The 288358-nt window shown below is 45.9% G+C and overlaps 2 protein-coding genes across 4 annotated transcripts; both read right to left on the bottom strand.

Annotated features, from left to right (window-relative positions):
- Positions 1–81722: 81722 nt before the first annotated feature.
- On the bottom strand, positions 81723–191202 carry ppcdc (phosphopantothenoylcysteine decarboxylase). Of its 3 annotated transcripts, XR_015074360.1 has the most exons (6): positions 190993–191202; positions 169767–169862; positions 165310–165438; positions 138285–138453; positions 103801–103893; positions 81723–81867 (listed from the first exon to the last, which is right to left on the bottom strand). XR_015074360.1 is itself a non-coding variant. In XM_085972218.1 (5 exons), the coding sequence occupies exons 1-5, from the start codon at positions 191179–191181 to the stop codon at positions 81785–81787; spliced, it is 666 nt and encodes a 221-aa protein (XP_085828344.1). In that variant the 5' UTR covers positions 191182–191202; the 3' UTR covers positions 81723–81784. The 3 variants fall into 3 exon arrangements, 2 of the variants coding, with proteins under 2 accessions (XP_085828344.1, XP_085828345.1); XM_085972218.1 differs by lacking the exon at positions 103801–103893; XM_085972219.1 differs by lacking the exons at positions 103801–103893; positions 165310–165438.
- Positions 191203–220162: 28960 nt separating this feature from the next.
- Positions 220163–273952, bottom strand: LOC147097336 (neuroplastin-like; the record flags this gene model as incomplete). The annotated part of the gene is made up of 8 exons (XM_085971999.1): positions 220163–221057; positions 223629–223703; positions 226485–226509; positions 241172–241445; positions 243331–243464; positions 254371–254465; positions 258749–258923; positions 273580–273952. Coding segments are annotated over 7 exons (1137 nt in total), but the record flags the coding sequence as incomplete, so codon positions are not given.
- Between the last annotated feature and the right edge of the window lie 14406 nt (positions 273953–288358).

Here is a 288358-nt window from a genome sequence, read left to right on the forward strand (position 1 = left end):
CAGAAATAGCGCAACCTGGGCCCAGGCATTTCCGGACTCGGCACGTGTTTCTGATGTCCGAAATCCGGAAATATTGCAACCTGGGCTCGGGCGTTTCCGGACTTCGGACATCAGAAACACGTTCCGAAATTCGGAGAAACCCAAAAAACCGGCTCGGCCTCAGTCCCGAGGTTGCCGGATTTGGGATGCTCAACCTGTACAGCAAAATTGAATAGGAAATCCCGATTTTGACTCCAGGTAGGTTCCCCGCTCAGGCCAAGTTAAAATTACAGTCGGGTCTCAATGATGTCATCGGGCCGTAACATGCACATGTAAAGAAGGGCCCCTCTGTTGGCTCCGGGCGCGTGTCCTCGCTGCCTGCTCAGGAGAGCAGGTTAAAATTGCAGGCGTTGCGATCGTGGTGGCTTTCGGACAGGTAAGAGCCATGGGGCGATTGTAACTGCCCGCCCGCCAGCTTTCTGCTGAGCGAGTAGGGTTAAAATCGCCCCCAAGTGACACAGCAATTTACTGTCGTAACTGTTGACGCAAAAGTGTGACTAAAATTTGTGACAACCGGAGTGCATAATACAAGATTTTTAATAATACATAGATCAACATGGTATTAATAGGTGTCAGCTGTGGCTCAGTGGGTAGCACACTCGCCTCTGAGTCAGAAGGTTGTGGGTTCAAGTCCCACTCCAGGGACTTGAGCACATAAAGCTAGGCTGATACTCCCAGTGCAGTACTGAGGGAGTGCTGCACTGTCGGATAGCACCATCTTTCAGGTGAGACGTTAAACTGCGGCTCTGTCTGCCCTCTCAGGTGGACGTAAAAGATCCCGCAGCACTATTTCGAAGAAGAGCAAGGGAGTTATCCCCAGTGTCCTGGCCAGTATTTATTCCTCAACCAACATCACACAAACAAATTATCTGGTCATTATCACTGCTGCTGTTTGTGGGAGCTTGCTGTGCGCTAATTGGCTGCTGTATTTCCCACATTACAACAGTGGCTACACTTCGAAAAAGTACCTCCATTGGCTGTAAAGTGCTTTGAGATGTCCGGTGGTCGTGAAAGGCGCTATATAAATGCAAGTCTTTCTTTTCTTTTTTTTAATATTACGACACGAAGATTATTCAATGTCAGCGACACGTGTAGCTTTGTGGTAATAAAAATTTAGCTTCAAATTTATTGCCGAAGGCAGATATTTGAACTGCTGATGGTATCCATCTTAGTATTAAATGCCTTCAATCTTTTTGCTGGATTTTGATGAAACAAATTAACACGCAAACCTTATGATGCCTATCCTGTAACCAGGGTGATCGGAATCGAGTGTGTAATGAAACACGCAAGTGCATAATCATATGTTAAATAACTTAGTTCAACATGCAATCATTCCCTCAAGAACGAATACATACAATGTAATAAATGAGGTCAAATGAGGCTTTTAACATCAAAAAAAAACCTGGGTAAAAGCCAATTAACTCTGGGCAAGGAACGCATTCTTCATGACAATATCAAAGCTCCAGAGTGAAGCATTCAAAACTGAGCGTGTCACTGCTTGTCTGTAATACATCAGTCCAATTAGAAACCAGCCGTTCTTTATTTCTAGTTAGCATTCCCATTAATCTTTTTGTACTCTGATATTATTGAAACCACCTCATTATTTCTTTCGGTGAATGTGGGGCCTTCTGAAGGGCTCTGTCGCAGCCGGTGGCAGATGTACATTATTTACAACCAATTAGTTCAACATAAACTGTCAACGCACATCAAAGGTTTCTGGGATGAGAATCTGAAGAACCCCTCTGAAAAAAATGGCAACCAGAGTTTAATTACCTTGTTTTGGTTTGTTTTGTTTTGCAATTGGTTTTCAAAATGGGATGGCAGGAATGATGTATGAGGAGAGATTGGGTCGATTGGGATTATATTCACTGGAGTTTAGAAGAATGAGAGGGGATCTCATTAAAACTTATAACATTCTAACAGGACTAGACAGACTAGATGCAGGAAGGATGTTCCCGATGGCGGGGGAGTCCAGAACCAGGGGTCACAGTCTAAGGATAAGGGGTAAGCCATTTAGGACTGAGATGAGGAGCAATTTCTTCACCCAGAGAGTGGTGAACCTGTGGAATTCTCTACCACAGAAGGCAGTTGAGGCCAATTCATTAAGTATATTCAAGAAGGAGTTAGATATATTTCTTAAGGCTAAAGGGATCAAGGGATATGGGGAGAAAGCAGGGACAGGGTACTGAATGTGGATGATCAGCCATGATCTCATTAAATGGCAGAGCAGGCTCGAGGGGCCGAATGGCCTACTCCTGTCTTCTATGACTAGTAAGGGCATCAAGGGATATGGCGATAAGGCCGGTGAATGGAATTGAGGCAGAAGATCAGCCATGATCTCATTGAATGGCGGATAAGCTCGAAGGGACGAATGGCCTACTCCTGCTCCTATTTCTTATGTTCTTATGTTATCCCCAGTGTCCTGGCCAATGTTTATCCCTCAATCAACATCACTAAAACAGATGATCTGGTCATTACCACATTGCCGTTTGTGGGAGCTTGCTGTGTGAAAATTGGCTGCCGCGTTTCCTACATTACAACAGTGACTGCACTTCAGAAGTATGTCATTGGCTGTAAAGGGCTTTGGGACGTCCTGAGGTTGTGAAAGGCGCTATAGAAATGCAAGTCTTTCTTTCTTTCTTCTCTGTGAGCAAGATAGAACTCGCATTTATACAGCAGCATATCATGTCCTCAGGACACCTCAAAGGACTCTTTTTTGAAGTGCAGGTGCTGTTGTTATGTAGGCAAACACAGGAACCAATTTCTCCGAAGCAGAATGAGATAGTGGACTAGTTAAGCCTGACTACAAAGGAGAGAAAAATGTTGGCCAGGTCACTGGGAGAACTCCCTGTTCTTCTTTAAATCGTGCCTCAGGATTCCTTGCCCCGTTTATTCACCTTAGGGGTGATTTTGCCAATGGGGAGCTTTTGGAGGCAGGACTCCCACTTGTCGGGTTGTAGTCCCGCCTCCATCAACTTCTGGCCAACCCATGCTATTTTCCCTTGATTGACCTTGTTAAACCCGCCCAGCGGCCTTAGCAGGCCAATTAAGGGAAAGCTGATTGCAGAGAACATCAATGTATGATGTTTCATCTGTAAAAGATTTTTGACAGATGAATTGTCATCGTTTGACAGCTCTGTGAATCTGTCAAACAGTGACATTCTCTGTAGTTTGATGAGTTCTTGTTATCAAGACCTCATCAAACCTCTTTCTTTTGCAGAAATGAGATGGTTGTTGCATTGGAGAAGGCAACAGCCATCTGTCATCTCTGCCGCGGAGGTGCGAGACTCTCCGCATACCCACCGATTGAAGCCTGCAGGAAGAAACAAAGGTAAGTACACTTTTTCTAACACTTGCCACTTACCTCAGATACTCACCTCTCCACACTTGCACCCATCACTTACCTTCACAGCACACTTTTGCACCCCTCCGACCCCCGCAGACCCACTGCTCGCCTCGGTGACCCTGGCGGGTTCGGAGCCTTCGGGAAGCCCACACCTGTGTGGGCAAAATGGTGACAATCCTATTTTCTGCCTGTTAACTACCTGTTAACAGGCAGCTAAGTGGCTTTAATCCCTTCCTGCCTCCAAGGAGACAGGACCCGGCGCAGGGCGGCTACCCGCCTCCTGGGAAGATGACACAGAGGCGGGTTGGGGGCGGATTGGGCACCTGCCCCCAGATTCTGCCATTTTCCCGGCAGTCCCGCCTTCATATCCGCCTCCCCAGGGCACACCCCTTATCTCTTTTGGGACGGAGGCAGGGGATTACCTGGCCATTGCCTCTTGATTTGTCTTGTCTTCTCTCTGGTTCGACTTGTCCTTGATGATGTCCAGCACTGTGGGCCTTGGTCCTTCATTTAGGTTCCTCAATTTATAAAAGCTGTACCCACACTAATCCTCTGTTTCCTTTCTACCTTTTCTATGACAAAATTGTAGCTTTATTTTGTGTCTATAAGTCACCCTGAAAACCCAATAGGTCACAAGGCAGCTCTTCACACATATTTTAGCTTAAAATTCTAAGGAAGTACTGCACTGTCAAAGGTGCTGCCCTTTGGATGAGACGTGAAATCGTCTGCCCTCTCAGGTGGACATAAAAGTTCCCATGGCTCTATTTCAAAGAAGAGCAGGGGAGTTCTCCCCGGTGTCCTGGCCAATATTTATCCCTCAACCAACATCACTAAAAAAAAATTATCTGTTCATTGTCATGTTGCTGTTTGTGGGAGCTTGCTGTGCGCAAATTGGCTGCCGCGTTTCCTACATTACGACAGTGACATTACCTTCAAAGGTAGTTCATTAGCTGTAAAGCGCATTGGGACGTCCTGAGGTTGTGAAAGGTGCTATAGAAATGCAAGTCTTGTAGTGTTGGGTGGGAGTGTTGGAAATAGCCAAAGGCAGCTGGTACTTTAACAGATAACAATTGACAGCTTGAGAATAACAATCTCGGTGAACTTAAACGACAATGAGGGCAATCAAGAGCTGGCTTCCAGGCACATCGTAAATCAGAAATAAAAAACCATAAACGCTGGAAACACTCAGCAGGTCTGGCAGGACTTGTGGCGAAAGAGAAGCAGAGTTAACGTCTCAGGTCGATGTAACATAGCTTTATACTTTCTGGGGAATATTCACTGATGCATGTCCCCAGTGAGGAGCAGATGGAGGTAAGGGTACAACACTGTTGCTCTAATTCCCCAACCTATGCTCCTTTCAAGTGCAGCTCCCCTCTGGCACCTGGTGAATTGCTGAATTTGCCCGTGCCTGCAAGGATCCATGGTCCACGCCGAGACAGCCCATGATGTCCAAAAAGCTTGGGGACACAGATGTTGAGGAATTCCAAAATCGATTTCCAACCAAGGATTTATCACTGATACATTTATCGATGAAGAGCAAAGAACACCAATATCGAATGACATTTCTCCTCGTAACTCACTTGCCACGTGTTTATTCTGTTGGGGCCCAGGCAGGAGTGACACAGTCGAGTGTGCAAGGTATTTCTTCACTTTCTTGAACATTCTCATTGTTCAGACAAGTATGAATAGTGCAAGCTCCGATGATTTCCCACAATAATGCTGACAGCACCTGGCCTGCCCGCTGGCTTATTGGTCTTGCATGTCGCAGCTTGTCTACTGATTTACTGCTCTTCCCTGCTTTAATTGTGCCAGTCTCATATAACAGTGAAGAGATCTTATTTGCATCTTTCAAGCTAACAGTCGAAAGGAAGGCGTCAATAAGCACGAGCTGGCAAGAACAAAAGTTTCAATTAAATCTTCTTTGGGAGAGAACAGCCAAGATGAGCCATTCTGCCGTATCGCTGAATTTTTGTGGTGGCCTTACACAGGATTACATCGGGTATACGGCACAGAAACAGGTCATTCGGCCCAACCAGTCCATGCCGGCGTTTATGCTCCACTCGAGCCTCCTCCTGTCTTTCCTCATCTAACTCTATCAGCGTAACCCTCTATTCCCTTCCCCCTCATATGCTTGTCTAGCCTCCCCTTAAATGCATCGATACTATTCACTTTAACCGCTCCCTGTGGTAGCGAGTTCCACATTCTCACCGCTCTCTGGGTAAAGAAGTTTCTTCTGAATTCCCTATTGGATTTCTTGGTGACTATCTTATATTGATGGCCTCTAGTTATGCTCTTCCCCACAAGTGGAAACACTCTCTCTGTATCCACTCTGTCAAAACCTTTCATAATTTTAAAGCCCTCTAGTTGGTCACCCCTCAGCCTTCTTTTTTCAAGAGAAAAGAGACCCAGCCTATTCATCCTTTCCTGATATGTATACCCTCGCATTTCTAGTATCATCCTTGTAAATCTTCTCTGCACCCTCTCCAGTGCCTCTATATCCTTTTTATAATATGGCGACCAGAATTGTACGCAGTACTCCAAGTGTGGTCTAACCAAGGTTCAATACAGGTTTAGCATAACTTCACTACTTTTCAATTTTATCCCTCTAGAAATAAACCCTAGTGCTTGGTTTGCTTTTTTATGGCTTTGTTAACCTGTGTCGCAACTTTTAGTGATTTGTGTATTTGTGCTCCGAGATTCCTTTCTGATCTTAATGATGGGGTCATCTTGCAGAGACTTGCAGCTGATTGCTGGATGAAAACATTGAAAAAGACTCACGTAAAAGAGAAATGTCTATAATATGTGTACTTTCTGTCTACAAAACATTACTTTGTCGACTTTTTGTCACACAGTTTGTATCCCATATTTGTGTGTCCCATATTTGTGCCACGCGTTTGTGTCATTTCTTTTTCACTGTTATAAATTCCTCTGTCTACATGTAAAATGTAAACTTGTCTGGCTGTAATTGTGCCCTCCCGCCACAGGGGTGCTGTAGCACCTCAGCTTTGCGTCTCCCCGCTCCTCAACTTGTACCATGGAGACACTCCGGTGCTCCAACCAACTCTGCTTTTCCGCTTCCTAAATTTACCGTAGGTTTTACTTTACAACCACAAATAATACAAGATTTTTTTTTTAAAGGACTTCAAATTGGAGACTGAACTCTGTCTGCAGCCCTGGTCCACTTATCCCCAACTTCTAACCCCGCTTCACCTGCACTCTACACTTAGTAATGACTGTCCATGTGGACATGGTGTGGAGATGCCGGTGTTGGACTGGGGTGGACAAATGTAAGAAATCGCACAACACCAGGTTATAGTCCAACAGCTTTATTTGAAATCACAAGCTTTCGGAGCGCTGCTCCTTCGTCAGGTGAAGTGGAGAGATGCATAAAAACACAGCTTATATAGTCAGAGAATAGTGTCAGATGTTTACAGGTAATCTTTCTAACTGCCATTTATCACACCTCGGCAGAGTGATTATCTCTCTGCTGAGGTGTGATAAATGGCAGTTAGAAAGATTACCTGTAAACATCTGACATTATTCTCTGACTATATAAGCTGTGTTTTTATGCATTCTCCACTTCACCTGATGAAGGAGCAGTGCTCCGAAAGCTTGTGATTTCAAATAAAGCTGTTGGACTATAACCTGGTGTTGTGTGATTTCTTACATTTGTCCATGTGGAGATCATCTAGTCTATCTAAGAAAAAAGTCTAGGACTCAAATTGACAAGTGTTCTTCTTAGGCAGTCCCTCGGAACCGAGGATGACTTGCTTCCACATTAAGAATGAGTTCTCAGGTGACTGATGAGTCCAATGCGGGATCTACAGTCTCTGTCACAGGTGGGGCAGACGGTGGTTGAAGGGGCAGCTGGGTGGGGTGCTTTGGTTGACGTGCGCTCCTTCCGCTGTTTGCGCTTGGCTTCCACTTGCTCTCAGCGAAAAGACTCGAGGTGTTTGGCGCCTTCCCGGATGCTTCTCCTCCACTTTGTGCAGTCTTGGGCCAGGGATTCCCAGGTGTCGATGGGGATGTTGCACTTTTTCAAGGAGGCTTTAAGGGTGTCCTTGAAGCATTTCCTCTACCCACCTATGGCTCTCTTGCCGTGTCGGAGCTCCGAGTAGAGCGCTTGTTTTGGGAGTCTCGTATTGGGCATACGGACTGACGTAAGAAAACTACCAGGCACTTGGTCTAAGCGTTAAACAAAACTTTAATCAACTGTTTTACAACATGGAGGTCTAGTTGCGTCCTTCACTAGTTCCTGTTAAGAATGTCCTGCGCAAGCTGGGCCCGTGCCTGAGTATTTATACTCTCCCTGGACAGCGCCACCCACAGGCCGCTCAGTGTTATTTCATAAGTCTTTCCTCCTTGAATGATGCATGTCACGGTCGATGTGGCCCGTCCATCGGAACTGATCGAGCATGGCAAAGCTTTGATGCTGGGGATGTACGGGAACTATAAAGAGATGAATATAGGTAGAATCCAGTGACATTTAATAACTTCCTGAACCACACTGCTTATTATATTTACTACATACGGTCTCTAAATTGTCAGACTGCTTGTTCGACATCCAGTTCTGGATGAGTAGAAATTTTCTCCAATTAAATATTGGGAAGACCGAAGCCATTGTTTTCGGTCCCTGCCACAAACTCCGTTCCCTAGCCACCGACTCCATCCCCCTCCCTAACATCTGTCTGAGGCTGAACCACACTGTTCGCAACCTTGGTGTCATATTCGACCCTGAAATGAGCTTCCGACCACATATCAGCGGCATAAGTAAGACTGCCTATTTCCACCCCCGTAACATCGCCCGATTCCGCCCCTGCCTTTGTTACCTCTAGACTTGACTATTTCAACGCACTCCTGGCTGGCCTCCCACATTCTACCCTACGTAAATTTGAGGTCATCCAAAACTCGGCTACCCGTGTCCTAACCCGCACAAAGTCCCGTTCACCCATCACCCCTGTGCTCGCTGACCTACATTGGCTCCCGGTTAAGCAACGCCCCGATTTCAAAATTCTCATCCCTGTTTTCAAATCCCTCCATGGCCTCGCCCCCTCCCTATCTCTGTAATCTCCTCCAGCCCCACAGCACCCCGAGATATCTGCGCTCCTCTAATTCTGCCCTCTTGAGCATCCCTGATTATAACCACTCAACCATTGGTGGCCGTGCCTTCTGTTGCCTGGGTCCTAAGCTCTGGAATTCCCTGCCTAAACCTTTCCGTCTCGCTACCTCTCTCTCCTCCTTTAAGACGGAGCTTAAAACCTACCTCTTTGACCAAGCTTTTGGTCACCTGCCCTAATTTCTCCTTAAGTGGTTGTCTTATAACACTCTTGTGCAGCGACTTGGGACGTTTTATTACGTTAAAGATGCTATATAAATACAAGTTGTTGCTGTTGTTGTTACATTTATTCCATTTTTCCTCTTCCCATATCTTCTCCAGCAAAATGCTAAGCATAAAAGAATGACTCCCGACATACTACATTAATCTTTCCCACCCTTCACCCTATCACAGACCTTTGTGGTTTGTTCTTTCCCTGCCCGCCTGCTCCACCCCCCCACCCCCTACCTGCCCCCAACCCTCGCTCTTTCCCCCAGCTCTTCTGTACTTGCTTACAAAAGCAGTTCATCTCGAACATCTTCCAGTTCTGATGAAAGGCCACCGACTTGAGACGTTAACTCTGCTTCTCTTTCGCCTGACCTGCTGAGTGTTTCCAGCGTTTTTGTTTTTTTATTTCTGATTTACGATGTGCCTAGAAGCCAGCTCTTCCTTGCCCTCATTGTCGTTTAAGTTCACCGAGATTGTTATTCTCAAGCTGTCAATTGTTATCTGTTAAAATATCAGCTGCCTTTGGCTATTTCCAACACTCCACTCCCACCACTGCAATGCTCAGAATGCCGTAATTAATTCATGCATGTTTACCCGGATGCCGTACTCTCTAAAAAGCCACCAAAGTCTGTTTTTTCCTGGCTTGCCGACATAGAAAGTTACTGCATGTCAAAAGCATCTCATTGTATAAAGCACAATGACGTGATGAGGTGCTATACAAATGCTATAAATGGCTAAAAAATAAACTGGAGTCTGGCCTGCTTTCTTCAAAACCGAAGCCTCTGTTTCCATATTTTTTGTTAGAAAGAAAGAAAGACTTGCATTTCTATAGCGCCTTTCACAACCTCAGGACGTCCCAAAGCACTTTGCAGCCAATGAACTACATTTGAAGTGTAATCACTGTCGTAATGTAGGAAACGCGGCAGCCAATTTGCGCAAAACAAGCACCTATTAAACAGCAACATGATAATGACCAGATAACTTTTTTTTAAGAGATGTTGATTGAAGGATAAAGATTGGCTGGGACACCGGGGATAACTCCCCTGCTCTTCTTCAAAATAGTGCTATGGGATCTGTGATGAAATAACTGTGTTCTGGCATTTGTATTGTTGTTGTTGTTGTTGTACTTGTTAATGTCTGGAATGTTCCACCGGTGTAACCACTAATGCTTCTCCCTAGCCCCGCCCCTCTTCTGGAATGTTCTACCAAGGGCTGGGTCGGTGATGAATGATGGCTGCCCTGTGTTAACTTGATGCCATGTTCTTACTTAATAAAAGCCTTTAGTTTTAAGCTTTAACCTCATGGATTCAGGCAGTTATTTGGCACATCAATTTTATTAAGTAACAACTTTTGGAAGATGGATCGATTTTTGAAACCAGAGCATCTAGATATCGATCCCCATTCGGCAGACGCGTCGAAGAAATTTACGCATTGGCTTCGATGTTTTGAACACTTCATCGCATCGGTCGATTCGACAGTTAACAAGTTGGGTCTTCTAACCAACTTAGTAAGTCATCAAACTTACTCGATAATTGAAGATATTATTACATATGAAGAGGCCCTCGCAGCCCTTAAGGCCCAGTACCTTAAGTCGGTTAACGAAGTATACGCCAGGTATCTTTTGTCTACTCGCAGGCAATTACCCGAGGAATCTCTGGACGATTTCCTGCAGGACCTTAAGGCTTTGGCTAAGGATTACAACTACAAGGCTGTCTCTGCCATAGTGTATCAGGAAGAAGCCATCCGTGATTCTTTCACATCTGGCCTCCGATCTAATTATATTAGACAGAGACTCCTCGAGAATGACTCGTTAGTTTTAAAAATGGTCGTCGCTACTGCTCGATCGTTAGATGTAGCCCAGAAGAATTTAGAAGTGTATGCATCAGCCCATGCGTCTCTCTCAGCCTCGTGTGTTCCAAGTATGGAGGCATCCATAACACCAATGGAGCCTCCACTTAATCCTATTGTTGCGGCTGTACCCCATGGGTCTAAGTGTTATTTTTGTGGCCAATCTAAAGACCCCAGGCAAAGATGCCCAGCCAGAGAGGCTACCTGTTTTAAATGTAAGAAACGGGGACATTTTAGTAAAGTGTGTAAGGGTAATCCTGTACCCGAGGTCCTCTCTGCTGCCATCTATTGTTTTACTCTAGCCTCGGCTACGGTTGACCAGACCATACCGTGTTGGACATCAAGATTAATGGTCGTCCTACTAGGTGTTTGATAGACTGTGGCAGTACTGACAGTTTTATACACCCCAACCTTGTTAACTCCTGTTCATTGAAGGTGTATCCTACTCGAAGTGAAATTGTGATGGCGTCCAAGTCCCTTACTTCGGAGGTAACTGGATATTGTAAAGTCACATTGACCGTTAAGGATACGGAGTATAAGGACTTTCAACTCCTCATATTACCTCAATTGTGTGTGAACTTAATTTTAGGCTTGGACTTCCAGTGTCAGCATGAGAGCGTTACCCTTAAGTATGGTGGATCTCAGCCTTCACTCACAGTCTGCGGCCTTTCTACTTTAAAAGTAAGTCCGCCTTCTTTGTTCGTGAACCTTGCTCCTAATTGTAGACCTATAGCGACTAAGGGTCGACGGTATAGTTCAGAAGATAAAACATTTATAAAAGAGGAAGTGGAAAGGCTTCAATGGGAGGGAACCATCGAACACAGTAATAGCCCGTGGCGTGCCCAGGTGGTGGTGGTTAAAACTAATTTTTTTTTTCAAATCAAATCAATTTTTATCGTCATTGTTAGTGCACAAGTGCAGTACAACGAAATGTAGGCTTGCGGCTCCCGAGAGTGTATATTTAGATTAAGACATTTAAACATTCAACATACATTTGGCTTGTAATACATTAACATAAACATAACCATAATAAAGTGCATTGGCAGATGTGCAGGCTTTAGAGTTTATTTGTGGAGTTCAGTAGGATGACAGCCCTGGGAAAGAAGCTGTTCCTAAATCTGGTCGTACGGGTGCGAATGCATTTGTAGCGTCTCCCAGATGGCAGGAGGGCGAACAGACTGTGGCTGGGGCGGGTAGGGTCTTTGATGATGGACCGTGACCTCCGTAAACAGCGTTTCTGGGATATGTGCTCTATGGTCGGTAGCCGGGAAAAGAAAAGACTTGTGGTCGATTATAGCCAGACTATAAACTTGTATACCCAATTAGACGCCTATCCTTTGCCTCGTATTTCTGAGATGGTGAACCAGATAGCTCAGTACCGCGTGTTCTCCACCATTGATTTAAAGTCTGCTTACCATCAACTCCCCATTAAAATAGAAGACTGACCTTATACGGCCTTCGAAGCTAATGGGCGCCTGTACCAATTCCTTAGGGTGCCCTTTGGAGTGACGAATGGGGTATCCGTCTTCCAACGGGAGATGGATCATATGGTGGATGAATACGCGTTGGAAGCAACATTCCCGTACCTGGACAATGTTACTATCTGTGGGTGCGACCAACGGGAGAATGATCAAAATCTTGCAAAGTTCCTAGAGGCTGCAAAGAGGTTAAACCTGACCTACAACGAAAACAAGTGTACCTTCAATACTACACGTTTGTGTATTCTTGGTTGCGTTGTGGAGAATGGGGTAATCGGGCCAGATCCTGAAAGATTATGCCCACTTAAGGAATTACCTTTACCTCACACTGTAAAAGCTTTAAGAAGGTGTCTGGGATTCTTCTCGTACTATGCCCAGTGGGTGGCTAACTACTCGGATAAAGTCCGACCTCTTATTAAGTCGACGTCTTTTCCGCTATCGGCGGAAGCTTTCCTTAATATCAAACGGGACATTGAGAAGGCAGTGGTATGTGCCGTGGATGAGAAGATCCCTTTTCAAGTGGAAAGTGATGCATCTGATTTTGCGTTGGCAGCAACTCTTAACCAAGCTGGTAGACCAGTAGCTTTCTTCTCTCGTACATTGCAAGGACCAGAAGTTCGACATTCTTCAGTGGAAAAGGAGGCACAGGCGATTATCGAAGCAGTCAGGTATTGGAGACATTATCTCGCTGGCCAACGTTTTACGCTCATTACTGACCAGCAATCCGTGGCCTTTATGTTCAACACTAAGCAGAGAGGCAAGATCAAAAATGATAAGATTTTAAGATGGCGAATAGAACTGTCAACATATGACTATGATATTCAGTACAGGCCTGGAGTATTTAATGAGCCATCGGATGCTTTGTCATGAGGAGTATGTGCTAGTCTAGGTATAGATAAGCTTCAAAGTCACCACGATGCACTCTGCCACCCTGGGGTTACCAGAATGAACCACTTCATTAAGTCCCATAATCTACCCTACTCTATTGAGGAAGTCCGGACAATGACCAGAACCTGTCGTGTTTGTGCTGAATGCAAACCCCGCTTCTATAAGCCGTCCGAGCCAGCTCATCTTATTAAAGCAACTCGACCATTTGAGCGTTTGAGTCTCGATTTTAAAGGTCCCCTTCCATCTAGCGACCGTAATGTCTATTTTCTTAATATTATAGACGAGTACTCTCGGTTCCCTTTTGTTATCCCCTGTCCGGATGTGACTAGTGCTGTTGTAATTAAATGCCTCTGCCAACTGTTTTCCTTGTTTGGCATGTCTAACTATATACATAGTGATAGGGGTTCTTCCTTTATGAGCGAAGAATTGCGACAGTTTTTGCTATCGAAAGGGATTGCAACGAGTAGAACTACCAGCTATAACCCTCGTGGTAATGGGCAGGTCGAGAAAGAAAATGCGACAGTGTGGAAGGCTATCGTACTGTCTCTGAAGTCGCGAGGCCTGCCGACCTCTCGCTGGCAGGATGTCTTGCCAGACGTGTTGCATTCCATAAGGTCTCTTTTGTGTACAGCGACGAATGCCACCCCTCATGAAAGGATGTTTAGTTTTCCAAGAAAAGCTACTAATGGAGTAATGTTACCCACATGGTTGACGACCACGGGCCCTGTGTTGTTGCGCAGACATGTGAGAGGCCACAAGACTGATCCACTGGTGGAGGAAGTACAACTCCTCCATGCTAATCTCCAGTATGCACATATTCAATATCCGGATGGGCGAGAGGATACGGTCTCTATTAAAGATCTTGCACCTGCTGGAGCTCGAAAACAGTTCGACTCTGAGAGTAGAGTTTTCAATCATGGTATTGGACCTTCAGAGACACAAACCCTCAGTGTGGAAAATATTGATGATTCTGGGAATTCGAATAAACCGGAGTTAGTACTCCGGGAGGAGCCTCAGCAAGAGTTACGTCGTTCCCAGAGGATTATCAGACCTCCTGACAGACTTAATCTATAGCAGGGGGTGAATGTGATGAAATAACTCTGTGTTCTGGCATTTGTATTGTTGTTGTTGTTGTTGTTTTGCTTGTTAATGTCTGGAATGTTCCACCGGTGTAACCACTAATGCTCCTCCCTAGCCCCGCCCCTCTTCTGGAATGTTCTACCAAGGGCTGGGCCGGTGATGAATGATGGTTGCCCTGTGTTAACTTGATGCCATGTTCTTACTTAATAAAAGCCTTTAGTTTTAAGCTTTAACCTCATGGATTCAGGCAGTTATTTGACACAGCAGGATCTTTTACATCCACCTGAGAGGGCAGACGATTTCACGTCTCATCCAAAGGACGGCACCTTTGACAGTGCAGCATTTCCTCAGCACTGCACTGGGAGTGTCACCCTCGATTATTTACTCAAGTTTCATGAGAGTGGAACTTGAACCCACAACCTTCTGATGTCAGAGGCGAGAAGCTCTCCACTGAACCACGGCTGACACCTTAAAGATTATTGGATAACCTAATTGACGTAAGACAACTACTAGGCACTTGGTCTAAGCTTTAAACAAAGCTTTAACCAACTGTTTTACAACATGGAGGTCTAGTTGTGTCCTTCACTTGTTCCTGTGAAGAATGTCTTGCGCATACTGGGCCCGATGCCCGAGTATTTATACTGTCCCTGGACAGCGCCACCCGTAGGCCGCTCAGTATTATTTCATACGTCTTTCTTTCATGAATGACTGATTCATGTCACTAATGTTTTTATTTCATACGGTTTTGAAGGATGAACTCATTTCATTCGAATTTTAAACTAAAAAATGTGCGAAGAGCCGCCTTCCGACCTATTGGGTTTTCAGGGTGATTTATAGACACAAAATAAAGCTACAATTTTGTTATAGAAAAGGTAGAAAGGATTAGCGTAGCATCATCTCTAAGTGCAACAAGTCTAAGGGTAAGTAATACTCGTGGAAGGGGTCCATAGGTGAACAATATTAAAGTTTCTAAAAGTGAGTTTATAGGTGAGCGATACCAACGTGATGGATTTATAGGTCAATTTCTAGATTCGAAAATAGAATGTAGAGATTGCCATATAATAATATGTAAAATAAAGTGAAATGGAGGAAAAACAATGGCTCCTACTTACTGTTGGCTTTTTTGAATTCATTCATGGGATGTGGGCGTCGCTGGCAAGGCCAGCATTTATTGCCCATCCCTAACTGCCCTTGAGAAGACGGTGGTTAGCTGCTTTCTTGAACACCTGCAGTCCATCTTGTGAAGGTGCTCCCACAGTGCTGTTAGGGAGGGAGTTCCAGGATTTTGACCCAGCGACGATGAAGAAACAGAAAAATATATTTCCAAGTCAGGTTGGTGAGTGACGTGGATGGAACTTGGAGGTGGTGGTGTTCCCATGTGCCTGCTGCCCTTGTCCTTCTAGGTGGTAGAGGTCTAAAAGTGAGTTTGTAGGTTAGCGATACCAGTGCGATGGATTTATAGGTCGATTCCTAGATTCAAAAATAGAATGTTGAGATCGCCGTGGGAGGTGCTGTCGAAGAAGCCTTGGCGAGTTACTGCAGCGCATCTGGTAGCTGGAAAAATTACCTCAGTGGATTAAACTTTACATAAATTTCAGGGAAGCAGATGGAAGAACCTGAAGAAGTAATCTACAAACTCCCAGCTTGTAAGGTTGTCCACATGTCAGCAGAGTAGTGGCAGCTAAGGACACAAATTAGGTCACACCCATGGTTTCCATTGTACAAAATGTTCTGAGGATTTGACCGCAAGGTACACTGTTGCTTAATGAACTATCGATTACACCAATGATGCAACATAAAATATTTTGCAACATAAATGACATGCTTTCACCGAGGACATGTGAAATCTGTCTTTCATTAGAATGCTATTTTATTTTGCCTTTTCCCCCGGCATGCATTATTGGAAGAACTGATTCGTTTTGCAAGTTCCACATCAACTGATATTTGGAACTGTAGCATGACCCATAGGAAGAAGGGAAATGATTAGCCAATGCTACTGAGAAGCTCGCTGAGAGAATCTGCAAGATGGCTTTTCTTCAGAATGAACAGTTGCAACTGAAAAGTGCGCCATAGCGAAAATATGAAAAATCAGACATATTGGGGCGATTACACTGATATACAAGGACCATATTTTCAAATATTGCCAGTTTATTATTGCAGGGGAGTTCTCCCCGGTGTCCTGGCCAATATTTATCCCTCAACCAATATTGCTAAAACAGATTTATCTGGTCATTATCACATTGCTGTTTGTGGGAGCTTGCTGTGCACAAATTGACTGCTGCGTTTCCCACATTACAACAGTGACTACACTCCAAAAATACTTCATTGGCTGTAAAGCACTTTGAGACGTCCGGTGGCCGTGAAAGGCGCTATAGAAATGCGAGTCTTTCTTTTCTTTATTAAGCCTAACTATAATGCTAGCAGGTGAAACAGCGATTTAATTGTACTTCTTGCAATTTAGTATACTGTATTCGCTGCTCACGATGTGGTCTCCTCTACACTGGGGAGACCAAACGCAGATTGGGTGACCGCTTTGCGGAACACCTCCGTTCAGTCCGTAAGGGTGACCCCGAGCTTCTGGTCGCCCGTCATTTCAATTCACCACCCCATTCCCACTCAGACCTCACCGTCTGCGGCCTCTTGCATTGTTCCACGTAAGCTCAGCGTAAGCTCGAGGAAAAGCACCTCATCTTCCGTTTAGGCACTTTACAGCCTTCCGGACTCAATATCGAGTTCAACAATTTCAGATCATAACCTCAGCTCCTATCATATTTTTATATATTTTTTATCCACACCTTTGGTTTGTGCCTTTTCCTTTTTTTTTTCTCTCTCCCACATGGCAGCTGTCTCTCACTCTGCCAGCGCATTTCACACTTCATCTAGAGCCATTGTTTGTTTCTTTACCTGTCCTATTACCATCTCGTCTCACCTTGAATATCTCTTAATGTCTCTTCAACTCTCAGACCTTCCCTTTTTGTTCTTTCATCCCCTCCCCCATTTCCCAGCCCCCCAAACTTGCTTCTTAATCTGTTTCATTTCCTGCTTTTTTCTCAGTTCTGACGAAGGGTCTTCGACCTGAAACGTTGACTCTGTTTCTCTCTCCACGGATGTTGCCTGGCCTGCTGAGTTTTTCCAGTGTTTTCTGTTGTTACTTCGGATTTCCAGCATCCGCAGTATTTTGCTATCGTATAATGTTAGCATGCCAGATAGTTATACAACACTGATTCTGGCCTGGAGATTTTCTATATTACTTTTTGTTAAAAAAAAAATTGTTCTTCAGAATGTGGGCCACACTGTCAGGGCCGTGTTTATTGCCCATCCCTAGTTGCCCTTAGAAAAGTGGCGGCAATTATTTTTTACAATTGAGCGGCTGGCTCTCAGAGAGCATTAAGAGTCAACAGTGCAGAGTGGAGTGGGAATCGCATGCAGACTATGCCAGGTGGCGATGGTTCCCTTCTACAACAACACCAGTATTTCATCATCGTCACAAACAAGAGCCATTGAACTAAATTGCACAACTTGCCGTTGGCAGGATTTGAACATCAAAATCTACGAGTTGCTGAGGCCAGTACTGTAAGCGTTGCACTAGCATACTGGGCTCCTGATCGCTGCCAAGACCATCTGGGTGAAAGGCCATGGAAGAAGCGATGTGTCTGAGGAGAGGAAAGGAACGATTGAATCAAATCTGCTATCATCACTCAGTTCTGAATGCAAAAAATGCAGACGATTCTATGAATTAAAATGTTGCAGCTCAGCAATAACTTTAAGGAGGTACAAGAAATTAATCTTTGTCATTTTATCTCTTTTACTTCCTGACCTTTGCAGCCGAGCATGGCAGGTATGGATGCTGTGGCCAGTAGCCTCTCTGGCTGTCTTCTTGATAACGCCAGAGATGGTCCGGACGTGACTCTCCTATCCATTAGCCCCACCCCTCTGCTTCACATGTCGCATATCAGGAATTGAGTAAAATGAGACTCAAACTTGCATCCAGAGCACTGAGACCCCAGCAGCAGCACCAGTTTGTTTCAACAATAATGGCACACACAAGTGTATACATTGGCACACTTGAGGGTGTCAGTGTGGTTATGCACATAGAATCATACAGCACAGAACGAGGCCCATTGTGCCTGTGCCGGCTCTTTGAAAGAATTATCCAATTAGTCCCACTCCCCCTGCTCTTTCCCCATAGCCCTGCAATTTTTTTCAACTATATATCCAATTCCCTTTTGAAAGTTACCATTGAAACTGCTATCAGGCAGTGCATTTCAGATCACAACAACTCACTGCGTAAAAAAGAATTCTCCTCATCGCCCCTCTGGGTCTTTTGCCAATTATCTTAAATCTGTGTCCTCTGGTTACCGACCCTCCTGCCAATGGAAACAGTTTCTCCCAATCTACTCTATCAAAACCCCTCATAATTATGAACACCTCTATTAAATCTTCCCTTAACCTTCTCTGCTCTAAGGAGGACATATTGTTTGGTGGCCAGGATAACTTGATGAGGTTTGGGCTGAGACAGGGGAATATCTGTCGGGCAGGGTTACTGCCTTTTATAAGGTGCTGGGAGATGGTTGTTAGTCTGTGGTCCCATTCTGTCTGTTCAGAAAAAATCCTGAGGCACGATTTAAAGAAGAACAGGGAGATCTCCCAGTGACCTGGCCAACATTTTTCTCCCCTTTGTAGTCAGGCTTAACTAGTCCACTATCTCATTCTCCTTCAGAGAAATTGGTTCCTGTGTTTGCCTACATAACAACAGCACCTGCACTTCAAAAAAGAGTCATTTGAGGTGTCCTGAGGACATGATATGCTGCTGTATAAATGTGAGTTCTACCTTGCTCACAGAGAAGAAAGAAAGACTTGCATTTCTATAGCGCCTTTCACAACCTCAGGACGTCCCAAAGCCCTTTACAGCCAATGACATACTTTTGAAGTGCAGTCACTGTTGTAATGTAGGAAATGCGGCAGCCAATTTGCACACAGCAAGCTCCCACAAACAGCAATATGATAATTGTAATGATCAATAACATGTCATTTTACAGTGGACACTAGGTGGAGCCGTAGAGCTGTGTAGAGCTGTATATAGCTGTATGTATAAGACTACACTACCCAGCTGTATGTATATTAAGACTACATTACCCATGAGGCATTAGGCTACCCACAAGGCAACAGTCAAGATGTAAGCCTCTACAGATACTGTACCTAGTCCACATGTGCTCAATAAAGTAACTAGCAAAAGCTAGCTGTGTTCATAATAAGAATGTCTATTTATTAATGAACATAACATGGTACCAGGATGGTGAAGATCTGCTGAAAATTGTGAAAAGCGAAATGGAGAATTTGAAGCCACCAGAGCGTTTGAAACTCACAGGAAACATCGACTACAATTGGCAGACTTTTAAACAACAATTCGAACTCTACATTGCAGCCATCGGATTCGGTACGAAGCCAGACGCAAGGAAGATAGCGTTGCTGCTTACGGTTGCAGGCCCACAGGCGATAGAGGTATTTAATACATTTGTATTTAATCTAGAGGAGAACAGAGAAAAATTAGAAGATGTGCTAAAAAAATTTGATGCACATTGCTCTCCCAAAAAGAATGAGACCTATGAAAGATACATGTTCTGTTCTCGGACACAGCAGCAAAATGAGACTTTTGATAGCTTTATAACTGATCAGAAACTGAAAGCACAGACATGTAATTTCTCTGAGCTCAAAGCATCCATGATTCGTGACCAGATTGTGTTTGGTATTCATGATAAAAAAGTCAGGGAACGTCTGTTGAGAGAAACCGAACTAAATTTGGAAAATGCAGTAAAAATATGCCAAGCCAGCGAGCTAGCTCGAAAGCACGCGAAGACTTTCAGTGAAATCAATAATGATGTGATTGTAATGAGTGATAATGCTGCTGTCGGTGCTGTGTCCTACAAGGGGAAGAAACGTGGGCAGAACAGAAATGAAAAGCAATCGGAGGATGAAATTTTTAATTGTAAATGCTGTGGTTACAAACACCAGTTAAAACAATGCCCAGCGTTTGGAAAAATGTGCACAAAGTGTAATGGCAAGAATCACTTTGCCAAACAATGCTTTTCAAAAGTAAAAACTAAGAATGGGCAACGAGTTAATGTAATTGAGGACACTGATTTAAGTGAGACATTTTTTGTACGAATGGTGTCATGTGACAATATCAAAAAGGATACAGAAAATGTGCAGCCCTCAGAAATGGACAATGCTGAACATAAAGTTAATGCAGTAAAAGAGGACAAATGGATGATCCCACTGCAGGTAAATGGAGCATTAGTTACCTTGAAACTAGACACTGGGGCAAAAGCAAACTTAATCAGTATGAGTGACATTAACAATATGAAAGAAAAGCCCAAAATACAGAAAAAGTCAGTACTACTGAAGGACTATAATGGACAGAAAATAGATAGCTTAGGTGTATGCAGACTTAAAGTGACAGTCAAAGACAAAGTGCATCATCTCATGTTTTCTGTTGTGGCTGAAAGACTCGATTCTCTACTAGGTGACAAAGCTTGTGAGGACTTAGAACTGGTCAAGAGAGTCTACCATATAAACTGTGCCATAAGCAGACCAGATGACTCGGTGGATTCTGTAGTGAATAATTTCCAGGATGTGTTCAAAGGATTTGGAGCTCTACCATTCACTTACAAGATCCAGCTAAAGGAGGATGCTCAGCCAGTGGTACATGCTCCACGAAGAGTTCCAGCACCCCTGCGTGACCGGCTCAAGAATGAACTGGACAGAATGACTGCACTAGGAGTCATCAGGAAAGTCGAAGAGCCAATGGTATGTGTAAAGAAAAAGAACAATGATCTAAGAATATGCATGGATCCAAAGGACTTAAATGCAAACATAAAACGTGAACACTACCAGATTCCCAAGTGAGAAGAAATCACCAGTGAAATGTCAGGTGCCAGATACTTCACAAAGCTCGATGCCTCACAAGGATTTTGGCAACTAAAACTGGATGAAGAGAGCACCAAATACTGTACCTTCAACACACCATTTGGCAGGTATTGTTTCCTCAGAATGCCTTTCGGGATAATATCTGCATTTGAAATCTTTCATAGAGCGATGGAACACATAATTGAAGATCTGGAAGGAGTTCGGGTCTATGTTGATGACATCATCATCTGGGGCTCCACACTGAAAGAACATAATGAGAGACTGACTAAAGTGCTACAGAGCATACACCGGAATGGACTGAAGCTCAACAAAGCCAAGTGTCAGTTTGGCGTCCAGGAAGTCACTTTCCTAGGAGACAATCTATCTGGTAAAGGAATAGAGCCAGATATGGAAAAAGTAAACGCTATACTCAAAATGCCCCGACCCACTGACAAAAAAGGAGTGCTACGCATCATGGGGATGATAAACTTCATTGGAAAGTTCATTCCTAACTTGTCAGCCAAGACAGCCTGTCTGCGAGACCTGCTACATAAAACAAATGAGTTCGCATGGACAGAAAGACATGAACAAGAGTGGATAAACCTCAAAACAGTGCTGACAACCACACCTGTACTCACCTTCTTTGACCCAACAAAAAGAATCAAAGTGTCAACGGATGCATCAAAAGATGGCCTAGGTGTGGTCTTGCTACAAGCAGAGGGTGAAGATTGGAAGCCTGTTACCTATGCCTCCAGGTCTATGACTGATACTGAGTGTCGATACGCCCAGATTGAAAAGGAATGTCTAGGCTTGGTAGTTGGACTAGAAAAGTTTCATGGCTACATATATGGACTTCCCACCTTCACAGTTGAGCCAGACCACAGCCCTCTGGTTGCCATCATAAAAAAAAACCTGAATGAGATGTCTCCAAGGATTCAACGACTCATGATGAAGCTGCAAAGATATGACTTTGAACTGATCTACACACCAGGCAAATACATAGTGTTAGCAGGTGCACTATCCCGAGCACCCACAATGAGTCATGTGAGCTCTACTGAAGAAGACATGGATGTTCATGTGAGTATGGTCACTGCTGCGCTGCCCGTGTCAGACACAAAATCAAAGCAAATAGCAGAAGAAACAGTAAAAGATACAGTATTACAAACAGTAATAGAGAACATTCATCATGGTTGGCCAAAAGGTTCCTGTCCAAAATATTTTCACATAAGGTCAGAATTGAGTGTCGCAAGTGGACTATTACTAATACAGAACAGAATAGTCATTCCACAGGCTCTACGTCAAGACATGCTCAAAAGGATTCATGAGGGACACCTCGGAATTGAAAAATGCAAAAGGAGGGCAAGAGACACTGTTTATTGGCCTGGCATAAATAAGGACATTGAGAACATGATAGGCAAATGTGAGACATGCCAGAAACACCAAAACAAACAAGCAAAGGAACCAATGATAGTAGCTGACATACCAACAGCACCATGGCAAAAGGTTGATATGGACCTTTTTCATTTAACATAGAGATAGAGATAGGAACAGGAGTAGGCCATTCGGCCCTTCGAGCCTGCTCCGCCATTCAATGAGATCATGGCTGATCTTCGTCTGAGATCATAGCTGATCTTACCAGTTCAGTACCCCGTCCCCGCCTTTTCTCCGTAACCCTTAATCCCCTTAGCCTTCAGAAATATATCCAATTCTCTCTTGAAAATATTTATTGAATTAGCCTTCACAGCCCTCTGTGGCAGGGAATTCCACAGGCTCACCACTCTTTGAGTGAAGAAATTCTTCCTCATCTCTGTTTTAAATGATTTGCCCGCTATTTTTAGACTGTGGCCCCTGGTTCTGTGCTCCCCGGCCATTGGAAACATTCTCTCTGAATTCAGCCTGTCCAGGCCTGCCATAATTTTATATGTTTCGATGAGATCCCCTCTCAATCTTCTAAACTCCAGTGAGTACAAGCCCAAACTATTTAATCTCTCTTCGTAGGTCATTCCCGCCATTCCAGGTATCAGCCTGGTGAATCGCCGTTGCACTCTTTCCATGGCAAGAACATCCTTCCGCAGATGGGGCGACCAAAACTGTACACAATACTCCAGATGCGGTCTCACCAGCACCTTGTACAGCTGTAGTAAGGTATCCCTATTCCTATACTCGAACCCCCTTGATATGAAGGCCAACATACCATTTGCCTTCTTAATCGCCTGTTGCACCTGCATGCTCTCCTTCAGTGACTGGTGCACAAGAACACCCAGGTCCCTCTGCACTTCCCCATCTCCCAATCTATTGCCATTTAGATAATAATCTACCCTCCTGTTTTTACCCCCAAAGTGGATAACCTCGCATTTATCCACATTATAGTGCATCTGCCACGTATCCGCCCATTCCCCCAACCTGTCCAAATCGCACTGTAGCCTCCTGACATCCTCATCAGAGCCCACCCCTCCTCCTAGTTTAGTGTCGTCAGCGAATTTGGAAATATTGCATCCAATTCCCTGATCCAGATCATTTATATATATTGTGAACAGCTGGGGTCCCAGGACAGATCCTTGCGGCACCCCGCTGGTCACTGCCTGCCACTCCGAAAACGAGCCGTTTATTCCAACTCTCTGTTTTCTATCCGCCAGCCAGTTCTCTATCCACGTTAATACTTTGCCCCCAATCCCATGAGCCTTAATTTTGCATGATAATCTTTTGTGTGGAACCTTATCGAAGGCTTTCTGGAAGTCAAGGTACACCACATCCACTGGCTCTCCCCCATCTATTTTACCAGTTACTTCCTCAAAAAATTCCAGCAGATTAGTCAAACACGATTTACCCTTTGTAAATCCATGTTGACTCTGTCCGATCCTTTCCCCATTTGTCAAGTGCTCCGCTATTTTATCCTTAATAATGGACTCTAGCATTTTGCCCACAACCGATGTAAGGCTTACTGGTCTATAATTCCCTGCTTTCTCTCTACCCCCCTTTTTAAATATTGGGGTAACATTAGCTACCCTCCAATCCACGGGTACTGTTCCCGAGTCAATGGAGTTCCGGAAGATGACCCTTAGAGCATCTGCTATCTCCAGGGCCACCTCCTTAAGTACCCTAGGATGTAGTTTATCAGGCCCCGGGGATTTGTCGGCCTTCAGTCCCCTCAACTTACCCAACACCATATCCCTAGAGATACTAATTTCTGTCAGCTCCTCCCTCTCATTAGTCCCTATGTTTGCCGATATTCCTGGGAGGTTATTTGTGTCCTCCTTTGTGAATACAGAACCAAAGTATGAGTTTAATTGGTCTGCCATTTCCTTATTCTCCATTATATATTCTCCCGAATCGGACTGCAAGGGACCGACTTGGGATTTTACCAGTCTTTTCCTCCTGATATACCGATAAAAGCTTTTGCAGTCTGTCTTTATGTTTGCTGCAAGTTTACTTTCGTATTCTATTTTCCCCTTCCTGATTAATCCCTTTGTCCTCTTTTGCTGTATCCTGTACTGCCCCCAATCTTCCGGTCTGGTGCTTTTTTTTGCCAGTTGATATGCCCTTTTTTTTGATTTTATGCTGTCCCTAATTTCCCTCGTTATCCACGGTTGAGTCACCTTTTTAGGTTTATTTTTATGCCAAACCGGTATAAACATGTTCTGGAATTCTTCCATTCTATCTTTGAATGCTTGCCATTGTCTCTCCACTGTCAATCCCCCCAGAAACACCACCCAATCAATCTTACCCAATTCCCGTCTCATACCCTCGTAATTCCCTTTATTTAAGTTCTGGACCTTAGTCTCTGATTCAATTTCCTCACTCTCCATCTCGACTGAGAGCTCGATCATATTATGATCGCTCTGACCCAAGGGGCCTCGTACAAGAAGATTGCTGATAAGTCCCTTCTCATTGCACAATACCCAGTCTAAAATGGCCTGATCTCGAGTCGGCTCCTCGACATATTGGTCCAGATAACCGTCCCGAAAACATTCCAGGAATTCCTCCTCCTCAGAATTTTTACTAATTTGGGTAGTCCAATCAATATGTAAATTAAAGTCACCCATGATGACAGCTGTGCTCTTATCGCACGCTTCTCTAATTTCCCTTTTTATGCCTTCCCTCACCTCCATATTACTATTTGGAGGCCTATATATCACACCCACTAACGTTTTCCTCCCCTTGCTATTTCTCATTTCTACCCATACAGATTCCGTTTAAATGGTAAAGACTATCTAATAGTGATTGACTACTATTCTAACTATCCTGAGATGGCGCTGCTCTCAAGCACCACAGCAAGCAGTGTCATAATGCATGTGAAATCCATCTTCGCCAGACATGGAATTCCCAGGATTGCCGTTAGCGACAATGGTCCGTGCTTCAACTGTAAGGAGTGGCAACAGTTTGCAGCACAGTATGCCTTTCAGCACATCACATCCAGTGCTTTGTATGCTCAGTCAAATGGTAAGGCAGAGAAAAGTGTTCAAGTTCTCAAGCAGCTACTGAAGAAAGCGACAGAAAGCAAGTTTGATCCTTATCTCGCCCTGCTGAGCTACCGAGCCTCACCTTTAGACTGTGGTTCTTCACCTGCTGAACTACTAATGGGTCGCAAGTTGCGCACCACGCTACCCTGCTGTGCAAAAGAACAGCAAAGTGAGGAACTGAGACAGAGACTTCAACTGTTAAAGCTGAAACAGAAATCATACTATGACAAGTCATCCAAAACTCTAAAACCATTGACAAGGGATGATGTTGTCAGGATTGAGGATCCAGATGCATGGAACAGGAAAGCTACAGTTCTTGAGGAAGTAGGACCAAGGTCATACACTGTTAGAACTGAGGAAGGACAGATTCTCAGGAGGAACCGCCGTTCCCTCCTAAAAACACAAGAGACTATTCAAGACCAGATTGATGACAATGCCGCAACTGCATCTTGTCATTCACCGCCAGAACAATCTCATGAAGACACATCAGACTTACCTGTGTTGAGAAGATCCACACGTGAAGTAAAAAAGCCTGATAGACTTAATCTTTGAGTACAATGTAAAGCTTTGAAAATGTGTTGACTGTTTTGAAAATGTTTATGTTTATAGAGCACTAACAAAAGTGTTACTGATATTATCTTTATTGTTTTCTTGAAAGTTGATTGATATTGATTTTGTTAAACCTCAAAGAAAGGGGGATGTATTGATCAATAACATGTCATTCTATAGTGGACACTAGGTGGAGCCGTAGAGCTGTGTAGAGCTGTATGTAGCTGTATGTATAAGACTACACTACCCAGCTGTATGTATATTAAGACTACATTACCCATGAGGCACTAGGCTACCCACAAGGCAACATTGAAGATGGAAGCCTCTACAGATACTGTACCTAGTCCACATGTGCTCAATAAAGTAACTAGCAAAAGCTAGCTGTGTTCATAATAAGAATGTCTATTTATTAATGAACATAACAATAATGACCAGATCATCTGTTTTAGCGATGTTGATTGAGGGATAAATATTGGCCAGGACACTGGAGATAACATAAGAACATAAGAAATAGGAGCAGGAGTCGGCCATTCGGCCCTTCGAGCCTGCTCCGCCATTCAATGAGATCATGGCTGATCTTCTGCCTCAATTCCATTCACCGGCCTTATCGCCATATCCCTTGATGCCCTTACTAGTCTTAGAAGATAGGAGCAGGAGTAGGCCATTTGGCCTCTCGAGCCTGTTCTGCCATTTAATGAGATCATTGCTGATCATCTAAAAACCAGTGCGCTGTCCCTGCTTTCTCCCCATATCCCTTGATACCTTTAGCCTTAAGAAATATATCTAACTCCTTTTTGAATGTATTTAATGAATTGGCCTCAACGGCCTTCTGTAGCAGAGAATTCCACAGGTTCACCACTCTCTGGGTGAAGAAATTCCTCCTCATCTCAGTCCTAAATGGCTTACCCTTTATCCTTAGACTGTGACCCCTGGTTCTGGACTCTCCCGCCATTGGGAACATCCTTCCTGCATCTAGTCTGTCTAGCCCTGTTAGAATTTTATAAGTTTCAATGAGATCCCCTCTCATTCTTCTAAACTCTAGCGAATATTAGCCCAATCGACCCAATAGCTCCCCTGCTCTTCTTCGAAATAGTGCCATGGGATCTTTTACATCCACCTGAGAGAGCAGACAGGGTTTCTGAATTTTGGTTTAACATCTCATCTGAAAGACGGCACCTCCGACAGTGCAGCGGTCCCTCAGCACCGCACTGGGAGTGCCAGCCTAGCTTTTTGTGCTCAAGTCTCTGGAGTGGGACCCTGAACCCACAACCTTCATGACTCAGAGGCGAGGGTGCTACCCACTGAGACACAGCTGGCATCCTGTTAATAGATAGAGAGCACTATAAGCACTATCGATTTCTACTCCACACCGTACAGCATCAGGAAAACTGAGTCGAGCTAAAATACTAGCAAGCATTTCAACTTCTGCTATGTAGTTGGATTACGAGGGTCGATTTTAATTATAATTATAAAATTAATTGATGCGCTTGGTGTGAGAAAAGAATGCGCAATTGTTCCGGGGTGGGACGAGGTTCCAAAGGTTATGCAAATAACATTGTCTCAGTAGCACGCATAGATGTGATAAGAAATTTTATCGTAAATTTATCTGTACAGAATGGTGAAATATATCACTATTACGTGTCAGCCTCGGCTTCATCATAACTCTCTTGCATTGAGTCAGAAAGTCATGGTTTCAAACCCCACGCCAGAGACTTGAGCACATAATCGAGGCTGACAGGTCAGTACTGAGGGAGTGCTGCACTGTCGGGAGGTGCCGCCTTTCGGACCAGCCGTTAAACTGTTTTCCCGTCTGCCCTCTCGACTGGGCGTAAAAGGTCTCGCGACACTTGTCGAAGAAGAGCAGCCGGTGGGGGGGGGGGCGGGGGCGGTTTCTCCCCGGTGTCCTGCCTAACATTTGTCCCTCAACCAACACCACCAAAAAAAATAGATTATCCAGTTCTTTGCTATCTCACTGTTGTTGGTGGGAGCTTGCTGTGCACAAATTGGCAGCCATGTTTCAACAGTGACTACACTTCAAAAGTGTTTCATTGGCTGTAAAGCGCTTTGGGACACCCTGAGGTCATGAAAGACGCTCTAGAAATGCAAGATCTTTCCATTATACCAGCAGCCTCACTCACTATTTGTTGGCGCCTGTCCTTAGAGTTCATTGGCATATTAAAATATAGTTTACAGGAGCGTCCTATAGCACAATTCAAATAAATACATTGAAGAAAGTACCAAAGTGCCAGCTCCTTGATTTTTTTGTTACAAATTAACAATAACCATTAGTAGTAAGTATTGTATGTTGTCCTAGTATTGTGTTGGTGCTGTACTGGCCTCAGTGGTAGCACCCTCTCGCCTCTGAGTCAGAAGATTGTGGGTTCAAGTCTCACTCCAGTGCAGTACTGAGGGAGTGCTGCACTGTCAGAGGTGCCGTCTTTCAGATGAGATGCTAAACCGAGGCCCCACCTGCCCTCTCAGGTGGATATAAAAGATCCAATTGTCACTACTTCGAAGAGCAGGGGGGTTATCCCCGGTGTTCTGACCAATATTTATCCCTCAACCAACGTCATTAAAACAGATTATCTGGACATTGTTATGTTCATTAATAAATAGACATTCTTATTATGAACACAGCTAGCTTTTGCTAGACACTTTATTGAGCCATGTGGACTTGGTACAGTATCTGTAGAGATGCAGCATTGTGCTCATGTGTGCAGGCTGCCATCTTGACTGTTGCCTTGTGGGTAGCCTAGCCTCATGGGTAATGTAGTCTTAATATCTATACAGCTGGGTAGTGTAGTTTTATACATACAGTTCTATACAGCTCTACTGCTCCACCTAGTGTCCACCACAGAATGACATGTTATTGATCACTACATCCCCCTTTCTTTGGAGGTTTAACAAAATCAATATCAATCAACTTTCAAGAAAACAATAAAGATAATATCAGTAACACTTTTGTTAGTGCTCTATAAACATAAACATTTTCAAAACAGTCAACACATTTTCAAAGCTTTACATTGTACGCTACATCTGGAAGATGCTACAGATGCATTCGCACCCGTACGACCAGATTTAGGAACAGCTTCTTTCCCAGGGCTGTCATCCTACTGAACTCCACAAATAAACACTAAAGCCTGCACATCTGCCAATGCACTTTATTATGGTCATATTTATGCTAATATACTGCAAGCCAAATGTATAAATGTATGTTGAATGTTTAAGTGTCTTAATCCAAATTGTACACTCTCAGGAGCTGCAAGCCTACATTTCGTTGTACTGCACTTGTGCACTAACAATGACAATAAAAGTTGATTTGATTTGATTTTTGATTTGAAGATTAAGTCTATCAGGCTCTTTTACTTCACGTGTGGATCTTCTCAACACGGGTAAGTCTGATGTGTCTTCATGAGATTGTTCTGGCGGTGACTGACAAGATGCAGTTGCGGCATTGTCATCAATCTGCTCTTGTATAGATCGAGGTCTCCTTGCGATCTTTGCTTGGAGAGGGTTTCAGTGTTTCCTTCACTCTTCATGCCATAACTCTCAATGTAGTCAATGCACTCTCAAAAAACTGCTGGCAGCTGGATCCCATCATACAGCATAGTCCTCTCAGCAGCCTCGGCTAATGGAACACCAAAGATTGGCCTGAGGGAAGAAGGAGTATCCACCGGAACTGCTTCCTGCTCTGGTGCAGGCTCCTTCTTTTTCTTTTTCTCTTTCCACTGCTTAACAACATCTGCTGCAGTTATATCTTTGGACTTTTTCTCCTTGTGTTTTTCCTCTTTGTGCTTTTCTTCCTTTGGCTTCTCTTTGACCTTAAAGTCTTTTTCTTTCTTCTTGGAGAAACTAGGCTTTTTGAAGACATGGATACCCTTTGGCCTTTTCATCCTTGATGGGCTCTCTGCTTCATCATCTGAGTCATCTGGTCTGCTTATGGCACAGTTTATACGGTAAACTCTTTTGACCAGTTCTAAGTCCTCACAAGCTTTGTCACCCAGTAGTGAATCAAGCCTTTCAGCCACAACAGAAAACATGAGATGATGCACTTTGTCTTTGACTGTCACTTTAAGTCTGTATACACCTACGCTATCTATTTTCTGTCCATTATAGTCCTTCAGTAGTACTGACTTTTTCTGTATTTTGGGCTTTTCTTTCATATTGTTAATGTCACTCATACTGATTAAGTTTGCTTTTGCCCCAGTGTCCAGTTTCAATGTAACTAATGCTCCATTTATCTGCAGTGGGATCATCCATTTGTCCTCTTTTACTGCATTAACTTTATGTTCAGCATTGTCTATTTCTGAGGGCTCCACATTTTCTGTATCTTTTTTGATATCGTCACATGACACCATTCCTACAAAAAATGTCTCACTTAAATCAGTGTCCTCAATCACATTAACTTGTTGCCCTTTCGTCGTTTTAACTTTTGAAAAGCATTGTTTGGCAAAGTGATTCTTTCCATTACACTTTGTGCACATTTTTCCAAACGCTGGGCATTGTCTTAACTGGTGTTTGTAACCACAGCATTTACAATTAAAAATTTCATCCTCCGATTGCTTTTCATTTCTGTTCTGCCCACGTTTCTTCCCCTTGTAGGACACAGCACCGACAGCAGCATTATCACTCATTACATTCGCATCATTATTGATTTCACTGAAAGTCTTCACGTGATTTCGAGCTAGCTCGCTGGCTTGGCATATTTTCACTGCATTTTCCAAATTTAGTTCGGTTTCTCTCAACAGACGTTCCCTGACTTTTTTATCATGAATACCAAACACAATCTGGTCACGAATCATGGATGCTTTGAGCTCAGAGAAATTACATGTCTGTGCTTTCAGTTTCAGATCAATTATGGCTAACAAAAGTCTCATTTTGTTGCTGTGTCCAAGAACGGAACATGTATCTTTCATACATCTCATTCTTTTTGGGAGAGCAATGTGCATCAAATTTTTTTAGCACATCTTCTAATTTTCCTCTGTTCTCCTCTGGATTAAATACAAATGTATTAAATACCTCTATCGCCTGTGGGCCTGCAACCGTAAGCAGCAACGCTATCTTCCTTGTGTCTGGCTTCGTACCGAATCCGATGGCTGCAATGTAGAGTTCGAATTGTTGTTTAAAAGTCTGCCAATTGTAGTCGATTTTTTCTGTGAGATTCAAACGCTCTGGTGGCTTCAAATTCTCCATGTCGCTTTTCACAATTTTCAGCAGATCTTCACCACCCTGGTACCATGTTATGTTCATTAATAAATAGACATTCTTATTATGAACACAGCTAGCTTTTGCTAGCTACTTTATTGAGCCATGTGGACTTGGTACAGTATCTGTAGAGATGCAGCATTGTGCTCCTGTGTGCAGGCTGCCATCTTGATTGTTGCCTTGTGGGTAGCCTAGCCTCATGGGTAATGTAGTCTTAATATCTATACAGCTGGGTAGTGTAGTTTTATACATACAGTTCTATACAGCTCTACTGCTCCACCTAGTGTCCACCACAGAATGACATGTTATTGATCACTACAGACATTATCACATTGCTGTTTGTGGGAGCTTGCTGTGCGCAAATTGGCTGCCGTGTTTCCTACATTGCAACAGTGACTACACTTCAGAAGTACTTAATTGGCTGTAAATATAATTTCAAGTCTTTTGTTCCTTCCATTCATCTCTTCCCTTCCTGAAGTTCCACAGATTTTTTTAAAATGTTTTATTCGTTTTATGGGATTGGCATCGTTGACAAGGCCAGCATTAATTGCCCATCCCTAATTGCCCTTGAGAAGGGGGTGGTGAGCCACCTTCTTGAACCGCTGCAGTCCGTGTGGTGAAGGTACTCCCACAGTGCTGTTAGGGAGGGAGTTCCAGGATTTTGACCCAGCGACTATGAAGGATCAGCTGATATACTTCTAAATCAGGATGGTGTGTGACTTGGAGGGGGAACTTGGAGGTGGCGGTGTTCCCATGCGTCTGCTGCCCTTGTCCTTCTAGGTGGGAAGAGGTCGCGGGTTTGGGAGGTGCTTGACCTGAGAAGCAATTCTTCATGTGACCCCAGCTAACCAATATTGGCACATTAGTCAACTGTGAGGGGTCATCACAGCCAAGCCCACTCCTCATAGCTCTTCTGATCGTCCAGCACAGGTAACTAGAAAGTAAAGGAGTAAGAACCCTGACTGTGTTTCATCTCCCTGGCTCAGGAGTGCTGAGGCCTATTGTAGCTCCCCAAGTGCGGCAGTCCTGGCTGACGTCAGTCAACTCAGCAGAGGCCAGGGATGAAAACTTGGACCTTCCTGTACGACTGAAAACCAATGTGTGTAAAAACAGAGCTTCAGAGTTCAGCGATGCTGCTATTCCAGTTCACAGCAACGCAAACAATACAGTATAACTCCATTGTCAGGTACCTGTCTGATCTCTCTTGCGTATCCCTTATTTCCTTCGCCCCACCATTGGCGGCCATGCCTTCTAATCGTGGCCTAGGCCTTAAACGGCATAATTCTCATCATTGTTTTCAAATCCCTCCGTGGCCTCGCACCTCCCTATCTCTGTAACCTCCTCCAGCCCAGCAACCCTCCGAGACCTCTGTGCTCCTCCAATTCTGTCCTCTTGAGCGTCCCTGATTTTCATCGCTCCACCTTTGGAGGCCGTGCCCTCAGTCGCCTGGGTCCTAAGCTCTGGAATTACCTCCCTAAACCTCTCCGCCTCGCTTACCACTCACCTTCTCCTTTAAGACGTTCCTTAACACCTACCCCTTTTGGCCAAGCTTTTGGTCACCTGTCCTAATAGCTCCTTATGTGGTTCAGTGCCGTTATCGCCTGTGAGCCGCCTTGCGAGGTTTTACTGCATTAAAGGCGCCATATAAATGCAAGTTGTTGTTGTTGGTGATGACTCCGGCAGGTAGCAGCTAGAGTCTCCCCGAGTAAGGCAGACTCACGACAATGTTCCCTCTAACTTTCCCTTTCGTGCTCGGTCACTTTAAGTTTGCTGCGCGGCCGCACATGCGCGGTATCTCTTCCAGCGGCAGCGGCTGGTGAATGGCCTGCGCGGGACCTCGCGATTGGTGGGTGGCCACGCACCTTGGGGCGGCGGGGGCGGGGGGGGGCCGGCGGGGGGCGGAAGCATTGGTCTCGCACCCTTCAATTTGACGCAGCATTGATGTATAACTCCAGGAGAGTGCCAATCCTGGGCTAAAAACTGCTAATGTGGGTTCTGTCGACACCTGGGGCCTTCAAAGACCGATATATATATATTTGTTTTAAGCAGTTCGAGAAAGTAGCACGCCATCAAAACATTTAAAATTTAATAGCTCCATTGAAACTCTGTGCTCGCATGCAAGCACACATGCCTCAACTAGCCGTGAGAATTTGATTGAAAGCCAAGGTATTAACAAGATACTGGCTAGCGGGAGGTGAATTTGCACTATATACGTGCCCCAGGTAACAATTGCAGGCTTCAGCCAATGAGTGTTTTGCATCTAGTTCAGCCACTTAAGAGACTTACTAACTAGAGTTCATTATCTAGGGTTTAGTTCACCAAGTTATTATCAGGCGATCTTTCAGTTCAGTCAGTGCCCATCCCTCATCTGTCGTGACTTCATCAGTCACATTCGAGCTAATTTCGAAGCTGCATCTGCTTGTGGTTTGGTGGAGTTTCCACTCGCTAGTCTCGGTTTGTTGAGTTGCGATGCCGAGTACAGTACAAAACATGGGGGGGAAAAATTCAGTTGCTTGCACCTCCCGTTAGCGCCTTAAGAGGGCGCTAATGGGGCGCAAAGCAACTAGCGCCCGGGCGCGGCGATGTTTGCGCCGCTCGCGAAATTAACTAGACATTTTGCGGCGGCGCTCAACACTACCACCACGATCTCCTGTGCCGGCAGATTGTGAAGTCAGTCGAGTGCGCAACGCCCCGTTAGCGCCCCGGACCGGATATTGAGTGGCGCCCCCTGCCTTACCGCCTGCCGCTAGCAACGACAAGTTGAGGGGAGCATTATGCTGTCAGAAAGGGACTGGGGGAGCGCTATTTAAAGGCGACCGCTTCCTGCCTTTTTTTGTCGGTGACATTTTTGTACCACGCATTCTGAGAGAGAGAGAGAGACTTCTGGAGAGATTCAAGGCTGTGTGAAGGAGTTTTGAGTACTGAGCAGCACTTTGCAGGTTTATTTTGATTTGCCCTTCCTTGCTTCGCCAGCGCTCTGAGGTAGCACCTCGCTCCTCGGTCTTTGCGTCTTAAGACAGGTGTGAAGCGTCTGATTTAGCGCTCCAATAAAAGCCAAGTTTGCTGTCGGAGGCGATAATTAGCGCCAGGCGCTAAACTTTGCGCACGGCCGATAATGGCACCCCAAACGGGGCGATACTGAATTTTTCCCCCATGAAGTCTAGCAGTAATTGGTGATATATTGGGCGACAGGTAAAGACTGACGTGAGCCAGCTTGTCACCAATAAGTTAAGACTTGATTCGCTTTTAAAATCACTTTGAATGCCAAGCACGCAGAAATATTAATAATCACTATTTTAGGGGGGGGGGCAGGCTGAATTAATAATGTAACAAAAAGAAATAATTCTGAACAAGGAAATGAATCTCACAAAATGATTCTCCTACGTACGCTATTCTGGAAGCTTTGAAATGAGCTGTCAGCTCCATTTGAAATACGATTCCCAATAGCCTGTGTAGAAATGAGGATTACGTGGCCTGTAAAGATCCTTTATCTTGAGCTTCAGTGACCATATGTAGAGAATGGACATGCCTCACTAAACATGGGTTGTTGCCTCTGCCAATCCAACCATCATCTCGATGAGGCATCTGCACCCAACACAGAACTTGCATTTATATGGCACCTTTCACGACCTCAGGACATCCCAAAGTGCTTTACAGCCAATGAAGTACTTCTTGAGTGTAGTCACTGTTGCAACGTAGGGAATGCGGCAGCCAATTTGCTCACAGCAAGCTCCCACAAACAGCAATGTGATAATGACCAGATAATCTGTGTTAGTGAGGTTGGTTGAGGGATAAATATTGGCCAGGACACCGGGGAGAACTCAAAAGCAAAATACTGCGGATGCTGGAAATCTGAAATAAAAACAGAAAATGCTGGAAATACTCAGCAGGTCAGGCAGCATCTGTGTAGAGAGAAACAGAGTTAACGTTTCAGGTTGATGGCCCTTGGTCAGAACTGCAGATGGAACAGGGATAACTCCCCTGCTCTTACTTCGAAATAGTGCCGTGGGATCTTTTACGTCCACCTGAGAGAGCACAGGATGCCTCGGTTTAACTTCTCATCTGAAAGACGGCACCTCCGACAGTGCAGCACTCCCTCAGGAGTGTCAGCCTAGCTTTATGTATTCAAGTCCCTAGAGTGGGACTTGAACCCACAACCTTCTGACTCAGAGGCGAGTGTGCTACCCACTGAGCCACAGCTGACAACTTACAGGAAACTTTGCTTTATCCGGAGGTTAACTGTCCGGAATGCTCGAGCCACCGGCAAAAATCAGGAGCCGTTTCGTTAGTTTTTTTTTTCTTTTCGTTGCTTTTTTTTCACCAGTCAGGCTCTGCAAGGTCTCACTGAAGCTGTTGCTAAGCTACAGAGGCACTTGCAAGGTACGGCCGACTATTTAGAAGCTGTTGCTAACGGGGTTTGTTGCCAGATACGGAGCTCAAAATCTCCGTATGTTTCAACATTAACGCTGGTTTGTCCGGCAGTTTTGATGGGATGGCAACAGCTCGGTCCCGTCGGTGCCGGATATCACAAAGTTTCATAGAAACATAGAAGATAGGAGCAGGAGTAGGCCATTCGGCCCTTTGAGCCTGCTCCGCCATTCAATGTGATCATGGCTGATCATCCAAACTATCCCACCCGATCCCCGTAACCCCTACACCAACACATATCCCACCCTATCCCCGTAACCCCACGTATTTAATACCCCTAACACTATTTTATCATAGCCAATCAACCTAACCCGCACATCTTTGGACTGTGGGAGGAAACCGGAGCACCCGGAGGAAACCCACGCAAACACAGGGAGAATGTGCAAACTCCACACAGACAGTCACCCGAGGCCGGATTTGAACCCGGGTCTCTGGCGCTGTGAGGCAACAGTGCTAACCACTATGCCACCATTCCTGTAGTACATTACAGCAGTGACTACATTTCAGAAAGTACTTCATTGCCTGTAAAGTGCTTTGGGACGCCCTGAAGCCATGAAAGGTGCTGTATAAATTGGAAGTTTATTCTTTAAGTCCAGTCCAAACTAATAAGATGCATGTCTTTACTCTCTGACATCTGTAAAATCCAAAGAGAAACAACAATATCACACTTATTTCCAGAGCACCAGACTAGAATGCTTAAATGCCACATTCAAACAAAATATGCAGATATGAGTACTGAAAAGTCAACTATGAAATAAAAATAAACTGTTTTAGTGATGCTGGCTGAGGGATAAACATTGACCAGGACACCGCCCTTGCTTGTCTTCGAAATAGGGATATATTACATGCACCTGAGAGGGCAGACACTGGTTTAACATCTCATTCAAAAGATGATGGAGGACTCCCTCAATACACCACTGGAGTGTCAGCTTAGAATATGCACTCCAGTCACTGGTGGGGGACTTGAACCCACAACTTTCTGACTCGCACATGAAAGCACTACCCACCGAGCCACGGCCGACACTATGAATGCTTGTCCTGTACGCGGCCGGGCGATGTGCCATATGGTCTCCCACCACCCCAAGATGCATAAGGCCATTAAACTGTACAAGGTGTTGGTGCAGATCTGCTTCCCAAACACCCCGGGGGCTGGATTTTGTCAATGGGGAGCTTTTGGAGGCGGGACTCCCACTTGTCGGGTTTTAGTCCCGCCTCCATCGACTTGTGGCCAACCCACACTATTTTCCCTTGATTGACCTTGTTAAGCCCGCCCAGCGGGCTCAGCAGGCCAATTAAGGGGAAGCCGGTTACAGAGAACTTCAACGTATGACGTTTCATCTGTCAAAAATTTTTGACAGATGAATTGTCATCGTTTGACGGCTCTGTGAAGCTGTCAAACACCGACATTCTCTGTAGTTTGATGAGTTCTTGTATTCAAGACTCATCAAACCTCTTTTGTGAGCAGAAATTAGGTGGTTGTTACATCGGAGAATGCAGCAGCCATTTGTCATCTCTGCCGGTGAAATGTGAGACTCTCCGCATCCCCAACGGTTGGAGCCTACAGGAAGAAACAAAGGTAAGTAAACATTATCTATCACTTTTCACTCACCTCACAAACTTACCTCTCCACACTTGCACCCATCACTCACCTTCACAGCACACTTTTGCACCCCTCCGACCCCCGCAGACCCACTGCTCGCCTCGGTGACGCTGGCGGGGTTTCCCGACATCGGGAAGCCCGCGCCTCTGTTGGAAAAATGGGGATAATCCTCTTAACTGCCTGTTAACAGTTAACAGGCAGTTAAGTGGCTGTAATCCCCGTCCCGCCTCCAGGAGACGGGACCCAGCGCGGGTCGGCTACCCGCCTCCCAGGAAGATGGCACGGAGGCGGGTCGGGGGCGGGATGGGCACCAGCCCCCAGATTCTGCCATTTACATTTGGTCCCCTCATCCAAATCATTGACGTAGATTATGAATAGCTGAGGCCCAAGCACTGATCCTTGCGGTACCCCACTAGTTACAGCCTGCCAACCCGAAAATGACCCATTTATTCCTACTCTCTGTTTTCTGTCCGTTAACCAATCCTCAATCCATGCTAGTATATTACCCCCAATTCCATGAGCCCTAATTTTGTTTAATAACCTCTTGTGTGGCACCTTATCGAATGCCTTCTGAAAATCCAAATACACCATATCCACTGGTTCCCCATTAACTATTCTGCTTGATACAACCTCAAAAAACTCTAATAGATTTGTCAAACACAATTTCCCTTTCATAAATCCGTGTTGACTCTGCCCAACCCTATTATTATTTTCTAAGTGCCCTGTTACCAGGTCCTTAATAATAGTCTAGCATTTTCCCTACTGCTGATGTCAGGCTAACTGGCCTGTAGTTCCCCGTTTTCTCTCTCCCTCCTTTCTTAAATAGTGGGGTTACATTTGCTACCTTCTAATCCACGGGAACCATTCTAGGATCTATGGAATTTTGGAAAATGACAACCAATGCATCCACTATCTCTATAGCCACCTCTTTCAAAACCCTAGGATGTAGGCCATCAGGTCCAGGGGATTTATCGGCTTTCAGTCCCATTAATTTCGCCAGTACTACTTTTTTACTAATACTAATACCTTTCAGTTCCTTATTCTCACTAGACCCTTGGTTCTCCACTATTTCCGGGAAGTATTTTGCATCTTTTTCCGTGAAGACAGACACAAAGGCCGGAATTTTGCCGGCGCTCAGGGTTTGGAGGTGGGACTGCTGTCAAAATCACCAAGATTGACAGCGGGCAGGAAACCCGCTGTCAAGCCGCCTTCAATCAATCTTCCCATGTGGCGGGTCCCCAATTTGCACATGAACCTGACATCTGGCGGCGGGCAGAGGAATATAGCCACTTAACTGCCTGTTAACAGGTACTTGATAGTTATTAACAGGCTCTTTTTCAATTTTGTCTCTTCTGCCTCGGGGTCCCCGACGTCCGGACACCATGCCAGGGTAAGTGTGGTGTGTTGTGAGTCTGCTGTAATGTTTCTGCATTAATGACAACTGCAGAAGTGGTGTGAAGGATCCAATGGTGCACTGGTGAGTTTCAGAGGTAAGAAAATGTTGGGGAAATCATTTTTAATGCATTTACACTTTTCTGTAGGTAACAATTTTTTTAATTGGATGTCTAGTCACACCTCATTGGGAGAACCTCTCTCACCAGTGACAAATCACTTCTGTAACCTCACCTGTAGCTGCCATCTGTTCTAGCCTAAGGACGGAGTCCCTGGAGAGCCTAGGTGCAAGTGCTCACCTTTGTATAGTGATTGTCAGTGTTTGCAGCACCTCAATGCTGTCAAACACTGAGAAATGAGCTGTCAAAAAGAAATTGTGTGTGGCCCGTTTAAGAAAATCGGCAGATGACACGTCATCAAATGACGTCATCTGACCGGCTTCCTCTTAATTGGCCGGCAAGCCCGCAGAGCGGGCTTAACAAGGTCAATCAATGTAAAATCATGTCCGTGGCCTGGATGCAGATGGGGGCAGGACTGGAACCCAGAAACCAACTGACCTGCTACTGTTCGAATAAAATTTTGCTGGACAAGATTGCTGGACAAGATTTTGCTGGAAAAGACACAAACAACAAATTCGCTGACTGGGACTAATTGAATCACTGCACAATGAGACATGCCACGCTTACGCATGGCTGGAACAAAGTTCATCTCATGTCCTGACTGGGACTAATTGAATCACTGAGGACTAACAAGGTTCACTGGTATCCTATTATCGAACTAATCACTTGTATCCTATTATCGAACTAATCACATTCCGCCGGTGACGCGGATGGAACAAGACGGAACGAAGACCTTTCGCAATCACTGAAGAGGCAGAATTGGCAACACGAGTGTGTAAACTCCTGACTGGAGGAAAATAACGATATGCGCTAATAAACGAATTGATTGGATGAATGTAAATGATCTAAAACCAACTTCTTGGAATTGTATATAAGCTCGGCACGTACTACAATCGAGGAGAAGGTGCTCTCGCAGACCGCGTGGTTGCAGGCGCTTCTCCCAGAGCTCTGTCATTTAATAAAGTTGTCTCTCTTACTCAAAGTCTAGTTTCCGAGGAATCATTTTTCCTACAACAAATTGGCGCTGCGAGCAGGGTGCCACGGAGCTGAACAGTCGCTCGAGTCAGTGACCAGGGTGAGTAGTCAGATTTTTGACCACCCATAAATCAGAGACACTCGACAAGGCGACTGAACAGCGAAGCGGCACCAAAACAAATCTGGGACACAGACTGAGTGGGTAAGACACACTACTTGATTTGTATGTGTGTATTTGTATTTGTGTAATAGTAACTAAGAAAAACCTCGGACCAGGAGGACACTTGTCTCCAACACCTAGCCTCAGGCCAGTTGTTAAGAGGGCAAATGCCCCATGCGAAGGCCAGGACCATGAAGTAGGTGCCAAGACTCCAAGGTGTTCTAAAGTCGTGATACTAGTCGAGTATGGTTAACATTTTTCTGCATCATATCATGTTGCTAAGTGAACTAGGAGATTATTAGTGTTGGTGTTGTAGGACCCTGATCAGGTAAACAGACACCGGGGAGGGGTAGAAACCCTGTCCAACAAGCAAGCGTTACACGTCCGGGCAGTTTTGAGAGAAAGACAAACCCGGACCTCTGAGAACGCTGGCATAGAGTGCGACAAGAAGCTTGGGTATTCTCGGAAGGAAAGAATAGGTGGGCTCTCTAAGGAACAGATCTCCAGACACGAAGGAACGATCGGTGAAGCAGCGGCGATGTCAGGTGAGGAAGTTAAGAGGGGACCTTCGGGCTCCCTCACATATTCTTATATGACAAACCGACAGTCGTTAATTAAGAAGATGCAGAAAGACGGTTGGGATGTGTCACAGACTTTAGAACTCCAGAGAAGCTGGTTGACTAAACAGACAAAGGATAAAACCAAGAAGGCAGGAGTGTTATTAGTACACCAACTAGCAGGACTCATTGAACAAGTAAACGTAATAAAGAAAGTTGCACAAGACAAAGTACAGATGGTTACGGAACTAGAGACAAAGGCGAAATGTCAAGCAAAGATTATAAAGGAATTAAAGTGTAAGGTATACGAGGGGGGGAGAATGGGGACCTGTCCAGACACCACCTCCCTTCCCCCATATTACAGTGCAGAACCAACAGCCCCTGCAGGCAAGGGGGACGTTGAAATAGTCGAGATGGCTCCTGTGAGTCGGGGCGGGACATTGGCTAATCCCACCGCCAGTTACAAACCATTCACTCCCGGGGAAAGACAACAGATCATGACCGTCTTAGGAAAACTCCAGCCCCGGAGCCAGAATGTTAAATTCTGGACGGAACTTAACACCGTCTGGGTAGGGCACCAGTTGCACCTAAGGGATATTCACCAATTGGTCCGAGCAGCCTGCCCTGCGGACAAGTGGCGACTTGTGGCAGGCGGGCATGCAGTTCAACCCGCTCAAGACTACAGCGGAGGGCGTTGGACACACGTGGTAGCCCTCACTGACGAAATGGACGTCCAACAGTCGGCATTTGCCCTTTTTAAGACAGAAGTCCAGAGGGTCCTAGGTGATTCCCCCACGAATTGGAATAGAATCACAACAACCAAACAACAAAAGGGTGAGGGAGCGTCAGAATATGGAGAACGATTATTCAATATCTACCAAGAGAGCTCGGGCCAACAAAATGCCATTAGGACGGACCCGGCCTTTATACAGGCATTTAAGGATGGCTTGTCACCCAGACACCAAGGCATCATTAAGATGGGGGTAGTAACCGCCAGAAACTATTGTTGATGTGTTGTGCGCTGAGCCTTATAAAGTTGTGTTGCCAAACTGCTATGAAAACCGTGATGCCGATCGCCTCTATCGAGGAGGAACACACCAACCTGCTACCAAGGGACGAAGAACACCAATACGACACTGTCGAAGGAGCAACCGAACCCCCGGACATAAGCCAGTGGTTGTAAGCACCGACGAAAGGGGGACCGAGGATGGTCATCTGGGAGCAAATGAATCGTGCTCCAGGACCAAGAGGAGGGACTGTTAGAATAAAATTTTGCTGGACAAGATTTTGCTGGAAAAGACACAAACAACAAATTCGCTGACTGGGACTAATTGAATCACTGCACAATGAGACATGCCACGCTTACGCATGGCTGGAACAAAGTTCATCTCGTGTCCTGACTGGGACTAATTGAATCACTGAGGACTAACAAGGTTCACTGGTATCCTATTATCGAACTAATCACTTGTATCCTATTATCGAACTAATCACATTCCGCCGGTGACGCGGACGGAACAAGACGGAACGAAGACCTTTCGCAATCACTGAAGAGGCAGAATTGGCAACACGAGTGTGTAAACTCCTGACTGGAGGAAAATAACGATATGCGCTAATAAACGAATTGATTGGATGAATGTAAATGATCTAAAACCAACTTCTTGGAATTGTATATAAGCTCGGCACGTACTACAATCGAGGAGAAGGTGCTCTCGCAGACCGCGTGGTTGCAGACGTTTCTCCCAGAGCTCTGTCATTTAATAAAGTTGTCTCTCTTACTCAAAGTCTAGTTTCCGAGGAATCATTTTTCCTACAACACTCCCAAGCCGCATCCATTGACAAAATCGCGGCCAAAGTATTTGTTTAATTTCCCTGCCATTTCTTTATTCCTCATTATAATTTCTCCTGTCTCAGCCTGTAAGGGACCCACATTTACTTTTGCTATTCTTTGCCTTTTTACATACCTATAGAAGCTTCTGCAGTCTGTTTTATGTCTCTCACTAGTTTACTCTCATATTCAATTTTCCCTTTCTTTATCAATTTCTTGGTCTTCCTTTGCTGAATTCTAAAATCTTCCCAATCCTCAGGCTTACTACTCTTTTTGGCAACATTATAAGCCTCTTCCTTTGATCTAATACTATCTTTAACTTCTCTTGTTAGCCACGGTTGGACCACTTCTCCTGTGGAGTTTTTGTGCTTTAAAGGAATATATATTTTTTGTAAATTATGTATGTATTCTTTAAATGCTAGCCATTGCTTGTCTACCATCATACCTTTTAATGTAGTTTCCCAATCTACCTTAGCCAACTCGCCCCTCATACCTACGTAGTTTGCTTTGTTTAGATTTAAGACCCTAGTTTCGGATTTAACAAAATCACTTTCAAACTTAATATAAAATTCTGTCATATTATGGTCACTCTTCCCTCAGGTCTCCTTTACTACAAGGTTATTAATTAATCCTTTCTTGTTGCACAGTACTAAATCTAAAATAGCCTGTTCCCTAGTTGGTTCCTCAACATACTGATCTAGAAAACTATCTTGTATACATTCTATGAATTCGTCCTCCACACTATTACTGCAAATTTGGTTTACCCAGTCTATATGTAGATTAAAGCCCCCCATGATTGCTGTATTACCCGAGTTACATGCGCCTCTACTTTCCTGGTTTATGCTCTGCCCTACATTACAACTACTGTTTGGGGGCCTAGAAACAACTCCCACCAATGTTTTCTGCCCCTTGCTGTTTCTTAGCTCCACCCAAACTGATTCTACTTCTTGATTTTCGGAGCGAAGATCCTTTCTCTCTACTGTCTTTATCCCGTCCTTTATTATCAGGGCTACCCCTCCTCCTTTTCCATTTTGCCTATCTCTTCTAAAAGTTAAGTATCCTGGAATATTTAGTTCCCAACTTTGGCCACATTGCAACCATGTGTCCGTAATGGCTATTAAATCAAACCTGCTCATTTCTATCCCCTCTATTAATTCATCTATTTTGTTGCGAATGCTTCGCGCATTCAGATATAGTGCCTTTAGCATTGACTTATTTCTATTTTTCCCTGATGTCCTTAGTCACTGATGCCCTATTACCTTTGTTACTCTCTCTGTCCTTTCCTGACCCACTCTGCTTATTTTTACCCAAAACTCTACTCTGGAGCCTTGACATTTCTCTCGCTGCTTTTAAATTTACTCTTTCCTGAATCCTCCCATGCCCCCCACCGCCCCCCCCCCCCCGCTCGCCTTCATTAGTTTAAAGCCCTGTCTACTGCCCTAGTTATTCAGTTTGCCAAGACACTGGTCCCAGCCTGGTTTAAGTGGAGCCCATCCCAATGTATGAGAAGATTGTGATTGCAATGCCACAGGATTGGTTGGTAGACATAAATGCGCAGGTCTCCAGAGGAAGTAAAATGCATCCCGCTTTTCCAAGCTTTCTGCTGGAGAAAGGGGAGGAGTTGGCTCAATTTGACAACTATAATACTCGAGATTTCTATGGGGTATTTAGAGAATGGAGATTCAAGACACCTGCTGGTCAGGAGTTTTAGCAGAGTATATACCCATAGCTGGACTTTTACAGGATTTGGAAGGGAGTGTGGGCGAATTTTAAATGTCCAGAGTGGATTGAACTGAATTTCAAATTGGCTCATAACTGTATTTTTACCATGACGGTCTTGTGTAAGATTGGACAAGTGGAGGGGGCAACTTGCCCAGTGTGTGGGACACGGGATGAGACTCTGTCCCATTTACTGGTGTTATGTCCGCAGTTAAAGGATTTTAAGTACTATGTTCGACACTTGTGTGAGGTATTTTGCTGGGTGGGGACCGAAGAGCGAGAATAGTAATCCCATGGGACTCAATTTTGAAATAGGGATTGCAGGAGAGTCTGCCCGAGTCTAGTGCAGCAGCAATTAATTTAATGATCAGTTTGGCTAGATTCGTGATTGTGCAAAGAAGGAACGCTCTGTTTTTTAAGGGGAGGAGAATAAATCTAAAAGGTTATTTTAAATATAAGCTAAAAGATCATTATAAAGCTCTGTGGATGTTTTATTCAGAAAGGAATTTAAAGATAGTATTTTATGATCAATTTTTAAAGTATAATTGATTAATATATGTTACAGGAGACAAATTAAACTTTAGGTTTTGATGTTAATATGTGGTGGAGGAATGGCTTTATATGATACAAAGAAATGATCACGAGGTTGTAAATGTTTTTAATGTTCAATAAAAACATTTTTTTTTAAAGTGGGTAGCACTCTCGCCTCTGAAGGCAGAAGGTTGTGGGTTCAAGTCCCACTCCAGAGACTTGAGCACAAAAATCTAGGCTGACGCTCCAGTGCGGTGCTGAGGGAGTGCTGCACTGTCGGAGGTGCCGTCTTTCGGATGAGATGTTAAACCGAGGCCCCGTCTGCTCTCTCAGGTGGACGTAAAAGATCCCATGGCACTATTTCAAAGAAGAGCGGGGGAGTTATCCCCGGTGTCCTGGGCCAATATTTATCCCTCAATCAACAGATTATCTGGTCATATTGTTGTTTGTGGGAGCTTGCTGTGTGAAAATTGGCTGCTGTGTTTCCTACAGTGACTACACTTCAATAAGTACTTCATTGGCTGTGAAGTGCTTTGGGTGGTTGTGAAAAGCCCTATATAAATGCAAATCCTTTTTTTTCCTCCATCACCTTCTCTCAGGACTACTCAAGTCTAGTGATTAAACTTTTGATTCTCTGTACTCCCCCCCGGAGCTTAAATATGTCCCTTGCATCTCAATCACAAAAAGATGTGTGATTACAAAAAGGGCACTGCGCAATTTTAATCTGGTGTCCTTCAACTTATATTCCATTTCTTTAGCAATATAACACACCATTCTATTTTTAATTATTGATTGCTACTCACAGTGTCTGGACATGTTTAAGTGCTGAGGTTATTAACACCCCCCCAGATCTCTTTTAACTTCATCCTTAGCTAGTTCGACACTGCCTCTTAAACCACCTCACTGATCAACAGATAACACATTCACACGTCTGCTCATGGTGATGCAAGCTGCAGAAGCCTCAGCCTTTGTCAGCTGATTTTCCACTCTGTTGCCAGTGGGCACTTTATCACAAACCCAGACTTGCCTCATTGTCAAACTGTCGTGCCTCCTTGGTGCCAAATTGTAACATCTGGCCACACGGCTCTTATCAGAGGTCGCTCTTCGTGTGGTTTGAGCTTAAGGTGTAATTGGAGATAAAAATGAATTTATTGAACTAAATGTCCAGTTTGTCATGCTGAGGTTTAATAGTGTTTCATACATTTTATAAGCCAGGGTATGAGCTATGTACTGTACTATTATATTCTTCTGTACAAAATGTGAAATACCAAAAATAAGGTCACCAACAACTTATACCGGATGTTCTGGACATTATCACATTGCTGTTTGTTGGGACCTTGCTGTGCACAAGTTGGCTGCCGCGTTTCCTACATTACAACAGTGACTACACTTCAAAGGGTACTTCATTGGCTGTGAAGCGCTTTGGGGTGTCCTGAGGTTGTGAAAGGCGCTATAGAAATGCAAGTTCTTTCTTTACAGTAAACTACTTTGTCAACCTGTCCCATTCAATTTTGTTATGTCAACAGTCACGATGCTTATTAACGCCGACTGACCAGCCAACGAGGTCCCCCTCTTCGAATTGTTCTAAATTGAGGAGGACATCTACGGTAGCTATAAGAAAAACAGGCTTGACGAGTACATTCCCAACTCATAATAAGCCCTTTTACAAGATTTTGTTCCTTCTGGTTTCATCAATTTTGTATCCGTCATTTTATGAATGGGAGGAAGTCAACCATGGGCAATAGAACATGGCTTGAAGGGACATTTTGTTAGCAGTTTGCAAGCTGCACCATTTGAGGAGCAACGGTGTGTAGCAGGAGGAAAATAATAGGCCCATGAATGAAGCTGCTGGGAGATTTCAAATAAGAAGTTTTACTGAATGGTCTACACCTGAAAGGTTAACAATCCATCTTTTCTGTTTACAGATGCTGTCAGTCTTGCTGTGGGTCTCCAGCATCTTCTGTCCTTATTGAAACTGCTGGAAGGCCAGCCATCGATAAGGTGCCCCACTTAGAATAAACAAAGACTCCCTTCTGAAGTTAAAAGCACAGCATGCATTCTGAGACTGGATCAAACACCCATTCTTCGTATAAACAAGTACTGACAGGTAGTGAATCTTTTTTTTTCTCAAACTGACCAGGCCCTTTCTTTCCAGTCAGACTAACATTGTGTGTTATTTTTATATTCCCCAGCGTTTGAAACAACAGGAAATCAGCTCTTTGTCCGCCTCCGTGTCAGTGGTGGTCAGTAAGTGCTTTATTACTTGAGAAACAGACCTTCACAGTATTGAGGGCTTGTGTGAAGTCCCGATCCCGACCCTAAGCAAATGAGCTCTCCGGCTACAGATAGCAAAATACTGCGGATACTGGAAATCCGAAATAACAACAGAAAATGCTGGCAAAACTCAACAGGCCAAGCAACATCCGTGGAGAGAGAAATAGAGTCAATGTTTCAGGTCAAAACCCTGGGTCCTGACGAAGGGTTTCGACCCGAAACGTTGACTCTATTTCTCTCTCCACGGATGCCTGGCCTGCTGAGTTTTTCCAGCATTTTCTGTTGTTATCTCCGGCTACAGACTCTGCCGCAGAAAAGCTTTCGAAAAACAACTTGGAGCAACTGAGGTTCTAAGCGGAATGCAGCAGATGATCCTAGTCAGATCAGACTGTGGTATGTACAGTATTCTCGTATTTGCTACACAGGATTTCTGTATAGACCTATAGGGAGCGCAGATTTTACCCGTCTCTTCAACAACAACAACTTGCATTCATATAGCACCTTTAAAAACGTCCCAAGGTTCTTTGTAGAAACATTATCAGACAAAATTTGACACCGGGCCTCGTGAAGAGATATTAGGGCAGGTGACTAAAAACTTGGTCAAAGAGATAGGTTTTAAAAGAGCGTCTTAAAGTAGGAGAGGTAGAGAAGTAGAGAGGTTTAGGGAGGGAATTCTAGAGCTTAGAGCCTAGGCAGCTGAAGGTTCGGCCACCTATGTTGGGGCGATGGAAATCAGGGGATGCACAGGAGGGCAGAATTGGAGGATCGCAGAGATCCTCCTTCTATGTTTAGTATTGCTTCAAGTTATGGGTGGTTCTAAAAGGAGGACCATTATCTAAAACGATAGCAAAATACTGCGGATGCTGGAAATCCGAAATAACAACAGAAAACGCTGGAAAAACTCAGCAGGTCAGGCAGCATCCGTGGAGAGAGAAACAGAGTCAATGTTTCAGGTCGATGACCTTTCGTCAGAACTGAGAAAAAAGCAGGAAATGGAAAGCAGGTTGGGAAAAGGGGGAGGGGATGAACAAACAAAAGGGAAGGTCAGGGATAGGATAGAAAGCCGGAGAGATTAAGAGACATTAAGAGATATTCAAGGCGAGAGGAGGTGGGAATGGGACAGGTTAAGGAACAAAGGATGGCTCTAGATGGGGTGTGAATTGCGCTGGCAGAATGAAGGACAGCTGCCGTGTGGGAGGGAAGAAGAAAAAAAGGCCAAACAAAAATTGTGGATAAAAAAAAAGGAAGAAAATATATATATGTGATAGGGGCCGAGGTTATGATCTGAAATTGTTGAACTCGATATTGAGTCCGGAAGGCTGTAAAGTGCCTAATCGGAAGATGAGGTGCTGTTCCTCGAGCTTCCGCTGAGCTTCCGTGGAACAATGCAAGAGGCCGAGGACGGTGAGGTCTGAGTGGGAATGGAGCGGTGAGTTAAAGTGACAGGCCACCGGGAGCTCGGCCATTATCTAAAAACCTCTCAGCGAATGTGAGCTTTGAGAAGAGTATTGAACTGTATAGATCTCTTAATTATTAAGCGGGCCACCCCTCCTAATCTCACACTTCCTAGCTCAGGATGTGGAGCATAAACACTGGCATGGACCTGTTGGGCCGAATGGCTTGTTTCTATGCTGTAAATACTATGTCATACTTTGTAATCATATTTAGCTGTCCCTATGAAACAAAGCTTCACCTGTCACTAGTTCCTCGGTACAGTATATGAACTGCCGCATTGGATACACATTAAATCAATGAGGCAATTATATTGTCTTCTTCTCTAAGCCATTATACACATCCTCCTCCCCTAAAAAAGTGCAATTAAATAATGTGGTGTAATAACTATGTGTCAATGTTGCCAAGAGGTCCTAAATGACTTGGCTTGTGGCCTTGTTTACATAATATGACTGATCCATTTATTGCCTCATAAAGATGACAGATCCAATCTACATTACCTAAATGGCCACTGTCTCCATTAAAAGTGCTTGAAGTTTTTCATCTGTTTGCAAAGACAGAATGACGGAAGTCAAACTGAAACGCTTCTTTGCGTCACCTATCATTGATGAAACTGACATACTGCTCTTGCTGTGTTTTTCCCTCAATTGAACCTATTAGCAAACACTCTGATGTAAGAAAACTCACTGAGCACTTGGTTTGAGTATAAAACAAGGCTTTAATCAACTGTTTCACAACCATGAGATTCTAGTTACATCACTAGTTCCTGGTTACAGAAACGTCCTGAGCAAGCTGGGCCCACGTCCGAGTATTTATACTCCTTGGACGGCGCCACCAGCTGGCCGCCCAGTGTTATTTCATGAGTCATTTCTTCATGAATGATAAGAGTCATGACACACTCTTTCATAAATATGGCGTCCTTTAATTCAGACCAGGCAACTGTTGACATCACATTACATAACTAGGTCTCCACGACAATAACTGAATCACAAATATTCCCAAAACCGCATAGGCTATTCAACACACCCCAGTTAATGTTTAATTGTCATCTCAGAGACAGCATGGCAGCTCATAGGCTGTACTTTCTGTAAAGTCTGTGAGTTATATGGTGAATTAATACACAGACTACAAGAGTAACTTTAACAGGACTTTACTATTCGAAGGTCAGGGCGAATCTGCCCAATAAATCCTTACACAGCACTTATATACCGGTGTGGTCACCACCGGTATTACAGTATACAGCAGCCAAGATAAAGTAGTGCAACACCTAAAATAGTTCTCTTAAAGGTGGACGGTTACATACAATAGTTCTCTTAAAGGTAGAACGGTTACATACACTACAATCCTCCCTTTTTAGCTTACAACATACTTATTCCCCATTAAACATAACATCATAACATCTATCCAACTTCATTTAAAAACAGTTCACAGATGTAGTCTCTGCGGAAAACAGTTCACAGATGTAGTCTCTGCGGAAAACAGTTCACAGATTCAGTCTCTGCGGAAAACAGTTCACAGATTCAGTCTCTGTGGAGGCGCCTCCTGTGCTTCTTGACTCGGTCCGGACAACGCCTCGGTGGTGTAGCAGTTTCCTGTGGTGTAGTCGGTTCACGTTGCTGGAGTGACTCATCCAATAGTCCTTCACTGGACTTAACAGCTTGAACTTCCGTCACTTCTGAACCAGCATTGTTGACTTCTAAAAGCTTGAGTACCTTGGGAAGTTTTTCTACTTCCAAACTGATTTGGCTCCGTTCGGAGGGACCACGTGCGTGATCTGGTAGAGGTGATAATGGTTCAGATGGGACATCTTCTTCTGTTTCGTCTTTTCCTTTCCTGCTTCTTGGAGACTCTCTGTGCTCCGCTGCCAGCCGCATGCACAGTTCCTCCTCCTCTTTCTCCTGTTGCCTTAGCAGCGCCACCATCTCCCGGTGTTTCTTAGACTTTTTGTGATTCTTCAGGGTTTGTGCACTTCGGAAGATTTCCCCACAAGCTGGGCAGAACAGGTCATCGTTATATTCGGTGTCGTTCAACAGGACATGGTAATAATCGGTGTCGTCCTGAGCTAGGCCAGCGAGAGGGTCTTTTATTTCCTCCATGCCCAGCTGGACGTTAGCCAGCTTTTGTTCCAAGTCCCGACATCTCTCCTGAAGAGACTTCTTCATGTGTTCAGCTTCCTCCAGCTTTTTCTGTTGTCTTTCCAGATTCTCCCACTCTGTGTCAAAGAACGTTTTCATTGCTTTTATCTCTTGCTCGAGACGGCAACTCAATTGTTCTAATTGCTGTTGTAATTTGAAATGGAGTTGAGTTCAAGCCCGGTGTTCCTCAGACTTGTGCATGTCTGTAAACTGGACAGACTCAGAATTCTCTGCCAAACTATGTTGTTGTTGTTCAGTGGAATTCTGTTCTGAAACTTTGTTCTCCTTTGAAGCATCAGTATTTATGCACTCCTTTGTTTTTCCAACCTTACTCAGCAAGTCCATTTTAGACTTGTCTTTCGCACCTGGGCTGGTCTTGTCGTCATCCGTTTCAGAGTCTGAGCTGATTGTCTTCACCGAGTTCTCACTCGTTATTGCTTTTAGGTAGTGCCATTCCATGTTTATTTCCCTGATCCACTCCCGTCCCAGAAGTGGTGGACCTCCCTCAGGTAGTACATATAAGTCCATTCCTTGGTGTTCTTTGCCCCTGTCTCTCACCTGGACTTGTATCTTTCCCATGGGGTATACTTTATGCCCCGTGTATGTCTGCAATACGATCTTGGTATCTCTCAAGGGTATATGTGAGAATAGCCGGTTGTAATCCCTTCGATTTATGACTGATAGGGCTGATCCTGTGTCCAATTCCATTTTCACTTGGACTCCGGCTACTTTTAGTGTGACCCAGATAGTTTGTAGGTCAGCTTCCTTACTCACATTGTGAATTCTCAGACTACCCAGTTCCTGGCCGTTCGGGTCTGAATCCGAATTCTGTTCATCTGAACTCTTCTCAGCCACCTTGTGTACCTTGCTGTACTTTCCCTGCGGTGACTTTTTTCTGTTGTTGGTCTTCTTTCCTGACCGGCATACTTTAGCTATGTGACCAAGCTTGCCACATTTTCTACATTCCTGGTTTTTAAACCAGCATTGGTTCTGGTCGTGTGTTGTCTTCCCACAACGATAACATTTTGTTGTACCCGAAGTCATTTGATCCACGCTGAGTACCGCTGCCTTCAGCTGCATTTCCGCAGTGCCTCTCGCGGCTGCTTCGTGTGATGCTGCAATAAGGACAGCCTTGTCAAGTGTAAGATCGTTCTCTTCGAGCAGTCGCTTTTGTGTTCCTTCCTTCGACAACCCGCACACGAACTTGTCTCTCAATGCCTCTGTCAGATTTTCCCCAAACTGGCAGTATTTCGCTAGTCTACGCAGTTCGACCAAGTATTCCGCGTTGCTTTCCTCTTTCCGTTGCGTTCTCACATAAAATTTGAATCGTTCCGCCAACATCAGCGGTGTGGGGTTCAAATGATCCTTCAGGACAGCAACAATATCAGCGAAAGTCTGATCTGCCGGTTTAGCTGGTGATAGAAGATGCTTCAATAGCCCGTATGTCTTCGCCCCCATTGCGTTTAATAAGGTGAGAGCTTTATCATCATCTGCTATTTTATTGGCCTCACAATATATCTCGATACGCTCTACGTACGTGGCCCAATCTTCCACCTCAGAATCGAAGTTGTTGATGTTACCATGCTTAGGCATCTTCACTATCTTTTTGAGAACCCACAACGAATTTGTTCGTTACTTTTTTTTTTCCAAAAATGGCGGTTTCCCGCGCTTGTCTTCTTCCCCGCCCACTTTCAAAATGGCGGTTTCCCGCTTCTGTCTTCTTCCCCGCCTACTGGCGGCTTCCCGCATTTCTTCCCCTGGCGGGAGGGGTAAGCTTTCCTTCGGGCGACGACCGCTGGCTTTCGGAGTTCGCAGCCTGCGTGCCGGCTTCAGTGCGTTCCTTGTTCCCTTTTCTCGGCCGGCAACCGGCGCTGGGGACAACCCGTTGGCGGCGAACAGTTCCAGCCGCTGGGCGGAATCTCGCTCGGTCTCCCTCGCTCGGTCCCGTTCCCCCTTCACTCGGGCTCTGTCTCTCCCTCAGCGGCTTCCAATCGCGCCTCCCAGCCCTTTCCTCCCCCAGCTGCGGCTGAGTTCTCCGCGGTTTTATTTATTTTTATATCTTCCCGCGCCTTACGATCCCGGTCGCAGCGGCTCGTGGCCTCGGTAGCTGCCCGGCCTTTTTCGCCGGTCGCGGTCTAGCTGTCTCACGACGCTGTTGCGTCTCCCAGCCTGCTTGTAGCCCGGTCTCTCACACCGGCTGCGTTCCCGCTTGTAGCCCGGTCTCACACACCGGCTGCGTTCCCGCTTGTACCGCGGCTTCCGTGCCCTACGCTGCCCCAGTCTCAGCGCCTCTGGGCCCAACTTCTGTCCGGCTCCTTTCCCCCGACCGTGGTCGAGTTCACCGCCCTTATCCTCCGTTTCTTTTTATTTTCCCCCTACTCACAGTCAACGTGGCCGACTTGCTTCTCTTGGCTGATCAGCTCACTCACCGCCGTGGCAGAAGGGACAATAACAGCCTGTTGCTGATGGAAGGCTTCGTGTCTGAATCCTTCCTTCTTCCTTGCTCTGCAGACTCGAGTCTTCTCTCAGCAGAACGACGAGGGCGGGTGCCTCTTCTCGACGCTCGTTAACTGCTTCGGGTGTGTCGCTGCCGCAGGGTAAGATCGAACCCGTCACCACTGTAAAGTCTGTGAGTTATATGGTGAATTAATACACAGACTACAAGAGTAACTTTAACAGGACTTTACTATTCGAAGGTCAGGGCGAATCTGCCCAATAAATCCTTACACAGCACTTATATACCGGTGTGGTCACCACCGGTATTACAGTATACAGCAACCAAGATAAAGTAGTGCAACACCTAAAATAGTTCTCTTAAAGGTGGACGGTTACATACAATAGTTCTCTTAAAGGTAGAACGGTTACATACACTACACTTTCCATCTTGGCAATGCCATATTGGCATAAATTGTCCTGCATTGTGACTGATAACTTTCAGGAAGGTTTCTCAAGTTACTACAGTGTAGCACAAGCAAATTGGAGCAGGGTCTACTTTCTCCACTGGGTACTAGGGTTTCAATCCAGTCCGAGAAGGAAAAGATAATTAGTGTTCTCCTTGCTGTTGGCTGTTAATACAGACAACCAAACCCAGTGCTGGAAGACAATTTTACCTGGGACGACACAAGAGCGTAAAAAAACAAATCCATTGTGATTTACTGTGCGTTCTTGTAGATTCTTCAAAGGAGCTCCTAACTGGAGCCAGAAACAACACTTTAAGACCATTCTTCATTTTGAGAGTGACACCCACCAAAAGTGTGTTGGTGCAGTGCAGTGAGGAAACTTGTCTGTATGGGATGTTGAGCCATGGTGGGTGACGTAAGAAAACTACTAGGCACGTGGTCTAAGCGTTAAACAAAGCTTTAATCAACTGTTTTACAACATGGAGGTCTAGTTGTGTCCTTCACTAGTTGCTGTTAAGAATGTCCTGCGCAAGCTGGGCCCGTGCCCGAGCATTTATACTCTCCCTGGACAGCGCCACCTGTAGGCCACTCAGTATTATTTCAGAAGTCTTTCTTTCATGAATGACAAGATTCATGTCAGTGGGTAAATCTGAAGTGTCAGCCAGTGGCTCAGTGGGTAGCACCCTTGCCTCTGAGTCAGAACGGTTGTGGGTTCATAGTCCCACTCCAGAGACTTGAACACCAAAATCTAGGCCTGATGTTCCAGTGCAGTGCTGAGGGAGTGCTACACTGTCAGGGGTGCCATCTTATCAGATGAGATGTTAAACCAAGGCCCTGTTTGCCCTTTCAGGTGGATGTAAAAGATCCCCCCGGTACTATTTTGAAGAAGAGCAGGGAAGTTCGTCCTGGCCAATATTTATTCCTTAACTAACATCACTTAAAAGAACAGATAATCAGGTCATTATCACATTGCTGTTTGTGGGAGCTTGCTGTGCGCAAATTGGCTGCTGCGTTTCCTACATTACAGCAGTGACTACATTTCAAAAAACACTTCATTGGCTATAAAGCGCTTTGGGATGTCCGGTGGTCGTGAAAGGCGCTGTATAAATGCAAGTTTTTCTTTTTTATTACGTGCCTAGACTTTGGGTGCATCGTTTAAATGCTACGTTATCAAAACGACAGGTTGAAAACCTTTTAAAATCACGGTAAGGCTGTCACACAGAATGATTAAACAGAAGAAAGGTTTGTTTCTTTAATAAATGTCAATGAGTGAGGTTTGTTGACTGTAGATCCGTGCTGGTGCAATGCATGTTGTGTGAGGCCTCCTCTTCTCTTGGTGGGTGAGAAGCTTAAATATCCCTGTGGGAGAATTGTAAGATCTTCACGCAACTGGCCAATTGACTATACGGAGCAGACAAGCTGTCTCTGTCTGAAGGAGCTGTTAAACATGTAGACAGTGTTGTTTTCTTTTGCATTCATGAGATGGTCCTCCCAGTCTTGATAAGCCTGTTAAAAGCGAACGATTGGGCCCCTTCACAAATGCACTCCCTCATACTGGTCAGCAATGGTTTAAAGGTGACTGATCACAGCCATTCACATTTAGGAGGGCCTATGATTTGTTAAATAACGTAGGCATTACTAAAGGACACACATTATTTTGGCTTAAAAATTCAACCTATTTTGACCTGTGTCCCGAAGAGCTCCTCCCAGAGTCGCAATGCGGATTCCGCCCACTAAGGGGCACAATGGACATGATCTTCACCGCGCGTCATTTACAAGAGAAATGCAGGGAGCAGCACCAACCGCTGTACGTGGCCTTCTTTGATCTCACAAAGGCCTTCGACACTGTCAACCGTGAGGGATTATGGAGTGTCCTCCTCTAATTCGGCTGCCAGCAAAAATTTGTCACCATCCTCCGCCTGCTTCACAACGACATGCAAGCCGTGATCCTGACCAACGGTTCCACCACAGACCTAATTCATGTACGGACCGGGGTCAAGCAAGGCAGTGTCATCGCACCAACGCTCTTCTCGATCTTCCTTGTTGCAATGCTCCATCTCACCCTCAGTAAGCTCCCCACTGGAGTGGAGCTAATTTACAGAACAAACGGGAAACTGTTCAACCTCCGGAGAAAAAATAGTAGGCGTAGCATTGCTTGTGGGTAGTCTGGGATCTGAAGCATAGTTGGGATGTTTAGCGAGTAACTTAGCCTGTTCCTTTAAGGCCACTGCACTTAGTAGGAAAATCCAGGTAATTATAACTGATATAAACCTATTACTGAGTCAATCAGAGGGTTTGTAAAGGTCAATAATTTTGTCTGTACACTGCAATCAGTTGATCTGGTTTTTGAATCTCTATCTTTCTTGCCGATTATGATTCTCACACTCGTTCTTTTCCCCAATAATGACAGCGCTATTAAGAGAAATATTGTTCGCTCACACTGGGCTGCAAGTTCCCACAGATGTAGCCATAGGGTTCTGGAGATAGAATATTTCCACACGCACGCAGACAGAGACTCAGTGAGAAAGAAGCAAAGGGCTGGTTTTCATCATGCTGATTAACGCTGACACTGGACAAGAAAGGAGTTGAGAACAAAGTGTGTTGGCACAGGTGGCTTAAGAGATAATGAATACATGCCTTCACAGTCAAATAGCCAGCCAATGTCTGGGTTCACACATGAATAGCTGTTTTAACAAGGTATTAGAGGGTAGCAAGCACCCATGTCATTCTACCCCAGAACAAGTCCGTTCCTTTGGGGGTGTGGAAGAGAGAAAATTAAAGGGATAAGAAAAATACCTACACTGTGATTGGCTATTAGTTTGTAATAAAAAAAAACTAATGCTCCTATTGAATTTCATTCATCTGTCTGGTTATCACTACAGATGCTATTAACCATTACTTCTATTTACCTTCGCCTCTGAGTCAGAAGGTTGTGGGTTCAAGTCCCACTCCAGAGACTTGAGCACAAAAATCTAGGCTGACACTCCAGTGCAGTGCTGAGGGAGTGCTGCACTGTCAGAGGTGCCGTCTTTCAGATGAGATGTTAAATCGAGGCCCCGTATGCCCTCTCTGGTGGACGTAAAAGATCCCACGGCACTTTACTGAAGAAGAGCAGGGGAGTTCTCCCCGGTGTCCTGGGGCCAATAGTTATCCCTCAACCAACATAACAAAAACAGATTATCTCATCATTATCACATTGCTGTTTGTGGGAGCTTGCTGTATCAACTGACTGCCGCGTTTCCTACTTTACAACAGTGACTACACTTCAAAAGTACTTCATTGGCTGTAAAGCGCTTTGGGACGACCTGGGGTCGTGAAAGGCGCTATATAAATGTAAATCTAACTTTTCTTTTACAAAGAAAACTAAGTGTTAAACAGAATAGCCTAGAAATAACTGTTGATGTTAGCAAGTGCATGCTAACCTTCCTCTGCCCACTATTTTAACATGGCTGTTTATTTTAAATGATATCGGACAGAAGTGTCTGTCTACTATTATCACCAATAGTGATGCCTGTTGTGTATGTAATATGTGTGCTACTTTGAACCTATGGACAGGACTGCACTACTTGTTGGGCGTAGTGATACGCAGTACCACTCCTGGCCATAGGGGTATAAATAGTACTGTGGGTACTGATCTCCCCTCAGTTCCCGCCTGTGGGCATGAAGTAAAGACCTACGTATAGTCCCTACCTCCAACCAGTAAAGACCTGTTTTATTGTTACTGATTAAGTCTGAGTATTAATTACTTGAACAACTCACAGATTTAACACTGGCGACGAGTCTGATTCGGACCCTGCGGCAGTCACTCCACGGCAGCTTCGTCCACAGCCAGGACGTTGCAGAGAGGTTTCCACCCTCTCCACCCCACTGGAAGACATCCTGACCTCGGAGCCTCCATCGGCGACCGTCAGCTTCTTCTCCAGCTTGGTGGTGGGTAAGCCGTTGTCTGAGCCGGGCAGCGACGCGACAGGCAGTCGACCGCGTTGGCCGCACGAACGGGGCTGGGGGAGCTGGAGGAATAGGGCGCGAGAGCCGCTTCGAGCGGGAGGCGTTTCAACGGAGCGATCGCATCTCCTGATAAGAGCCGAGAGCCGCTTCGCGATCCAGCGATCGCATCCGCTGATAAGGGCCGCACTCGGGCGATCGCGGCGAAGATAAGGGCCGCACTCGGGGGCTGAAGGGAGACGGCGTTGGGGGACGGGTGAAGACCGCCAAGCGCAGGAAAACCGCCATTTTGTGGGCGGAGGACGACGGCAAGAGCGGGAAGCCGCCATCTTGGATAGCAGTAAAAAAAAAAAAAAATCTGAGAAATTGCAAATCTACAATGCCTAAACACGGGAATATTAGCACCTTTGATAGTGACCTCGAAGATTGGGCCATATATGTTGAAAGAGTAAAAAATTATTGTAAGGCCAATAAAATTCGTGACCAAGATAAAGCTCTAACATTATTAAATTTAATGGGTGCGAAGACATACGGGCAATTGAAACACCTGTTATCACCAGATGAACCGGCGGATAAGACGTTCGATGAGATTGTTACTGTCCTGAAAGATCATCTAAACCCCACGCCGCTGATGCTAGCGGAACGATTTAAATTTTACGACAGAAGGCAGCTACAGCATGAAAGCAATGCTGATTATTTGCTGGAATTGCGTAAATTAGCGAAATATTGCCAGTTTGGAACGGGACTGACAGAGGCACTTCGAGACAAATTTGTGTGTGGTTTATTTAAACAGGATACACAAAAGCGACTGCTCGAGGAGAATGAGCTGACGCTTGAGAAGGCGGTCACTATGGCAGCAGCACACGAAGCCGCAGCGAGAGGCACGGCAGTAATGCAGCTACGGTCACCGGAGCTCAGTGCACACAAATTGGGTGTGAGTTCTGGCAAATGTTATCGTTGTGGAAAGACAACGCATGATCAGAACCAGTGTTGGTTTAAAAACCAAGAATGTAGAACTTGTGGTAGGCTTGGACATATAGCTAGAGTATGCAGGTCAGCGAAGAAGACCAGCAACAAGAAGTCACCGCAAGGAAAATACGCAAAGGTACACAAGGTGACCGAACAGGAGTCTGATTCAGACGCTAGCAGTAATGAACTGGCTAGCTTAAGAGTACTCAACGCTGGTAAGGGTGCAGACCTCCAGACAATTTGGGTCACTCTTCAGATAGAAGGAGTCCAAGTAAAACTGGAATTGGACACTGGATCGGCATTGACGGTCATAAATAAGAAAGATTACGGAAAGTTATTCCAACATATTCCCCTACAGGATATGGGGATTATATTGGAAACATACACGGGGCAAAGAGTGTACCCCATCGGGAAAATAGAGGTTGCAGTGGTCCACAAGGGCGAAGACAGTCAAATAATGGACTTATATGTGATATCTGAAGGAGGTCCTCCACTACTAGGACGGGAGTGGATTAGGAAAATGAATATGGACTGGCATTTCCTACAAACAATAACGAGTGAGAACTCGGTGAAGATAGTCGGCCCAGACTCTGGAACGGATGATGGTAAGCCCAACTCAGGTGCAAAAGACAAAGTTTCAGCACAGAATTCCACTGAGCAACAACAACATAGTTTAACTGTGGATTCTGAGTCTGGCAAGTCTACTGATGTGCCCATTTCTGAGGGACACCGGGCTCGAACTCAACTCCATTTCAAACTACAACAGCAATTAGAACAAATGCTTCGCCGTTGTGAGCAAGAGTTGAATGCAATGAAAGAGTTCTTTGATATAGAGTTGGAGAATCTGGAAAGACAACAGAAGCAGCTGATGGAGAAAATGGAACAGGAGCACACAAAACGTCTGATGTCAGAGGAGTTAACGGTCAGCCAACTCCTGCATATGCTGAAGGACAGGACTCTGAAATGGGAAAAACTTGAACACGAACTTCAATATTCAAACGAAAGGGGTTCGGAGCTCTCAAAGGTTATTGGAAGAGCTGAGGTGGCAACACAGACTGAGATGACTGCAACAGAGCAGCCCTTGGATGCCAAAAGTACGCTGACTCACGTCAACGTAGAACAACAGACCGCTGAAACAGCTGCTCCGGTAGAGGGATTGCATAGTCCGATCAATCAATCTCCAAAGGAAGTTGAAGTATTAAAATCACAAATGAGGTCACTAGTAAACGACTTGCTGAAAGCCCAGAAAAAGCTGGATGCAGAGGTACACATGAAGAAGTCTCTTCAGGAAAGATGTCTGGATTTGGAACAAGAGCTGGCTAACGTCCAGCTGGGTATGGAGGAAATAGACGACCCTCTCACTGGTCTAGCTCAGGACGACACCGAATATTACTATGACCTGGTGGACGACACCGAATATTACGATGTCCTGTCCTGCCCAGCTTGTAACTTCGACTCCCAAAGTGCAGAAATCATGGAGGAGCACCAAAAGTCTACGGAACATCGGGAGAAGCTGGCTCTACGACGGAAACAGGAGGAAGAGAAGGAGGAACTGCGCATGCAGCTGGCAGCTGTGGCAGCTGACAATGGAGCCCAGAGAGTCTCCAAGAAGCAGAAAAGGAAAAGTAAAAACAGAAGATGACCCATCTGAACCATTATCACCTCTACCAGATCACACACGTGGTCCCTCCGAACGGAGCCAATTCAGTTCGGAAGTTCAAACTGTTAAATCCATGGAAGGACTATTGAATGAGTCACTCCAGCAACGTGAACCGACTCCACCACAGAGATTGAATCTGTGAACTGTTTTCCGCAGAGACTGAATCTGTGATCTGTTTTGACATGAAGTTATCTATGTATCTATGTTATTCTGTTATGTAAACCTGAAGTTATATATGTATATATGTTATTACGTTATGTTAAATGGGGAGATGACTGTAAAGCTAGGAAGGGAGGAATGTTGTGTATGTAATATGTGTGCTACTTTGAACCTATGGACAGGACTGCACTACTTGTTGGGCGTAGTGATATGCAGTACCACTCCTGGCCATAGGGGTATAAATAGTACTGTGGGTACTGATCTCCCCTCAGTTCCCGCCTGTGGGCATGAAGTAAAGACCTACGTATAGTCCCTACCTCCAACCAGTAAAGACCTGTTTTATTGTTACTGATTAAGTCTGAGTATTAATTACTTGAACAACTCACAGATTTAACAATGCCTAACTTAATGTAGAAGGTGCTAATCTAGGTGAGATAGCTTTATGGTCTAGGTTTCTTGTGAATGCTGCTGTGACTTTGCTCTATCTAGTGTAGAGGAAACCCTTCCTCCCACGGTGATAATGAATTCCAAGAAATGCATATATTACTTGAAGGCGAAATATTGCAGGGCGATGGGGAAAAAAATCGCTGAATCCCCCACCATCAACATCCTGAGGGGTTACCATTGACCAGAAACTTAACTGGACCAGCCACATAAATACAGTGGTAACAAGAGCAGGTCAGAGACTAGGTATTCTGCGGCGAGTGTCTCACCTCCTGACTCCCCAAAGCCCTTCCACCATCTACAAGGCACAAGTAAGGAGTGTGATGGAATACTCTCCACTTGCCTGGATGAGTGCATCTCCACCAACACTCAAGAAGCTCTACACCATCCAGGACAAAGCAGCCCGCTTGATTGGCACCCCATCCACCACCTTAAACATTCACTCCCTCCACCACCGGCGTACCGTGGCTGCAGTGTGTACCATCTACAAGATGCACTGCAGCAACTCGCCAAGGCTTCTTCGGCAGCACCTCCCAAACCCGCGACCTCTTCCACCTAGAAGGACAAGGGCAGCAAGCACATGGGAACACCACCACCTCCAAGTTTCCCTCCAAGTCACACACCATCCTGACTTGGAAGTACTGGAAACTCCGGAATGCTTGATCCACCGGCAAAAATCAGGAGCCGTTTCGTTAGTTTTTTTTTCTTCTCGTTGCTTTTTTTTCACCAGTCAGGCTCTGCAAGGTCTCGCTGAAGCTGTTGCTAAGCTACAGAGATGCTTGCAAGGTACGGCCGACTATTTAGAAGTTGTTGCTAAGCAACAGGGTATGTCGCCAGATACGGAAAGCTCTGTATGTTTCAACTTTAGCGCTGGTTTGTCCGGCAGTTTTGATGGGACCGCAACAGCTCGGTCCCGTCGGTGCCGGATATCACAAAGTTTCCTGTATATCGCCGTTCCTTCATCGTCGCTGGGTCAAAAATCCCGGAACTCCCTACCCAACAGCACTGTGGGAGCACCTTCACCATACGGAATGCAGCGGTTCAAGAAGGCGGCTCAGCACTACTTTCTCAAGGGCAATTAGGGATGGGCAATAAATGCTGGCCTTGCCAGCAACGCCCACATCCCATAAACGAATTTTAAAAAAAGAGCAGGGCAGTGGGTCTAATTGGACAGCTCTTTAAAGAGCCGGCACAGGCACAATAGGCCGAATGGCCTCCTTCTGTACTATATGATTCTATATCACAGGTTTTCTCATGCCAGAAACTATTTAAACTTTATGTCTTGCCAAAACAGCAATTTGTGTTAAGACTCACAATTATACACTTGCCTTGTCATTCATTGTCTAAATTATATACTAACATAAACCCACTCTCACTTTTACAAAGGTTTTAATCTTTATTAATTATAACCCAGAAGATCCTTTGGATTCTTGATCTTAAAATACATAAGCACTGGCAAATCCAGACAATTGAACACCTTATAAAACCAACATGTTTTAAGGAGTGTCTTAAATGAGGAGAGGTAGAGAGACGGAGAGGTTTGGGGAGGGAATTCCAGAGCTTAGGATCTAGGCAGCTGAAAGCACGGCTGCCAATGGTGGAGCGAAGGAAACCAGGGATGCACAAGAGGTTTGAGTTGGAGGAGTGCTGAGGTCTTGGAGGGTTGTAGGGCTACAAATGTTTTTTTTAATTCATTTTTATGGGATGTGGGTGCCGCTGGAGAGGCCAGCATTTATTGCCCATCCCTAATTGCCCTTGAGAAGGTGGTGGTGAGCCGCCTTCTGAGAGAGAAGCAGGAGGGGCGAGGCCACGGAGGGATTTGAAAACAAAGATGAGCATTTTTTAAATTGAGCTGTTGCCGGACCGGGAGCCAAAGTGGGTCAGCGAGCACTGGGGTTGACGGGTGAATGGGAGTTGGTGCATATTTGGATATGGACGACAGAGTTTTGGATGTGCTTAAGTTTATGGAGGGTACAAGGTGGGAGGCCGGCCAGGTGAGCATTGGAATAGTCGAGTCTAGAAGTAACATGGCTGAAGGTTTCAGCAGCAGATGAGCTGAGGGGGAGGTGGAGACGGGCGATGTTACGGAGTTGGAAGTAGACGGTCTTGGTGATGGAGCGGATACAGGAGCTTTACATAGCAGCTTCATGTTTCGAATATATCCTCGTTTTATCAAGTATTTTCTCAGTCTGCCTTCAAAAGGTTTGAAGCAACACAAGGACACACAACCTCAAAGAGGCACATTGTTGTATCATTAGTTTACACTATCGTAAGTACGAGATGTTGGACAGTGCGAGTCTACTCTGGCATGTAAGGGGTTTGAGATCCACTTATGAGAGCGACTGACATCACTAAACCAAGAAGGTGCCTTAAGGCAAAATATAAGAACATAAGAATTAGGAGCAGGAGTAGGCAATTCGGCCCCTCGAGCCTGCTCCGCCATTCAATAAGATCATGGCTGATCTTCTACCTCAACTGCACTTTCCTGCACTATCCCCATATCCCTTGATTTCATTAAAATTCAAAAATCTATCGACCTCTGTTTTGAATATACTCAACGACTGAGCCTCCACAGCCCTCTGGGGTAGAGAATTCCAAAGATTCACCACCCTCTGAGTGAAGAAATTTCTCCTCATCTCAATCCTAAATGGCCGACCCCTTTTTCTGAGTGTAACCCCTGGTTCTCGCCTCCCCAGCCAGGGGAAACATCCTCCCTGCATCTACCCTGTCAAGCCCTGTAAGTATTTTTTATGTTTCAATGAGATCACCTCTCATTCTTCTAAACTCTAGAGAATATAGGCCTAGTCTACTCAATCTGTCCTCATAGGACAATCCCTTCATCCCAGGAACCAGTCTGGTGAGCCTTCGTTGCACTCCCTCTATGGCAAGTATATCCTTCCTTAGGTAAGGAGACCAACACTGTACACAATACTCCAGGTGTGATCACGCCAGGGCCCTATATAATTGCAGTAAGACGTCTTCACTCTTATACTCAGATCCTCTTTCAATAAAGGCCAACATACCATTTGCTTTCCTAATTGCTTGCTGTACCTGCATGTTAACTTTCAGTGATTCGTGTACAAGGACACCCAGGTCCCTCTGAGCACCAACATTTTCCAATCTCTCACCATTTAAAAAATACTCTGCTTTTTTATTTTATTATACTTGCAACATAATGTTTTCTGTGTTTCCAAATATATTTAATTTCCTCCAGGGAGATTCATTTATCATTAGTTGTCTTGAAATGCCTGAAGTGTTGGGATTTGAGCCAGTTGAATGTTGCAGTCAAGCGACACAGCATGACAACCTAGTTTCGGTTGAAACTAGTTGAAACCACAAATGGAACAGATGGTCAGAAACTGAACTACAATTGTGATTAAGCATGTGGAGATATGAGAAGCTGCAATAACAAGGTTAACATTTGCAGAACAATCGGATTACGAAGTAACAACTGTCACGTGGATGTATGTAAGGTATATTTGATTAACCTTTAAGCCATGTCCAATCATGAGTCACTGACTCAGATTGGCCGACGCCACGATGAAGCAAGAATGGACCCTGCGATCCAGATAACTGGACAAACTTAGATAAAAGACAGAACTGAAAGAAGGGACTTAGCTAACGGTGTAAAGTTATAATTAGGTTGTTTTTGAAGGAATATAATTGGGCCGGATTGGCCAAGGAATAATAATGTAATAATGGCTATCGGTGTGCTCCAGTCTTGTACTGTATATAAGCTTGTGAATTTTGTTGATCGGGGAGAAGGTGCTCGCACAGACCGCGGGGTCTGAGACGCTTCTCCCAGAGCTCTGTTTTCAATAAACTGCACCTTTTACTTTACCACAGATTAGATGTGAATTTATTTTCACCCAACAATGCCCTTCAAAATTTTCACTACTTTAAGTCACAATGAAAAATCTGGCATATTTCTTATTCATTGTAGAGTATGTATCCAGTCTTGTACGATGATTGTTATTGGGTGTGACATCGAACTTTGTATCAAGGCTGCATTGCACTTCGAAATATACCAGTGACAACTCGCACTCTGCAAATGTGTAAGACTACAGCCCCCCCTAATGGCTCAGTGAGTAAGTTCACTGATTAGCAGTCCTGAGCCACACAGAACTGGAAGGTTGTCCAGTGTCCAATCCCAGTCCCACACTCCCTTCAACTCTTCACAATCTCATTTGCTGTGCAGTAGCAATGATTTACATTAATCATAAAGGAAAACACAGTAATTTGAATCTGTCCCATTACTAATTTTTTGACTTTTTTTTGTCTTATAATACTGCTGTGAAGCACCTTGGGACAATTTACTACGTTAAAGGCGCTATATAAATATAAGTTGTTGTTGTATGCCATTAACATTTCAATCCTTTTGTTCAAATCCATCCATGGCCTCACCCTACCCATCTCTGTAACCTCCTCCAGCCCTACAACACTCCGAGAACTCTGCGTTCCTCCAACTCTGGCCTCCTGTGCGGCCACCACTTCCTTCGTCTCCGTTCCCGAGCAACTGACTCCATCCCCTTCCCTGGCAACTGCCCGAGGCTGAACAAGATTGTTCACAAGATCGGCAGCCCTGAGCTGAGCTTCAGGCCCCATATCCGTGCCATCACCAAGGCCACCTACTTCCACCTCCATAATATCGCCCACCTCCGCCCCCGCCTCAGCCCATCTGCTGCTGAAACCCTCATTCGTGCTTTTGGTGCTTCAGACTCGACTACTCCAATGCTCTCCCGCCCAGCCTCCCATCTTCCATAAACTTGAGCTCTTTGAAAACTCTCCTTCCCGTATCCTAATTTGCACTCATTTAGCCATCACCCTTGACCTACATTGACTCCCAATACAGCAAATTTTTAAATTCTCATTCTCATGTTGAAATCCCTCGATGGCTTTGCTCCTCTCTATCTCTGGAACCTCCTCCAGCGCTACAACCTTCCATGAACTCTGCATTCCTCCAAACTTTGGCCTCTTGGGTGTTTCCCCCAAATCCTTCTCCCCACTACTGGCAGCCATGCGTTCAGCTGTCCAGGCCCTAAGCTCTGGAATTCACTTCCTAAAGCTCTCCTCCTCTCTATCCTCCTTTAAGGAGCTCTTTGACCGAGGTTTTGGTCACCGGTCCTAGGCCTAGAAATTCATTATAGCCACTTTTGGGGCGGTAAAGTCGGGCGGCCACTAAAGTTTGCGCCCGGCGCAAATTCGAGGCCACTTCCCCGATATTCATTAGCTTCGCCTTAAGAGTTTGCTCGAGCGCTAAAACTGGCGATGCATGCCTCTCTTTAGGCGCTAAGCCGGAGGTGCTGAGCGATAGCGCCGAGGCCGGGCGCAGCGCAGGTGCGGCCATTTATTGATTGACAGCAGAAACCCTGGCGCCGGCCAGCTCTTAAGGGGGAAGGGTCGACTTGGTCTGCTGCCACGCCCTGGATAGTGGAGCCCTGCAGCTAGGCCTGAACACTGCTGCTGGACCCAAATAGCGCCTGAAACCATGGAGAAGGCCCGTGAACGAGCACAGCGCTTCTCAGAGATGGATCTGAGGGTGCTGGTTGGTGCTGTGGAGAAGAGACGCCATATTTTGTTTCCGGACAATGGCAGGAAGCCGCCGGCCTGCGTCTACAGAAGAGCCTGGAGGCATGTCGCCACCAAGGTGTCATCCAACAGCGAGGTCCCCAGGAGCGGTGTCCAATGCCGCAAAAAGCTGAATGACCTCGCCAGGATTGTCAGGGTGAGTACCCTTTCCAGTGTCCTCCTCATCCTTGCATGTGCACCTCACATTATGGGCAAAGGGACCTGAAAGCCCTAATGGCCAGCCCTCATGCAGCAGCTATGGGACACTCATGAACATCAATTGCACATTGTGCACTTAACACACTGGCCAGGTTATTCGACCATGGGAGGCAGTGCACACAAGATCAGGGCTACACACTGGCCAGGCTATTCGACCATGGGAGGCAGTGCACACAAGATCTGGGCAACACACTGTACTTAGAGGCCGTCCTTTCTCTTGCAGGGCAAGCTGGCCAATAATAAGAGGAGCCGGAATGCGACCGGGGGAGGCGGCCCCCAGATCCAGCCGCTCACCGAGCTGCAACATCGCGTGGAGCGCATCATGGGTGCCCGGGTGATTGGCCCCGTTGCATCTGGAGATGCCGACCCTGTTCTGGGCACCAATGGTAAGGACATCACCTTTTGGACCTCTCTCGTCCCACTTGCGCATCAGATCTACATCCTTTGCCACTGTCCGACCAATGCGCTGAATGCCACCACTCATGCATCCCTCGCTGACGCCCTCTCCTCACTCTAAAGCTACTCTTGTGCCTTCCTGCTTTCAGATGGTGAGGAGGAGGTCCCTGAAGTTGCCAGTGACAGCCCCTCAGAAGAGGAGGAGGAGGAGGAGCAAGAGGAAGGCGGCCCATCAGGGGAACCCTCAGCCGTGGCAACCCATGCCAATGTAGGGGACACGTCTTCCCTGGAGGGGAGCGTGGGGGAAGTGTCGGAGGGGAGGGTAGCTCCTGGGACCAGCGGCCTGCAGAAACGCGGGAGGGGGGTGGAAGCTCAGCGGCCTTCTCCCCAGAGGGGGGGAAGGGTCGGAGGGGAGTCCAATTGCTGGGCCCAGCGGCGTCCAGCAACGCAGGAAGGGTCAGCCAGCTCGGCGGCCTTCTCCCCAGAGGGAGAGTCCGGCCTCCAGTCCGGAGACGGCCAACGCCGAGGAGATGCGCCGCATCGCGGACTTGTCCGCGGACTCGGAGCGCCGGCACATGGAGCTCATGGGGGTAGTGGCACGGTTGCCTGAGGCCATCGAGTCCCTGTCTCGGAGTGTGTCCGAGTTCGGGCCCTCAGAGGCCACCAGTCGGGCGGAATTCCGGGCAGATCAGGCAGCGAGTCGGGCGGAATTCGGGGCAGCTCTGGCAGCGACTGGCCAGGTGATCAGTGGTGCCGTGCAGTCACTGGCTGCTCTGATGCGGTCACTGAACAGGTCAACACGGGCACTCACTGCTGCCACACTCGCTGTGTCAGCCAGGCATCGCCAGGGCACCCGGCACGCTGCAGCAGCACAGCGGTCTGTCCCTCGGCAGATTGGTGCGCATGCTGCAGTGCTGGCCCGGGCGAGTGCCAGTGTCTCAGGCGACCAGCGAGCGCCTGCCATCCGCCAGCTTGCCCCCATTCCTCCAGCCGCCACTGCCACTCCCCCAGTGGAGCTGCCAGGAGCTGCTGCAGCGACTGATGCTGCAGCATTCACCAGCCGGCCCCTCGACGGCCAGACGTCGCCTAGGCCGACCCCCAAGGGCATCTGCCGTCATGACATGTGCCCCTCAGGAGCCTGCCCCCAGCCTCGCAGCAGCCAATGGCCTCACTTTGAGGAGGAGCAGCAGGGCGGGCAGGGGCCACACAAAGATGCCCAAGGCATCGCCCTCGCGGGCCAAAAAGTAGAATGTGTGGGCAGTTGTGTTTGTTTTTTGAGGCCGAGAATTTGATGTTTGTTTTTTGAGGCCGAGAATTTGATGTTTGTTTTTTGAAGGCCGAGGATGTGATGTTTGTTTTTTACGAAGGCCGAGGATGACGGCCATTTTTGTTGCACTGTTTTGTTAATCATCTCCAGGTTGTGGGAGCGAGTAATGTGTGTGAGTGTTTTTTGGGGGTTTCGTCTGTTTTTGGTTTTCATGTGGGAAGGGCCCTGAGTTTGTACAATAAACCATTTTATTTATTCACATTGTCCATGTTTGATCTTTGAAGTGTTTGTTGCCTTAACCGGCTGAGGGCTTGCGGAGCGGCTGCAATCATGTTGTTTCATTGGCACAAGCCATTCCCTGACAGGGGGCCAAGAAGTGACGGTCAATAAGCCGCCGACGGGCGGCCCTTGGACCTTCTGCCTCCCTCCTGGGCTGGTACTCCTCATCCTCCTCCTCCTCCTGCTCCTCCTCCTGAGGTGGTGGTCCAACGTGAGGTGGCAGTGTGAGTCCTGCGGATAGCCAGGTTGTGCAGCATGCAGCAAACGACGACAAATTGGGAGACTCGCTCCTGCGAATACTGGAGGGCTCCCCCGGAGCGATCCAGACAGCGGAACCGTTGCTTGAGGACGCCGATTGTTTGTTCTATGATGTTCCTAGTTGCTTGATGGCTCTCGTTGTATGCCTCTTCAGCAGGGGTCATGGGCGCGCGGAGCGGGGTCATGAGCCAGGTACACAAAGGATAGCCTTTGTCCCCGATAAGCCATCCTCTTGGGGGAGGCTGTGCCTGGAACATGTCAGCCACAGTTGTCTGTCACAGGATAAAGGCATCGTGGCTGCTGCCTGGAAAGGGGGCATTGACAGCTAGGATGCGCTGCCTGTGGTCACACACCAGCTGTACGTTGAGGGAATGGCAGCCCTTCCGGTTGCGGTAATCCTCGGCATGCTCCAGAGGTGCCCGCAAAGCCACATGCGTGCAGTCAATGGCGCCCTGCACCATGGGGAAGCCCACTATTCTTGCAAATCCCACTGCATGCTGCTGCTGCTTGTCCAGGGTCATGGGGAAGGAGATGAATTGATGTCTCCTTCTGAAAAGGGCATTGGTCACCTGGTGGATGCAGCAATGCACGGCGAACTGGGAGATGTTAGCGATGTCCCCAGCAGCGGATTGGAAGGAGCCGGTGGCATAGAAGTTGAGAGCCACCGTCACCTTCACTGCCACCGACAGAGACGTCCTGCGCATCAGCTGTGGCTGCAGATCTCTGTGAAGCAGCTGGCAGATGTCTGCAACCACCTCCCTTCTGAATCGCAGCCTCCTAACACACTGCGCGGCAGACATGGTCAGATAGGAGGACTGCTGGCGGTATAGCCTGGGTGGGTAAGGCCTCACTTGGCGACGCCTGTTGCCCCCTCTGCGTCTAGCCAGGGCTGCCACTCTCTCACGGCATCTGTAAGCCCTTCCGGCATAAGGCTGAAACTCAGCGTTGGCACCCAATGCAGCCCCCATTATATGCTGGCAAACACTGAGATCTCAATGAAGGCAAAGATAATTGCTAAGCTCTGGCCTGAGCCAAAAATACCTGTCCTAGTGTTGGGCCAAAGCAGTAAGCTCTCCTCCTTGGTCTCTCTCCAAAAAACCGTTGCACAAGAGTGAATGCTGCAAAATGGCTGGCCTTTATAGTGCAGGGTAAGTGCCCTTTAAATTGCGCTCCCCGTGGCCCGCCTCGGCTGTGTACCGTTCCACTTCACAGTCGTTAGGGCCGACCGGCGCACAATGGGGCGGCGCGAGTGAAGTTCCGGTTCCGGGCGCACAAAGGGCGTTGCACGACGAAATGACGTCATGATCTGCGCGCACAGCAGGGCGCGCGCTAAGACTTTGCACCGGCGCTAAATGTCTACTGAAGTTGGGGCGAGGCGCAGATCGCGCTGCGCCCGGGCGCTAAGCGCCTAGCGCTCGAGATCTACTCCTCCTAAGGCGCTAACGGCTGGCGCGCCCAACTGAATTTCTAGGCCCTAATGTCTCTTTCTTTGGCTTGGTGTCAAGTTTTGGCTGATTGTGCTCTTGGGACATTTTGAAACTTACAAACCCACTTGGCCCGGGGAAATGGGCATTTCCTTGGACTTGTGGGCAGTGAAAGGGTTGATATGCCAGTCACAGCATTTAATTTTATGTTGAGATTGTTGGCTAATGTGAATGGTGAGATGGAATCTAGATTTACCCAACATCTTGCTAACACTACACTGGAATTTGTGATCATCCTTGAAAGTACTTGTCACTACTTTTATTGAAGGTAACCTTTAATATGAAGATTATTAAGGGAAAATAAGTCATTGGTGAAGAATGTATAACAGCAATAAGAAACAACAACTTCTGAATCTGTATAGTGCTTTTAATGTAGTAAAACATCCCAAAGCGCTTCACAGGAACATAAGCAGACACCGAACCACAGAAGGAGACATTATAATGGATAGGTGACCAAAAGTTTGGTCAAAGATGACATTTTAAGAAGCGTCTTAAAGGAGGAGAGGCAGAAAGATTTAGGGAGGGAATTCCATAACTTAGGGCCTAGACGGTCGAAGGGACGGCCACCAATGGTGGGGCGAAGGAAGTCGGGGATGTACAGGAGGCCAGAATTGGATGAACACAGATCTTGGAGGGTTGTAAGGCTGGAGATGACAGGATAGGGAAGGGTGAGGTCATGGAGGGATTTGAAAACGAGGATGAGAATTTTAAAATCGAGGCTTTCGGGGACCGGGAGCCAGTGGAGGTCAGCGAGCACAGGGGTGAGAAGTGAACAGAACTTGATGCGATTTGGGATACGGTTAGCAAAGTTTTGATTGCGCTCAAGTTTATGGAGGGTGGGAGACGAGCGGTCGGCCAGGAGAGCACTGGAATAGTCAAGTCCTGAGATGGCAAAAGCATGGATGAGGATTTCAGCAGCAGATGGGCTGAGGCATTTGATACTAGAGCTTAGATTCTGAGAAAAAGGGAAGTTAAAAAAAAACCAGTCTTGCATAGGCCACAATTGTTGTGCATGATCACTTCTGTTTGCTTTAGAAAAATAAGGAAACATCTTAACATGTCAGAGAAGGTGGAAGTTCTCTGAAACCTATTTTTGGTAAGGTTGATTCGGTACTTGTGGAAGGGGCATGTCCATGCTTTTTGTCTTTCTGGCCACTAAGCTGCATATCATGCTCCAGTAATTGTCATATCTCTGAAGCTACTGATACTAACAGATGTCCTCACTTGGGATGAAACCACCAATGAAGCAACAGTGTCCAAACAGCACTTTCCAAGCCTACAAGTCCTTGAAATTCAAATAGGAACAACCAGCGAGTAAAGAATATGAACATGACTGCAACTGCGTTACCTGGGCTCCATTGCCAGGACTCATTACCGTTAGCCAAATGCGCTCCACAGGCTGTAGTCTGGAGCCCTCTATTATAGAGGGCTATCTCCAGCTTTTTTTTGCACAACTGCTGAATGAAAATGAAATACTTGAGACCTTACTTAATGCTGTGAAGTTTATTTACTCTCCTATAATGAATTGATATTTTCATGTCTGTACCGCCTCCGTGCTCCCTTATTAACCATTACTTCCCTAACTAAGAGGGTGGACATATTGTTCGAGCTTAGTGAATGAACATACTAGCAGGTATTGAAGATGTCGCAAGTTGATTCACCTTCTTCACTCCCTCTGAAGAAGTGCCTTAGTTCAACCTGATGGCTTCCCCAAAGTTGACAAGAGCTTAGGATCTGACTCTTCTTCTTCTTAGGCAGTCCCTCGGAACCGGGTATGACTTGCTTCCACATTAAAAATGAGTTCGCAGGTGACTGATGAGTCCAATGCGGGACCTACAGTCTCTGTCACAGGTGGGGCAGACGGTGGTTGAAGGGGCGGGTGGGCGGGGCGCTTGGGTTGACGTGCGCTCCTTGCGCTTGGCTTCCGCTTGCTCCCAGCGAAGAGACTCGGTGTTCGGCGCCTTCCCGGATGCTTCTCCTCCACTTTGTGCTCTGGTCTTGGGCCAAGGATTCCCAGGTGTCAGTGGGGATGTTACACTTTTTCGAGGAGGCTTTGAGGGTGTCCTTGAAGCGTTTCCTCTGCCCACCTGGGGCTCTCTTGCCGTGCCGGAGCTCCGAGTAGAGCGCTTGTTTTGGATCTATGTGAGGAATCGCAGCAAGGTGCAGCATCTATGACTCAGCGCGTCACTTTGCTGTGCCTCGAAGGCACTTACTGATTTTTATCTAATATGTTTCCTTTTGCCTCTGTCCCAATCGTATCTCCCTGCTGCAGTGATCATGCCTCAGCTTGCTGATTGCTCGGCGTGTTTCGTTGACAGGTCTCTCGATCAATTAATTAGGCACTTTACAGCCTTCCGGACTCAATATCGAGTTCAACAATTTCAGATCATAACCTCGGCCCCTATTACATTTTTATATATTTTTTATCCACACCTGTTTTGTGCCCTTCCCCCTTTTTCTCTCTCCCACACGGCAGCAGTCTCTCATTCTGCCAGCGCATTTCACACTGCATCCATTTAATAAACATCTAGAGCCGTCTTTTGTCTCCACTAGTCCTATCACCATCTCGTCTGGTTTTGAATACCTCTTAATGTCTCTTCACTTCTCTTTTGTTCTTTCATCCCCATTTCCCAGCCCCCAAACTGACCTTTTAATCTGTTTCATTTCCTGTGCTTTTCTCTCAGTCCTGACGAAGGGTTTCGACCTGAAACGTTGACTCTGTTTCTCTCTCCATGGATGTTGCCTGGCCTGCTGAGTTTTTCCAGCGTTTGCTGTTGTTATTTCTCGATCAATTAGCTGGAATCCCAACTGGCCAGCCTACATTGCGAAAAGGTAAATCCAGCCACTGAGCTGCCCCGCCGGAGGCTGGGGAGACCACCTGAGATATATGCAAGTTACCCTGACCCTGTAAAATCAGCCAGAAGCACAGCACTGAGGTGACTGGGGCCTCCACCACAAGCAAACTGTGGCAGGATTTCACAAAGGCGAGAACCTCCCCCACCCTGTGTTAATTCTAGCTGCTTAACTCGAGCTGCAGGCTGAAGACATCAAGAGGTTCTTGTTTGTATCTTAGTGATTCATAAGAACATAAGAAATAGGAGCAGGAGTCGGCCATTCGGCCCCTCGAGCCTGCTCCGCCATTCAATAAGATCGTGGCTGATCTTCTACCTCATCTCCACTTTCCTGCACTCTCCCCATATCCCTTGATTCCCTTAATATTCAAAAATCTATCATTTTCATGTAGTCAACTGGATTTTTGACTGGTAACTTAGTCAAGTGGTTATTTCGGCAAAATTATTGTTGCCCTATGACCGCGACACTTGTAAAATGTGACGGTTTTGAAAGATGGATTTGTACTTAGATTGAAGGCTATTGATTGTGTGACTATGTAGGTCAGCGGACCTCTCGTGGCACTGCTCACGGTAAAGCCAGGCGATAGGCTTTTACAATGACTCGTGAGTTGTACCATTTAATGGACAATATATTATTCGGCTTTCGGGTTGGAGCTGTATTCAGGTCGGCCTCACCCTTCAAGGCCGGAAAGTCTCACCCCTTGTAAATTCTGAGATCAACTAGAGGTTCATGTTTTTTGCATATGAGGAGGGAAGTTTGCAGATTGGGAGGTGGTTGACTTTCTGGCTCGAGGTTAAAAGAAACCAGTATAATATGACTGCATTTTTGTTTTATAACACTATTGACTCTTTGAAGTGTAACAGATGTGTACTAGATGCAAGACTGTCTATATATGCCTTTCAGTTGAAAGTGATGTCCCTCCGAAGGCTTACACTTCCTCTTCTGTCTTGGTCTTGATATAAAGCTGTGGGGGCCTGCATCTGGCAGGCTAACCATCTGTTTAACTTGGGAGATATATTTCAAAGCAACTAAGGAACTAGGCACAGTTGAGGGAATTTTAACTCCCCCCCTCCCCCACCCGCTCGATTGAATCCGGGCAGAGTGGGGAGGGCAATTAAAATGGAGCAGAGGACAGAGTCTCTGGCTTCCCGACTGCATTTTAAATTGCTGGTGGAAAGAACACCCTCCCTAAGCTGGCTTGAGTCCTTCTCTAATTTTGCAGATGAGGTTCCAATGACATCATTGGGGTCCAACAGCAATATTAAGCCTGAACAGGGGAATGGTCGTGGCTTCCCTGTAAGGCGAGTGGATGTAGGACCAGAAGAGACCCAGGAAGGTCTTACAAAAATACTTTAAGGTACGTTGTGGGCCAGGAGGAGCAGGAGTGGCCCCTCTGGCCCCACATGGAAAATTTGGGCCTCCTTTGCTCCGGGCTTCTCTCCCTCTCCCCCCCGACCGTGATCCACATCGGACCGCCCCCCCTCCTGAAGACTTGCTTTAGTGCCAGGGACCATTCCCTCTGGCCCCTGGCGGTGGTCTCCTGCCAGCCGATTTTCACAGCCAAGGAGCCGCTTCCCACCAACTTCCAGACCGTTTTCCATCGGGAAATCGGCTTAATTAGGCCCGGCCGTTAAAATCCGCTGGGCCACCCCGCTGTCCCTCCCAGACAGTCTGGATGTTCGCTATGCTGCGTTCCCCCATCCGGAGCTTAAAATCGACCACCGAGGCAAGCTATCTTTACACATCACTGAGAACACGACCACACTGCATTTATATAGCACCTTTAACGCAGTGAAACGTTCCGAGGCTCTTCAGAGGAGCGTACAGTAATCAGACAAAAAATGGACACCGAGCCACTTAAGGCGATATTAGGACAGGTGACCAAAAGCTTGGTCAAAGAGGTAGGTTTTAAAGAGCGTCTTAAAGGAGGAAAGAGAGGCGGAGAGGTTTAGGGAGGGAATTGCAGAGCTCAGGGAGGTAGACAGCTGAAGGCACGGCCTCAAATAAGGGGAGGGGCGCGAGGTAACTGGGGATACGCAAGAGGCCAGAAATCTGGGAGGACATGGCAGAAGACAGAAGAGTGTGAATCCTGTTCCTAATTCCTGACCCATGTTTTGGTCACATATCTTAGAACATGCTATCAATACCCCCGCCCAACAAGCCACCCCACATCCTGGCAGCTCTGTTATCTTCTAACCAGACCTTGGTTGAAGTCTAAGTGTTGCAGTGAACCACAGGAAGATCTATCTAAAGTAAACAGTGATAACCACAAAGATCCCGGTGCACTGTCCTCCATCTGGCCTATTTATTTAAAAACTCTGGTTTCCCTTACACTCCATCATGCATCAGATAATCCTCCTGGAGTGCTTTCTCCCACATTAATGCAGAAGGGAGACCTGCAATGTGCTTTTCTTCCAGCGACATAGAGGATACTCTGTAGCGGATGATTCCTCTTTACTGTGGCTTCGACGCTCCGACGCACTGCCCTGCTCTTCAGACTGAGCCCTTATCTTCTTATTCCCTTTGAAAAGATCCAGATCCCCCTTTTATCTTCCTTTTCCCCCTGCCACAAATACGCGTTTCGATCCTGCTCCATTTGAAACTAGGCGCTTCTATTATACCAGTCGAAGTCTTGTGGCCAAGCACGCAGAGAGATATGTTGGCCTTTGTAGCGAGAGGGTTTGAGAACAGGAACAAGGATGTCTTGCTGCAGTTGTACAGGGCCTTGGTGAGACCACATCTTGAGTATTGTGTACAGTTTTGGTCGCCTTATCTGAGGATGGATGTTCTTGCCATGGAAGGAGTGCAGCGAAAATGCACCAGGCTGATACCTGGGATGGCAGGAATGACGTATGAGGAGAGATTAAGAACATAAGAAGTAGGAGCAGGAGTAGGCCATACGGCCCCTCAGGCCTGCTCCGCCATTCAATAGGATCATGGCTGATCCGAACCTAGACTCACGTCCACTTCCCTGCCCTCTCCCCGTAACCCCTCATTCCCTTGTCTGCTAGGAAACTGTCTATCTCTGTTTTAAATTTATTTAATGTTGCAGCTTCCACAGCTCCCTGGGGTAGCAAATTCCATAGATTTACTACCCGCTGAGTGAAGAAGTTTCTCCTCATCTCAGTTTTGAAAGGGCAGCCCCTTAGTCTAAGATTATGCCCCCTAGTTCTAGTCTCACCCATCAGTGGAAACATCCTCACCGAATCCACCCGATCAAGCCCCCTCACAATCTTATATGTTTCGATAAGATCGCCTCTCGTTCTTCTGAACTCCAATGAGTAGAGGCCCAACCTACTTAACCTGGGATTGGATTGGGTCGATTGGGCTTGTACTCGCTGGAGTTTAGAAGAATGAGAGGGGATCTCATTGAAACTTATAAAATTCGAACAGGATTAGACAGACTAGATGCAGGAAGGATGTTCCCGATGGTCGGGGAGTCCAGAACCAGGGGTCACAGTCTCAGGATAAGGGGTAAGCCATTTAGGACAGAGATGAGGAGGAATTTCTTCACGCAGAGTGGTGAACCTGTGGAATTCTCTACCACAGAAGGCAGTAGAGGCCAATTCATTAAATATATTCAAGAAGGAGTTGGATATATTTCTTAAGGCTAAAGGGATCAAGGGATATGGGGAGAAAGCAGGGACAGGGTACTGAATTTGGATGATCAGCCATGATCGCATTGAATGGCGGAGCAGGCTCGAGGGGCCGAATGGCCTACTCCTGCTCCTATCTTCTATGTTTCTATGAGTCAGGGCCTAGTGTAGGCTTCGGGTGAAGCAGGGTTACAGGGTGGGGGAATCATCGGAGCAGGCCACGCAAGTTTTTAGTAAGATTTATGGATAGTTAAGTAGCAAAACTTCCTGCAACTTGGGAAGCAGAGTTTAGTCGGTTGGAGCATTGAAGTTTCTCGCCAGTACAAGGCTGCGGAAGAGGGGAGGATACAAAACTTAGACACTGCAGCCCTGCCACTGGCAATAGGGTGTAATTGTAACATGATAAGTGACAGTTCCAATGTTCCCTTTAAGCTGCATGTCCGTGTCGTGCTGTAGAAGTCCCGCGCAGACAGCGAGCCGGTTTTTAAGTGCAAAAACAGCGCATGCACAGATTTTTCAATGGACCATGCAGCTCCTTAAAGGGGCCATGCAGGGCGGGAAAAAAAAATTAGAGGGAACATTGGGCAGTTCCCGTTATAAATATTTACATGGGATTTTTAAATAGAAAAACTTGACACAAAAGTGACAACAAAGAACAGGTTAAAATAGAATGCCCATGGCTGAGACGGGCCCTGTTAACTTTCTCTTTACTGACAGCTCTATACCAAATGCAGTAACATGGACCTTTTAGTGCCTCTTTTAGGAGAAGCATCCGGGAAGGCGCCGAATACCTCGAGTCTCTTCGGCCGGGAGCAAGCGGAAGCCAAGCACAGGCAGCACAAGGAGTGCACGTCAACCCAAGCACCCTCACCCACCCGTCCCTCAACCACCGTCTGCCCCACCTGTGACAGAGACTGTAGGTCCCGCATTGGACTCATCAGTCACCTGAGAACTCATTTTTAGTGTGGAAGCAAGTCATCCTCGGTTCCGAGGGACTGCCTAAGAAGACGACCAGGAGAAGCAGATCAACAAGATATATTTACTATTCCCTCATCTCTACCTCTGATGCCCTTGCCTCCAGCAAAACCTTTACTCTCTCCCATTCTTGCCTCCTTCTTCGCTCCCTCAATTGCAAGGGGTGAAGACTTGAGCTTATCTGGCGGACAACTGGTTTAGCCATCCATCACCAGATCTGTCTGGACCGTATTTAGCGCTACTGGGCCTCGCTCTCCTCTATCAAAGCCTTCCACTACACCAGGATCATCCTCGGGAGCAAACATAATCCCTAGCTTCCTTTCACCGCTACCGACCATCTTCTTAAACCTATTGCCCTTCCGCCCTCACCTCCAGCAAGTGTGAGGATCTCATGGATTTCTTCTAAGATTGAGACTATCCATTCAGCTGTCCCTGCTACTTTCTCCCCTTCCCTCACCTAGCCAAACACCAACCCCCCCCACCTGAACCCGCGTCTCTCTCATGCCCTCTCCGAGCTCATCTCATCACGAGACCCACCTCCTGCTGTGCCGACTCCTCTCCCATTAAACTCCTGACCACCCAACTTCCCTTCCTGGCCCCTACGCTAGCTGACATTGTAAATGGTTCCCACTCTTCAGGTACTGTCCCCCCTCCCGCCCTCAAAAACCACCACCACCATCACTCCCCTCCTCAAAAAAAAACCCACCTTCAGCTTCCCTGCCCGAGCAAACTACCACCCCAGCTCAAACCCCCCCCCCTTTTCTCTCTAAAGGTCCTGAACAAGTTGCCGTCTCCCAAACCCGTGCCCATCTTTCCCGCACTCCCTATTGAAATCTCTGCGATCAGGTATCCGCCCCTGACACAGCACTGCGACCGCCCCAGTGAAAGCTGCACGGCCACGAGCCATTCCACCATTTTCCGTTTTTTGTCGCATTAGCTTTAACTTTTCAGCCATATGATCGCTGCTGGAAGTCTAAGACGAGCTGAAAACAAAACCAAAAAAAAAAATACAGTCGTCTACTCTCAATTGAAAAGTTGCTCAATTCTAATTAGTTCCTTAATTCAATTTCCCCCCCCCCCCCCCCCATATAAAAAATAAACCTCCTGTTGTGCCAGCTGATATTCCTGGCTTGCTTTCACCATGTGCTACATCAACCATTTAATATTGTGAAATAACAACAGAAAATGCTGGAAAAACTCAGCAGGCCAGGCAACATCCGTGGAGAGAAATTAGAGTCAACGTTTCGGGTCAAACCCTTTGTCAAGACTGAAGGCCAGGCTGGGAGAGAACAAAAGAGAAGTGAAGAGACATTAAGAGGTATTCAAAACCAGACGAGATGGTGATAGGACTAGTGGAGACAAAAGACAGCTCTAGATTAGGTGTGAAATGCGCTGGCAGAATGGGAGACAGCTGCCACGTGGGAGAGAAAAAAAAGGGGGGGGGGAAAGGGCCAAAACAAAGGTGTGGATAAAAAATAAGTAAAAATGTAATAGGGGCCGAGGTTATGATCTGAAATTGTTGAACTCGATATTGAGTCCGGAAGGTTGTAAAGTGCCTAATCGGAAGATGAGGTGCTGTTCCTCGAGCTTACGTGGAACAATGCAAGAGGCCGAGGACGGTGAGGTCTGAGTGGGAATGGGGCGGTGAATTAAAGTGACAGGCCACCGGGAGCTCGGGGTCACCCTTACGGACTGAACGGAGGTGTTCTGCAAAGCGGTCACCCAATCTGCGTTTGGTCTCCCCAATGTAGAGGAGACCACATCGTGAGCAGCGAATACAGTATACTAGATTGCAAGAAGTACAAGTAAATCGCTGTTTCACCTGGAAGGAGTGTTTGGGGCCCTGGACAGTGGGAAGGGGGGAGGTAAAAGGGCAGGTGTTGCATCTCCTGCGCTTGCACGGGAAGATTTTGCTATCGATTTAATATTGTGATGTGGAAGCTTTAAAAGCAAGCCCATCATTAACTTTCTATGGACTTGGCAACCAGCCTGGGGCCCTGCATCTTACAGATGTCTTGCTCCCTGAGCAGCAGTGAAAGGTTGGATTGTAATAGCCCCTTTTCCTATCCGCTGTTGCTTTATGATGATGATCTTCTGTCAAACTTGCAAAAATTAACTTTCTGGCAGTTCTGCAGACAATATTCCGTTTTTTTTCCCGTCCCTAAATGCTTTACGTTATAATTCCCTCCACCCTCTTTAAACAATACTGATACACTATTCATATAAAACAGCACCTGCCCTTTAAGAGCTCCTTTGGACAAATATAGCTTCCCTTTTTGCAGGTGAGCGAATGCAGCATGATCCTGTCCTATAAGGGTAGGAGACTGTGCAAGGGGCAGTTTGAGAAAATTTGAGTATTAGAATAAAGCTCTTGCCCATAAATTTAGGCTGGAAGAAAACTGTACCCCTCCAGAGACTTGAGCACAAAAATCCAGGCTGGCTCTTCAGTGCAGTGCTGAGGGAGCGCTGCACTGTCGGAGGGCATTCAATCTCGGGATGTGGGCATCGAGCAGTATTTCGAGGAAGAACAGGGGGAGCTAACCCCGGTGACCTGGGGCCAACATTTATCCCTCAACCAACATCACTAAAACAGATTATCTGGTCATTATCACATTGCTGACCCTTGCACCAGGGAGGCAACACACCATCCTGGAGTCTCGTTTGCGGCCGCAGAAATGTCTATCTATTCCCCTTACAATAGAATCCCCTATTACTATAGCTCTACCCCTCTTTTTCCTCCCGTCCTGTGCAGCAGAACCACCCCTGGTGCCAGGAAGTTGGCTGCTGCTGCTTTCCCCTGATAAGCCATCTCCCTCAACAGTATTCAAAATGGCATATCTGTTTGAGAGGGGGATGTCCACAGGGGACTCCTGCACTACCTGCCTGCGCCGACTACTCTGCCTGTTGGTCACCCATTTTCTTTCTGCCTGTGCAACCTTTACCTGCGGTGTGACCAACTGCTTAAACGTGATATCCATGACGTCCTCAGCATCGCGAATGGTCCAGTCTGTATCCAATCGCAGCCCCAGCGCCGCAATGCGGTCTGCCAGGAGCTTGCTGTGTGCAAATTGGTTGCCGCGTTTCCTACATTACAACAGCGACTCCACTTCAACAGTACTTCAATGGGTGCAAAGCGCTTTGGGACGTCCCGAGGTTGTGAACTGCGCCTTATGAATGCAAGTTCGTTCTTTCTTTCACTAACCAGGCAGGGGTCCAGCAAAAGGGATCCTCTGCCCGCTTATCCCCAGCCCTCACACTTACAGTCTGCGTTGATGGGACTGATCCCGGCAGCTGGAAAATCTGCCCTTATACTTCAGGTGCATGTTTGGCTAGTTTAAAAATTCTTTCACCTCGAGTACAGTCTCACATCACATACAGGGCCGCTAGGAGACCATTGGAAAACCGAGCACTTGTTTTGAGGAAATGCAAGATAAAGTCGTAGTACAACATGACGACTTATCAGTTTTTCCAAACACAGTGAACGCCTCGGACCATAAACGTTAACAGCTGTTGTTCTTAAAACCCCATTAAATATAAAAAATCTTAATATCTTTCAGACTCAACGTGCTAATCTGTCATCTTAAACTGCTAATTGCAACTTCTAGGGGCACATAGAAACATAGAAGATAGGAGCAGGAGTAGGCCATTCGGCCCGTCGAGCCTGCTCCGCCATTCAATGAGATCATGGCTGATCATCCAAATTCAGTACCCTGTCCCTGCCTTCTCCCCATATCCCTTGATCCCTTTAGCCTCAAGAAATATATCTAACTCCTTCTTGAATATATTTAATGAATTGGCCTCTACTGCCTTCTGTGGTAGAGAATTCCGCAGGTTCACCACTCTCTGGGTGAAGAAATTCCTCCTCATCTCTGTCCTAAATGGCTTACCCCTTATCCTTAGACTGTGACCCCTGGTTCTGGACTCCCCGACCATCGGGAACATCCTTCCTGCATCTAGTCTGTCTAGTCCTGTTAGAATTTTATAAGTTTCAATGAGATCCCCTCTCATTCTTCTAAACTCCAGCGAGTATAAGCCCAATCGACCCAATCTCTCCTCATATGTCATTCCTGGGTGAATTCAGCACGTCCTCAGGTATGGCCATTAAACAGCCCAAGGGTGCGACAGTTATGCCGCTCATCGGTGCTACATGCTCACAGTCTGATGTATGTACCTGCGGCAACATCTCACCTCAGAGAGGAAGATTCATAGAGGCTGCTTGGGGTTTGTAGCCTTCCGGCAGAATTCCGGCTGGATTTTGAGACGGTTGCGGGGAAAATATTCCAACCAGCAGAAATTTTTTTTGGCAGCAGCCCTTTCACAACCCCTCAGGCTGATTTTCAATCGTTTGGGTTTCAGTAACCGAGAAGGAATAATGATGCTTGAATAGGATAATAAACTACAAACCGATTGCGATTTTGCCTCGGTTAACGGAGTCCATTAAGATAGAGATGCTGCATAAAATGGGAGCACTACATTTAATTTTGAGGAGGTGGGTTTCTTTTCAAAGTTGGCCCTGGTGCTCGCTAAGGCAGTAGCCGGGGAGACTGTTCCAGGCACTCGTGTACTTTGTCTACGATTGTCGATACCTCTGCCATTGCCCCGTAACCTGCAACGGAAACAAAAACACACCAGTTACACAAGTACGACGTCATATACCATTAACCTGCAAATACACAGCAACTTTACACATTGGTGTCGTGTAGCCCCAAATGAGAACTTTTCTGCAGAAATACAAGCAGCTGAGACAATGGGCTGGATTTTCATTGAGAAGTCGGGTTGGAGGCGGGACTACAACTTTCGGGGTTGTAGTCCCGCCTCCACTGAGTTCTAGCCAAACCACGCGATTTTCACTTGATTGACCTTGTTGAGCCCGCCCAGCGGGCTCAGAAGGCCAATTAAGGGCCAACCGGCAACAGGTGACGTCACAGATTGACATTTCATCTGTCAAGACCTTTTGACAGATGAAATATCAGCGTTTCACAGCTGTTTGAAGCTGTCAAACACTGGCAATCTGTACTACAAGTTAATTCCTTCCTCTCAGGATGATTTAGAGATCTCCCCGGAACAGAAAGCTGAATGCTGCAATTTTTGGCAGCTCGCAGCCATTCTGCTTTCTGTGCCGGTGAGATGAGGGACTCCCGAGATCTGAAGGAAGAAAGGCTGTAAAGGTAAGTAAAGGTAAGTAAAACTTCTTTAAACACTTTACACACACCAAACACACTTACCTTTGCACTCATGCACACATCACTCACCTGAACACCGGACATCTTGAACCCTCCAAGCCCTTCAGCCCGATGGCCCGCCTCGCTAACTTGGCGTGGTTTGGAGCTGTCGGGAATCCCACACTTCAACAATAAAAATAGGGATTAGGCTAAAAACTGCCTGTTAACTACCTGTTAACAGGCAGTTAATTGGCACTAATCCCCTTCCCGCCTCGAGGAGGCGGGTCCCAGTGCGGGGCGGGTACCCGCCTCCTTTGAAACTGGCATGGAGGAGGGTTGGGGGTGGGATGGGTTCGTGCCCCCCCCGATTTCGGGATTTTAACACCCCCGCACGCCTCCAATCCCGCCTCCATGGCCCAATGAAAATCCTGCCCAATGCGTGGAACTGTAAGATGGCACAGCAGAGTTCCCACTAAGGTGCGCCGCACGCAAGCGGTCTGGGAGTTCCCGCGCAGGCCGCTCACAGGCCTTTTTACATTTTAGACACGGCGCGGGCGCAAAAATTTGAATGGGCTGCGCAGGAGGCGGTGCAACTTATGCGGGGGGACACTGCTTGCCAGTTCCATATATTGGCCATCTCAAGCAGGCATCTTTAAAGGAAGCTCCGAGGCTTGGGCCTTGAAAGAGTTGAAAGGACTAAAATAAGGGAATTTAGGAACCAAGCATATATCCACTGTACATGTCCCAAAGGGAAGTATGGTGGAATGTGGCCAAATGGTCAAACTGTCAGCTGCTACCTGACTAATGGGCACAAACCGTCAGCTAATAATTGAATAATGTGGTCAAATGGTCAAACTGTCAGCTGCTACCTGAATAATGTGCCCAAACTTTTAGCTACCAATTGAGGAATGTGGTAAAGATAACATATGGGGTCACAGGACTATGTTACGGTCAAAATGTGTACACGGGTCGCAGGAATTTGCACCCGAAATCAACTGCATGATGTAAGCCACGACTTAGAACAAAAAAACTGTATATAAGGCAGGGGATCTTAGCGATCGGAGAGCATTCATCCCAGCATGAGTGTCTCCCCTGTCGACTTGTAAATGAAGTTGCTTTACTGAACGAACCTCCAGACTCCGAGTGATTGATTGGGAATAAGGCGGACGTCGACCCTTTATATCAGAGGGTCCGTCTCGGGGAGAAGAAGCTCTCCCGGTTTACCCTTACAACTTGGCGTAGTCGGCAGGATCTACCGGACGGGCTGAGTAGAGACATTGTCTCCTCGTATCGAAGCCCAGGGCCGGAGATCCAATGAATCTAGGCGGTGTCCGGATACGTAAGTAAAGCAACTTGCGTGCATGCTAGGACACTAGAAATGAAAATGTCTGAATAAGTTGAGGAGCTCGGGTTATATAGGATTGGATATAGGGAGAATCCAATCTAGGCGGAGTTAAAACCGCATAAGCAGGGAAAGGTCCCTGAAGGTCCGGGGGAGTCCTGGAGGTAACAGGTCCAGTGGAGTCCCGGAGGTAACAGGTCCGGGGGAGTCCCGGAGGAGTCCCGGAGGTAACAAACGAGGGGGGGAACTAGCAAATCCACCCTAAAAGGATGGCGAATAAAAAGGACGCCAAAAGATCTAAACGCCTGTACTAGTTTGTACGCGATAGTATCGGATAATGGAAATTCCGATTGGGATAGGGTAAAAAGACCCCGGGAAAGTGAGAAAACCTCACGGAAATTCCTGAGCGGCTAGAAAATGGCCGGGAAAGAAATCGACGGACAAACAGGATGGCGTAATGTAACTTGCCGTATGAATTTGTGCGCGATAAGTATGAGAAAGTTAAGGAAAAGATGGTTAAAAAAAAAGGGATATAATGACAAGTTAATAAAAAGAATGGGAAAGGAAGGTGGGATCCTGAATGGGTTCCCGACCGACAGAAAGAATGGTGGAGTAAGGAGAGCAAGAATAAGGAGGAGAAAACCGTAATGGTTCTTTGTCAGAGCCACCTGAAAAATGTGTAAGATTGGGGCCACATGGGAGAGGGAAAAAGAGGAGTTAGTGGAACAGTTAAAAAAGGTAGGCGCCAAGTGTGCCGCTGTAATGAAGACAAGGTCAGTGCAAAGTGGAAGAAATGATAGTGAGGAGGTTGATTGGGATGATTCAGAAAGAGAAACCTAAAGTTTACTGACATGGATGTTATTAACATCTGTGCTGAAACAAATAAAACACGATTGCTGAGTGAAAGGAACCTTAAAAAATGCTGGGATCTCAGTTTGTGTGAAAGTGTGTGTTAAAGTGTGAAAGTTTTCCTGACTATGGATATTTAAGAAGTTACAGTATTCCGTTTGTCTGAAAGTCTGTCCTTAAAAAAAAATGTCCGGTGTGTTTTAGCTCCACCCACTCTTTTGTACAGAGAGCTAAAAGCTGTTTAACCCTTTGAAGACTTGTCTTGAAGGATGGACAACCGTGTGTTGTTTTAAGTTTGTTAATTGTTTTACAAAAGATAAGCTTCAGCCTTGAAGTCACAGTTGCCAATGTGCCTGGAAGAAAATGAATTTGAATGTTTACAAGGCATGGGTAATTATTTCTTTGTTAATGCGGCTATCGATTCTTTCTTTTCCAAGTGATACTGGTTAGTTTTTAAAAAAAATATTGATCTGGATTGAATTGGAGTTATTGAGGTTAATTAACCTATTAAAACCAGACTTTCATTGTGGCCACGGTGAAATTCTGGTTGGTGTAAATTTGTGCAGACCGTATTGAATAAGATATTTAATGATCTGAAACCAGACATTGAAATATTTACAGTCTTGGATATAGCGAACGGGTTCTGGTCCGTACCATTGGCAGAGGAATCACAAGGGAAATTCGCCTTTACTGTCAGGGATAGACAGTATACATGGACCAGGGTCCCGCAGGGGTTCCACAATAGTCCAAATATATTCCACCGTGTACTGAGTCAAGCCTTAGACGAGTTAGACCTATTAAAGTACCAGAGTGCCCTACTCTAATATGTTGATGACATAATGATTGCATCAGAGGATGCCAAAGGACACATGGGAGCATTACTAGCCACCCTCCAGACACTTAAGAAAGCTGGCTTTAAATTGAACCCAAAAAGGCACAGCTTGGACTGTCCAAAGTAAAGTATCTAGGACACGAGATTAGCCGGGGGTGTAAGGCACTCCCGCAGGAACAAAAGGCAGCCATAAAAGACCTGCCAAGGCCAGTGACCATCCGGGGAGTGAGGAAAGTGTTGGGACTATTTAATTACTGCAGGAATTTTATATCAGACTTTGCAGGGAAAGCAGAGCCGATTCAACGGTTAGTTAAAGGGGGGAGACCCGTCACTGATAAGATAGAATGGGAGACGGAGCAGGAGGAAGCAGATAGGGCCCTTAAACAGGAATTAATAACAGCCCCTGCCCTAGGATTGTCAGATCCCACTCGACCCTTCCACCTATATTGTGATTTAGATCATGAGAGTTATTCAGCCGTGGTAATGCAAGATCACGGAGGGGAACAGAGACCCGTTGCGTATTACTCTGCAAAAAAAAAAAAGACCCAGTAGCGAAGGCGATGCCACGATGTGTGGCTGCAATAGATTGCGCCACCCGGGCGGTGCGAGTAAGCGAACCAATATTGATGATGGGAAAGGTAATTTTGCATACTCAACATACATTAGTGGAACTACTCAACACAGGAAAATTGCGGACTATATCGGATAGCAGGAAAGCTAAATGGGAAGCTATATTAGTCCCCAGGGCTGGAACTGTGATAATACAAAAACATACCGGGGTTAATCCAGCCACGGGCATATTAACGGAAGGAGAAGGGCACAGTTGTCAGATGAAAATGGAGGAAGAAATAGGTAGTGGAATAAAGGAAGACCCACTAGAAAATCCCCATATGATAATCTAGGTAGATGGATCCTGAAAGTATATCAACAGAGAAGCCAGAACAGGGTGGGCAGTAGTAAATCAAGAAGGAAAGACCCTGTTAAAAGGAGCCCTTTATGGGGATAAGTCAGCACAGGTAGCGGAACTAGTGGCTTTAATAAAAGCGTTGGAAATAGCAAAAAACAAACAGATAAATGTTTATACCGACAGCCGTTATGCCTTCGGAGTGGTGCATGATTATATGACACTATGGGCCAGAAGGGGGTACATGACCTCTACGGGATAGGTAGTAAAACACGGAAAATTAATAGAAAGGTTAGTTAAGGCTGCACAGGCACCTTTAGAGGCAGCGGTATAAATAAAAGCCCACACAAAGATAGAGGATATGGACTCACAGGAACCCCAGGACCAGGCCCCTATCGGGAATAGGTATGCAGATCTAGTCGCCAAACTAGCTGCGGAAGAAATGCAACCAAAGGACGCATTCAAAAGCGAAATAAATATAGTCATGACAGTCAGTGGGGTACAGGAAGTGAATATAATGGAGGTACAAGAAAATACTAGTAAAGAGAAGGAGAGATGGAAACAAGCTGGCGCCCGACCGCAAGATGGAATTTGGAAATGGGGCCCCCGTAACCAGGTGGTGGCACCGGAATGTTGCAGACAACAACTGATGGCGCTATACCATGGTGTAACACATACTGGCAGAAGTAACACGTTGCACCTACTGACACAGTACTGGTGGTGGCCAAAGATGGATCGGGAAGTAGCGAAATATTGCCACCGCTGTATAATATGCGCTAAGAATAATGTAGGACAGAGATGTAGAGTTAGAGTAGCAAACCAACCCAGGCCCCAAGGACCCTGGGAAAACCTACAAATTGACTTTACCGGCCCCTTAGCGCAGGACCGGGGGAAGAAATATTGCCTGGTAATAATTGACCAATTTACCAGGTGGGTGAAAGCCTTTGTCACCTGAGATTGCTCTGCAAAAACAGTTGCACTAATATTGGCTACCGAGGTTATACCCCGTTGGGGAGTGCCTCTGCAAATTGACTCAGACAACGGCACTCATTTCACCGGCAAAATGAGAGAAATCTGTAAGCTGCTACACGTAATACAAAAATACCACATAACATATCACCCCCAGACCTCGGGGATGGTAGAAAGAATGAATAGGACACTGAAAAACACGCTGACAAAAGCCATCCAAGAAACAGGGAAGCGATGGTTGGAATTATTACCCAGCATACTAATGAGGCTGCGAGCCACCCCAGGACGAACGACCGGACTGACCCCCTATGAATTAATGACAGGACGAGCTATGAGACTACCAGAGGATTTGGCTGGAGGAGGGGGAGAACCAGGAACAGTACAAGATAGATTAAGGCGATACTTAGTACAACTAAATCAGGAGGTACAAGCACTAAGCAGCAATGACACACTGTAGACTTACAACAGTTAAAGGCTTAATTACCTCTCCTAACATAGAAGATAGGAGCAGGAGTAGGCCATTCGGCCCCTCGAGCCTGCTCCGCCATTCAATGCGATCATGGCTGATCATCCAAATTCGGTACCCGGTCCCTGCTTTCTCCCCATACCCCTTGATCCCTTTAGCCTTCTTGAATATATTTAATGAACTGGCCTCCACCGCCTTCTGTGGTAGAGAGTTCCACAGGTTCACCACTCTCTGGGTGAAGAAATTCCTCCTCATTTCTGTCCTAAATGGCCTACCCTTTATCCTTAGACTGTGTCCCCTGGTTCTGGACTCCCCGACCATCGGGAACATCCTTCCAGCATCTAGCCTGTCCAGTCCTGTCAGAAGTTTATAAGTTTCAATGAGATCACCTCTCATTCTTCTAAACTCCAGCGAGTACAAGCCCAATCGACCCAATCTCTCCTCATACGCCATTCCTGCCATCCCAGGTATCAGCCTGGTGAATCTTCGCTGAACTCCTTCCATGGCAAGAACATCCTTCCTCAGATAAGGCGACCAAAACTGCACACAATACTCAAGATGTGGTCTCACCAAGGCCCTGTACAACTGCAGCAAGACATCCTTGTTCCTGTACTCAAACCCTCTCGCTACGAAGGCCAACATACCATTTGCCTTCTTAACCGCCTGCTGCATCTGCATGCTTACCTTCAGCGACTGGTGCACAAGGACACCCAGGTCTCGTTGCACTTCCCCTTCTCCCAATCTATTGCCATTTAGATAATAATCTGCCTTCCCGTTTTTGCCACCAAAGTGGATAACCTCACATTTATCCACGTTATATTGCATCTGCCATGTTTCTGCCCAATCACCCAACCTGTCCAAATCATCTTGGAGTTTCTCGACATCCTCCTCACAGTACACACACCCACCCAGCTTTGTGTCGTCTGCAAATTTGGAGATATTACATCTAGTTCCCTTGTCTAGATCATTAATATCTCAAGAGACATAAAATAACAATTGCAGCTGCTGCACAATACCACAATGCGAACGGGAACAAAGTTCTTTAAAATCGGTCTGATATGGCAGCTCCCTACTGATGTTCCTGAGTCTCTCTCTGATGATGGACTACCCAAACAAGAAAAATACGCTCAAAGTTTAACCGAGACAAAAGAAATTCAACTCTGCATCGAATGTACGTTTGAATCGGCTATGAGGGCAGATTGTCTATCTTGGAAAGAGAAAGATACTGGGGGCTCGATAAAGGTCTGTAAGATTTTAATCGCTGTGGAGAATTTAGATCCAGGGACACTCTTGGGCACAAAATTTGAGGCACAGTTTAAAGTTAATGGCGTCAAAGGAGAATAAACAATTTTGGCATTTTTTAAGTTAGAAAGTGATAGAATTGTGAAACTATTATCGGCTGGGATGGTGAAACAAAAAACTATGACTTTTTTTTTAAAGGACTGGATTAATTACAAAACAACAACAACTTGTATTTATATAGCGCCTTTAATGTAGTAAAATGTCCCAAGGCGCCGCACAGGAGTGTTATAAGACAAAATAATTTGACACCGAGCCACATAAGGAGAAATTAGGGCAGATGAGCAAAAGCTTGGTCAATGAGGTTTTAAGGAGCGTCTTAAAGGAGAGAGAGGCGGAGAGGTTTAGGGAGGGAATTCCAGAGCTTAGGGCCTTGGCAGCTGAAGGCACAGCCACCAATGGTGAAGCAATTGGGGATGTTGGCCTGAGCGAGAACACTGACGTTGGTGCGCCTATTCTACCAATGGATTTGCAGGATCTTGTGGAGGCAGCGTTGGTGGTACCTCTCCAGTGCTTTGAGGTGCCTGGTCCATGTCTCTGAGGCATACAGGAGGGCGGGTATCACTGCTGCTCTGTAGACCATGAGCTTGGTGCCGGGTTTGAGGTCTTCAAACACTCTTTTCCTCAGGCGACCGAAGGCTGCACTGAAGGCGGTGTTGGACTTCGTCATCGATGTCTGCCATTGTTGACAGTAGGCTCCCGAGGTATGGAAAGTGGTCCACGTTGTCCAAGGCCTTGTCGTGGATTTTGATAATCGGGGGGCAGTACTGTGTGGCGGGGGCAGGTTGGTAGAGGACTTTTGTCTTACGGATGTTTAGTGTAAGGCCTATGCTCTCGTACACTTTGGTGAAGGTGTTGACGATGGTTTGGAGTTCGACCTCCGAGTGTGCGCAGACGCAAGCGTCATCTGCATACTGTAATCCGATGCTAAGTAATCGTCTATTCCACTAATTGTGAGGTTTATTTAGAAACTTGTTTTGGCAAGGTCTTCAAGATTATGAAAGGGTTTGATTGGGTAGATGTAGAGAAGATGTTTCCATTTGTGGGGAAGACCAAAACTAAGGGCCATAAATATAAGATAGTCACTAATAAATCCAATGGGAAGTTCAGCAGAAACTTCTTTATCCAGATTGTGGAACTCACTACCACAAGGAATAGCTGAGTAGCAGAGCGGTCAATAAGCAGGGGGCATAGATTTAAAGTAATTGGTAGAACGATTAGAGAGGAGTTGAGGAGAAATGTTTTCACCCAAAGGGTGGTGGGCATCTGGAACGCACTGCCTGAAAGGGCGGTAGAGGCAGAAACCCTCATCGCATTTAAAAAGTACTTGGACAGGTACTTGAAGTGATGTAAACTACAAGGCTATGGGCCAAGAGCTGAAAAGTGGGATTAGGCTGGAGAGCTCTTTTTTGGTCGGCGCAGTCATGATGGGTCAAATGGCCTCCTTCTGTGCCGTAAACTTCTATGATTCTGTGAATAGCATTGATGCACTTCAGGGGAAGCTAGATAAGCACATGAGGGAGAAAGGAACAGAAAGTTATGTTGATAGGGTGAGGTGAGGAGTGGTGGGAGGAGGCTAGTGTGGAGGATAAACACCGGCATGAATGACCTGTTTCTGCGCTCTATATTCTATGTAAGTCATTTTTTCTTGGATGCGACATCACAACACATATCAAAGCGTTTCACAACATCGTAAACTATCAGGATAGAAATGGCATGCAGATGGGATTGGCTGATCTTTAGGTAAATTAACTTCATGGTTTCTTCGACCTGTAATCATTGTCATGTCACCCGTGTTGAGTGAGTGCGCCTTGTCTCTTTAAGTGGTTATGAGTAATGCCTGGAATAATGAACAAGTTCCATCTAATTTATGTTGGGTACTTTTGGCTCTTTATGCTCAATTACTGTGTATCTGAATCGTTTCAGTGGAAATGAATGAAATACACAGTAAGTGAGCATAAAGAATGATTATGTAAATGAGGTCTGATTGAAATGAGGAATTTCAGCGACAGTTCTGAGGCAAATTCAACTCATTTGAAAATGTCATATTTTAAGGGTTTCCATCTTGAACCCCCCTCCTCTTTATAAATAATGTTGTTTTATACCAAAACTGCTCATATATATTGGCTTTTAGCACAAACCTTCCACTTGAAAAATGGCAATATACCAAGGGGGAAAAATACAGTTGTTTGCGCCTCCCGTAATTGGGCGCTAATGGGGCGCAAAGCAACTAGCGCCCGGGCGCGGCGATGTTTGCACCGCTTGCGAAATTGACCAGACATTTTGTGGCGGCGCAAAACACTACCGCCGCAATCTCCTGTGCCCGCAGATCGTGACGTCAGTCAAGCGTGCAACGCCCCGGACCGGATATTGAGTGGCGCCCCCTGCCTTACCGCTTGCCGCTAACAATGGCAGGTTGAGGGGAGCGCTTTGCAGTCGGGAAGGGGCTGGGGAAGCGCTATTTAAAGGTGACCGCTTCCTGCCTTTTTTTGTCAGCGACATTTTTGCACCACGCATTCTGAGAGAGAGAGAGAGACTTCTGGAAAGATTCAACGCTGTGTGAAGGAGTTTTGGGTACTGAGCAACACTTTGCAGGTTCATTTTGACTTGACCTTCCTTGCATTGATTTAGAAGAGACTATGGGGGCTGCACTCTGAGCTCTTTCCCTGGGTCTCTCCAATGTTCTTTCCAGCAGATTTGATGTACAGGTCTCTCCAGGCCGAGATTCAAGGCTGCAATGAGCAGGGTGTGGATGGAGAGCAAGATTGACCCTCCCCTTTAAGAACTGGCTGGCGCCAGTGTGTCTGTGTTCCATTGCTGACTGACATCACATGAGCTTCGCCAGCGCTCTGAGGTAGCGCCTCGCTCCTCGGCATTAGCGCCTTAAGAGAGTTGTGTAGCACCTGATTTAGCGCTCCAATCACCTCCAGGGGCAATAGAAGCCAAGTTTGCAGTCGAAGGCTATAATTAGTGGCAGGTGCTAAACTTTGCGCCCGGCCGATGATTGCGCCCCAAACGGGGCAATACCGAATTTCTCCCCCCAAATGTTACAAAGTTGTTTATGGCACCGGTGAAGTCTGGTGAAGATCTCCTGGCTAACACAGGACTATCTGAACCAGTGTTACTTTAAGATATGATTTAACAAAGGCCAAAAACCCAAGCCAACATTTCAAAAAGAGGAAATGCTGGAACTACACAAGAAGGTCAATCAGCACCTGTGGAGAGAACAGATTGGCCCAGAAATTCAGGTCTCCACGGGTGAGTACGCACGGGGTACTCACCCGTAGGCCCAATGGAAGTGCCGGTTTCCTGCATGCACTGCGCATGTGCGGGAAACCGGCACTTCCGTTCCCCTTAACGAAGGGGTTCGGAAGTCGAACGCGTGCGCGAGAGAGGCAGAGCGTGCGCATCGAAGTTAGGTTTTTTTTTTTTATATACAGGTTTTCCCGGGAGGGTAAGTCTCCAGAATTTACACATATAAAAAGCAGACGCAAGGCCTGCTTTTTACAAGGTAAGTGGTGAATTAATTAAAATTAAAACATTTTTTCCACAGATTTATTATTTTTAAATACTTTAAAGCAAGGTAAGTTTATTTTTAGCCCTGTTAGAAAATAAAAATATTTTTTTCAAAAATTTAAGTTATTGTTTAAAATAGTTATTTCATGTAATTTATAGTTTATTTAAAAATGTGATTTAAAAAAAAAATATTTGACGATTTATTGATGTTTTGGGGCCCATAGTATTTATAAGTTTTGACAGCTCTTCCTGTCAATTTTATGAATGAAGTATTCCCTGCTCCGATTGGCTCCCCAAGGCCCACGTGATTCCAGGGGACGCTTCGAACTAACTGCGCCCCTGGGATACGCAAGCACTGCGCACCGGCAGCTGGAGCAGGCCCAGGATCGGAATTCCACGCGGGCCCACAGCTCAATGGCCGGCGCGCTAAGTAAGTGCAGGTCGGGGGGGCTTGCACCCGCGGGAAGCCTCCGACCCGAATTTCTGGGCCATGAACATTTCAGGTGGACAGCCCTTCGTTGGAACTGAAAAACTGAAAGATCAACAGGCATTTTAATAGATTCAGGGGAAGAGGTTCAAAAAAAAAATGAGGAAGTATCGATGGGATGAGCTGTAACCTGCTTAAAAGAAAAACAGGAGATTTTTCGATGACTGAGATGATTTTCATAGTAGACAATGAAAAGAAGCATAAAAAAAACCGAAGAAAGAAAGAAGACCTGCATTTATATAGCGCCTTTCACATCTTCAGGACAACCCTTTACAGCCAATGAAGTACTTTTGAAGTGTGGTCACTGTTGTAATGTATGAAACGTGGCAGTCAATTTGCGCACAGCAAGCTCCCACAAACAGCAATGTGATAATGACCAGATGATCAGTTTTTAGTGATGGTGTTTGAGGGGTAAATATTGGCCAGGACACTGGGCAGAACTTGGCTGCTCTTCCTCGAAACAGTGCCGCGGGATCTTTTAAGTCCACCCGAGAGGGCAGACGAGACCTCGGTTTAACATCTCACCCGGAAGACGGCGCCTCCCTCAGTACTGCACTGCAGAATCATTCTAGATTATGGGCTCAAGTCTCAGTCGTGGGACTTGAGCCCGCAATCTTCCGACCCCAAGACAAGAGTGCTACCACTGAGCCACAGCTGACAGCCACCAAACAAAGAATGTATTAATAGCCAAGGCAACCCAACACTTCAATGTCAGGACAGTATTCAGGTTTTGGTTTATTAACCACCTCTTGACTCAGTCATTATAAATAAGTATGTCTTCATAGAAACATAGAAGATAGGAGCAGGAGTCGGCCATTCGACCCCTCGAGCCTGCTCCGCCATTCAATGAGATCATGGCTGATCATCCAAATTCAGTACCCGGTCCTTGCTTTCTCCCCATATCCCTTTAGTCTTAAGAAATATATCTAACTCGGTCTTCAACGGACATAGCTAATACTCCAATAGGAAGACGACTGATAAACCAGCTTGTAAATAAATCGACTTGATTTAAAGCAGAAACAGCTTCGGTAGTGTGCCCGAGAGATAGTGACATGGTGGTTCCTAGAGCTTTGTTACTGCTCCAATGATTGCAGGATATAGAAAATCTAATGCCAGGTACTTGATCTACTTACCTTCCGCTTCATCCACGCACAATTCAAAAATTAATCATTTTACCCCACACAATCAAAATCATTTTAGTTTTAATTTGAACCGCTAAAATAGTTTAAGCAATCTTACCATAACAATAACGATAAATGTAACTGGGGCAAAGTGAGGTTTAATGATGTTAACTGTTTACCGTTAGTAAAGAGCTGCCTATCCCATTGGCTCTTTAATATTAAAATGTATGCCATTTAGGTGCATGTGCTGAGCTTCATTTTCCCTGGCCAGAGAGCAATGCAGAGCCGACAGTATGACTTGGGTCTACAAACCTGCGCTATTCCCAGGTACCAGACTGAAACCCATAATGTAAGAGGCAACCCTGCACAGCACAGCCATTAATTGGTTTGCAATGAAACAGATTATTAATCAAAACCTCATTTGCCTTTCCAAATCTTATTAAACCACCAAATCGAAGCCACTGTGAGCTTTCTTGTCAATTCTCAAATTCATACAAAGATGGCTCAATACAATTGTGGCAGACAATATTTGCCACCGAGCCACACGAGGAGATCATAGAAAGTTACGACACGAAGGAGGCCATTTTGGCCCATCGTGTCCGCGCCGGCCAACAAAGAGCTATCCAGCCTAATCCCACTTCCCAGCTCTTGGTCCGTAGCCCTGCAGGTTACAGCATCCCAAGTGCACATCCAAGTACTTTTTAAATGTGGTTAGGGTTCCTGCCTCTACCACCCTTTCAGGCAGTGAGTTCCAGACCCCCACAACCCTCTGGGTGAAGACATTTCCCCTCAAATCCCCTCTAAACCTTCCACCAATTACTTTAAATCTGTGCCCCCTGGTTTTTGACCCCTCTTCTAAGGGAAATAGGCCCTTCCTATCCACTTTATCTGGGCCCCTCATAATTTTATACACCTCAATAAGGTCTCCCCTCAGCCTCCTCTGTTCCAAAGGAAAACAGACCCAGCCTATCCAGTCTTTCCTCATAGCTAAGATTCTCTACTCCCGGCAACATCCTTGTAAATCTCCTCTGTACCCTCTCTAGTGCAATCACATCTTTCCTGTAATGTGGTGACCAGAACTGCACACAGTACTCTAGTGAGGCCTAACTAGTGTTTTATACAGTTGAAGCATAACCCCCCCTGCTCTTGTATTCTATGCCACGGCTAATAAAGGCAAGCATTCCGTATGCCTTCTTAACCACCTTATCTACTTGGCCTGCTACCTTCAGGGATCTGTGGACATGCACTCCAAGCTCCCTTTGTTCCTCTACACTACTCAGTGTCCTACCATTTAATGTCTATTCCCTTTCCTTGATAACCCTCCCCAAATATTAGGGCAGGTGACCAAAAACGTAGTCAAAGAGGTAGGTTTTAAGGAGCATCTTAAAGGAGGAGAAAGAGGAAGAGAGGCGGAGAGGTTTAGGGAGGGAATTCCAGAGCTTAGGCACGAAGGCACAGCCAGCAATGGAGGGGACGATGAAACTAAGCATCATTCTAAGACTCAATACTGAATAAAAGCTATAGGACAAATAAATCCAGGAAAAACTGTATGACATCCCACACAGCCACATTATTTAGATATACACTGGCACAGGACTGCTCGAAGTATAATTGCTTATTCAAAACTAAATGAAGACTAGCAGTGGGGAGGAAGACACTCTGGCCCCAACAGAAATACAATCTTGTCAGCTCTATTACAAAATCAATTTATTTCAGTCTAAACGAGTGTAGAATTCAAAATCGTAATCCAATTGTAACGCATAAATTATAACAGAGGGATGTTCAGGGAGAAAAAGCATATCATTTGGAGCTTTGCTGGTTTGCTTGCATCTGCAGCGACTAGATCCCTAACGACTTGATCGGTGTCTCTGGATTTCTTTCACCACATAGAGGAATCTCGGAGAATAAATGTGGCAGTAAAAAATAACAAATTCCAATGGCCACCTCTTCAATCAAATCCTTGTAAAATATCTTCGGTTCTGTCAGGCCAGAGGCACAATTGTAAAACTATAATTTACGGCCTACAAGCTGGTGTTTCACCATCCCTACTCCCTTTAAAAGCACAGAATTATACAGCACAGAAGGAGGCACTTCAGCCTATTGTGTCTGTGCCAGCTCTTTAAAAGGGCTACTCAATTAGTCCCACTCCCCTGCTCTTTCCCCATTGTAGTGTATGTACCCGTCTACCTTTAAGAGAACGATTGTATGTAACCGTCCACCTTTAAGAGAACTACTTTAGGTGTTGCACTACTTTGTTGGCTTCTGTATACTGTAATACCGACGGTGACCACACCGGTATATAAGTGCTGTGTCAGGATTTATTGGGCAGATTCGCCCTGACCTTCGAATAGTAAAGTCCTGTTTTAAGTTACTCTGGTAGTCTGTGTATTAATTAACTAAACAACCCACAGACTTTACAGTGGCGACGAGTCCGATCGTACCCTGCGGCAACAATACTTCCGAAGCAGTTAACGAGCGTCGAGAAGAGGCAACCGCCCTCGTCATTCTGCTGGGAGAAAACTCGAGTCTGCAGAGCTGGAAAGGAGGAAGAATTCAGAGACAAAGACTTCCATCAGCAACAGGCACTGACTGTCCCTTCTGCCACGGTGAGGAGTGAGCCGATCAGCACGAGAAGCAAGCCGGCCACGGTGACTGTGAGTAAGGGAAAAGTAGAAAGAATAACCGGAGGATAAGGGCGGTGCACTCGACCACGGTCGAGGGGGAAAGGAGCCGGACAGAAGTCGGGCCCAGAGGCGCTGAGACTGGGGCAGCGTGGAGCAAGGAAGCCGCGGTACAGACAGGCTGGGGACGCAACGGCGTCGTGAGACAGCTAGACCGCGACCGGCGAAAAAGGCCGGGCAGCGACCGAAGCCACGAAGCGCTGCGACCGGGAGCGTAGGCGCGGGAAGATATAAAAACTCAGCCGCAGCCGGGGAGGGAAGCACCGGACTGCGAGAGGGCTGGGCGCGCGATTGGGAGCCGAGCGAGCGGGAGAGGCAGAGCCGACCAAGGGAGACTGAGTGAGAGCCAGTCCAGCAGCTGAAACTGTTCGCCGTCAACGGGGTGTACCCAGCGCCGGTAGAGCCGAGCGAGCGGGAGAGAGACAGAGCCCGAGCAAGGGGAACTGAGCGAGAGCCAGCCCAGCGGCTGAAACTGTTCGCCGTCAACGGGGTGTACCCAGCGCCGGTTGCCCTGCCGAGAAAAGGGAAAGCACTGAAGCCAACGCGCAGGCTGTGAACCTGAAAGCCAGCGGCCATCGCCCGTGGGGAAAGTGTACCCCTCCCGCCAGGGGAAGAAACGCGGGAAGCCGCCATTAGGCGGAGAAGAAGACAGAAGCGGGGAACCGCCATTGAAGTGGGCGGGGAGAGAAGATAAGCGCGGGAAACCGCCATTTTCGCGGGAACCGCCATCTTGAAGAAAAAAATAAATAAAATTTAAAGAAATAATCCGTGGTGTTATCAGGAAGAGAGGAAGATGCCTAAGCGTGGTAACATCAACGATTTTAATTCCGAGGTAGAAGACTGGGCCACGTATGTGGAACGCATTGAGATCTATGGTGAGGCCAATAAAATAGAAGAAGATGACAAAGCTATAACCTTGCTAAACTCGATGGGCGCGAAGACATACGGGCTCTTGAAGCATCTACTAGCACCAGCTAAACCGGCGGATCAGACTTTCGATGATATTGTTGCTGTCCTGAAGGATCATTTTAACCCCGCACCACTGATGTTAGTGGAACGATCCAAATTTTACGCGAGAACGCAACAGAAAGAGGAAAGCAACGCGGAGTACCTGATTGAACTGCGTAGGCTAGCGAAACACTGTCAGTTTAGGGAAAATCTGGCAGAGGCACTCAGAGACAAATTCGTGTGTGGAATGTCGAAGGAAGAAACACAAAAACGACTGCTCGAAGAGAACGATCTTACACTTGATAAGGCTGTCCTTATTGCTGCATCGAACGAAGCCGCAGCGAAAGGAACAGCGGAAATGCAGCTAAAGGCAGCGGCACTCAGTGTGCAGCAAATTACTTCGGGTACAACGAAATGCTATCGTTGTGGGAAGACAACACATGACCAGAACCAATGCTGGTTTAAAAACCAGGAATGTAGGAAATGTGGCAAGCTCGGTCACATAGCTAAGGTATGCTGGTCAGGAAAGAAGACCAACAATAATGAGTCACCACAAAAGAGGTACAGAAAGGTACATGAGGTAACTAGGAAGAATCCGGAAGAACAGAATTCGGACTCACACTCCAACTGCAAGGAACTGGATAGTCTGAGAATTCACAATGTGAGTAATGAAGCTGACCGACAAGCTATCTGGATCACACTACAGATTGCAAAAGTCCAAGTGAAAATGGAAGTGGACACCGGATCGGCGTTGACGGTCATGAATAAGCATGATTATAAAAAGTTATTCAAGCATATTCCCCTACGGGATACGGAACTAGTATTGCAGACATACACGGGGCACAAAGTATACCCCATCGGAAAGATAGAAGTCAAGGTGAGATACAAGGACAAAGATCACCAAAGGATGGACCTGTATGTGTTGCCTGAGGGAGGTCCACCACTTCTGGGATGGGAGTGGATCAGGAAAATAAAGATAGACTGGCATTCACTAAACACCATGACGGTAGATTCCGGAAAGGAAGATGTCAAACCTGAACGGTTGTCCAGAATATTGGACGAAGCTAAAGAGGTATTCCAGCAAGGACTGGGAACACTGCGAGGAATTAAAGCAAAGGTTAAGATTGCAGAACATGCAAGCCCAAAATTTTTCAAAGCCAGATCGGTACCTTACGCAATACGACCTGCTGTGGAGGCAGAACTGGAAGAACTTGAACGATCAGGGGTACTGTCAAAAGTGGACTGGAGTGAGTGGGCCACGCCCATTGTTCCCGTCATGAAGTCTTCACCAAGTAACAAGCCAGGGGGACCGGGGAAGGTCCGCATCTGCGGAGACTTCAAGATCACAGCGAATCCGGTGCTTCACACGGTACAATATCCGCTTCCGCGGATTGAAGATATCTTTGCTTCGTTGGCTGGAGGGAAACACTTCACCAAGATAGACCTGGCACAGGCATACTTACAAATGGAAGTCGAGGAAGAGTCGCGTCAGTACCTCACCATCAACACACACAGAGGCTTGTATCGTTATAATAGACTGGTTTTTGGGGTAGCTTCGGCTCCAGCAATTTGGCAGAGGGCCATGGAGCAGGTATGACAAGGAATTCCAAGCACGCAGTGTTACTTAGACGATATCCTGATTACGGGAGAAGACGAGGAAGACCACCTCACAAATTTGAAACTGGTGCTCACTAGGTTGAAGGAATATGGCCTTCGAGTTAATCGCAAGAAATGTGAGTTCTTCCAAAAACGGATCTCGTACTGCGGTCGTGTCATTGACCGAGAGGGGCTGCACAAGTCACCTGACAAGATAGAAGCTGTCGTGAAGGCCCCCGCTCCGGAAAACGTATCACAGTTAAGATCATTCTTGGGGTTGATTAATTATTATCACAAGTTTCTGCCGAATCTATCCACGGTGCTGCATCCGCTGAATGCTCTGTTGCGGAAAGAAGTACCATGGAAGTGGAGTGAGGAATGTAAAAAGGCTTTTCGCAGAAGCAAGGCGTTGATTACCTCTGAAGAAGTGTTGGCTCATTTCAACCCAACGTTACCTCTTCGTCTAGCTTGTGATGCTTCCCCCTATGGAATTGGAGCAGTACTTTCACACAAGTTACCAAATGGCTCGGAAAGGCCAGTGGCATTCGCGTCCCGATCATTGACCTCCGCGGAGCGAAATTATGCTCAAATAGATAGGGAGGCCCTCAGCCATGTGTGGGGCGTAAAGAAATTCAATCATTACCTGCAGGGCAAGAAGTTCACATTACTGACAGACCACCAGCCGTTGGTGTCCATATTCAACCCTAACAAGGCCGTTTCCACCATGACAGCGCAAAGGTTACAGAGGTGGTCCGTGTTACTTGGGGCACACCAATATGACATCGAATACAAAAGGTCCAAACAGCATGGAAATGCTGATGGGTTATCGCGCTTGCCATTGCCGATAGTAGAAGAAGCGACTACAGTGGACCCGGTAGAGATGTTCCACTCATCCATAGTGGAATGTCTACCAGTAACAAATTCGATGATCGAAAACGAAACAAGAAATGACCCGACTCTCTCACGAGTCTATGATTTAACGGTGGAGGGATGGCCAGCACAGGGCGAACCAACGCTGCCAGCATTTTCGCAGAGAAAAGAACAGCTGTCAGTGTGTCGAGGAACCCTGATGTGTGGATCTAGAGTGGTGATTCCACCCAAACTTCAACAGAAGGTGTTAAAGGAGCTGCACGAGGGACATCTGGGTGGAGTGAAAATGAAGAACCTAGCAAGAGCGTTTGTGTGGTGGCCAGGCATTGATGGGGACATCGAAGAAATCACTAAGAGCTGTCTAGGATGCCAGAAGGTCCAAAACGCGCCACCACAGGCTCCTCTGCATCCATGGGAGTGGCCCTCATCTCCTTGGCAAAGGGTACACATCGACTTTGCTGGTCCATTTATGGACTCAATGTTTCTAATAGCGGTGGATGCACACTCCAAGTGGCCGGAGGTAATAAAAATGTCCATCACCACCACGGAAAAAACCATCACAGTGTTAAGGACCATGTTTGCTAGGAATGGGCTGCCGGAACAGATCTGTTCTGATAATGGACCGCAATTTGTGTCCGAAGAATTCAAGAAATTCTTAAAGAGCAATGGGGTTAAGCACTACACGTCAGCCCCATACCATCCCGCCTCCAATGGATTGGCTGAAAGGTTTGTCCAGACCTTCAAGAAGGCCATAAAGGCCATGGGTAATGAAGCCATTAACTTACAAAATAAGGTGGATAGCTTCTTGTTGGCGTACAGGAATGCAACACATGCGGTCACAAATCAAACTCCCGCCATGATGTTTTTTAATAGACGACTAAGATGCCGGCTGGATTTGCTTAAGCCAAACGTCAGAAGGGACGTAGAGAACCGGCAATTCCAGGGCATGAATGAAAGGCCAACTAGATCTTTTCAGATAGGTCAACAAGTTTTGGCCCGGGACTACCGTACCGAGAAATGGCAGCCTGGAACTACTGGAAAAAGGCTAGGGCCGTTGATGTATACGGTGGACATTGGGGACAGTATAATAAGGCGCCATGTTGACCAGATCATAGGGTCAGCCACAAATGGCCAACCTACTCCACCACCTTACACGGTTAATGTTGAGACAGAGATACCCAGAACACCTACCTCCGATCTGGTAATACTGGAATCAGATGAACCTGACACTGTCCTTCAAGCCGAATCGACCTTGCCAGAAGCACCTACTACCCCGCCGGGAGTTACGACACCACCGAGGCGTTATCCGGACAGAGTCCGGAGACCTCCAGAGAGACTGAATCTGTGAACTGTCTTGCATAAAGTTGTATATATGTTATAATGTATGTTTAATGGGGAATCAGTATGTTGTAAGCTAAAAAGGGAGGATTGTAGTGTATGTACCCGTCTACCTTTAAGAGAACGATTGTATGTAACCGTCCACCTTTAAGAGAACTACTTTAGGTGTTGCACTACTTTGTTGGCTTCTGTATACTGTAATACCGACGGTGACCACACCGGTATATAAGTGCTGTGTCAGGATTTATTGGGCAGATTCGCCCTGACCTTCGAATAGTAAAGTCCTGTTTTAAGTTACTCTGGTAGTCTGTGTATTAATTAACTAAACAACCCACAGACTTTACACCCATGGCCCTGCAAATGCTTCCTTTTCAAGTATTTATCCAACTCCCTTTTGAAAGTTACTACTGAATCTGCTTCCACCGCCCCTTTAGGCAATGCATTCTTGGTCATAATAGCTAGCTGCGTAAAAAGAAATTCTCCTCATCTCCCAGGGAAATCTTCTTCTTCTTCTTAGGCAGTCCCTCAGAACCGAGGATGACTTGCTTCCACATTAAAAATGAGTTCTCAGGTGAATGATGAGTTCAATGCAGGACCTACAGTCTCTGTCACAGGTGGGGCAGACGGTGGTTGAAGGGGCGGGTGGGTGGGGTGCTTGGGTTGACGTGCGCTCCTTGTCCTGCCTGCGCTTGGCTTCCGCTTGCTCCTGGCGAAGAGACTCGAGGTGTTCGGCGCCTTCTCGGATGCTTCTCCTCCACTTTGTGCGATCTTGGGCCAGGGATTCCCAGGTGTTGGTGGGGATATTACACTTTTTCAAGGAGGCTTTGAGGGTGTCCTTGAAGCGTTTCCTCTGCCCACCTGGGGCTCTCTTGCCGTGCCGGAGCTCCGAGTAGAGCCCTTGTTTTGGGAGTCTCGTATTGGGCATGCGGACGATGTGACCCGTCTATCGGAGCTGATCGAGCGTGGTGAAAGCTTCAATGCTGGGGATGTTGGCCTGAGCGAGAACACTGACATTGGTGCGCCTATCCTGCCAATGGATTTGCAGGATCTTGCGGAGGCAACGTTGGTGGTACCTCTCCAGTGCTTTGAGGTGCCTGCTGTACATGGTCCATGTCAGGGCATTCAAGTGCGAACACTTATGACAGTCCCATGAAATTTCCTCGTCTCCTCCTAAACTGAGGCATTTAATGAACTTTAAATAAATGGGTTAACGGCTCTGTTTAACTAATAGACCAAGGAACTTCATACAATCATGTTAAGTGTTTGCACACAAATGTTCACTCAGCCAAGTGAACAGAAGAACACAAGAACATAAGAACATAAGAATTAGGAGCAGGAGTCGGCCATTCGGCCCCTCAAGCCTGCTCCGCCATTCATAAGATCGTGGCTGATCTTCCACCTCAACTCCACTTTCTCACCCGATCTCCATATCCCTTGATTCCCCTGGAGTCCAAAAATCCATCTATCTTAGCCTTGAATATACTCATTGGCTGAACCTCCACAGAGGCCTCTGGGGCAGAGAATTCCAAAGATCCCCACAACCCTCTGAGTGAAGAAATTTCTTCTCATCTCAGTCCTAAACGTCCGACCCCTTATCCTGTGGACATCCATGGACTTTTCAGGCCCTGTTTCGTCAAATCACAGTTTTAACATTTTTCTCACTTTTGTACACTTTGGGCTGGATTTTCATTGAGGAGGCGGGTAGGAGGCAGGACTACAACTTTCGGGGTTGTAGTCCCACCTCCATCGAGTTATAGCCAACCCACGCGATTTTGACTTGATTGACCTTGTTGAGCCCACCCAGCGGGCTCAGCAGGCCAATTAAGGGCCACCCGGCAACAGGTGACGTCACAGATTGATATTTCATCTGTCAAGACCTTTTGACAGATGAAATATCAGCGTTTCACAGCTGTTTGAAGCTGTCAAACACTGACAATCTGTATTCTAAGTTAATTCCTTCCTCTCAGGGTGATTTAGAGATCTCTCCGGAACAGAAAGCTGAATGCTGCAGATTTTGACAGCTCGCGGCCATTCTGCTTTCTGTGCCGGTGAGATGAGGGACTCCCGAGACCTGAAGGAAGGAAGGCTGTAAAGGTAAGTAAAACTTCTTTAAACACACCAAACACACTTACCTCTGCACTCATGCACCCATCACTCACCTGAACACCGGTCATCTCGACCCCTCCAAGTCCTTCAGCCCGACTGCCCGCCTCGCTAACTTGGCGTGGTTTGGAGCCGTCAGGAATCCCACACTTCAAGAATGAAAATAGGGATTAGGCTAAAAACTGCCTGTTAACTACTAATCCCCTTCCCGCCTCGGGGAGGCGGGTCCCAGTGCGGGGCGGGTACCCGCCTCCTTTGAAACTGGCATGGAGGCGGGTTGGGTGCGGGATGGGGTCGTGCCCCCCGATTTCAGGATTTTAACCCCCCACACGCCTCCAATCCCGCCTCCACGGCCCAATGAAAGTCCTGCCCTTTAAGTACTAATTTGTTTCACAAACAGTGAGCGGTGATGCCATAGCTAAAGAATTCGTTGGAAGGAGTTACTGTGCCAGACAGTGCGAGGGAGATGAATTACTGCTCATTGTTGAAGTGATCAGATCTGAAAAGCCGCAGGCTAGGAATGTAACTACTGGTGTGTGGCGGAGACTCAGCTCCCTTGCACAGGCAAGCACTGCAACTCCTCCAAGTGTTCTCCTGACAACATTATTGCCACTTAACTGAGTAACAATAAACAGGAATAAATCTAAAAGATCAATGCTAAATAATGAAGTTACTGGTCACCATAGTAATTTGTGACCATAACATTATTTTTTTAAGAGTTATAATGGGTTAGAAAGGAGTCCTGTACACATTGCAGAACTTAATTCCCTTACCCCTTTATCCACCACTTCTGTCCAATTAACGTCAGGGTGGTTGGGAGAAGGGAAGAGAGAGTTATGCGGGGAAGCTCGAGGGGAGCATAAACGCGGACGTGGACTGAATGGCCTGTTTGTGCTGTATATTTATGTATTTCTATGTAAAAGTGCCCCAGTCAAGGAAAGTAGATTTTGGTGTGCAACTAGATGGGGTAACTAGACTCAGTTAGTTAAGGAACAGTTACTGAGCCACATTGACTCATCAATAGCCAATCTGTCAAGTTTGCTGTATCCTGTGGTTAAAGCTATAATTAGCCTTTTGTGTCCCTGGGTTAAGGAAGAGATACAAATTGGCCAAGCTTCCTATTTGCTATACAGTGATCAAGAGTGACTGTGTGGACAGGATTGAACAATGCTTCCACTAGTCAAGTAACATGCCAACATCACATCTAGGTTAAAAATAACAACAGAGAATGTTGGAAAAACTCAGCAGGTCAGGCAACATCCGTGGAGAGAAATTTGAGTTGACGTTTCGGGTTGAAACCCTTCTTCAAAACTGGAAAGAAAATAAAAAGATCGAAGGCAAAGCTGCGATCGAACAAAAGAAGAAAAGGAGACAATAAAAGGTATTAGAAGCCAGATGAGATGGTGATGGGCCCGTGGAGACAAAAGGCAGCTGAGATTAGGTGTGAAGTGTACTGGCAGGATAAGGACAGCTGCCAGGTGAGAGAGAGAAACAAAAGGAAAGGAGAGGGGGAAAAGGAGGACCCAAAACAAAGGGGTGGAAAAAATTAAAAGGAAAAAAGTAATAGAGGCCGAGGTTATGATCTGAAATTATTGAACTCGATATTGAGTCCGGAAGGCTGCAAAGTGCCTAATCGGAATATGATTTGCTGTTCCTCGAGTTTACGTTGAGCTTCTGTGGAACAATACAAGAGGCCAAGGACGGTGAGGTCCGAGTGGGAATGGAGCGGTGAATTAAAATGACAGGCGACTGGAAGCTTGTGGATAAAGAATGAGAAAATACAGAGGACAGCTCGCAACTGTGGAACTATATTGTAGCAAGGCATCAACACCATCGGAAGGAGAAAACTGGTGGGTGGATTGTCAAATTAACTGATGGTAGAAAACCGTCTTAATAATAAAAAGAAAACAGTGCCCAACACACAAAGGATCCCAATGGTTAGGGGTAGATACTCGTTCGCAACGCTAGGGGCGCAAGAGACGATCCCATGAGCCTGAACAGGTAGGCCCAAGTCCCCTTCGAAATGGGGCCTTGGGCCTCATTTTAATAATCGGGGTGAGCTGCCAGCACCTCCAGAGGCAGCAGCTCGCCCGTGTGGCCCAATCCAATTCGGGCCACTTGCCTCACACCAGCAGTAGCCTGAAGCTAAATCCTTGGAGTAGGGAGGGGGATTGGGCTGAGGGGAGGGGAGAGAGGAGAACGGGAGGGGTGGCTGAGCGCAGGCCAGCAATGACCCGCCGTAGTGCGGTGGAGCCGCTCAGCGAGGACACATTTCTTCAGAGAGACGTTAAACAGGCTTCAGGCTCCTTCATTAACGTTTTCAAGGGGCCTAACGCCCATCCAAGATGAACGCCTGGGGTGCCTGAGTATTGTCCGAGACCAATATAGCGTGGATGTATTTCAGACATCCTTGGGACGCAGGACATAGCCCCCCCCAAAACTGACCCTTTTTGCCCCTGTTTTCCGCAACAAGGACCAATGTCTACCCCAGAATGTATGAAAAAAATGTTCTGCCTCATCCAGAACACTATCTCTGGTACAGTTTCATTGAGGGGGAGGGGTGCTGCCTAACCGCAGCGAGCGATCAAACGACAAATTCAAATGTTGCTTCAGTTAGTGATACGGTTACATATAATCAAATGATCTACTGGCTCGAGAGATTACTGCCATAAAAAGGAGAGATATTAAGGCTGTGGTTATACTGTAGCTGTCAGATTGGTAGTGACAGGGTCAGGTTTTAAGTCGGGTTCATCTTGTTTGCAATGCCTTGGTTGTGATACAGACACTCCCGTCCAGCAATGAATTCTGTGCAGAGCTGGTAAATTTTAAATGTAGAGAACTTCCACAAGGGGGGCATTGGAGAAGTCAAATCTGCAGGTAATAAAGGTGTGGATAAGGGTTTTGGTGGTAGTGGGCGGAGTTGGGGGAGGTAGCAATGTTAGGGAGGTGGAAGGTCTTGGTGATGGGACAGATATAGGATTCGAAGCTCATAGAAACATCGAAGATAGGAGCAGGAGTAGGCCATTCGGCCCCTCGAGCCCGCTCCGCCATTCAATGAGATCATGGCTGATCATTCAAACTCAGTACCCTGTCCCTGCTTTCTCCCCATTCCCCTTGATCCCTTTAGCCTTAAGAAATATATCCAACTCCTTCTTGAATATATTTAATGAATTGGCCTCTACTGCCTTCTGTGGTAGAGAATTCCACAGGTTCACCACTCTCTGGGTGAAGAAATTCCTCCTCATCTCTGTCCTAAATGGCTTACCCTTTATCCTTAGACTGTGACCCCTGGTTCTGGACTCCCCGACCATCGGGAACATCCTTCCTGCGTCTAGTCTGTCTAGTCCTGTTAGAATTTTATAAGTTTCGATGAGATCCCCTCTCATTCTTCTAAACTCCAGCGAGTACAAGCCCAATCGACCCAATCTCTCCTCATACGTCATTCCTGCCATCCCAGGTATCAGCCTGGTGAATCTTTGCTGAACTCCTTCCATGGCAAGAACATCCTTCCTCAGATAAGGCTCAGCTCCAGGTTAAACAGAATGCAGAGAATGCGTGTTACCAGAGAGATGGAATCAATAACGTGATGTTTTTGACCGGGGCTGAAAGTGAAGGCTTCGGTCTTCCGAAGTTCCATTGCAGGAAAGTCCAGCTCCTCCATAACCTAATGTAAAACAGGAAGTCTGACAGTATAGAGATGCTGAAATAAAAACAAAATGCTGGAAATACTCAGCGGGTCAGGCAGCATTTGTAGAGAGAGAAACAGAGTTAACGTTTCAGGTCGGTGACCCTTCGTCAGAACTGGACAAAGTTGGAGATGGAACAGGTTTTTAAGCAAGTGTAGGAGCAGGGAAAGGGGGGAGGGGAGGAAAGAACAAAAGGGAAGGTCTGTGATAGGGTGGAAGGCAGGAGAGATTAAGAGACAAAAGGGATGATTGGCATATTGGCATAGTGGTTAGCACTGTTGCCTCACAGCGCCAGGGACCCGGGTTCGAATCCGGCCTCGGGCGACTGTCTGTGTGGAGTTTGCACATTCTCCCCGTGTTTGCGTGGGTTTCCTCCGGTTGCTCCGGTTTCCTCCCACAGTCCAAAGATGTGCGGGTTAGGATGATTGGCTATGATAAATTGACCCTTAGTGTTAGGGGGATTAAATACATGGGGTTATGGGGATAGGGTGGGATATGTGTTGGTGTAGGGGTTACGGGGATCGGGTGGGATATGTGTCGGTGCAGGCTCGATGGGCCGAAATGGCCTCTATCTGCACTGTGGGGTTTCTGTGATTCTGTGATTCTGTGGTGCGAGGTAAAAGGAGATGGTAATGGGACAAGTTAAAAAACAAAAGATGGCTCTAGATGAAGTGTAAATGGCACTGGCAGAATGATCGACAGCTGCCATGTAAGAGAGAGAGAAAAAAAATGAAAAAAAAGATAGGGGCAGAGGTTATGGTTTGAATTGTTGAACTCGATGTTGAGTCCAGAAGGCTGTAAAGTGCCTAATCGAAAGATGAGGTGCTGTTCCTCGAGCTTACGTTGAGCTTCATCGGAACAGTGTAAGAAGACGAAGACAGAGCGGGAGTGGAGCGGAGAAGTAAAGTGACGGGCGACCGGAAGCTCGGGGTCACCCTTACGGACTGAACAGAGGTGTTCCGCAGAGCGGTCACCCAATCTGCGTTTGGTCTCCCCAGTGTAGAGGAGACCGCATCGTGAGCAGCGAATACAGTATACTAAATTGCAAGAAGTACAAGTAAATCGCTGTTTCACCTGGAAGGAGTGTTTGGGGCCCTGGATAGTGGGATGAGATGCTCATGGGATTAAGGAAAGTGGTAGAATTGGGCATAGCACATTGCGTGGAGGCTGACCTCATGCCTGCGGATTATGTCACCGTTGGGCTGTGTGTCACTACAGAGGAGGAGGGGTCAAGGATGGGTCCTTGGGGGGAAAAGAAAGACTTGCATTTATATAGCAACCTTCACGACCACTGGACATATCAAAACGCTTTACAGCCCAATGAAGTACTTTTGAAGTGTAGTCACTGTTGCAATGTTGGCAGCCAACTTGTGCACAGCAAGCTCCCACAAACAGCAATGTGATAATAGAAAAACATAGAAGATAGGAGCAGGAGTAGGCCATTCGGCCCCTCGAGCCTGCTCCGCCATTCAATGAGATCATGGCTGATCATCCAAATTCAGTACCCTATCCCTGCCTTCTCCCCATATCCCTTGATCCCTTTAGCCTTAAGATCAGGTAATCTGTTTTATTGTTGTTGATTGAGGGGTAAATATTGGCCAGGGAGAACTCCCCTGCTCTGCATCGAAATAGAGGCCATGGGATCTTTTACGGCCACCCGAGATAGCAGAGGGGGCCACGGTTTAACGTCTCATCCGAAAAACAGCACCTCCGACAGTGCAGCGCTCCCTCAGTACTGCACCGGCGTGTCAGCCTAGGTTTTTACAAAATGGCTTCACAAGGTACAGAATAGAAAACACAAAATGGCTTCCATAGATTAGTAATTACTAGTTCTGCTGAAAAAGCAGAACTCTCCAAATTAACAGATGACCTCATCTGTTAATTAGAACAAAGACCTTCAGAGGTACATACTGTAAGCCTCCCTATCTCTTTCACATAGCTAGATGAAGAGAGTCCTTGAGTCATGAATAAACCAGGATAGGGAGTCAAAGAAGAACAGGACTTATAGATTAGATAACCCTATCTCTAGGCATTTCTTTTTGTTCCAGCCCTTTTTGTCCTTGATTACATTTTTACTAACACTATATTTTTCTTGTAACTAATTATGATCTCAGACTTCGATCATGTGATTCTGCAGGCTTGCTTTAACTATAAATATGTTACCTTTTGCCTATGATCTTAGAAGTGGTCAGCGTAGCCATTGTCTACATGTCCGCTTCCCTTGTATACAAGAACTAATAAAGTCTTCCTTTGACGATACTTTGTGTTTAAAGAGTCTTACTCGGGAGTCGAGACTTCGACACTACCCGCTGAGCCACAGCTGACAGTCCAGGAGGTGACCACATGGGAGCTGGAGATGCCCTGGTTGTGTTGGGATAGGTAGGAGTGGAGCCATGGCAGGGGAGTTCCACTGAGGTGGATCACAGCGAAGAGGAGGAGGTGATGGCATGATTCACCATGGCGCGCGCGATGCAGCAGGGTGAAGGGCTGATAAAGTGCCACAGCCACAGTCATGGACAGCATCATTGGCGACTCTGTTCAAGACAGACTCGATGCTGTAGGCAGGCCATAATCCAAACTTGAAAGGGGAGCTGTGGGAGAGGTGAGCACGCAGCTGGGAGACGACATGTTCAAGGACCATGGGCAAAGAGGGATGGCTGGAGACTAGGTGGTACTTGCAGGAGATGGATGGGTCAAGGTTGGATTTTTAAGGGGGGTGGGGGGGCGGGGAGGGGGGCTAATGATGGCAGTTTTGAAAGGAAGAGAGACAGTTCCCGAAAAGAGAGAGTCATTAATAATGCAAGTGAGCACTGGTCAATAGAGTTATAGGGCTGGATTTTCATTCAGAAGTCAGGTTGGAGGCGTGACTACAACTTTCGGGGTTGTAGTCCCACCTCCATCGAAATGCGGCCAATCCACGCGATTTTCACTTGATTGACCTTGTTGAGCCCACCCAGCGGGCTCAGCAGGTCAATTAAGGGCCACCCGGCAACAGGTGACGTCACAGACTGAAATTTCATCTGTCAAGACGCTTTGACAGATGAAATATCAGCGTTTCACAGCTGTTTGAAGCTGTCAAACACTGACAGTCTTACTTCTAACATGAGTCCTTCTCCACAGACTCAGTTAGAAATCTCTCCTGCACAGAAAGCTGAAGGCTGTCACTTTTGACAGTTCGCAGCCATTCTGCTTTCTGTGCCGGTGAGATGAGGGACTCCCCGAAGCTAAAGGAAGGAAGGTTGAAAAGGTAAGAAAATGTATGTAAAACTTATTTAATCACTTTAGACACACCAAACACACTTACCTTTGCACTCATGCACACATCACTCACCTGAACATCGACATCTCGACCTCTCCAAGTCCTTCAACCCGACGGCCCGACTCCTCCCTTGGCGTGGTTTGGAGCCATCGGGATTCCCACAGTTCAAGCTTTAAAATAGGGATTAGGCTAAAAACTGCCTGTTAACTACCTGTTAACAGGCAGTTAATTGGCACTAATCCCTTCCCGCCTCGGGTAGGCGGGTCCCAGTGCGGGGCGGGTACTCGCCTCCTTTGAAATTGGCATGGAGGCGGGTTGGGGGCGGGATGGGGTCGGGACCCCCGATTTCAGGAATTTAACCCCCCGCACGCCTCCAAACCTGACTCCACGGCCCAATGAAAATCGAGCCCATAACGTTAGAAATTTGTGTGCATCATACAACAACCCCAGAGCAAGATAGTCCACTCTTACAGTGTCTGCTGTACGTACCTATCTACTGTAGACTTGTGCAGATCACAAGCAGTTATTAGATTAGGGAGATTAAACAAGGGAGAAACCAATTTAAAATTTACAATTCTATATAAATAGCTAATGTAAAGCTTGCATCCAACTGTGTAACAAATATGCAACCTTTTCTTATTCCAACTTTTTTTTAAAATTAGCTCAATCCTGCCCAGGCACGGCAGCAAATAAATCAATTTTCCAATTAGAAAGCATTCAATACCGATAATGAAAAGCAAAGACGAGCAAAACAATCTTGTATCACATTTAGACTTGTTCCGTGCCTGAATCTTGATCAGTATTTGCTTGAATACTGCCCAAGGTTTACACGGCACTCCCTCTCTCTATAAGGGGCATGAGATAGTTCCTGTCCAACAAACTGCCATCAGCTTTGTAGGATTCACAAAAATCCATGAAATACAGTATACGGGTAGGGCCCCTGAAGTGGCCACATTGTGAGAACACAGAATGGAGTTGACAGTTCTCATGGCCCAGTTCAAAAGGACACACACACAGTACCTAACAGCAGTCTGAGTCATCATCGATTAGAAGAATCCAGAACCTTACTGTTTTTGATATTGTAATGTGGTTACAGCAGTAAACAAAACTATTAGCACCTGAAGGTGCACTAATCGCTGGCAGAGCGGTAACCGATCTCAGAAACCGCTGAGCACACACAAACGGAGGGACACTAAACGGATTCCCATTATGGCAAAGCGGTAACCGATCTCAGAAACTGCTGAGCACACACAAACGAAGGGACACTAAACGGATTCCCATTATGGCAAAGCGGTAACCGATCTCAGAAACCGCTGAGCACACACAAACGGAGGGACACTAATCGGATTCCCATTAGTTCGATTTGCGAGCAGTTAAAATTAATGTGCTTGCTTTTGTTAAAGCAACCTTAACAAAGGAAAACGGTTGATTTGGCGCCAAGATTAGGGCCAGAAAAGATTATAACCGTTCAGGTAAATCGTCAGCAAGTCAGTCTAAGATTCGACCAGAGTAAGGAAGACTCCTCCGGAGACGGTTCACACCGTGAAGTCCAAGTCCAGTTACCATCAGGAGTTCGAGGACCGTGCGGAACAGAAAACGGCTCGAGGATTTCGGAGGACTTCCAAAGTTTGTACAGGAGAGCGAGTCCAGGAGCCGGTCCCATAAGGAAGGTCGGAAATTCCAGACGTAACAAGAAGTACCAAGGTCCAGAAGGGTTTTGAAATTCTGGTGAGCATAAAGGCCCAACTCTACCTAACTGACATAATTGAGGTATATTCAGTAACGGGAGGGTTTGTAATGTTAAGGGTATTTGTAAGTTAGGAGTGTGATTTATCCCTCGATGTGTCCGTGCGCTTCCCTCACCCCCGCTTTTAGCTTATCGCTATTTTAGAACTGTTTATATGCTTTAAAGTTATTTTTCTCAGTGTATAATTTAGTCCTCTGTGAGAAACGTTACTTTTCGTCTGCATTTATTCTTGCCATTTTTCTCTGTGTACATTCTCTTTCAAAAATAAAGATCGTTTTGATTTAAAACTCAATCTGTCTCATCTGACCATTTGTCTTCCGAGTCACGAGTTGGGCCAACACACAAAGGTTGTCTGGCAATAAGCCCAGTGTCTAGAACCGTGAGGGGGGAGCGCTTCGAAACCGCTCACGAGTAGTGCGAAAATCAAAACCGATTTAGCACACCATAAGCTCGTTAAAACGACCCCTTACAGCTTCCAAAATCCTGCTAAAGTAGTTCAAGGATGGATGCGTGACATTGTTGTTAGTGGGCTACCGAGTGATAAAAAGGCAGATTTGATGGCAAATTGAATCAGTAAGAGCCTGAATTTCACACTAAATGCGCTCCTATAATAATGCTAGACATGTTTGGCTTTAGCGTTTGGGGTTTTACTACTCACTTTATGGCTAGCGCAGAAAGAAATCTGGGATGATATTGTAACAGAATTTGACAGGAGTCTTATTTATGTGTCAGCTGGGTCATTAAATACATTTAAGGTGGAGAGAGACAGATTTTTGCAAGATAAGGGAGTGAACGGTTGTGGGGAGTGGACAGGGAAGTGGCTTTGAGCCCAAGACCAGCCATGATCTTATTGAATGGCGGAGCAGGCTCGAGAGGCCAAGTGGCCTATTCTTGCTCCTATTTCCTATGTTCTTATGTAGCTGTGGCAGCATGCTCGCCTCCGAGTCAGAAGGTCGTGGGTTTAAGTCACACTTCAGGGCACCAAATCAAGGGCTGACACTCCAGTGCAGTGCTGAAGGAGTGCAGCACTGTCAGAGGTGCCGTCTTTCAGATGAGACGTTAAACCGAGGCCCCGTCTGCCCTCTCAGGTGGCCATAAAAGATCCCATTGCCCTATTCGGAAAGCAGGGGAGTTCTTTCCGATGTCCTGGCCAATATTTATCCTTCAACCAACACCTGGTCATTATCACACTGCTGTTTGTGGGATCTTGCTGTGTGCATATTTGCTGCAACACAACAGGGACTACACTTCAGAAAGTGCTTAATTGGCCGTAAAGCGTGCTAGAACATCCCAGCGCTATATAAATACATGTCTTTCTTTCTTACTTTAGCATATATTAAGACAGCCTTTTACACAATCAATCATAGGGTAGCATTCATCTCAAACTAGGAAACCAGTGAGCAGTTTTGTACTACAAATCTTACTGAATGGATTGATTTTATGTTTCTCCTCAGAGATCTTGGAATTAATTGTCCTGACTGAATGGGCAGTTACTTTTTCTTATCTATGCAGTGTATTAATCACTTGCTATCAACATGTACCAAGAATAATGCATGCTGATGACAGTTTTAGATTATTATATCAGTCCATGCAACATCAGAAATGTTATCTTCAAAATTGAACTTCATTTCCAAATGGGTTTTCAGTTTGACAAACAGTTGGGGTGGGAGATGATATCCCCTGAATGCGATGGCAGTGCTCTACTCTTGCTCCTAAGCGTCTTTTGTAATATCTTAGTGTCAGTCGTGGCTCAGTGGGTAGCACTCTCTCGCCTCTGAGTCAGAAGGTTGTGGGTTCAAGTCCCACTCCAGAGGCTTGAACACACAATCCGGGCTGCCATTCCAGCCCAGTACTGAGGGAGCGCTTCACTGTCGGGGGTGCCGTCTGTCGGATGAGACGTTAAACTTGACGGTAAAGATCTGCCCTCTCAGGTGGAATGTAAAGCCAGCGAGAGGAGGCTCCGTGGCATGCTCCTCCTGCACTATGTGGGAAATCAGGGACCCTGCTGACCATGTGTGCGGGAAGTGTATCCAGCTGCAGCTACTGACAGACCGCATTGCGGCGCTGGAGCTGCAAATGGATAAATACTGGAGCATTCACGATGCTGAGCACATCATGGATAACACGTTTAGGGAGTTGGTCACACCACAGGTAAAGGCTGCACAGGCAGGAAGGGAATGGGTGACCACCAGGCAGAATAGTAGGCAGTTTAGAAGAATGAGAGGGGATCTCATTGAAACTTATAAAATTCTAACAGGACGAGACAGACTAGATGCAGGAAGGATGTTCCTGATGGCGGGGGAGTCCAGAACCAGGGGTCACAGTCTAAGGATAAGGGGTAAGCCATTTAGGTCAGAGATGAGGAGAAATTTCTTCACCCAGAGAGTGGTGAACCTGTGGAATTCTCTACCACAGAAGGCAGTTGAGGCCAATTCATTAAATATATTCAAGAAGGAGTTAGATATATTTCTTAAGGTTAACGGGATCAAGGGATATGGGGAGAAAGCAGGGACAGGGTACTGGATTTGGATGATCAGCCATGATCTGATTAAATGGCGGAACAGGCTCGAGGGGCCGAATGGCCTACTCCTGCTCCTATCTTCTATGTTTCTAAAAGGTCCCATGGCACCATTTCAAAGAAGAGCAGGGGGGTGTTCTCCCGCTGTCCTGACCAATATTTATCCCTCAGCCAACACCTAAAACAGATTATCTGCTCATTTATTTCATTGCTGTTTGTGGGACCTTGCTGTGCGTATATTGGCTGCTGTCTTTCCTACCTTACAACAGTGACTACACTTCAGAAGTAGTGCAATTGGTTGTAATGCATTTTGGGACGTCCTGAGGTTGTGAAAAGTGCTATATAAGTGCAAGTTCTTTCTTTTCTTTTGTGTGTCATATTTATTTACTGCATACCTGCTTGGTTTACACAGAGAGTACCTGGCCATGGAAGGTCACACGTTTGATCCCTGGGCTGTGTTGAGTTAGCTGCTCTCAGCAAGGGGCAGTGGTAGGGGGCCTATAATTGGGTTAGAGAGGGAAATAAATCAGCCAGGCTCGCAGTTCTGGGTTGCACTCCAGCAATCCCTCGCTGTGGATGTCAAATGGAGACCTGACAGGGCTCAAGCTACGGCCCAGTCCTCGGGTCCAATAGACGGCTGGCACTCTCCATTACGGCCAACCTCTGAATGAAGACTAGCTGGGGGCAAGGCAGTGGAGGTCACCTGGATCTCGTGGATGGGTACCACAGCAAAGATGTCTCGGGTGAGGGAACAGATGGAGAAAAGTGGCAAGGAAAAACGGTCGGAGAAAAAAAAATGGAATTTCTTCCTTGTTTGCGCACATTAATGCATGCCTGTACCCGAGGTGCTGGCACTGCCAAATAGGGGCCTAGAAATCCGATCAGGCCCGAAAATGGGCGGTGCCACTGCGGGGGGGGGGGGGGGTGGGGAGGTTTGGTTACGCCCGTAAAAAGATCGCAGGCGGCACCGTTATTTTGGTGCTGCCTGCTGATTTGAATGATTGGAGCGCACAGCCTAGCGTGGAATCCGCTGCTTCAGGCTGCGAGCGCAGCAGGAGGCCCAAGGTAGTGTGGCCGTAGCGTCCCTGGAGCGAGGCAAGAAGGCTGTCATTTTAGATAGCAGTCTCGGGCCCTTAAAGGGGAACGGCCTTCTAAAATTTTAAAAAATCATTTAAAAATAGGCAGTTTTTTTTAGCCCTGAGAGCTCAACTGCCTTCTGGAAAAAAAAGTTAAAATAATTCAAAAATGGCAGTCTTCAGCTCTTAAAGCTGAACTGCCTTCTGCACGTAAAAAAAAATGGTAAAAGTGCTTCAGCACTAACCCAAATGGCTGCAGTGTGCACCATCTACAAGATGCACTGCAGCAACTTGCCAAGGCTTCTTCGACAGCACCTCCCAAACCCACGACCTCCGCCACCTAGAAGGGCAAGGGCAGCAGACGCATGGAAATGCCACCACCTCCAAGTTCCCCTCCAAGTCACACACCATCCTGACTTGGAAATATATCGCCGTTCCTTCATAGTCACTGGGTCAAAATCCTGGAACTCCCTCCCGAACAGCACTGTGGGAGTACCTTCACCACGCGGACTGCAGCAGTTCAAGAAGTCGGCTCACCACCACCTTCTCAAGGGCAATTGGGAATGGGCAATAAATGCTGGCCTTGCCAACGACACCCACATCCCAGGAACGAATAAAGAAAAACTGCCTATGTAAACGCATCATGCTGTAATTACACCCTCCCACCAGTGGTGGTGCAGTCTCACCGCGCCAGCTTCTCAGCATGTACTGCAGAAAAACACCTGTACTCCACTTCCCAAATTACCATACGTTTGCTGTTTAGCTATTAAAAATCTAATCAAGTATTATATTAAAACAAAGATAAAATATGCCTTCAAAATGGGAACTGAATATGGGCATGTTTTATATTATACTAGCTGGGGGGAGCCTGGCTTTGCCAGGGCTGTTTTGGGGCGGGCGGTTTAAATCGAGTCCCAGGCTTTAGGGCCCTGTCTGTGTCCCTTTGTGAATGTGCTGCCGGGCAACATTTCTACCTTTTAATACCTTGAAAGATGAAAGTGAAAGTACTTATAAAACGTTTTTGGTAAATCTTATGTTATTTTTAAAAGAGAAACTAACTTTTTCAAAGCTGGATAAGGAGAGTAGTTTGAGCTGCAAGCAGTGAAAGAATGGCTGGCAGATCCCTGAGATGAAAATGATTAGTCCCGCCCACACACATACTTAATACCTTGAAAGATGAAAGTGAAAGTACTTATAAAACGTTTTTGGTAAATCTTATGTTATTTTTAAAAGAGATACTAACTTTCAAAGTAGTTTGAGCTGGAAGCTGAAGTAATGGCAGTGAAACAATGGCTGCCAGATCCCCGAGATGAAAACGATTAGTCCCGCCCACACACACACACACCGATTGGCCAACCATCAGGGGACCGTACTGTAGGATTGGTCAATCGTGATGGCACAGGATTGGTCGAACCTTGACGTCAGTCAATCAATGCTAGCAGATAATGAGTTTAATTTTGAAGGTTTTTTGCATAAGGCGCGAACAATTTTCGTCCGACCGAAAAGTAAATACGCTTACCAGCGTCCCGGAAGCGTAAGCTTTCTTCGGAGGTAACGCGCGCGTAGGTACGCGGTATAAGTTTCGAGCGCATAGCCGGACAGACGCACACCCGAGGACAGACAGACAGAAGGACAGACAGACAGATCGACCGCTTTATATATATAGATATTTACCTGTAACTCATTAAAATCTTAAGTTTGTATGCAAGTCCAATTGTCCACACACTCTAGCCTGCTTCACCTGAAGACTACATTTGTGTCGACTCCCCATATACAGTGCCTCAGTACTGTAATATAAATGAAACCTTGTTCTCAAGCGCGCCAACCTTGCTTTCTTTCCTCATTACAGAAAACTTTGGTTTATCCGCAGGTTGTATGTCTGGAATGCTCGATCTAACGGCAAAAAATCAGGAGCCGTTTTCTGTAAGTTTTTTTTAGATCTCGTTCTTTTTTTTCCCCCAGTCAGGCACTGCAAGGTCTGTAGCTATAGCAACAGCTTCAGCTAGAGACGCTTGCAGCTGCAGCCGACTCTGTAGAAGCTGTTGCTAAGCAACAGTGTTTGTTGTCAGATACGGAGATGAAAACCTCCGTATGCTTCAACATTAACTGTGTATGTCCGGCAGTTTTGATAGATCGGCAACACGCCGGTCTCGTCGGTGCCGGATATCACAAAGTTTCCTGTATTAAAAGAGAGGTGCATATACTGTGTACTAGGATCGCTGCAATATTCACTGTGATCCTCTGTAATATCTCAGTCAAATAGGGAAATTTAAGGACCGGATAAAAATATATCTTTGTATTTGTGAATTCTTTGCTATCAGTTGTCAGTAAGAAAGACTTGCATTTATATAGCGCCTTTCATGACCTCAGGACGTCCCAAAGCGCTTTACAGCCAATGAAGCACTTTTTGAAATGTAGTCACTGTTGTAATGTAGGAAACACGGCAGCCAATTTTCCCACAGCAAACTCCCACAAACAACAATGTGATAATGACCAGATAATCTGCTTTTTTAGCAATGTTGGTTGAGGGATAAATATTGGCCCAGGACACTGGGGAGAACTCCCCCTGCCCTTCTTCGAAATAGTGCCATCTTTTATGTCCACCTGAGGGGGAAGACGGGGCCTCGGTTGTTTAGCGTCTCATCTGAAAGACGGCACCTCCAACAGTGCAGCGCTCCGTCAGTACTGCACTGGGCGTGTCAGCCTTGTGGCTCAAGTCTTCTGACTCAGAGGCGAGAGTGCTACCCACTGAGCCCAGGCTGACACCTAGGGCTCGAATTTATCCAGTGTCAGAACTCTGGCTATGTGCTGTCACTAAGCTACAGGGCAAATAACACCCCACATCTTGTACATCAATAAAAAATTCAATTTCAACAGTCTGAAAGGCAGAAAACCTGCACCGTACGATGGTCGAGATTAAGAAAAGAAAGAGAATGCTGGAAATCTGAAATAAAAATGCCAAATGCTGGAAATGCATTGAAAATCGATCAACGTCCGACATGGGGGCTAATGTTACAGATGTGACCCACCTGCTGGGCATTTTCTGTTTGAAAGATTGCACAATTGAAAGAATGGAACAATAATACCATCTGATGTTACTATACAAGAGTCTTCCCCAACCCTGCTCCTTCTAGAAATTAGCAGTACTCCCCCTTACCCTTCCCTGAGACAGTAGACATTGGCCCAGTAATTCCGGGCCCAACGCGTGAGTAAGGACGGGGTACTCACGTGTGGGCCCGGAGGAATTGCCGGTTTTCAGCATGCACAGCGCATGCGCTGAAAACCGGCATTTCCTGTCCTCTGACCCAAGGGGTTAAGAGGCTGAACGCGTGCGCGGTATCGGGCAGCGCGTGCGACTTGGATTTCCTCTATTTTTAGAGAGTTGCGCATGTGTAAAGGCCTCCAGTATTTACGTATTGAAAAACCACACGTAAGGACTTAGTTTTACAGGTAAGTGGTCTATTAATACAATTGAGAATTTTTTTTCCCCACAGGTTTGTTATTTTTAAAGAATTTACAGTAAGTTTAGTTTTAGCCCCGATTTTTTATATAATTTTTTTTTTCAAATTTTAAAATTATTGTTTAAAATAGTTTTTCAGAGTTCTTTATGGTTCATTTAAGTAGTGCAATGTTTTTTTAAATTTTCTTTCAAGTTTAAGTAGTGTTTTGGGGCCCGGAGTTTTCATGAGTTTGACAGCTCTTACTGTCAAACTCATGAATGAACTTTTGCAACCTCCCATTGGTTGCCCTGTGCTCACGTGATCCCAGCCGGTTCATCGCACTAAGTACGCCGCTGGGTCACGCACGTACTTAGTGAGTGGGCCAGTGAGAGGAAATGCAATGCGGGCCAGGATTAAAATGTCAGCGCGCCGGGTAAGTGCACATCAGGGGCTTGCACGCGCGGCAAGCTCCCGTTCCTAACTTCAGGGCCATTGTAGAACAGTATTAGGAGGGAGGGCCAAGCCAGCCTCTCTAGTGCTTTGAAACAATGATTTTTCTACAGTGACACTGAAGTGCAAGGGAAGTTGGGATAGTGCAACACCTGCCCTTTCACCACCTCCCTTCCCACTGTCCAGGGCCCCAAACACTCCTTTCCAGGTGAAACAAGCGATTTACTTGTACTTCATGCAATCTAGTATACTGTATTCGCTGCTCACGATGCGGTCTCCTCTACAGTGGGGAGACCAAACGCAGATTGGGTGACCACTTTGCGGAACACCTCCCTTCACTTTGTAAGCGTGACCCCGAGCTTCCGGTCGCCTGTCACTTTAATCCTCCGCTCCTCTCCCGCTCCGACCTCGGCCTCTTACGCTGTTCCAATGAAGCCCAAAGTAAGCTCGAGGAACAGCACCTCATCTTTAGATTTGGCACTTTACAGTCTTCTGGACTCAACATCGAGTTCAACAGTTTCAGACCATAACCTCTGCCCCCATTTTTGCCGATGGCAGCTGTTGATGATTCTGCTATTCCCATTTACACCTCTTCTAGACCCATCTCTTGTTTCTTTACTTGTCCCATTACCATCTCCTTTTGCCTCACACCATCATCCCTTTTGTCATTTAATCTCTCCTGTCTTCCACCCTATCACAGACCTTCCCTTTTGTTCTTTCCGCCCCTGCACTCCCCTTTCCCTGCCTCTGTACTTGCTTAAAGCCTGTTATATCGCTAACATTTTCCAATTCTGACGAAAGATCAGCGACCTGAAACGTTAACTCTGTTTCTCTCTCCACAGATGCTGCCTGACCTGCTGAGTGTTTCCAGCATTTTCTGTTTTATTAACCCAGTGACACTTCCAAATACCATTCTCGCTGGGACCGTGACAGTATGGATTAGTGCTCTCATCCCAAAGCAGAGAGAGATTGAGGCAACTCCAAATAGAAACTGGGGTAACAGGTTTGAAAACCACTTTCGGCTTAGTCATATAATAGGAACGCATTTAAAACCCTAATCTATCAAGCTTCCCCTAATGGCCTACTGTTCGAAAGCACTGCCCTGTGCAGCACTGAGCCACACAGACCAGAAGGTCCCGGGTTTAATTCTCCAGTCTGTTGCAGTAGTATGGAGTGAAAGGGTGGGCGAGAATGGAATGGCCGGGCAGGACAGGATCAGGGCAGGGGCGTGATTTCCCCCACCATGGTGGAAAAGCCCATTGCCATTGAGTGCCTCAGTTCATAAATGAAGAATGACTACTCGCATGAGTTACTAGAGGGTACCTGATGCCTGTGGAATAACATCGAATCATACAGCACAGGAGGCCATTCGGCCCATCGTGCCTGTGCTGGCTCTTTGAAAGAGCTCTCCAATTAGTCCCACTGCCCTTGCTCTTTCCCCATAGCCGTGTAAAATTTTCCCCTTCAAGTATTTATCCAATTCCCTTTTGAAAGTTATTATTGAATCCACTTCCTTCAACCTCACCTTTCCTGCAGTTTCCCAGAATAAAATCAGCTGCAGCCTTTAAGTTATCCTATTGCTTCACTTGCAGCTTGGGAGGAATTTCATGGCTGGCAAGATTTGCTCTACAGAAATCCCCACATCCATCCCAATTGGCTCCGGGTCCTGCCCTTTTGACACAACCACAGTGGGCCGCACTCTCGCCTCTGAGTCAGTAGGTAGTGGGTCCAAGTCCCACTCCAGAGACTTGAGCACAAAAATCTAGGCTGATGCGGTACTGAGGGAGCGCTGCACTGTCAGAGGTGCCGTCTTTTGGATGAGACGTTAAACCGAGGCCCCATCTGCTCTCTCAGGTGGACGTAAAAGATCCCATGGGGCTATTTCGAAGAACAGTAGGGGAGTTCTCCCCGGTGTCCTGGTCGATATTTATCCCTCAATCAACATCACTAAAAAAAACTAGATCATTCGGTCATTATCACATTGCTGTTTGTGGGAGCTTGCTGTGTGCAAATTGGCTGCCGCGTTTCCCACATTACAACAGTGATTACACTCCAAAAAATACTTCATTGGCTGTAAAGTGCTATGGGACATCCGGTGGTCGTGAAAGGCGCTATACAAATGCAAGTCTTTCTTTCAACAAACATCAATAACTTGCATTTCACAAGAACATTATCAAACAAAATTTGACACCGAGCCACACAAGGAGACATTAGGACAGATGACCAAAAGCTTGGCCAAAGAGGTCGTTTTTAAGGAGCGTCGTATGTAAGAACATAAGAATTAGGAGCAGGAGTAAGCCATTCGGCCCCTCGAGCCTGCTCCGCCATTCAATAAGATCATGGCTGATCTTCGACCTCAACTCCATTTTCCAGCACGATCCCCATATCCCTTGTTTCCCTTAATATCCAAATATCTATTGATCTCTGTCTTGAATATACTCAATGACTGAGCCTCCACAACCCTCTGAGGTAGCGAATTCCAAGATTCACAACCCTTTGAATGAAGAAATTTCTCCTCATCTCAGTCCTAACTGGCTGACCCCTTTGACATGAATCAGTCATTCATGAAAGAAAGACTTATGAAATAATACTGAGCGGCCTGTGGGTGGCGCGGTCCAGGGAGAGTATAAATACTCGGGCACGGGCCCAGCTTGCGCAGGACATTCTTAACAGGAACTAGTGAAGGACACAACTAGACCTCCATGTTGTAAAACAGTTGATTAAAGCTTTGTTTAACGCTTAGACCAAGTTTTCTTACGTCACCCTTCTTCTGAGACTGTGACCCCTGGTTCTAGACTCCCTAGCCAGGAGAAATATCCTCCCAGCATCTACCCTGTCAAGGCCCTTAAGAATTGTATATGTTTCAATGAGATCACCTCTCATGCTTCTAAATTCTAGGTAATACAGGCCTAGTCTACTCAATCTCTCCTCATAGGACAATCCCCCCATCCCAGAAATCAGTCTGGTGAACCTTCGTTGCACTCTCTCTAAGGCAAGTATATCCTTCCTTAGGTAAGGAGACCAAAACTGGACACAGTACTCCAGGTGTGGTCTCACCAAGGCCCTATATAATTGCAGTAAGACTTCTTGGGGGAAAAATTGAGTCGCACCCCCTTTGGGGCGCTAACTTCGCTGGGGCGCTACTTTTAGCGCCCTGAAATAATTAGCAACCCCGCAGCCGAAATTAAATGGTAGCGCCTCAAGAGGGAAGCGGGGCACTACTGGAAGTGCCCTGCCTCCCTATTGGGGTGCTGCGAGCCAATATCGCGGTACTGCAGGCCTTCCTCCCCTTATTAAAGGGGAGGGGCCTGGCGCAGTGCTTCCCGGCACCCAGCTGGGCCACCAGGGATCTGGCGTGCCGGCAAACGAGCTCAGCCCTCAAGAGGAGTGCCGGGCTCACGGAGAGCAGCCGGCACCCCCATGGGGGGACTTCATGGGGGCTGGGGACGGCAACGAGGGCAGGTGTTGGCAGGCGGCCAACAACAAAAATGGCCGCCCACCACCTCCCCTAGCCGCAGGTAGGCCCCCCTGATCCCGTCTGACATAGCGTTTGGCGGTAAGTCGGGGGGCGCCACCGAAGATCGCGGCCGGGGCACAGCGCACGGCGATGACGTCATTGCCGGCGGCGCCCTCTTAGGGCGCTAACGGGAGGCACAAAGCAACCAAATTTTCCCCCCCATTACTCTTATACTCTAATCCTTTAGTAATAAAGGCTAACATACCATTTGCTTTCCTAATTGCTTGCTGTACCTGCATGTTAACTTTCAGAGACACCCAGGATACCAACATTTCCCAATCTTTCACCGTTTAAAAAATATTTTGCTTTTCTATTTTTCCTACCAAAATGGTTAACTTCACATTTCTCATGTTATATTCCATCTGCCATGTTCATGCTCACTGCTTTAAACTGTCTATATCCCTTTGCAGCCTCTCTGCATCCTCCTCACAACTTACTTTCCCACCTAGCTTTGTATTGTCAGCAAACATTACACTTGGTTCCCTCATCTAAGTCATTAATAGAGATTATAAATAGATGAGGCCCAAGCACTGATTCTTGCGGTACCCCACTAGTTACAGCCTACCAACCCGAAAATGACCTGTTTATTCTTAACTTATGTTTTCTGTCCCTAAACCAATCCTCAATCCATGAGCCCTAATTTTGTCTAATAACCTCTTGTGTGGCACTTTATCGAATGCTCTCTGAAAATCCAAATACACCACATCCACTGGTTCCCCCTTATCTACCCTGCTAGTTACAACCTCAAAAAACTCTAACAGATTTGTCAAACACGATTTCCCTTTCATAAATCCGTGCTGATTCTGTCCAATCATATTTACGATTTTCTTAAATGAGGAGAGAGAGGCGGAGAGGTTTAGGGAGGGTATTCCAGAGCTTACGGTTTAGGCAGCTGAAAGCACGGCCGCCATTGGTGGAGTGATTACAATTGGGGCTAGGATTGGAGGAGCAAGAAAGAAAGAAGGAAAGACTTGCATTTATATAGTGCATTTCACAACCTCAGGACATCCCAAAGCACTTTACAGCCAATGAAGTATTTTTGAAATGTAGTCACTGTTGTAATGTAGGAAACACGGTAGCCAATTTGCGCACAGCAAGCGGCCTCAAGCAACAATGAGATAGTGACCAGATAATCGCTCTTATGATGGTGTTTGTTGAGGAATAAATGCTGGTCAGGACACATAGAAAAATAGGAGCAGGAGTAGGCCATTCGGCCCTTCAAGCCTGCTCCACCATTCAATATGATCGTGGCTGATCCTCTCTCTCAATACCATATTCCCGCTCTCTCCCCAAACCCCTTGACACCAGGGAACTTTCCTGCTCTTCTTCAAATAGCAGCATGGGATTATTCACATCTACCCGTGAGGGCATATGTGGCCTCGGTTTAATGTCCCATCTGAAAGACCCTGCTGCACTCCTTCAGTACTGCACTGGGAGCGTCAGCGTAGATTATGCGTTCAAGTCCTGGAGTGGGTCTTGAACCTATGGTTTTCTCACACAGAGGGGATAATGTTACCACAGCCACTGACAGTGTGTGTATAGGGAGGAGAAAGGCTTGGCAGACTTGGTTTGGCCAATTGCAAGTCTTGTTACATTTGGGCGGGCTTTTCATTTTTCTATCGAACTATCCTCGAATCTCTCCATGTTACAGCATGACCTACCCTTTCAGTCACCCGGGTTCCCGTGTTAAATTGCTGGCTTTGCCTTTGAGCTAATGTAGAATAGAATTCTCCCCTGTGAGACTCCTCGAGGTCATCCTGTAGCGACATCAATAATCAGTCTTGCTGCCCTCGTCACAATGTCACTGCTTTGTGTTCTTCCTCTCAGACCAAATTACTGAGCGAGTGATCACATCGGCTCTGACAGAAAGATTTACCGACTGGCAATTTCAAATGCTAGTCTGGTTCACGCACAGCATTTCTTGGCAAACTAGTCACGCACTTATTAGGACTGAGCTAAAAGGTGTCAGAATACACATGAGATATAAATGGTCTCTTTATGAATATCAAAGCCTCTCTCCCCACCGCCCCCCCCCCCCCCCCCCCAACACACACACACAGTGGAACAGCTCCCTGCAAAGGTCAAGTGAGCTGAATGAAAAATGGAAGGAAACAAAGATATAGGGGCTGTGCATGAGGCGAAGGATGGAGAGAATGGCTGATTAACTGCCCCATCACAGACAGTGTAGGAGTCAATGAACAAAGTACAGGAAACAGCATAATAGATGGCATGGCATAAGGAAATGGGAGTGATTCAGGAACCAGCGAAACAAAGAGACTTTTTAAATGTATGTTAATATGGGGCCCAGCACTTTTTTTTGATGAATGAAAAGAACGAGACTCTCACTGCTTGCAACCCAACTATATTCAAAGCTAAGTTAAGAATCTCAGCCAACTTGGGAGGTGGGACTGGGGGGGTATCGGAAGGTGAAATCCCTTCCGTCAATAACTGTAGCAAAAATGTCGGTGTGAGAACAAAATGGTATTTATCGCTTTATTTTGGTAAAGTTTATCAAGAGGAGTCATTTTACCCGCAATGTGACTTCACATAACAGAATTAATTGATGGTTTGGCCATCTTTTCCAAAATACAAAAGCTAACATTAAATCCCTTTGCATCAATACTCTATGTAAAGTGCTAGATATGTGCCAACTACCCAGACCTCATTTGCCAAGAAGAAATCCATCTTCTGCCACTCATGATTAACGCGACACTATGTACAGATATAAGTACATTGCACAATGCTCTCCAATTCTGAAAAAGTACATTTATTTTAATGTAGTTGGCCAGTTTTCTACTTTACATAGAGTTGAATCCAAATTAATACAGAACTGAAGTCATATACAGGCCAGAGTGGGCAGGGTTGGCATGTCTCCAAAGCATTAGTGAACCAGTTGAGTTTTTACAGCAAACTAGCAGCTTTCAGTGATAGTTGGTGCCAATTCACTAATTACCAGATCAATTGAATTCAGATTTTACGGGCTAGATTTTCAGGGAGCCGTCAGGCGGGGTTTCAGGCGTGTGGGGGGAAATCCCGAATTTGGGGGTCCCGACACCATCCCGCCCCACGTAAGTTTCAGGGACGGCGGGTACCTGCCCTGCACTGGGACCTGCCGAAACCAGGCAGGGATTAGTGCCAATTAACTGCCTGTTAACAGGTAGTTAACAGGCAGTTTTTAGCCTAATCCCTATTTTGAGGGGTTTCCCGACGGCTCCAAACCACGCCAGGTTAGAGCAGGCGGGCTGAAGGGGTTGGAGGGGTCGCGATGTCGGCGCTCAGGTGAGTGATGGGCGCATGAGTGCAAAGGTAAGTGTGTTTGGTGTGTCTAAAGTGTGTAAAGAACTTTTACTTACCTGTACTTACCTTAACAGCCTTTCTTCCTGTAGCCGTCGGGAGCGCATCACTCAGCCGGAACTTAAAGCTGAACGGCTGTGATCTGTCAAAAGTGACAGCCTTCAGCTTTGAGTGCAACCGAGTCTGTGCAGAATGACTCATGTCAGAACTCAGACTGTCAGTGTTTCACAGCTTCAAACAGCTGTCAGATGCTGATATTTCATCTGTCAAACACGTCTTGACAGATGAAATTTCAGTCTGTGACGTCACCTGTTGCCGGGTGGCCCTTAATTGGCCTGCTGAGCCCGCTGGGCGGGCTCAACAAGGTCAATCAAGGGAAAATCGCGCGGATTGGCCAGACGTCGAAGTAGGCGGGTCAAAAACCCGAAAGGGGAAGTCCCGCCTTCTTCCCGACAGGTTCGGCAAAATCTACCCCTACAACTTGCCAAGGTGGGGATTTGAACTCATTGTCGCTAGGTCCGCACGAAGACTATGGTACCACCAATGGGAAAAATAATTCTACACTTTAAGTTCCACAGGTGAAATTAATATTGGTTAGAGAGTCACAATACCAAGCCCAATCAAACACTTTTGCCTCGCACCTTCTTACCACACCATTGACAGTGGACAAGAACCTGTGGATTCCTATCACTCTGACCACCATACTGACAATTCCAAGTCGCCCTAAGCCCTCAATGTGGAAGTCCCATTTGCGAAATGACACAGCCCACATCAGCAGTTTGCCATCAAGTTTTTTTATCACATAAATTCACGGATGGCTTTTCAAAAATAAATACAACAGAACACCCAAGTGACTACCCTTGTGACTACTTGTGCTTTATCTTCCTCTTACGCGTGCTCCTACGTGGTGCTTCCCCTGTGGCTTCAGCAGATGTGGAGGCCCCTTGCTCACTTACTTGCTGCTCCTGTCTCAACACCTTTGGCGGCGTCTTCTGGGGTGGCGAGCCTGTGAGGGCTCGCTAACAGTCTGCTGCTCCTGTGGCTGTGCAGGGGTTGAGACGCCGATCTCAGTTGGGTGAGGACTCTGGTGGAGCTCTGACCGAGGGCTCTGCAGTGGCATGGTCGTGTGAGCGCAAGGAGAGGAGCCCCCACTTCCTTGTTGTCTGCCACCAACATCCCTCTCATGGGTCAGCCCCACTTCAGAGCTAGCAAGTGGCTTGACAGCACCTTGTTGCACTTCAGGGGGGCCATGAGGACCCGTTTCTGCACTGGAAGTCCTACTCCAGAGGACTTCCATGAAGGTCTGGTTTCTCTGCTCAATAGCTGACCATCGCTCCTCAAGAGATGTCATTCTATTCTGAACAATGACCATGTTTTCAATACCCTGGCGACTTAGATCCTCCATGGCCGTAGCTATCCTCTCCTCTACCGTAGCCATCCTCTCCTCTACGGTCGCCAGCCTTACCACGTGTAGTGTTCGTGTGTAGATAAAGACACTGAAGACAGGAGTTGGTTCATAGGTACTTACTAAGCAAGTCTGGGGGGGGTTCTAAAGGATATACACAATACACAGGCTTATATAGCCCAAGTGGCAATTACCGGCATTACGCACACCTGGGCTCTTAAAGGCACATACACCACAATTCCTCCCCTTCTAGCTAACTAGTACATCATATTTTAAGTAATTATTAATTACATGTTATATGCAAAATAATATACATTGCTGTATTAATTAATTATAAGTTAGTCTCTCAGGAGGCTTCCTGACTCGGTCCGGATAACGCCTCGGGGGTGTAGTAGTTTCTGGCGGTGTAGTAGGTTCTTCTGGCAAGGCTGATTCGGCTTGAAGGCCAGTGTCGGGTTCATCGGGTTCCAGTATCACCGGATCGGAGGTAGATATGGGTATCTCTACTTCATCGTTAGATGTATAGCGTGGTGGTGTAGGTTGTCCCTTTTCGGATGACTTGATGATTTGGTCAGCATGGCGCCTTATTATGCTTTCTCCGATGTCCACGGTATACATCAGTGGTCCTAGTCGTGTGCAGATAGTTCCAGGCTGCCATTTCTCGGTACGGTAGTCCCGGGCCAAAACCGGTTGGCCTATCTGGAAGGCCCTAGTTGGCCTTTCATTCATGCCCTGAAACTGCCGGTTCTCCACGTCCCTTCGGATGTTGGGCTTGACCAAATCCAGCCGGCATCTTAGGTTTCTATTGTAGAACATCATGGCGGGAGTTTGGTTTGTAACCATATGTGTTGCATTCCTATATGCAAATAAGAAGTTATCCACCTTGTGCTGAAGTTTTATGTCTTCATTACCCATGGCCTTTATGGCCTTCTTAAAGGTCTGGACAAACCTTTCAGCCAATCCATTGGTGGCGGGATGGTATGGGGCGGACGTGTAGTGCTTTACCCCATTGTTCTTTAAGAACTTTCTGAATTCTTCGGACACAAATTGCGGTCCATTATCAGAACATATCTGTTCCGGCAGCCCATTCCTGGCAAATATGGTCCTTAATACTGTGATGGTTTTTTCCGTGGTGGTGGAGGACATCTTTATTACCTCCGGCCACTTGGAGTGTGCATCAACTGCGATTAAGAACATTGAATCCATAAATGGACCAGCAAAGTCGATGTGCACCCTTTGCCAGGGAGATGAGGGCCACTCCCATGGATGTAGAGGGGCCTGTGGTGGAGCATTTTGGACCTTCTGGCATCCTAGGCAGCTCTTGGTCATGATTTGATGTCTCCATCGATACCTGGCCACCATACAAACGCCCTAGCTAGGTTCTTCATTTTCACTCCACCCAGATGCCCCTCGTGAAGCTCCTTTAGCACTTTATCCTGGAGTTTGGGTGGAATCACCACTCTGGATCCACACATCAAGGTTCCTCGGCACACTGACAGCTGTTCTCTTCTTTGCGAGAATGCTGGCAACAGTGGTTCGCCATGTGCTGGCCATCCCTTCATTGTTAAATCGTAGACCCGTGAGAGAGTAGGGTCATTTCTGGTCTCCCTTTCAATGGCAGAATTTGTCACCGGTAGACATTCCACTATGGTAGAGTGGAATATCTCTACTGGGTCTACTGTAGGTGCCTCTTCTATCGTTGGCAATGGCAGGCGCGATAAACCGTCAGCATTCCCATGCTGTTTTGACCCTTTGTATTCAATGTTGTATTGGTGTGCCCCTAGAAAAAGGGACCACCTCTGTAGTCTTTGTGCCGTCATAATGGGGACGCCTTTCTTAGGGTTGAATATGGAGATGAGGGGTTGATGGTCAGTCAGCAAGGTAAATTTTTGTCCGTGTAGGTAATGGTTGAATTTCTTCACTCCCCATACCAGGCTGAGTGCTTACCTGTCTATCTGGGAATAGTTACGCTCAGCTGAGTTCAATGAGCGTGACGCAAAAGCTATCGGCCGTTCCGAGCCATCAGGGAATCTATGGGACAATACCGCTCCTATGCCATAAGGGGATGCATCGCACGCCAGTCTGATTGGTAGTGATGGGTTGTAATGAGCCAAAACTTTCTCGGATGTGATTAAGTCTTTACATTTATGGAAGGCACGTTTACAGTCTTCGTTCCATTTCCAAATCACTCCTGTGTGTAGAAGATCATTAAGAGGGTGTAGAATAGTTGATAAGTTCGGTAAAAATTTATGATAGTAATTTATTAATCCCAGGAATGACCTCAATTGTGAAACATTTTCAGGTGCTGGGGCTTTTATAACTGCTTCAATTTTTTCAGGTGACTTATGCAACCCTTCCTTATTAATTATGTGGCCACAATATGATATCTGATTTTGGAAAAATTCGCACTTGGGGCGATTTGCTTGTAGGCCCCGTTCTTTCAGCCTAGTGAGCACCTGCTCCAAATTGGCAAGGTGCTCGTTGTCGTTTTCTCCTGTTATAAGGATGTCGTCTAGGTAACACTGAGTCCCCGGAATCCCTTGCAGGACTTGCTCCATAGCTCTTTGCCAGATAGCTGGAGCTGATGCTACTCCAAAAACCAGTCGATTGTACTGGTACAGGCCTTTGTGTGTGTTTATTGTGAGATACTTTTTAGAGGTCTCCTCAACCTCCATCTGTAGATATGCCTGTGCCAAGTCAATTTTTGTGAAACGTTTCCCTCCGGATAGTGAGGCGAAAATATCTTCTATCCTCGGAAGAGGATACTGTACCGTGTGAAGGACCGGGTTTACAGTCACCTTAAAGTCCCCACAGATGCGAATTTTTCTCTGTTCCTCAGAGTTATTTTTCAATGCTTTTTTCATGACTGGAACGATGGGTGTTGCCCATTCGCTCCAATCTATTTTGGATAATACGCCTGCCTTTTCCAAATTCTCCAGCTCTGCCTCGACTGCCGGACGTATTGCGTATGGCACCGGTCTTGCCTTAAAAAATTTTGGAATTGCTGCATCTTCCACTTTTATTGAGGCGGTGATGCCTTTCAAGGTTCCTAGTTTCTCTTGAAACACTTCTTTGGCGTTGGCCAAGATGTCTTTTAATCGTTCAGGTATGATGTCATCATTGTTTTTTTCCTTACTGGTCACCGTCAGTGCCTGAATGGAGTGCCAGTCTAAACGTATCTTCCTTATCCATTCACGTCCCAACAACGGTGGACCACCATCTTGTAGAATGTATAAATACAACTTTTGTATTTCTTTGCCGTTGTATACCACAGGCACCTTTATTTTTCCTTTGGGGTATACTTTCTGCCCCGTATATGTTTTTAAGATAATGGATGTGTCTTTTAGAGGTATATGCGAAAATAGCCTCTCGTAATCTCATCGATTTATTACGGTTAGAGCTGATCCTGTATCTAGCTCCATTTTAACTGGGGACCCTGCTATTATGAGGGTAACCCAAATGGTCTGGTAATCTTCATTGGCAATTACATTATGTAATTTGAGAGAGCTTAGTCTCTTGTTTCCGGAGTCGCTATCGCTCTTCTGGTCTTTGGAGCTACTGTCCGTCATCATTTGTACCTTTCTGTGCTTTTCCTTATTGATTCTTTTCCCGTTAGTGGATTTTTTATTTTCAGATCGGCATACACGTGGAATGTGTCCCATCTTTCTGCATCGCCTGCATGCTTTTTCTTTGAACCAACAATCCCTCTGGTCATGGTTGGATCTGCCGCAGCGATAACATCTCTCGAAACCCCGTGTCATTTCATGGGTGCCGAAGTCCTGTGGCCTTTGCTGTATCTTTGCCGCTCCTATTGCACTGAAAGCCTTGTCCAGTGTTAAATCTTTTCCAGAAGATACCTTTTTTTGTGTTTCTACACTTAGGGGATCGCAGATGAATTTGTCTTGCAGAGAATCTGCCAGTCCTGCCTCGAATTGGCAGTGTAGGGTATCAACAATCTCCTCAAAATTCTTGTCCATCGGTTCGGCTGGAGTGATTAAGTTGCGTAACAGCTTGTATGTTTCTGCGCCCATTAGATCCAGAAGCACTGAAGCTTTTTTTTCATCTTCTATTCCATTTGCGGTGCAAAACACCTCCACTCTTTCTACATATGTGGTCCAATCCTCTATCTTGTTATCAAAAACATCAATATTGCCAAAGTTAGGCTCTGTTTCGTTATCAAAAGCATCAATATTGCCAGACTTAGGCATTTCAAAAAAGATATGGCGCTTCCCGCGCTTTTTTTTCCTCTCTGTAGCAACGATATGGCGCTTCCTGCGCTTTCCCGCCACTGCTACCGATAACAACGCTGTTTTACTGTGGTTTCCGTTTATTCACTGTTGGAGACTTGTTCCCGACGGAGGTCTAAACGCTGACCTGCTTGCCGCGCCGGCCGTCTCCCGAGTGCACCCTCCCAGTCCGTTATTGCTTGCCTCCGATTTCGCTGCCTGTCTCAGCTGTAGAGCCCGCCGCTGGAGCTCCAGCCTGACGCCCAGGAAGGATTAGCGCAGTACCTGCCACCAGCTTGGCCAGCTGGTGAAACCACAGTTTCTATTACTTCCTTGAGTCTTCTGGACGCTGGAGGAATCGATGTCCTTGAGGTGCTGCCGAATTGCAGGTAAGTCCGTTTCCACTTCGTCGCCACTGTAGTGTCCGTGTGTAGATAAAGACACTGAAGACAGGAGTTGGTTCATAGGTATTTACTAAGCAAGTCTGGGGGGGGTTCTAAAGGATATACACAATACACAGGCTTATATAGCCCAAGTGGCAATTACCGGCATTACGCACACCTGGGGCTCTTAAAGGCACATACACCACAATTGCACTTAAAGGCACATACACCACACCACGGAGGTAGCCATCCTTTCCACAGAGGTTGCCATCCTTTCCGTGGTGATGCGTTCATGCGCCAATGCCTCCACAAAGGCTCTGCTCGTGTTAGCAATGGGCTCCTCCATTCGCTCCACACTCGCAGCGACCCTGGAGACAAAACCTGCCAAAGACTCCTGCACCTGTTCCTGGAGTTCCAGCACCACTCTCCTTCTGGATGGACCTGGAGGCACAGGGTCGACATACAGCTGAGCCGAGCTGGGAGAGTCCTGCGCCCTCTGACGAGGACTCTTCACTGCTGTCCCTGTCTCCACCATCTGCTGATGCTCACTTGTGAGCTGTGATACACCAGGAGACAACACTACTCTATGTCCCGAAGGTCCCACCGAGGTGTGTCTGCGCTGGTGCTGGGTGCGCTTAATTCTGCTGATGCTGCGCCCTCAGAGGTTGCAGCTTCCTCTGAGGAGTCTGGGAGCTCAGGATGTTCCTCCTGTACAGTGGGGAGGGGGGCTGTCGATGGTCCTGTGGGGGAGTAAAGGAAAGAGTTAGGCATCTGAGATAAAAGTTGCATGCACATTGAATTGTGCAGATGATCATAAGTCAATCTGTTAGAGCATTAGAATCAAGATCAGTCAATGTCAATGAGAGAGATGATAAACTATTCTGTCACCAGCTTGCTGTGATGCGCCCGTCTGTCCGTTCCCTACTTGTGCATCCTCCTTGACTCCCACGATCTCCAGGGCCGCTTCCTCTGCAGTGGTGAGCTGGGCTATTGAGGGTGGCCCTCCTCCTGTCCTCGCCCTCTCCCTCTTATTGTGGGCTCTCTTTTCCTGCAATGAGGGACACATGTGGAGTTTCAGTGAGAATGAAGGAGTGAGTGTAGAGAATCCATAGCATAGATGTCTAGGACACAAAATTGGAGTGAGGTGCCAATACCAAGGGCCCTCCCTGTGTGTTTTAAGTTGTTGTCATAGCATCACATTGATAGGGGGTGTGAGGGCTGCATAGTTGAATAGTTAAGTGAATGTGAACATACAGAGAGAGGGAATGGTTAAGGGTGCAGGGATGGAAGGGTCAAGTGGGATGTGGAGGAGGAGGTTGACAAAGCAGAGTTCTGGTGATGAGAGGTGATGGGGATCAGAATGAAGGTCATGGGGATGGAATACTCACTTTTCCTGTGCAGAGGTCATGAAACCTCTTTCTGCACTGCAGTCAGGTTCTGCTGCACATTGAGATCGCATTCACCTCCTGTGCCACTTTCAGCCACACAGCTTTGTTCTGTTGGGGAGGCTTTTTTCCTCCCAGAAGGAGGAAACAGCACTTCCTTATTAGATCTTGCTCCCTCCACCAGAGCTTGGAGGGAGTCCTCATCAAAACGGGGTGCACACTTTGGTCCGGTGCTTGCCATGGTTGGACAACGATTCCCTCAGAAGTATAATCCACAAGTTGTAAGGCAGAAAATGAACCAAGGCTGCTTGCAGTCCTTAAATGCAGCTGCATAGATGACATCATCAGAGGCGAGTTTCAGGATCAAAAGACTCATTGGGCCAGGGGTTCCCACACTCTGGGAATCAAGTGCACAATTAGGGGGAAAAAAAAAACGCTCAATTGTCCCGCCTCACATCGGAGGCGGGGTCGGGACCCGCCGACAACCTGACCTGCCCCCAGCTTGCCCCCAACGACAAAATCCAGTCCTCTGACTCAGAGGTGAGTGTGCTACCCAATGAGCCATGGCTGACAGATTATTTTATTGTAGTTCAGGAGACATCTTCTGGCCTTATTTAGTCAGACTTAACTGTTTACCTCTTTTTCTTATCAAAATGCAAACTACAATTTGCATTGGACGTTTGCTTTGCATGCTCGGCTGCTGTAGTTTGGTGCCTATTATAAGCCACACAAGAAGCAGCCAACTATTGTTTTACTGGAGCAAAATAACGGCCTGTATTTTCCGATCCCTACGGGTGTGTACGCGCTGTGCACCCACCCGAAGGGGCATCGGAAATGCTGGTTTCAGGCATGCACAGCGCTTATGCTGAAAACCGGCATTTCCGATCTGTCAAGAAAGCTCTCGACAGATCGGACACCTGCCCTGGAGAAGGGCCTCTGCGGGGGGGAAGTTCCGCTTTCTGGGAACCTCCGCCCGCAGAAAACCTTTAGAAATCTTACGCCTGGTAAAAGCAGGAGTAAGACCTGCTTTTACCAGCATAAGAGTTGAAAAAAGTTTTTTAAATGTTTTCACTCATTTATAATGTAAAAATACTTTTTAAAAGGTAAGTTTATTTTTAGACCCGTAAAAAACAAATTATTTTTTACAAAAAATTAAATTTTTGTTTAAAATCTTATATTTATTGTAGTTTTAACACATTTTTAAACATGATTTAAAAAAAATGTATTTAATGTTTTTGGGGTGATCTCCATTCATATATTTGACAGGTCTATCTGTCAAAAGTATGAAGGGAGATTCTCTTCTCCTATTGGCTCCCCATGGCCCACGTGATCCCAGGAACCGCCTGCGCCCCTGGGATACCTGGGCCCTGCGCATTTCGACCATGGAGAGGCCCAGGAGCGGAAGTGTCCGGACCTCGGGAGCCCTCGGGTAAGTTCGTAGATTTTTTTTCCCCCGATAGGAGGCCCTCCGCACGCAGGGAAGGTCTCCTATCGGAAATTACGGGCCAAAATTGCCAGAGTAATCTCACCTGCGATAAGATTACTCTGGCACGCACCGATATCGATAGTTAGATCCTATAGTTGAAAGCCCACTTCTAACAAATACTGAGGCTTCACTATTCCTCGAGTGCAGATTACATTCTTAGAGGTGTGTGGCTGGAGAGGAAAAGATTTGGAAGGAAGGCGAGAAGGAATTGTTCAAAAAGGGGCAGGATTGTTGGGCTGAGGCTGCAGTGCCGTTCTAAGGGAAACCCAAACCCTTCCTCAAGTTGTAAGCGACTTGAAACCTCTCCGCATCAACCGCTGCAGATTTAGCGAACCCAAAACACATTAAATTAGAATTCTAAAAACATTCCCAATTGCGATGCCCTTCATCAAGGTCAGTTCATGGTTTTCATGGAAAATAGGCAATTCCCAAAGAACAGATACAGCAAGAGCAGAATTTGACTTATAGCCATCGTAAGTAAGCCAGTCTAAGTGTAACATCCCCACTGACGCCTGGGAATCCCTGGCCCAAGACCGCACAAAGTGAAGGAGAAGCATCCGGGAAGGCGCCGAACACCGGGAAGGCGCCGAACACCTCGAGTCTCTTCGCCGGGAGCAAGCGGAAGCCAAGCGCAGGCAGCACAAGGAGCGCACGTCAACCCAAGCACCCCACCCGCCCGCCCCTTCAACCACCATCTGCCCCACCTGTGACAGAGCTGTAGGTCCCGCACTGGACTCATCAGTCACCTGCGAACTCATTTTTAATGTGGAAGCAAGTCATCCTCGGTTCCGAGGGACTGCCTAAGAAGAAGTAAGCCAGTGCTTATGATTTTAAACCAACCTTAAATGAATTCCTTTTACCTGACTTGTGCCCTGCTCCCTTATCCTGAACTTTCTAAAATTGTTAATGATTACAAATATTCAATAAAGCTCATATTTTCTCCTCTGTCTCCTGGCCCCGGCAGCTTTCTTCCTCCAGTACCTGCTCCGTTCCTGTGTCTGCTGCCCTTCCTGCTTCGCTGGCCTCTTCCTCCCTGCCAGCATTCCTCATTGGACCAGCAAGAGTAAACTTCCATGTGCTGCGGTGGAAATCTAACAGCAACGGCCAGGGAAATGGTGTAATGGCAAGGGATGAGGATACAGACCCGTGCCCAATAGGAACTGGGTTGGCTGTAAAAATAATTCCACGTAGGGCCAACAAAAGCCCCGATTTTAACTCCAGGTGGATTCCCCACTCAGGCTCGAGTTAAAATTACAGTCAGGTCTCAATGATGTCATCGGGCCGCAACATGCACATGTAAAGAAGGACCCCTCTTGGCTCCGGGCGTGTGTCCTTGCTGCCTGCTCAGGAGAGCAGGTTAAAATTGCAGATGTTGCGATCATGGCGGCTTTCGGACAGGTAAGAGCCAGGGGCGATTTTAACTACCCACCCGCCAGCTTTCTGCTGAGCGAGTCGGGTTAAAATCGCCCCCATTGCATCAGCGTGGAACTGTGTGCTAGCCCGCGGTTAAATCTACTTCATAATATTATGGCAATAACAAAGTACGTTCATATCAGGGGTTTCATCCTGCCACGGATTATTTTGGCACAAGGCAGGCTACCTAAACACTCTGCTGAAGTGGTGCAGCACCTTGATACACAGACGATGGGCCGTGTATTTGCCTTGGTGTCTTGTCAGTCCTTATGTGGCAACATTTGCATTTGTTCAAGTAAGAACTTACCTAAACGTCTTTTGCATGAGACATTAAACCGAGGTTATCTCAGGTAAATGTAAAAGATCCCGCGGCACTATTTCAAAGAAGAGCAGAGGGAGTTCTCCCCGGTGTCCTGGGCCAATACTTATCCCTCAACCAAGATCACTAAAACTGATGATCGGGTCATTATCACGTTGCCGTTTATGGGAGATTGCTGTGTGCAAATTGGCTGCCACGTTTCCTACATTACTACACTTCAAAAAAGTACTTAATTGGACACCCTTACATAGGACTACAGAGGATATCCAGCACAGAAACAGGCCCAACCAGTCCATGCCGGCATTTATGCTCCATTCGAGCCTCCTCCCGCCCATCCTCATCTAACTCTATTGAACTCTGCAAATAAACTCTAAAGCCTGCACATCTGCCAATGCACTTTATTATGTTTATGTTTATGTTACAAGCCAAATGTATGTTAAATGTCTTAGTCAAAGTGTACACTCTCAGGAGCCGCAAGCTTACATTTCGTTGTACTGCACTTGTGCACTAACAATGACAATAAAGTTGATTATTATTATTATTATTCCCTTCTCCCTCAAATGCTTATCTAATCGCCCCTTAAATGCATCTATACCATTCGCTTCAACTACTCCCTGTGGTAGCGAGTTCCACATTCTCACCACTCGCTGGGTAAAGAAGTTTCTTCTGAATTCCCTATTGGATTTCTTAACAGTTTATAAGCAAGTGCCGAGCCAAGGAAAAAGGGGCGGGGGGGGAGAGATGAAATAGGGGTCTGTGATAGGGCAGGAGTGATTAAATGACAAAAGGGATGATGGTGCAGGGCAAAAGTGAGTGGCAACGGGATGAGATCATGAAAGGTGCAAATTCATCCTTTCTTTATTATAGCAATGTGAAGCGAGCATAACTACGATGTACGGAGCGTCTTATGCAGGAAGGAGGAGAGGATTCTCTTACCTTCGTCGCCACACACCAGCTTCTTTGCAATGCACGGGACCTCAATATACCCGAAGCTCTTCAGCGTCTGGATCTGCGTTGCTGTAATGGGATGCTCCCACATTGCGGTGTTCATGGCCGGGCAGAACAGCAGCGGCCTCTTAAGATCCCAGGCTCGAACAATGCAGGTCTGCCACAAAGAGAAATTAAATAACTGAAAAGAACAATTAACCGTAGGGCCAATTATAGTGCTTACCACGAAGATAACATGAACGCAAAAAAAACTCGCCTTCACCCTTGCGCAAAATGACCGAAGCAGATCCTTATGTGACGTGCATCCACAATAGAGAACATTACTCACATTTACTATTTATTTTCCATTCTACTCTTATCATTTAGACTTTTTCTTCTTGCGTTCAAGTCCCACTCCAGAGACTTGTGCATAGAATCTAGGCTGGCACTCCAGTGCAGTGCTGAGGGAGTGCTGCACTGTCAGAGGTGCCGTCTTTCGGATGCGACGTTAAACCGAGGCCCCCGTCTGCTCTCTCAGGTGGACGTAAAAGATCCCACGGCACTATTTCGAAGAAGAGCAGGGGAGTTCTCCCCCGTGTCCTGGGCCAATATTTATCCCTCAACCAACATCACTAAAAACAGATTATTTGGTCATTATCACATTTGTGGGAGCTTGCTGTGAGCAAATTGGCTGCCACGTTTCCTAAATTACAACAGTGACCACACTTCAAAAGTACTTCATTGGTTGTAAAGCGCTTTGAGCCGTCGTGAAAAGCTTATAGAAATGAAAGTCTTTCTTTTTGGTATCAAATCTGTCTTGGACTTTTTTGCTACATTAAGGTGCTGACGTAATAAAACTCACTACGCACTTGGTTCGAGTATAAAGCAAGGCTTTAATCAACTTGTTTCAAAACATGGAGGTCTAGTTATCTTTCACTAGTTCCTGTTTACAAAATGTCCTGGGCAAGCTGGGCCCACGCCCGAGTATTTATACTCCTTGGACGGCGCCACCAGCTGGCCGTCCAGTGTTATTTCATGAGTCTTTCTTCGTGGATCATAAGATTCATAACAGGTGCTATGTAAAAGTGTAAGTTGTTGCAGAATTGTGTATAGCACAAAAGGGGGTAAGGGAATCAGACAAGGTGGAAAAATGTATTGAAAAATAATTCCAAATAGTAAACATTTAATTCAGTGAGTAGTCCCTTATTTTCACCATTATTATTAGACTAGTTACGTAGCGCACACAATATGCTGCACAGATACTTATTCAGGGTAATACTATTGCATAAATTAGCAATCAAAATCATATATTCATTCAATATCCTTAGAGAATCATAGAATAATCTACCACAGAAGGAGGCCATTTGGCCCATCGAGTCTGCGCTGGCTCTTTCGACGAGCAATCCAGTTAGTCCCACTCCCCCTGCTCTTTCCCCATTTCCCTGCAATCTTTTCTCCTTCAAGTATTTATCCAATTCCCTTTTGAAGGCTACTACTGAATCTGTATCCACCACCCGATCAGGCAGCGCATTCCAAATCCTAACCACTTGTGTAAAAAAGTTTTTCCTCATGTTGCCTCTGGTTCTTTTGCCAATTGCCTTAAATCTGTGCCCTCTCGTTATCGACCCTTCAGAATCCTTCCTTGTGCATCGTACTCAGTATTAGTGAAAAGAATATTTCTTTCAATGGATAATGGCCAGATGGAAAGTCATGGAGCTCAGCTTCACGAGTCACCTTTTGACTTGTCCAGGACCCACAAGCTGAGATGCAGTACAGTATGAACTTACTGGACACACATGGGGCTTGGTACGAAACAATTAGCATCCCGCTCTGTCAGAAGGATACAGTCTTCTGCCACCCCCTCCTTCATTAAACTTTGTTCCTCTTAAGTGATTTTTCACAAGCTTTGATATACTTATTATCTGGGTTACACACTCAGGAGTTCCACTCTGATAAGTAAAGGGAGTTTCAGACCCGAATTCCATTGATTCACTTTAAGACAACATCTGCCATAACAACCCAACTCCCACTCAAACAAGATCTATGCAACGTACAAGCTGCTTCTGATACTGCTGCTAGATGCTAGGAGAAGCACTGGGAGATAATCCCAATTCCTGTCAACAGATTTCAAACTTAAGGCATGAGGGAGTACTTCTAGCTTCCCTCCATGGGCCTCATTTACAATGTTTCTGTCGCTCTGCAGCACTCACTTTAGTGCAATTCCATACCACAACAGCTTATTATCCTGAATTCCATGTTCTTACAACTTCAGTCATGTCTCACTGACACTACCACTACATGTAGGAACTTAAACTATTATATAGATGCAGGATTAAATCGGCAAAACATGACATTCGATGTTCCCCCAATTTGTTTTTTGGCCGCGCATTCAGTTTTGCGCGCAAAATTTAAGATTGGAAAAGCCGGTCCAGGGCTGCGCGAGACCAGCAGAGAACTGCAAGACCGCGCAGCTTAGAGGGAACGTTGATGTCATCTACAATTTGCCACCTCCCATAATCTCCAACTAAAACTAATAGACTTAGATTTTTTTATTTGGTCATGGGATGTGGGCATCTCTGGCAAGGCCCAGCATTTATTGCCCATCCCTAATTGCCCTCGAGATGGTGGTGGTGAGCCGCCTTCTTGAACCTCTGCAGTCCGTGTGGTGAAGGTGTGCTGTTAGGGAGGGAGTGCCAGGATTTTGACCCAGCGATGATGAAGGAACGGCCGATATATTTCCAAGTCAGGGTGGTGTGCGACTTGGAGGGGAACTTGGAGGTGGTGGTGTTCCCATGCGCCTGCTGCCCTTGTCCTTCTAGGTGGAAGAGGTCGCGGGTTTGGGAAGTGCTGCCGAAGAAGCCTTGGCGAGTTGCTGCAGTGCATCTTGTAGCTGGTACACACTGCAGCCATGGTGCGTCGGTGGTGGAGGGAGTGAATGTTAAGATGGTGGATGGGGTGCCAATCAAGCGGGCTGCTTTGTCCTGGATGGTGTCGAGCTTCTCGAGTGTTGTTGGAGCTGCACTCAGTTGCACTTTTCTAATCAGCTTGTGTCAAGGAGTTGATTAATAAGAAGTGTCCTTCATATTGCACAACGTCCAACTGTAATGTTGGACTTGGTGACAATATCTCAGCACCAGATTTGACTAGTACCTCAATGGTCAAAATGACACGTTTCAAACGATAAGCAAAAGCGTATTGTCACATCAATCCTGGTCACACTGCAGCAGCCAGCCCAAGGGGACGGAACAATACGCGTTAACATTTAATGTAGGAGGCTGCCTATATTGATGTTCTCAATAAGCGAGACTTGATTGGTAGATCAGTAAATATACACAAGGTAATATGGACCAGATCAATTACATCATCTAGCGGAAAATAACAATACAATACACAGCAAATATTTTCACGCCATAAATCAGCGTCAATAAATTGGCTAGACAGACTGGATGCAGGGAGGATGTTTCCCCTGGCTGGGGGGTCTAGAATAAGGGGTCACAGTCTCAGGATACGGGGTAGGACATTTAGGACCGAGATGAAATTTCTTCACTCAGAGGGTGGTGAACCTGTGGAATTCTCTACCACAGAAGGCTGTGGAGGCCAAGTCACTGAATATATTTAAGAAGGAGATAGATAGATTTCTAGACACAAAAGGCATCAAGGGGTATGGGGAGAGAGTGGGAATATGGTATTGAGATAGAGGATCAGCCGTGATCTCATTGAATGGCGGAGCAGGCTCGAAGGGCCGAATGGCCTACTCCTGCTCCTATTTTTCTATGTAAACATGGAACTTATTTTGTGTGCTTATAACTTGCACTGGCCCATTTTGAGAGGATTACCGTCAAGTATTCTGTTTAAACCGCCCTGCATTATGAAGGAAGGTGCTTCATTACCGCCTAAGGCTTTGTGTGAATTATCACCGCAAGATTTTGTCTGCCATTGTTAAAAGTTATAAGGCTACAACAGGCAGGTGCAACCCTTAACCATAATATTTTGCAAAACAGACCACAAGAATTTTTTTTAAAATTTATATAGCGCCTTGCTGCATCCTAGGAAAATCCCGAAACGCTGCACAGCCAATGAATGACATTTTGAAGTGTCGTTAGTGTTGTTTTTGTCGGCAGACGGAGCAGGCCATTGGCAAACAAAAAAGCTCCCACAAACAGCAAGTGAACGATCGGGCAGATAATCAGTTGTTGGAACTAGTTTCTGGGATGGGGCTGTCTTCTGTTTACCTCTTACCCTGTTTTTTTTTGGCCTTGTTTTACACTGTAGGTATTGAGACTATAAATGGATGCTGTCAATATGTAGTGCCACTAAGGATGAGTGCCAGAGAGACACTTCCTGCTTCACTTCCTTTCCAAACTGCCGATTTGAACATTTATTTATAAAGCCAATGAAAGACAGAGATAGAAATTTAGATAAGTAGGGCTGGTTCGAAGTGCGCCCGTACAGTCCAATATTTAATCATATGATAGAATGACAACAGCACCTCCTTGTGGGGTGAGAGCTTATAGATTACAGAGAGAAAAAAAAAGCAAAACTAAATGAGAGATTAAAAAATAGCGGGAGGCTGGGGGCTGGTAAGGGTACATTTAAAATGCTGTGCTTAATTTTGGGGAAGCCTTTTCCAAAAGAGTATTGATGAGATTCACAGAGAGGGATGATTCTGGAACTTAAAACTCTATGTTATGAAGAAAGACTGAAAGAACTGAGCTGGTGTTCGATGCTGAAAGGTTGATGAAGGAAAGACGATCCATAGTTTTAGAATACCGAAAGGCGGAGATAATGGCCCAGAAATTTGGGTCCCCATGGGTGAGTATGCACGGGGTACTCACACGTAGGCCCAATGGAAGTGCCGGTTTTGTGCATGCACTGCGCATGCGCGGGAAACCGGCACTTCCGTTCCCCTGAAAGAAGGGGGTAAGAGGTGGAATGCGTGCGCCAGAGAGGCAGCGCGTGCGCATCGAACTTACGTTTTTTTTCCAGGTTTCTCCGGGAGGGTAAGTCTCCAGAAGTTAGACGTATAAAAAGCAGGCGCAAGGCCTGCTTTTAACAAGGTAAGTGGTGAATTAATTAAAATTAAAACATTTTTTCCACAGATTTATTATTTTTAAATACTTTAAAGAAAGGTAAGTTTATTTTTAGCCCTGTTAGAAAATGTAATTAATTTTTTCAAAAATTTAAATTATTGTGTAAAATAGTTATTTCATGTAATTTATAATTTATTTTAAAAATGTGATGTTTTTTTAAAATTTGTTTGAGGTTTTAGTGATGTTTTGGGGCTTATAGTATTTATAGTTTTGACAGCTCTTCCTGTCAAACTTATGAATGAAGCATTCCCTGCTACCATTGGCTCTTCGTGGCCCACGTGATCCCAGGGGACGCATCGAACTAACTGCGCCCCTGGGATACGCAAGCACGGCGCGCCGGCAGTTGGAGGAGGCCCAGGATCGGAATCCCACGGGGGCCCACAGCTCAACGGCCGGCGCGCGCAAGGTAAGTGCAGGTCGGGGGCTTGCACCTGCAGGAAGCCTCCGACCCGAATTTCTGGGCCATTATATACATAGGCTAGACTCATGGGGCGATTTCCCCAGCCCTGGGGAGGCGGGACTGCCGGGAAAATGGCAGAAACTGGGAGCGGGTTCCCATCCCGCCCCCAACCTGTCTCCGTGCCATCTTCCCAGGAGGCGGGTACCCAACCCGTGCCGGGTCCCGTCTCCTGAAGGCGGGAAGGGGATTACAGCCACTTAACTGCCTGTTAACAGGTAGTAAACAGGCAGTTAAGAGGATTATCCCCATTTTTCCCAACAGAAGTGCGGGCTTCCTGACGTCGCAGAAACCAGTGGCAGAAAGGTTGGTAACTCTTAACCAGATTTAAGGTAACTGGCAAAAGAACCAGAGGTGACATGAGGAAACATTTTTTACTCAGCGAGTTATGATGATCTGGAATGCACTGCCTGAAAGGGCGGTGGAAGCAGATTCAATAATAACTTTCAAAAGGGAATGGGATAAATACTTGAAAAGGAAATATTTGCTGGGCTGTGGGGAAAGAGCCGGGGAGTGGGACTAATTGGAGAGTTCTTTCAAAGAGCCGGCACAGGCATGATGGGCCGAATGGCCTCCTTCTGTGCGGTGTCATTCTATGATTCTATAAAATTGATTGCATTAGAAATTAACCAGGAAGCAGGGGCTATGTACCAGATGCTAACTAAATTGTACATGGTCAAAGCATTAACAGGTACAGTACTTGGAACCCAGACAATGTGTCATGGTAGATCATTAGCATTCTATGCAACAACTCCTACAATTTGTCTTCAATCATGGAGGATTTACAGCTCTAATTTCGCAGGCCTTTAGCGTGAATAGGTACTTGGAAATTCTTCCACAGACTTTTAATTCTGGTTGGAGATCGAAACTTCACACCATCTACGTACATCACATCTGGAAGGGTTACCAACAGACAAGGCATCTAAAAAATCTTGTGGCTCATCAGACTTGAAAGAAATACATTCTAAAAACCTACTTATGTACTGATTCTAATTTTACTGCTTTTAAGTATTGTGTTGACTTAGTGCCTTGTTGCATCATTTTATTTCTGCGTACAAATAAATTCTAATTAATAGTTTTAGCCTGTATGCATTGGGCTGATGATGATAAGAGAGCATGGTGGTGTCACAGAGGATCTCCAGTGAACAATATACAATTAGAGATTAGGCGTTAAACCGAGCACGCTAACCCATAAGTCGGCAAGTTTCAGATCATAGGAGATTTGATCTGTTTAGGGAAAGCATTATCTTTCTCCAGTGAAAGCAAAAGAAGAGAGTTACGTTAAAGCCCGAACCATTAACAAGTACTGATGTAAGAAAACTACTAGGCACTTGGTCTAAGCATTAAACAAAGCTTTAATCAACTGTTTTACAACATGGAGGTCTAGTTGTGTCCTTCACTAGTTCCTGTTAAGAATGTCCTGCGCAAGCTGGGCCCGTGCCCGAGTATTTATACTCTCCCTGGACAGCACCACCTGCAGGCCGCTCAGTATTATTTCATAAGTCTTTCTTTCATGAATCGCTGATTCATGTCAAGTACAACATTAACAAGCCTCCAATGAGAACAAAATTATTTCTGACTACCCACATAGGCTAAGGGTTTGTCAAACAGACTTTGCCAAAAAACAGTTCATTGTAGGTCAATTAACTCTTTCTCTATAAAAAGAGGTTAGATAAATAACTGCTACAACAACTTGCATTTATATAGCGCCTTTAACATAGTAAAATGTCCCGTGGCGCTTCACGGGAGCGATTATCAAACAAAATTTGACACCAAGCCACATAAGGGTATACTGTATTAGGGCAGATGACCAAAAGCTTGGTCAAAGAGGTAGGTTTCAAGGAGCATCTTAAAGGAGGAGCGAGAGGTAGAGGGGAGGAGAGGTTTATGGGGGTGGGGGGGGTGAACTCCAGAGCTTAGGGTCTCGGCAGCTGAAGGCACGGCCGCCAATGGTGGAGCGATTAAAACAGGGGATGCGCAAGATGCCAAAATTGGAGGAGCGCAGAGATCTTGGTGGGTTGTCGGGCTGGAGGAAGTTACAGAGACGGGGAAATGGTGAGGCCATGGAGTGATTTGAAAACAAGGGTGAGAAACAACATTGAGGCGATAAGGGAAGAAATAATCAAACACTCCATAAACAAATTCCTTACGCTGCCATTTGCGAATAGCTGAACCATATAGAACGTAATGTTAGGCTGCTAACCTTGAGTTTTGCCAGATTCCCCTGTAGGCTGGGGAGAAATTTCACATTTCATGGTCTTCCTGGCAGACTTAGCCACGGCTAGTCATTTAACCTCAGAAGTTTGGTTTTAGTGTCTCTCAGCCAGGCAGTGAGGGGGGGGGGGGGGGGGGGAGAAACAGTGGGGCTTCTTGATTATGCTTTGGTGAATCAACAATTGAACTTGATGGCCACGACCAAATATTTTAAAAGGGTCCTGCCAATTAGTGAGTCACTGAAGTGGGAGTAACTTCTGGATGAAGAATATTCAGAAGGCTGCAATTATAAATTTACATAGAATATAATGGATGACCTGGGGGCTGGGAGTGTGCTGTACAAGGTACATGTAGTTCTGCCAAGTCCGTCAAGTCTCTCTCATTGTGTGGGAGTCTCATTCTTTTTCCACATGATCTAATAGGAACAAATACCTCCACCCTCATTCTTCATGCTTAACTGCTGTATAAATATCCCCACACCTTGCCGGTGCTGTTGTTCTTGAGCCACTGTGTACAATCGTTTTTGCAGAGACAAGCACATACTTAAACTCCCCAAACCAAGGGTAGGGTTGCAACCATGACCATTTATTAGGATATAGGTTATGTGAGGTGTACAAATATATAGGGGTAATTTATAAAAGGTGTATTAAATGAATAATGGATATAGTAAGAGAGGTCTTTTGAGGGACTAAAACAAGAGGCTCTGATTATTGCAGAACTTAGAACTAGAGTAATCCAAAAATGATCCCTAAGCTCTTTCAGAGGGCTGACACAGGCACAATGGCTTCCCTCTGTGCTGTAATTTATTTTCTTTATTTTTCTTGGGATGTGAGCAACACCAGAGATAATATTTATTGCCTGCCCTGAGGGCATTAAGAGTCAACACCAGAGATAATATTTATTGCCTGCCCTGAGGGCATTAAGAGTCAACACCAGAGATAATATTTATTGCCTGCCCTGAGGGCATTAAGAGTCAACCACGTTGGGACCTGACCTGAACTATGGTGATTGATGGGGAGTGGGTAGGGAAGAATTACATAGAACTACATAGAATGTACAGCACAGACACAGGCCATTCGGCCCAAATGGTCCGTGCCGGTGTTTCTGCTCCACACGAGCCTCCTCCCACCCTGCTTCATCTCACCCTATCAGCATAGCCTTCTATTCCCTTCTCCCTCACGTGCTTATCTAGCTACCCCCTAAAAGCATCGATGCTATTCACCTCAACTACTCCTTATGGTAGCGAGTTCCACATTCTCACTACTCTCTGGATAAAGAGGTTTCTGCTGAATTCCCTACTGGATTTATTGGTGACTATCTTATATTTATGGCCCCCAGTTCTGGTCTCCCCAAAAGTGTAAACATCTTCTCTACGTCTACTCTGTCAAACCCCTACAAGATTTCAAAGACCTCGATCAGGTCACCCCTCAGCCTTCTCTTTTCTAGAGAAAAGAGCCCCAGCCTGTTCAATCTTTCCTGATAAGTACATCCTCTCAGTTCTTGGTATCTGTTCTGGAACAGTGAAGGAAAACTTATGCTCTTGCATTAACACTGAGTACACCTGGCGCTCTCCCCACAGTGGAGCTGTCTTCGGGAGGACTACGTGGTGGAAGAGTTGGATCCTTTCTGACTCTCTGGCCTTACGAGTTCTCTGACTTCCATCATCATACTTCCTAAAGTTCAGCGACCAGGCAGGTTAAAGAGCTTGAAAAGAAGCGCATCACAGCTGTAGATTTTGAAATATCAGTCACACGTCGAAACAACAACAATTATAACAATTTGCATTTATTTAGCGCCTTTAACGTAGTAAAACGTACCAAAGTGCTTCACAGAAGCGTTACCAAACAAAATGTGACACCGAGCCACGTATTAGGGCTGGTGAGGTAGGTTTTAATGAGCGTCTTAAAGGAGGGAAGAGAAGCGGAGAGGTTTAGGCAGGGAATTCCAGAGCTTACGGCCTAGGCAGCTGAAGGCACGGCCACCAATGGTGGAGCGATTAAAATCGGGGGTGCTCAAGAGGCCAGAATTAGAGGAGCGCAGATATCTCGGGGCGGGGGGGGGTTTGTGGGGCTGGAGGAGATTACAGAGATAGGGAGGGGGCGAGGGCCATGGAGGGATTTGAAAACAAGGATGAGAATTTTAAAGTCGAGGCGCTGCTTAACCGGGAGCCAATGTAGGTCAACGAGCACAGGGGTGATGGGCGAACAGGGTTTGGTGCGAGTTAGGACACGGGCTTCAAGACATGGCTGAGGGGTAGTTAACAACTTGCCAAGGTAATAATTCATACAGCGTAGTGCCAAGTAGAGTGCAGTTTTCATAGAATGAATAGTAAAATGTCAGGAGGCACAAGTCAAAACAGATATATTGAGGAAGAACTACATTACATATTTGTAATGTAGTTCAGGCCAACATCCCCAGCATCGAAGCTTTGACCACGCTCGATCAGCTCCGGTGGACGGGTCACATCGTCCGCTAGCCCGAATCAAGGTGCAAAGTACCCTTCTGAATATAGAATTTTACAGCCCAGAAACAGGCCATTCATCCCAGCTAGTCCATGCCGGCCTTTATGCTCCACACGAGCTTCCTCCCACCCTCTCTTCATCTCACCTTCTTGATTTCCTTTTAACTGCGCGCTGTTCTTTACGAGAGGGGGGAACCAGGCACCTCACTTGCAGGCTTTCAACATTTCCATCGTGTGAATCGTTACTGTTCTCGCTCAGGCCAACATCCCCAGCATCAAAGCTTTGACCATGCTCGATCAGCTCCGGTGGACGGGTCACATCGTCCGCATGCCCGATACGAGACACCCAAAACAAGCGCTCTACTCGGAGCTCCGGCACGGCAAGAGAGCCCCAGGTGGGCAGAGGAAACGCTTCAAGGACACCCTCAAGGCCTCCTTGAAAAAGTGCAACATCCCCACCGACACCTGGGAATCCCTGGCCCAAGACCGCACAAAGTGGAGGAGAAGCATCCGGGAAGGCGCCGAGCACCTCGAGTCTTTTCGCCGGGAGCAAGCGGAAGCCAAGCGCAAACAGCGGAAGGAGCGCACGTCAACCCAAGCACCCCACCCACCCGCCCCTTCAACCACCGTCTGCCCCACCTGTGACAGAGACTGTAGGTCCCGCATTGGACTCATCAGTCACCTGAGAACTCATTTTTAATGTGGAAGCAAGTCATCCTCGGCTCCGAGGGACTGCCTAAGAAGAAGACATATTTTTGTTTCCTTATATGAATTGTATTGGGACAAGAAGTAGCTCGGCTTTATAACTGCTACTTGGAGGTTCTGACGCTCAAAAATGTCACAGTTTTGTGAATCTTTAATACGTACAGTGAAAATTTGTAGATCTAGGAAAAGTGTAATTAAGAACGATGGTTAGTTGTACTAACAGAGAACAACTTCAAGCATTATTCAAGATACCTTTTACAGAGCTAACTGGATGTTGGCGATCACTTGAGATACTGCCTTAACATTCAAAAAGTGGGACCCAATGGGAGATTAGGATCTACTGGCCAGCCAGTTTGAGCCAGTTTACTAGTTAAGCAATTTTACAGAACGCCACACATTCGAGGTGATCAATTATATAGCACACGTGTACTGACAGCGAAAGAACGGCAAGAGCTTGCAGTCGTCATGTCTATTTTCCTGCAAAAACCTGGAAAAAAGGGCAAGGATTATTGAAACCAAACTAGCTCTAGTAAATGAACTGTGGTCTCTGCGTGCTATCAGTGCCTATAAAGATTAAGCCCTGGTATCTGGGGACGGCGGGGAAGCTAACAAAATTTAAGTTTCTGTAAAGATTGAACTATATTGGAAAAGGTCAAATTTGGGTGCCAATTAAAACGTACACATCCGCAAAACAACACTGCTGATGTAACAGCTCCAATGAGATTATCAACAGGGACAATGCTGATGTAGAAAGAAAAGACTTGTATTTATATAGCGCCTTTCACGAGCTCAGGATGTCCCAAAGCGCTTTACAGCCAATGAAGTACTTTTGAAGCTCAGTCACTGTTGTAATGTGGGAAACGCGGCCTGCCAATTTACGCACAGCAAGCTCCCGCACAACAGCAATGTGATCAGGACCAGATAATCTGTTTTTGGTGTTGGTCGAGGACACCGGAGAGAGCTCCCCTGCTCTTCTTCCAAATAGTGCCAGGGGATCTTTTACATCCACCTGAGAGAGCAGACGGGGCCTCGGGTTTAATGTCTCATCCGAAAGTCGCATTTGCAGAGACAAATGTTTTTTTTTTTTTAATTCATTCACGGGACGTGGGCGTCGCTGGCAAGGCCAGCATTTATTGCCCATCCCTAATTGCCCTGAACAAGGTGATGGTCAGCCGTCATTTCAGAGGGCAGTTAAGAGTCAACCACATTGTTGTGGGTCAGGAGTCACATATAGGCCAGACTGGGTAAGGATGGCAGATTTCCTTCCCTGAAGGACATTAGTGAACCAGATGGGTTTTTACAACAAGCCAGTAATTTCATAGTCACCATTACTGATATTAGCTTTTTTTTATTTCCAGATTTATTTAATTAACTGAATTTAAATTCCTCAGCTGCCGTGGTGGGATTTGCACTCAAGTCTCCAGGCTTCTGAATTACTAGTCCAGTAACATAACCTCTGTTCAAAATGCTAACATGTAGCGAGCGAATTTGTGCTTATATGAAGATATCAATATCAAGCCCGTGATTAATTCTTGAAAACAAAGGACTGCTAACAACCAAAAGGGACCTTGAGCAAGATAAGAAAGAATAACAGACACCAGATGTCGGAGGTTCTGCTCCAAGTACGATAAGTAAGCCGTGGGAACTGGTCATAACAAGTGGGTTATAAAAGCCCTATTGATGGGGCAAATCGCTGTCGTCGGACAAGAGAAGCCGGCGGCACTCAAAGAAGCAGCAGAATACCGTGTGGACATAAGTATATGTGAGCGCGAGTCCATGTTATGGGGTGCGAGTGAATACAGGCAGGGTTAGCTAGCAGCTATCCACATACAGGAAACTCTTTGGTATCCGGCACCGACGGGACCGGCGTGTTGCCGGTTGATCAAAAATTCCGGTTGACGGAGAGGGTTATCTACCGAGGCTATTTTTAACAAAGAAAAATTAAAAAATCAAGAAATGTGCAGTATACAGTAATTGGGTACTCACCTACAGAATGTTGTGTTAAATGGATGGTGGAAGATGCTTGATTAAGTACAGTACTGCCAGTTGAGGGTAATGCAATGCAATGACTACCAGCAGTGTGGGAGACACACAGTACCCCTGTAAAATGGCGGATCAGAAGAGACTACTGGCAGCGCGGGAGAGTCAGGCTCCTGTTACAGGGGTATTGAGGTGTTCCGACTACTGTCGAAATCTCGTCTCCGAGTAAGACTCTAGACACCGGGTTCTGTCAGAAAAGTAACACTTTCATGTTTTTACTTGCACAAGGGAAGCGTGTCTCAGACAATGGCTGAGGCGACAACTCCAATGAGCACGCATTCGGGCTCTATATTTATACAGTGAAGTAAACAACTCCTGATTGACACATCATTATCATACATCAAACCGTTTCATGCACAAGAACAATGAATAGAACATCTTGTCTCATTCCTGTACGTTCATAAGTTAATTATTGCTACATACACAAAGACATCTGTCACCACAGACTTACTCCTATTCCTCTTGCATTGTTCAGTTACAGGCTGCATCTTGGGTTTTGGTACCTAGCACATTCTGTTCTGGCCGTGTTCCAACAGTCTTGCATCAACTAAACCAATATTTAAACTTTTAACCCATGTCAACTATCCCATCATACTTTGCAAGACTGACACAAAACTATACAGGATATTTTATATTTCCACACTTCCGACAGCGGCAAGAAGCCGAGTAGTGGCAGTTTGGAGAACTACCCCCACTGACTAACTCGGCCACCGTGGGAGACTCGGACTCGGCAACATTGCCGGTTATTGAGGTGTTGTTTTCAGAGTCAGAATTTTGCCGGTTAATAGAGAATGCCGGATATTTAGGTGCCGTTTAAACGAGAGTTTCCTGTATTTGATTAAATGTTGAAGCTCAGCATTCAACACTATCGTCCCCAACAAGCTGGCCACCAAACTCCAAACTCTTGGCCTGAACACTTCCCTCTGCAACTGGACCCTGGACTTCCTAACAAACAGACCCCAGTCTGTCAAATTAGGTAACCACACCTCCCCCCCCCCCTGACCCTGAACACGGGGGCCCCACAAGGATGTGTGCTGAGCCCCCTCCTCTACTCCCTCTTCACCCACGACTGTGTGGCTGTTCATGGTTCCAACACCATCATCAAGTTTGCGGATGGCACCACGGTAGTAGGCCAGATCACCAACAACGATGAGTCAGCCTACAGGGAGGAGGTCCAGCATCTCGTGAAGTGGTGCGCCGATAACAGCCTGGCCCTTAACATCAAGAAAACCAAAGAAATCATTGTGGACTTCAGGAAGTCCAAAGGCGGAAGTCACACCCCCATCCACATCAATGGGGCTGTGGTGGAAAGGGTGGACAGTTTTAAGTTCCTCGGAGTCCACATCACGGAAGACCTCTCCTGGTCCCTCAATACCTCCTCTCTGGTGAAAAAGGCCCAGCAGCGCCTATATTTCCTAAGGAGGCTGAAGGGATGTAACCTGTCACCCCTGATCCTCTCTAACTTTTACCACTGCACTATAGAGAGCATCCTGACAAACTGTATCACAGTATGGTATGGCAGCTGTAGCTACTATGACCGGAAAGCCCTGCAGCGGGTAGTCAAAACTGCCCAACGCATTACCGGCACCCGGCTACCGACCATAGAGCACATATACCAGAAACGCTGCCTACAGAGGTCACGGTCCATCGTCAAAGACCCTACCCACCCCAGCCACAGTCTGTTCGCCCTCCTGCCATCTGGGAGACGCTACAGATGCATTCGCACCCGTACGACCAGATTTAGGAACAGCTTCTTTCCCAGGGCTGTCATCCTACTGAACTCCACAAATAAACTCTAAAGCCTGCACATCTGCCAATGCACTTTATTATGGTTATGTTATGTTAATATACTACAAGCCAAATGTATGTTGAATGTTTAAATGTCTTAATCTAAATGTACACTCTCGGGAGCCGCAAGCCTACATTTCGTTGTACTGCACTTGTGCACTAACAATGACAATAAAAGTTGATTTGATTTTTTTTGATTTGAAGATTAATCAAACTCAGTGACTCCCTCTGTTCTTGGGTTGGAACTAATCGGGAATCAGATATTCACCAGCTTGACACTTCTCAATTAAATAGCTGGGCTACATCAGGTGCCTTCGGGATCAGATATCATTTGACCAAATAAATGGTGTGTCGGCTGCTAGTGTGTAGTTGGCATGGGCTCCGTCGACACCAAAGGCATTATTATTATTTAATTTACAACATGGTTTTAATTGGCTGGAATATAGTGTTGCACTTAGAACCATGTTGCTCACTATTGAGGCTTTTCCATTGTACTGTACCACAAGCCCAATTACTTTCAATTACATTTGCAGGGCTATGGGGAAAGAGCAGGGGAGTGGGACGAATTGGATCGCTCTTTCAGAGAGCTGGCACAGGCATGATGGGCCGAATGGCCTCCTTCTGCACTGTATCATTCTGATTTCAGATGCCTGCAGTTGAACAGCTAATCTTCCTTAAAAACAGACATTTATCGTCCACATAGATTTAAGGCAGAGAAGGCCGCACAAATCTAGCACTTCACAGAAGTAAGATGGCTCTTGGAAAAGTAAGTAGGGTGTTCCCAGGGATAAGGGAGTTCAGTTATGAGGAGAGGTTGGAAAAGTTCGGACTGTTCTCCTTGGAACAGAGAAGGTTAAGAGGTGACCTAGTAGAGGTTTTCAAGATGATGAGAGGTTTGGATAGAGTAAATAGAGAACAAATATTTCCTTTGACAAGTGGGTCAATAACTAGAGGTCATGGATTTAAAATCATTGGCATAAGATCTAGAGGGGAGGTGAGGAGAAATATTTTCACTCAGAGAGCTGTCAGGATCTGTAACGGTGATGGAAGCTGATTCCATAAATAATTTTAAAAGGGAGTTGGACAGGTATTTGAGGATGAGGAACCGACAGGGTTATGGACAAAAAGCTGGGGGTGGGGGGGGGGTGGGACTGAGCACAACTGCTCTTTCAAAGAGTCAGCACAGGCACGACGGGCTGAATGGCCTCCTTCTGTGCTGTCAGTTTCTATGATTCTGTGACTCGGATGGCAGTGCGTGTTAAAGGGCTGATGTGATTGTCTGGTCCGACCGGCACAGACAGAATCGTGCCAAAAAAAGTCCAGGTCCTAAAATTAGACAAGTCAGTTTGCCCAGTGAACTCAAAGAGCTTCAGGTTAGTACCAGCTGTTGAAGGACTGGCATCGCCTGGCAGAAGTCATTGCAATGTTACAAGTAGTATAATATTTAAAAAATTGCACTGCTCGGAGATTTCAGCCCGATATTTTCAGCAGCCCTCTCACCTTTACCCTTACCATCCCCGACCCAAAGAGAAAAGTCTTGGGACCTCATATTTTTAAGTACTAATGTTCTCAACCTAATTCTTGATTGCTACAGGTGAAATGGTTAAGATTTCAGTCAAGATGTTCACCACTGTATCATGAAAGAAAGACTTATGAAATAATACTGAACGGCCTGCGGGTGGCGCTGTCCAGGGAGAGTATGCACGGGCCCAGCTTGCGCAGGACATTCTTAACAGGAACTAGTGAAGGACACAACTAGACCTCCATGTTGTAAAACAGTTGATTAAAGCTTTGTTTAACGCTTAGACCAAGTGCCTAGTAGTTTTCTTACGTCAGTAGGTACATTCAAGCAGACTGAAGCCACGGCTGCACTTACACTGCAGTCATAGAGTCGGTGCAAAGGATTTTCACCACGCCAATGCTACGGTAACAATGTCAATATGCACCGAGGGAATGGCAATTCTGTAGGCCGATCAAAATCTACCCTCACACGTCAATGCAAAAACCAAACCTGCTGAACCTGTAAAGAAGGAAATAGCTTATTTATATTTATATACATTTACATTAACACCTTTCATGACAGCAAGACACCCCAAAGCGGCAGCCAAGTTGCGCACAGCAAGGTCCCACAAACTGCAATGTGATAATGACTAAATAATCTGTTTTGGATGGATAAGGTACTACACTATGGTCAAGTGTGTTAGATTTTTAATTTGATGCAGATCTGTGACCCTGAAATGAAAGAAGTTCACACAAGACAAGGCCAACTTTGATTAGGATGTAAATGGGCACAGTGGTTTATTCTCAGATTACAAGCCCAAGAAATTAAACTATAATTCTGAAGGTGACCCTGGGCTCTCCAAATATAGAACGGCATCGCTTCCTACACAACTGGGGAAAATTGAAAGGCCACATAGGGTGGGGTATGTGCGGACAAAGACAGTGTGAATCACAATCAAAGTGCAAAATGTAACACATGCCAACCAGTTATTTCCAACATAACAGTATGGTCTAGTAAATGTGTGAAAAGAATCAAACACCATCTCTTTTACCCATGGCTTATAAAAATTCAATCAACAGTTTCCAGAAAATTAAGTGAGTAAAACACTGTGCATATCAACTCGGTCCAGCATTCTTTACTTGTTAGTAAGAGAATGAGCACATAACCTCAGCTGACGCCCCAGCGCAGTGCGGAGGGAGTGCTGCACTGTCGGAGGTGCCCGTCTTTCGGATGAGCTGTTAAGAGGGCGGACGGGGCCTCGGTTTAAGTGGATGTAAAAGATCCCATGGCACTGGGGAGTTCTCCCCGGTGTCCTGGGCAAAATTTATCCCTCAATTAACGTCAATTCTCTCTCTTGGTCCTTCATCTGTTCACTTTATGCTCATGGCCTACAGGCTTCTGGGAGCCTGCATGTTGCTGTGGCTGCAGGCAGGAAATGAATGAGAGCCAGCAAAACAAGTGGCAAGATTTTTTTTGATTACTTTCACAATTAATTCTTCCTCCCCCTGAAACCACCTCTCTAAGCCAATACTTAACTTAATGTAGAGTTTAATTGAAAGACACCTGGAGTAGGGCAATTAAGTTGTCAAGTCCTGCCAAACATTGTTACCGCACAGTATGCTGTAGGTCATAACGGCTGGTTAAAATAAGCAGCATGCAAGAACTGAACTAGGCATACTGTATAGGTCTTTCCCGGCACAGGCCAAACAGCCTCCTTCTGTGCTGCAAGATTCTATAAGGTGGCGGCTTTAACCCGAGAAATAGCAGCTCACAAGTGACAATATGCGCCAGGATGTGGGCTCTAGCGCGATTCCTCGCACGGCGAGCTTCCCCCATGGCTGGGCTTAGTCTCGCGGAGGAGGTGGAGAGCAGAGCCCACGCACCTCCAGGCAGAGAGAGCGAGCGAGAACAAGATCAAGGGAGAACTACCCGGGGCTTTTCCTCACGCACTCTAGTAACCTTCTTCTTCTTCTTAGGCAGTCCCTCGGAACCGAGGATGACTTGCTTCCACATTAAGAATGAGTTCTCAGGTGACTGATGAGTCCAATGCGGGACCCACAGTCTCTGTCACAGGTGGGGCAGACGGTGGTTGAAGGGGCGGGTGGGTGGGGTGCTTGGGTTGGCGTGCGCTCCTTACGCTGCCTGCGCTTGGCATCTGCTTGCTCCCGGCGAAGAGACTCGAGGTGTTCGGCGCCTTCCCGGATGCTTCTCCTCCACTTTGTACGGTCTTGGGCCAGGGATTCCCAGGTGTCGATGGGGATGTTGCACTTTTTCAAGGAGGCTTTGAGGGTGTCCTTGAAGCGTTTCCTCTGCCCACCTGGGGCTCTCCTGCCGTGCCGGAGCTCCGAGTAGAGCACTTGTTTTGGGAGTCTCGTATCGGGCATGCGGACGATGTGATCCGTCCATCGGAGCTGATTGAGCATGGTCAAAGCTTCGATGCTGGGGATGTTGACCTGAGCAAGAACAGTAACCATTCACACGATGGAAATGTTGAAAGCCTACAAGTGAGGTGCCTGGTTCCCCCCTCTCGTAAAGAACAGCGTGCAGTTAAAAGGAAATCAAGAAGGTGAGATGAAGAGGGGGTGGGAGGAGGCTCGTGTGGAGCATAAAGGCTGGCATGGACTAGCTGGGATGAATGGCCTGTTTCTGGGCTGTAAAATTCTATATTCAGAAGGGTACTTTGCACCTTGATTTTGCTGAACCAAAATGAAAAAGTCAGAGACACTTACAGAAACTGGTCACAATTTCTACCAGACACAAACTATTCTTCCACAGTCAGAAGTGTTGTGAATTCAGGCCTGCCGTAGATGCCCCCTCCTCAGGTGTGTTGGTGTCAGTCAGTCTCTTACATGTTTTTTTTAATTCGCTTATGGGATGTGGGCATTACTGGCAAGGCCAGCATTTATTGCCCATCCCTACTTGCCCTTGAGAAGGTGGTGGTGAGCTGCCTTCTTGAACCGCTGCAGTCCGTGTGGTGAAGGTGCTCCCACAGTGCTGTTAGGGAGGGAGTTCCAGGATTTTGACCCAGTGACGATGAAGGATCGGCCGATATACTTCCAAGTCAGGATGGTGTGTGACTTGGAGGGGAACTTGGAGGTGGTGGTGTTCCCATGCGCCTGCTGTCCTTGTCCTTCTAGGTGGCAGAGGTCGCGGGTTTGGGAGGTGCTGTCGAAGAAGCCTTGGCGAGTTGCTGCAGTGCATCTTGTAGATGGTACACACTGCAGCCACGGCACGCCGGCGGTGGAGGGAGTGAATGTTCAAGGTGGTGGATGGGGTGCCAATCAAGCGGGCTGCTTTGTCCTGGATGGTGTTGAGCTTCTTGAGTGTTGTTGGAGCTGCACTCATCCAGGCAAATGGAGAGTATTCCATCACACTCCTGACTTGTGCCTTGCAGATGGTGGAAAGGCTTTGGGGAGTCAGGAGGTGAGACACTCGCCGCAGAGTACCTAGCCTCTGACCTGCTCTTGTTGGCACAGTATTTGAGTCTTTTTAATAAAAAAAAGGAAGTTGACTCCCACTGCCCTATAGCTACTTGTGTGGTAGCGGGACCCGGGGGTGTAACAATGAAACTACCTTGCGATCTGGACTGGAACTCCGTGTCTTACAACCCGCGTGCTCCTTCAGTCTCTCTGAACTGGGTGAGGCAACATTCGGTTTGAAACCGTTATTCCAGTGGGTGAAACACACAGGACACTCAGATTGGTGAGAGTTGCTTGAAAGAAAGACTTGCATTTCTATAGCGCCTTTCACGTCCACCGGACGTCCCAAAGCGCTTTACAGCCAATGAATTAGTGACCAGACAATCTGTTTTTATCATGTTGATTGAGGGATAAATATTGGCCCAGTACACCGGGGATAACTCCCCCTACTCTTCTTCGAAATAGTGCCAGGGGATCTTTTACATCCACCTGAGAGAGCAGACGGGGCCTCGGTTTAACGTCTCATCCGAAAGGCGGCACCTCCGACAGTGCAGCGCTCCCTCAGCACTGCACTGCAGTGTCAGCCTGGATTACGTGCTCAAGTCTCTGGAGTGGGACTTGAACCCACAACCTTCTGACTCAGAGGCGAGGGTGCTGCCCACTGAGCCACAGATGACACTACTGATGAGAGTTGTTTGGTGCAAATGATGCAAACAGTTACAAAAATTTAAAAAAACGTGACGAGCTTGTAGGTGGAGCTTTGAAGATGAGGATTTTAAGTTTGGTGTGTTGGGGAACAGGGAACCAATGTAGGTCCACAGGATAGGAGCGATAGGTAAACGGGAGTCATTGAGTATATTCAAGGCGGAGATCGATAGATTTTTGGACTCTAGAGGAATTAAGGGATATGGAGATCGGGCGGGAAAGTGGAGTTGAGGTCGAAGATCAGCCATGATCTTATTGAATGGCGGAGCAGGTTCGAGGGGCCGTATGGCCTACTTCTGCTCCTAATTCTAATGTTACGTTCTTAGATCGTTGCTGGAGATGCTGTTGGTTGGATTGAAGTGGAACCACACAAAGACTGTGCTACAGGAAACTCTCGCTTTACCAGCACCTAAATAACCGGAAATCTCGGTTAACCGGCAAAATTCAGGAGTAGGTTCAGGTAAGTTTTACTTCATATTGTACTTGCCTTCCTCGATCTGTTGCTGTGCAAGGGTGTGGCTGCAGCAGTTGCTAAGCTACAGAGATGCTTGGAACTTGTGGCCATTGTTCTGCACCTGTTGCTAAACAACAGGGTTTGTTGCTTTATACGGAGCTCTCAGCTCTCCGTATCTTTTACTATAGCTCTCGGTTATCCGGAATTTTTGATGAACCGGCACCACGTCGGTCCCGTCGGTGCCGGATAAAAAAGAGTTTCCTGTACAAAGCTGGGCCACAGAGGAGAGGCAACAGCGGAGGATGCCACCATTAACCGTATCAAACTCTCCAGAGAGGTCAAGAAGGGACCTTCACTGCGGCTACAGTCAATGAGCACGTCACTTGTGCGTTATTGGACTCAACTCCCCTTCTTGAGCCCACTTTCTAATTGTATTATTGGGCATTGGCTGTAAAGTGTTTCGTTTCAAAGGTCCATGTCATAAATAAAGTGGAATGCAACGGACCAGAACACACGCCAGAAAAATGACGGGAAGGAAGGCTAAAAGGAGAATCGAAAGGAGTGATAAGCAAAGCTAGAAAATTACATTGCAAAAAAAAGGAAGTAACGCATAAAAAGGCTAAACAATACAGGAAGTTAGCAACATGAAATGAGAACTAAAATGGGGAAGGAAATAGTAAAATAAATAGCACAGGAACACCAAGGGTAGCTAGATGTTTCCAAAAGTGGATGCTATTATTTTAGATCGCTACCTTAGCCACATCAGTCGACAAGCTTTTTATCCTACTGCTTGACGTAAGAAAACTACTAGGCACTTGGTCTAAGCGTTAAACAAAGCTTTGATCAACTGTTTTACAACATGGAGGTCTAGTTGTGTCCTTCACTAGTTCCTGTTAAGAATGTCCTGCGCAAGCTGGGCCCGTGCCCGAGTATTTATACTCTCCCTGGACAGCGCCACCCGCAGGCCGCTCAGTATTATTTCATAAGTCTTTCTTTCATGAATGACTGATTCATGTCACTGCTTATCCAGAAAGTGCGATCCCTTTGTGCCTTTGCGGAGCGGGTGAGGGCTGCAGCAAGTCATTTCACGACGATAAGCAAAGGGGAAACCTTCGGTTGACAACAGTGGTAGCTCATAGTTCACTATCGCGACCATCCCCGAACTGAAAGGCAACGCTGAGCCCGGTCCAGCCGAGAACTAGAATCGTGCGTTCAAGAACCGGTGACCGTGAGACAGAGCTCCAAAATATCACTGCTGGCATGGCTGCCATTTTTTCAGACCACCACATAGGTGGGTGGTCGGCTGAAGAAGATACGGTAAGGTGAACAGTTTTACTAATTAGTTAGGTTGCTACCAAGTCAAAAGGGACAGCGGCTAACTTGCACAAGTCTGTAGCCTTGGTGCCTTTCATAGAAACGTAGAAGATAGGAGCAGGAGTAGGCCATTCGGCCTCCCGAGCCTGTTCCCACAGTTAATGAGATCATGGCTGTCCCTGCTTTATCCCCATATCCCTTGATCCCTTTAGCCTTAAGAAATATATCTAACTCCTTCTTGAATATATTTAATAAGTTGGCCTCAACTGCCTTCTGTGGTAGAGAATTCCACAGGTTCACCACTCTCTGGGTGAAGAAATTCCTCCTCATCTCTGTCCTAAATGGCTTACCCCTTATCCTTAGACTGTGACCCCTGGTTCTGGACTCTCCCGCCATCGGGAACATCTTTCCTGCATCTAGTCTGTCTAGTCCTGTTAGAATTTTATAAGTTTCAATGAGATCCCCTCATTCTTCTAAACTCTAGCGAATATAAGCCTAATCGACCCAATCTCTCTTCATACGTCATTCCCGCCATCCCAGGTATCAGTCTGGTGAATCTTCGCTGCACTCCCTCCATGGCAAGAACATCCTTCCTCAGATAAGGCGACCAAAACTGCACACAATACTCAAGGTGTGGTCTCACCAAGGCCCTGTAGAACTGCAGCAAGACATCCTTGCTCCTGTACTCGAATCCTCTCGCTATGAAGGCCAACATACCATTTGCCTTCTTAACCGCCTGCTGCACCTGCATGCTTACCTTCAGCGACTGGTGCACAAGGACACCCAGGTCTCGTTGCACTTCCCCTTTTCCCAATCTATTGCTGTTCAGATAATAATCTGTCTTCCCGTTTTTGCCACCAAAGTGGATAACCTCGCATTTATCCACATTATACTGCATCTGCCATGCATCTGCCCAATCACCCAACCTGTCCAAATCATACTGGAGTTTCTCTGCATCCTCCTCACAGCACACACGCCCACCCAGTTTTGTGTCGTCTGCAAACTTGGAGATATTACATCTAGTTCCCTTGTCTAGATCATTAATATATATTGTGAATAGCTGGGGTCCTAGCACCGATCCCTGCGGTACCCCACTAGTCACTGCCTGCCACTCGGAAAAAGACCCGTTTATTCCAACTCTTTGCTTCCTGTCTGCCAACCAGTTCTCTATCCAAGTCAGTACCTTACCCCCAATCCCATGTGCTTTAACCTTGCACGCCAAACTCTTATGCGGGACCTTATTGAAAGCAGGCGGTTGATACAGCAGACCCTTTTATGATCTCTGAAACCCAAGATTCTAGACCACAAGACTGCATATTCCTGAACTGTTTTCCTAGGATCATTTCCTCCTCCCACAAGGTTTTTCCTCAGCTCTTTCAAAGAATCATGTGGAGAGAGCCACACATAAGGGGTAGATTACCTGAAAACCATTTGAAGGGCTCCTTCTACACCTTGCCCTGGTTGGTGCGGGAGGGGAGGGGGGGAAAGAGGAAGACTTAAGTTGATCCTCCACAAAGACACCCTATTTTGAACCATTGTTATCATGATGAGATCCATTTCCCAATTAATAAATTGTGGCTTCCTCAATCCTTCCAGTAGGTATATTCCTTATAGCTGGGCTGTCAACGTTATCCCAGGAGAAATCGTATGGGTCAAAGACCTAGAAATCCCAGATTGTTAAACTAGTTAACTAAGTAACTGTACTGTTCTGGTCTGTGGAGTCAATTCGAAAAAGAAGACTTGCATTTCTATAGCACCTTTCACGACCACCGGACGTCCCAAAGCGCTTTACAGCCAATGAAGTACCTTTGAAGTGTAGTCGCTGTTGTAATGTAGGAAACGGGGCAGCCAATTCGCGCAAAGCAAGCTCCCACAAACAGCAATGTGATAATGGCCAGATACAGGAAACTTTGGTTTATCCGGAGGTTAAAAGTCCGGAAAGCTCCATCTACCGGCAAAATTCAGGAGGCGTTTCCTGTAAGTTTTTTTACTTCTCGTTGCTTTTTTTTTCCCCAGTCAGGCTCTGCAAGGTTTGTAGCTAAGCAACAGCTTCAGCTAGAGACGCTTTTAAGCTGCAGCCGACTGTTTTGAAGCTGTTGCTAAGCAACAGGGTTTGTTGATTCACACGGAGCTGAAAATCTCCGTATGTTTCAACATTAGCGCTGGTTTGTCCGGCAGTTTTGATGGGACGGCAACAGCTCAGTCCCGTCGATGCCGGATAGCACAAAGTTTCCTGTAATCTGTTTCAGTGAGGTTGATTGCGGGATAAATATTGGCCAGGCCACCGGGGAGAACTCTCCTGCTCTTCTTCGAAATAGTGCCGTGGGATCTTTTACGTCCACTTGAGAGTGCAGACGGGACCTCGGTTTAACGTCTCATCTGAAAGATGGCGCCTCCGACAGTGCAGCACTCCCCCAGCACTGCACTGGAGTGTCAGCCTAGATTTTTGCCCTCAAGTCTCTGGAGCGGGACTCTGAACCCACAACCTTCTGACCCAGGGGCGCGGGTGCTACCAACACTGAGCATCGGCAGACATTCAATCTGCTATCAGCGGTATACTTGGAAACTACAGTGCTTAAGTATGTGCCATTCAGGCATATTTATCCACCAAAACATGCCTTAATACTCTCACTCAGGTCTATTCCGTCCCTGGAGTTATAGAAATATATTACAGGAAACTTTCTGGTATCCGGCACGGATGGGACCGACCTGGTGCCGGTTCATCAACAATTCCGGATAACCGAACGCTATAGTTAAAGATACGGAGCTCAGAGCTCCGTATAAAGCAACAAACCCTGTTGCTTGTTCAAAACAATCGGCACAAGTTGCAAGTGTCTCTGTAGCTTAGCAACAGCTTCAGCTACACCCTAGCACAGCAACAAATGGAGTTTAAAAAGGTAATAAAAGTAATAAAAGTTAACGGAACCGACTCCTGAATTTTGCCGGCGGATAGAGCGTTCCGGTTATTTAAGGGCCGGTTAATCGAAAGTTTCCTGTACATGATAAGGTAACTATAAAAAGGGACACCACCCTAACCAGCTTGTGCATTATCTGTAACTATAGTAAAGTCCTCAAGTTGGTAATGTTGTCATACCCCTACTCCATTCAAATCAAATGGTGACATTTTAATGGGAACGCCTGTTATTCTTATTTTCCCCAGAGGTGGTGCTGTAAGCGCGCTCAGCCTGTTGCAACAGACACAGCTGATTAACCTCGAGCAAGGCCACAGCATGATTCATTAAACCAGATGAACATCAGAACATTTGCAAAGTCAGAACAGCAAGGTGCGTCTGGGGGCGGAGTGGTAAGGATATCTAAAGCTACTTTCTACCCCAGGGCAACCAAAGCAGTGGTTAGTGGTGTTCGGTTAGAGACAAGAAGGTACAAGTAAAACAGTAGCGCAAGCCCCAACACAGACACAGCTTCCACACCAAACTTTCACTATGGCCGCGATCTTGCCAGCCCTGGGGGAAGGCGAGTTTGGAAGTGGGACTGCCGGGAAAATGGCAGAATCTGGGGGGCGGGTACCCATCCCACCCCCAACCCGCCTCTGTGCCATCTTCCCAGGAGGCGGGTAGCCGACCCGCGCCGGGTCCCGTCTCCTCGAGGCAGGAAGGGGATTATAGTCACTTAACTGCCTGTTAACAGGTAGTTAACAGGCTGTTAAGAGGATTATCCCCATTTTTCCAACAGAGGCGCGGGCTTCCCGACGTCGGAAAACCCCGCCAGGGTCACCGAGGCGAGCAGTGGGTCTGCGGGGGTCGGAGGGGTGCAAAAGTGCGCTGTGGAGGTGAGTGATGGGTGCAAGTGTGGAGAGGTGAGTATGTGAGGTGAGTGGAAAGTGATAGAAAATATTTACTTACCTTTGTTTCTTCCTGCAGGCTTCAACCGTTGGGGATGCGGAGAGTCTCGCATCTCACCGGCAGAGATGACAGAATGGCTGCTGCGTTCTCCGATGCAACAACCATCTAATTTCTGCTCACAAAAGAGGTTTGGTGAGTCTTGAATACAAGAACTCATCAAACAACAGAGAATGTCAGTGTTTAACAGCTGCACAGGGCCGTCAAACGATGACAATTCATCTGTCAAACAGTTTTGACAGATGAAACGTCATACGCTGACGTTCTCTGTAACCGGCTTCCCCTTAATTGGCCTGCTACGCCCGCTGGGCGGGCTTAACAAGGTCAATCAAGGGACAATAGCGTGGGTTGGCCACAAGTCGATGGAGGCGGGACTAAAACCCGACAAGCAGCAGTCCCGCCTCCAACGCGCCCCCATTGACAAAATCGCCCCCAATGTTTCCGAATGGACAGTTTCGAAATTGAAAAATTGCTTAAATTTAGTAATATTTCAATCTGTAGATTGTGGGGGTAATATTTCACATACTTGAATTGCAAAAACCTTCAGCGCATTTCTCTTATTCTTCCTTCCCTTGGAAAAAATTATGCATTGTAGATTTTTTTTAAAAATAAGTAGTAATCTGGGTTCTACATTGTAAAAGAAGTTCGAAGCAAAATCTCATAATTCAAAACATGTGTGTATATATAAATAAAAACAAAGGCTGGTCAGGGAAAGAGTGTTGATTAATCGTACAAAGAGTCGTTCAAAGGTGTTCCAGAAACAAAACTGAGTCATTTGGTTTCAAGGAACTAGTTTTAGGAGGGAAGAAAATTGCAATTAGCTTGTGCAACCATCTATTTTACTGCCAAGAAAATTAATTACTTCCAGCACATCCACTTTTGAAGGGAACTCTGAATTGAGAGAAAGCTATTGTTAAATCTATTGTCTTAGTTGCATCTTTATGCATTTTCAATCCACGAAATGCAGGAAAGGAACTTATTAACTGGCTTCGTGACCCAACCCCAACAGCGGTCAGGTCAACTTACCAATAAATTGTCACAGATTCCACTGGCTATTTTTCCTAGAGTATTGGCGTCCAAAGGTGCGATCACCATTAGATCCGCCCACCTCCTCAGATCGATGTGTAGGACCGGATCCGACCTCTGCTTCCACATCTAAAGGGAACAAAACAGATTCTGTTACAAATGACAACAATGGTGGAGGCAGAAACCCTCATCACATTTAAAAAAGTACTCGGATATTCTGAAGGGGATTGACAGGGTAGATGCTGAGAGGCTGTTTCCCCCTGGCTGGAGTGTCTAGAACTAGGGGGGCATAGTCTCAAGATAAGGGGTCGGCCATTTAAGACCGAGGTGAGGTGGAATTTCTTCACTCCGAGGGTTGTGAATCTTTGGAATTCTCTGCCCCAGAGAGTTGTGGATGTTGAGTCTTTGAGTATATTCAAGGCTGAGATCGATAGATTTTTGGACTCTAGGGGAAGCAAGGGATATGGGGATCGGGCGAGAAAGTGGAGTTGAGGTCGAAGATCAGCCATGATCTTATTGAATGGTGGAGCAGGCTCGAGGGGCCGTATGGCCGACTCCTGCTCTTATATCTTATGTTCTTATGCACTTGAAGTGCCGTAACCTACAGGGTTACGGACAAATAGCTGGATTAGGCTGGATAGCTCTTTTTCGGCCAGCACAGACACGATGGGCTGAATGGCCTCCTCCTGTGCCGTAAATCTCGATGATTCTATGCTGTATGGTAGTCGCCATAGCACAGTATGAAGCCCTGCGACATTCATTTTTTGTGATGGTGGTCCAGAGAAGGAGGTCACAGCCAAGAAAGAGACAGATCACACAGCACAATGAGCGTGAGGGGTGCACACTATAACTTGGAGGCGGCCAGCGGATATGCAAGTGGACTGGAACTGCATAGAAAGTTCACACTGCTGCAGCCCCATTTTGAACAAAAGCACTACTGATTATATTCGCTGCTCAAATACAAGTAGGAAAACTCACCTTTTATACCTTCCACACCTCCCTCAACTACACAGGAACAAACAGGCGCCAACATTCTGAAAATAATGATAAAAGCAGGAAATTCGAGCAGGCAAAAGGCCACCCATTTGTAGATTTTGCTGATCTTGAATCTTTTGAAGTCAATCAAATCTCCTGGTACTAGAGACAGCCATGGACCCCCTAACAACCCTCTCCAGCTATCGACGATAGCAAAATACTGCGGATGCTGGAAATCCGAAATAACAACAGAAAACGCTGGAAAAACTCAGCAGGCCAGGGCAGCATCCGTGGAGCGAGAAACAGAGTTAACGTTTCGGGTCGAAGACCTTCTTCAGAACTGAGGGAAAAAAAGGCAGGAAATGAAACAGATTAAAAGGCCAGTTTGGGGGGCTGGGAAATGGGGGAGGGGATGAAAGAACAAAAAGGGAAGGTCTGTGTGAGGTGAAGAGGCATTAAGAGATATTCAAGACGAGACGAGATGGTAATAGGACAGGTAAAGAGACAAAAAATGGTTCTAGATGAAGCGTGAAATGCGCTGGCAGAGTGAAAGACAGCTGCCATGTGGGAGAGAGAAAAAAAAAGGAAAAGGCACAAACCAAAGGTGTGGATAAAAAATATATAAAAATATGATAGGGGCCGAGGTTATGATCTGAAATTGTTGAACTCAATATTGAGTCCGGAAGGCTGTAAAGTGCCTAATCGGAAGATGAGGTGCTGTTCCTCGAGCTAGCGAGCTATCCTTTGAGCAGTTTTCATGGGGCTATATTGAACTGGCGCGCGCATATTATATATATATATGTGTCAGATGTTGTTGCCTGCACAAGTTTCACGTTAAAATAAAAACCTGAATTGTTGCCAGCATTGAAGTGGGAGGGCAGGACAGGACCAGACAGGCTATTTTTATGACCCACCCACTGCTGAAACCGTCCAGCAATGTAAACAAACTAGCTTTGCCAGCAGCCAGGAAAGACTCCGAGTGCTGATAAATGAAGAACAAATGTCCTCCCTCACATACCAAGGGCTCATCAGATTGTCCCACTGTGCGGACAAGAATCGCAAGGAGTGTCAGACCGGGTCTATTTTTAATTACGTTTAAACAAGGAACATTTCGGTCAATATAAGTTCATCCTTTTCAGCAGAGTTCCTCCAGTGGTGTTTACTGAAAGGCAACTTAATGGAACCAAATTGAGAGGAAATAATATTAAAAGATGGAAACTTTGTGAATAAAGATTTTTCTTTTATATTATGTTTTCATTCACTAGGTTAACAACCAACTTAAAAAAAAACATTGATGCAAATGTAGACAATGTCTTCATTTGAAGATGGAGGGGAAACAAAGGAAGAGATTTCTTATTTCCTACATTCCAACAGTGACTACGCTTCAAAAGTACTTCATTGGTTGCAAAGCGGTGAGACGTCTCGAGATCACAAAAGGCGCGGTATAAAGGCAAGACTTTCTTTCATTATTCATAATCCGCCTCATATTATAGACAATTCTCCCAAAAGGACCAACATTTGGAGCATAGTTGCTTTCCCCCAGGAAGTATCTGGGACCTAGGGATCTGAGTCATCTGACCGCCGCCGTTCTAGTCTAAATTGTCACAAATGGCCAATGCACCAGATTTTACTTACTGGACTCCCACTTTGCGAGGAAGGAGGGATCTATTTGGGAACTGCAAGCAGTTGTGTCAGAATTCTGGACCAAGTCGATATTTGCAAAGAAACGTTGGCATTAGCGTCTGATGCCGCAAACGCAGATCTGCCGTGGGTACCTGACGGAGCTCAGCGGTGCCAGTCACTGGCTTAAGGGGGCATGATCGTCTTATTCCATGGGGGGTGATCCGAGACCACCTATATCGACTGGGACAACAGCATAGCCCAGCAATGTAACAGTCGCATCCCCTTGCGATCTGGACTGGATACCTGTGTCTTTCAGATGTGTATTTCTTCAATTTCTCAGAAGGTGGGTACCCAGCAAAAACTTGGGTGAGACAAGACTGGATGTGAATAATCAAGCTGCTTTATTTCCCAATCAGGCGAACGTGCAGAAACAGCTATGATCAGATTCTGCTACTGCAATACGACACACCCTGATGTAATAATATAAAAATAATAAATATGATACGCTACCCCACATCAGTAGGTCATCTTCCTTGAGCTAAAGTGAATTTTCAAGTCCTTTACTGCCTGACTACCTCTACCTTTCGCAACTCTTTAATTTTAAAGAAAATCCCCGACTCCAGTATCAGCTTTTAATCAACACTAATTACCCCTTTCTCCCCCCAGAACAGAATCCACCAGCCTAACATGACCATGAACCCTGCCGCGTTCAAATGAACAGATCTGTTGCGACGGCAATGACCGTGAACAATCACTGGAATTTCAAGCTATCTTTCACTATTGCCAGCATGCTGGTTCAGACACCCCACATGAAAGCTAATTGTCACCTTCAGGCGCTGCTGTCCTATGAATTTAACCCCCTGAGAGCTAGGTTTGGCTCAACAGTTGCATTTTAATATATGCCTTTCCACCATCTACAAGGCACAAGTAAAGAGTGTGATGGAACACTCTCCACTTGCCTGGATGAGTGCAGCTCCAACAACACTCAAGAAGCTCGACGCCATCCAGGACAAAGCAGCCCGCTTGATTGGCACCCCATCCACCACCTTAAACATTCACTCCCTCCACCGCCGGCGTACCGTGGCTGCAGTGTGTACCATCTACAAGATGCACTGCAGCAACTCGCCAAGGCTTCTTTGGCAGCACCTCCCAAACTCGCGACCTCTACCACCTAGAAGGACAAGGGCAGCAGGCGCATGGGAACACCACCACCTCCAAGTTCCCCTCCAAGTCACACACACCATCCTGACTTGGAAGTATATCAGCCGATCCTTCATCGTCACTGGGTCAAAATCCTGGAACTCCCTACCCAACAGCACTGTGGGAGCACCTTCACCACACGGACTGCAGCGGTTCAAGAAGGCGGCTCACCACCACCTTCTCAAGGGCAACTAGGGATGGGCAATAAATGCTGGCTTTGCCAGTGACGCCCACATCCCATAAACGAATAAAAAAATAATCACACCAAGGTCCCCCAGCATAGTCTGCAATCCCGAAATATGACAAGGAACCACTGGAGAACATCTGCTAGGATTAAGTTACCTACAAAGGAAGTTCTATTCCAATATTGACAGAAGTATTGCTCTAGTATGAAATGTAATTTGAGCAACACAATGAACTGTTTAAATAGGACACAGTTGGTAAGTTACATACAATTACCTACATTACAACAGTGACTAGACTCCAAAAGTACTCCATTGGCTGTAAAGTGCTTTGGGAAGTCCGTTGGTCGTGAAAGGCGCTATATAAATCCAAGTCTTTCTTTTACAATATTTCTTTTTAAAGTTATACAGTGGAAGGGCTTTTTTGCTCATGTTATTTGCATGTGTTTCTTAAATAATGAATAAAGAATACATTACCTCCCACTCATCTGCGTCGCTATATATTTTAGCAGGGACATCTTTGGGATCATAAAAGTGTTTTGCGTGCTCTGTGGTCACCACTTTTACTTCAACCTTTAAAATAAAGAGAGACAGTGGAAGAGAAGGTTATTGTATGGTGTTGGATAACAATCGGAAAGAAAGGGCAAAAAAAAGGAATTACAGGATAAATGACAGGGTTTTCATTCTGATGCCAATGGCTTGTCTGTGCCGGTAAGTATTCCAAAGTATCGGCGGCTGTGGCTCAGTGGGCAGCACTCTCGCCTCTGAGCCAGAAGATTGTGGGTTCCCATGCACACTGCTCGATGCACCACACCCCTGACATGAATCAGTCATTTATGAAAGACTTATGAAATAATACTGAGCAGCCTACGGGTGGCGCTGTCCAGGGAGAGTATAAATACTCGGGCACGGGCCCAGCTTGCGCAGGACATTCTTAACAGGAACTAGTGAAGGACACAACTAGACCTCCATGTTGTAAAACGGTTGATTAAAGCTTTAACGCTTAGACCAAGTGCCTAGTAGTTTTCTTACGTCAACCCCCATCACTCACCTACCGACAATCTCTACCAAATGTGACTCATACCTCACAATCACAGCTTCACCTCTCCCTCACACACTGCTCCAAGCCTCCCACTCCAGGGACTTGAGCACAAAAAATCCAGGCGGACGCTCCCAGTGAAGTGCTGAGGGAGCGCTGCACTGTCGGAGGTGCCGTCTTTCGGATGTGACGTTAAACCAAGGCCCCGTCTGCCCTCTCAGGTGCACGTAAAAGATCCCATGGCGCTATGTCGAAGAAGAGCAGGGTGAGTCCCCCGCCACCCCCCCTTGGTGTCCTGGCCAATATTTATCCCTCAATCAGCATAACAAAAACAGATTATCTGGCCATTATCACATTGCTGTTTGTGGGAGCTTGCTGTGTGCAAACTGGCTGCCGCATTTCCTACATTACAGCAGTGACGACACTTCAAAAGTAAATCAGCTGTAAAGCGCTTTGGGAATGTGCTGAGGTCATGAAAGGCGCTATATAAATGTGAGAATTTCCTTTTTTTATCGTTGCGGCTGGTGCACGTAAACTTCTGCTTACCGAGTGGTTTTTGCACAGGAAGAACATGTACCTACCTTCCTCCTTTAGTTCACTGCACTCTAATTTACTGTACCAAATCTCCGAGAGTATATCACACTCACAAGCCTTATGGAACTCTGTGGAATTCTCTACCACAGAAGGCAGTTGAGGCCAATTCATTAAACATATTCAAGAAGGAGTTAGATATATTTCTTAAGGCTAAAGGGATCAAGGGATATGGGGAGAAAGCAGGGACAGGGTACTGAATTTGGATGATCAGCCATGATCTCATTAAATGGCGGAGCAGGCTCGAGGGGCCGAATGGCCTACTCCTGCTCCTATCTTCTATGTTTCTAACACAGACTATAACTGGGGTTGATCTGCTGGGTCTCTGTGAAACAGTCTTGTCAAGAGACAGAAGTAAATTTATACATTTTAAAAAACAAAAATCAATATTTCACTTCAGCAACTAATGTTTGTTGCAGTTCTGTTTTCAATGAAAACTGTTTTCCCTCTCAATTGTTCAGCAGCACTTCTGTAATCGGGCAACCCTTATGATCCAGGAGCTGTAATATTTCAGTAATCTGCCCCTTGCATTGTCGTGTGAACCAAAGATTAACAATTATGCTCTCTGGACTAATCCTACTGGCCCTTGCACTATGCTACGACATTACTCACTTTGCCATGTTGGATATTGTGGTGTATGTGCCTTTAAGAGCAATTATGGTGTATGTGCCTTTAAGAGCCCAGGTGTGCGTAATGCCGGTAATTGCCACTTGGGCTATATAAGCCTGTGTATTGTGTATATCCTTTAGAAACCCCCCCCAGACTTGCTTAGTAAATACCTATGAACCAACTCCTGTCTTCAGTGTCTTTATCTACACACGGACACTACAGTGGCGACGAAGTGGAAACGGACTTACCTGCAATTCGGCAGCACCTCAAGGACATCGATTCCTCCAGCGTCCAGAAGACTCAAGGAAGTAAGAGAAACTTTGGTTTCACCAGCTGGCCAAGCTGGTGACAGGTACTGCACTAATCCTTCCTGGGCGTCAGGCTGGAGCTCCAGCGGCGGGCTCTACAGCTGAGACAGGCAGCGAAATCGGAGGCAAGCAATAACGGACTGGGAGGGTGCACTCGAGAGACGGCCGGCGCGGCAAGCAGGTCAGCGTTTAGACCTCCGTCGGGAACGAGTCTCCAACAGTGAATAAACGGAAACCACAGTAAAACAGCGTTGTTATCGGTAGCAGCGGCGGGAAAGCGCGGGAAGCGCCATATCGTTGCTACAGAGAGAAAAAAAAAGCGCGGGAAGCGCCATATCTTTTCTGAAATGCCTAAATCTGGTAATATTGAGGCTTTTGATGGCGAAATAGAAGATTGGACCACATACGTGGAAAGAGTAGAGGTTTATTGCACTGCAAATGGAATAACAGATGAAAAAAAAGCTTCAATACTTCTGAACTTAATGGGCGCAAAGACATACGGGCTGTTACGAAATTTAATCACTCCAGCCAAACCAAAGGACAAGACTTTTAAAGAAATTGTTGATACCCTGCAGGAGCATTTAAACCCAACACCGCTGCTGATAGCGGAACGATTCAAGTTCTTCAAGAGAAATCAACACAAGAATGAAAGTAACGCTGATTACCTAACCGAATTAAGAAAGCTATCAAAGTACTGCCAATTCGGAGCAGGACTATCGGATTATCTTCGAGACAAATTTGTTTGCGGTCTCTTAAGTGAAGGAACACAAAAAAGACTGCTTTCTGAAAAAGATTTAACATTGGACAAAGCTTTCAGTATGGCTGTATCATACGAAGCAGCAGCAAAAGGAGCTGCAGAGATACAACAAGAGACACAGGACTTCGGCACCCATAAAATGACACAGGAGTTTGGAGATGTTATCGCTGCGGCAGATCCACCCATAACCAGAGGGACTGCTGGTTCAAGGGCAAAGCATGCAGGCAATGTGGTAAGATTGGACACATTGCACGGGTATGCCAATCTGGACAAAATAAATCCACTGACAGAAAACAAAAAATCAATAAAGAAAAGTACAGGAAGGTACAAATGATGACGGACAATAGCTCCGAAGACCAGAATAGCGATAGCGACTCCGGAAACAAGAGACTAAGCTGTCTCAAATTACATAATGTACTTGCCAAAGAGGATTACCAAACCATTTGGGTTACCCTCACAATAGCAGGGTCCCCAGTTAAAATGGAGCTAGATACAGGATCAGCTCTCACCGTAATAAATCGGCGAGATTACGAGAGGCTATTTTCGCATATACCTCTAAAAGACACATCCATTATCTTAAAAACATATACGGGGCAGAAAGTCTACCCCAAAGGAAAAATAAGGGTGCCTGTGGTATACAACGGCAAAGAAATACAAAAGTTGTATTTATACATTCTACAAGATGGTGGTCCACCGTTGTTGGGACGTGAATGGATAAGGAAGATACGTTTAGACTGGCACTCCATTCAGGCACTGACGGTGACCAGTAAGGAAAAAAAGTGATGACATCATACCTGAACGATTAAAAGACATCTTGGCCAACGCCAAAGAAGTGTTTCAAGAGAAACTAGGAACCTTGAAAGGCATCACCGCCTCAATAAAAGTGGAAGATACAGCAATTCCAAAATTTTTTAAGGCAAGACCGGTGCCATACGCAATACGTCCGGCAATCGAGGCAGAGCTGAAGAATTTGGAAAAGGCAGGCGTATTATCCAAAATAGATTGGAGCGAATGGGCAACACCCATCGTTCCAGTCATGAAAAAAACATTGAAAAATAACTCCGAGGAACAGAAAAAAATTCGCATCTGTGGGGACTTGAAGGTGACTGTAAACCCGGTCCTTCACACGGTACAGTATCCTCTTCCGAGGATAGAAGATATTTTCGCCTCACTATCCGGAGGGAAACGTTTCACAAAAATTGACTCGGCACAGGCATATCTACAGATGGAGGTTGAGGAGACCTCTAAAATGTATCTCACAATAAACACACACAAAGGCCTGTACCAGTACAATCGACTGGTTTTTGGAATAGCATCAGCTCCAGCTATCTGGCAAAGAGCTATGGAGCAAGTCCTGCAAGGGATTCCGGGGACTCAATGCTACCTAGACGACATCCTTATAACAGGAGAAAACGACAACGAGCACCTTGCCAATTTGGAGCAGGTGCTCACTAGGCTGAAAGAACGGGGCCTACGAGCAAATCGCCCCAAGTGTGAATTTTTCCAAACTCAGATATCATATTGTGGCCACATAATTAATAAGGAAGGGTTGCATAAGTCACCTGAAAAAATTGAAGCAGTTATAAAAGCCCCAGCACCTGAAAATGTTTCACAATTAAGGTCATTCCTGGGATTAATAAATTACTATCATAAATTTTTACCGAACTTATCAACTATTCTACACCCTCTTAATGATCTTCTACAGACAGGAGTGATTTGGAAATGGAACGAAGACTGTAAACGTGCCTTCCATAAATGTAAAGACTTAGTCACATCTGAGAAAATTTTGGCTCATTACAACCCATCACTACCAATCAGACTGGCGTGCGATGCATCCCTTTACGGCATAGGAGCGGTATTGTCCCATAGATTCCCTGATGGCTCGGAACGGCCGATAGCTTTTGCGTCACGCTCATTGAACTCAGCTGAGCGTAACTATGCCCAGATAGACAGGGAAGCACTCAGCCTGGTATGGGGAGTGAAGAAATTCAACCATTACCTACACGGACAAAAATTTACCTTGCTGACTGACCATCAACCCCTCATCTCCATATTCAACCCTAAAAAAGGTGTCCCCATTATGACGGCACAAAGACTACAGAGGTGGTCCCTTTTTCTAGGGGCACACCAATACAACATTGAATACAAAGGGTCAAAACAGCATGGGAATGCTGACGGTTTATCACGCCTACCGTTGCCAACGATAGAAGAGGCACCTACAGTAGACCCAGTAGAGATATTCCACTCTACCATAGTGGAATGTCTACCGGTGACAAATTCTGCCATTGAAAGGGAGACAAGAAATGACCCTACTCTCTCACGGGTCTACGATTTAACAGTGAAGGGATGGCCAGCACATGGCGAACCACTGTTGCCAGCATTCTCGCAAAGAAGAGAACAGCTGTCAGTGTGCCGAGGACCCTTGATGTGTGGATCCAGAGTGGTGATTCCACCCAAACTCCAGGATAAAGTGCTAAAGGAGCTTCACGAGGGGCATCTGTGTGGAGTGAAAATGAAGAACCTAGCTAGGGCGTTTGTATGGTGGCCAGGTATCGATGGAGACATCGAAGACATGACCAAGAGCTGCCTAGGATGCCAGAAGGTCCAAAATGCTCCGCCACAGGCCCCTCTACATCCATGGGAGTGGCCCTCATCTCCCTGGCAAAGGGTGCACATCGACTTTGCTGGTCCATCTATGGACTCAATGTTCTTAATCGCAGTTGATGCACACTCCAAGTGGCCGGAGGTAATAAAGATGTCCTCCACCACCACGGAAAAAACCATCACAGTATTAAGGACCATATTTGCCAGGAATGGGCTGCCGGAGCAGATATGTTCTGATAATGGACCGCAATTTGTGTCCGAAGAATTCAGAAAGTTCTTAAAGAACAATGGGGTAAAGCACTACACGTCCGCCCCATACCATCCCGCCACCAATGGATTGGCTGAAAGGTTTGTCCAGACCTTCAAGAAGGCCATCAAGGCCATGGGTAATGAAGACATAAAACTTCAGCACAAGGTGGATAACTTCTTATTTGCATATAGGAATGCAATGCATATGGTTACTAACCAAACTCCCGCCATGATGTTCTACAATAGAAACCTAAGATGCCGGCTGGATTTGGTCAAGCCCAACATCCGAAGGGACGTGGAGAACCAGCAGTTTCAGGGCATGAATGAAAGGCCAACTAGGGCCTTCCAGATAGGCCAACCGGTTTTGGCTCGGGACTACCGTACCAAGAAATGGCAGCCTGGAACTATCTGCACACGATTAGGACCACTGATATATACCGTGGACATCGGAGACAGCATAATAAGGCGCCATGCTGACCAAATCATCAAGTCATCCGAAAAGAGACAACCTACACCACCACTCTATACATCTAACGATGAAGTAGAGATACCCATATCTACCTCCGATCCGGTGATACTGGAGCCCGATGAACCCGACACTGGCCTTCAAGCCGAATCAGCCTTGCCAGAAGAACCTACTACACCACCAGAAACTACTACACCCCCGAGGCGTTATCCGGACCGAGTCAGGAAGCCTCCTGAGAGACTAACTTATAATTAATTAATACAGCAATGTATATTATTTTGCATATAACATGTAATTAATAATTACTTAAAATATGATGTACTAGTTAGCTAGAAGGGGAGGAATTATGGTGTATGTGCCTTTAAGAGCCCAGGTGTGCGTAATGCCGGTAATTGCCACTTGGGCTATATAAGCCTGTGTATTGTGTATATCCTTTAGAAACCCCCCCCAGACTTGCTTAGTAAATACCTATGAACCAACTCCTGTCTTCAGTGTCTTTATCTACACACGGACACTACAGATATTAAACTCAAATCAAATATTACAGGCTCAGTAATTAAAATACTTATTAAACAGAAATTTGGGGCATACAGGTCAGAAAATATAAGTATAATCTGCATACATAAAAGAAAAAAGAGTAATGGTTCTGTTACCCTTCAGAATAACTGCTTCAGCAGGAATATAAACTGAAGTTTATTTAGTTCTAAAGGCAAAACACTGGTTAATAGCAAGGTGAATCCTGATGCCCTTAAGTGTATCAAAATGAATATATTTTTGATTGGCAGCGACACACATATTTAAATTCCCCTTGCCCCAGTCCTTTTTGAGAACTGAATCTAGTGTCACACTTTGGTTCATTCATCCATTTCCTAATTAAGAAATCTGTAATCCACAATCTAGTGAAGTGTTTGTTGCATCTTCTTGGGTAAATTGCAAGCGCATTTGTTATGGTCCTTGAGTTGAATGCCAAAATCATATTTTGATCCTTGGGCTAGCTACAAAGTACCTAGGTTCTAGATATTGGGCAGGCAAAGGGACACTCTGGTCACCAGTGAGGGCTTACCTATGGGAATGGCCTGAGGGGAAAAAAAATATCTGGATTAAAAAACCCAAAAATGTAACAATGCCACTCTTTCATGTTCCTTGATGTGTACAAATAAGAGTTTAACAGATATCACATCTTCAGGCGAGACACTAGTGCTAGGGTGGTGCCCCTTCCTGTCGATACTTCCCTCAGCCTTCACAAGGGATTAAAAATGTCTGTCAATCCGCACACGTGAGCACTTCAAATGACCTATCACACAAAAAAAACCAAGCAATTTTGAACTTAATTGATTTCTCAACGAGGCTTTGAATGGCAAAGCAAATCCATTTAGTTCCGTGTATTGGACAGCACAGTCCTTCATGAGCCACAGCTAGCTGAAGCCAATTTTAAATTGGTTTTCCCTATCGGAGATCATTAACTTTACTTCTGAAGTGCAGTCACTGCTGTTGTGGAGGGAAAAAATTCGGGCGGCCAATTTGTGCCCAGCAAGGTACCACAAAACACAAAATGGATGAATGGGCAAATAATATTTTTGATCGTGTTGGTTGGGGGAAGGCATGTTGACCACAACGTCAGAAGTACTCTTGGAAATAGTGCCATGGGATCCTGCAAATCCAAACAAGGAAATGGGGCATAAAACAGAAAATGCTGGAGATACTCAGCAGGTCAGGCAGCATCTGTGAAGAGAGAAACAGAGTTAATGCTTCAGGTGAAACGTTACCTCTGTTTCTCTCTTCACAGATGCTGCCTGACCTGCTGAGTATCTCCAGCATTTTCTGTTTTTATTTCAGATTTCCAGCATCTGCAGTATTTTGCTTTTTGTAAAGGAAATGGAGCCTTGGTTCCGTAGGCTTTAACACCCTTGCCTAACTAGTGCATGAATGAATGGTAAATGGTGAGCCTGCGTGCTACGTCCCAATATGAACTCCGTGGGAATGGAAGGAAAACCGTGTGTAGGGGAGAGGGGGGGGGGGAAATTCCCCGATACGCACTCCCATAGCCGGGAGTGCACTCTGGCAAAATGTACCCTTGTGTGGAAAAATCACCTTGAGGTTCATTAAAGTTCGTTTGTATATGCAACAACAACTTGCATTATACAGCACCTTTAATGCAGTAAAACGTCCGAAGGCGCTTCACAGGAGCGATTATCAGACAAAATTTGACACCGAACCACATAAGGAGATATTGGGACAGATGCTCGGTCGAAGAGGTGGGTTTTAAGCAGCGTCTTAGAGGAGGAGAGAGAGGCAGAGAGGTTTAGGGAGGGAATTCCAAAGCTTAGGGCCTCGGCAGCTGAAGGCACGGCCGCCAATGGTGGAGCGATGAAAATCGGGGGGATGCTGAGGCCAGAATTGGAGGAGCGCTGAGATCTGGGGGAGCTGTAGGGGCTGCAGTTTAGAGTGCGCTCTAGACTGCGCATTCGTCTTTTCAATCAGGTAAACAGGAGCGTTTGTTTCAGGCTCATTTTCCAATGAAAAAATGGTGCACTTTATAAGCAAAAGATTACAGTAAAGTTCACTATCTGACAGAGCTGAGTGGAACCAGTAAGTATCAGCTTTATCACAGAGTGTAGCCTTCCTCCCTCATGCAACACAGTCTTTTTCCCACAGCTATTATCTTACTGATCTCCAGGTGCCATGAAACGTTGAGAGTTTTGCTTCGACGCCACAGTATTAAAAAAAAGCACTTCATTAACTAACTTATCACAGTTCAAGCACATTTCCGCTGTAACTGTAAAAATCTTCGCTGCTGGCCGAATGCCATTCCTGAGCCTCACTGCTCAACAAATTCATGTACAGCACTTCCCACAATGACTCATTGGGAAAACGTGTTAAGTGGTGTCGCTCGGAGCCATTTAGATCAAGACGGTCTCGGGATCGACTTGTGCCTCAACTGAGAGGGTGGGGGGGTTGGAGTTGTTGCAATTAGCCCCAATATGTCTGGCTAACCGGGAGAAAAAAGTGGGATAAGATTCTCACTTCTGATCGCTACCCGGTTTAGCAGCGGTGGTAGCACTCTCAGTGTCAGCTGTGGTTCAGTGGGCAGCACCCTCGCCTCTGAGTCAGAAGGTCGTGGGTTCAAGTCCCACTCCAGGGACTTGAGCACACAAATCTAGGCTGACACTCCCAGTGCGGTGCTGAGGGAGTGCTGCACTGTCAGAGGTGCCGTCTTTCAGATGAGACGTTAAACCGAGGCCCCGTCTGCTCTCTCAGGTGGATGTAAAAGATCCCACGGCACTATTTCGAAGAAGGGCAGAGGAGTTATCCCCGGTGTCCTGGCCAATATTTATCCCTCAACCAACATAACAAAAACAGATTATCTGGTCATTATCACTTTGCTGTTTGTGGGAGCTTGCTGTGCGCTAATTGGCTGCCGATTATCCCACATTACAACAGTGACTCCACTTCAAAAGTACTTCATTGGCTGTAAAGCGCTTTGAGATGTCCGGTGGTTGTGAAAGGCGCTATAGAAATGCAAGTCTTTCTTTCTCACTGAGCCAGAAGGTTCTGTTTGGGGTTAGTCACCTTCCAGGATTCCTGGAATCTCCAGGGATTGAAGATTAATCTCCGGGACACTGTTATGAGCAACCTGGGAGGAAAAAGCTTTTTTTAATTTTCTTTGAATACTTCTGTTTATTAGTACAGGAAACTTTCGATTAACCGGCCCCTAAATAACCGGAAATGTCAGTTAACCGGCAAAATTCAGGAGTCGGTTTCAGCTAACTTTTATTACTTGCACAGCAACAAATTGAGGAAGGCAAGGGTTTGGCTGCAGCTGTTGCTAAGCTACAGAGACGCTTGCAACTTGTGGACGTTATTCTGAAGCTGCAACAGGGTTTGTTGCTTTATACAGAGCTCTAAGGTCCGTATCTTTCACTATAGCGTTCGGTTATCCGGAATTGTTGCTGAACCGGCACCACGTCGGTCCCGTCCATGCCGGATACCAGAAAGTTTCCTGTAATAAAAATATTGGAGATGGGGGAAAAAACTGATTGACTGTCAAAATTCATCCAATTAGGTAACGAAGAGTCTGTTCGCTTTACGATTGGCCGTAGGGAGACGGGGCGTTGTGGGGATGGAGGTGTTGGGCGACCAATGGCGGGGCAGTTGGAGGCAAGAGGTCACATGATGAAACCTCCAGGAATAGGTCCCAGCAGAGTTGGCAACCCTAGCTTACCTATGGAAACCCCAGCCCCGTTCCAGGAACTTGAGCTCCTAAGACATTCGGACTCTCTCGTGAGGAAACGCCACCTTATCAGAAGGGTGGTTCTTTGGACGAGCTGGTAAATCAGGCTCCCGTCTCCCTCTTCCTCTTGCTCAGTGTACAATTAAAGACCTCATGTGAATAGCAGGGGAGTCTTCCTTGCCTATATTCCGCCATCACCAAAAATCAGGTCAACTGCTCATTCACCTCGCTGCTGCGTGCAAAAAGATGGCGGCCGCGTTTCCCTACATTAAGTCACTGCCCTTGGCTGTACGTGCAGCACTTTTGAGGGGCCGGGAGCTGTGGAAAAAAACGCCTAATATACACAAGTCTTTCTTATCCGGTGACTCCTTCCGGAATTGTGCATGTTTGAAATCAAGAGAGGGAAACAATAGGATCATCTGTGAAACACGTAGAGAGAAGGTGGACAGGAAAATGAAATCAGACGCTGGAGTACGACCTGGTTCGACATGCTGGTTCAATTTACCACGCTATATTTAAAAAGAAACACATCAACATTCTGCCCCGTTATTTTAAATTGCAGTCTTGAAAGGCTATTATAAACATAACTCATTAAAGATGCTGAAAATGCAAATAAGCAGGGTTTATGTGAGTCCCTTGGTGAACCGCAAGCAGGAGTTTCAATGGCTTTGTCCTGTTGTAATGATGTGAAAAGACTAATTTGGATACAAAAACATACAGATGAATGTGAAAGCCCCAAATTGAAAGACTTTTACCCTTTAAAATCACAGCAGCACAGGAGGCCGCCATTCGGCCCATTGTGCCTGTACCGGCTCTTTGAGAGAGTTCTCCAATTAGTCTCACTCCCCCTGCCCCTTTCCCCCATAGCCACGCAAAATTTTCTCCTTTAAGTATTTATCTAATTCGCTTCTGAAAGTTATTGTTGAATCTGCTTCCACCGCCCTGTCAGGCAGCGCATTCCAGATCACAACAACTCGCTGCGTGAAACAATTCTCCTCATCTCGCCTCTGGTTCTTTTGCCAAACACCTTAAATCTGAGTCCGAAATAACAACAGAAAATGCTGGAAAAACTCAGCAGGCCAGGCAACATCCGTGGAGAGAAAATAGAGTCGACGTTTCGGGTCAAAACCCTTCGTCAGGACTGAAGAGGCACAGGGAATGAAACAGATTGAAAGGCCAGTATGGGAGCTGGGAGAGAACAAAAGAGAAGCGAAGAGACATTAAGAGGTATTCAAAACGAGACGAGATGGTGATCGGACTAGTGGAGAGACAAAAGACGGCTCTAGATTAGGTGTGAAATGCGCTGGCAGAATGGGAGACAGCTGCCATGTGGGAGAGAAAAAAAGGGGGGGGGAAAAGGGCCAAAACAAAGGTGTGGATAAAAAATAAGTAAAAATGTAATGGGGGCCGAGGTTATGATCTGAAATTGTTGAACTCGATAGAGTCCAGAAGGCTGTAAAGTGCCTAATCGGAAGATGAGGTGCTGTTCCTCGAGCTTACGCTGAGCTTCCGTGGAACAATGTTAAATCTGAGTCCTCTGGTTATCGACCCTTCTGCCACTGGAAAGTTTCTCCTTATTCACTCCATCAAAACCCTTCATGATTTTGAACACCTCGATCAAACCTCCCCAAAACCCCAGCTTCTCCAGTCCCTCCACAACACTGAAGTCCTTCATCCCTCGTATCATTCTAGTCAATCTCCTCTGCACCCTCTCTAAGGTCTTGACATCCTTCCTAAAAGTGTGGTGCCCAGAATTAGACACAATGCTCCAGCTGGGGCCTATCCAGTGATTTATAGCACAACTTCCTTGCTTTTGTACTCAATGCCACTGTTACACAGCCAAGGATCCCATATGCTTTTTTTAACGGCCTTATTAATTTGTCCTGCCACCGTCTAAAATTTGTGTATGATTTGATTAATCGTGGAATTTTCCACCTAGCTGACAACTGGTGCAGAGCTGATTAAAGGCATCAGAATTATAAGGGTATGTTTTTCTTCAATTTGCACATGTTTTCAACATTTTTCTTGGGACAATAATTGCACTGAGAAGAGCCTATGGAGAAGGCAGTAAGGACAATGTGGGCCTGGGACATGAGAGGGGGAGAAGCTGTGGGATCTTGCTGTGTGCAAATTGGCTGCCACGTTTCCGAGATTACAACGGTGACTGCACTGCAAAAGTGCTTCATTGGCTGTAAAGCACTTTGGGGCGTCCTGAGGTCGTGAAAGGCGCTATAGAAATGCAAGTTTTCCTTTTTCTTTCTTTCTTGCTTAGAGATGCTAATGGGGGTGGCTATGCAAATCCAACTGCAACCAAAATTAAATAAGGGAGAAATAGGACAGATGTGCAATAGTACAGGGCTGGAACCGGCCAGTGAAAGCTATGGCCAGGGGTCGAGCTCTGTGAGCTGCCTTCCTGACCACACGGGTGAGAGAAGGTTCACCAGGTTGATTCCGGAGATGAAAGGGTTGTCTTATGAAGAAAGGTTGAGCAGGTTGGGCCTATACTCATTGGAGTTTAGAAGAATGAGGGGTGATCTTATATTGAAACATAAGATTCTGAAGGGGCTCGACAGGGTAGATTCAGAGAGGATGTTTCTCCTCGTGGGGGAATCTAGAACGAGGGGGCATAGTTTCAGAATAAGGGGGCACCCTTTTAAATCGGAAATGAGGAGGAATTTCTTCTCTCAGAGGGTCGTGAATCTTTGGAATTCTCTTCTCCAGAGAGCTGTGGAGGCGGAGTCATTGAATATATTTAAGGTGGAGATAGACAGATTTTTGAACGATAAGGGAGTCGAGGGTTATGGGGAGCAGGCAGGGAAGTGGAGTTGAGGCCAAGATCAGATCAGCCATGATGTTATTGAATCGCGGAGCAGGCTCGAGGGGCCAAATGACCGACTCCTGCTCCTACGTCTTATGACCCAGATGAAGGCAGGGAGTTGCCTGTCAAGTTTGGGGAAGTACCATCAAAATAGTAAGATTTTTAAATTCTTGGCGTAATACCTCTCAAGGTGTGTAAATACAGATGTCTGACTGTGCCGCTGGTTAGGTTTTCCAATGAGGGACGGCATGTACGAGGTTAACTGAAAATGGAGCGGAGCCGAAGGCCTTGGTCGACAGACTTCACACCTCAGTTGGGAGCATCTCGGGAAAAGGTGAACCAAAAGTGAGCCGTTTATTCCCACCCCGAGCCCCTTGAGGAAAAACAGGGAGAATTGGGTGGCAACCACCAGCTAGGAAGAGTTCGGATCGGCAGAGGCTGCAAAATCGTTCATCGGCCTTCCTTTTAAGTTGGAATCAGAGAGAGAGAGAGGATGGGCAGGGGAACCATAATTTTAAGCAGATGTCTTCTACCATCCACACATCTGGTTTTCATTTGGCTCCTTGGGAAAGTAATTGCACTGAGAAAAAAAAAAATCCCACCGAGGGCCACGTAAGGACACCAAGCTCGGGGTCAGCGCCTTCAGGAGAATGAGGGACCCAACTGGAATTTTCTTTTGAAGGGCTTGTGCTGAAGTTATGTCACCGAATGAGCTTGACATTTTATACCGTCAACCAGAAACGTCGTCCATTCCAAAAGGTGTTCGCGTGAACAACAACAACAACTTGCATTTATGCAGCGCCTTTGACGTAGTGAAACGTCCCGAGGCGCAGCGCAGGAGCGATTATCGAACCGCACTCGACACCGAACCACGTAAGGAGGTGTTAGGACAGGCGAGGTCGGTTTTCAGGAGTGTCTTAGAGCAGGAGAGAGAGGCGGAGAGGTTTAGGCAGGGAATTCCAGAGCTTAGGGCCTCAGGCACGACCACCAATGGTGGAGCAATTAAAACCAGAAGAGGCTGGAATTGGAATCAATGTTGAGGAGCAAAATTAGCTACAATCCTTTTTTTTCTTTTCCATTACAGTGAAGAGATACTGGATTTATTTTTAAAATAAGCATGTTTGGCACGAAACATAATTATATGGCGAAAGCTCGATGCTTTTGGCATCATCTGTTTGTATCTAGCTCCCTCTAGTGTTCATTTCCTCTCTAGCAACTCAACAAAGCAGATATGCAATGGCCCAGAAATTCGGGTCTCCACGGGTGAATACGCACAGGGTACTCATCCGTAAGCCCAAAGGAAGTGCCGGTTTCGTGCATGCACTGCGCATGCGCGGGAAACCGGCACTTCCGTTCCCCTGAAAGAAGGGGTTCAGAGGTCGGACGCGTGCGCAGGAGAGGCAGCGCGTGCACATCGAACTTACGTTTTTTTTCCAGGTTTTCCCGGGAGGGTAAGTCTCCAGAAGTTAGACATATAAAAAGCAGTCGCAAGGCCTGCTTTTTACAAGGTAAGTGGTGAATTAATTAAAATTAAAACATTTTTTCCACGTTTATTATTTTTAAATACTTTAAAGAAAGGTAAGTTTATTTTTAGCCCCGTTAGAAAATGTAATTAATTTTTTCAAAAATTTTAATTATTGTTTAAAATAGTTATTTCATGTAATTTATAGTTTATTTTAAAAATATGATTTTTTAAAAAATTTACAGGAAACTTTGCGATATCCGGCACCGACGGGACCGGCGTGTTGCCGATCTATCAAAACTGCCGGACATACAAAGTTAATGTTGAAGCATACGGAGGTTTTCATCTCCGTATCTGACAACAAACACTGTTGCTTAGCAACAGCTTCTAAAGAGTCGGCTGCAGCTGCAAGCGTCTCTAGCTGAAGCTGTTGCTATAGCTACAGACCTTGCAGTGCCTGGCCGGGAAAAAAAAAGAACGAGAACTAAAAAAACTTATAGAAAATGGCTCCTGATTTTTGCCGTTAGATCGAGTATTCCGGACATACAACCTCCGGATAAACCAAAGTTTCCTGTAGTCGAAGATTTAGTGATGTTTTGGGGCTCATAGTATTTATAGGTTTGACACCTGTCAAACTTATGAATGAAGCATTCCCTGCTACCATTGGCTCTCCATGGCCCACGTGATCCCAGGGGACGCTTCGAACTAACTGCGCCCCTGGGATATGCAAGCACTGCGCGCCGGCAGTTGGAGGAGGCCCAGGATCGCAATTCCTCGGGGGCTCACAGCACAACGGCCGGCGCGCTAGGTAAGTGCAGGTCGGGGGCTTGCACCCGCGGGAAGCCCCCGACCCGAATTTCTGGGCCATGACCTCACGACCAGCCCAGCCCCAGGACTGTCAGCGGAGACACAGCACAATGCCGTCGAGCGGTCAGTGCTGTGCTCTCTTACAGAACCTCATCCCTCTCCCCACAAGCCCCAGGTTGACACAAGCCCCAGTCACTCAGCACTCATTGCAGCGTAGGGAACTGCAACTACCTGCAAGTAAAGAAGAACACAAAAGACTTGCATTTCTATAGCGCCTTTCACAACCTCAGGACGTCCCAAAACGCTTTACATCCAATGAAGCACTTTCTGAAGTGTAGTCACTGTTGGAAACACGGCAGCCAATTTGCCCACAGAAAGCTCCCACATACAGCAATCTGTTATAGTGATGTTGGTTGAGGGGATAAATATTGGCCAGGACACCGAGGATAACTCCCCTGCTCTTTTTTTTGAAATAGTGCCATGATAGAGCAGGCAGAGCCTCGTCCAGAAGATGGCGCCTCTGGCAGTGCAGCGCTCCCTCAGCACTGCCCTGGAGTGTCAGCCTAGATTTTGGTGCTCAACTCTCTGGAGTGGGACTTGAACCCACAACCTTCTGACTCAGAAGCAAGAGTGCTACCCACTGAGCCACGGCTGACACTATAACAGCGTGCATTCTGCGTGGAGCTTATGTCCTGAGAGAGTGTGCAAACCTGCATACCACAAAACCACCTGAAAAACAGCAGATACAGGCAGAAATCACACACGTCTCCCAAGATACACAGCAGCACATTTTATTTGCTGCTAATACACTGTGGCTTTGAAAAGAAGAATGGTGCCAAAGGATTGAAGGGTGTCAAATCCTACTCCCCCATTACAGAAAAAGGGATAGGTCAGGAAATGATGGGCCAGTTCATCTTAAACATCTGGATCCCATAAGACAGGAAAGCAAACTCTTAGAAAAGCATGAGTTAATGAGGGACAGTCAGTGTGGAATTGTAAAGGGCAAGTAATGATCAACAAATTTAATTGCATTTTTTGACCAAATCATAGAATCTAAGAACGAGGCCATTCAGCCCATCATGCCTGTGCCGGCTCTTTGAACGAGCTATGCAATTCGTCCCACTTCCCTGTTCTTTCTCCGTAGCCCTGCAATTTTCTCCCTTTCAAGTACAGGATACTCTCTTTTTACCGGCACCTAAATAACCGGCAATCTCTCTTAACCAGCAAAATTCAGGAGTAGGTTCAGGTAAGTTTTACTTCATATTAGTGGCCGTGTAACTGGGGTTCCTGGATCTGTGGCCGTGTAACCGGGGTTCCTAGATCTGTGGCCGTGTAACCGGGGTTCCTGGATCTGTGGCCGTGTACGGGGCTCTCGTACCTTGCTAAGTATACCTCTCTGTAATCCGGACTTTTTGATCAACCGGCACCACGCCGGTCCCGTCGGTGCCGGATAAAAAAAGTTTCCTGTATTTATCCAATTCCCTTTTGAATGTTACTACTGAATCTGCTCCCACCACCCTTTCAGGCAGTGCATAATTATATATATATATATATATATATATAAAGTGAAATATTGTATGTATGGATTTCCAGAAAACATTTGATAAAGTGCAAGGTATTTGTTGCAAAAATTATGACACATTAACAAAAGAAAAAGACTTGCATTTATATAGCGCCTTTCACCACCTCAGGACATCCCAAAGTGCTTTACAGCCCATGAAGTACTTTTTGAAATAAAAGCAGAAAATGCTGGGAGATACTCAGCAGGTCAGGCGGCAGCTCTGGAGAGAGAAACAGAGTTAACGTTTCAGGTCGATGACATTTCGTCTGAACTGGATAAAAGCTGGAGATGGAACGGGTTTTAAGCAAGTGTAGGGGCAGGGAAAGGGGCGAGGGGAGGGGAGGAAAGAACAAAAGGGAAGGCCTGTGATAGGGTGGAAGGCAGGAGAGATTAAATGGTGGCGCGAGGTAAAAGGAGATGGTAATGGGACAAGTAAAGAAACAAAAGATGGGTCTAGAGGTGTAAATGTGAATAGCAGAATCATCAACAGCTGCCGTCTGATAAAATGGGGGCAGATGTTATGATCTGAAATTGGTGAACTCAATGTTGAATCCGGAAGGCTGTAAAGTGCCTAATGGGAAGATGAGGTGCTGTTCCTTGAAAAAGTGCTTTTTGAAATGAAGTCACTGTTGTAATGTAGGAAGGGAATGTAGCGCTATGGTTGGAGGGATGCCATGGGGAAAGAAGTAAGGTTAAATGGCTGTTTTTCAGATTGGAGGATGTGGGCAGTAATGTGTCCACAGCACTCTGTGCTAGGAACTCACTTCTCCATTTAAGATTTGAACACAGGCTCAAAGGAAATGACATTGGAATTTACTGACTGTATCAGATTAAGGACGTGGCCAGCTGAGGAAGAATGCACAAGACTGCAGGGGGACGTGAATGAGTGAAGTGGGCAGACTGGTGGCCAACACAGTTGAATGCAAAGAGAAGCAGTGCACATTGGGGAAAATAGCAACACGAAATACAGCCTCAGTTAGCTTCATTGTGGGCAGGAAGACTAATGTGGAGAGAGGAAAAATTAGCTAATTGAATTGCTAAGTATCCGCTTTGCATTCATGGTAGCACTCTTGCTTCCGAGTCAGAAGCCCATGGGTTCAAGTACCATTCCAGAGACTTAAGAGCATCTGGGCTGACACTTCAGTGCAGTATGGAGGGAGTGCCGAATTGTCAGAGGCGCAGTCTTTCAAATAAGACATTAAACCAACACCACATCTGCGCTCTCGTGTGGATGTAAACAATCCCATGGCGCTATTGGAAGAGGAGAGCTCTTCTGGTGTCCTGGCCAGCATTTATCCCTCAAACAACGTAACTAAAACAGGTAGCTATGTCATTTACCGCAGTGATGTGCACAAACTGACTGCCACATTTCCCTACATTACGACAGTGACTGCACTTCAAAAGTAGTTAATTGGCTAGGAGGCGCCATGGGATGTCCCGAGGACACTATATATAAATGCAAGTTCTTTATTTAAGTCTCTGCAGCTGTTTGGCATTACTCATGATGGGGCGGTGTGTGGTAATTCAAAGTGTTCGAGGTTGTGAGGCAACAATATATAAACTGGAAATAGCATTTCATCACATTGTGCATAGATGATGACTTATCGGGCCCAGTGGACAGCACTCTGCAACGCTGTCAGTGGGCACATCAAAGTCATTTCTGTACATAGACAGTGTGTAAGTGTGTGTGAAGGTGTGATTTATACACTAGATTTTTACAGTGTTATATTTTACTGTGCCATTACTTCCAATCAAGTCTTTTATGTCTGGAATTGTCACAGTCGAGCTAACGAGAGCTGCTATTTAAACATCAAAAGGGGCTCGTATGATCTGTCCACAAGACTCATCAGTGACGTACAACCTGTCGGTGGCCAATCTATCCCCCTCCCACATTATTTCCATTGTTGCCGTAGGCTACTGGGGTTAACTGCCATGAGATACGAGACTCCCAAAACAAGCGCTCTACTTGGAGCTCCGGCATGGCAAGAGAGCCCCAGGTGGGCAGAAGGAAACGCTTCAAGGACACCCGCAAAGCCTCCTTGAAAAAGTGCAGCATCCCCACTGACACCTGGGAATCCCTGGCCCAAGACCGCACAAAGTGGAGGAGAAGCATCCGGGAAGGAGCCGAACACCTCGAGTCTCTTCGCCGGGAGCAAGCGGAAGCCAAGCGCAGGCAGCGCAAGGAGCGCACGTCAACCCAAGCACCCCACCCACCCGCCCCTTCAACCACCGTCTGCCCCACCTGTGACAGAGACTGTAGGTCCCGCATTGGACTCCAGTCACCTGAGAACTCATTTTAGTGTGGAAGCAAGTCATCCTCGGTTCCGAGGGACTGCCTAAGAGAAGGTTAACTGCAACCATCTTCGAAGAATGTGGTAATCTGGTTGGAATTTGTCCAGTCGCTTATCTTGACGTTGATCGCATATGTGCGCAACTTATTATACCATCTGCAATTCAAAACAGCGTAACTGAAGTCAGGGATTTCGGAGTATCTCTTTACTCCAAATATGGGAGTGAGGCGTTGAAATCAAAGACTTCTCATTTATATCGCGACTTTCATGGTGCCAGGACATCCCAAAACGCTTTACAGCCAATGAAGTACTTTTTGGTCACTGTTGTAATGTGGGAAACGCAGCAGTCAATTTGCACACAGCAAGCTCCCACAAACAGCAATGTGATAATGACCAGATAATCTGCTTTTTTTTTGTGATGTTGATTGAGGGATAAATATTGGCCAGGACACCGGGGAGAACTCCCCTGCTCTTCGAAAGAGTGCCGTGGGATCTTTTACATCCACCCGAGGGGGCCTCGGTTTAACGTCTCATCTGTAAGACGGCACTCCGACAGTGCAGCACTCCCTCAGCACTGTGCTGGGAGCATCAGCCTAGATTTTTGTGTTCAAGTCTCTGGAGTGGGACTTGAACCCACAACCTTCTGACTCAGAGGCGAGTGTGCTACCCACTGAGCCACAGCTGACAGAAGATAAAGGCAGATGATGAATTAAAGATTCTCAGTTTTGATATGTCCTGCCTGAGGAAAATATTAGGTGTAAGCAGACTGTGAAAAAACAGGGGCATCAGATGGCAAATCAAGATGGAAACAACTCTGGTTAACAGAATTGAGGGGGAAAATAAAGGTGAAAATACCCTGGACATGTTCAATGAACGACCAGAGAGAGATTGCCTGTGTGTATAATGAGCCCTTCTCTTGAGGGAATTCAGGAGCGACGTCTTTACTAAGAGAGTGCGATCACCTCTCATTCTTCTAAATACCAAAGTGTATAGGCCCAATCTACTCAATCTCTCCTCAAAGGAGAACCCTCTCACACCAGGGATCAATCTAGTGAACCTTCGGTAAACCCCCTCTAAGGCAAGTATATCCAAGACTGTGACAGGCGCTATAAAAATGCAAGTTCTTTCTTTATTTTGCAACTTAAAATTTATATGGCAATTTTAAATATTGACCAAATATCGATAAAGAAATGGAATTAATAATAGGGACTGTTTAATAGTTGAGCAAGTCCCTTGTACCATCCCCTCCCCCCAATGAACCCCATTTCCTCATATTCACCCCCATATTCCTCCCATTTCCCACTATTCACCCCATTTCCCCTCTATTCTCCCCATATTTTGCCCATTCCCCCTTCCTATTCTCTCCCCATTCCCATCCATTCCCATCTATTCTCCCCATTCCCATCTATTCTCCCCATTCCCACCTATTCTCCCCATTCCCACCTATTCTCCCCATTCCCTCTATTACCCCATTTCTCCCTTTCCCTCTATAACCCCCATTCCCATCTATTCTCCCCATTCCCATCTATTCACCCCATTCCCCCCATTCCCATCTATTCACCCCATTCCCACCTATTCTCCCCATTCCCCTCTATTAGCCCATTCCCCCCAATTCTCCCCATTCCCCATTAGCCCATTCCCCCCAATTCTCCCCATTCCCACCTATTCTCCCCATTCCCACCTATTACCCCATTTCCAATTCTCCCCATTCCCACCTATTACCCCATTTCCAATTCTCCCCATTCCCTCTATTACCCTAGTCCCCTCTATTCCCTCATTCCCCTCTATTACCCCATTGCTCCCTTTCCCTCTATAACCCCCATTTCCTCCTATTCCCCTCTATTACCTATTCCCTCCTATTCTCCCCATTCCCCTCTATTTCCCCATTCCCTCCTCCCCCACCCACTCACCTGGCCTAACCCGAGCAGCTGGGCCACGAGCTGCGGTAATCTGAGGGCCGCCACGCTGCCGCTCACCGCCAGCAACACCCGCCTCGGGCCGGGCTGCGGGGACAGGGACGGGGACTGGGACCCCGAGGCTGGAGCCGGGCCTGTGTCGCCAGGCTCGGGGCACGCTGAGCCTCTCGGGCCCCGCTCCATCCTCCGGCCCAGCACCGGGAGGCGGGGAGGGATGAGGCGGGGAGGGGGGGTTACCAGCAACTAACACCCCCCCCGATCAAACCTCCCACCGAAATAACCAGGCGGATCTCTTACAAGTGCTTAAAATTAGTTCTAAATCAGATTGAGTTCAGATTTCTAGCGCCCTGCCGATCTTTAAGAGTCCAATATGTGATATTGGACGGGAGGCGCTCCCCCCACCTCTGAGATTGGTAGCGCCCAGGCCGGGCTGGCGCGCCGCCTGCCGGGAAATGTAGTCATTTCGCGCCTTGGGGACTACACTGCCCAGAAGGCACCGCGGGCCCGGCGCGTGCGCGTTGCTGCGGCAAAAAGTCCTCCTGCTCTTGGCAGAGCGGAAACCTCAACTCTGTGTTTCTCTCACTCTCTCTTCGCGCACGCCGCTCTGACCGGCCAAGGGGTCAAGGGATATGGGGAGAAGGCAGGGACAGGGTACTGAATTTGGATGATCAGCCATGATCTCATTAAATGGTGGAACAGGCGCGAGGGGCCGAATGGCCGACTCCTGCTCCTATGTTTCTATGCAGAAAGCAAAAGCCCACAATGGTGGTCGGACCATCCCAGCATCGATTGCGGTTGGGAAAGCCCTCTATTGAAATGAATGGGCTGCTCTCTGAATGGAGGACTTTCATTGGCACTGTGGAAGCTGGAATACTGCATAGGATTGCATAGAATATACGGCACAGAAGCAGGCCATTGGGCTCAACCAGTCCATGCTGGCGTTTATGCTCCACATGAGCCTCCTCCCATCTTTCCTCATCTAAATCTATCAGTTTAACCCTCTATTCCCTTCTCCCTCATATGCTTATCTAACCATCCCTTAAATGCATCTATACTTTTCGCTTCAACCACTCCCTGTGGTGGCGAGTTCCACATTCTCACCACTCTCTGGGTGAATAAGTTTCTTCTGAATTCCCTATTTGGATTTCTTGGTGACTATCTTATATTGATGGTCTCTAGTTATGCTCTTCTCCACAAGTGGAAACATTCTCTCTGTATCCACTCTTATCAAAATCTTTCATAATTTTAAAGACCTCTATTAGGTCATCCCTCAGCCTTTTTTCAAGAGAAAAGAAACCCAGCCTGTTCATCCTTTCCTGATAGGTATACCCTTGCATTTCTGGTATCATCCTTGTAAATCTTCTCTGCCCTCTCCAGTGCCTCTATATCTTTTTTTATAATATGGCAAACAGAACTGTACACAGTACTCCAAGTGTGGTCGAACCAAGGTTCGATACAAATTTAGCATAACTTCCCTACTTTTCAATTCTATCCCTCTAGAAATAAACCCTAGTGCTTGGTTTGCTTTTTTATGGCCTTGCTAACCTGTGTCGCAACTTTGAGTGATTTGTGTATTTGTACTCCGAGATCCCTTTGCTCCTCTACCCCACCCAGACTCACACCCTCCAAGTGATAAGTGACCTCCCTATTCTTCCTACCAAAATGTACTACCTCACATTTATCTGCGATGAAATTCATTTGCCAATTATATGCTCATTCTGCAAGTTTATTAATGTCCTCCTGTAATTTGTTGTAGTTCTCCTCAGTATTGGATAAAAAATGTAATAGCGGCCGAGGTTATGATTAGGCACTTTACAGCCTTCCGCACTCAATATCGAGTTCAACAATTTCAGATCATAACCTCGGCCCCTAATATATTTTTATATTTTTTACCTACTGTAATGAAATCTGTTTGTCTTGATCCTGTATTCGTTTTGCAATCATGTATATTACCCTCCCCCACTGTGTATAGTTTCACTTCCTCTTTCCCGACTAACCTGGGAGGTTCCAGGTCTTGGCTCTTGGCTCCGCCCCTGACTTCGCTTACATAATGATCCCAGGATCTGTATGACTCATTCCTGTGAACCAGTCGGCGTGTTGAGATGTTAGCTCTGATCTTAGTGATTAAAAGCCAACTTGTTTAGGTCTATAACTTCTAATTTTGTGGTTATTGAAGGCCCATCAATTTTAATCACTAAAGAATACTAGGATGGATCGACTCCTAAAACCAGAGCATCTGGACTTGGATCCACATTCTGCTGAAGCATCAAATCAATTTGGACACTGGCTCAAATGCTTCGAACTCTTCGTGGGGGCCTCTTCCGCTAGCGAGGTAGATAAACTGAGTCTACTGACTACTCGCGTAAGTCATCGGATTTATTCGTTCATCCGGGACGCCACCTCTTACACGGAGGCCATCACTATCCTGAAGGCCCAATACCAGAGGCCGGTAAACGAAGTGTACGCAGGCAGCGACCAGAGGAATCAATGGATGATTTCTTACAGGGCCTAAAGGGCCTGGTCCGGGACTGTAACTGCAAGGCCGTGACGGCCAACGCGTACTCTGACGAATTGGTCCGCGATTCCTTCATCACGGGCCTCAAATCGAATTATATCCGGCAGAGACTGCTGGAGGAGGTGGTCCTGGACTTAAAAAAGGCAGTGGCCACTGCGCGATCGCTGGACGTGGCCCAGAAAAACTCTGACTCTTATTCTTCCGGCCATGCGGCCCTCACCGCCTCGTGCGCGCCGAGGGGGCCGCCATCTTGGAATTTCCCATCCAGGTCTCAGACCAGCTCTACACCGCCGGAGTCCCCACACAGAAGTTCACCCAGGAGTCCTACTACAGCGGCAATGTCTCGAGGCCCGAAATGCTACTTCTGCGGCCAGGCCAAGCACCCCAGACAACGATGCCCAGCGAAGGACGCTACATGCTTCAAATGTAAGAAAAAGGGGCATTTTAGCAAAGTCTGCAGGGGGAATCCGATTTCCAACTCCGTCACCGCCTCGTGCGTGCCGTGCGGGCCGCCATCTTGGGATCCGCCATCTTTTCCCGACTCAACGGCCGCCCAGGGCCCAACAGTGGCTTCGATCACGGTGGATCAATCCAGGCCACACCCGTTGACAAAATCCATGATGGACATACAGGTAAACGGGAATTTAACGAAATGTTTAATTGACTGTGGGAGTACCGAGAGTTTTATCCACCCTAGCCTGGTATGGCGGCACTCATTAACGGTAACCCCTACACGGAGCAGAATTGCTATGGCTGCTAAGCCCCACACTTCGGACATTTTGGGCTACTGTGTGGTAACACTGACTGTAAAAGGCACGGACTACAAGGATTTTAAACTCCTCGTGATGCCAGAACTCTGTGTTAATGTAATCTTGGGCCTGGACTTCCAGTGCCACCACGAAAGTGTCACGCTAGCATATGGCGGGTCCCAGCCGCCACTCACAGTCTGTGGCCTATCAACCTTAAAAATCAGCCCGCCCTCTTTATTCGCTAATCTCGCTCCAAACTGTAGGCCCATAGTGACCAAAAGTAGACGGTACAGTCTGGAAGACAGATACTTTATCAAGGCGGAAGTGGACAGGCTCCTGCGGGAAGGCATTATTGAATGCAGTACCAGCCCGTGGCGTGCCCAAGTAGTCATAGTTAAAAATAGCGAAAAGAAACGGATGGTAATTGACTACAGCCAGACTGTTAATATTTATACCCAGCTGGACGCCTACCCTTTACCCCGCATATCAGAAATGGTCAACCAGATTGCGCAATACCGAGTCTTCTCGACTATCGACCTCAAATCCGCGTATCACCAGCTCCCCATTAGAACGGAGGACCGCCCATACACCGCCTTCGAGGCGAACGGGCGCCTCTACCATTTTCTCAGAGTGCCCTTCGGAGTAACAAATGGGGTCTTGGTCTTCCAACGTGAGATGGACCGCATGGTTGACGAGAATAAACTACAAGCTACCTACCCCTATCTGGACAATGTCACTATCTGCGGGCACAACCAGCAAGACCACGATCTAAATCTTGCGAGATTTTAAAAAACTGCCCTAAAGCTAAATCTAACCTACAACGAAGACAAATGTGTCTTCAACACAACCCGTCTCTGTATCCTCGGCTGTGTGGTGGAAGATGGGGTAATTGGACCGGACCCTGACCGATTACGCCCCCTAAAGGAACTGCCTCTGCCACACAATCCCAAAGCTTTAAAAAGGTGCCTGGGATTTTTTTCGTATTATGCCCAATGGGTGCCCAATTACTCTGATAAGGCCCGACCCCTCATTAAATCGACATCCTTCCCACTATCAGCTGAAGCTCGGGAGGCTTTCACCAGTATTAAACAGGACATTGAAAGGGCTGCAGTGTGTGCAGTGGACGAATGCATTCCCTTTCAAGTCGAAAGTGATGCGTCAGACTTTGCCTTAGCTGCGACCCTCAATCAGGCTGGGAGACCTGTGGCCTTCTTCTCCCGAACCCTTCAGGGACCTGAAATCAGGCACTCTTCTGTCGAGAAGGAGGCACAGGCTATAGTGGAGGCAGTGCGGCACTGGAGACACTACCTAGCCGGCAAACGTTTCACCCTGCTCACCGACCAGCGGTCGGTGGCTTTCATGTTTAATAACAAAGGGGGAAAATCAAGAATGACAAAATACTCAGGTGGAGGATCGAACTGTCCACGTTCGACTATGATATTATGTACAGGCCGGGAGCCCTTAATGAACCCCCAGGCGCCCTATCGCGGGGAATGTGTGCCAGCATTCATACGGACAAATTACAGGGTCTCCACAACGACCTCTGTCACCCAGGGGTCACCCGACTATACCATTTTATAAAGTCCCGCAATCTGCCCCACTCCATCGAGGAGGTCAGGGCAATGACCAGAGCCTGCCGCATCTGTGCGGAATGCAAGCCTCGTTTCTACAGGCCTGACCGTGCACACCTTATCAAAGCCACACGGCCATTCGAGCGCTTAAGTCTGGACTTCAAGGGACCCCTTCCCTCTGCCGACCATAACGTATACTTCCTCAATATCATTGATGAATATTCCCGCTTCCCCTTCGCCATTCCCTGTCCAGACATGACCAGTGCCACGGTCATCAAGTGTCTCTGTAATCTATTCTGCATGTTTGGCATGCCGAACTACATACACAGCGATAGGGGGACGTCATTCATGAGTGACGAGCTGCGCCAGTTCTTGCTCTCGAAGGGGATAGCCACTAGCAGAACCACTAGCTACAACCCCCGGGGTAATGGGCAAGTGGAAAGGGAGAATGCTACTGTTTGGAAGGCTGTCACGTTAGCCTTAAAGTCAAAAGGCCTTCCGACCTCCCGCTGGCAGGAAGTCCTCCCAGACGTGCTCCACTCCATAAGGTCTCTGTTATGTACTGCCACTAATGCTACCCCTCACGAAAAGATGTTCGTTTTCCTCCGGAAATCCACCTTGGGCATATCTCTACCCGCGTGGCTGACGTCTCCGGGGACAGTACTATTGCGGCAGCACGTGAGAGGCCATAAAACGGACCCCCTTGTGGAAAAGGTACAGCTCCTCCATGCAAACCCTCAGTACGCCTATATCGAATACTCTGACGGGCGAGAGGACACTGTTTCCATAAAAGACCTCGCTCCCTCGGGGAGCGGAGAGAACGATGGGAGACTACCCGATGAAGACCTACACTACAAAGAGACAGGACGCCCAGAGGTATCAATACCCAACTTTAACCTGGAGGACACTGCAGATAACCTGGAAGACACTGCGGAGGCCCGGACAGCGGAGGAACCAGAATCCACTCCCCTAGAGGCACCCCAACCGGCTTTGCGCCGATCACTGAGAACTGCAAAACCTCCTGACAGACTCACTTATACCAACTTTTAAGAAACATCACCCCGATGGACTAAATCTATAGAAGGGGTGAATGTAATGAAATCTGTTTGTCTTGATCCTGTATTCGTTTTGCACTCATGTATATTACCCTCCCCCACTGTGTATAGTTTCACTTCCTCTTTCCCGACTAACCTGGGAGGTTCCAGGTCTTGGCTCTTGGCTCCGCCCCTGACTTCTCTTACATAAAGATCCCAGGATCTGTATGACTCATTCCTGTGAACCAGTCGGCGTGTTGAGATGTTAGCTCTGATCTTAGTGATTAAAAGCCAACTTGTTTAAGTCTGTAACTTCTAGTTTTGTGGTTATTGAAGGCCCATCATTCACACTTTTGGTTTGTGACTTTTCCTTTTCTCTCTCCCACATGGCAGCTGTCTCTCACTCTGCCAGCGCATTTCACACTTCATCTAGAGCCATTGTTTGTGTCTTTACCTGTCCTATTACCATCTCGTCTCACCTTGAATATCTCTTAATGTCTCTTCTTTCATCCCCTCCCCCATTGCCCAGCCCCCAAACTGGCCTTTTAATCTGTTCAATTTCCTGCCTTTTTTTCTCAGTTCTGACGAAGGGTTTCGACCTGAAACGTTGACTCTGTTTCTCTCTCCACGGATGTTGCCTGGCCTGCTGAGTTTTTCCAGCGTTTTCTGTTGTTATTTCGGATTTCCAGCATCCGCAGTATTTTGCTATCGTGATGATAGTGTCGCCTTGTACCTCCCCCTCCCCCAGCAAGGCAAAGAAAGGAACAGACACAATTTAAAGTGAAACCGTGAACTTTTATTGCAGCATCAAAGACTTTTGAGGTTCAGTTTTGATGTTCCTAGTTTTTAACTTCTAAATGTTAACTAGCTATTTTCTACTTTTCAAACATTCACAAACAATTGTTTTGAATAAAATTTATAAACAGTTTAAAGTGACTTTTTTGATTTCTTAGTGCAATAAAGACATTCAAGATGGAAACTAGCTATTTTCTAATTTTCAAACAGTTGTAATGTTACATTTTTTTGCAAATAAAAAAGTTGAAATTTTTTTCAGTGACTAGAGGCTGTACTTTTTAAACGTTTACATACACTTTCATATTTCAATAAAAAAAGCAACGACAACATTTAACATTTAAATAAAACGAAACATTAAAAAATTGAACGATTTGCCCCCTCGCATCTGTGCCTGAGGGTCAAAGGAGGTGGATTGTGCAAAAGGTGACACCCTGCTGTCTCCGGCGCTTTCCCCTTCCCCATGACCGGAGCCCTCTGATGCCAAGTGAAAGGCCCCTGTGTGCCATCTCTTGCCCTTCAGCAATTGCCTCCTGACAGGGCTGCTGCTGCTGAAAGGCAACGTTTGCATGCATCTGAATTGGCGGAGCTGCTGGCTCTTGGGCCTGCACTGTTTCTGCGCTGGGAGCAGGCAAGGGCGGTTCTGCAGGCGTCAAAGTAATGGCAGCAGAACCTGTTTTAAGCAACTGCAAAATCTGAACGAGAGACTCGCTAATCTGATTAAGCGCAATACCAACAACATCAATTCCCTGCCTGATAGAGGCAAGAGTCAACTTTCTCCTCATGACGAGTACACATCCCTTGCCTCAACCCTTCAATCTGTTGCACCTGAGCTTCGATGTCATTCCGTTGCATTGAACTTCTTTCTGCTTCTCCCACCTGCTCTGCAGTATCAGGTTGGTATAAAAAGAGAAAATGCTGGAAATACTCAGCAGGTCAGGCAGCATCTGTGGAGAGAGAAACAGAGTTAGTGTTTCAGGTCGATAACCCTTCGTCAGGACCTGAACCTGACCATCGACCTGAAACGTTAACTCTGTTTGTCTCTCCACCGATGCTGCCTGACCTGCTGAGTAGTTTCAGCATTTTCTCTTTTTATTTCAGATTTCCAGCATCTGCAGTATTTTGCTTTTGTTTCAAGGTTGGTGTCTGGCTGTGGCACGACAGTCACCTGTGCCTGGCACAGAGCCAGAGGGGCCAGGAGATGGAGAGGTGCTGTGCAGCCACCCAGGGTCCATACCCTCCCCCTCCACTAGCTGACACAGCGCAAATTACTACTCCTCCTACACCTCACTTACTGCTCCCACTGTATCTGTAAACCCTTCCCCAATGCCCTCTGCACCCACAGGCTCAACGCACTGTTCATCCCATATGTGAGACGGAAGCTGTCCACCTGTGGGTAGGAAACCGTAAACATTTACAAAGATGAAGCACGATCTGCCACATCACTGAAGCTGATATTCAACACACACCTAACAGTTTTAAACATATAGTCCTATCACCATCTCGTCTCGTTTTGAATACCTCTTAATGTCTATTCACTTCTTTTGTTCCCTCCCCAGCCCTCCTTTCGATCTATTTCATTTCCTTTCCAGTTTTGAAAAAGGGTTTCGACCCGAAACGTCGACTTATAAGAACATAAGAAGTAGGAGCAGGAGTAGGCCATATGGCCCCTCGGGCCTGCTCCTCCATTCAATAGGATCATGGGTGATCCGAACCTAGACTCACGTCCACTTCCATGCCCGCTCCCCATAACCCTTAATTCCCTTATCAGCTAGGAAACTGTCTATCTCCGTTTTAAATTTATTTAATGTCGCAGCTTCCACAGCTCTCTGAGGTAGCAAATTCCATAGATTTACTACCCTCTGAGTGAAGACGTTTCGCCTCATCTCAGTTTTGAAACGGCAGCCCCTTATTCTAAGATTATGCCCCCTAGTTCTAGTCTCACCCATCAGTGGAAACATCCTCCCCGCATCCACCCGATCAAGCCCCCTCACAATCTTATATGTTTCGATAAGATCGCCTCTCATTCTTCTGAATTCCAATGAGTAGAGGCCCAACCTACTCAACCTTTCCTCATAAGTCAACCCCCTCATCTCCGGAATCAACCGAGTGAACCTTCTCTGAACTGCCTCGAGAGCAAGTATATCTTTTCTTAAATATGGAAACCAAAACTGTACGCAGTATTCCAGGTGTGGCCTCACCAGTACCCTGTATAACTGCAGCAAGACTTCCCTGCTTTTATACTCCATCCCCCTTGCAATAAAAGCCAAGATTCCATTGGCCTTCCTGATCACCTGCTGTACCTGCATACTAACCTTCTGTGTTTCATGCACCAGGACCCCCAGATCCCTTTGTACTCTAATTTCTCTCCACGGATGTTGCCTGGCCTGCTGAGTTTTTCCAGCATTTTCTGTTGTTATTTCAGATTTCCAGCATCTGCAGTATTTTGCTATTGTTTTAAACATATAGCTGGCCAGACCAACTCACCTTTCCTTATCCCAATGTCTGTTTGGGCAGCAGGCACTGTGCTGATTCCAAGCAGCTGCTCGACCCTTTCCTTGAAGGGTTAATTACAGTTCTAGCCCTTTTGGGCCATCCCAGATCAGGCGTACTCCCCAGACGTTCACCCTCAACTTAAGTTAGAGATAGCCGAATTCCATAAGACGCTTAAATGGGTCTAAAGGTTCAGGCTATCCCTCCCTAAAGGAAAGGAATGACTAAAGATGTTACCGTCCTCCGGATAGTACTTTTAATAAGTTGAACTAGACTGTAACCTTCCGGATATTATAAGGGTCTGGAATATCCCCCAGATTTCTGCAACTCCTTACAAAAGAGTGTACAGAATTTGTGGGTTCGCAAGTCTATACAGATTCACTCTTTGAGACAATTCTAAAAATATATAGTTTTATTTAAGAGCCAGCATTCAGTTAACATCTGTTGAATCAGTCGCAGCATTAACAATTCAAAGAACAATTAGCTTACATTTTTTATTTCTCAGAGATCCTTATTCTCAAATCTTTACTTCTTTATATTTCTTATTTCTTACTTATTTCTAAATCCAGAACATTTCTTATTTCTTATTTCTAAATCCGGAAGCTCCACCAAAAATCAATCACTTTGATTTACCCGAGACTCATAGTTAAAAACTTACAGAGATGCCTCTGGAAAGTTGAGAATCGTCCTGCCCGTTCAGCGAATTCTGACTTTCTGTTAAAAAGGTCTTATTTTTATACCCTTTTGGCATTGGTTTCTTCTTTGATGTTCTCTGCTGATGTCAGCTAATTGTCTTTATTGATCCCTCTGTTTGAATGCTTTCTATGTTACTATCAATTCAACTATTGCATGCATAATTATTTCTCTACTTTTAGGTGTTCCAAAAACTATCATAAAAACAATGACAGCTGTGGTTTTTGTTTGATGTCATTCTTACCGAAGATTCTTCATTCATTTCTTAATATTGGCTTAACTGCTTTTTTGCAGACATTTTGACTCCGTTCTGCTTCAAGTTTAATACAAACACAATGCAATTGCTTGGTGTCATCTATTGAAGTTATATTTTCAAAGTCTTGTTGGTATGGTTTTTACTATATGTAAATCAAAACCACTTTAACTGTGTGTTTACTTGTTTTCTAGCTATCTCTATTGGTTGCATATTTAATCATATTTCCTGTCATCCAAGTTTAACATAAAACTATTTGACCAGCAGGTGTTTCTTTACTTGATGTCATGTTTTCAAAGGCACATGCCTCTTTTAATGTTTGTATTTCTGTTTTATCTTGTTAGTTTTTCACATTTTAAACTGTGTCTCTCATTCTGTTCGTTGCAAACCCTAGACCTTTCGGAACCACTAATGGTTTGCTTCAATCTTTCATTGTTTTAGTATATTTAACGAATTCCCATTTCAAAGCTTGTTTACAGCTTTGTGATCAACTGATCTTTTCTCAGAAGCCTGTATTTCTGTTTACAGTCTGTCTGCCGAGACTTGTGACTTTTAAACTCAGTATGTCTTTTATTAATAATATACTAGAAATCTGTTCATGGTATCGTGTATTTCTCTGAATCATGGCTATTCCTTCACATCCTCATGCTCTGATAAATCCCTTAGCGTGACAACACCACCGCCTGTCACTGCACGTTCACTGGCGTTGTTGACAATTTTACTCTAAAATGAAAACAGAAAATATGAAACGTCATGAAACTGCAGTTTTTTTCTGCAGAGACCACTAACCTGCCTTTGAGAGAGGGACACAAGCTGCTTTGGAGACGGGTTTTTTTTTCACTCTCACTAATTGAAATTTTACAACTCAAACCTGTGGAGTCAAGATAAGAGCACAATGGATGACCCCGAGTTGGCCCCAAAGCCATAAGATTTTATGACAAGCTCACATGCCTGGATAATTAAGTCACTTGACAACACACATGCATCTAAGAGCTTTTTAAAAATAGTTCAGTTAAATTTAAAGAAATGTTACCGTTGACTTTTCTAATAACTGTACAAACCTTGGCAGATCGCATCAAATCATTAAATTTTTTTGCGGATTTGTTCCGCTGTCCGTGGAATGGTGGAGTTCGCGCTGACAGCCTGGGCTCCAAGCTGTCATCTGTCTTTTCCGCGGCGCCCTGGACTTCTCATTCCCAAGGATCCGTGGGTGCTTCGCCTCAACCTCACCGAGGAGTGTGCTGATGTCATCGTCACTGAAATTCTGAGCTTCAAACTAACTGCGTCCCTGGGATACGCAAGCACTGTGCGCCGGCAGTTGGAGCAGGCCCAGGATCGGAATCCCACGCAGGCCCACAGCACAACGGCCAGCGTGCTAGGTAAGTGCAGGTCGGGGGCTTGCACCCGCGGGAAGCCTCCGACCTGAATTTCTGGGCCAACATTTCCAAATTGGCAATTAAATAAGCCCAAAATCAACCGCTCACAAGGCCAGTATAAATAACTTGAACTTTGCATTTTATTTGCCCACTTTCCCAACTCAACATTCCCAGGAACGTTTCCAATCAGTCCGTGACTTCAGTCTGTGAGAGCAATCGGTGATGTTCCCAAATGCTGCCTCCCACCAAATCTCCATCTCACCCATCTGTTCAAGAAATAAAGTTAGTGGTGCTCAATCTCAAACACATATCATTCTTTTTCATCCTCCTCTCCTGAAGGTGCTGACTCAGACCACAGTACATATGAGCCAGCAGGTGTCTAGCACCCGACCCATTATTAGGAACAAGAGGAGGCCAGTAAGCCCCTCGGGCATACTCCGCCATTCAATTAGATCATGGCTGGTCTGCACCGCTTCCCACCACTGCACCGCTTCCCACCGCTGCACCGCTTCCCATCACCGCTCCGCTTTCCCATCGCCGCTCCGTTTCCCATCTCTGCTCCGTTTCCCATCGCCGCTCCGTTTCCCATCGCCGCTCCGTTTCCCATCGTTGCTCCGTTTCCCATCTCTGCTCCGTTTCCCATCTCTGCTCCGTTTCCCATCGCTGCTCCGTTTCCCATCGCCGCTCCGCTTCCCATCTCTGCACCGCTTCCCATCTCTGCACCGCTTCCCATCGCTGCTCCGTTTCCCATCGCCGCTCCGTTTCCCATCGCCGCTCCGTTTCCCATCGCCGCTCCATTCCCCCATCGCCGCTCCATTTCCCATCGCCGCTCCATTTCCCATCTCTGCTCCATTTCCCATCGCTGCTCCATTTCCCCATCGCTGCTCCATTTCCCTTGATACCCTTAACTAACAAAAAATCCATCTCTCTCTGTCTTGTTTATTTAATCCACTACAGGAAAGAGACCCAGCAGTGGAGACCATACAGTTCTGGTCGCCATATTATAAAAAGGATATAGAGGCACTGGAGAGGGTGCAGAGAAGATTTACAAGGATGATACCAGAAATGCGAGGGTATACATATCAGTAAAGGATGAACAGGCTGGGTCTCTTTTCTCTTGAAAAAAGAAGGCTGAGGGGTGACCTAATAGAGGTCTTTAAAATTATGACAGGTTTTGATAGAGTGGATACAGAGAGAGTGTTTCCACTTGTGGGGAAGAGCATAACTAGAGGCCATCAATATAAGATAGTCACCAAGAAATCCAATAGGGAATTCAGAAGTAACTTCTTTACCCAGAGAGTGGTGAGAATGTGGAACTCGCTACCACAGGGAGTGGTTGAAGCGAATAGTATAGATGCATTTAAGGGGAGGCTGGACAAGCATATGAGGGGGAAGGGAAGAGGGCTATGCTGATAGATTTAGATGAGGAAAGATGGGAGGAGGCTCGTGTGGAGCATAACTGCCGGCATGGACTGGTTGGGCCAAATGGCCTGTTTCTGTGCCGTATATCCTGTGTAACATTTCCTCACTGTTGCGATATCTGCTGTACAACATGCTCTCCGGCTGCAGTTCCACAACGCCGTCTGATCTCTTCCTGCTTCTCTCTGGTGCCGAGACTCGGGTTGCCAGCTCTGGATGGACATATTCCTGGAGGTGTCATCACCTGACCTCCTGCCTCCAACCGCCCTGCCACCACACACCCGCCATTGGCCGCGCGACTTATCCATGCTCGCGGCCCACCACCTTCCATCGGCCAATTGGAAAGCGCGTACAGTCTCTTCATTACCTGTTTTTTCCCATGTCCAATATTTTTATGACTAATAAACAAGTGTTCAAAGATTTAATTACAAAAAACACAATTTTTTAAGGGCCCTATGATGTTTCTCCTGGGTTTGCTCACAGCAGTGTCCTGGACTTTAATTCCTGGGGACTCCAGGAGGGTTGGCTACCCTAGTTGAGACCAGCATCTCTCTCACCAGTACATGGATCAGATACCTTCCATGTGGATCAGAGGACTCTCCCTCTCCCTGACCTATGCTTCTCTCCTCTCACCACCCTCTGCTCGCCCCAGACCTCGGGCCATTCCTCAAGCACTGCCTCGTACATCTGCCTCACAATACAGACCCCCTTTCTTGGTGTCTCAGGCCACCTCCTCTCACTCCAGGGCCTTGCTTTGTTCTGTCTTACAGGTCTTTGGTGTCAACCCTGTCTCACATCTGCGTCCCATGTGATCTCAGCCCTGTGCGAACATAAGAAATGGGAGCAGGAGTAGGCCATTCGGCCCTTCAAGCCTACTCCGTCATTCAGTAAGATCATGGCTGATCATCTACCTCAACTCCACCTTCTCGCATTATCCCCATATCTTATGTGATGATTACTGCACTGTGCTATCAGCCATTATGGCTCAGGCAGATAAAATCAGGCCCGTCTCAGCACTACTGAGTGATACTCTTCTCTGTTACAACAACAACTTGCATTTATATAGCGCCTTTAATGTAGTAAAACATTCCATCTCAGGAGCAATATCTGACAAAATTTGACATCGCACTTATTAATGAGGTATTAGGACTGGTTCATCAAGAAGTAGGTTTTAAGGAGCGTCTTAAAGGAGGAGAGGCGGAGAGGTTTAGGGAGGGAATTCCACAGCTTAGGGGCCTAGGCAGCTGAAGGCACGGCCGCCAATGGTGGGGGCAAAGGAAGTCGGGGATGCGCAAGAGGCCAGAATTGGAGGAGCGCCGAGATCTCGGAGCGTTGTAGGGCTGGAGGCGATTACACAGATGGGGGTGGGGGGGTGGGGGCGGCGGCGAGGGCCATGGAGGGATTTGAACACAAGGATGAGAATTTTAAATTCAAGGCGTTGCTGGATCGGGAGGTCAGCGAGCACGGGGAGGTGACGGGTGAACGGCGCTTGGTGCGAGTTAGCAGATGAGCAGCAGCGTTTTCGAATGCGCTGAAGTTTACGGAGGGCGCAAGGCGAGAGGCCGGCCAGGAGAGTGTCGGAGTAGTTGAGTCGAAAAAATAAGGTCTTCCAGTCCGCAGTCCTCAGTGAACCCAACAGGTGTACCTTAGTAACAACAGCAAATGCTGGAAGAACTCAGCAGGCCAGGCAGCATCCGTGGAGCGAGAAACAGAGTTAACGTTTCGGGTCGAAGACCTTTCGTCAGGTGTACCTTAGTGTTTGCCGCTGGCTGTGTAAGACCTGCTCGTCAAAAGCTGGCGGCACGGGCCCACGCCTCAGCTCAACAAAAAAGTAACTGTACAGCTGAAGATCCTCCCTCTAGATGCAAGCCAAGTTCGGAAGGATTGTATGTCTAATTGTACAGCTGGGTGTTTCCCAAAGTTCAATGAAAGTTCACACGCCCACTATTGCATTCGGTGATGCAGTCCTAGTGACAGCGCAGAGTGCTGAATATACATAGAATGTACAGCACAGAAACAGGCCATTCGGCCCCACTGGTCTGTGTCGGCGTTTATGCTCCACATGAGATTCCTCCCACCCGACTTCATCTCACCCCATCAGCATATCCTTCCATTCCTTTCTCCCTCATGTGCAAAGGAGGACCAAGAAATTGATAAAGAAAGGGAAAATAGAATACGAGAGTAAACTAGCGAGAGACAAAGACAAGACTGTAAAAGCTTCTATAGGTATATAAAAAGGAAAAAGATTAGTGAAAGTAAATGTGGGTCCCTTACAGGCTGAGACAGGAGAAATTATAATGGGGAATAAGGAAATGGCAGAGAAATTAAACAAATACTTTGTGTCTGTCTTCACGGAAGATGCAAAAAACCTCCTGGAAATAGTGGAGAACCAAGGCTCCAGCGAGAATGAGGAACTGAAAGAAACTGGTATTAGGGAAAAAAAGTGTACTGGAGAAATTAATGGGACTGAAAGCCGATAAATCCCCTGGACCTGATGGCCTACATCCTAGGGTTTTGAAAGAGATGGCTAAAGAGATAGTGGATGCACTGGTTGTCATCTTCCAAAATTCCATTGATTCTAGAACGGGTTCCCGCGGATTGGAAGGCAGCAAATGTAACCCCACTATTTAAGAAAGGAAGGAGAGAAAACGGGGAACTACAGACCAGTTATAGCCTGACATCAATAGTAGAGAAAATGCTAGAATCTATTATTAAGGACGTAGTAACAGGGCACTTAGAAAATAATAATAGGATTGGGCAGAGTCAACATGGATTTATGAAAGGGAAATCGTGTTTGATGAATCTGTTAAGAGTTTTTTGAGGTTGTAACTAGCCGAATAGATAAGGGGGAACCAGTGGATGTGGTGTACTGGGATTTTCAGAAGGCATTCGATAAGGTGCCACATGAGAGGTTATTAAACAAAATTAGAGCTCATGGGATTGGAGGTAATATACTAGCATGGACTGAGGATGGGTTAACGGACAGAAAACAGAGAGTAGGAATAAACGGGTCATTTTTGTAATGTATGTACCTTTAAGGGGGGAACTACTTTCTGCAGCTCATGTATACTGTAGTACCGGCAGTGACCACACCTGTATATAACGCTGAGTAGTAATCTGTTGTTTCAGTTGCAGTTTGAACCACGTTGAGTAAACACCTGTTGTACCGTTCTCTGCAGTCCTTTTCTTATTATTACACGGACGTAACAGTGGCGACGAGCAAGTTCGAACCTACCTGCAACTCTGCATCACCTCCCAGGGATTCGCTCCTGGAGAACAGTGGAAGAAGGTCGAGTCCAGAAGCGCGGGTGTCGACCACGGGCAACCGCCCAGTCATCCAGCGGAGATTTGTGCATCGCAGGGGAGGCTGTCGAGAGCCAGGCTTGGCTTTCCAGTCACGGTGGTCCAGCGAAACGGGCTGGCAACAGGTACTGTGCACACCCTTCCCGGACAGCGACGGGCTAGAGCCCGACCGAGCGCCACAGAAAAAGGCCGAGCAGCGTCGACAGGTGAGAGAGAGAGGGCAGAGCGCACAGGGTGCAGCCGGTGTTCAGGACCGAGCGGCGTCAACGGAGGAGAGAGGCGAGAGAGAGCAGAGCGCAGCCGGTGGTCAAGGGCCGAGCAGCGTCAACGGCGGAGAGGTGCGCAGGAAAACGCGAGGCGCTGCCATTGCCACGAGGACCGCAGAGAGCGGCGTTGGCAGCAGCGCAGGAGCAGCACACGAAACCCACAGGGCGTCGCCATTTGCCACGAGGACCGCCGACAGCGGCGTTGGCAGCAGCGCGGGAGACGCCATTTTAAGCTGCAGCGGGGAAGAAAGGAAAGCGCGGGAGACGCCATTTTAAGCCAGTCTAACCACACCCAAAAATGCCGAAGAGTGGCAGTATCACAGCGTTCGACAATGAAGTCGAAGATTGGACAACATATGTCGAACGCATAGAAGTATACTGCAAGGCGAATGAAATGCCAGACAAGAAAGCGCTGGTATTGTTGAATTCAATGGGTGCAAAAACGTATGGCTTACTACGAAACCTAGTAACCCCAGAGAAGCCAGTAGAAAAGGATTTTGAAAACATAGTGTCAATCCTACAGGACCACTTAAACGCCACACCGCTGCTGATAGCAGAAAGATTTAAGTTTCACAAAAGGAACCAGCATAAAGATGAAAGTAATGCTGAGTATTTAACGGAACTGCGCAAGCTATCGAAACACTGCCGGTTTGGAACGGGACTAGCAGATACTTTAAGGGACAAGTTTGTGTGTGGGCTTCAAAGTGAAGGAACCCAGAAACGGCTTCTATCAGAAAAGGATCTTACGCTGCACAAGGCTTTCAGCATTGCAGTATCACACGAAGCAGCAGCATGGGGCACTGCAGAGATACAACGGAGACCTCAAGAATATGGCACAAATGAAATGTCATACGGAACAGTGAAGTGCTATCGCTGCGGCAGAACAACACACGACCATAATGATTGCTGGTTCAAGGACAAAGTGTGCAGACAGTGTGGAAAAGTAGAACACATAGCAAGAGTCTGCAGGTCGGGAAAGAAAACCAGCAGCAAGAAATCTCCACAGGAGAAGTACAAGAAGGTACATAAGGTGACGGAGAGTAGTTCAGACGAACAGAAGAGTCATACAGACTCCGGAAGCAAGGAGCTGGGTTGTCTGAAACTACATAATCTGATCAAAACAGAGGATCACCAAACTATCTGGGTCACGCTCAAGATAGCAGGAGTCCAAGTGAAAATGGAATTGGACACAGGATCAGCCCTAACAGTCATAAACCGAAGGGACTACAAGCGGCTATTCTCACATATACCCTTGAGAGATACAAAGATTGTCTTGAAGACGTACACGGGGCAAAAAGTCTACCCCAAAGGAAAAATAAGGGTGAACGTTATATATAACGGCAAGGAAACACCAAAAATGGACCTATATGTATTGCCAGATGGAGGACCACCACTACTAGGACGTGAATGGATCCGGAAGATACAGCTAGATTGGCATTCTATACAAGCACTGACTGTAGATACCAAAAAGGATGACGACGTCACACCTGGACGACTGTCAAAAATGCTAACTGACGCACAAGAAGTGTTCCAGCAGGGACTCGGAACACTAAAAGGCATAACAGCGACGATCAAAATAGAGGAAAATGCAAGCCCAAAGATTTTTAAGGCCAGACCGGTACCTTATGCGATCCGCTCAGCTGTCGAAGCAGAGCTGGAAGGTTTGGAACGTTCAGGAGTACTGTCCAAAGTGGACTGGAGCGAGTGGGCTACACCCATCGTTCCTGTAATGAAGAGGTCGTTGAGTAACACGCCTGGGTAACCAAAGAAGGTTCGCATCTGTGGGGACTTGAAGGTGACAGTGAACCCAGTCCTTCACACTGTACAATATCTGCTTCCGCGGATTGAAGATATTTTCGCCTCGCTATCTGGAGGGAAGCGCTTCACTAAGATTGATCTGGCCCAGGCGTACCTGCAAATGGAGGTAGAAGAAGCCTCGAAACAGTACCTCACGATCAACACTCAAAGGTCTCTACCAATACAACCGGCTGGTGTTCGGGGTAGCATCAGCTCCGGCTATTTGGCAAAGGGCAATGGATCAAGTCCTGCAAGGGATTCCAGGGACCCAGTGTTATTTGGACGACATCCTGGTCACGGGCGAAAATGACAGTGATCACCTCGCCAACCTGGAGCAGGTGCTCACTAGATTGAAGGAATATGGGCTCCGAGCTAATCGCCACAAATGCGAGTTTTTCCAGAAGCAGATCTCGTATTGTGGCCACGTTATTGATAAAGAGGGGTTACATAAGTCTCCTGAAAAGATTGAGGCAGTAGTCAAGGCTCCAGCACCGGAAAATGTGTCACAACTGAGGTCGTTCCTCAGGCTGGTGAACTACTACCATAAGTTCTTGCCGAATTTGTCTACCGTACTACACCCACTGAACACCCTACTGCAACGGGGGTACCATGGAAGTGGAGTGACGAATGTAAACGAGCTTTCCAGAAGAGCAAAGCATTGATCACATCAAAAGAAATGTTGGCTCATTTCAACCCAGCACTACCAATTCGGTTGGCGTGTGATGCATCACCCTATGGCATTGGAGCGGTGCTGTCGCACAAATTCCCGGACGGCTCAGAGAGGCCAGTAGCCTTTGCGTCTCGGTCACTAACCTCAGCCGAGTGTAACTACGCCCAGATTGACAGGGAGGCCCTCAGCCTAGTGTGGGGAGTAAAAAGTTCAATCACTATCTGCACGGGCAGAAGTTCACCTTGCTGACTGACCACCAACCACTTGTCTCCATCTTTAATCCAAAGAAGGGCGTTCCGGTGATGACTGCGCAACGGCTACAAAGATGGTCCCTTTTTCTAGGGGCGCACCAATATGAAATCGAGTATAAGGGCACGAAACAACATGGAAACGTTGATGGGCTATCACGCCTGCCACTGCCTACTGCGGAGGAAGCACCAGCAGTGGATCCTGTCGAAATATTTAATTCGACTATAATTGAATGCTTGCCAGTAACTAACGCTGGTATAGAGGAGACCCGAAATGACCCGACACTGTCTCGGGTATATGATTTGACGGTGAAGGGATGGCCAGCACATGGCGACTCACTGTTGCCAGCATTCTCATCCAGAAGAGAACAGCTGTCAGTATGCCAGGGGACCTTGATGTGTGGATCCCGAGTGGTAATTCCACCCAAGTTAAGGGAGAGGGTGCTCAATGAGCTCCACGAAAGTCATCTGGGAGGGGTGAAAATGAAAAGCCTTGCTAGGGCTTGTGTGTGGTGGCCGGGGATCGATCAGCAAATCGAGGACCTGACAAAGAGCTGCTCAGGATGCCAGAAGGTCCAAAATGCACCACCACATGCCCCTCTACACCCATGGGAGTGGCCCTCATCTCCATGGCAACGGGTGTATATTGATTTTGCTGGTCCATTCATGGACTCAATGTTTTTAATAGCTGTGGATGCGCACTCAAAATGGCCTGAGGTGATCAAAATGTCCTCCACCACTACGGAGAAAACTATTGCAGTCCTACGGACCATTTTTGCCAGGAACGGCTTGCCAGAGCCGATTTGCTCTGATAACGGACCAGTTTGTTTCCGAAGAGTTTCGAAGATTTATGAAAAGGAATGCGGTAAGGCATTACACATCTGCCCCGTATCATCCAGCCACAAATGGATTGGCTGAGAGGTTCGTACAAACCTTTAAAAAAGCAGTAAAGGCCATGTGCGATGACGACATTCCACTGCAGCATAAGGTGGACAATTTCCTGTTAGCCTACAGAAATGCGACATATGCAGTCACCAACCAGGCCCCGGCCATGATGTTCTTTAACCGAAGGTTGAGATCTCGTCTGGATTTGCTCAGACCAAATGTACGAAGAGATGTTGAGAGTAAGCAATTCCAGCACATCAATGAGAAGCCGACAAGGGGCTGCAATGTAGGGCAACCAATCTTGGCCCGCGACTACCGAACAGAGAAATGGCAACCAGGAATGATATGCACACAGCAGGGGCCACTAATGTACACAGTGGACGTTGGGGAGAGCATCGTGAGACGCTATGCTGACCAGATCCTAGAGTCACAGGAACAAGTCAACCCCATGCCTCGCCCATACGTACTTGGTGATGAACCCGGCGTACAGGTAGCATCTACCCCAGAAATAGTAGCATCGGAAGCTGATGAACCAACCGACGACAGGGGGCCAGAATCGCCTCCGCACCAAGAGCAAGACACTCGGGAAAGGCGCTATCCAGAAAGGATCAGGAAGCCTCCCCAAAGACTGAATTTATAAATAGGCTATTTTCAGCTAATGTTGCATGTTAAAAGTGTTAATTGTAATTAGTTTGATATTTAATTGTTAAATGAGTGTTATGGTACTGTTAATCTAAAAGGGGAGGAATTGTAATGTATGTACCTTTAAGGGGTGAACTACTTTCTACAGCTCATGTATACTGTAGTACCGGCAGTGACCACACCTGTAGATAACGCTGAGTAGTAATCTGTTGTTTCAGTTGCAGTTTGAACCACGTTGAGTAAACACCTGTTGTACCGTTCTCTGCAGTCCTTTTCTTATTACACGGATGTAACAATTTTCAGGTTGGCAGGCTGTAACTAGTGGGGTACCGCAAGGATCAGTGTTTTGGCCTCAGCTATTCACAATCTATAATCAATGATTTGGATGAAGGGATCAAATGTAATATATCCAAGTTTGTTGCTGATACAAAGCTGGGTGGGAATGTAAGTTGTGAGGAGGATGCAAAGAGGCTTCAAGGGGATATAGACAGGCTGTGAGTGGGCAAGAACATGGCAAATGGAATATAATGTGGAGGAATGTGAAGTTATCCACTTTGGTAGGAAAAATAGAAAAGCAGAGTATTTTTTAAATGGTGCGAGGTTGGGAAATGTTGGTGTTCAGAGGGACCTGGGTGAACTTGTACACGAATCACTGAAAGTTAACATGTAGTTACAGCAAGCAATTAAGAAAGCAAGTGATATGTTGGCCTTTATTACAAGAGGATTTGAGTATAAGAGTAAAGACGTCTTACTGCAATTATATAGGGCCCTGGTGAGACCACACTTGGAGTATTGTGTACAGTTTTGGTCTCCTTACCTCAGGGAGGATATACTTGCCATAGAGGGAGTGCAACGAAGGTTCACCAGACTGGTTCCTGGGATGGGGGGATTGTCCTATGAGGAGAGATTGAGTGGACTAGGCCTATATTCTCTAGAGTTTAGAAGAATGAGAGGTGATCTCATTGAAACATACAAAATTCTTACAGGGCTTGACAGGGTAGATGCAGGGAGGATGTTTCCCCTGGCTGGGGAGTCTAGAACCAGGTGGCACAGTATCAGAATAAGGGGTCGGCCATTTAGGACTGAGATGAGGAGAAATTTCTTCACTCAGAGGGTGGTGAATCTTTGGAATTCTCGACCCCAGCGGGCTGTGGATGCTCAGCATTAATATATTCAAGACAGAGATCGATAGATTTTTGAATATTAAGGGCATCAAGGGATATGGGGATAGTGCAGGAAAGTGGAGATGAGGTAGAAGATCAGCCATGATCTTATTGAATGGCGGAGCAGGCTCGAGGGGCCGAATGGCCGACTCCTGCTCCTATTTCTTATCTAGCTTCCCCTTAAATGCATCTATGCTCTCCGCCTGAACTACTCCTTGTGTTAGTGAGTTCCACATTCTACCCCATCAATCTTAAACAGGTCTCCATATCCTTTTTTGTAAAATAGAGACCAGAACTGTGCACAGCACTCCAAGTGTGGTCTAACCAAGGCTCGATACACATAACTTCTCTGCTTTACAATGCTATCCCTCTAGAAATGAACCCCAGTGGTTGCAGTTATAAACCCTGCTGCTTCCCTGGCACAGGTCAGCTCATTCAGCACCAGACCTAGAGAATCAAGGCCGTCACGTTCCTGGCCAGTGAGGCTTGGCGAGATACCAGATGGGTGCCACAAGGGGGAGCTGGTGGGTGTTTTAACAGGAACATTGCCTCTGTCTATCTCAAGTGTATTTTGCCCAATAATCTTAAAACTCAAATAGCTGAAAGTTTCCTTTCGAACTAATCTTCACCGCGAAGCAGAAATACTCTGAACGTTTAACTGCAATTAAAATATCGCCCACTTTTGCTGTGTGTTAACTGTGAATTTCCTTGGTTTCGGAGTAAATGCACGCCCTGGTGCGGAGCCGAGGGATAAGGAGCAGGAGGAGGGTGGCGGTGTCGTTTGCACCTGAGCTGTGACAGTGGCGGGGGCGGGGGGGGGAAAACACCTGGTGTAAGTTGGGAAGAGAGAAAAAAAATCAAACAGGGTTCCTGATCACCATCTGGTACTGTGCATATAAGACTTGAATTTATACAGCGCCTTTCACCTCAGGACATCCCAAAGTGCTTTACAGGCAACTAAGTACTTTTGAAGTGGTCACTGCTGTAATGTAGCAAACGGGGCTGATGAAGGAATTCAGCGAGTCAGCATTCACCACACGAGCCGGCAGCCTGTTCCACAAGTCTACTATTCTCGGGGTGGGGGAAAAGAGAGAACCATCCCATTCGGCCCCCTCGAGCCTGCTCCGCCATTCAGTAAGATCATGGCTGAACTTCTACATCATCTCCACTTTCCCACCGTACCCTCATATCCCTTGATTCCCTTTGTGCCCACAAATCTATCGATCTCTGTCTTGAATATACTCAACGACTCAGCCTCGACAGCCCTCTGGGGTAGAGAATTCCAAAGATTCACCACCCTCTGAGTGAAGAAATTTCTCATCTCAGTCCTAAATGGCCGACCCCTTATCCCGAGACTGTGACCCCTGGTTCTAGACTCCCCCGCCATCAGGAAACAGCCTCTCAGCATCTACCCTGTTAAGCCCTGTAAGAACCGAGCGGAAGAGACAGCTGGCAGAATAACGAAGGCGGTGAGAAGCAGAAGTTGCTGTAGTCCAGCGATGTCCAAGCTGTTTGACTTCATAGCCTGTACCATGGAGCCTCAGGGGCCACATATAAAATTTAAACCTATGCTGCCATTCATTTGCATCCATTTCAAGTTGTGGGTGGGTCTGATTTAGGCTTTAGCCATCTGAGGCATCAACCTGTTCCAAACCTCCAGGCCCACACAATCAGGACAATCCAGCAAATAAGTACAGATCGGACTGAGTTTACAATGGTTTTGAGGGCTGACATGTGGATATTGGATATTTCTGCTGCTGAGGACACAGCCGTGAGGTTTGTAAAGGTGCATTTAAACGGGGAAGAGGGCCAGAGGGCAGGGAGCACAATTGAAGTTGGGCACTGCATCTCTTGGGAGTGGTCAGAGGCAAGTGCAGCTCATTTCAATGAAGCAAAGTTCTGACACCTAGGAAACTTAAATTACAGAGGATATACGGCACAGAAACAGGCCACTCGGCCCAGCCAGTCCATGCCGGCGTTTATGCTTCACTCGAGCCTCCTCCCATCTTTCCTCATCTAACTATCAGCGTAACCCTCTATTCCCTTGTCCCGCCTCCCCTTAAATGCATCGATACTATTCGCTTCAACCACTCCCTGTGGTAGCGAGTTCCACATTCTCACCACTCTCTGGGTAAAGAAGTTTCTTCTGAATTCCCTATTGGATTTCTTGGTGACTATCTTATATTGATGGTCTCTAGTTATGCTCTTCCCCACAAGTGGAAACATTCTCTCTGTATCCACTCGATCAAAACCTTTTATAATTTTAAAGACCTCTATTAGGTCACCCCTCAGCCTTTTTTCAAGAGAAAAGAGACCCAGCCTGTTCATCCTTTCCTGATATGTATACCCTCGCATTTCTGGTATCATCCTTATAAACCTTCTCTGCATCCTCGCCAGTGCCTCTATATCCTTTTTATAATATGGCGACCAGAACTGTACGCAGTTCTCCAAGTGTGGTCTAACCAAGGTTCGATACAGGTTTAGCACAACTTCCCTACTTTTCAATTCTATCCCTCTAGAAATAAACCCTAGTGCTTGGTTTGCTTTTCTATGGCCTTGCTAACCTGTGTCACAACTTTGTGATGTGTATTTGTACTCCGAGATCCCTTTGTTCCTCTACTCCACCTAGACTCGCACCCTCCAAGTGATGTGACCTCCATGCTCTTCCTACTAAAATGTAATAACTCACATTTATTCAGGACATTTTAGAACTTTCCCCTAAATTTGAATGATAGTCCTTGCACTGTTTTTATTCAGTGCAACCATTGTTCATGTAAACAAATTTACATGGTGCAAGGCTTATAAGCAGCAAGACACGAAATGTTCTGAGCAGCCAGTCTTGCTGTCGATCCTAAAAATGTCCAGAAGCTGCACAAGGAGTACAATACCTGAAGTGTGAGAATGAAAATGTGAAAGGACACCAGTGTACTGCACAAAACCCCCTATGGTGCCACTCAGTACGTTGGAGGATGTGCTGTTGGATAATGACAGGAACATTGTACCATTCAACAATAATTCAACACAAAATGGATTATTCTGCTGCTAGATTACATTACAGGTGTGTGTGTGTGTGTGTGTGTGTGTGTGTGTGTGTGTGTGTGTGTGTGTGTGTGTGTGCGGCGTGTACACTTCAACCCTGGAAAACACAAATGTTCTGCAATCTTGAAATAAATTAGGTTCTGATTGGGTCTTTAGGAGGCGGTCAGGTCAATTAGCATTACAATCAGGCTTGCATCAGACTGCACCTTAGAGGGTGCAGAGGAGATTTACCAGAATGGTACCAGGGATGAGGGACTCCAGGTACGTGGAGGGGAGGGGGGAGCTGGGGTTCTCATTACAGCAGAGAAGCTTGAGGCTTTCCTTACTCTCTATATTTCTGGTCTATGTTTCAGCCTACTCTCGTGAACCCTCAGTCTCGATATCCTGGGAGTGTTTTTACATGCCCTAATATCCAGGTAGAATTTGTAGCTCAACTACAATAATGAACAAAGAACCCTTTTTAGATTCCTTCGGCTATCTTGTGGCTTCATGGGATACGCCTAGTCTTCAAGGGGCAGCAGACTAACAGTAACACCTTTCGGATGAGACCTTAAACCGAGGCCCCGTCTCCGCCCTCTCAGGTGGACGTAAAAGATCCCATGATACTATTTCGAAGAAGAGCAATTCAATTTTTTAATTCAATTCAATTTTATTTGTCATATATGCAGCAGACGCGTGTACCACAATGAAATGTTGATTTTTACGAGTCCTCCCAACATTGGGATAAATATGGCATAACAATGATAAAAATAATAGAAATACAGTAATAAATAAAACAGTAATAAATACATTCATGAGTCTTATGGCCTGGGGGTAGAAGCTGTTTCGAAACCGTATGCTTCGATATCTCTTGCCGGACCGGAGCAGGGCGAAGAGGTTGTGGCTGGGGTGGCTCGTGTCTTTGATGATTCTCAGGGCCTTCCCCCGGCACCTCTCGGGGTAGATATCCTGCACAGCAGGTAGTTTAATTCCTATAGTATGTTGTGCAGCTTTCACCACCATCTGTAGAGCCTTGCGGTCTGTGGCGGTGCAGTTGCCATACCAGGTAGTGATGCAGCCGGACAGGATACTCTCGATGGTGCACCGGTAGAAGTTGGTGAGAATCTGGGGGGCCATTCCAATCTGGAGTTATCCCTGGTGTCCTGGCCAATATTTATCCCTCAATCAACCTCATTATCATATTGCTGTTTGTGGGAGCTTGCTGTGCTCAAATTGGCTGCCGCGTTTCCTACATTACAACAGTGACTCCACTTCAAAAAGTACTTCATTGGCAGTAAAGCACTTTGGGACATCCTGAGGTTGTGAAAGATACTATATAAATGAGAAGTCTTTCTTTCTGTCACCATTGTAACTTGGAGAAACCCGACAGCCAATTTTCACAATGCAAGGCCCCACAAAACAGCAGTGAGATAAGTGACCAGGCTTATCTGTTTTAGTGATATTGGTTGAGCGATAAGTATTGGCCAGGACACCAAAATTCCCCTGCTCTTCTCCGAACAGTGCCGCGGGATCTTTTCCGTCCACCTGAGATGGCAGACTGGTCCTCGGTTTCACAACGTCATCCGATAGACAGCATCTCCGATAGTGCAGCACTCCCTCAGTACTGCACTGCAGTGTCCGATAGACAGCATCTCCGATAGTGCAGCACTCCCTCAGTACTGCACTGCAGTGTCCGATAGACAGCATCTCCGATAGTGCAGCACTCCCTCAGTACTGCACTGCAGTGTCCGATAGACAGCATCTCCGATAGTGCAGCACTCCCTCAGTACTGCACTGCAGTGTCCGATAGACAGCATCTCCGATAGTGCAGCACTCCCTCAGTACTGCACTGCCGTGTCAGCCTGATTATTTTCCCAAGTCTCTGGAGCATGGCTTGAGCCCACAACTTTGATTCAGAGGCGAGAGTGCTACCCGCTGAGCAAGGAGGAAAGACGAGTCAAAATGGCAAGTCTCTGACTGTTTTATGATGGGTAACAAGTGCATGTGCTATCATTCCCCTACAGCCCCTCCCCACCCCAGACATTGGGGAAGTGTTTGGAACAGAAAGTAAGCATTTCTTCCCTTTAAGATGTCAAGGGAATGCGTGGGCTTGGACCATTTCTTGAACTTCCAATGTGTTTTTCCTATATGGGCGTAGGGAGAGAGAGGGGGGCCGAAGGGAGAGAGGGGGGGGGGCCGAAGGGAGAGAGGGGGGGGGGCCGAAGGGAGAGAGGGGGGGGGCCGAAGGGAGAGAGGGGGGGGGCCGAAGGGAGAGAGGGGGGGGGCCGAAGGGAGAGAGGGGGGGGGCCGAAGGGAGAGAGGGGGGGGGCGAAGGGAGAGAGGGGGGGGCCGAAGGGAGAGAGGGGGGGGGGGCCGAAGGGAGAGAGGGGGGGGGCCGAAGGGAGAGAGGGGGGGGGCCGAAGGGAGAGAGGGGGGGGGCGAAGGGAGAGAGGGGGGGGGCCGAAGGGAGAGAGGGGGGGGGCCGAAGGGAGAGAGGGGGGGGGCCGAAGGGAGAGAGGGGGGGGGCCGAAGGGAGAGGGGGGGGGGGCCGAAGGGAGAGGGGGGGGGGCCGAAGGGAGAGAGGGGGGGGGCCGAAGGGAGAGAGGGGGGGGGCCGAAGGGAGAGAGGGGGGGGCCGAAGGGAGAGAGGGGGGGGCCGAAGGGAGAGAGGGGGGGGCCGAAGGGAGAGAGGGGGGGGCCGAAGGGAGAGAGGGGGGGGCCGAAGGGAGAGAGGGGGGGGCCGAAGGGAGAGAGGGGGGGGGCCGAAGGGAGAGAGGGGGGGGGCCGAAGGGAGAGAGGGGGGGGGCCGAAGGGAGAGAGGGGGGGGGCCGAAGGGAGAGAGGGGGGGGGCCGAAGGGAGAGAGGGGGGGGGCCGAAGGGAGAGAGGGGGGGGGCCGAAGGGAGAGAGGGGGGGGGCCGAAGGGAGAGAGGGGGGGGGCCGAAGAGAGAGAGGGGGGGGCCGAAGGGAGAGAGAGGGGGGGCCGAAGGGAGAGAGAGGGGGGGCCGAAGGGAGAGAGAGGGGGGGCCGAAGGGAGAGAGAGGGGGGGCCGAAGGGAGAGAGAGGGGGGGCCGAAGGGAGAGAGAGGGGGGGCCGAAGGGAGAGAGAGGGGGGGCCGAAGGGAGAGAGAGGGGGGGCCGAAGGGAGAGAGAGGGGGGGCCGAAGGGAGAGAGAGGGGGGGCCGAAGGGAGAGAGAGGGGGGGCCGAAGGGAGAGAGAGGGGGGGCCGAAGGGAGAGAGAGGGGGGGCCGAAGGGAGAGAGAGGGGGGGCCGAAGGGAGAGAGAGGGGGGGCCGAAGGGAGAGAGAGGGGGGGCCGAAGGGAGAGAGAGGGGGGGCCGAAGGGAGAGAGAGGGGGGGCCGAAGGGAGAGAGAGGGGGGGCCGAAGGGAGAGAGAGGGGGGGCCGAAGGGAGAGAGAGGGGGGGCCGAAGGGAGAGAGAGGGGGGGCCGAAGGGAGAGAGAGGGGGGGCCGAAGGGAGAGAGAGGGGGGGCCGAAGGGAGAGAGAGGGGGGGCCGAAGGGAGAGAGAGGGGGGGCCGAAGGGAGAGAGAGGGGGGGCCGAAGGGAGAGAGAGGGGGGGCCGAAGGGAGAGAGAGGGGGGGCCGAAGGGAGAGAGAGGGGGGGCCGAAGGGAGAGAGAGGGGGGGCCGAAGGGAGAGAGAGGGGGGGCCGAAGGGAGAGAGAGGGGGGGCCGAAGGGAGAGAGAGGGGGGGCCGAAGGGAGAGAGAGGGGGGGCCGAAGGGAGAGAGAGGGGGGGCCGAAGGGAGAGAGAGGGGGGGCCGAAGGGAGAGAGAGGGGGGGCCGAAGGGAGAGAGAGGGGGGGCCGAAGGGAGAGAGAGGGGGGGCCGAAGGGAGAGAGAGGGGGCGAAGGGAGAGAGGGGGTGGGGCGGCGAAGGGAGAGGCGAAGGGAGAGGGGGGCCGAAGGGAGGGGGGGGGGGGCGAAGGGAGAGAGCGAGAACGAGAGAGAATAATTTTTCACCTGTAATGAAAATGTAGTAATCAAATCAAGAGACTAATTTTAGCCATCAGATAATGAGGTTTGGTAATGCTTTAAGTAATTGTGGCCACTTCATGTTAAGGCAATTTGTTACCTTGGATACTAGGAGTGTTCGGATGGGAACGGTACACATTGAAATGTCAGTGTTTGTACTGACTGGTTATAAAACAGCATTCTAGTGCAAAACCCTATGATCCATTTTCCATCCACTCGCAAAAGAAACACCACGTATTCAAATGCAATGTCCTCATTTCCCCCCCCTCAACAAATCTGATGCAAATAACCCATAATGTTCAGTGTCTTTTTATTTTTAAAAATCACAGTGGGTCCACATAATGTACATAGAGCTAAATTAAGGATTATTAGAACCACAGGTAAATGTGCAATCTCATGCATTTACACACATTTTAAGAAAAAAAAAAAAAAATCGCAACATTAAAGCTTCAATTAAGTGTCCAACCAAAATCAAAGGGCAGATTTCAGACCAGTAATTTAAAAAACCTCAAGAAACTAATCATAAATTGCTCCTTCAAGCTTGCATAGGATACTACCATGCCAGAAATATGCAAAAATGTGACGCCAGGAAGGGGTTTACGAAATGGAGTTCAGTGGAAGAGCTAGATATCTTAGCGTTAACTTCTAACAGATCAGTGCAATAGGATATACATTTCTTTATATGTTCTGATTTACCCGGCACTAAAACCTGCAATATATACAAATTCAAAACAAACACTATTTGAGTGACACAGTTATTTAGCAGGTGTTTCGGGGACAGAATGAAAAGGTACCGTGGAGTGCTGCATGATGAGTAACGACGCACGAATGAGCAGACCAGGAATAATAAGACACTGCATGCATGATTTGTCCATAGGAAGAGAATCACAGGGTAAGTAAGGGTGGGGTGGGGGGAAAAAAGTCAAGCATCAATAGCACATCAAGCGCCCAAAGTACACCCCACCAAATTTGAAAATAATCAGAATTAAACTTGCAAAGCGATCTTCTTAATACTTCATTCTTTAGGAGAGATCGAATAAGGCAAAACATGCTTCACACAGTCATCTTATTCCTGCTTAGACAAACAGGGATGTTAACACCTGTCCCATTCGAACAACACGACCGTGAGAATTCTTGACTGAAACCCACGCTATCTGATAATGACATGTCCGTCAGAAATCCTAAGTTCTGTTAAGATTTAAAAATAAATCAATTATTCTTTTGCGTGTGTAACAAACTGAATTTACCATGACTTTGCACAGAAACTTACTGGTTTAAAAAAACAAAAACAAAATCAATGTATTTATATGATGAATATAAGTAAGCTTTCGTATGGAAAAGATCGATCTTAAGTCATGATCTAGTCAGATCAGGCAATTTAGTAAATCGTTATAAGCACAGATGCTTTAGTCAGTAACGAAAAGCTAATGTATATTTAGACATTCTTACGCAAACTATTTGAACCGCACCTTCGGGCAGATGGTGCATTCTTGTCAAAATAATGGCCTGGAATTCGCTGCAATGGGGATATTGGGGACCAACGCCATAAATTAGTGATTCCTGATCTACGTCACAATTTGCTGGAAACGTAATTAGAATATGCCGCGGCAAACACAGCGGATGATCAGGATCGGCGCGGCAATGGATAGCTAAGAATTCATTTCGGCATCCGATTTCTGCGGGAATTTCAACCCAATTTACTTATTTATTTGTATTGGGCAGCAATTTACTAAAAGCTATAAACAACGTGGATAAATATTGCTACAGGAATAGCTCCTTCTGTAACTCTCGCACTGTCATGAGGCTAGGGCTGGGAGCTGTGGATTTTTAAGAGTGCTGCACTTCACCCGGGATTGGAATCAGAAAGCGATTTCAGAAGCAATGCAGAAAACAGTTACCCCAGGAGGCAATTTTTGCAGGTTTTTTTTGATTGCAGTACTTAGTGTTGCGTGAAGTAAGTATGAATAACATTCGCATTTACATTACATTAAACCTTCAAAAAATGTGGGCTCATTGACCATGTGGGCAAATGTAGATCACTCGGCTCAAAAAAATGTAAAATCGAGATAGCAACTGTATGATGATGCTCAGTCGCAAGGTTGCCTCTTTTAAATGGGTTCCTGTTACTATATTCCTATATACTCACCCCACCAGCACCATTCTGCACCGGTCCAACTGGCAATGGTGATCTCAGTGGCTTTAATCAACAAACTCTACCCCACAACTTAGCGATAGGGCCACATTTGGAATGCCGCAACTTTGGGGCAGCCTATCTTCAAAAGCTAAATTGACGGTTTGGATTAGGACTCATAGAAACATAGAAGATAGGAGCAGGAGTAGGCCATTCGGCCCCTCGAGCCTGCTCCGCCATTTAATGAGATCATGGCTGATCATCCAAATTCAGTACCCTGTCCCTGCTTTCTCCCCATATCCCTTGATCCCTTTAGCCTTAAGAAATATATCTAACTCCTTCTTGAATATATTTAATGAATTGGCCTCTACTGCCTTCTGTGGTAGAGAATTCCACAGGTTCACCACTCTCTGGGTGAAGAAATTCCTCCTCATCTCTGTCCTAAATGGCTTACCCCGTATCCTTAGACTGCGACCCCTGGTTCTGGACTCCCCGACCATCGGGAACATCCTTCCTGCATCTAGTCTGTCTAATCCTGTTCGAATTTTATAAGTTTCAATGAGATCCCCTCTCATTCTTCTAAACTCCAGCGAGTACAAGCCCAATCGACCCAATCTCTCCTTATACGTCATTCCTGCCATCCCAGCCTGGTGAATCTTTGCTGAACTCCTTCTATTGCAAGAACATCCTTCCTCAGATAAGGCGACCAAAACTGCACACAATACTCAAGATGTGGTCTCACCAAGGCCCTGTACAACTGCAGCAAGACATCCTTGCTCCTGTACTCGAATCCTCTCGCTACGAAGGCCAACACACCATTTGCCTTCTTAACCGCCTGCTGTACCTGCATGCTTACCTTCAGCGACTGGTGCACAAGGACACCCAGGTCTTGTTGCACTTCTCCCAATCTATTGCCGTTCAAATAATAATCTGTCTTCCTGTTTTTGCCACCAAAGTGGATAACCTCGCATTTATCCACATTATACTGCATCTGCCCAATCACCCAACCTGTCCAAATCGCAGTGGAGTTTCTCGGCATCCTCCTCACGGCACACACACCCACCCAGCCCAAATATTAGAGGTTTATGGTTCTGGAAGTGTTACTTGTGGTATTTGACTCTTGCTGCAATTAAAAGGTCTGTGGGGGAGTCCACGGTTGTGCAAATCCTACTCTCACACTTTTGTTCCAAAGAAAGCCTGTTCTCATTCTTTTTCTTTCCTTGTGGAATTCTTAAATTTGCCTTAAATTTTCCGCTCTTCTCATTTTCCCTGCGTGCCAATAGCCGCCTCCGCAGTCAAACACTTCTTAAACCTCTACATTCCACGGAGTGGAACAGTCCTGAGGTGAAGTGCATTGATTCAAGCAAGCTAACAAATTGAATAATTGACACTTTCAACAAAAGGGGCTCCTTTTCTTGGCTTTTGCAAACGCGAACTGACAATTGGCAATAGAATGCTGAATTTTACATTCATTAATTTGATCAAATAAGTCCTGTTGAATGCTGAATTATTTTCTAAGTGATTGGAAAGCAAAGATAATGTATGCAGTTTGCTCTATCAAATATTAATGATTTTATACTTGGCATTATTGCACATTAAGGAAAACTCGTGTGACCAATGCAACTTACCTGACAACCAAGGTTTAGTTGGTGTTCCTCTGACGCAAGTTCTTATCCTTATGATTGTTTGTGGAATTGGTTTTCCTGTTTCGAAATTACACAAAAAAAAACCTTAATCCTGCAAGTTAACAGCTACTTAGGATATTTACATTGAAAGCAGATTCCAATATGCTCGATGTGAGATGATCGAACATTGCGGAATAAAAATAAATGGAGATCTTAAAGCAAACAAGTCATTGAATCCCATTGTTAACCTGTGAATGGCCTGGTTTGTGAATACATCTTTTAAAATACAGGAAACTTTCGATTTACCGGCACCTAAATAACCGGAAATCTTGGTTAACCGGCAAAATTCAGGAGTAGGTTCAGGTAACTTTTATTACTTGCCTTCCTCCATCTGTTGCTGTGCAAGGGTGTGGCTGCAGCTGTTGCTAAGCTACAGAGACACTTGCAACTTGTGGCCATTGTTCTGAAGCTGCAACAGGGTTTGTTGCTTTATACGGAGCTCTCAGCTCCGTATCTTTTACTATAGCTTTCGGTTATCCGGAATTTTTGATGAACCGGCACCACGTCGGTCCCGTCCGTGCCGGATAAAAAAAAGTTTCCTGTAAATGACAGCTTCCCCAATTCACTGGCTCAAAAAACAGATGGGTGTCTTGATGAAACAGAGGCAATTTGCTGAGACTAGATTGCTGGACATGCAGTTAGCAATACAAGCACTCTGTACCATACCTAGTCGAGCTCAGATTTGCAATGAGCTGCTAGCAATTAATACACATCTTGGTCATTTAAAGCCAGCAGTGTAAAGTTTACTTATTTTCATCCAAACATTTCAAATGATTAATAAATGGGAACTTTTGAATCTTTTACTGTAGACTTTGTGCTAATAACAGGCACAACATTTGGACTTTTTTCGGTGAGCTTTTCCCCCCACAACTGAAGGAGTGGGCAATCTGCAACCAGGCCTCCGCTGCTCAGATTGCTGTAGCCCAAGGGCAACCCTTCCTCCGCCGCTTCTACCAACCCCCTTCCCCCATCAACGGGGCGCACGGCCTCTGCTCCACACCTTGCCATAGCAGTTCCTCGAGATCAAGAACCCACAGTCACTACTGCCGCTAATGAGCTGGCACTGGTGCTCCGGAGTGCTCCACATCACATCATCCGGCACTAATCCTAAATTTCACAACTGTTCTAATAAGATCAGCGCCTCTCGAGAATTCCCGATATAAAATGGGATAGCTACCATTTATGCATATGGCAATGTTGTAGACAACTGTTACACATCAGACAACACTGTTAGAACTGGATGTGGACCAGAGTAGCCTACAGGTTATTACTGATTGATTTAAAAGCCCATCTTAAATGATCGTAAATATAGTCAGATTGGCTACAACATAATCTGCTAATGCTCAAATTGCCCCCATTTTATTGTGACCAATACTACTTGCCTACACCAATAGTGTGAAGCAGGGAGGTTGACTGAAATCACCAACAGAAAACATCTGCTGTGGAAAAGCAACTGAATCACAGCATTGCTTCAAATACACTGGCAGTTTTTGGCGATGAGCTACTGAATGCAATGCAAACGCAAGGAATTGAATCCTCACTAGATAGCAGGACTGGGTAGGTGCAAAGTGCAGACAGACCAGGCTCTAAATGTACTTTTATTGTTCAAGACACAAAAGGGAGCAATTCCTCCCACTCCCACCACCCCCTCCCCGATTCAGGCAGGAACATTTTGTTCAATTATTCGCCGATTTGACTTTCACCCACTTTCTAGAAAAAGAAAATCCTACAAGTGTGCGCGCAAGGATAGGCGTGTATAGATTATATTAAATAGAATGAGTCAATTGGTATTATATAGAATTATAATAATATTGAGCTTAGAGAGCTGTAGGCTGTTGGTTAGAACACACAGATGTACCAGGCAGGCTTTTAGCACAGCAGTGTGAGAAAGGAACATCAATTGCTGAGTGGATTCGTGTAGATGGATCCTGTTGCAATAAAGATTGGAAGAGCTAAGACATCAAAGGGATGCACAACAAACACTAACAGCTAACCTCAACACTAAATGATAGCAGCTGTATCAACAGCGCACACACAGAACGTGACGACGGATGATACCCACACTTGTCCTACATAACGAATCCCTAGAAAAATACAACACGCTGTGGAGCTCCCGGGAACTTCTGATCAAGTCTTACTGAGGCTGGCGTAAGCAGTCAAGGTGAAACGCTCATGAACTCCTGAAGGAGTCCTTGGTGTGCGAGTATAATTGGTACCTGTATCTCATATACACTGCATGTAAAGGGGTTGTGTTGTTTTATCTCATTGACTTATTTAATAAAGAGCGTTAACTCAATGTTTTCAGCACTTCCTAGTCCTTGAACTTGCATTAGAGGTAAAGGATACGACAATATCCTATAATATCGCCACATAAGGCCAATATGACAACCCTACAGTATGGACAGCAAGAATAGCAATAAAAACAGAGCAGAATTTTGGGCAGTGTAGTGTAGGATACAAATCCAAATCAGACTGATTGGAGGAATCAACCGCTCGCCATTCTGGTGCTTGCAATGGTCTTTTGGGAAATGAGGTTGGGCAATCTCAGCTCGGCATCTAGTGGACATGGGTCCTCACGACAAAACTGCCCCCAAGTTGGCGTTGAATTGGCAGCCTCACACAGATTGGAGGTTGAGGTGCATTGTTGAGGCAGAGTAGATGATGATTTACTCAGCATCTGACCCACGTGGAGCTTGACCTGCACGCGCGCGCATTGCGGTCAGTTTGGTGCTTGAAACCAACTTCCGTCACGTTGAGTACAACCTTTAAAATATATGCATCAATCAATGCCATACTCACATTGGTCCAGAAACTGGTTCGTCATCTGCCTCAGTTGGGACAGTCAGATCGCGAAGGGGGAAAGGGGAGGGGGTTAAAAAAAAGGATAAAGGAAAAGACACATTAGAGATTATTACAAAACCCAATGGCAAATGTGCTAGCACCAGTTGGCCTGACTTTGTCAGCTCATAGATACACTTCAAAACGGTGTAACTGCTCATGGAGCTAGTCTCTAAATCATTACATTCAAATGGCAAAAAATATTACATGGCTGGTTAACACTTTGAGGCTTGTCATGAAATACTGCAACTACAGTGGACAGATTGTGTAAGATCCAGGTTCATCGTGTCCCCAAGTTCCAGTGGTTCACTCTCATAGACCAATGAGAAGACGTAAACCAACATCTGATTGTGGAATCCTGCTCAATAGATTTCTCCCCCCCCCCCCCCCCCCCTCGTTTCGGTTGACCTGAACCAAAAAAATTGCGTGTTTTAATTGTAGGATGTAAAATTGAGACAGAGCAGGGTTTTGCAACGAGATCAAATCAAGACTCGGTACCTGGTTACCACTAAAAAAAAAATGGCCTCAAAATTTATACTTTGCGATCAGATGGAAAAACTAGCCCGATGTGCGTACAGCTGAATGGGATTCATGGTTTAAAAAAAAAAGAGGACCTACAGCAGTTTGCAGCACTACTCAAATGCACTTTGTGAGAAAAAGGACTGGGATGCAAGTCCAAGCAGGGGATATGTTTTGGAGCAATAATTCTACTGCACTGACCTAACAGATGTAGGACAAAGGGATATAGAAACATAGAAGACAGGAGCAGGAGTAGGCCATTCGGCCCCTCGAGCCCACTCCGCCATTTAATGAGATCATGGCTGATCATCCAAATTCAGTACCCGGTCCCTGCCTTCTCCCCATATCCCGTGATCCCCTTAGCCTTAAGAAATATATCTAACTCCTCCTTGAATATATTTAATGAATTGGCCTCAACTGCCTTCTGTGGTAGAGAATTCCACTGGTTCACCACTCTCTGGGTGAAGAAATTCCTCCTCATCTCTGTCCTAAATGGCTTACCCCTTATCCTTAGACTGTGACCCCTGGTTCTGGACTCCCCTGCCATCGGGAACATCCTTCCTGCATCTAGTCCTGTTAGAATTTTAAGTACACTAACAGTACTGAGGCATATCTCTAACCTTCATAAGATCATGTACATTTTTTACATTAGGTAGCGTTAAGACAATATAAAAAAGGGTTGGTGGCATACCCTAGAACTTAGTTCATGAACATACCCTAGAACTTAGTTCATGAACATACTGCAATGCTTAGCCAATTTCTATTGATTTTTTAAACATACAATGGCTGGTAGTATAATTTTACAGGGTTTTCCTCAGCACCGAAACAGATTTCACCTTTATTTTTTCAAAATGGTAATGAAAGGATGCACAATTTCTAAAGGCCTTTATTTTTTTTCCAGTTTGATGTATACTGTTGGGGAAATTGTTGTTCTTCCAAAATATGCCTTTGTATTCAAACTTACTTAGGGAAGAGAAATAATATTATTGTTCAAAACTCTATTTGGCTTTAATAACTGATCAATGTAACTTAAAGTGGTAAAGAGGTTTTTTTAATGGAAGGTCAGACATCAGACATTTCTAATGGGCTGCCCAAATTTCTTTTAACCCAAGAAATGGTGCGGCATTGACTGGTTAGGCAACAAAGACATAAGTTTTTTTTTTTGGACAAGCCCTGGATTGTGTCCACTAGGTTGAGCAGGATTCCACAAGGTGTCTGGTGTACATGAAGCAAGTATGGAGAGTTATCGCAACGCAGCCATCTGACAGCACGCACCAGGAGTAATGGCAACATTTCCAGGGCTGCAAAAAAGTGCCATTACTCCGTCTGTACCTTGAGGCACGGAGAGAAAGCCACCGCCAGCACACACAAGTGACTGGGAAGACCAAAAAAAGAGTCAAAACCACAAACCGACAGCTCACAGCCGAGAAACACCAGCAACACACCAGTGGCCACAGGTCTCAGTCACTGGCAAGGACGCATTTGTAAACAGTGTACAAAGAAAACTAGGACCAGTCAGACAACCAGACGTCAAGAGTGTCGCAAAAAATAGTGAAGATATATACAGTGTATGTATATCAAGAGACGCATCAGGAATTGAAACAAGTACACAGAGAGTATATAGTTAAAGAGTTTCGCCCCGCTACCACCTGTTGCTTAGCCCCAGAGTTTGCGAAAGTAGGTTCTAAATTATTGGTGAACTGTATGACTTTTGATAGGACTCTGTGACCAGGCAATTTTCTGTATCAGAGGACTTTCATGGCAGATTAAAAAGCAGCTTATAGCACCCGAGAAAATGGATTTACTGGTACATTTGCACTGATTCTTGGTTGTTTCAAAGGCTGATATAGAATTTAAGCCCATCTAATTTCAGCCCTGGGGGGGCGGGGTGGGGAATGTACAGTACATGCCTTTTAACTCAGGAGCCAAGCAAAATTCACAAATTAAAATGAGTCAAGGAGCAACGAACGTGCTTAATTTGTTTATTCCTAATCCAAGCTCAAAACTTGTATAAAAACTGCAGCCAACCTAAACTCCCAACAAATGCAGAGCTGCGGGTTGGATCGCAAAAGGAGCGTAATATACTTTTAATGGGACACTGTTCAAGTACAAGTGCTCCCAGCTCTCAAAGCTAATCGATGATGGGGAACCTTCTGTATTTTCAGGTGATATATGTTCAGACTGCGCTACAACAGAAATTAGGCCATTTATTGAGAGCTTCTATTAAAATAAATTAAATATTTGCATGGGCACTATATGAAGGTGCTGTAACTTGCATCTATCCAAATTAAGCAAAGAAATCGTTCCCATCTCAAGGAAGTGCAACTGTACTTGAATGGGAAAAACACACACTCACTCCAAACACAAAGGAGGTTTGCACACCATACTCCCACCAAATCCCTACATTTTGCATTTCTTAGGGATTAAAGATTCCTGCTGTGACTGGCAAAACGATATAATTTCAGGATTTTCCGAATACTCCATTTCTATGGTAGATGCAAATCGTCAAAGAAAAAGCTTGACCTTGCACAGGTGTGCTTCATTCAAAGGGTAGAAAACTATTTTGAGCGATGGGCAAGATTGGCGTATATAGAAAACCTGCCTGCTTAAAAAAAAAGAGCCATATCATATTTGGCAGGAAGCCCACGAGACATCCTAACTTTCAAAATACAATTTTGAGCACACAGACAGAGATTGTCGTTATTCCCATCACCCCTGTACAAAATACACGTGCATGACGCATCTTCCATAGAGATATGGCTGCATCAGGAAGAGATCATTTTTGGGATACAGGCCAATTCTGAAAATTGGGATCGGATTAAGAATTGCAAGCTGTGGGAAAGCCACGTGGGATGCGGAAAAGGAAAACCAAGAGAATTTTTAGTTCAATACTGCACTGGCTAGAATGACTCCTGGTTCCTAATCATTCGCCCACATCATCCCTGTCGACATATCATTGCTTGCAGTACTTATGCCGATACCAGTTCAGTATTTGCACTAGCCATCTGCCATGGCACATACGAGTCCATCAATAACCCTGATACAGACCATGCATCATGGTAAGTGATAATGTGGCGTGGTAAGAGTCCTCCTCATAAGTCATACAGTTCAAGAAAAGACAGCTAGTTCGAGCCTAAACGGAATCTGAGCTTGCTGGCCATGAGTTCTGGCCAACTCCTGCAACATCCCCAGTACAGAAACAGAACAGACTGAACCCAAAAACTCAAACGCAGATTTAAAAAAACAGAACTACAAATCCAGAAATGGGCAGCAGAAAAACTGAATGGAAGATACGAAAAAAAGTTGCGAACGTGGATGAGGACTTGGAAAAAAGTTTCAACATCATCATGAACTGATGCACTTCAGACTTGAAGCCGAGAAAAAACAAACTCGAGCATGCAATTCTCTCACTTACCACCAGTTTTAGGGTATGATGCAATTGAGAGGGAAAGAAAAGTCACAATAACCGACAAATATCAATATAAACCATAGTTCTAACCTAGCACGTTAGTTTGAAGGGGTCTTTGCGGAGATCTTCTGACCCTGCAGAAATGGACACTGGGAAAATGGCCTGTACAGCGGAATGAGATTACCGTATAATTTGGAGCTTTTGGAAAATTGGATACAGCCTGTATTTTGTCAAGGAGGCTCCTCTAAAGACGCGTGCACGCTTTTATATTCCTTGCCTTACTTTCATAGTCAGAGTTATACAGCACAGAAAGAGGCCCTTCGGCTCATCGTGTCCGCGCCGGCCATCAAGCCCTGTCTATTCTAATCCCATTTTCCAGCACTTGGTCCGTAGCCTTGTATGCTATGGCGTTTCAAGTGCTCATCTAAATGCTTCTTGAATGTTGTGAGGGTTCCTGCCTCTACAACCCTTTCAGGCAGTGAGTTCCAGGTTCCAACCACCCTCTGGGTGAAAAAGTTTTTCCTCAAATCCCCTCTAAACCTCCTGCCCCTTACCTTGAAACTATGCCCCCTGGTTATTGACCCCTCTACTAAGGGGAAAAGTTCCTTTCTATCTACCCTATTTATGCCCCTCATAATTTTGTACACCTCAATCAGGTCCCCCCTCAGCCTTCTCTGCTCTAAGGAAAACAACCCCAGCCTGTCCAGTCTCTCTTCATAGCTGAAGCGCTCCAGCCCAGGTAACATCCTGGTGAATCTCCTCTGCACCCTCTCCAATGCAATCACATCCTTCCTATAGTGTGACGACCAGAACTGCACACAGTATTCCAGCTGTGGCCTAACTAGTGTTTTGTACAGCTCCATCATAACCTCCCTGTTCTTATATGCTATAATAACTAGACTGATGAAGGCAAGAATCCTATTTGGGCTTATTCATAGAAACATAGAAGATGGGAGCAGGAGTAGGCCATTCGGCCCCTCGAGCCTGTTCTGCTATTTAATGAGATCATGGCTGATCATCCAAATTCAGTACCCTGTCCCCGCTTTCCCTGTATTCTACAATACATGTGCCTATGTGGGCTTATTTGTGTGAGCATGTTTCAAAAATCACAGTCTGTAACATTTTTTTTTGCAATCACTTGCGCGGTGGTCCAGATTGTTTCGATTTAGAAATCAGAAAGATCTTGTTCAAAAAAAAAAAAAAAAAAATTATGGTTTAATCAGAAAATACTCAGGTCAGGCAGCATCTGTGGAGAGCGAGAGAGGAACAGAGTTAACATTTCAGGTCGATGACCCTTCGTCAGAACTGGAAAGGGGTCCTCGACCTGAAATGTTAACTCTGGTTCTCTCTCTCCACAGATGCTGCCTGACCTGCTGAGTATTTCCAGCATTTTCTGTTTTTATTTCAGATTTCCAGCATCCGCAGTATTTTGCTTTTGCGTGGTTTAATCAATTGTGCCCGTCCTGTCCAAATAGAAAATATAAAAATGTGAATTCTTCAATGAGCGCTCACACCTAAATTATGTTGTGTATTTGGAGCTAACCAGGATTTAAAAAAAGACTTCCTCCCCACCCCCCATAAAGCAACGCAGCTTGAAAGCAAAAAATTATATTCGCAGAAGCTCACCAAAAAGAACTAAGTTAATTTATGGGTCAAGTCATTATGGATTGGACGTGCCGCAAACTAATTCTGGAAAACATTATTAAACCATGCCGAGTACCTGCAGCATTTTTGCTCTCGTCTTGAAGAGGAATCAAGAGCTAATGAGCCAGAACTTCGGGTCCCCACGGGTGAGTACACGCTGGGTACTCACGCGTAGGCCCAACGAAAGTGCCGGTTTCGTGCCTGCACTGCGCATGCACGGGAAGCCGGAACTTCCGTTCCCTTAAAGGAAGGGGTTCACAGGTCGAACGCGTGCGCCGGAGAGGCAGCGCGTGTGCCTGGAACTTCCTTTTCTTTTTTTTGCAGGTTTCTCCAGGAGGGCAAGTCTCCAGCAGCTATGCTTGTAAAAATCAGTCGAAAGGCCTGCTTTTAACAAGGTATGTGGTGAATTAAGTAAAATTAAAACATTTTTTCCACAGGTTTATTATTTTTAAATACTTTAAAGAAAGCTAAGTTTATTTTTAGCCCCGTCAGAAACTAACTAATTTTTTCAAAAATTTAAATTGTTTAAAATAGTTATTTAATGTAATTTATAGTTAATTTAAAGATGATGTTTTTTTCTAAATTTATTTGAAGTTTTAGTTATGTTTTGGGGCTGAATTGTATTCATAGATTTGACAGCTCTTCCTGTCAAATCTATGAATACAGATTCCCTGCTACCATTGGCTCTCCATGGCCAACATGATCCCAGGGGACGCTTCGAACTAACTGCGCCCCTGGGATACACAAGCACTGCGCGCCGGCAATTGGAGCAGGCCCAGGATCGGAATCCCACGCGGGCCCACAGCTCAACGGCCGGCGCGCTAGGTAAGTGCAGGTCGGGGGCTTGCACCCGCGGGAAGCCTCCGACCCGAATTTCTGGGCCAATAATTCAGCTCCATTTGTAAATAGTATTGTTAGGTGGGGATCTTTAATTGCACGGAATTTAAGGATCATGCTTTAAAATAAATTTGCTTTGAACCAACGTTCCTGTTCATTTCTGGAGGTCCCGTGCAGGCCGATCACCGGCTTTTCAATGGGACATTTTGCGCAGGCGCGAAATTTTGAATGAGCTGCGCAGTCCATTAAAGGGACCGTGCACCGAAGACAAAATTAGGGGACGCATTGCTCTCAACCCCTTGAGGTGTACAGCAGCAATTCCGCAACAATATAAAGGCACTTAAATGAAATTTTAGAGAATATTGCAAATGAGATTCACCAGATTTCTCCTTTAATGCGCAGCATGAAATATTTTGACAACTGTGAAAAAGATAATCAATTGTGCGAAGTTTTATATTAGATAGAATGGTGTAGTACATAGAATGGTGTAGTACCTTTAATAAACCGAAACAGGCAACACACCCCTGAATGCAGGAGTAACCAATGGGTTATATTTGGAGCCAGCAAAACTCCAGGTTTTAAAGTTATCCAAAATGATGCCTTAGTGTGATTAACCTTGATTTAGACTCCTTTCTGAATTAGTCCACTTGAAATGACTAGCTGGCGTCACTGAAAGGAAACTATCCTGCACTTGTGCTGAAAATGGCTAATCTGGGTTTAACGAACTGCAGTTCACAAAGCCATGGCATTTCTGAGCAGGTTGACAGCATCCAGGCTCTATCCAAATCGTTCAAAAATCAAACTTGCGTCGTCTTTAGTTTCTCTTTTCTGGGTCAGGAAAGAAAGGGTTAATTCTAAGTCATGGGCGCCACGAGTGTAATGGGTTGTGTTCTCGGTAATGGCAAGTCTGTAGTCCTCTCAGCTACTGTTTCATGGATGCAAAACAAATGCACTGTGATATAAGGGTTCCGAAACATCAACTGAAAAATGGTCCTCCAAAACAAATTGTAAGCTTTGCAGAAGTCCATCATAAAAATATACAATTATACAAGACTATTACTAAAAATGGGTCCTTTTTCCCCCATGGGCTAATTTTTTTTCTTCAAAACTGCCCTGTTGACTATTTTAGTCCGATTTGAGAATTTAACAATTTGAACAAGAAATCCGATTTAAATAGTTTATTGGGAAGCATTTTTCCTCTCGTAACTTAAAAAAAATACTCCAGTTATCTTGTTTGCCGACTTTAAGAGTCTTCTGGAGTCTGAAACGCATTTAGCTAAAGGGCTTTTCCAAATTTCAGTTATTATCCTAGGGAGTCAACACTGCACCACGTAAAAACTTCTAAATAAACAGTCTTAACTTTTTTCACACAAGAATTAAGAGTTACCAGGATATGTGGCATTTTTAATTTCCTTTAAACGCACCTCCGCAACAACCACATTAATAATCAAGACATGGTCACTGAAAAATCTGGGAGGGAAAGGAAGGTATTTTTGAAAATAATCGGGTCTAGATTCACTATATACACAACAGCGGAAATACTTGGATGACATTCTTGCTGGGGAAAAAAAATGAAATAAATAAACAAGCTTCAGAAGAAAATGGAAATCATATTTCAATCGCCAGCAGATCATGTGCAGCATTGTTCCAACTCATTACACTCTATATAACTAAAAAAAAAAATTCAGAAAACAGCATCAGCAAATCTTGTACTAAAGAACAAATACATACTCTATAATCTTCAACTGAACCTTTCAATGATGCCATTTTCAAGCCAACCTATTTTGCTTTTGTTGCAATGATCCAAAATGCACCAAATCTGCCCAACGTGGAGCAAAATCTTAAACCTTCAAGATCCCAACATTTAATTTTGTTCCACAGGGAAAGGAAAGCAATCTGCACCCTTGTGAAACGCCACTGAGTTGAATTTCTCACTCCAAATGCCGCCTAAAAATGTCTGAGAATTGGCAGCAGGAAATCCGGAGATTTCCGTGACCTTCAATAAAAAGGTTTAAAAAAAATCCTCAAGGACACGGCCTTGAAAAACACTCCCTTTCCAAAGAAAATCCTTATGGACCATAAACTAGCTTTCAGCTTTAGGAACATAGGAACTGGAGGAGGCCATTCAGCCCCTCAAGCCTGTTCCACCATTCAGTTAGAGCATGGCTGATCTGTATCTCAACTCCATCAACCCGCCTTGGTTCCGTAGCCCTTAATATCCTTGCCTAACAAAAATCTATCAATCATAGTTTTGAAATTTTCAATTGATCCCCCAGCCTCAACAGCTCTTTGGGGGAAGAGTGTTCCAGATTTCCACTACCCTTTGTGTGAAGAAGTGTTTCCTCACATCACCCCTGAACGGCCTAGCTCTAGCTTTAAGGTTATGCCCCTCTTGTCTGAACGCCCCCCACCAGAGGAAATTATCTCCCGCACAACTTTCTGGTTTAAACTCCTCCGCAAAAACAACACAGTACCGCCAAGAAGTGTACAATCTCTTCAATCTTCACAGCTCTGCCATGCATTTGTTGCCAACTAACTGAGAAAATATTTAGTTCACATCTGTAGGATACACACAGAATTTTCCACTGGTCATGTAAACAGGGCACATCACCTCGTGGCTAGTATCAGAATGTAGAATTATGCACAACCATTTAAAATTCTGATCAGATTTGGCCTACCAGATTTGGACATGGCGCTATCAAAATCCTATACCGTTGAGCCATTCCATTCAATAATTCACGCTGAATGGAACAAGAGAGTTGCCGAAACATGGCGCGTGTCATGGCGACAGTCAACTAGCGCATTTTATATTAATGACAATTTAGAAAAGAAATGAGCAACCAAATGCACAGCAACTAAGAAAGCTGACGTCAAGGGTTTATCAAGTAAACAGGTCGAGACAGTCAATCAATATTAATTTCTGCCTCAACAAGTCAGCTAAAAACAATACAGCTATAATTTTCTCTGACTAAAAGCAACACATTTTGTTAGTCAATGAAAATGTGCATTCATCACCTCTGTAAAAGGTTTAAATTCTAGGTACACTATGCAGTGCCACAAATATAAATGGCACAGGTAAAATGGACAAACTGATCAGCTTGAAAACTGCTTTTCCGGGTCTGATAAAGTGAACCCAGCTATTATACCTGAACAATTTTTGATAGATCACTAACTAATGCAGCAAAAGGAATGAATACTGCACTCTCTTCAAAGAAATAGGTACATATTCGATAGAGTTTTAATAGAAGAAAACGGTTCAGTTGACTGATCAACTGTCTGACCCAAGTAACAGTTTTACAAGAGCAGGAGCCCATTAGCATCTCCTTTTGCCTCGCACCATCATCCCTGTTGTCATTTAATCTCTCCTGCCTTCCACCCGAGCACAGGCCTTCCCTGTTGTTCTTTTCTCCCCTCCTCCCTGCCCCTGCTTAAATTTAAACCCGTCACATCTTTTAACTTTTTCCAGTTCTGACGAAAGCTCGTCAACCCGAAACGTTAACTCGGTTTCTCTCTCCGCCGATGCTGCCTGACCTGCTGAGTAGTTCCAGCATTTTCTCTTTTTACAACAATTTTACAAGGGTTGTCTGCAAGAAGCAGAGGCCTTAAGGGAGACATTCTGTAGGATTCGCAAAAATCCATGAAATACAGTATACGGGTAGGGCCCCTGAAGTGGCCACATTATGAGAACACAGAATGGAGTTGGCAGTTCTCATGGCCCAGTTCAAAAGGATGCACACACAGTACCTAACAGCAGTCTGAGTCATCATCGATTAGAAGAATCCAGAACCTTACTGTTTTTGATATTGGAATGTGGTTACAGCAGTAAACAAAACTATTAGCACCTGGAGATGCGCTAATCGCTGGCAGGGCGGTAACCGATCTCAGAAACTGCTGAGCACACACAAACGAAGGGACACTAATCGGATTCCCATTAGTTCGATTTGCGAGCAGTTAAAATTAATGTGCTTGCTTTTGTTAAAGCAACCTTAACAAAGGAAAACGGTTGATTTGGCGCCAAGATTAGGGCCAGAAAAGAGTATAACCGTTCAGGTAAATCGTCAGCAAGTCAGTCTAAGATTCGACCAGAGTAAGGAAGACTCCTCCGGAGACGGTTCACACCGTGAAGTCCAAGTCCAGTTACCATCAGGAGTTCGAGGACCGTGCGGAACAGAAAACGGCTCGAGGATTTCGGAGGACTTCCAAAGTTTGTACAGGAGAGCGAGTCCAGGAGCCGGTCCCATAAGGAAGGTCGGAGGTCCCGGACGACACCAAGTAACAGGGTCCAGGAGCCGGTCCCATAAGGAAGATCGGAAATTCCAGACGTAACAAGAAGTACCAAGGTCCAGAAGGGTTTTGAAATTCTGGTGAGCATAAAGGCCCAACTCTACCTAACTGACATAATTGAGGTATATTCAGTAACGGGAGGGTTTGTAACGTTAAGGGTATTTGTAAGTCAGGAGTGTGATTTATCCCTCGATGTGTCCGTGCGCTTCCCTCACCCCCGCTTTTAGCTCATCGCTATTTTAGAACTGTTTATATGCTTTAAAGTTATTTTTCTCAGTGTATAATTTAGTCCTCTGTGAGAAACATTATTTTTCGTCTGCATTTATTCTTGCCATTTTTCTCTGTGTACATTCTCTTTCAAAAATAAAGATCGTTTTGATTTAAAACTCAATCTGTCTCATCTGACCATTTGTCTTCCGAGTCACGAGTTGGGCCAACACACAAAGGTTGTCTGGCAATAAGCCCAGTGTCTAGAACCGTGAGGGGGGAGCGCTTCGAAACCGCTCACGAGTAGTGCGAAAATCAAAACCGATTTAGCACACCATAAGCTCGTTAAAACGACCCCTTACAATTCCCAATCAAACAACCGCTCCACTAAGAGCCCTCTATAGCTGGGAAGTGTAAGCCAACAGAAGTAGAAACAAACTGATGTTCAAACTTAGAAAACAAGCTAGCAGACAAAAATAAAGATGACATTTTGCTGACTGGAAAAAGTGAGTATTTACCTCCATAAGCCAAGAAGCGAAAAGCACATATAACAGTATAGCTGATTCGTTTCAAACCTGTGTTTTCTAAACATCAGACGACCCGAATAATACTGCATAATAGGATCAAGACTACAATTACAAGGTGTTAATTCTGAAGTATATAAACTTTTCTACATCTGGTACATCTAGATTTTCAGGTTCACAACATGCAAAATCCTCCACCATAATCACTAGATCTTAGCTGAACATGTTTCTAATATTGTCGGAGTAAAGGAGTTCATTGGTCATTTGACAAGATTCAACTGGGTTTTCAATATCAAAACGCACATTATCCAATTACTTCAGTGGAGCAGGAATAGTTATGCCTCAATACGAAAAAGACAACGGTGTGGCCAATTTTTTGACCACATCCAAGGAGAGAGAATATTTCTTGGTCAGAAGTTATCGTAACAAAGGGACCGTATAAAGTTCTGACGAAAGGTCATCGCCCTGAAACGTTAACTCGGTTTCTCGCAACAGATGCTGCGCGACCTGCCGAGTATTTCCAGCAATTTTTATTTTCATGTATGCAAAATTCGATACCATTTCCCTCCAGAAAGCGGTCATCTATTCCCAAGCCACTGCCTTCTTTTCCGCCTCTTTCAAAAACCTTCTGCGACTGACTACAGCAGCTCTAAGCTCAAGCCCACTGGCCTCCTCTTGTCACATACATTTTTGCCGCTCTTGATTCTTCCAAATCTGCAGCTAAATTCTTTTTCTCACGAATTGCCAAAACCAAACCATGTGCTCCTAAGATGGAGTTACAACACTGGTCCCTTTTCTTCAGTTTATTTTGGTTTTCACGGTTGTTGCTTCTGTTTATTACTGCTAGATGTTTTACCTCAAATCACCCAAAATAACCAACTGTTAATAGGGAGGCGGCACACAAGTTACACATCCTTGGCCCAATTAATTAGATGCACGGTAACACATTGCAAAATATGTACAACTGTATGTTTCTCCAAAGTTTAATAGAGGCTATGCATGCAAAGTTAATTCTCATTACCACTACCAAGACTCAAGATTTTATATTGTATCCAATATTAAGCAACAGAAAAAAAAAAGGATGAACAATTTAATACAGACATACAAAATCACACAGTCTAGGATAATTTGAAACACTGCTAGTTTAGGCAAGATTTCTACAACTTTTACATGAACCCTCCATCTATACAAAAACTGGATTCAAATTCTGGTGAGCAGCATGTGCTTCTATAGAATTACTGTGCTTCCCAAGAAAGATCCATGTTTGATGCTCGTAAGGTTCGGCTGCTAACACCATCCAGGACAAAGCAGCCCACTTGATTGGCACCCCATCCACCACCTTAAACATCCACTCCCTCCACCACCGGCGCACCGTGGCTGCAGTGTGTACCATCTACAAGAGGCACTGCAGCAACTCGCCAAGGCTTCTTCGGCAGCACCTCCCAGACCCGCGACCTCTTCCACCTAGAAGGACAAGGGCAGCAGGCGCATGGGAACACCACCACCTCCAAGTTCCCCCCCACCCACCCCAAAGTCACACACCATCCTGACTTGGAAATATATCACCGTTGTTCATTGTCGCCGGGTCAAAATACTGGAATTCCCCACCTAACAGCACTGTGGGAGCACCTTCACCACACGGACTGCAGCGGTTCAAGGCGGCGGCTCACCACCACCAACTTCTCGAGGGCAATTAGGGAGGGGGCAATAAATGCTGGCCTTGCCAGCGATGCCCACATCCCATGAATGAATGAAATAAAAAATAAAAAGTAGCTAACAAGAGAAAGCAAACACTCCAGATACAGCATGTGACAAAAGTGCATCTTACATCAGCTTCATTCTCAGTCACACTAATCATTTTATTTTCAGAGGCTTTCCCTTCTGATTCTTTCTGAAGGTGTATTTTCTGTTCTTCCCTATTTATGTCTCTGCTCTGCCCTTTTGCAGCTGGGTTCTTCACCCCTTTTAGATCATTTTTCTTATTTAGTCTTTATTTTTGCGATCGTTTCTTCATGGAGACACATCCAAAATGGTGCAAAGTCAAAAGACTGGTGTTCTGTGCGGACAAGAGCAAAACAGCTATCCAAAGTGACAACACTCCCTTAAAATGTCATGCTTCTCACTATCCACATAGCTGAACAGGATGAGCAATAAAGCACATGGTGAAATTATGATGTAATGTTGCCTACTATTCTGTATGTTTTTCTACCCGACGTATGCAAACTATTTTTTGTCAACAGTCCAGCATTACCCAGATACAGATACAACAATCCATCTGGGCTTAATGGTGCAACGCTCAAGGGTAGAACTATATTCATCTGGATTCTCATTATGATTGACAGTATTAATAACTAGTAAGATAGTCACCAATGATCTGCTCTGTGAAATTTACCAATCAAACTTTTTGCCTTAATGAACATTTTAATCTCTGCCTTCACCACTGTATGCAGCAGAAATACAAAGTAATGGTCACAGGCATGCATATATACATACGTAGGGAAGGGGGGGGGGGGGTGTGCGGTAGTGCACAGTTGAGACAGACACAGAGGGAGGGAGAAGACGAGGGACACAGTAGGAAACCGGTCTTAAATAATGTCCCACATGAAAAAAAAATCAAATACCACCTACATCTTCAAAGCATCCTTAAAAATCACCCTTGTGAAACACTTGGACCAGTTACATTGAATCGAAGATAGACACTGCAGTGATCAGCTTGCTAAATTTTCCAAATTCCAGTACCCCGGTTTGCACTGACGATTCATTTATATAAACAGAGTCATTGCAACAATATACAAAAGCGTCCTTAAAAAAAACCCCCCACAGAGCCCAACACTGCTCCACCATCAGGATTTCTTTTAAAATAAAGGATGGAGTTAAAAAGTCGATGAACTAGAAAAGGTTTGGAAAAGTGAAGGCGACCATTTTATTTCTTTTCAAAAATCGAAGTCACCGACCCAAATTCAGACAGACAGAACTTGGGTCAAATTCAAAAGGGAAAACGATTACCTGTTGCATGTCTATCCAATTGAAAAGTAATTGGATATTATAGGAAGGAATAATCTTTGAAAACTGCGAATGGGATGGGAATGAGTTAGTCCTCTAGTTAACCCATTTAATACTAGACACTGGTAAGAACAGTATTTAAAGCACATGTAAATAGGCTAGTACGTTAGTATCAAGCGGGTTAAGTCGACAGTAAAGGTTATTCGAAGAAAGCAACTTACCGTCAGGGACCTCGTCGGGTCTCTTTCGCTTCTCATACACAACGATGATAATGACCAGAATGATGATTTCTGCCACAACCCCTAGGAAGGGCCAGAGGGGCGCCAGGAGGCTGCGCACACGCAGAATAGTGACGACATAGTTGTGCCCAATGTAATTCGTGGCGTTGCACACGTATTCGCCTGGATCATTCTGGATGTGCAGGTTCTCAATACTCAGTTCTGTGTAGTTGTCTTTGTTTGTGATGAAATAGCGGCCTGTAGCATTATTCAGATCCTATCATGGGGTGGGGGGGAAATCAAATGGAGAGCGACAGAAACTTACTATTTTCTTTTTGGAGGTGTGCATTTCCATTTGTTCCAGTAAATGGATGAAGAAATTTGTCCCATTATGCATGACTTACAAACCGCAATTTAGTGCCACTAAGTGGTAGGAAAACATATCAACATTAATCTCAACTTGTTGAAAGGACTTAAAATGGAGAAGAGCAGAAGAACAAAGGCAAGCCCATGTGTTTGGACAGTAGGCAGAAGGCCCCACAGCCAACCGCAATTATCGGTTTCAGGTCTGCAGCAACGACTGCCCGACCTTTGCCCCATCTAGGCACTATAGGCCCTGCCAATGGTGGGCCTGCGCCAGGGAGCACATGAACCCAGAAACACAGGCAGGTCTAGGTCACGTCAGGCTGAGTGCACCTCGGGTACGCTGCGCTGCGTCTGACCAGTGCCCAGGTGCAGGGAGGAAAATCATCCCTCTCGTCTTTCTTGTTGCCCAGTTTAGGCATGCCCGTCTACAGGAAACTCTCGATTTACCGGCACCTAAATAACCGGAAATCTCTTACCTGAACCTACTCCTGAATTTTGCCGGTTAAGTTTTACTTCATATTAGTGGCCGTTCCTGGATCTGTGGCCGTGTAACCGGGGTTCCTGTACCTGTTGCTAAGCAACAGGGACGCCTGGATCTTGTGGCGGGGTTCCTGCACCTGTTGCTAAGGAACAGGGAAGCCTGGATCTGTTGCTGTGTACGGGGCTCTCGTACCTTTTACTATACCTCTCTGTAATCCGGACTTTTTGATAAACCGGCACCACGCCGGTGATGGATAAAAAGAGTTTCCTGTAAATGGTTCTACTCCTAAAACTATGTCAATCATTTGACCAGCACCAGCTGCATACTCCATAGCTCTATTATGGAGTTCACGATCTCACAATCACACACACAGAAAAAACATTTTCCAGGCCACCTGACTAAATAAGAATAAAGACGACTTGCTGCAATTATATAGGGCCCTGGTGAGACCACACCTGGAGTATTGTGTACAGTTTTGGTCTCCTTACCAAAGGAGGGATATACTTGTCTTAGAGGGAGTGCAACAAGGGTTCACTAGACTGATTCCTGGGATGAGAGGATTGTCCTATGAGGAGAGATTGAGTAGACTAGGCATATATTCCCGAGAGTTTAGAAGAATGAGAGGTGACCTCATTGAAATGTATAAAATTCTTAAGTGGCTTGACAGGATAGATGCGGAGATGATGTTTCCCCTGGCTGGGAGTCTAGAACTAGGAGTCACAGTCTCAGAATAAGGGGTCAGCCATTTAAGACTGAGATGAGGGGAAATTTCTTCACTCGGAGGGTTGTGAATCTTTGGAATTCTCTACCCGAGAGAGCTGTGGACGTTCAGTCATTGAGTATATTCAAGATAGAGATCGATAGATTTTTGGATATTAAGGGAATCAAGAGATATGGGGATAGTGCAAGAAAGTGCAGTTGAGGTAGATCAGCCATGATCTTACTGAATGGCAGAGCAGGCTCGATGGGTCGAATGGCCTACATCATGCTCCTATTTCTTATGTTCCTTTAACCCACTGAGCACCAGTGCGACTGCTTCTTTCCTTTAAGTCACATGTTGACTACCCCCACCAGTTCCTCACGCCCACACTGCACACATCCATCCACTGTAACACCACAACTTCCATCTCCCCCACTCCCCCCGATACAAGGTATCACCGGTTGACATCAAAAGGTTTTTCCATGAGTTTTTTTAATCAAATATTCGCACTCAAGCCACGCCGTCATTATCCGGTGAAGGATTTGAATTCAAATTACTGAACGAAAGCCAGCAAGTACGCCACGATACTACTGAACTTCAGCACAGTGAACTCACCACAAATTCATCTTTCACCTTCTTGCGCCAGATCCAAACGGGATGCGGGTATCCGATAGACTTGCAGTACATGACAGCACTTTGTCCCTCATTCTTATTCTCACTCCGCTTGTGACCAGTGATTTCAGGAAGCGCTGGAACAAAAACCAAGATAATTAACTGATAAATACTGGAAGAGGCTGGCATTGAAGCAGAAGCACAGATGACTCCCAGGTATGGAACGAAGCAGCTTAAATGTCACTGTGCATCAACTCTTTAAGGAACTGTTGGTGGAAATTCCTAGGCTCCAAAAGGGGTAAAATCCGTTAGCAATCTCGTCACACTGTAGATTAAACACGGATTTCAGCTGTTAAGTGACCGATACTCAGGGAAAATGTGTTTTTGTTTTATCAATTGACAGTCAAGATCAAGCTCATTCAGTACACCATATGTGCAAGACAACAAATTCAGCCAGGAAGACGTGGAACATGTCTGAAACCAGTCTGGAGTATTTCACTCAGTAAATAGCGAGGGGGTAGTTATTTTCCATCTTTGGCAAACTGAACAAAGCAGCTTGCCAGTTTAACACCAGTCGGTTTGTGTCTCCACCGTGGTTATTTTATACTTTCATTTCTCGGCTTATCTAACAGTGCAGTTCCTCTACAGTCTGTTGCAGTGCTCCCTCCTACCCACCGCTGCATTTCGTTCTTTTTCTTTTGAGAACAAAAGTTCTACTCGCCAAATAATGAGGGAGAATCGAGGGATATGGTGATCGGGCGGGCAAGTGGAGTCGAGGTCGAAGATCACCCATGATCTTATTGAATGGTGGAGCAGGCTCGTGGGAACGCATGGCCTACCCCTATTTAAGAGTGATTCGGTCTCAACTGGAGTATTGTGTCCAATTCTGGGCACCGCGCCTTAAGAAGGATGTGAAGGCCTTAGGGAGGGTGTGGAAAAGATTTACAAGAATGGTTCCAGGGATGAGGGGCTTCAGTTAGATGGATAGACTGGAGAAGCTGGGGTGGTTCTCCTTAGAGCAGAGAAGATTAAGAGGAGCTTTGATAGAGGTGTTCAAAGTCATGAAGGGTCTCGAGAGAGAGAGAGGAACTGTTTCCATTGGCAAAAGGGTCGAGAACCAGAGGACACAGATTTAAGGTGATTGGCAGAAGAAACAAAGGCGACATGAGGAAAAACTATTTTACGCAGTGAGTGGTTAGGATCTGGAATGCGCTGCCTGAAAGGGTGGTGGAGGCAGACTCAATCTCAGCTTTCAAAAGGGAGTTGGGTAAGTAGCTGAAGGAAAAACATTTGCAGGGCTACGGGGAAAAACGGGGGAGTGGGACTGGCTGAAGCGCTCTTGCGGAGAGCCGGCACGGGCTCGACGGGCCGAATGGCCTCCTTCTGTGCTGTAACCATGCCATGATTTATGTTCGTGTTCATTTCCAGCACGGATCTGAAAAGTGTACTGCTGTTAATTCAAAGCGGCTTAATTCAGTGTTAATTTAATTTTTTAGGCCAAAAACAAAAAGCAAAACCAGTTGCATTTGTTTTAATTAAATTGCTTCATTCAAATTACTGGATAATTTTATTTTTAATCCCACCTCAGCAAAACATGAATTAACAAGAGTACACTGTATCTGAAAATTAATTCATCAATACCACTGTCACGGTTTGGCTTCCTTCCAACACTTTTATGTTGAAAGACGATTTGCATGAGCAGATCAAGGCATCAAGGGGTATGGGGAGAGAGCGGGAATAGGGTATTGAGATACAGGATCAGCCATGATCTCATTGAATGGTGGAGCAAGCTCGAGGGGCCGAATGGCCTACTCCTGCTCCTATTTTTCTATGTTCTATGAAACATAGAAGATAGGAGCAGGAGTCGGCCATTCGGCCCCTCGAGCCTGCTCCGCCATTTAATGAGATCATGGCTGATCATCCAAATTCAGTACCCTGTCCCTGCCTTCTCCCCATATCCCTTGATCCCTTTAGCCTTAAGAAATATATCCAACTCCTTCTTGAATATATTTAATGAATTGGCCTCAACTGTCTTCTGTGGTAGAGAATTCCACAAGTTCACCACTCTCTGGGTGAAGAAATTCCTCCTCATCTCTGTCCTAAATGGCTTACCCCTTATCCTTAGACTGTGACCTCTGGTTCTGGACTCCCCTGCCATCAGGAACATCCTTCCTGCATCTAGTCCTGTTAGAATTTTATAAGTTTCAATGATGCTATGATTAGAAACCTCGCCTCCTGTAATGCCAGTCTAAGCACTTCAGCTTCCACAGGGCAGGCCTTGCCCTGCTGCCAGGTATGCCAATTCAAGATTTCTGTCCACATTGTGACCTTGTGCCCAGGATCAACATTTACCCACTTCAAATTATGGTTTGTTCACCACATTCTCCTGCCTCCCAAAAAGAAAAAGGAAAAAAAACAGATCATATGTGCTAAAACTACTTGGATTTATTCATAGCCAAATGGCACAGCAAGATACTGAGTCGGTATAATATTTAAAAATATAAAATAAAGAGAGGAATCAATCCATCAGAGATTAAACAATCCTTTTAGGCCAGAAAATAGCACTGTTGGTTTCTTGGCAGATCTTCCAACTGCAAGATTATACATGGATAATACAAATCTCTATTCAATCCATGGTGCTTGGATTTCCTGCCAGAATTAAAGACTGCGGGGGAATTCGCTGGTACTTAGTTAGTCCAAAGCCCTCTAATGTCATAGCCATCAATCATCCATGATTAAAGACACAGTGATGTGGACTATTGTATAGTAAAGAATTGTACAGAGCAAGTCTCTCTCACACAGCCTGGTTTCCAAGGACCTGTTGGCACTGTAACCATGCATTGTTTAATTAGCACTGAAAACAAACACCCATATCATAACTGTCTAGTTCAATCCAATAGCAAAATACTGCGGATGCTGGAAATCTGAAATAACAGAAAATGCTGGAAACACTCAGCAGGCCAGGCAGCATCCGTGGAGAGAGAAACAGAGTTAACGTTTCAGCTCTGGGACCCTTCACCAGAACTGGAAAAAACTGGAGATGTAACAGATATTAAGCAGGTGCAGAAATGGGGGGGGGGGGGGGGGGTGGGGTAGGAGGGGAGGAAGGAATTGAAAGAACAGTGAAAATGTTGCAAATGGGAATGGCAAAATCATATAGCATGAAAAATGGGGGCAGGGATTATTATCTGAAATTGTTGAACTCGATGTTGAGTCCGGAAGGCTGTAAAGTGCCTAATCGAAAGATGAGGTGCTGTTCCTCGAGCTTACATTGAGCTTCATTGGAACAATGTAATAGGCCGAGGACAGAGAGATCAGAGTGGGAGTGAAGTGGAGAATTAAAGTGACAGGCGACCGGAAGCTCAGGGTCACCCTTACGGACTGAACGGAGGTGTTCCGCAAAGTGGTCACTCAATCTGCATTTGGTCTCCCCAATGTAGAGGAGACCGCATCGTGAGCAGTGAATACAGTATACTAAATTGCAAGTACAACAAGTAAATCGCTGTTTCACCTGGAAGGGGTGTTTGGGGCCCTGGACAGTGGGAAGGGAGGAGGTAAAAGGGCATGTGTTGCATCTCCTGCACTTGCACGGGAAGGTACCGGGCGAAGTGGAAGGGCTGTTGGGGGTGATTGAGGAGTGGACGAGGGTGTCGCGGAGGGAGCGGTCTCTTCGGAATGCTGAAAGGGGAATCAATCAATCAGCCTCAATTCAACTTCAGTTCATTTAGGGGTGGAGGTAGGCAAGGATCTCAGTCCCCATTTCTCCCTTCTGCTGGTGAAAACTAAGTCCATGCTTTTATTACCTCAAGGATTGACTTTCTCCAGTGTCCCAAAAGCTTTCCTCCCTCGCCAGCTCATCAAAATGCCACAGCCCACATCATCCTCTGCGTAAACATCGAATTTACAGCATAGAATCAGGCCATTCGGCCCAAGCCAGTGTTTATGCTCCACACGAGCCCCCTACCACCCCTACTTCAACTAACCCCATCGGCATATCTTAATATGCCTTTCTCCCTCAAGCGTTTATGTAGCTTCCCCTTAAATGCATCTATGCTATTCACCTCAACTACTCCATGTGGTAGCGAGTTCCACATTCTGGGTAGTTCCTTGAGAACTCTTATTGGATTTATTAGTGGCTTTCTTATATTTATGGCCCCTAGTTTTGGTCTCCCCTCACAAGTGGAAACATCTTCTCTATGTCTACCCTATCAAACCCCCTTCATAAATTTAAAGACCTCTATTAGGTTATTAGCATTAAGTCCCACGCTGCTATCACCCAGTCCTTTTCAAGCTCCAAAGGCATGTTCACTTCAATATTCTCCCACGCTCCCTGCTTTCACCCCACCCTAAGTTAGGGATGTCCTCCAGCCTTGCACCCACAGCAGGCAAACTCCACTCCTCCAACACCTGATTTTTCCAATCACTTACGCCCTCTGCTCCAGCAATGGCAGCTGCTTTTTCAGCTATGAAATCCTGTCTTCTGGAATACGCCACCCAGTTTCGTCCTGGTAGTTATTCTTTATTGGTAGAATGATATATTCTCCTCTGCACGTCTTTGCTTCTCCTTGCAGTCTCATTGTGTTGAAATAAAGACACATCACACCACCTCCTATTCCAGCTCATTCTTCTTAAGGACCTTATTATAAGCTCCGCACTAGTATCACCTAACCACAACATCTTGATTTATCTAATCTTACCACCTTTACATGGGCTTAAAATTGAAGTAAAGCCAGACAACACTGGGAATTATTTCTCATAATCTGGTGTGTAAAAAGATCTTCCACTGCAGTTGTGGGGAAATATTACAAATGTAGCATTCATTTATTTTCAATTCAGTGAATCCTTTCTGTATATTGTTTGCTGAATGCTAATTGTACTTGCGATAGGAACAGCTAATAATGAGCTCACTAATACATTTACTGTGAAGGACCCTGTGCTAATATATCCCTGACCCTGAAGAAGATTCATAATAACCAAAGGTTAGGCCACAGATGCCCAGCAACACAAATTGAAAATGTCAAAAAGGGATCCCAGACACAGATGGAATTAGCATATTAAAAACTGTGCTAAAGCAAGCTAGATTTGAATCATTGCTTTCACACAACATATAATTTAGTAGTTTTGCACATAGCATTGAAACAGTGATATGCAACTTCATCAACCTTCAGTTGCCAGTGATGATGTATCTTGGTGAAGTTCCCCCTTAGCCCCAACATTCTCAATCTAGAAGCACTAGAAGTCCTGGTACTTGGTTTTTGTTATATTCAATGTAGTTGCTGTTTTGCAAAAAAAAAATTCATTTTCAGGATGTGCGCATTGCTGGCAAGGTAGGCGTTTATTACCCATCTGTAGTTGCCGTGAGAAAGTGGTGGTGAGCCGCCTTAAGGGGAAGTGGTTTGATACAACTGAATGGGTTGCTATGCAACGTCTGACAACAGTGGGAGTCAACCACCTTGGTGTGGGGCTGGAGTGACTTATAGGCCAGTCTGGGTAAGGGCAGCAGGTTTCCTTCCCTGAAGGAAATGCGCGAGCCAGTGGGTTTTTAATGACAGTCCAGGCAGCTTCATGGTTCCTCTGATGTTTTATTTCCAGATTTAAAAAAAATTCAAATTCTCAAACTGCTAGGGTGGGATTTGAACTCAGATTTTCTAGATTATTAGTCCAGCCCTCTGGATTCACAGTCCACTAACACCACCACTAGAGGTTGCACACAGGAGATGCAACACCTGCCCTTTTACCTCCTCCCTTCCCACTGTCCAGGGCCCCAAACACCCCTTCCAGGTGAAACAGCGATTTACTTCTTGCAATTTAGTATACTGTATTTGCTGCTTATGATGCGGTCTCCTCTACAGTGACCGCTTTGTGGAACACCCCTGTTGGTGATTCCAGCCTGACCCATTATCATTGTACAACTGAGCCCCATTGGCCCTCCCCACACAATCTCCTGGGAAAGGCAAAAAAGTGATAAACCCTATGCCAATTCAGGGGGAAAAAAAAGAGTAATCCCAAATTGGAGCTAGAAGACGATGAAAACAAGTTCCAGGAAACCAGAGTGGCCTTGAGACACATTGCCTACCTTTTGTCTGCTGTGACATTAGCCACAACTAGGAACTCGCCCAGCTCCCTTTTGAATGTATGCAGCAAATCCACACTCACTGCACGCCAGTAACTTGCTCCATAGATTGATGACCCTGTGAGAAAAGCAACCCCGCACCAACCCCCCCACCATACCTAAACTAGTTGTATGCTTGCATTATTTATAGGCATAATTCCTGGCTCCCACCAACCTCAAATTAGTCTATCCACACAGAGTGCAATACTTCCATTACTTTGGAAGATCTCTTTGAAGTCGATGCTTTTCTAGAGTAAAAAGACCCAATTCTTCAAGTCTATCATGGTATTCACAACGCGTCAGATAATGAAGCAGTCCATGCCCGCATGTAACAAGACCTGGATGACGTTCAGGCTTGGGCTGATAAGTTGCAGGTAACATTCGCGCCACGGAAGTGCCAGGCAATGACTATCTCCAACAAGCAAGAGTCTAACCACCTCCCCTTGACATTCAATGGTATTACCATCGCCGAATCCCCCACCATCAACATCCTGAGGATCACCATTGACCAGAAACTTAACTGGACCAGCCACATAAATACAGTGGCAACAAGAGCAGGTCAGAGACTAGGAACTCTGCAGTGAGTGTCTCACCTCCCAACTACCCAAAGCCTTTCCACCATCTACAAGGCACAATTAAGGAGTGTGATGGAATACTCTCCTCCACTTGCCTGGATGAGTGCAGCTCCAACAACACTCAAGAAGCTCGACCCCATCCAAGACAAAGCAGCCCGCTTGATTGGCACCCCATCCACTCCCTCCACCACCGGCGTACCGTGGCTGCAGTGTGTACCATCTACAAGATGCACTGCGGCAACACACCAAGGCTTCTTCGGCAGCACCTCCCAAACCCGCGACCTCTTCCACCTAGAAGGACAAGGGCAGCAGGCGCATTGGAACACCACCACCTCCAAGTCACACACCATCCTGACTTAGAAGTATACCACCCAGTCAAAATCCTGGAACTCCCTCCCCAACAGCACTGTGGGAGTACCTTCACCACACAGACTGCAGTGGTTCAAGGCGGTAGCTCACCACCACCTTCTCAAGGGGCAACTAGGGATGGGCAATAAATGCTGGCCCTGTCAGCGACACCCACATCCCATATACAAATAAAAAGAAAAGGGCCTTTAAGCTGGATATCAATCTAATAGTCTATGAACCTCTTCCACAACCTCTATATCACTCACCTTAAGGGGGGACCAAAGCTGCACACAGGCTTTATACAATGACAGTATAGTGCTTGTTGCTTTTGCTATAGTCTCACTGCTTTCAGGATTTTAACTAATGCAGGCAGATGTTTTCTTGAGGCACTTCGCTGTACATTGCAACGGCACGTGTGTGTGTGTGCGCACACGTGAGTGTACCCCAGAGGCGGGATGGGGTAGTAGAGGAAAGGAAGTGAGGGTGCAGTTTGAGTGAAAATACCTTACCTTTTATCATAGAGCAGCCAGGAAAAATGCAGCATTATCACAGAAAAATAAATTACCAGCACAGAAAGAGCCCTTTGCTGGAGCAATGAAAAACTAATCCCACTGCTGCATATCGCCCCACAGCCTTGTATCTTCCTCTGCTTCATAATTATCCAGTAAAAGATGTAATGATCTCTGTCTCAAATCACTCCGTAACAAACCATTCCACGCTCCAACAACCCTGAGTCAAGAAATTTCTAACTTCTCAGTGACCATTTTAAACTGATGACCCCCTTGTCACTAACTCATTAGTCTATGGCAACATTCAAATGGTTTCAGGTCGATGTCCTTTCATCAGTTCTAAGGAAAGATCATCAACCTGAAACGTTAACTCTGTTTCTCTCTCCACAGATGCTGCCTGACCTGCTGAGTATTTCCAGCATTTTGTGTTTTAATTTCAGATTTCCAGCATCCGCAGTATTTTGCTTTTGTAACTGTGTGAGCATGCCCATTTCATGTGTCAGCCGTGGCTCAGTGGGTAGCACACTCGCCTCGGAGTCAGAAGGTTGTGGGTTCAAGTCCTACTCCGGGGACTTGAGCACGTTAAAACTAGGTTGACACTCCAGTGTAATGCTGAGGGAGTGCTGCACTGTCGGAGGTGCAGTCTTTCAGATGAGACGTTAAACCGAGGCCCTGTCTGCTCTCTCAGGTGGACGTAAAAGATCCCACAGCTATATTGCTGCAATTTTTAAACCAGCTATATTCGTCACGAGAAGAGGAGCAGGGGAGTTCTCCCCGGTGTCCTGGGCCAATATTTTTCCCTCAACCAACATAACAAAAACAGATCATCTAGTCATTAGCACATTGCTGCTTGTGGGAGCTTGCTGTGCGCAAATTGGCTGCCGCGTTCCCACATTACAACAGTGACTACACTTCGAAAGTACTTCATTGGCTGTAAAGCGCTTTGAGACGTCCGGTGGTCGTGAAAGGCGCTGTAGAAATGCAAGTCTTTCCTTTTTTTATACATTGGCCCCACTATATATAGCACCCGTACCAAGAGTTTCATACCCATCGGTGGTTTTGTACGATAGGAGGAACCAGAGCAAATGTGTCTCCTATCCTGCAGTACAGGGGTGTTCATTATAAAATCTGCAGGCCAGATGCGGCCCTCGTGAGCCCCTAATACAGCTACTGTGTGCCACTTAGATGATTAAATACAGCATTTTTGTTTTGTTTTTGCTTTTCTTAAGGCAAGAATAGAAAGCAGTGTGCATCACAGTTTGACATAGGAGTGAATTACTTAAAGCAACATCGCAGGATTAAAATAGCAGGAGACATGAAAGCATTCCTCATCGTGCACGGCAGAAACCGGATTCAACAGCTTAGTTATCAACATCATCACGCAACCACCATCTGTCACTGAGGGCTTCCAATTACAAGCAGCAACAGAAAAGCTTGAAGGGCAAATGAAAGAAGAACAGGACAGGTTTCTCCCACAGCTATATTGCTGCAATTTTTAAACCAGCTATATTCGCCACATGGGAAGATCATCATCAATCTCCTAATTCTAATGATAGTGCTGACTAGAAATGGTTTTATAAATATTATTTTAAATGGTGAGAGATTGGGAAATGTTGGTGTTCAGAGGGACCTGGGTGTCCTTGTACACGAATCACTGAAAGTTAACATGCAGGTACAGCAAGCAATTAGGAAAGCAAATGGTATGTTGGCCTTTCTTACAAGAGGATTTGAGTATAAGAGTAAAGGCGTCTTACTGCAATTATATAGGGCCCTGGTGAGACCACACCTGGAGTATTGTGTACAGTTTTGGTCTCCTTACCTAAGGAAGGATACACTTGCCATAGAGGGAGTGCAACAAAGGTTCACCAGATTGGTTGATTGTCCTATGAGGACAGATTGAGTAGACTAGGCCTATATTCTCTAGAGTTTAGAAGAATGAGAGGTGATCTCATTGAAACATACAAAATTCTTAAAGGGCTTGACAGGGTAGATGCAGGGAGGATGTTTCCCCTGGGTGGGGAGTCTAGAACCGGGGTCACAGTCTCAGAATAAGGGGTCGGCTATTTAGGACTGAGATGAGGAAAAATTTCTTCACTCAGAGGGTGGTGAATCTTTGGAATTCTCTACCCCAGAGGGCTGTGGAGGCTCAGTCGTTGAGTATATTCAAGACCGAGATCGATAGATTTTTGAATATTAAGGGAATCAAGGGATATGGGGCTAGTGCAGGAAAGTGGAGATGAGGTAGAAGATCAGCCATGATCTTACTGAATGGTGGAGCAGGCTCAAGGGGCCAAATGGCCTGCTCCTATTTTGTAGGCTCTTATATAAATTTAAAAGTATATATTGCAACATCCTTCTCCCTAACCAAGAGTAAGAATTGTCTCACACATTACTTCTTATAGATTTCAGAGCACAGCAACAGGCAATTCGACCCAGCTCCTCCATGCCGGTGTTTATTCTCCACACCAGCCTCCTCCCACCCCTCTTCATCTCACCCCATCAACATATCCGTCTCTTCCTTTCTCCCTCATGTACTTATCCAGCTTCCTTTTTTAGCTCAGAAACAAAGAAACCCAACTCACTCTGAAGACACCAAATTAATATCCACACTTGCGTATGCAATATATTGTAAGCATCTATACAATTTCTTCAATTTGTAACCAAGAACTTGCTTCATATTATTGATCTATCCCCTCTGCTCCGACCCACAAACACAAGTAGGTGAAGCAGTGTTCACCATAACAGGCCAGGTCACGTAAAGGGACCAGCTCCTCAATCTGCATTATTTAATGAAAAACTGCTAGCTCTAAATGGTTATTGCTCAAGACCAGTTAACAAAAAAAAATCACTGTAAATCATGAGTTCCGTACAGGGAGCCAATTTTGAAACACAAAATTCCTTTCAGTATTTTTGAAATAATTCTTGCTTCACGCTCGCTTTCAATTTTGTTAAATTTTCCCTTCATATACATGGAGATGAAAAACAAAGAAAAGTGTGGGGTCAGCTAAGCTGGTACCCTTTAGTCATTCATCAATTTTCCATTATGCCTCAATGGTGGATATTAATGATATATCTTAATATAGACAAATGTAGCATGATGGACTTGGGTAGGATCACGTATACATCATGTACGGTTGTGTGCTCAAGGTTGCGGAGCGGAAGGAGGACCTGGGCGTTGTAGTGCATGAGTCACTGAAAGCCAATGACCAATGCCATGGAACTATTGTGAAAGCAAATAGGGCGATAGGATAGATTACCAGGACAATGAAATATTAAACACGAAACATTACCCATTACAAGGCTGTAGTCAGAATTCTCGGAGGTTTGTAGGGCTGGAGGAGGTTACAGAGATAGGGAGGGGGTGAGGCCATGGAGGGATTGGAGCACGAGGATGAGAATTTTAAAATCAAGGCGTCGATGGACCAGGACCCAATGTAGGTTAGTCAGCACAAAGGTGATGGGTCAACATTTAGAGTCCCTGCAAAGAGACAACACTTACCTTTGATGTCAATTGAGGCATTGACTGAAGGGGAATTTTCAAACGTGAAGACACAGTGATACTCTCCGGAACTCTCAGTTCTAGGTTTGGGAATCCTGGATTTCAAAGAGAAAAAGATAAAATAAAACTATTTTTGGACAGAGATTACAAGATTGGATAAATTAAGTCCTTCAATTGAGGTAAACATAAAATTACAATATTTCTATTAAAATTTACATTCCGTGTCTATTAATAACAGTACATCATGGATAATAACAGTGCTAGTTTTAAAAAGAAATCACAAATAAGAGATTGTGAAAAATTTCAAGCCACATCAGAATGTGGGTTATGTTTAAAACCAAGCTATGCACAGAGTTCTGTTACTATTTTTAAATCAAAACTCGTGGCTAACATTTTCCAGGCCATTCAGTATTCCACTTGCTTAAACGCAAACTCCAAAGTAGATGCTCTACAGACCAAGCAACCAGTGTTTTCAATTTTAGGTTAACCCACAACTTTTACAGAGCAATTTGATGTGGAACACTCAATATTTTTCATAGTTAAGAAGTTGCGTGTTAAGATACAAAGATACAGGAAACTTTCGTTTAACCGGAGGTTAAATGTCCGGAAAGCTCTATCCACCGGCAAAATTCAGGAGTCGGTTCAGATAAGTTTTTTTTTTTACTTCTCGTTGCTTTTTTTCTCCAGTCGTGGCTCTGCAAGGTCTAGCTGAAGCTGTTGCTTAGCTACAGAGACGCTTGCAAGCTACGCCGACTGTTTTGAAGCTGTTGCTAAGCAACAGGGTTTGTTGCTTCACACGGAGCTCAGAAGCTCCGTATGTTTTAACATTAGCGCTGGTTTCTCCGGCAGTTTTGATGGAACGGCAACAGCTCAGTCCCGTCAGTGCCGGATACCAGAACGTTTCCTGTAGCTCCCCAATGGTCAGAGGGCAACAGCATTGCAGTACAAAGCCATATAGACTAGGAAGACCCCGTGTTACGTCCCTTCCTTGTGTTGAACTGGCTAGTTCTCAATTGGCAGTGAGGCCCACTACAATTGACCTCGGCAGCCTCAGACTAGAGAGGGAAAACAAAAACAAAAACTATCAGGTTTAATTCCAACTTTTGCTCGCTATTCAATGACCCTCTAATAGAAGTGTGTATCTGGATATCAAGCAAACTTGATCTGGTTCTTATGTAATGGCCCCTAAAGTCAAATAGTCCACTGACTCACTAAACTCAAACATGAACCACCACCACTTGGGCAAGATACTAGAGGATCACATCACATAAATATATCCCATTAGGAGTCATCGCTGTTGGGGAAAAAATGAGTAAGGGAAGGGAAAAACTCGACAGCAAAAAAAAGTCTTACCTCATTTGAGACAAACAATTAATTCAGCCAGGTTCACAATCCATCTCTCCTTCTCCCCCACAACAACTGCTATCCAGTGGTCCCGGCTAGAGCAATTCTAGCCTGCTGACAGTTTAACCTCATGCATTAAGAATTGCTGCTTCAGGGAGGTACTAGAGCACTGCAAGTGTATCCCCAAAAGAATCTTTCAGGACAGAGGGAAAACTCAGGAGCTGGAGGGTGTAGCAAGATCACCATTTTAAGTGAAGTAGACGACGTAAGAACTAGGAGCAGGAGTCGGCCATTTGGCCCCTCGAGCCTACTCCGCCATTCAATAAGATCATGGCTGATCATCTGCCGCATCTCCACTTTCCTGCACTATCCCCATATCCCTTGATTCCCTTAATATTCAAAAATCTATTGATCTCTGTCTTGAATATACTCAACGACTGAGCCTCCGCAGCCCTCTGGGGTAGAGAATTCCAAAGATTCACCGCCCCAGATCACAAGTTCAAATTCTCAGACTGCCTTGGTGAGATCTGAACTCATGCGCTCTGGATTATTCATCCAGGCCTCTGGATTACTAGTCCAATTAACATTAGCACTGCACCACCTCATCCCCATGCTGTACACAATAGCGCACGACAGGAAAGAAACCAGGTAACCTTTTCCTAGGCCTACCTCAATAGCTCAAGAATGGCTCTGGGTGCCTCACACTTCACCGGCTAAGACCTGGGTTACTGTGTGGGAAATTACTGAGGTGATCCCTTCACAACTACATCAGCTGACCACCCGTGTCAGTGATTTCTGATGCTCATCAGGGCATTAACTTGCTACACCCTGTATTTTACCAGGAAAGATGTTGGAGGCCGGGACAATAAGCTAATTTAAGAAACAGCAAACTATAATGGAAAGACAGCAGGGTAGTAGTCCAGAAGGGCAAGATCAAATTAAACCTTCATCCAAACCCATTTTGTAAGTTTATATTTTTGAATGTCAAACTGCAAAACGCTTTTGAACGGTTCATCTCCAGACCAGATTGTCTCTACCTTAATTCATCAGTAAGGTAAGGTAGAAAAGTTTAACAGCTGTATTTCACAAGCCAGTTTGTTCCACTCTCGCAATAGGTTTTTAAAAAAAGCAGAAATGGACTCTAAATCCCTTTCTATTTATATCTTTTTGGGAATGAAAAATAACCCTGATTAGATTTCAGATCTTATGAAATCAAAAGCCAGCAGTTAGTGTGAAGATACTGGTGCTAGATATAGTCACTAAATTAAACACAATTCTCAAGTGTTCGGACATAACATGGTATGTTGGCACATAGGAGTGCTCTGGACAGTTTTCTGGTATAGAAGATATTTGTTTATAGCAAACCCGAGGGAGAACTCTTTATTAAAAAAAAAGACATAGAAGCAGATTTAATTTACCAAAGGGTCAACGCAACCAAATATACAATCTTGATATTGATATGCAATATTTAGTCTTGATATCCTTCAATTGTTGATAGAAGTCTCCACCAAGCGAGCATCTAACCACCGCCCCTTGACATTCAACGGCATTACCATCGCCGAATCCCCCACCATCAACATCCTGGGGGTCACCATTGACCAGAAACTTAACTGGAGCAGGTCAGAGGCTGGGTATTCTGCAGCGAGTGTCTCACCTCCCGACTCCACAGAGCCTGTCCATCATCTACAAGGCATACGTCAGGAGTGTGATGGAATACTCTCCACTTGCCTGGATGAGTGCAACTCCAACACTAGAAGCTCTACTCCATCCAGGACAAAGCAGCCCGCTTGATTGCAATCCCATCCACCACCTTAAACATTTACTCCCTCCACCGCCGGCGCACCGTGGCTGCAGTGTGTACCATCTACAAGATGCACTGCAGCAACTCGCCAAGGCTTCTTCGGCAGCACCTCCCAAACCCGCGACCTCCACCACCTAGAAGGACAAGGGCAGCAGGCGCATGGGAACACCACCACCTCCAAGTTCCCCTCCAAGTCACACACCATCCTGACTTAGAAATATATCGGCCGTTCCTTCATCATCGCTGGGTCAAAATCCTGGAACTCCCTCCCTAACAGCACTGTGGGAGTACCTTCACCACACGGACTGCAGCGGTTCAAGGCGGCGGCTCACCACCACCTTCTCAAGGGCAACTAGGGATGGGCAATAAATGCTGGCCTTGCCAGCGACGCCCACATCCCATAAATGAATAAAATTGTATATTAATAGTTCCTCCTCACTTCATTCAGTTCCAAAAGCTTGCCGGTTAGTGAATTTCTTTTTTAAAAATTGAGAAATATTGAGAAAATCAAAGCTGTAAACTATTTAGTTTAATATGGTGTAAGATTTACTTTGGTACCCAGTATCGGGTAGTTTTTCAGTTTCTAAAACTTCTTCCATTGTTGGAAAAGCAGGCCTGTGACACAATCATCACATTACAGGCAGGAGTACCTTCACCACATGGACTGCAGCGGTTCAAGGTGGCGGCTCACCACCACCTTCTCGAGAGCAACTAGGGATGGGCAATAAATGCTGGCCTTGCCAGCGACGCCCATATCCCAAGAATGAATTTTATTTAAAAGAAAGAGGGGGAAAGTCTCACCCGGCCAGGTCGTTAGCAATGATGCTCAAGAGGTAACCAACTTGGATTCTAGCCCCATTTATTATAGTAATAAAGCACATCTCTGTCTTTCACCTCCGACTGTCCACAATGACACCACTTGCAGTTGAAAACAGTAGCTGAATGAAATTTTAAAAAAATGGAATGGGGCAGCTAGTCTTTTCCTGCCCGCCATTTTGTATGTTTGTATACAAGGCCATTCCGTCTATTAAATGTGCTCCTTCCACAGACTCTATATAATGCATCCAATTATAGAATCTACCCCATTTTACTTGATTCACCCACGGGAAGGTCCTCCACAACTTCTCTTTGACATCCAAGAGGTATTTGAAAACATTTGATTATTTTATTCACTGCCTCATTGCCAAAATTCCACCCTGGCCGGTTGCATAGTCCTAAAGTCATAGTTCTCACTTGTGCTCCGTGCTGTTTGTAGCAGAAGAATCCCTGGTCCCAGAAATCTCTTCGCCGTCTTTCATCCAGTAACTGCCATTGGAGGGAGCGGGCGCCAAGGTCAGGTTACAATATAGGAAGATGGCTGAACTTGGAGGTTTTAAAAGAATGTCTTCAGATGAAGTGATCTTTGGCTCTGAAATACAGAGCAAAATAAAAATCGTTAGTGAGCGCAATATTGGTGCTGGGCGGACAACAAAGGCAGCCAACTCTCCGTCACCAGCCACTTGGAAATACAACTTTCTTTCAATGAGCTGCAGTATTATTCGTTTCATACAGAGCTGCTATTAACATACTGTAAACTGACAGCTGATAAATACTGCATCCATTGCTAAATATTCACACGTAACAAACACTTTTATCTGCTGCAAAAACACTAATGTGCCCTTCACTAAAATGCTGTATGTTCCCTAGAGCTCAACATAACTAGGAGTTTGGAAATAGTTCAGATGACGGACAGATTTGCTGCTACCAGCTCAGGCGACATTTCAAGGTTATTTGCTATCCTTTTATCTGGCTTCAAATCTAGGGGGAAAAAAATTGTTTTGTAAAAATGCTGACGCAGACGGCACCCATGGTGAACACCGATCACATCATGCCATGCCGTGCCATACTGGCTTAAACTGCTAGCCAAGAATCCACTTACCAATGCTGAAATGTGATTATTAAGACAATGTCCAGATGGGAACAGACCATTCCACAGATTTTAAATTTACTGTTGGCTCGATTGCTAATAAGTTAACCCCCGTGAGCAGAGAATGTGCATTTTCAATAAGTACCATTCCATTCAAGAGATTTGCGGTCCCTTTCTGTGGCTCATGGAGAACAAGAAATGTATACATTACTGAATATTGTTTAATTCGCTCTTTCCTATTTGGTTGCAAAAACCCTCTTGGTTCTCAAAAGGGTTAAGTGAAAGATTAATAGAATCTGTCCAGCATTGGTTGGGGACTAGAGGTACATTTTATCAACTAACAGTAGGGGAACTGGTTTACAAAACACATTTGACAGCAGACATTAATTACAATTAATGGAAAAATGGAACATTAAATCAATGAAGATGCAAACAGTTGTAACAAAAAGGGATGGGAAGAATGTTCACATGGCCAATACCTCACCAGCACCGTGTACTCAACAAGCATTCGTAAGTGTCAAAACCTTGGCAACAGATGCGCAAGTTTCCTGCTATTAACCCACAAGAGTTTTTCTCTCTGCCATATCGACAATGGAACTAGGAGGGGTTTGTAGCCAGATCCAAATAAATTTAACAAGTACAACATTCCCCCCTCCCCCCAAAATACTGACCATCAGGTTTGCTATGGGGTTGCTCACAGGTAGTCTGGGGTCTGCAGCAAGGCTTGGTTGCTAATCTGACCTGCTGCTACATGTTTACCTGCTAAATTATACTTTCCCTTTAAAGCCAAATGCTCAAGCACTCCGTGTGAATCCAACTGACTGTAAATTAAATAATTAACGTAAATTCCTCAGGTACATTACAGGTTAGTCAATTGCTTGCAAATTTGAGGATCTAGGTCAATAACTGGCTTGCTTCCTCCAAGACCGATTTGCATCTGCAAGAAATGTGACGGATGTGAGCTAAACTCAAGACTTTTTATATATAGAAAGAATCATAGAAAGTTACAGCACGGAAGGAGGCCATTTCGGCCCATCGTGTCCGCGCCGGCCAACAAAGAGCTATCCAGCCTAATCCCACTTCCCAGCTCTAGGTCCGTAGCCCTGCAGCTTAGAGCATCCCAAGTGCACATCCAAATACTTTTTAAATGTGGTTAGGGTTCCTGCCTCTACCACCCTTTCAGGCAGTGAGTTCCAGACCCCCACAACCCTCTGGGTGAAGAAATTTCCCCTCAAATCCCCTCTAAACCTTCCACCAATTACTTTAAATCTGTGCCCCCAGTGTTTTTGACCCCTTTGCTAAGGGAAATAGGTCCTTTCTATCCACTTTATCTAGGCCCCTCAATTTTATACACCTCAATAAGGTCTCCCCTCAGCCTCCTCTGTTCCAAGGAAAACAGACCCAGCCTATCCAGTCTTTCCTCATAGCTAAGATTCTCTACTCCCGGCAACATCCTTGTAAATCTCCTCTGTACCCTCTCTAGTGCAATCACATCTTTCCTGTAATGTGGTGACCAGAACTGCACGCAGTACTCTAGCTGAGGCCTAACTAGTGTTTTATACAGTTGAAGCATAACCCCCTGCTCTTGTATTCTATGCCACGACTAATAAAGGCAAGCATTCCGTATGCCTTCTTAACCGCCTTATCTACCTGGCCTGCTACCTTCAGGGATCTGTGCACTCCAAGGTCCCTTTGTTCCTCTACACTACTCCGTGTCCTACCATTTAATGTGTATTCCTTTCCTTGTTAGCCCTCCCCAAATGCATTACCTCACACTTCTCCAGATTGAATTCCATCTGCCACTGTTCTGCCCACCTGACCGATTTACTGATATCTTACTGCAGTCTACAGCTTCCTTCAGTATCAACCACAGCCGATTTTAGTATCATCTGCAAACTTCTTAATTATACCCCCTATATTCAAGTCTAGATCATTGATATATACCACAAAAAGCAAGGGACCTAGTGCTGAGCCCTGCGGAACCCCACTGGAAACAGCCTTCTAGTCACAAAAACACCCATCAACCATTACCCTCTGCTTCCTGCCTCCAAGCCACTTTTGAATCCAACTTTGCCCTGGATCCCATGGGCTTTTAACTTCGTGACCAGTCTGCCATGTGGAACCTTATCAAAAGCCTTGCTAAAGTCCATATACACTACATCAAACGCACTACCCTTGTCTACCCTCCTTGTTACCCCCCTCAAAAAATTAAATCAAGTTTGTCAGACACGACCTTCCCTTAACAAATCCGTGCCGACTATCCTTGATTAATCCGTGTCTTTCTAAATGAAGATTTATCCTGTCCTTCAGAATTCTTTCCAATAATTTTCCCACCACCGAGGTTAGGCTGACTGGCCTGTAATTACTCGGTCTATCCTTTTCTCCCTTTTTAAACAAGGGTACCACATTAGCAGTCCTCTGGCACCACACCTGAAGCCAGAGAGGATTGAAAAATTATGGTCAGGACCTCTGCTATTTCCTCTTTTGCTTCGCTTAACAGCCTGGGATACATTTCATCCGGGCCTGGGGATTTATCCACTTTTAAAGCTGCTAAACCCCTTAATACTTCCTGTTTATTTCATCTAATATTTCACACTCCTCCCCTGATAGCAATGTCTGCTTCGCCCCTCTCCTTTGTGAAAACAGACGCAAAGCATTCATTAAGAACCCTACTGATGTCTCCACACACAGATTACCCTCATGATCTCCAATAGGCCCTACCCTTTCTTTAGTTATCCCCTTACTGTTCATATATTTATAAAACATCTTTGGGATTTCCTTGATTTTAATTGCCAAGAATTTTTCATGTTCTCTCTTTGCTTTCCTAATATCCTTTTTAATTGCACCCCTGCACTTTCTGTACTCCTCTAAAGATTCTGGAGTATTTAGCCCTCGATATCTGTCATACACCTCCCTTTTTTTCTTTATCCTACCCTGTATGTCCCTAGGCATCCAGGGGGCTCTAGATTTGTTAGCCCCACCTTTTTTCTTTAAGGGCACATATTTGGTCTGAACCCTCCGGATCTCCTCCTTGAATGCCTCCCACTGCTCTGACACTGATTTACCTTCAAGTAGCTGGTTCCAGTCCACTATGGCTAAATCCCCTCTGAGCTTAGCAAAATTTGCTGTTCCCCAATTTAGAATTTTTATTCTTGGTCTATCCTTGTCCTTTTGCATAACTACCTTAAATCTAACTGAATTATGGTCACTCGCACCAAAATACTCCCCCGCTGATACACCTTATACCTGCCCAGCTTCATTCCCTAAAACTAAGTCCAGAACCGCCCCCTCCCTTGTTGGGCTTGCTACATACTAGCTAAAAAAAAGTTCTCCTGGATGCATTTTAGGAATTCCACACCCTCTATACCCTTCACACTAATTTAATCCCAGTTAATATTGGAGTAGTTGAAATCCCCTATTACTGCCCTATAGTTTTTGAACTTCAGAAATTTGTCTACATATTTGCTCTTCTATCTCCCTCTCACTGTTTGGGGGTCTGTAGTACACTCCCAGCAGTGTGATCGCCCCTTTTATGTTTTTCAATTCGACCCATATGGCCTCCTTTGATGATCCCTCCAACATATATACACTCGTGAATCTCCCATGGCATTGCTTATGGCAAGTCAAATGCTTAAAGGCAGGACCAATGTACCATTTAATGCACAATGCATTATTCTTCTAAGCTGGAGCTGTGCCCCTTTAATGTCACAGAGAAATTGTTAATTACAGATGAGATCATAAACTCAGCTTGGGGTTAAATAGGAAATTGGAGGAGCTTCCGACCCTATATCCGCTCCATCACAAAGACCACCTACTTCCACCTCCATAACTTACCTCTACCCCAACCTCAGCACATCTGCTGCTCCAACTTTTATCCATGCCTTAGCGATCTCCAGACTCGACTATACTGACCAGCCTCTCATCCTCCATAAACATCAACTCAGCTGCCTGTATCTTATCCCACTCACCCATCACCCCTGTCCTTGCCCATCTACATTGGCTCCCGATCACCCAACGCCTCAGGTTTAAAATTCTCATCCTAGAGTTTAAATCACTTTCTCTGTAACCTCCTACACGCCCGCCCGCCCACCCCCTCCCCTGAAATCTCAGCTCCTCCAAGTCACTTTTAGAGGCCATGCGGTCTCTTCTGACTGGCCAGGGAAGTACAGCTGCTGTAGTTCCCTCCCCCACCTCTGCCCCCCCACAATGACTAGAGCCAGCACAGCCTGTCGACCTGTGTCCCCCAGAAAGACATGCACAGGAGAAGACCTCCAGCAAAATGGAGGAATACCTGCGGTGCCAGGTTGCGGAGGCTAAGTTAGTTGAGCAGGCTTTAAGGGAGGAGAATGCTAGGTTAACAGCGAGGGCTGGCAGTTTAGAGGGTCAGCTAAAGGTTTTTTAAATGGTTCATGAAGATTTTCAGCCACCAGCAGCAGGTGGTGAGGGGATACCTGCCCCCAGTACAGGAGCGGGTAGGGAAGAGGAGATAAAACTAGATTACTGGCTAGCTGCCAGGTATATTAAACAGTGCAAGCCGGAGGCAGGGAAACAGACAGCAGGGGCTGAAAAGGCCAGTAAAGAGTTAAACGTTGTAGGGGAGCTGCAGCCACAGGTCACACAGGCTGGACGTGCAGCCTGCGTGAGGGGAGGAGTGGTCTCATCTAAACGGGAGACTCCCCCATTGTTCTGGGACCCAGGAGGGGAGGAGCCGGAGGTCCTAGGTCCTGTCCCTGGCCAAAGTGAAGCCGAGTCGGAGGACGAAGGTCCCGCCCCCGACAGCGGTGAAGGGGAGGAGCCAGAGGTCTTAGGTCTTGCCCCTCAGTGTAGCATTGAAAAGGTCTGGTCGCCGGTTACTGTAAAAAGATACCCCCGTAGAAAAGCTGTGGGAATTTTAAACAGTTCACAGCCAGCAGCCACGGGCTGCCTGGGACTAGCAGCTGAGACTGATGTGGGAACGCCGCAGGGGGAGGCCTGCGACAGTCCCCGCAGATTATAAGCTGGCCGTCCGGAGACGGGCGGCAGATATACATAGTTTTGGAGAATAAGGTTTAGTTATTGTTATTTTAGAATGAATGTATAAGGTATTCCATTGGATTGTTTTGTACATTGGATGGTTTTGTAATATTTTGGATTGTTCTGTACCTTGTTGGATTTCGCATTATATTGTATTATGATTATTCTGTTATGACTCTGTTTAAAAGGTTTGTCTCCAATAGGAAATGTTTTCTCAAACTTCGTTGTTTGGAATGAGGAAAGTGCGGGCGAGGTACACTCCTTAGCAAGGTAAATTACGGGGAAGGTCAGTTGGGGAGGGAACGGATTTGTGCTCACCCAAAGACATTTTATGATACAAAGACGATTGAAGATGCTCATTGTATCACAGAGGGGACTGTAGGATTCGCAAAAATCCATGAAATACAGTATAGGGGTAGGGCCCCTGAAGTGGCCACATTGTGAGAACACAGAATGGAGTTGGCAGTTCTCATGGCCCAGTTCAAAAGGACACACACACAGTACCTAACAACAGTCTGAGTCATCATCGATTAGAAGAATCCAGAACCTTACTGTTTTTGATATTGTAATGTGGTTACAGCAGTAAACAAAACTATTAGCACCTGGAGGTGCGCTAATCGCTGGCAGAGCGGTAACCGATCTCAGAAACTGCTGAGCACACACAAACGGAGGGACACTAATCGGATTCCCATTAGTTCGATTTGCGAGCAGTTAAAATTAATGTGCTTGCTTTTGTTAAAGCAACCGTAACAAAGGAAAACGGTTGATTTGGCGCCAAGATTAGGGCCAGAAAAGAGTATAACCGTTCAGGTAAATCATCAGCAAGTCAGTCTAAGATTCGACCAGAGTAAGGAAGACTCCTCCGGAGACGGTTCACACCGTGAAGTCCAAGTCCAGTTACCATCAGGAGTTCGAGGACCGTGCGGAACAGAAAACGGCTCGAGGATTTCGGAGGACTTCCAAAGTTTGTACAGGAGAGCGAGTCCAGGAGCCGGTCCCATAAGGAAGGTCCCGGACGACACCAAGTAACAGGGTCCAGGAGCCGGTCCCATAAGGAAGATCGGAAATTCCAGACGTAACAAGAAGTACCAAGGTCCAGAAGGGTTTTGAAATTCTGGTGAGCATAAAGGCCCAACTCTACCTAACTGACATAATTAAGATATATTCAGTAACGGGAGGGTTTGTAACGTTAAGGGTATTTGTAAGTTAGGAGTGTGATTTATCCCTCGATGTGTCCGTGCGCTTCCCTCACCCCCGCTTTTAGCTTATCGCTATTTTAGAACTGTTTATATGCTTTAAAGTTATTTTTCTCAGTGTATAATTTAGTCCTGTGAGAAACGTTACTTTTCGTCTGCATTTATTCTTGCCATTTTTCTCTGTGTACATTCTCTTTCAAAAATAAAGATCGTTTTGATTTAAAACTCAATGTCTCATCTGACCATTTGTCTTCCGAGTCACGAGTTGGGCCAACACACAAAGGTTGTCTGGCAATAAGCCCAGTGTCTAGAACCGTGAGGGGGAGGCGCTTCGAAACCGCTCACGAGTAGTGCGAAAATCAAAACCGATTTAGCACACCATAAGCTCGTTAAAACGACCCCTTACAGAATGACTCCACATCATTGCGAGATGCGCCTTCTGCTAACTAGGCATCACACTGTGGAATTCCCTCCCTAAACCCCTCTGTCTCACTCTCCTCCTTAAAACCCACCTGACAAACCTTCTGGTCACCCTTCTAATATCATTCTTCAGCTTAGTGTTCATTTTTGTCTGTTTAGGCCTCTTAGCAACTTATACCTGGAGCAAACACAATGTAAAATATTTTGTGAATGCCTATAGTTGAACAGTGAGATCCATGTTAGAGTTTAGTTCAGTTACATCAAAAAGGTTTGTTTGTTTAGCTGTTAATGGATTCTCCCTGCAAATTTCCCAGAATCTTAAACTACAAACACAAAAGCGATGTGCAAACTATTACATATTGTTTAATGTCTCATGTTCGGAGTAGTCTGGTGTGCAATATAATTGGATTCCTCTTTGTTCGCAAGAAAATATATATGGCAATATTTCCTATTTTTAATTTCGGCTCTCACCATCAATACATCTTTCGAAAAACAATTAAACCTAAAAAAAATTGTTTCTGATGCATTGGAGTTACTGCTTCCGATCGTGAGAGATAGCCAATCTATCGCAAACAGTTGAAATTATGATCACTGAATCGCCTAGAGTCTATCAATGCAAGCTGCCCCTTTACATGAGCTGTACATATACTCATTTAACTTGCTGCCCCAATATAGTATCAGTTTCACTTGTAGCAATGAAGAGAGCATTAACTGGTCGTTGATGCTGCTCAATGGAGGCAGAACTGCGCTGTGAATATCGTACAGTAGATGAGGCTATTCAGTATATCATTTCTGTGTTGGTTCTACATTGGATCTAACTGCAGTAAACCAATTCCCGTTCTCCCCCCACCCCCACAACCCTCACCCCCTCTCCCCATACCCTTCAATACTTTTCAGGTCTTCATCTAAATTCTTCTTAAATCTCATCAATAGCTTCTTGTGGTAATGCATCTTATATTCTAATCACCCTTTACACGGAAAAGATTCCTGTAACTTTCCCGTTTGTGCAAAGTTTCTGCTATTTTCTTCCCACACTTCCATTAGCAGTTTTCAATTAAAAAAAAAGTGGTACAGGACAAAGTACAATAGCAAAATACTGCAGATGCTGGAAATCTGAAACGACAACAGAAAATGCTGGCATTATTCAGCAAGTCAGGCAGCATCTGTGGAGAGAGAAACAGAGTTAACGTTTCAGGTCGATGACCCTTTGTCAGAACTGGAAACAAGTTGGAGAAGCAAGCGAGTGTGGGGCAGGGACAGGGGGAGGGGAGGAAAGAACAAAAGGCAAGGTCTGTGATAGGCTGGAAGGCAGGAGAGATTGAGAGACAAAAGGGATGATGGTGCGAGGTAAAAGGAGATGGTAATGGGACAAGTTAAGAAACAAAAGATGACTCTAGATAAGGTGTAAATGACAATGGCAGAATGATCCGACAGCTGCCGTGTGAGAGAGAAAAAAAAATGAAAAAAGAGATAGGCAGAGGTTATGGTCTGAAATTGTTGAATTCGATGTAGAGTCCAGAAGGCTGTAAAGTGCCTAATCAAAAGATGAGGTGTTGTTCCTCGAGCTTACATTGAGCTTCGTTGGAACAGTGTAAGAGGCCGAGGACAGAGAGGTCAGTGTGGGAGTGGAGCGGAGAATTAAAGTGACAGGCGACCGGAAGCTCAGGGTCACCCTTACGGACTGAACGGAGGTGTTCCGCAAAGTGGTCACCCAATCTGCATTTGGTCTCCCCAATGTAGAGGAGACCGCATCGTGAGCAGCGAATACAGTATACTAGATTGCAAGAAGTACAAGTAAATCGCGGTTTCACCTGGAAGGGGTGTTTGGGGCCCTGGACAGTGGGAAGGGAGGAGGTAAAAGGGCAGGTGTTGCATCTCCTGCACTTGCACGGGAAGGTGCCGTGGGAAGGGGAAGGGGTTATGGGGGGTGATAGAGGAGTGGACCAGGGTGTCGCGGAGGGAGCGGTCCCTACGGAACGCTGAAAGGGAAAGATGTGTTTGGTGGTGGGATCACGCTGGAGGTGGTGGAAATGGAAATGACAGAGGATGATCTATTGAATATGGAGGCTGGTGGGGTGAAAGCTGAAGATCCTATCGTGGTTCTGGGAGAGAGGGGAAGGGGTGAGAGCAGAAGTCCACTTTAAGCCCACTGACTCCCACAGCTACCTGGACTACACTTCCTGTAAGGACTCTATTCCACTCCTCTATCACCCCCAACACCCCTTCTCGCAGCACCTTCCCGTGCAAGCGCAGGAGATGCAACACCTGCCCTTTTACCTCCACCCTTCCCACTGTCCAGGGCCCCAAACACCCCTTCCAGGTGAAACGGCGATTTACTTGTACTTCTTGCAATTTAGTATACTGTATTCGCTGCTCACGATGTGGTCTCCTCTACATTGGGGAGACCAAACGTAGATTGGGTGACCGCTTTGCAGAATACCTCCGTTCAGTCCATAAGGGTGACCCCGAGCTTCCGGTCACCTGTCACTTTAATTCTCCGCTTCACTCCCACTCTGATCTCTCCATCCTCGGCCTCTTACATTGAGCTTCGTTGGAACAGTGTAAGCTCGAGGAACAGCACCTCATCATTCAATTAGGCACTTTACAGTCTTTTGGACTCGACATCGAGTTCAACAATTTCAGATTATAACCTCAGCCCTTATGTTTTCTTTTTTCTCACATGGCAGCTGTCGATCGTTCAGCCATTGCCATTTACACCTCATCGAGAGTCATCTTATGTTTCTTCACTTGTCCCATTACCATCTCCTTTTGCCTTGCACCATCATTCCTTTTGTCTTTTAATCTCTCCCACCTTCCAGCCTAACACAGACCTTCCCTTTGTTCCTTCCTCCCCTCCTCCCTTTCCCTGCCCCACACTTGCTTAAAAATCTGTTACTTCTCCAACTTTTCCCAGTTCTGACGAAGGGTCATCGGCTGCAAACGTTAACACTGTTTCTCTCTCCACGATGCTGCCTGCCTGACCTGCTGCGTGTTTTCCAGCATTTCCTATTGCTGTACAGGACAAGTGTTAAGGCAAATTAAATATTGAACATTCTGTATCCACGAAGTTGGCCAAGCACCAGCAGCCCAAAGCTGTACTGAAGAGGTCACCACTCTCACTTTAGCTATTGTTTCCTTCCTGTAAATCTACTTGAAAGGGTCAAAATTAAACACACGCATAAACACACTATTTGCAAAATAAAATGGTGTTTTTAAAAATAAAATTCATGGCAGCTTTATAGATCAGTTCATTATCTCGTTTGATATTTTTACTGGACCGCGTGGCAGACATCACAACTGACTGCAGAGCAGAGCAAACCCCGCACCCTCAATCTGATCTTTCATGTTTTAGACAAACATCTCTTTTGGTTCTCAACAGGCTGAGTTTTGAAGATATGGAAGTTAAACTTCCTAAATGGTTTCTTTGACCTATATGTTGTGCCTTCAAGAGAAGTTAATCCAACCCTGTGAATACAATGTTGAAAGTAGTTTTCCCTGCCTCTAATCTATTTCCAGCGAGAGGAGTGGGGAGCACACGGTCAGATTCCCATTCACCCCCATATCATGCCTCTTGATAGTTCTGCATCCTATAATTTTTTGCAGATTTGTTTACTTACAAAAAATTAATTTTGGTTGCGATATATCAAACATTCTTGTTCCTTTGGATAACTATCGTTCAAAAGTTAACAGAGGGGTCTCCAGGAACGTGTCAACATTTGCAGGGGATCACATGTTGAAAAGTCTGAAAGCCACAGGTCATCTTTGACACTGCAGAGAGTATTTCTTTATTTAAAAAAAGAAACTACAATTTCTGGTAACTCAGGACAAATTGGTCTTATCTAGATTTCTGAATCTCAGCTTCAAGTGACCAAGAGAAAGGGATGCGGTGTTGGTCTCATGATCTACTGGAAACAATCAAAAGTATACATTATGGACATTGCATTTCAAAGACATGATCCCATTAAAATTCAGAAGTGACAAGACTACCACTGTAAGGGAGATACCAGGGCAGGGCACCAATCTAAAGAGCTGGGGACTTTAAAGAGAGAAGAGGTGGATAATATAAAAGTAGCGGGTACAGGAAACTCTCGATTTACCAGCACCTAAATCACCGGAAATCTCTGTTAACCGGCAAAATTCAGGAGTAGGTTCAGGTAAGTTTTACTTCATATTAGTGGCCGTTCCTGGATCTGTGGCTGTGTAACTGGGGTTCGTGCACCTGTTGCTAAGCAACAGGGACTCTTGGTCTGTGGCCGGAGTTCCTGCACATGTTGCTAAGCAACAGGGAAGCCTGGATTTGTTGCTGTGTACGGAGCTCTCGTACCTTTTAACTATACCTCTCTGTAATCCGGACTTTTTGATAAACCGGCACCACGCCGGTCCCGGGTAATAAAGAGTTTCCTGTAGTTACTGCATGTTCTAAACTGTGGGATGGGGGAAGCAAAAGAGGGCGGCGAGGTAGGAGAGAGAGAATTATCAACAACAGGATCACTGTCTTCAATATCTACTCACCATTCCGAAAGGCCGTGTTCTTCCTATTTTTGATAACATTAAGCAACTTACCAATACTACTGAAAAACAAAGAATTAAAGCAATCTCTGCATGTATGCTTGTATATAATGCAGCAATTAATTTGCAATTGTTCAATCTATCCTAGAAAAAAAACCCACACAAGGCTAGAAATCACTGTCGGCAACATTCATGGACAAAGGTTTAATGAGTTTGTGTGACATTTCTCGGTCCACCATTTTCCCGTATATTTCTATTCTGAAAAGTACAAAGCTTACCGTGCACTAGCATCATCTGCTAAATTAAGAACATAATTGCAGCAGTTGGAGCTCACTGGTCTGCAGCACAAATGTTTTGCGTTGTAGCGTGAGCACCAGTTAAGCCTGCACCATTAAAGCATCAACTAACTTCTCAAGTTGTTATGCTCATTTTGGCTCCAGCCTACTCTCTATGACAGTACATGGATTTTTAAAATCGTAGATTATTGTCATAACCACAATAGGAGCAAACACAAACCGAGTGAAAGTCCTGGAGGCATCGCGTGGCTTTATTACACCGAGCAATCTCTTGGGTTGGACTGGCACTTTTGCATTGATGTGCACCTCAAACCCGCTGTACATCGACATGAAAGCGGCAGTCTGGCTGCAGCCTTAAGTACGTCAAATAAAAAAAAATGAAAAATACAAATAGAAAAAAATTACAATAAAATAAAAAAATGGGCTTCTTTGATGCAACTCCTGTAAATTTTCATGGAATATTTGGGTCTTTTGAACCCTGAATCCAAGCGCGAAATTTCTTCAAGGATAATGTGGATAGAGGATGCTCACCGAACTCCCAGGTAATGAAAAGTGCTTCGAGACTAGAGCACAATTGTTAATAAGTAGGGGTAGAAGATATATAGCCACTATCTGTCTGAACAAGCAGGCCGTTTCAGAAACCGTAGCACAATATACAGGAAACTCTCGATTTACCGGCACCTAAATAACCGGAAATCTCTGTTAACCGGCAAAATTCAGGAGTAGGTTCAGGTAAGTTTTACTTCATATTAGTGGCCGTTCCTGGATCTGTGGCTGTGTAATCAGGGTTCCTGCACTTGTTGCCAAGCAACAGGGGCGTTTGGTCTGTGGCCGGGGTTCCTGCACTTGTTGCTAAGCAACAGGGAAGCCTGGATTTGTTGCTGTGTACGGAGCTCTCGTACCTTTTAACTGTACCTCTCTGTAATCCGGACTTTTTGATAAACCGGCACCACGCCGGATAAAAAAGTTTCCTACAATAAAATGTGAATAGCATTTAAGTTCTACAAACAATCAGCAACCCCCATTTTTTTCCATAAATTTAAAAAGTACAAGAATAACATCTTTATATTTGTTAATATTTTCAACGTTACGTTTCCATGGCAAGTATAATAGCGAGTTATTGTGGGTACGAGCTAAAAAAGGGTAATTACTGAGTCAGTATAGTTAATTCAGAAACCATGCAGTATTGGGCTCATAACTCCTCCAACCCAGTACCCCTGATGAATTCATCTGCGTTCATTTGAAAGAAAAATACCTTAAATGCAAAGTTCGAGATCATGGCTCGTTTTTAAAAATATACTTTTGAAAAAAGGGATACATGCGCTCTTGAGCAAGCCATGCAATTCTACTCCAATTGAAACATGCCTGCCAGATTTGTAATATGCAATTTTTTTTTTTTTCCTAAATTCTACACTGGGTGGTCTCAAGCCAGTTACTTAACCTGGAGAGACAGGGCACGTGGCAGAGCAGCTGTAGGCTTTTTATACTTGGCGAATAAAATCAAAGTGACAATTTGTAGCGCATCAGTAAAAACTGCGATGGCTGGCTACAACACATGGAAGCTACTTCTTTTAGCAAGGTACAGCTCAACTATTAGTACAATTCTCTCTTTTTGCAAACCATGAAATGTTTTGACAGAGCTTGCTGGTTAGATCAGTCAGGCATTTAAAAATGATTTCAAAAGTTGAGTTACACAAACTTAAAGGCATCATTTCTGATGCAAGGTCATCGACCTGAAACGTTAAGTCTGTTTCTCACTCCACAGATGCTGCCTGACCTGCGCAGTACTTTGGGCATTTCCTGTTTTTATTTCAGATTTCCAGCATCCGCAGTATCTTGCTTTTGTGTTAAATATTTCTGTCCCACTCTATTCAGTCTGTCCTCAAGAGTAGGTAACACTTAAGGAGGTTTAAACATTCATTAGGTCACTTTCATTGAAGATATCACTATTGTGGCTATTAAATTAAATGCACAGTGAAACATTCAATATTCTATCACTTGGATAGTGAGTACACGAGCTCTAATCAGCACTGGTCCTTGGCTATCCTTTTTAATTGTTTTCAAAACCATGCAACATTTTTTCTGCCCCTGCAGCTACAGAAACCCATTAGCATTCAGAACCGCTCCGTTTGCAGTTCGCTATGCCATCTGTCCCACATCCAGCACAGAGCACGTAAAAATAAAACCTCTCACGCACACCCACGCACGCATTCATCAGCAATCTAGTGGCTGGCCATGGCTGCTTCAAAAAGAAAACGGATCTGGTTAGGTTTGCATCTCAAACACACTAAAAAAGGCTCAATACACAAGATCGATAAAAACAAAGCTGCTCAAGCTACAGGGCTCACAATGTTAATGGGGAAAGTGCAGGGGGGGGTTACTTAGAAGGTAAGGGGTTTATGAGTCAGACACACTGCAATGCATACTACTACATGGTTAGTACTGAACTAGGCACCAGAGCAAAATGGCTTGAATACTGGGGTGGGGGGGTTTGGTAACAGAAGGAGTTGAGTTGCACAAACTAGAGGCATCATGAGGAGGATAGGCAAGACAGGGTGCAATATTCCAGGCATTTCTGGACTATTAAAAAGGGAGTGCAGGTCTACAACACTGTAAATGGAGAAGGGTAGTAGGGGGGGAAGACTAAAAAAAAAACAACAGGAAAGGAGCAAGGTCTGGTTGACCAGTAGGAACTACTATGGTACCACTATATGTAGTACTCACTTGGTAGGATGAGAACAGTGGCCTGGGCTCGGATCCAGGTAATGGCTGGATTTTGTCGGAGGTCGTTCCGCCTGGGGTCGTTGCTGGCCCTGCACTCGTAAGTCCCCGTATCGTCCAGGCCCAACCTAGTGACACGCAGCACACTCACTCCGTTGCGGCCATAGGCCGTGTTTATTGAAACCCGCCGCCTCCGAGCGCCATCCCACAGTTGTATGAACGAGTCGCCCCTGTTGACCTCAGCGTACCACCACTGGATCTCGGGTGTGGGGTTCCCTACCACATCACAGTACAGCTCAAAGGTGTCTCCCGTCAGCTTAGTCTCTGACAAGGGTGACTTGACAAACCCAGCTGGAGGGAGGGCAGTAGAAACGGAGTGATAGAGCAGTCAAAGAAGCCCTAAACTCTGCGAGAATACTCTTAACTGTAGACAGGTTATAACAGAAATTGTTCATTTCAAAATTAGCTTAGAAAGCAACAGCACTAGAAAGTAACAGTACATATAATTTTAAAGAAAACAAGTCACAATGTTAGGCACAGAAATGGAAAAAGGGCACATAAGAAATGTGGAGTATGGAAGTTTTAATTAGCTGCACAGTCAAGGTGAGCTTGATGAAAGAATAATTTGCTGGGAATCATTCGAAAATGGATTAAATAGGACAGAACATTACTACACAGAAATGAACTGGAATAGTTTAGTGTTTTAGAATCTGTGATACGTGCACAGATTAAAATATAAAGAAAAATAGGACAGTCTTGTAGTTAACTGACGACTATCAGCTGACGTGGTTCTTTACTGATTCCAGGAAACTCTCTTTTTACCAGCACCTAAATATCCGGAAATCTTTCTCAACCGGCAAAATTCAGGAGTAGGTTCAGGTAAGTTTTACTATATATTAGTGGTCGTGTAACCGGGGTTCCTGCACCTGTGGCCGTGCAACAGGGACACTCATTGAAACTTATAAAATTCTAACAGGACTAGACAGACTAGATGCAGGAAGGATGTTCCCGATGGCCGGGGTGTCCAGAACCAGGGGTCACAGTCTGAGGATAAGGGGTAGGCCTTTCAGGACTGAGATGAGGAGGAATTTCTTCACCCAGAGAGTGGTGAACCTGTGGAATTCTCTACCACACAAGGCAGTAGAGGCCAATTCATTAAATATATTCAAGAAGGAATTGGATATATTTAAGGCTAAAGGGATCAAGGGGTATGGGGAGAAAGCAGGGACCGGGTACTGAATTTGGATGATCAGCCATGATCATATTGAATGGCGGAGCAGGCTCGAGGGGCCTACTCCTGCTCCTATCTTCTATGTTTCTATGACCCCTGGATCTGTGGCCGTGTACGGGGCTCTCGTACCTTGGTAAGTATACCTCTCTGTAATCCGGACTTTTTGATCAACCGGCACCACGCCGGCCCCGTCGGTGCCAGATTAAAAAAAAGAGTTTCCTGTACTACACACCACAGTGGGTTTGTGGGGCTGCTGAAGTACCTTTACTGGACTGGACATGCATCCCGAGCAGGGAAATTCAGCAACTTTCCCAGGAATGTTCTTTTTTTAACTCCACGAAATATACCCAACTCCATTAGACCTCAACATCACAGAACAGACAGAAATGAGCCACTTGATTCATTTTATTGCACTGGGAATCTAACTAGAAGCACCCGTCTCCTTATTGAGCATCAAAAAAAAAATTAAACACAAAGAGGTGATGGAAACCTCTGGAGGAACGATTCAGCTATTCTGTACAATCAATTGTTAACCTGACTGAACAAGTTCCTACACATACTGTAGCGCTTGCAACATTCACTGCACTGGCATGTGCAAAGCACAGTCACAACTACGTACACATTAATAGAAAAACCCAAAAAGGTTTTTAAAAAAATCAAAATTACAAATAATATCAAGGGGCTTTATTATAGTCTTGTGTATGTACACACTTCCTGTTCTCAATTTTTGGTCACGCTTTTATGCAAACTCTAAACTTTGAAACTCCCATATGTTTAGAATGGAAATCCTAGATGGAAACAGCTTCCAGTAACAATGTAGTGCAGACGCTGGCCAAGAGGTGGCGCTTTGGAGCAAGTTTCTGAACTCTCTCTGACATGTCACTATTTTGTACATTAAAACACCTTATATTGGTCAATTGACCGCGAGAAATTCCACGGGCAATTTACTGGTATATTAAAGGATACATATATTCACAGAATTAAGGCAGTCACATTGAAAATAAAGCATGTTTCTCAAGGTTGTGAAGATCAAGTTTTGGGTTCTGAGCAGGACATTGGCCTTGTGCACCGGTTGTATTTCTACTCTTAATATATACAATCTTTGGGCATTAGTATTGAGTAACTTTCATGAAAATAAATACACTAACTGCAGTTAACAATCACTTGAAGGGCCAGCACATTCTAGAAAATAAACAGCATTGCATCAGGTTAAGACAAAAAAAAAATCAAAAATAGGGCTTTCAACAAATGTTTTTCAGGTAGCAAGCCTTAATTCGCATGCTCCAGCAATCATGGGAGATCACAGAAGTTAAGCAGAGTCAGTGGCTAAAACAGCTTAGTAGGCCTGGTTACTAAAATGCTGACATTCATTCACAAGAAGCCTGGTTCTTTGCAACATACAGAAAACAACTGCAATGAATATCTGCATCAGTCTGCACAGGATATAAAAATATAAATGTCCCGTGCTTGAAGTGTTCATGTGAAACTGTCCCTAGTGTGCTCGCTGACCTACATTTGGGTCCCATTTCATCAAAGCCTCAATTTAAAAATTCTCATCCTCATGTTCCAATTCCTCCATGGCCTCTCCCCTCTCTATCTCTGTAACCCCCTCCCGCTCCACAACCCTCTGCGATCTCTGTGCTCCTCCAACTCTGGTTTCTTGTGCATCCCCGATTTTCATTGCCCCACCACCAGCGGCCGTGCCTTCTGCTGCCCAAGCTCTGGAATTCCCGCCCTAAACCCCTCCGTCTCCCTACCTCTCTCTCCTCCTTTAAGATACTCCTCAAAGCCTACCTCCCTGACCAAGCTTTTGCTCACCTCTCGTGGCTCGGTATCAAATGTTGTTTGCTAGCGTTCCTGTGAAGTGCCGTGGGACGTTTTATATGTTATAGGTGTTATATAAATGCAAGTTGTTGTAAATGTCAATATCACTCATAGGCCACAGGATGGCCGGTGTGGGAAATGGAACAAGCGTCACAGTGCGGTACAGGTGGAGATGTTCGGAGGCCAGGGACTGAGGCACATTGGGGCAGAGTAGAGAGGACTCTAATTTGCATGTGGCCTAGACACTGATATAAATAGACATTTTACAATCCCAATGACGAAACATACATTTCAACATCGCTCGTGTGTTCAAAGTGGGGCAGACTACCACGTGAGTGTATTAAATTCAGCATATAACCAGTGAACACAGGAACAGGAGTAGGCCATTTAGCCCCTCGAGCCTGTTCCGCCATCAATGTGACCATGGCTGATCTGTGGCCTACCTCCAGATACCTGCCTTTGCCCTACATCCCTTCATACCTTTGGTTAACAAAAATCTATCAATCTCAGGTTTAAAATTAACAATTGATCTAGCATCAATTGCCTTTTGCAGAAGAGTGTTCCAAACTTCTGCCACCCTTTGCGTGTAGCAGTGTTTCCTAACTTCACTCCTGAAAGGCCTGGCTTTAATTTTTAGGCTACGAACCTGACTAAAATTAACTATTGCTAGGCTCCTAAACTGTATTGCTAACAAAAGTTAATTTTAGTCAAGTTCAATGTGCATCCTCTAACGCATATACACTGTGCATGGAATTTGCTGGCGATTTTCTGAGAGATAATTTTTCAAACATGACTTCATAATACTAATCTTTTACACTTCAACACCACAAAGCACACCGAGTCAGCAACAGGACCCAAAACTGAATTTAAAAGAAAAAAAACCCCATATCTTTTACAATGTTTTCAAAAGCAGACGCTTTGCACTAATAAGCTAGAAAAGGCCAATAGTGAAATAGGTTTGAGGCAGTTTCAGGCCAGTTCCCTCTGGCTGCATGTCCACAGCCCATAATTCAAAAAAGTCTTACCCAGAAACAGCTACAGAGCCACATAGGTCAAGGAGGTGCCACATACAATCCCTGGACCATACAAAGTTCACTAATCTTGCTGCACTAACCACTGTCAGCTGCAATGGGAGTACATATGACCTCAATTCATAGGAGAAAGTGAGCAGGGATGAAAGGGAGGGGGGAAATAAACTAGCAAGGGTTGTTGTTGGACAGGTTGGGCGATTGGGCAGATGCAGTATAATGTGGATAAATGCGAGGTTATCCACTTTGATGGCAAAAACAGGAAGGCAGGTTATCTGAACGGCAACAGATTGGGAAAAGGGGAAGTGCAACGAGACCTGGGTGTCCTTGTGCACCAGTCGCTGAAGGTAAGCATGCAGGTGCAGCAGGCGGTTAAGAAGGCAAATGGTATGTTGGCCTTCGTAGCGAGAGGATTCGAGTACAGGAGCAAGGATGTCTTGCTGCAGTTGTACAGGGCCTTGGTGAGACCACACCTTGAGTATTGTGTGCAGTTTTGGTCGCCTTATCTGAGGAAGGATGTTCTTGCCATGGAGGGAGTGCAGCGAAGATTCACCAGCTTGATACCTGGGATGGCAGGAATGACGTATGAGGAGAGATTGGGTCGACTGGGCTTATATTTGCTGGAGTTTAGAAGAATGAAAGGGGATCTCATTGAAACTTATAAAATTCTAACAGGACTAGACAGACTAGATGCAGGAAGGCTGTTCCCGATGGTGGGGGAGTCCAGAACCAGGGGTCACAGTCTAAGGATAAGGGGTAAGCCATTTAGGACTGAGATGAGGAGGAATTTCTTCACCCAGAGAGTGGTGAACCTGTGGAATTCTCTACCACAGAAGGCAGCTGAGGCCAATTCATTAAATATATTCAAGAAGGAGTTAGATATATTTCTTAAGGCTAAAGGGATCAAGGGATATGGGGAGAAAGCAGGGACAGGGTACTGAGTTTGGATGATCAGCCATGATCGCATTGAATGGCGGAGCAGGCTCGAGGGGCCGAATGGCCTACTCCCGCTCCTTTCTTCTATGTTTCTATGTCTATGTCCTGAGACCCCTGCAGGTCTGGAAGTTAGGCAAAGATGGACTTTGGCACAGCTATCCCCGTGGTCAATTATTCTGCCAACATCCAGTTTCATGCATGTCTAGAGAAGCAAGATATCAGAGTGCTATCAGCAACAAAACCTTCCATCAGTCCCCATTTTCAGGGGCAGAAAATTAGGGGATGGCGGGGGGAGGGAAGGAGAAATAGAATAGGCCACAAGGTCAGCTTGTGTAAAGGAAGTAACAAGTCACGCCAGTGCAATAGGCGTGCTCAAGAGGATAGAATGGAAGCAGATATCCAGTGCAGTGTGTAGAGATCATTATCCTGCATCTATCCTGTACTACACCTGTAAGACTGCATGTAATTCTGACACTGGCTGCCAAAAGTGGGAGGATGTTCCATTCCCCAGAAGTCACCTCATTTCAAGCTATGAGGAAAGATTGAAAAGGCTGGGTTTGTTGAGGAGGCTGAGGGGAGATTTAATTGAGGTGTATACAATTATGAGGGGCCTAGATAGAGTGGATAGGAAGGACCTATTTCCCTTAGCAGAGAGGTCAATAACCAGGGGGCAGATTTAAAGTAATGGGTAGAAGGATTAGAGGGGAGTTGAGGAAAACTTCTTTCACCCAGAGGGTGGTGGGAGTCTGGAACTCACTGCCTGAAAGGGTGGTCGAGGCAGAAACCCTCATCACATTTAAAAAGTACTTGGATATGTACTTGAAGTGCCGTAACCTGCAGGGCTACGGACCAAGAGCTGGAAAGTGGGATTAGGCTGGAGAGCTCTTTGTCAGCCGGCGCGGACACGATGGGCTGAATGGCCTCCTCCTGTGCCGTAAATTTCAATGAATCTATGATTCTTCAATGGAATGAATGAGAAATCAACAGGAAATTTGGGAATGTAGTGCACTGCATTCTGCACATTCTCCTACAAGTTGCATTGAATTGCTTTGGTTAAGTAGTCTGCGATGGTTAGTGCAAAAAAGTACCTGACTTGGTAAAGATAACCAGACAAAATCACTACTTGCGTGGACTGATTTGTTCAATCAGGAAGCAAGTTTACTTTATGATAAGGATTTGATCAAAGTAAAAGTGCACAGAAAGCAAGAGAGAAGATACAGATATTTTGGAAAAAACTACACAGGACAACATATCAAAAGCTGCACCCAGTAAAGGCCAATTCCGTTTAAAATTGCACCAATTCTTAAGTGAAATTGTATTTTTATTGTTACTTTGTACCAAAATTGTTAGAGATTCTTGGTAGCTCAACAGATTGTCTAACAATCTGATTCACCCAGATCAGTAACACAACACAGAAGGCACAGAGGTCTGTGCAACTGTATAGTCAGAGAGAACTCCACAGGCAAAAGTCTTGGCCAGACCTGTCCATGCAGACTTGTCGAAATCAGGTTTCCACTGACCTGAACTCGCAACGTAAAACGACCTTCAAATTTGGCACAAGTGGAATTGAGAGCAAAGAAATTCCACAAAGTCACAAATTCCTCCCCTCCGCTCCTTGCCAGAAAGCGTTAACTCCTCGCTGGGGGACTGGCTGATCTTTAAAACTTCTCCCGAAAGGCTATGATTCACACGCGAGCTTGGAGAGTGAGCATTAAATAGCATGCCAGTTTTGCCATGGGTTGCGTCAGGTGAGCCTGTCCTCGCCCGAGAAGTACAGGTGTGCAATTCCAGCAGGGACCACACGTTAGGTTTTGCAAGCCAATTGTAGAGCCCCTACGACCCAAGTTGAAATAAGCTGGGATTTGAACCCTGGGCTGGCCTGGTCTGTACAGGAGGTACTTTCATGACTAAGTTATTCTCCATTTTACAGCCAAAAATTGTCACGAAGCAGGGCACAAATGAAGATTTGATTCGCACTCTCCTCAGTTCTTGGTCTGGACCGTTTTGAGCAGGGAAGTGGCTAACAGAGCCTGTGGTATCTCACATCAGTCTACGTGCATATAAAGAGGATACACATGGGCCGTCTTTGGTAGCTCCTGGAGACCAGTTACAGGAAACTTTGTGCTATCCGGCACCGACGGGACCGAGCTGTTGCCGTTCCCTCAAAACTGCCAGACACTCCAGCGCTAATGTTGAAAGATACGGAAGCTTCTGAGCTCCGTATCGGTCAACAAACCCTAAACAGTCCAAGCGTCTCTGTAGCTTAGCAACAGCTTCAGCAGACCTTGCAGAGCTTGACTGTTGAGGAAAAAAGCAACGAGAAGAAAAAAAAACTAACGAAAACGGCACCTGATTTTTGCCGGTGGCTCGAGCATTCCGGGCAGTTAGCCTCCGGATAACACAATTTCCTGTACAAAGGACAATGGCAGGGGTCGGGAATCAGGCCACACATACTGGCCATCTCAGCTGCAGAAGTTAGGCCAAGTAAACCAAAAAAAAAGGCTAAGAATAAAATATACAATTTATTACATAAACGGTGTCGCATAAGCTGATGGGTAAAATAAGGCCTTCCACACTGATAATTGGATAACAGTCTCCCAACTTTAAGATGTTAACAAGATGCGGATACTTCTCACCTCTCAAAAAGGGAGTCTCTAGCACTGTTACAAATATTTATATAGCACCTTTCACGACCTCAGGACATCCCAAAGCGGTTTACAGCTTCAGTTACGTGGATAGACTAGAGAAGCTGGGGTTGCTCAAAACGGTCCAGACCAAGAACTGAGGAGAGTGCGAATCAAATCTTCATTTGTGCCCTGCTTCGTGACAATTGATAGAGGTATTCAAAATCATGAGGGGTCTAGACAGAGTAGATAGAGAGAAACTGTTCCCATTGGCGGAAGGGTCGAGAACCAGAGGACACAGATTTAAAATGACCAAAAGGCGACATGAGGAAAAACTTTTTTACGCAGCGAGTGGTTAGGATCTGGAATGCACTGCCTGAAAGGGTGGTGGAGGCAGACTCAATCATGGCTTTCAAAAGGGAATTGGATAAGTACCTGAAGGAAAAAAATTTGCAGGGCTACGGGGAAAGGGCGGGAGAGTGGGACTAGCTGAAGTGCTCTTGCAGAGAGCCGGCACAGGCTCGACGGGCTGAATGGCCTCCTTCTGCGCTGTAACCATTCTATGATTCTAAGTACTTCTGAAGTGTAGTCACTGTGGTAATGTAGGAAATGTGGCAGCAAATTAGCACACAGAATAGGAGCTAATCACAGGGCGCGGAGTCAACACTTTTAAATTGGGTGAGGCTCCTAGAGTATAAAAGTAAATTGGGCGAGACTCCGAGTATAAAAATAAACAGTTCTGCAGAGCACATAGCGGAATTAAACGGAGTGCACGAAAACAGAGTGCTTCATTTGGGAATTTGGAGAAGGGGGGAAAGAGTTGCTGCTTTTTGCCTACACTACTTGTAGTGCTTTGTGTTACAGGTAGATATTTAATTTCATTACCCATAACTTAATCTAGATCAAGTAAGTAGTCAGGAAACTAAACTGTAAACTAAGTTACTTAAATACAAATTGAATTAAATAGAACAAGGTCATATAGGGAAGGCAGTGCAGGTGGTGTGCCTCAAGTGCAGCATGTGGGAGTTTGTGGAGAGCATTGTGATCCCGGACAACCACGTTTGCAGTAAGTGCCTGAATCTTGAGGAACTTCAGCTCAGAGTTGTTGAACTGGAGCCTGAGGTGCAAACATTGCAGGGCATCAGGGAGGAGGAGAGTTACCTGGACACTTTGATCCAGGAGGCAGTCACAACCCTTAGGTTAGGTAGTGGTACAGGTCTGGTTAGTGGTCAGGGACAGGAGGGTGTGACTGCAACTCAGGCAGGTAAGGGGACCCCAGGTGCAGTGCTGGAGGAGCCTCGGAATTTGTCCTTATCTAACCGGTATGAGGTTCTTGCTGCCTGTGTGGATATGGGAAAAGCCTGCAGGATGGATGAGCAAGCTGACCATGGCACAGGAAGCCATTCAAGTGGGGGGAGTGAAAGGGAATGTAGTTGTGGTAGGGGACAGTATAGTCAGAGGGATAGATACTGTTCTCTGCAGCAGCGGCCGGGAGTTCCGAAGGTTGTGTTGCCTGCCTGGTGCCAGGGTTAAAGACATCTCCTTGCAGTTGGAGAAGAACTTGGAGTGGGAAGGGGAGGATCCAGTTGTCATTGTCCATGTAGGAACCAACGACATACGTAGAACTAGGAATGAGGTTCTGCTGAGAGTTTGAGTAGCTGGGGTCCAAATTAAAAAGCAGAACCTTAAAGGTAATAATCTCTGGATTGTTATCTGACCCACGTGTCATTTGGCATAGGGATAAGCAGATTAAAAGGTTAAATGCATGGCTCAAAGTGGTGTGGGAGGCAGGGGTTTTGCTTCATGGGGCACTGGCACCAGTACTGGGGAAAGAGGGTGCTGTTCCGTTGGGATGGGCTCCACTTAAACCGGGCTGGAGCCGGTGTCCTGGTGAACCAAATAACTAGGGCAGTAGACAGGGTTTAAACTAATGAAGGGGGGGGGGGGGGGGAAGAAAGAGGGTGGGAGGATCCAGGAAAGAGTACATTTAAAAACAGCGAGAGAAATGTCAAGGCTCTAGAGCAGAGCAGAGTTTTGGGTAAAAATAAGCAGAGTGGGTCAGGAAGGGGGAGAGCGAGTAACAAAGGTAATAGGGCATCAGTGACTAAAGTGACATCAGGGAAAAATAGAAAGAAGCCAAAGCTAAAGGCACTATATCTGAATTCGTGAAGCATTTGCAACAAAACAGATGAATTAATAGCGGAGATAAAAATGAATAGGTTTGATCCAATAGCCATTACGGAGACGTGGTTGCAAAGTGACCAAGGTTGGGAATGAAATATTCCAGGATACTTAACCTTTAGAAAAATGGAAAAGGAGGAGGGGTAATTAGTGGGGGGGGGGAGGTTTTAAGAGAGCAAAAAATAAAAATGACAGCGGAGAAGGCAATAGAGCAAGGTAGCAGTGGGGGAATTAAAAACCAGAGCGTGTCAGGAAGGGACAGAATGTATGATAAAGGTAAAGTAGTAAAAGCAGGAATAAATTGTCAGAAAACATATTTGAAAGTTCTTTATCTGAGTGCACGCAGCATTCGTAACAAAATTGACGAGTTGACGGTACAAATAACTACACATGGGTATGATCTGGTGGCCATTATGGAAACATGGCTGCAAGATAATCATGAATGGGAACTAAACATACAAGGGTATTTGACAATTAGGAAGGGCAGACAGGAATAAGAGAGAGGTGGGGTTGCTATGTTAATCAAGGATGGAATCACTGCAATAGTCAGAAATGATATTGGGTCAAAGGATCAGGAGAGTGAAACAGTTTGGGTGGAGATAAGGAATAATAAGGGGAAAAAGTCACTAGTGGGCGTAGTCTATAGGCCTCCTAACAGTTGCAACTCTGTTGGTCGGAGTATAAATCAGGAAATAGTTGGGGCTTGTAATAAGGGAACAGCTATAATCATGGGGGATTTTAACTTTCATATTGACTGGACTAATCAAATTGGGCATGGCAGCATTGAGGAAGAGTTCATAGAGTGTATTAGGGACAGCTTCCTTGAGCAGTATGTAACTGAACCAACCAGGGGGCAGGCAATCTTAGATCTGGTCCTGTGTAATGAGACAGGATTAATAAAAAATGTCCTAGTAAAGGATCCCCTTGGAATGAGTGACCATAATATGGTTGAATTCCAAATTCAGTTTGAGGGTGACCCCAGCGTACTAAGCTTAAATAAAGGAGACTATGAAGGTATGAGAATAGAATTGACTAAAGTGGACTGGGAAAACAGATTAAAGTGTAAGACGGTACAAGAGCAGTGGTCTACATTCAAGGAGATGTTTCACATCTTTCAAGATAAATATATTCCACTGAGGAAAAAGGGGAGTAAAAGAAAAGACAGCCATCCGTGGCTTAGTAAAGTAATAAAGGATAGTATTCGACTGAAAACAAGGGCATATAAAGTAGCTAAATCTAGTGGGAGGATAGAAGATTGGGAAGCATTTAAAAGCCAGCAAACAATAAAAGATTAATTAAGAAAGGGAAGATAGATTATGAAAGTAAACTAGCAAAAAATATAAAAACAGATAGCAAGAGTTTCTACAGCTATATAAAAAGAAAAAGGGTGGCTAAAGTGAACGTTGGTCCCTTAGAGGATGGGACCGGGAAACTAGTGGTGGGGAACATGGAGATGGCAAAGACGCTGAACAAATATTTTGTATCAGTCTTTACAGTAGAGGACACTAAAAATATCCCAACACTGGACAAACAGGGGGCAATGGGGGGAGGAGCTAAACATGATTAAAATCACTAAGGAGATGGTACTCAGTAAAATAATGGGACTTAAGGCGGATAAATCCCCCGGACCCGATGGCCTACATCCTAGGGTCTTGAGAGAAGTGGCGGTAGGGATTGCGGATGCATTGGTGATCATTTTCCAGAACTCCCTGGACTCAGGAAAGGTCCCAGCAGATTGGAAAACTGCTAATGTAACACCCTTGTTTAAGAAGGGAAGTAGACAAAAAGCTGGAAACTATAGACCAGTTAGCTTAACATCTGTGGTTGGCAAAATGTTGGAGTCCATTATTAAGGAAACAGTAACAGAGCATTTGGATAAACATAATTTAATAGGACAGAGTCAGCATGGTTTTACGAAGGGGAAGCCATGTTTGACAAATTTGCTCGAATTCTTTGAGGATGTAACATACAGGGTGGATAAAGGGGAACCAGTGGATGTAGTGTATTTGGACTTCCAAAAAGGCATTTGACAAGGTTCCACACAAAAGATTACTGATCAAGATTAAAAAATCACAGGATTGGGGGTAATATACTGGCATGGGTGGAAGATTGGCTATCTAACAGAAAACAAAGAGTTGGGATAAATGGTTCGTTCTCAGGCTGGCAATCAGTAACTAGTGGTGTTCCGCAGGGGTCAGTGCTGGGGCCCCAACTCTTTACAATCTATATTAACGATTTGGAGGAAGGGACCGAGTGCAACATATCCAAGTTTGCCGACGATACAAAGATGGGAGGGAAAGCAGTGAGTGAGGAGGACATAAAAAACCTGCAAAAGGACATAGACAGGCTAAGTGAGTGGGCAGAGATTTGGCAGATGCAATATAATGTTGGAAAGTGTGAGGTTATGCACTTTGGCAGAAAAAATCAAAGAGCAAGTTATTATCTAAATGGAGAGAAACTGCAAAGTGCCACAGTACAAAGGGATCGGGGGGTCCTGGTGCATGAAACACAAAAAGTTAGTATGCAGGTGCAGGTGATCAGGAAGGCCAATGGAATCTTGGCTTTTATTGCAAGGGGGATGGAGTATAAAAACAGGGAAGTCTTGCTGCAGTTATACAGGGTATTGGTGAGGCCACACCTGGAATACTGCGTGCAGTTGTGGTTTCCATATTTAAGAAAAGATACACTTGCTCTCGAGGCGGTTCAGAGAAGGTTCACTCGGTTGATTCCGGAGATGAGGGGGTTGACGTATGAGGAAAAGTTGAGTAGGTTGGGACTCTACTCATTGGAGTTCAGAAGAATGAGAGGCGATCCTATCGAAACACATAAGATTGTGAGGGGGCTTGATCGGGTGGATGCGGTGAGGATGTTTCCACTGATGGGTGAGACTAGAACTAGGGGGCATAATCTTAGAATAAGGGGCTGCCCTTTCAAAACTGAGATGAGGAGAAACTTCTTCACTCAGAGGGTAGTAAATCTATGGAATTTGCGACCCCAGAGAGCTGTGGAAGCTGCAACATTAAATAAATTTAAAACGGAGATAGACAGTTTCCTAGCAGATAAGGGAATTAGGGGTTACGGGGCGAGGGCAGGGAAGTAGACGTGAGTCTAGATCCAGATCAGCCATGATCCTATTGAATGGCGGAGCAGGCCCGAGGGGCCGTATGGCCTACTCCTGCTCCTATTTCTTATGTTCTTATGTGATATACCTATCAATTCGTCCAATAAAAAGCGACGAGTTAGGAACGTAACTAAAGGTTTTTATTGACTAAATAACAGAGCCCACCCTCGTGGGTGATCGGGTCCAACAAGGAGGAATACCAGCCAGTCGACTACCTTTATACCTGGGCAGGTAGGTGGAGCCATGGGCGGAGTCGGAGGTGTGGTCAGCCCAGGTATAACAGCGCGACAAGAGGCGACCTCGTATAGTGATACAACAGTGAGAACAGTGATAACAATACAACAGTGATAACTATAGAGTAACGATAGCGAACGATAAAAGTGGTTTACCACATTATGTAGCCCTGATATTAAAGGATGGGTAAAGACAGTAAAGAGAAAGGATCTTAGCTCCGAAAATCAAGTAGTAGAATCAGTTTGGGTGGAGCTAAGAAACAGCAAGGAGCAGAACACATTGGTGGGAGTTGTTTCTAGGCCCCCAAACAGTAGTTGTAATGTAGGGCAGAGTATAAATCAGGAAATTAGAGGCGCATGTAATAAGGATAATACAGTAATCATGGGGGGCTTTAATCTACATATAGACTGGGCAAACCAAATTTGCAGTAATAATGTGGAGGACGAATTCACGGACTGTATACAAGATAGTTTTCTAGATCAAGACGTCGAGGAACCAACAAGGGAACAGGCTATTTTAGATCTAGTATTGTGCAATGAGAAAGGGTGAATTAATAACTCTGTAGTGAAGAGGCCCTTGGGGAAGAGTGACCATAATGTGACAGAATTTTATATTAAGTTTGAAAGTGATTTCTTTAAATCCGAAACTAGGGTCTTAAATCTAAACAAAGCAAACCACGTAGGTAGGAGGGGCGAGTTGACCAAGGTAGATTGGGAAACATTAAAAGCTGATGGTAGACAAGCAATGGCTAGCATTTAAAGAATTAATACATAATTTACAACAAATATACATTCCTGTAAGGCACAAAAACCCCACAGGAAAAGTGGTCCAACTGTGGCTAAGAGAAGTTAAAGATAGTATTAGATCAAAAGAAGAGGCTTATAATGCCAAAAAGAGCAGTAAGCCTGAGGATTGGGATGATTTTTAGAATTCAGCAAAGGAGGACCAAAAAATTGATAAAGGGAAAATATAATATGAAAGTAAATTAGCAAGAGACATAAAAACAGACAAAGCTTCTATAGGTATGTAAAAGGAAAAGATTAGTGAAAGTAAATGTGGGTCCCTTACAGGCTGAGACAGGAGAAATTATAATGGGGAATAAGGATATGGCAGAGAAGTTAAACAAATACTTTGTGTCTGTCTTCACAGAAGACGCTAAAAACTTCCCGGAAATAGTGGAGAACCAAGGGAATGAGGAATTGAAAGAAATTAGTATTAGTAAAAAAAATAGTACTGGAGAAATTAATGGGACTGAAAGCTGATAAATCCCCTGGAACTGATGGCCTACATCCTAGAGTTTTGAAAGAGGTGGCTATAGAGATAGTGGATGCATTGGTTGCCGTTTTCCAAAATTCCATAGATTCTAGAATGGTTCCCACGGATTGGAAGGCAGCAAATGTAACCCCACTATTTAAGAAAGGAAGGAGAGAAAATGGGGAGCTACAGACCAGTTAGCCTGACATCAGTAGTAGGGAAAATGCTAGAATCGATTATTAAGGACGTGGTAACAGGGCACTACGAAAATAATAGGATTGGGCAGAGTCAATGCGGATTTGTGAAAGGGAAATCATTTTTGACAAGTCTGTTAGAGTTTTTTGAGGTT

This window comes from Somniosus microcephalus, chromosome 32 (assembly GCF_052327205.1).
Source record: "Somniosus microcephalus isolate GS21.2 chromosome 32, FLI_Smic_1.0, whole genome shotgun sequence".
Lineage (NCBI taxonomy): Eukaryota > Metazoa > Chordata > Chondrichthyes > Squaliformes > Somniosidae > Somniosus > Somniosus microcephalus.

Coding starts and splice junctions, on each gene's coding strand:
- ppcdc (XM_085972218.1), bottom strand. CDS start 191,181: ATGGAGCGGGGCCCGAGAGGCTCAGCGTGCCCCGAGCCTGGCGACACA. Junction 165,439..169,766: donor GCGACGCAGATGAGTGGGAG/GTAATGTATTCT, acceptor TGTTCCCTTTAG/ATGTGGAAGCAGAGGTCGGA. Junction 138,454..165,309: donor GAATCTGTGACAATTTATTG/GTAAGTTGACCT, acceptor TCTTTGTGGCAG/ACCTGCATTGTTCGAGCCTG.